Source organism: Geotrypetes seraphini, chromosome 5 (genome assembly GCF_902459505.1).
Source record: "Geotrypetes seraphini chromosome 5, aGeoSer1.1, whole genome shotgun sequence".
Lineage (NCBI taxonomy): Eukaryota > Metazoa > Chordata > Amphibia > Gymnophiona > Dermophiidae > Geotrypetes > Geotrypetes seraphini.
Window position 1 is genome coordinate 170611331 of NC_047088.1, and position 288358 is coordinate 170899688.

Sequence of the window (288358 nt, forward strand, 5' to 3'; positions counted from 1 at the left end):
TTTACGAAAACAAGCATTCTCACTACCAGGGCTAAATTGCAGATTCCCCTGAATAGGTAAGTATCTGGTAGTCGAGGGAGTACCCTTCCAGGAATGCAATACATAAGACCAGATGATGCGTAGAGAGTGTAACAACACACTTCCCCTAAATGGCACCGGTAAGGCAGAACGAGGCGACTGCACCAAGGACAAAATATGCCAAGGGGCAAAAAAATCCTTCTCATAAGGTTTCGGAGTAAAATCCTGGCGATCCGAAAGCCACTCCCCCAGGTAACGCAACAAACAGGCCGCATTGTATAACCGGAACTGCGGTAACCCCAGTCCCCCGCTTCCCCACGAGCCAAACAGGTAACGCAACGCCACCCGTGGTCGTCGACCCCCCCAGCAGAATCTAGAAAGCATAGAATGCAATTTAGTAATGTCCCGTTTCAGAAGCCACAAAGGAAGTAATTGCAAAGTATAAAGCCATTTTGGAAAAAGGATCATGTTAAACAAATGGATCCTGCCTAATAAAGACAGTGGAAGAGGAGACCAACGAGCAAAACACGCAGTCGAGGAACAGAACAAAGAATCAATGTTGACGCGATATAACGTCGAAGTGCAAGGCGTCAACAAGATCCCTAAGTAACGAAACGAAGAGGAAGCCCATTGAAGCGGGAAGGGCCCAGGCCAAGAGTCCCGTAACGACGAGGACGTGGCCAACGCTAAAGATTTGTCAAGATTAAGCTTAAAACCAGAATAATCGCCATATTCCTGAAAAGTGGCCATCAGATTGGAAAGAGATACAATGGGATCTGAAATATGAACCAAGAGATCATCCGCAAAAGCTGAGATCTTGAATTCGGAAGAACCAATTCGAATGCCTGAAATAGCTCTATTAAGCTGAATATCACGGATCAAGGGGTCTAACGACAGAGCAAAGAGCAATGGAGAAAGGGGACAGCCCTGACGCGTACCACGACGGATGGGGAACAGAGGAGAACTATGGCCATTGACCCAAACGAAGGCTGTAGGCGAATGATAAAGCACCCGAATCGCATCCTGAAAAAACCCTGTTATGCCATACCGAGTTAAGACCGCAAATAAAAAGTTCCAAGAAACACGGTCAAAGGCTTTTTCCGCGTCAAAGCTGACCAATAGGGAAGGAAGCCGGGTCCTCTCCACAAATTCCAAGGAAGCCAATATGGATCTAATGTTTTTCACACTAGTACGCCCCTGCACAAATCCCACCTGAGGGGAAGCAATCAAATCAGGAAGAACACAAGCCAATCGATTAGCCAAAACCTTGGCAAACATCTTGGCCTCCACATTCAACAGTGAGATAGGACGGTAAGAAGAAAGGGCAGCATCCCTATTAGGCTTCAACAGCACGATTATTTGAGCAGAGGAGAGAGAATCCGGAAGGGTGCCCCGCTGGACAGCGGCCGTGAAGGTCTCAGCCAGTACTGGTGCTATGGTGGGATGGAGGAGTTTATAGAATTCCATCCGGAAACCATCCGGCCCGGGGGCCTTCAGCAACGACCCATTCTGTATTACTCCTGCTACCTCCTCAGCCGTGATAGGGGCATTAAGACGCAGCACTGCCTGAGCAGACAGGCCCGGAAGGGAAAGGCCATCTAAATAGGCCGTGCCATCCATTAAATCAGATTGTTGTGAATAAAGTTGTCTATAGTAGTCATAGAACACCGCGTTGATCTCGGCATCCGTCCGGACCATGGCCCCCCCCATCTGAGCGAAGTTGGAGGACAGGAGTACGACCCGCTGACCGACGGACCACCCTTGCCAAGAGCGTCCCACGTTGGTTCCCATGGCGAAAAAGTTGATACCTATAATAAGCAAGCGACTTGACCGTTCTAGCATGCAACAATTCCTGAAGCTTGCACTGGGAGGCCAAGAGCTGAGAACGCAAAGAGGAAGTGTGAGAATGACCGTAAAGCCGACGTAGGTCACCTACCCTACGTTCCAAGTGTAAAATCTCCCTATCTCGAGCACGTCTTTGATGGCTGGAATATGACATGATCTCACCGCGCAGCACCGCTTTCGCAGCCTCCCAGAAGAGAGTAGAGTCAGCCCGATGTTCCATATTATGATGTTGATAGTCAGACCATTTCCGAAGCAGAAACTCCTGAAACTTCGGATCCTTATACAAACGGAGCGGAAATCGCCAGCGGAAGGAGCCCGGGGAAGAGACATCCAAATGCAAGGTCAACAAAATCATGGTGTGATCAGAGACATCAAAGGAACCAATCGTGGCCGACTCAATCTGAGAAAACAAAGAGCTAGAAGTCAACCAGTAATCAATCCGGGATAAAGAGGCATGAGCCCTAGAAATGTGAGTATAATCACGCTCACCTGGATGAAGCGTCCGCCAGACATCAAGAACATCCAATGATGAGCAAAGTAAAGAAATACCCCTAGTAGGATGCACCCTGTCTTGGGGAGTAGGAAGTGATTTATCCAACAAAGGGTCATGAACGCAATTGAAGTCCCCTCCCACCAATAAAGGAATATCCGAATGTTGACCAAGAAGGCGAATAAGCGAGGAGAAAAAACCGAGAGTCATAGCTGTTAGGAGCGTAAACATTACAAAGAATCACAGGCTGACGATGAAGAAGCGCCTTAGCAATGATATACCGTCCCCCAGGATCCACCCACTGCTGTTGAAGGACAAAGGGCAACCCCTTCCGAATCAAAATCAGAACTCCCGCCTTACGGTTGTTCGCCGGTGCGCCCAAATGTTGACCAACCCACCAAGTCTGGAGTTTTGCATGCTCTGCCGCTGACAAATGCGTCTCCTGCAAGAAGACAAGATCAGCTCTCTGACGGTTCAAGGCTCTCAAAATTTTTTGTCGTTTAATAGGTGAAGTGACCCCATTTATATTCCAGGAAATACATCTAAGAGGCTTCATAAATGAAATTAGAAAGACAAAGGACAGGCAAAAATCCAAAAAGAGAACCGAGAGCAAGGCCGTCCCAGCCAGCGACCAGCTCCCAGGACCTCAATCCAGACCCGAGCTTCCACCACCAGACAAAAGGCCAACTGTAGGGCACCAGGAGCACACAAAAATAAACAAAAGAAAAGGGAAGAAAAAAGAGAAAAAGAAAATAAAAAAAAGAAGTAGAAAGAGAAAAACAAAAAGAAAACCCCACATACCCACCCACCCACCCACCCCGTCCTCCCACCATCCCCCCCCCATCCCTCTTGTGACCCACTAGTGGTCCAAGGGCCCTGTGAAGTAGCTCCCAACCCCCCCCCCCTAGCAGACCATATGTTCAAGAAACAACCCTCGCCGAGTCAAAGCAACCCTAGCCATAGGCAGTCAAAAAAAAGTGCAATGCACCCCAGTATCCACCCCAAACAACACAGAAACAATCCCAACCACCCCTCGCCCGCCCGATGCCCCATAACAGACTAGGCATTAAATTTGGGCAACCACCCATCAGGAAACAATGCAATAGAAATCAACAAGCAAATGCTCAACGGAGCCACCATAGGTACCATCAACCCCCACTACCCAACACTCAAATATTCCCTCCCCGTCTTACCCAGCCACGCTAATCCCTCAATCATACAGTCACTCGGGAAGGGAGAAGCGCTCCCTATATACAAAACACTCCATCCAACTCAAACGAAACATGCACTCCCCTCCCAATCATCCACACATTCCAGGCAGGATAAGAAAAATATTGTCCGAAGGAAGTCCAGATCGGTCCATCGCGCCTGCACCACATCAAGGTCCGCCAGCCCTCAAAATAAGTACTGCCCAGAGCAGACCACCACGGGAGCTGGCCATCTGGCATCGAGGCTTCCAGGACACATCAGACAGAGGAGGCATATAACGAGCAGTGGAACTCCAGCTGAAAAGAACCAATGGGCTATCAAGGAGCAGGGTCTGGGGCCTGCAAGGATTGCACGAAGCGAAGCGCCTCAGCCGCCACCACAAAGAAGTGAGTCTGACCAGCATGTCGAATCCGCAGACGTGCAGGATACAGCAAGGCAAAAGATATTTTCATCTGAAACAGCTGGGAGCAGATGGTAGTAAACTCCTTCCGTTTGGCTTGTAGAGCTGGGGAATAGTCCTGGAAACATAACACCCTGGAGTTGTCATACAGCAGAGGGCCCGAGGTGCGAATGGCTCGCAGAATCTCTTGTTTATGGGCAGAGTTCAATAACTTAAGGATGACAGTTCGAGCTCGCGAGCCTGGTGCTCCCAGCGGGCCCAAACGATGAGCGCGTTCAATTCTCAGGGGACCATGTGCTTCAGATAAGGTTAAAGAGCGCTGCAGCCAAGATTCCAGAAAGGAATGGAGCTCACCATCCTTCACTGATTCAGGTAAGCCTACCAGTCGCAGATTCCCCCGTCGGGACCTATTCTCAAGGTCCTCCACCTTTGCTTCCATAGCGGCCAGCTGAGCTCGAAGTTGTTGATGGTCCCCTTCACGTTGCTGAACTCTATCCTCCAACATGGTGAGACGCTGCTGATAGGAGGAAAACTCTCCCTGCAGCGTCTCCAGCCGAGTGTCCACAGAATCTAATTTGTCTCCAATCGGTTGCAGTTTCGTGGTCAGGGATCCCTCCAGCAGCAGTTTCACTTCGGCCACTATTTCAGACACCCACGCGGTCGGCGCCGGGAGCGGCGGAGGAGACTCGCGGTCGGCCATCTTGGACTCACCCGCGCGACCGCGATCCCTCTCCCGGCGCGGCAGCTTGCTGGTCATAAAGCCCCGATGGCAGGAAAACACTGGGAGAGAGTCACACCACCTCCAGCGCCAAAATCTGCGGCGAAATCGCGGCGTTCCGGGGTCAAAAATCGCCGATGGTGGGAATGGGATCGGGAGCTAACCCCACCGACGTCTGCTCAGCAGCTCGACATCACGTGACCCCTCCAAATTGATTGAACTTAAAGGAGGTGAGAAAAATTGGTTAAGAGGTCAACCGTTATTGAGGGGAAAGAGATGTACGGGTCAACTGTCTAGATATTTCAGGAACAGATATGTTTTAGGCGCTTCCTGAATTCCTCATAAGTAGTGGGCGAGCCGCGAGAGCAATTGTTCTAGATCTTTACCCCATAATGCTGCCTGATGTGAGAGGTGTTGATGGTGTTTTTTCCGTTTACATCCTCTAACTGGGGGGAAATGAAGGGTAAATGTGAGCTTCTCTTGTGTCTGTTGGCTGGGAGAGAGAAAAGGTCAGTTATATATTTAGGGGCTAGTCCGTATATTTTAAAGCAAAGGCAGGCAAACTTAAACTTTACGCGTGCTTCCATGGGCAGCCAGTGCAACTGCCGGTAGTAAGATGTCACGTGATCAAATTTCTTTAGCCCGAAGATTAGTCTGACCGCTGCATTTTGCATTAATTGTAAACATTGCATATTCTTTTGGGAAGTTGCTAGATAGGCGATGTTACAGTAATCAATTTGACTTAATATGAGGGATTGTACCAGGATTCTGAATGCTGACTTATCAAAATATGATTTAATGGATCTAAGTTTCCAGAGAGTGAAAAAACCCTTTCTGATTAAGGAGTCCACCTGGTCTTTCATGGTTAGATGTTGATCCAGAGTTACGCCCAGTATCTTCATGGTAGACTGAATAGGGTAAGTTTATTGATGCAGAGTGGTGTTTTGGTGTCAAGCGGATGAGGTGAGGCAACGAAAAATTTTGTTTTTTCGGAGTTAAGTTTGAGCTTGAAGTCAGACATCCATTGCTCCATCAGATTTATAGCTTCTGATGTCTTGGGAGTAGTTTCCGAGATAGAGTTAGTAAATGGAATGATGATCGTAAAGTCATCTGCGTAACTGAATAATTTTATCCCCAGCTGGGTTAATTGCGCGCCCAGAGAGGACATGTAGACATTGAAAAGCAATGGGGATAGCGGTGACCCTTGCGGCACACCGAATGGATTGCTCCAGGTATCGGAGAGATCATTATTGAAACGTATTTGATAGGTACGGGACAAAAGGAAACCACAAAACCAGTTCAACACCTCATCCCTGATACCAATGGCGTCTAGATGGTTCACTAATTTGGTTCCCTAAGCAGGATCAACCAGGTTCGACACAGAATGTCTACCACTGTACCATCAATGCTAATACAGTACTCTGGCAGATATTCACTCTATTATTTTGGAATATCTTTCCCGACTATCCTTTTCCTAATGGCAAACAGACAATGTCCAGATCAACCTTCACTCCAGCTCCTCCTTTATTCTAAACACCTTGAAAGCTAGGGTCTGGCTGTAGGGGAGGAGGAGGCCAGTACACATCCTATTTAGGATGTTTTTTTACCTTTATAAGCCTAGACCCATTCTTTAACCTTTCCTCGTCTAGTCTGGGACGTTCATTACCAGCTAACTAGACTATGAACAGGTTCACACGCAAATGGCAAACAGAATGCTAGGAATGATTAAGAAGGGGATCACAAACAGATCTGAAAAGGTTATCATGCCATTATACTGGGCCATGGTACACCGCCATCTGGAATACTGCATCCAACACTGGTTGCCGTATATGAAAAAGGACATAGTACTTCTCGAAAGGGTCCAGAAAAGAGCGACAAAAATGGTTAAGGAATTGGGGGAGTTGCCGTACAATGAGAGGCTAGAGAAACTGGACCTCTTCTCCCTTGAAAAGAGAAGACTGAGAGGGGACATGATTGAAACATTCAAGATATTGAAGGGAATTGACTTAGTAGAGAAAGAGAGATTGTTCACCCTCTCCAAGGTGAAGAGAACGAGAGAGCACTCGCTAAAGTTAGAAGGGAAAAGATTGCGTACAAACGTAAAGAAGTTCTTCTTCACCCAGAGAGTGGTAGAAATCTGGAACGCTCTTCCAGAGGCTGTTATAGGGAAAAGCAACCTTCAGAGATTCAAGACAAGGTTGGATAAGTTCCTACTGGAACAGGACATATGCAAGTAAGGCTAGACTCAAATAGGGTACTGGTCTTTGACCTAAGGGCCGCTGCATGAGCGGACTGATGGGCACGATGGACCACTGGTCTGACCCAGCAGCGGCAAATCTTGTTCTTATATCTTCCACATCCATTCTGGACCTCTAAACTATCCCTCCTTTATTGGGGGCAGCTATTATTCCAAAGCTTCTACTGAAAAGGGACATACCTTTGTTAAAATGTTTCTTCTATACCAAATTATATATCACTTCCCTTTGGAGCGTTATTGTTTTCTGCATGTACTGATACAAGAGTGCACGTCTGCACCATAGCTCAATGGTCACATTCAGGGCTTTGTAAACTAACCCTGTTCCAAATTACTGGTTACAGGTCCTTACCCTGTTGATGTATTATATTTCTCTATTAAAGTCACATTCGTCCATGACTTTCCATTGTCCTCGATGGCTCAGAAGAACCAACAGGGCTCCCTTCCTTGCTAAGGCTGAGAGCATGTAAACTCTCTCCACCAGCTATACAAATTGAAATCTCTGCTAGTGACGATGGTGTGCTGAACTTCAAACGATTACCAATCAAAATCTATCTCAGTTCTCTGACAACGTTACCATTCACATCCTGTCATATTGGTTTTGTAGCTCGTTGCAACCACTCCAAGTTACATTTACTTGGGAACTCTGATGTTTGCAGTAGCTACTATGCACTCCCTCTTCAGGGTTCCCAAGTCGATTCTGTGCATTTCTTGTGTGGTACTATTATTTTTCATTCCCCCCATGACAATATGTATGGTTTTCTTCCACTTTTAGTATCTATCATGTGTATTCAGCTGGAATTAAAATTTCCAGCAGTAAGTGCTCACCATGGTTTATCTGCCTTCTTTTGCTATAATGCAAAATGAATGCCTCATACTGAATCTACGATTCTTTTCCTACTGAACACTCTGTTCTACTGCGAACCTTCCTATCCTTTCTTGCAGCGTTTCTCTTACTCTCATATTATCTGTGCAACAAAACTTTTCTTCTGGTTGCAGTTACTCTATTTCTTTCTATTGCTTTGGGGCCATCTTCTTTGTGTAGCGCTGCCTACCTATCTTGCTTTTTAATAAAAACCCTTGAAGCAATTCTAACTCACAGGCACTTTGTCTCTGTCTATTTTATTCAGTTGCCTTCAACTGTATGGTGTTCCTTCACCTTCAGTTGATATCTCTTAGTTCAGGAGTAACCTAGTAGTTTTGGTAGCAAGCAGTTCATTTAAGTGACATTATTGTTTTTCTATTCTCATTTAAAAAAAAAAATTGAGAACAGAATACGGCTGTCTTACTTACAGTTTACTTCCATTAGTACATGTATTTTTTCTTCCTGTACTTTTCCACTATTCGCTCTTTTTTCTCTTTCCTTCCTTTTGTAAAGGATCAAGAACTTGAGACCATTTAGATGCTAGAGTCCACTGAGCTGCTCTGAGATGAAGTCTTGTAAAGGAGGTTGCATGAGCTGTGGAGGCCATGTGACCCTTGAGTCGCATCATCTATCTCATTGAGATGGATTGCAGAGTACAGACTTGAGTGCAAAGATGAAGCAAAGTGTCTCTACTCTTATATTCTCTTCATAGTGCAGGCCTTAAGACTAGAATCCAGCACAGGAAAAGGCAATCAAGCATTGAGACCAAAATAGAGTTTGAAAGAGAGCCTCTGTCTCAAATCTATAGTAGGTCAAGTTAAATGAAGCCTTTCCTGGGATAGGCACGTGGGATCTCTCGGAGAGAGAAAGAGATAATGGTTACTGCGGATGGGCAGACTAGATGGGCCATTTGGCCTTTATCTGCTGTCATGTTTGATTCTCGAGTTTCTGAGGACACTAGTTTCCTCTTCTTTCAATAGATGAGACCAGTTTCTGCAATACCTTTGCATATCCCTTTCTTTGTTTTCCTTCCAGATGGGGATATCACACATTTCCATTCCCCATTTACAATAGTTTTCCTACACTTCCTTACTGGTTTCCCTTTTTTCCAGCGTCTTTGTTAGGAATAGAGAGCTGCACAGGAACGGGGACGACAGGCATCCCGCGGGTTCCCCCTTCGGGTCACGGGGATCCCTTGAGGACGCCCCCTAGGGTCGCGGGGATCCCGTGGGGACGCCTCCGAGGGTCGCGGGGATCCTGCGGGGCTGGATGTACTAAGTCGCGCGGCTTTTCTCCCTACCTGCTCTGCTTGCAGCACAGAGCCGAACGGAAGTCTTCCCGACAGCGCTGACGTCGGAGGGGAGGGAGGGCTTAAACAAAGCCCTCCCTCCCTCCGACATCAGCGCTGACATCGGGAAGACTTCCGTTCGGCTCTGTGCTGCAGGCAGGGCAGGTAAGGAGAAGGAGAGTAGCCTCGCGGCTAGAGTGGCTACCAGGGGAGGGGGGCAGTCCGCCCTTGGTGCAGCACAGCTGGCCAGGTCCCCTTGCTTTTGTGGCGCTTCCCCGACCGACCGACAACAGCCCCAGTCCGACAAACCTCCCTGCCCTTAACCGCAAATCTAAATTACCTTCTTACAGCAGCTGTAAGAAGGAAATTTAGATTCGCGGTTAAGGGCAGGGAGGTTTGTCAGACTGGGGCTGTTGTCGGTCGGTCGGGGAAGCGCCACAAAAGTAAGGGGACCTGGCCGGCTGTGCTGCACCCGGGGCGGGAGAGAAGGAGGGGGGAGAAGGACGCTGAAAGCCATGAGGAGGACAGGGGGAGGGGAAGGACACTGAAAGCACTTGTGGAAGACAGAAGGGGGAGAAGGACGCTGACAGGGCATGGGGAAGACAGAGAGGGAGAAGGACGCTGAAAGGACATGGGGAAGACGGGGGGGGGGAGAAGGACGCTGAAAGGCCATGGGGAAGACAGAGAGGGAGAAGGACGCTGAAAGGACATGGGGAAGACAGAGGGGGGAGGACGCTGACAGGACATGGGGAAGATGGGGGGGGAGAAGGACGCTGAAAGGAAATGGGGAAGAGAGAGTGGGGAGAAGACGCTGGCAGGGAAGAAGACAGAGATGCCAGACTATGGGGGGAGCGGAGGGAAGATGGGTGCCAGACCAATTTGGAAGGGAGGAGAAAGGGAGAGGCACAGTAACAGAGCAAATGGAAGACGCAGAAGTAAGAGAGACAGTGGATGGAAGGAACTGAATGAGAACATGAGGAAAGCAGAAACCAGGCAACAAAGGTAGGAAAAGAATTCTATTTCTTTTTTTTTTTTTTTTTTTGCTTCAGGATAAAGTAGTATATTAGTTGTGTTGATAAAAATTTATAAACAAAAGAGGCTCTGGTAGAAACCCATTTACAAAGTATGTATTCTTCCCAATTAATATTTCCAAATTAATAAAGTCTTTTTGCTTATTTGTAAATGGGTTTCTACCAGAGCCTTTAATTCAGTAGCATAATTAAATGAAATAACTATTTCTGAAGTTTATAGGGATGGGCGGGGATGGAGGGGATTCCTCACGGGGACGGGCGGGGACGGAGGGGATTCCTCACGGGGACGGGCGGGGACGGAGGGGATTCCTCACGGGGACGGGTGGGATTTCTGTCCCCGCGCAACTCTCTAGTTAGGAAGTGCTACTTCTTCTTGCCATCCTTGCACTAGCTCTGGTCATTTCACCACATAGCAGAGCTATCGCACAGCCCTCAATGGGAACATTTTGATCCTCTGGTCCACAGTAACATTTTTCTCTCCTTCTTACTGGTTTTTCCTAGTTTCCTTGATACTATTCTAACCAGTGGGCACCATGCTTTCATTTTGCTTAATAAAATTCCCTTCAATCCTGTGTCTTCCTGAGCCACACCTGGGTTTAACTACTCTTTTTGGTCTGGTCATTCATATATGTACTTTTGTCAGTATCCATTCATTTATTTTTTTCTTTTTGAATCTTTCTGGCATTGTCCTTGCCTATGCTTGGATTCCCCTGCCGCTATGACATCATCTATTTAATTTACAATCTCCTTTACTATAATATTCCCTGGATTCTTCCCCTTTATCCTCTTCTGGAGGATGGGTTCTTCTGCTTAGTCTGTATTTATTTCATTCCGTTGCCTCCACCTACTCATATCAGATAGTATACCTGATTTTCTTCTATCCCTTTACTAAAGTTAGGGAGTCTCACATGTGAGAATATGCTGCCTGCTTGTCCAAGGATAAAGCACAGCTACTTGCCATAACAGATGTTATCCAGGGGCAGCAGCCAGATATTCTCACAACCTGTCCACCTCTCCTAGAGGAGCAAAGGCACTTGCAAACTTTCTTAAAAAAAAAAAAAATCTTAGTGACACTACACTACACTACACTGTCCATACCAGGCTCCGTGGCTGATGTCACCCCACATGGTGGCCTGCCTGCTGTCCCTGGATAACACCTGTTACGGTAAGTAACTGTGCTGTGTCTGCTAATGCTAACCCTCCTTTATCATAACTGCTCAGGTGGAAAAGAATATTGTAGGATACCAAGTAAGTTTTTGTTTTGGGGCTATTTGATACAAGACCCTGAGATAACCATGCATTTTTCAGGAGGCTGCATTATAACACTATGTCAACAGCCCATGTAATTAGCTCTGTTTTATTACACCACTACAGAAGTCCATGCTTTGTGACACCATTGGAAAGCTAATGTAAACTGCTCAGATTTGACTGTTCCAGTCAGTAGTAGCAGTATATAAGCTTGAATAAACAATGAACACCAGCACAAATTCTCACCATGTTGCAGCTAAAATGTGGCTATGTACATTTACACCTGCTTGGGAGCAGTGAAAATGTATGTGGTGATGTAAACATTTAGGTGCATCTTTTGTAATCCTTATGTGTACTTTGTGACTCAACCTGTGCCCCCCTACTCCTTCCCTGCACACACCCACAACTGGATCATATTCCTGTAGGTGCTTACCCATGATAGCATCTACTTGTACATGGGAAGTAATTTTAAGAGAGGAATTTTACAAACATGAAAAATTCTTTATAAAAGTACCCTCTGTAAGAGTCTTAACTTTATTATTTCAGATAAACTTCCTTGTAGCTATGCTAATTCATTTCACATCTTTTTGAACTATTAGGCCTTAAGCTGCCCTGAGGGCGATGAAATGGGGCTGCCGGAAGGTTCTCCTAGAGCAGGGGTGGGTAAATTCTAGACATAGAGGGGCACATGAATATCAGTCCTACCCCTGGCAGGCTACATTACATAATATCAGGAAGGCACAGAGCTTCACTGACCTGTGATACAGTAAAAATGAAGGAAACAAACTGGAGTGACTATTCTGAAAATATTTGCAAAACATTTATTTAAAATCACCAAAACTCTGGATAATGAAATCAAGGGGGGGAGGGGTTTCATCACAGCTATTCCATCCCTTGAGTTTGCAGCTTTATATTAGCATCTAATATAGAAGTTCATCTTATGAACACTGGGTATAGTATCTTCCTTTATTGCTATGGCTAGTACATGGATAGCCAGTACATCAACAGATGCTGAATACATAACTGGTAAACACAGTGTGCTGAAAACACTATTAAATTATAAGTGTACTAGACACTTAGAAAGAAGGTAATAGTTTTACACTGTACATGCTTTAGGACGGGTGGAAAACAGAAAAATTAGCAAGGGCAATCTTGTGTCAAGTTCCTTCATATCTAAAATTAAAAAAAAAACTGGTGCATCAAACCTCAAATATAAGTTACTTATTTTTCACAGTACCTGAAATTAATTAAAGATGCTCTTCAGCTTTCACAGTATAAGAGAAATGTATTGCATAAGGAAGAGTAGGTAAATAGCATAAATTTACAAGCTGCATCTGTGCCATTCATCCCCTTCTTACTGTACAGAATATCTTCTATGCATGCACAAAAGAATGCCACTCATCCATCACTGGGCATCAAGCAGGTAGGCCTGTCTGTTTCTAGAGATACATGAGAGGGAATACCAGCCTGAATCAAGTCTAAAAACTCTAAACTTTCCAGGATTCACAAAACAGTCACTGCAGATGTGTCCTTCACCACAGGAGTCTTACTGCTTTAATAACATGCATATAATCTTTCTTGTATGAGCTAGACTATCTTTTGTAGTAAAGGTGTGAAAGGCTATGCAACTTTGGTAGGCGTAGCTTGTAAAGAAGCCCCCATTTTGCTAATTAGGGGGGTAGCACAGTATTCACCTCTTAATGCGAGTTAAACAGCAACAATGTGTATTAAATCACACTAATGCACAGTAATGAAACGCAAAGTGAGCAACACACTTCATTTCTATGTAAATTGAATAACACAGCTTACTCCTAGGCCACAGCATGTTAAAGGGGCCAATCAATCTAATGTAAAGATTCCCCTCTTGTTCAGTGCCCCTCCTCATAACCACTCCGACACAGATGCCATGATAGCTTGACAACCTAGCAGTAGTATCATGCAATTACTTTTACAGATTACTGGTGTCATTCTGAACCCAGCAGGGACAGGAGTGACCTGATTGTTCTTACCTTATACCCCTTAGAACCCAGGGATTTCTCAAGGGGGGGGGGGGGAGAAGGTCTTTCTTGGAAAGGGAATATCAAGATGAAGAGGGACTTTTCCATTAGAGTGGCTGGGTCTTTAAGATGAGATCTGGGAGCATCAGGCAGCGGCTCAGTGGTCCAATGTGCCCAAGCAGTGTGAATAACTGCTTGTGAGATTAAGTACAAGCAGTGTTATTCATGTACTGCAGGAATGACAGGTTACTTTCATGGTAAAAGCTTGACTTATTGAACCTTAACTACCCTCCTTATATTGTTTTGTAAACTGCTTTAGGTTATAGCCAAAGAAAACAAAAGAGAAACAAACCTAAAGGAGAGTGTGGTGTAGTGGTTAGATCTACAGCCTCAGCACCCTGAGGTTATGGGTTCAAACCCTGCACTGCTCCCTATGACCCTGTGTAAGTCACTTAATCCTCCACTAGCCCAGGTACATTAGGCAGATTATAAGCCCACCAGGACAGAAAGGGAAAATGTTTGAAGTACCTGTATGTAAACAGCTTTCAGTGTGGTTGTAAAACTACAAAATTGCAGTCCCAATCCCTTTCCCCAAAAAACCCAGCAATAACATTCAATGCACAGGAAATAGCTGCAATGTACACAAAAAAAAACCACATGATGGAGCAATTTCTTCATAAACACTAATATTTTGCTACCGAAGTTCTTGACATATAAGAATCAGTAATCCCTCCTTTCACAAAACTGTAGCGTTTTTTAGCACCAGCTACGGCAGTAACAGCTCTGCTGCTCATAGAATTCCTATGAGCGTCGGAGTTATCTCCATGGCCAGTGCTATGGTTTTATTTTTAAAAAAAGAAGGGAGGGGGGTTAATAAAGGTAAAAATTACCCAGTTATAAATGTTACTAGTCCAGACTGCTCTTTTGATCCATTAACATAAAATGGAATCAAGCTTTATAAAATCAGGATAGTTTTTCACTAACTGCCACACATGCAAATTTCCTGGAGGCTTCATATTGTCTATGTCCAAGCCTGACTAAAATGAGCAGTCCTGGGCATTTCTGCTATTCCTTCATCTTCAGGCATCTTTCTCTTCCAGCATTCTCATTGCTTTTCTTTTCAAGTGATATGATTGGCCTCCTCTTTCATCCGTCTTACCTAACCCCTTTCATCCTCCCATTGTGACACTCTGGCCCCACACTGTCTATTAGCAAAAGTGGACAAGGGAAGCAGACATTATACTACAGTCAAATGCATTATTCATAATAAAAGATTTCTGAACATAACACCAGTCTAGGTAGACACACTTGATGTTGGGGGAAGGGAAAGAGAAACAGGCACTATTCAATGCAGCAGTCAGTGGGTTTTTCCAGCGCAAGCAGCAATGTCTGAAAAAAAATTAATTATATTTAATACTACTATCCAGTCAACAGTGCTGAACATATATGTAGTCTGCTGACCTCTGGCAGCTATATGAATAGTTGTGATATTCAGCAACTATATATATATATATATATATATATATATATATATATATAGCTACATGCTTTCATTTAGGAAGTTTTGTTTCTAGCCCACCTTAAAAGACTCCTTAGCTATGAGGACAGCAGCTAAATATCATTGCTATATGAATAGCTAGGCGAAATATCCTCTCCTCACCTTGGTGCTATCCAGACAGCACCAGAGCTGCTAAGAGGGAGAGGAGCAAGATTTCTCAGGGCCCAACCTCAAAATGTGTGTATGGGGGAGGGAGGGCGCCAACATAGGCAAAAACTTCCACTGCCAGGCACAAGGCTGGATCAGTCTCCTCTTCTGTGCTGGGTTATCATGTTAACTCTGCTCTGCTGGCCATGGGTCAGTCTTCCTGTCGTGTCCGATCCTGCTTCCTATATGTAGTACTTCCTGTTTCTGCATAGATAGGAGGGGACGCAGCCGGATCAAAGACATATGGCTGCCAGAGGAGAGAGAGACAATTGTTTGCCCTGGATGGCACTGGAGCATATCAAGGGAATTCTTGGTGCCACTATCAATATAGCACTGCTAAATGTTATAAAGGTTGGTCTCTCAATAGGAAACAGTTAAAAAGAGAAAGTAACGATTCTGTAAAAGGTGCCTATTCCATAGAGGAAAACAGGCACTTGCATTCCTTTATAGAATACTAGCATAGCAGACATCAATCTGCATATATAATTTAGGCATGACTACTCACTCCAGCCACAGAAGTACTGTAAATCCTTGTAACTAGGATTACTAAACATATGCTCAAACTATAGTATTTTATAATTTACACAGGTAAACTATGCATCCTGCCCAGACTCTGCTCGTATGCATACATGTATATACATGCTTACATGCTAGCATGCTGGTCATTTATGCACGTTCCTGTTGCCTAAATGTTGGTGCTGTCTTTATAAAATTCTCCCCCCATTATGTCAGCAGAAACAAATCAGGTATCGCCCAGAAATGTTTTTTTCTCCTGAAAATGGTGGAGTGGAAAAGCATTAAGAAGTTGGAACCCCAGGACCCCCCACATAAATAATCCTCTGAACTAAATTAAACTAAACAAATCACTCAGGGGAAGATACTCAAAAACCCGCATTAAAAAGCGACAGGCTGCTAATGCAGCCGTTCGGATACAGAATCTAAAAACCCAAGACATTCTTAAAAAACTGCACATGCAAATAAGGTCGGCAGACAGCAGCTAGGATTTCCTAGAAAAAAAACGATGTCAATGCCAAAAACCCCCAAAACAAAACACAGCAGCAGGCAAGATGCCAACTCTCTCCTACTGCAGTACAAGTAAAAAAACAAATAAAACACCTGCCGTGACCCCCCCCCCCACAGCAGATTTGCCCACTCTCTCCTGCCTGCAGCACTAAAGTTTGTAAAAATCTGCCTGCGAGCGCGACCCCCCTGCAGTAGGAGAAATGCCCACTCCTCTGCAGCACATGTAAAAAAATAAAAAAACACCTGCCACCTATGGAAGGGGCTTTAAACACCCTGGGCCAATCAGGGTCTTAAGACTCTGATTGGCCTGGACATCCCATAGGCAGGACCTTAGGCATTCAGGCCAATCAGAGCTTTAGGACCCTTCTGATTGGCCCAGGGTGTTTAAAGCCCCTCCCTTAGGAGGGCCATAGGTGGGGCCTTAAACACTCAGCCACTCAGAGCCTCAAGCCCCTCCCCAGTGTATCCCATGATGCACCAGGGAGGGAAATTACCATTTTAGATGACGCAGCAGCAGCAACAGCTGCTGGGATGATGGCTGTTCTCTAAAATGTAATTTTTCTTTCCCTCTCTGATATACTAAGCCCTCTAACCTCGCTTCATACTTTTTCTATAATTCCATTGGAGTTCCGTTCTTTCCCAATTCCTGTAAACCGTGCCGAGCTCCACGTTGTGGAGTTGATGCGGTATATAAACCCAAGGTTTAGTTTAGTTTAATTTAGTTTAGGTCCACATTGCTCCGGTTTAGCTCTTAAGGTAAAAGGGAGGGGAGTTGGCAGGTAGTTTACTGTAGTAGGAGAGTGGGCATCTGGGTGTCACGGTAGTTTTTTTTTTTAAACTTGTGCGGCAGTAGGAGAGAGGGGGCATCTCTCCTGCTGCAGGGGGGGGTTGTGGCCAGGATTTTAGGCAAGGGGTGTTGTGATGCAGCGGAGAGATCTCTCCGCTGCATTACAAGCAGGGGATTTTAGTAGTCTCTGACACTGACCGGCACCCCTTGACCACACGGGTGTTTTGTGGGTAAAAGCAGATGACGCTTTTAGAAAATGGCTCAATTTTTTAAAATCCCCAGAGAGCCCATTTGTATATCAGTGTCAGAGACTGCTAGACTCTTTGCTAAAGAGGGAGATAATCCGTGGCTAAACTGCCAGAAAACAGTTTAGTGATGGCGTTAAAGCTTTGAGAATCTAGCCCTCAATCCCTCCTGGAGATGCCTTCACAAAGGTTTGGTGGGACTGAAATTCAGATAATCATAGCAATGGCTCAGGGACCTTTTCATTACATCCTAATTAATCTAATTTTCAAGTTTTAAGAATGGACAAAAATATAAAATGTCTCAGCTTTAAAATATCTGTACTGTTAATAGCTGCTAAAATAAAAAAAGACTCTGGATAACATGCCCTGAGCTGAAAGTATTGTTACCTGAAGGACTTAGCCAGGTATCAACAGATCATACCTGGGTAATCAGTCTCACTTACCGGGTCATGCCTATATTTTTGGATGCACTTACCCAGATACTGCTGCTAAAAAACCAAACAGATCCCCTTGGCACTATCCAGGCAGTGTTTGGGTGGATCCAGGAGTTACCTAGTCAAGCAGTCTGCTAACCAGCTATCTTAACTTTATCCAGGTAGTAATCTGGATACCTGTTTGAATATTGCTAATATCACATAAGTGCCAGCAGCTACATTATACCTGGATATTCAGCACCAGTATCTGGGTATGGCTTAGGGCTGAATATGCAGACAGATAAAGCCTGCGGCATCCAGCATTTAAAAGAAAGGAAGGCTGAACACTGACCCGCAAGTAAGTGTCCATTGTTGAATATAATCTGACATGGCCAAGTGCAAGACAGACCGCAGGAGCTGGTGGGACACTTCATCTTATCCCACACAGTTTTGCTCTGAGATTTGGAGGTACTTCTGTTCATGAAACTATAGTATCTGATGCAATGAATAATACTAGATCATGTTCCAGAGAGACATTATTCTGCGCTTGTTCTTCAGGTTCCTGGTGGTCTTGGATAGAATCAACCTGCTGATCCTGCTCCGGTTCACGCCTGCCACTGAATAGTTGCTCTTCTAAAAAAAGGCCTCCAGGACCATACTGTTCCTCATAATCGTCCATCTCTTTCTCAGACAGATGGTATGATCCTAGAACAAATTCTGCAAATCTACCCAAAGAAAGAGAGCACGGAAGTTTAATATTCATTATGTTCACAATGCCACTGGTGCATACAGCTCTGCACGTGTTACATACTGCTCCTGCTTCAGAGTCTCTGAGCATGGCAGGGTTGAGCAACTCAAGGTCATAAAAGCACAAAATGCACTATTCTGGTTCAGATTCATGGCCACTGAGCCCAACCTTCTGTCTCTAACAGTGGCCAATTATGTGTAGTATACAGGGAAGAGGAAGTGCAGTATCAATACTTCTTGGAGGACTCTGGCTGCAGCACTTACAGTGCTATATCCTCTTTTCCATTTCAGAAGGGGATAGAGGAGCATTTCTTTCAGTTTTGAAGGCAGGAGACATAAAAGGAAGAGAGAAAAATGCTTGAGGAAAGGTATGCTAATGGGTTTGTGACAAGGGAACAATATCAATGACACCATGGTTGAAGAGAAAGGGTATGCCTATGATGGCTCGAAAAAGAGTGGTCGATAGTTATGGTGGTTTAATAAAGGGGATTTGCTGTCTTGAAAAAACACTTCAGTGAAACATGTTGACATAGAGCTAATCCCAAAACTGACCACAAAAGCTATGTAAAAGCATTTCTATATAAATTATTGTATCAAATATTTATGAAATAATTTAATATTTAAGGGCAATGTACCCATGAGAAGTAATTAATTTAAACTATTTAAAAAACAATACATGATCCTGTGACGAAGCGACATGCCAATCACTAGAGAGATGATCGATTTGAACCTAATGTGTTGTCTCTGAGGATCGGGAATTATTTGTTGCGATTGGGTCCTTAGGGATGGTGATTTAATGTACACCGTTTAAATACTAATGTATATTCTGGACCCTTACTAACAAGTTGGTGCATATCTGATTAATATGATGGTGAAAGAACATGTTTTTGGGTTTTTTTACCTTCAATAAATATGCTCTTGTGCTATTTTATGGAAATTTCTACAGGCTCAGTCACAGAATTATGTAAAAGCAATAAAATAAATCCAATGGCCCTAAACAAGTCAGAGTTCTCTAAATAACTGCTACCCAAATCTGCACAGATACCAGTACACCATAGAAACATGACGGCAGATAATGGCCCATCTAGTCTGTCTATCCACAGTAACCATTATCTCTCCGAGAGATCCCACGTGCCTATCCCAGGAAAGACTTCATTTAACTTGACCTCCTGCTATAGATTTGAGACAGAGACTGTCTTTCAAACTTTATTTTGGTCTCTCGATGCTCGATTGCCTTTTCCTGTGCTGGATTCTAGTCTTAAGGCCTGCACTATGAAGACTAAGTGAGCCTGTGAGCCTGTGTGCCAGGCTTTGCTTATAGGCCCCATATGTTCATTGTCCTTACATTATTCCAGTTGGCTGTTACGTAAGGGGAGGTTTGGGAAAAAGCCACAAGCACCCCAGCACTACCTGAGATCCTAGGAACAGAGCAGCTCTCCAGCTTCAGCATGCATCTTAAGATTAGAAGGCTAGAAAGTGAAGGGAAGGGCTGAGGCAGAGGAGTCAGAAATGGGGGTTGGAGATAGGACAGTACTGGAGAGAAATGACTGAAGAGTAGACTTAATAAGGGGGCAGCACTGATCAGTTTGGAGGGAGATGTGCCCATCCATCATTTTAATGTAAGAGAATTTTACTGAATATATAGTGTGTTTAAAATGATTTATAAGTAACTTCAATTTCTAACTCAGTTATTACTTAACATAAAATAAATAGTTAGCTAGTAGATTTTGCCCTTCATCTTTATAGGGCGAAGTTTTATCTTCTGCTAGATTCTGAGAAAAATCTATCTTACAAAATCAGAGACACAGAATGGATAAAATCCCTATATTTGCTACATGTTTAAGAGATTCTTGCTTACTTGTGAGGATTACGGAGTCTAGCCATAGTAAGCCAGGCTGGGAAGTCTGGGCTTGTACAGCATTGGCGCAGTTCCTCCAAGGCTTTGATGGTTTCTATCTCCGCCTGCTCCGTATACTCCTCTTCAGTAAGCAGTTTAATCCCTGGTTTTCTTGACATTAAACAGTCCTTCAGTTTCCTATAACAGATAACAAACAGAACGTATATATCTGGTCAAATGTTTCATATGCTCACAACATAATTACTCCAGGCTGGTCAACCTGTTTCTCTCCACAGAACTCCTTTTCACTGTAAGAACATAAGAATAGTTATACTGGGTCTGACCAATGGTTCAACTAGCTCAGAATCCTGTTTCCAACAGTGGCCAATCTAGGTCATAAGTAACCGGCAGAAATCCAAATAGTAGCAACATTCTATGCTACCAATCCCAGGGCAAGCAGTGGATTCCCCCCTGTCTTAATAGCAGACTATGGACTTTTCTTTCAGGAACTTTGCCAACCTTTCTTTTAAACCCAGCTACACTAACCACTGTTACATCATCCTCTGGCAATGAGTTCTAGAGCTTAACTATTCTTTGAGTGAAAAAAATAATTTTCTCCTATTTGTTTTAAAGGTATTTCCATGCAACGTCATTGAGTGTCCCCTAGTTTATTTTTGAAAAAGTGAAAAATCGATTCACTTATTATACCTGTGCTCCACCACTCAGAATTTTGTACACTTCAATCATATCTCCCCTTAACCATCTCTTTTCCAAGCTTAAGTCTAAAACTTCTTTAGCCTTCCCTCATACAAGAGGAGTTCCATCCCTTTATCATTTGGTTGCTCTTCTTTGAACCTTTTCTAATTCTGCTTTATCTTTTTTGAGATACAGCGACCAGAATTGAATGTAATACTCAAGGTGAGGTCCCACCACAGAGTAATACAGAGACATTATATTTTTGGTCTTAATTACCATCCCAATAATTCCTAGCATCATGTTTGCTTTTTTGATCACCGCCACACATTGTACAGAAGATTTCAGTGTATTGTGTATAATGACACCTGGATCTTTTTCTTGGATGCTGACTCCTAAGGTGGAGCCAGCATCTGGTAACTATGATTTGGATTATTCTTTCCAATGTGCCTCACTGCATTTCTCCACAGTAAAGTTAATCTGCCATTTGGATGCCCAGTTTTCCAATTTCCTAAGTCTTCTTACAATTTTTCATTCTGTATGTGTTTTAACCACTTTGAATAGTTTTGTGTCATCTGCAGATTTAATCACCTCACTTGTTGTTTTAACTTCCAGCTCATATATAAATGTGTTAAATAGCACTGGTCCCAGTACAGAGCCTTGTGGCACTCCACTATTCACCCTCTTCCATTGGGAAAATAGCCATTTAACCCTACCCTCTGTTCTGACATTGCTTCCTATCCCATGACTGTCATTTTATCTTGCTTGCTTTCAATAAGGTACCAACCTGCCCAGATAACAGAAGCCTCTTGCCGGGTAATGTAGTACTCTGGAGCACACAAGGATGGCTATCAGTGTATAGGCCGCTTCAGGCATGCTAACACTGAAATAAATCAGCAGGCAACCTATTAGCTGCAAGGTCCAGGTCAGGAGATGAATGCTTTGCTCATTGTTGATCGGCCCATTTCTGTAACAGATTACAAAGCCGACACATCCAACCACCAGAAAATAGCCTGGAAAGGAGGAAAACAGGGAGTAAATGCATACTGATGTCAGTTGTCTGGGAAATAAATTGACATACAGTGTTGCTTCCCATAATAAGCAGTAACAAAATGTTATGCTAAAATAAGATACTCATTGCAGTGCTATTAACCAGCACACACACATAGCCAACTAATATCAATACAAGTGTACTAGCATTTCATCACAGTATTCCAGGATCTACACAGTATATCAGGTGGTTCCTTATAAGCTCTGAAGCAATGTGTCTGTTTGAAATGGCCTGGGGTTGATGTCTGCCAATCTAGGTTGCAGGAACTTTACTGTTTTGGTTCAGTAATCTTGTTTTCATCAGATCCACAGCCTAGAAAAATGTTACTGTAGGATTTATAAATACAGTTGTACTTTGCAGTAAAAGCTCTTGAATTTCCTTATCATCCTACCAGACCAGTTCAGATACTTGGCTTTATGCTGTTCTGCCAGCAGGTAGAGATTGAGAATTGCTGAGCTGTGATGCTGTCACTAAATTTATCTTGTATAACCTGTCTTGGCCAGTCAGTATTTCTTAGTCTCCAGCAGGTGACAAGCTTCCCATTCAGTCTGGTAGGACTTTATTTCCATTTCCTTGGTCAGTCATATAAAAAAAACAACAACCCCACAAACCCAGGGGGTTTTTCTAAAAAAAAAAATAAATAAAAAAAAAAATAAAAAAAAAATAAATATATATATATATATATATATATATATAACTAAATAAATTTAGGAGTATAACATGAATAACCTTTTTCTTCAGGGAAAACTTTGCATGTCCAAACTTAATTACTGCGCAGCAGACCATTTGACACGCAATTGCCTTTTCAGTGCTCCTTTGCTGGCCACCTGCTACAAGATTTGGAGGACTAGGGGCGAAAAGGAACAGAAAAAGATGCCAGGCTTATGTGGAGAATGTGGGGGGAGACTGAAAGATGCTGGATTTGTTTAAGGAGGAAGAGAGACTAAGACCTGTAAGTGGGAGGGGGGAAGAGAGCAGAAGACATGCTAGACTTGGAAGGAAGCAGAGGAAAGTGAGAGAGCCCCAGAACAAAAATGGAATGAGGAACATAAGGGGAGAAATGCTGGCTCAAGGGTGGGGTGGGGGGGGGAAGGGGTTCAAGGAACTGAGAGAGACAGAAGGTGATTGAGACTGGATTGCTAGAGAAAGGAAGGGGAGAGACACTGGACCATGGGAGCAGGAGCTCATGGTGCAAAAAGGGAGCTGATCCTGGAGTGGGGGCTATAGGAGGAAAGGAAGAGAGAGTAAAGAAGCTAGACATGGAAAGGGACAGGGAAACATAGTAGAGATGCTGGACATGGAGGGAGCAAAAGGATAAAGACATAGCAGGCCAGTGCTGACATAAGAGACTAGGAACAGGGTCACAGGGGAGATGCTGGACAGGATAGAAAAAAAGGGACCCAGAGGGAAGATGAATGGTAGAGAGAAAAGAAATGTAGAAATGACAGAAGAGTTAAGAAAATAAACAGAGAAAAGCAGAGAAAGACACTGGGATCAAATGTAGAAAATTTTTTTTTTTTCTGAATTCATTACAAAGTAAGATAGTAAATGACAGCAGATGATGACCTGAACGATCCATCCAGTCTGCCCAATAGTCACACTCATTATAAAATATATTAATGGTTAAATTTTCTTTTCTTTAATATTTCTGGGCATTAGACCATAGAAGTCCGTCGGGACTGTCTTTAGGTTCCCACTGCTGCTTTCTTACACCTGAAAACCTTAGATTCACCTCTTTTCATAAAAATCCTTAGGGCTGTTTTCCTCATCCAAATCAGCAACAAACATACAATTATTGCTCTCTTTAAAAGCTGGGATAGACAACAAGTTTGTGGCAGATCGGTCGGCAACTTGAGATCTTTGCCTCATGTGAATTTTGTATTGCTTCCTGATTTTTTAATCCCTGTTCCTAGGATTTACTTAAATGCTTGTTCAGTAAAGAACAAGGCACATATTAATAGGTATGGTATTAGTGAATTAGATGTAGAATTGACTATCATTACTGATCTTGACCACTCTACCTTTCAGGATTTATGTCTACCTGGCTGTTCGAACTATTATAGGGCCAGGACAACAAAGAAAGGGAGTACTGTAGCACAAACTTTTAGAATCTATATATTTAAAATGAAAAATTAATTCTTATATTCTAATTTTCTTTCTTTGAGTCCTTCAGATCAATCCAGAACCTATCTGTGGTTCTTAGCATAATTGGGTTTTTATTGTCTTCTTAAGCATATTTCTGTTGGATCTTTAGTCTGGAGGGCTTTATCCTTCATTGGTGGCTCTCTGTTGAGTGGTTCATTAGTTCTTAGGAGATTTTTTTCCTTTTAATTGCCTTTGCTTGTCTGCTTTATGATAAATAGTGACTGGCCAGAGGGTTGCACAGGGTCCTTAAGTGAGGACATCACACCTCAATAGATCTCAGTCTCTACTTGCTGGTAGGACAACACAAACCCAAGTGTCTGGACTCATCTGGAGGGACTCAAAGAAAGAAAAGTAGTAATTAAGAACTAGTTCACCCATTCTGACCAACTTACCGAACAGGTAATTTTTGTTTTCGTGCCACAACCAATTTATGTTCTCCTTTAAGAAGTGAAGGAAATATATAGAAGAAATCCAGCTTCCACTCATTAAAACCCAGAAGGTATTATGCTACAAATGAAACAGACTGCTTAGTAAAGAGTCTACTCATTTTAAACAGAATATTGTTTATTAAACACACACAAGAGTTTGACTATGCTTCAAGATGGACAGTTTTAAAACCATTTGAAAACTGCCCATATAGTATGTATTACTTATTTATGTATTCAATTTTCTATACCGTTCTCCCAGGGAAGCTCAGAATGGTTTACATGAATTTATTCAGGTGCTCAAGCATTTTTCTCTGTCCTGGCGGGCTCACAATCTATCTAGTGTACCTGGGGCAATGGGGGGAATTAAGTGACTTGCCTAGGGTCACAAGGGGCAGCATGGGTTTTAACCCACAACCTCAGGGTGCCGAGGCTATAGCTTTAACCACTGCGCCACACTGGTCCATTCTTGTTATTCGTGGTAGTATGGTTCCAAAATAAATCCGCAAACTGCAAAATTGCGACTGATGAAACACTGCGCCTTTGGGAAAATAGAGGTTAGGTTCCAGCAGTACATTTTGCACCTCTAAATTGCATAAAGTAAATAATGGATCCTATTGGAACAATAGGGTTAGGTTGCTGCATGGGACAGCATTTGACAAAAACCATAGTAGAACATTTAGAATGTTGCAAACATTTTTTGTTTGCAGTTTTGCTTATAGAAGTAACATTCTTACAGTAATTGCAGAAAACAGTGCTAGAAAATAAATGTACGGTATTGCACAACCATAGTAAGCAATTAATCTGTTCATCAACCATAATGCACCATGGTTTTCTCACCATTAGGTGTACAGTAACGCTGTTAAAAACAATTGCATACAACAGTGCTGAAAAATTACTATGTGCTGTATAGTATTGTACTATTTGGGAACTTGCAAGAAAACCCTTAATAGACTTCGAGTTGTTCAAAACTCAGCAGTTCGACTGATTTTTGATTTGAAAAAAATGGGAACATATTAGTTCTTATTTTAAAAAAGGCAAGAGTTTTAATTTAAATTTATTTGTTTCTGTTTTAAATCACTATTTGATATGGCACCTGCCTACCTGGTTTCACATTTTTCTTTGGATTGTTCTAACAGATCCACATGTCGAATTCATCTGTTCACTTTTCCAACAGTAAAAGCTTGTAGGTATAAAAGATTTTTTAATAGAACCCTTGCTTTTCAAGCTGGCAGAATGAATGACTGGTTGGGTAAGCACAATTACTTATCGTAACAGATGCTAGCTATCCAGGGACAGCAGGCAGATATTCTCTACATGTTGGTGACATCACTAACGGAGCCCCCTAGCGGACGTTTTCACAAGCAGACTTGTTTGAAGACCTTCAAGCTTGCGATTGGCCCGTGCATGCGCACGTGCCCCTCCCGCACGATCTAGGGCATGCGTCGTCTCAGCGTGTCCTCAGTTCAGATAGCTAGCAAAGAAGCCAACCACGGGGAGGTGGGTGGGTTGCGAGAATATCTGCCTGCTGTCCTTGGATAACACCTGTTACGGTAAGTAACTGTGCTTTATCCCAGGACAAGCAGGCAGCATATTCTCTACATGTGGGAGACCTCCAAGCTAACCAGAATGGGATGGAGGGAGAGTTGGCAATTTAGGAGAACACATTTGCAAAACTGACTGGCCAAAATGGCCGTCACGCCTGGAGAAAGCATCCAGACAGTAGTGAGAGGTGAAAGTATGAACCAAGGACCAAGTGGCAGCCTTACAGATTTCCTCAATGGGAGTCGAGCGGAGGAAGGCAGACGCCGCCATTGCTCTGACCTGTGGCCTGTGACTCAACCCGGCAGGGAGAGACCAGCCTGAGCGTAACAGAAAGAGATACAAGCGGCCAACCAGTTAGAAATGGTCCGCTTAGAAACAGAGTGACCCAATTGATTAGGATCGAAAGAGAGGAACAGCTGGGGAGCAGAACGATGAGGAGCGGTGCACTTTGCTGTCCTTGTCCAATCCACCATCCTTTCCAGACTGGACTATTGCAACTCTATCTACCTAAGCCTAACAAAGAAAAACCTTCAAAGGCTCCAGCGGATTTAGAATGCCGCTGCTAAGCTCATCTTCGCAAAAAGCAAATTCGACCATGTCTCACCGCTTTGTCCAAGCTCCACTGGCTTCCGATAATCTCCAGAGTCCACTTCAAATGTGCCTGCCTTACTTTCAAGATCTTACACGGGATCCTCCCCCCCCCCCCCCTTTATTCCTCTTTCTTGGAATTCCTCTAACCCCAATTCCACCAGATCCACCCAAAAACTGAAATTCTCCTTTCCCTCTCTAAAAGGAAAACTAGGTTCCTCCCTCCCATTTAGAATCACTGAGCTCTGGAACAACCTTACCTCCCCTCTTAGGAATCTGAGCTCCCTCCAACTCTTCCGTAAACATCTGAAATCCTGGTTATTCTCAAAAATGTAACTCTTCTTCCCTCTCTGATTATTCTAGTCCTCTAAATTTCCTCTTCATCCTTCCTTCCTCTGGAGTTCCTTTCTACCTTAACTCCTGTTAACTGTGTCGAGCTTTGCGAATGTAGAGATGATGCGGTATACGAACCTAAGGTTTAGTTTAGTTGGCCAGCGCACACTTACAATCAAGAGAATGCAGAGCCACTTCTCCAGGGTGAGAATGGGGCTTCAGAAAAAACACAGGAAGAACAATAGATTGGTTGATGTGAAAATCAGAAACAACCTTAGGCAAGAACTTAGGATGGGTACGGAGAACCACCTTATCATGATGGAAGACAGTGAAAGGTGAGTCTGCCACCAAGGCTTGAAGCTCACTGACCCGACGGGCAGAAGTGAGAGCAATGAAAAACACAACCTTCCAAGTAAGATATTTCAAGTGAGCCTGCACCAGCGGCTCAAAAGGGGGTTTCATCAATTCAGCAAGGACCACGTTAAGATCGCAAACTATAGGAGAAGGTTTAAGGGGCGGATGAATGTGGAAAAGGCCTTTCATGAAGCAGAAAACCACAGGATTAACAGAGTAGGCGTCCCGTCAATCGGCTGATGAAAAGCCGCAATGGCACTAAGGTGAACTCGAACCGAAGAGGACTTGAGTCCAGCACCAGACAAGTGCAACAGATAATCCAGGACAGCAAATAAGGAGGCAGACAGCAGCTCCTGCCGAGTAGCACACCAGGAAGAAAAGCGGGTCCACTTCTGATGGTAACATTGGCGAGTGGACTCCTGAGACGCCTCCAGGATTTCCAGCACAGGGTGGGAGAACCGGAATGAGGGCATTAAGTCTCGAGGAACCAAGCCGTCAAGTGCAGAGACTGTAGGTTGGGATGAAGTAGAGAACCCTGACTCTGCGTAAGCAGAGAAGGAAAAACAGGCAGAAGAGGCTCCCTGGAACTGAGTTGCAACAGAAGGGAGAACCACGGCTGTTGGGGCCACCGAGGAGCTATCAGAATTATGGTGGCACGCATGGACTTGAGCCTGACTAGAGTCTTCAGAATCAGAGAGAATGGAGGGAACGCATAAAGAAACAGGTTCGTCCAATCCAGCAGAAAGGCATCCGCCTCGAGCCTGAGAGGGGTGAAAACCCTGGAGCAGAAACGGGGCAACTTGTGATTGAGGGGGGACGCAAAAAGATCGACGTCCGGAATCCCCCAACGAGCAAACACTTGACGCAGGGTTAAGGAATGGATGGACCATTCTTGAGGCTGTAGAAGATGACTCAACTTGTCCGCCAGACAATTGTGCTGGCCCTGAATGTAGACAGCTCGAAGGAATATGTTGCGGCGGAGGGCCCAATCCCAGAGCCGCATCGCTTCTTGGCACAGGGACCGGGACCCCGTGCCTCCCTGTTTGTTGATATAATACATGGCGATCTGGTTGTCCATGCGAACCAACATCACTCGGTCATGAAGCAGGTGACAAAAAGCTTTCAGAGCGAGGAAAATCGCTCGAAGCTCCAGCAGATTGATGCGACAAAGGCGGTCAGCACTGGACCAAAGACCTGAGTGCGCAGACCATCCAGATGAGCCCCCCCAAGCATAGGCCGAGTCCGTCGTGGGAATCTTCTGCGGAGGAGGAGCATGAAACAGAAAATCTCTGGAAAGATTGGAAGAGAGCATCCACCAACGGAGAGACTGCTTCAAAAAAGGAGTCATGACAATGAGTCGAGAGACAGGATCCCGATCCTGGTTCCATTGGGACACCAGAGTCCACTGAGGAATACAGAGGTGAAGTCTGGCAAAAGGAGTCACGTGAACCGTGGAGGCCATGTGACCCAGGAGGACTATCATGAGCCGAGCCGGTGCCGAGGATAGATGGGTCACTCTCTGGCACAAACGGACAAGGACCTCCTGACGAGGCCGAGGCAAGAAGGAGCGGAGACGAACTATGTCCAGGACCGCTCCTATGAATTCGAGAGACTGAGACGGACAGAGGTGAGACTTGGGAAAGTTCACCTCGAAACCCAGACTCTGAAGGAGCAAGATGGTTTGATTCGTCGCTCGCAGAACTTCGTGGCGAGAGGACGCTTTGATCAACCAGTCATTGAGATAGGGAAACACCTGCAGGCCATGGAGACGCAGAGCCGCAGCTACCACCACTAGACATTTCATGAAAACCCTCGGAGAGGCCGCCAGGCCGAAGGGAAGAACACGATATTGGAGATGGAGATCCCCCACCCAGAATCTCAGATACCGGCGAGAGGCCGGGTGTATCTGAATGTGTGTGTATGTCTCCTTGAGGTCCAGCGAGCACAGCCAATCCCCCCTCGTCCAAGAGGGGGTACAATGTCGGAAGGGTGAGCATTCTGAACCACTCCCTGACCAGAAACTTGTTCAGAGCACGGAGGTCCAGGATCGGACGCAGATCCCCCATCTTCTTGGGTACCAGAAACTACTGGGAATAAAAACCCGTATTCCACTGGTCCAGAAGAACCACCTCGACCGCCCGAAGGTGAAGAAGAGCCTGAGCTTCCTGCAGAAGTAGAGGTAGCTGAGACTGGGAAGAAAGAAACTCTCTTGGTGGAAGGTCCGGGGGTATGCGACTGAAGTGAAGGGAGTACCCTTCCCGGACGATGGAAAGCACCCAACTGTTGATGGTAAGAATTTCCCATTGGGGATAAAAATGATGGAGATGACCCCCGATGGGAAGGGGGGAAGTCTCCAGGAGGAAGGGAGCCCGTACGCTCAGATAGGAATTGTCAAAAACACGGCCCAGGCTTCGCCGGAGCCTGGGCCTTAGCTTGACGCTGCTGCTGTTGCTGTGGCCGCTTCGAAGGAGGCCAAGAGAATGCAGGAGTAGATTTCTGCGGGTACCTCCGAAGAGGAATTTTATATTTCCGAGACGGAGGGGTTTTCGGCTTAAGTCTCACCAGAGATGCGAAGGACCGTTCGTGTTCCAAGAGGCGCTTAGTGGCCGCCTCGATGGAATCATCAAATAGCTCATGACCCACACATGGGAAATTGGCAAGACGATCCTGTAAATTCGGATCCATATGCACAATCCTGAGCCAAGCGAGGCGACGCATGGCGATCGTAGGCCGCCTGAAACATATAGAAGCGGATCTGGGAGAGGGTCTCATCGAGGAGACGAAACTCCTGACGCCGAGAATCCGGCACATCCGCCTGGAACAAGTGGAGGGCATCCACACAGAACCGGAGGTAGGACGTAAGATAAAGTTATAGTTGAGGACAACTGTTCGCCATCATTGAGTTTTGATAAAGACAGCGACCAAATTTGTCCATCGTACGGCCCTCCCGGCCTGGAGGGATGGCAGCGTAGACCTTCGAGGGGTTGGATTTCTTCAAGGAAGACTCAGCCACCAAGGATTGGTGAGAAAGCTATGAACTTTCAAACCCTTTGACTGGGATCGTCCAGTAATGGGACTCCAACTTGGAGGGAATAGCTGTGACCGCATGGGGGGTCTCCAGGTTCCAGAGAAATGTTTGCCGGAGAACCTGGTGCAATGGCAAGCGCAGCACCTCAAGGGGCGGATGATCAACACCCATTTCCGCCAGGAATTCCCGGGTATAACGGGACTCAGACTGGAGATCCAGGTTCAAGGCCCTGCCCATGTCAGAAATGAAATGAGTAAAGGAGGAGTTTCGAGGAGAAGACCCCTTAGAGGCTGGCATCTACCTCAATGGGGAATGTAAACTAGAGTCCAACTCGTGGATAAGGGTGTGCCTGGAAGGCTTCGTGGTCGGAGACATGTCCCGAAGGGGCGGAGAAGACCGCAGTCTTTTATACGGGCCAGGCCTGACCAAAATAGCGGGCGAGAAATGGGCCCCTTTCATTGACCCTCGTAAAGTCACAGGTCCCAACTCCGGAGATGAAGAATCGCTCGAGGGAACCCTGCAAGTCTTGCGGGCATGGCCCCGAGACACAAGAGCTCAGCTCAGGCTGGTCAGACTGGGACTGGGTCGAGACCGAAGTCAGAGGCGTCGAGGACTGGACAAGCTGGCTCACCACCGAGGAAAGCTTTGTGGTACGAATAGCCTTAAGCATGTCCTCGAACATAGGCACAGAGACCAAAGGATGTTGGGTCGTAGGTGTAGCAGTGCGCTCCTTCAGGGGCGACCTCGAGGAAGAGTATTCCTTAAGTGAGAAAGGACTCAAAGACGACGACGATGAGGCGGCAATCACATGAGACGTAGGCTTCTTTGCCGGCACACCTGAGGAGGAAAGAGGAGACTTACCCGAGGCCGGAGTAGCAGGAGGAGCCGAGGCCGAGGGGAACTTCGAGGCTTGAGGCACTCAATGGCGGTGCCAAGGCCGAGCTCGAGGCCTGTCCCGCAGAATCCATCGGGTCAAAGAGTTGGAGAATCTTGACCACCCTCCGACGAAAAGTCCGCGGTTGCAAAGTCGCACAACGCGGACACGACTCAGCACGGTGCTCCGCACCCAGGCACTCCACACACTGACGATGAGGATTGGTGATGGAGATAACCCGGTTGCACCTAGTGCAGTTTTTAAACCCGGTGCGAAGCCGGGACATAAGAAAAATACGACCGTGGCCCCGCGAGGCCAGGTGGCCAAAGCAAGACCGGATGACCTGGTCAAAAGGAAAAGAAAGAAAATAAAGATGCGAGCACAGCGACTAACCCGAAGATAACCAAAAGAGCCTTAGTGCAAGAAGGACAACGAGATTGTGCTAAGCAAGGGAGCAGTGCTTCTGGCTCCGCAGAAAAGCACAGTTACTTACTGTAACAGGTGTTATCCAGGGACAGCAGGCAGCTATTCTCACATAAAGGGTAATGTCATCAGCGGAGCCCGGATGCGGAAGCTTGCAAGCAGACTTGCTTGAAGAAACTAGAAGTTTCGAGTCGACCGCACCGCGCATGCACGAGTGCCTTCCCGCCCAGCGCAGGACGCTTCTCCTCAGTTCAGATAGCTAGCAAAGAAGCCAACCAGGGAAGGTGGGTGGGTTGTGAGAATAGCTGCTTGCTGTCCCTGGATAACACCTGTTACGGTAAGTTAACTGTGCTTTATCCCAGGGGTTTCCCTTCGATAGGTTGATGGAAAGCTGCAATTGCACTGAGATGGACTCGGATCGATGTAGACTTGAGGCCAGAAGTCGATAAATGCAAAAGATAATCCAAAACAGAAGATAAGGAGGAATGTTGGGGCACCTTATCATGAGAAACACACCACGTAGAAAATCTAGTCCATTTTTGGTGATAGCATTGTCTAGTGGTAGGTTTCCTAGAAGCCTCTAAAATGTCTCTGACAGGTTGAGAAAACTGCAGAGGAGTCATGTTGAGAGGTACCAAACTGTCAGGTGTAGAGACTGCAGGTTGGGATGAAGCAGAGATCCTTGGCTCTGTGTAAGCAGAGAAGGAAAAACTGGTAGAAGTTATGGCTCCCTGCTGCTGAGTTGAAGTAGGAGGGAGTACCAAGGTTGTCTCGGCCACCGAGGAGCAATCAGAATCATGGTGGCATGATCGTTCTTCAGCTTGACCAGAGTCTTGAGAATGAGAGGGAATGTAGGAAATGCACAGAGGAAGAGATTTGTCCATTCCAGAAGAAAAGCATCTGCCTCGAGGCAATGAGGAGAGTATATCCTGGAGCAGAACTGAGGCAGTTTGTAATTGTGGGGAACTGCAAAGAGGTCTATCTGAGGCGTTCCCCACTGTGAAAAAATGTGATGAAGAGGCGAGGAATGGTTGGCCATTCGTGAGGTTGCAGAAGATGACTCAAGTTGTCCGCCAAGCAATTCTTTGCCCCTTGGATGTAGACAGCTTTGAGGAAGGTGTTGTGGCGGATTGCCCAGTCCCAAACCTTCAGAGCTTCTTGACAAAGGGAGGCAGATCCCGTCCTCCCGTTTGTTGACATAACACATGGCGTCTTGGTTGTCCGTCCGAATGAGGACTACCTGGTCATGAAGATGTTGAAAAGCGTTGAGAGCCTTGAAAATCGCTCTGAGTTCCAACAGATTGATGCAACATTGATGATCCGTACTGGTTCAGTGGCCTTGTGTATGGAGACCATCGAGATGAGTGCCCCAAGTGTAGGTCGAAGAATCTGTCGTGAAGATCTAATGGTGAGAGGGCGTTTGAAAAAGCAAGCCTCAGGAGAGATTGGAAGAGAGCATCCACCAATGGAGAGACTGCTTCAAAGAAGCAGTGACTGTGATGTGTCGAGAAAGTGTGTCGCAAACCTATGTCCATTGAGAAGCCAGGGTCCACTGAGGAATTCTGAGGTGAAGTCTGGCAAAAGGAGTCACGTGTACTGTAGAGGCCATGAGGCCTAGTAGTACCATCATGTGTCTCGCTGAGATGGAAGTGCGGGAAGACACTACATGACAGAGTTCAAGTAGAGCTTCCAGACATTGTTGTGGAAGGAATGCTCTGAGTTGGATAGTATCCAGAACAGCTCCGATGCATTGTAGATTCTGTGAGGGCTGAAGATGGGATTTGGGAAAGTTGATTTCGAATCCCAAACTTTGTAGGAACCAGGTAGTCTGTTGGGTCGCTACAATAACCCCTTGAGATGTTGAATCTTTAATGAATCAATCGTCGAGGTAGAGAAATACCTGAAGCCCATGGTTCCTTAGAGCTGCTGCTACCACTACCAGGCACTTGGTGAACACCCTGGGAGATGAAGCCAGGCCGAAGGGCAGCACTCTGTATTGAAAATGCAGATTCCCCACCCAAATTCTGAGGTAATGATGGGAGGCCGGATGAATGGGAATATGAGTGTAGGCCTCCTTGAGATCCAGAGAGCATAACCAGTCATAGAGAAGGGGATAAAGGGATGCCAGGGATAACATTCAAAATTTTTCTTTGACCAAAAATTGGTTGAGAGCCCTGAGCCAGATAATAATAATAATAACAGTTTATATACCGCAGGACCGTGAAGTTCTATGCGGTTTACAATGATTAGAAAGATGCTACAAATAGAGTAGAACTTACATAGTTGAAGAATAGTGACTAGCAGTTTAAGGGAACAGTTGTGATGGGGGGGATTGAGGTGGGAGATTATGATGGGAGAGATTGTGCGGATTCGCTACCTAGGTATTTCAAGAACAGGTATGTCTTTAGGTGTTTCCTAAATTCACCATAGTTATTTGCGTTTCTAATTAGTTTTTCCAAGTCTTTGCCCCATAATGCTGCCTGGTAAGAGAGAAGATGTTGATGGTGTCTTTTAAATTTACATCCTCTAACCGGTGGGAAGATGAACTTTGGGTGTGTACCTCTCGTTACTATTGGTTGAGAAGTGGAAGAGGTCAATTATATATTGAGGGGCTAAACCAGATAGTACCTTAAAGCAAAAGGATCCCACATTGAACTCACAGCTGACAGCAGAAAAAAAATGCCAAAATAAAACCTGTCTAAAGCCTGTATTTTTCACTCAGACACATGACATGCTTCTTTCTCTTCGGAGCTGTACCTACAGATGCTTGTAACTCACTCTTATGTCTGTAACTCACTCTCTTGCCGCTTGGTGGTTGCTTCTGGAAGCAAAGCCAAAACCGTAAAGTGGAAATGAAAGGAATCAATGCTTTTTTCTAAGGTCAGAGGTCCGCGAATATATGAACACATGGCGTGAATAGCAGTCACAATGCATGCAACTGTGGATAAGTGAAATCATGAATTAGGAACATGCGAATAACGAGAATGGACTGTAGATAAAAAGTATATACTTTCCACAACACACATACTTTTTTGGTCTACATTTAGCTGAAGTACCCTGGGGAGGAAGGAGTGGTTAGGAGAAGAGAAGCGCTTCCCTTAACAGAGATCTGCTCAGTTGGCAATGGTGGGGCATCCAATAAAGAAATCTGTACAGCCTGACTTACTATAGAGCTACAAATTTATGGCCCCTCTCTTGGTGGGGGTGGCAGAATTCTGGTTTTCAGATAGGCCTCAGAATATTGGAGAATCTCATTTTCACTGGATGAAAGTGCTAGGCTCTGAAATACTAAAATATGCCTGTCCATAGGGTCCTGAATGTGTGGCGACAGGCTGATGGAAGAGATCATACCTTGATGTTCCACTTTCCAACATTAACAAACCTTCAAAATACCCTCAGTGCACTACAGAGGTGTATCCATTTGGTCATGCTCCACTAGGCATATACCTGTGATCATGCATTGCTGCAAACCTCAATATTAAAAGTGGTGTCACAGTCACTCCCGTGATGTTAGGTGGCAATGGGAGAGCACTGAGCTGACCTAGATCATAAACTTACCCTTTTCCTGTAGAGGCAGCCTGGGTCAGAGCCTGTATAGATCTTCTAGTCAGCAAAGCAAAGCAGTTCCTCACATCTCTCCCTGCATACCATGTTTGCCCCTCAAGCTATGACAAATTTGATCTACTTTTTGGGATCTGCCATGTACTTGTGATATAGACTGGTCACTTTCAGAAATAGGATGCTGGGCTCAATGAACTTTGATTCATTATGGATTATCTTAAGATACTCAATAGCAAGCACAGTAGGTAAAGACAGGACACACTCTTCTTGCTGTTCCAGTGTCATTTTTTCCTCAATTTAAACATCTGGATTGTCAAACTGCCCTACATTTTCTTGAAGTCACAGAAAACTATATCAACCACTGGGGTCAGATATGACATTCTGCTATGGCCAGGACATAATAGCTCTCCATCAAATACAGTGATAACAGAGTTTGCATTTACTAGTACCTTTTAAGGTCACTGATGTAAAATGACTGCTCTGTTAATAAGCATTTTCATATGTATACTAGTGACGAGTTTCCCCCACTACATTCTACGTTGCTAATGTTTCAGAGTGTAGGCAAATGAGGTTCAGAGGCAACCGAACTATGGATAGGTATTTTTGGTTTCTTTCCTTAATTTGTGCTGACATCTCAGCTCATGTATCCTCACTGTGGTTTTCCTGAAAAGGAACAATCAGGTTCATACATAGGTAATAAGACAGCTAATGGCGTTTCACAGGCCTGAATAGTTCATAATATGATCTTTATTGCCCAATTTACTGTTATGCAGTCTCTTGTGGGGTCTGCTCTACTTTTGAATAGTGATACTGGTCCCCTTTAGCCTCACCTGAATAGATATCAGGACTCCCTTTTGGGCCTCAGATTGGATTCAAGGCTATGGATGTTCGGGCAATCAGATCACAAAAGGACAGCGAGGAACTCCAGAGAGATTTGAGCCAGTTAGAGAGATGGGCAGAGAAATGGCAGATGAAGTTTAATGTGGAAAAATGCAAAGTAAAGCATTTGGGCAAAAAGAACAAGGAGCATGAATATAGAATGTCAGGTGCAACTCTAGGTAAGAGTGAACAAGACAAGGACCTGGGTGTACTGATAGATAGGACCCTGAAACCGTCAGCACAATGTGCGGCGGCGGCAAAGAAAGCAAACAGAATGTTTGGGCATGATAAAGAAGGGAATCATGAGTAGATCAGAGAGAGTCATAATGCCGCTTTATAGAGCAATGGTCAGACCACACTTGGAATATTGTGCCCAACACTGGTCTCCCTACCTAAAGAAGGATATAAAACTGCAGGAGAGGGTGCAGAGGTGAGCAACGAAGCTAGTAAAAGATATGGAGCTACATGGAACGACTTAGAAAACTGAGACTGTTCTCCCTTGAGAAGAGGAGACTGCGAGGGGATCTGATTGAGACTTTCAAAATAATAAAAGGAATCGACAAAATAGAGCAGGATAAAAAGTTATTTACGATGTCAAATGTGACGAGGACAAGAGGTCATGGACTGAAGCTGAGGGGGGGATAAGCCCAGGACAAATGCCAGGAAGTTCTGCTTCACACAGCGAGTGGTGGACACCTGGACTGCTCTCCCGGTGGAGGTTGCTGCAGAACCCACCGTTCTAGAATTTAAGGGCAAGTTAGATGCACATCTCCTCGCAAGATGCATAGAAGGATACGGGTTACTAAGGTTTCGCCAGGTTATACCTGGCTGGGCCTCCGCGTGAGCGGATTACCGGACTTGATGGACCTAAGGTCTGATCCGGAGATGGCAATTCTTATGTTCTTATGACACAAGGTCACAAACAAAACACTCATCTTTGCTAGAGTACCAGTAGATGCTCTTTTGTGTCCTAAAAAAAAAAAAAAAAAAGAATATCTAATATAATAAAATGGTAGGACGCGCATGCGCACTAAAAAAATCGTGTTCCCTGATCCATCGCGGAAACACGAGTGCGCATGCACGCGTTTTACGTCACCACATGCTCTCCACCACGCGCCGCTGCTTTCCACCTCGCGCCGCTGTTCCTCCTGCACCATGGCACGCCAGGCATGTCCGCCGCTGGCCTTGAGCTCCTGGGGGCTGGCGGCGCGAGCCGCCCGGCCGGTGCTGAGGCCCCGGCTCCCACTTCCGCCCTACACGGCGCCGCCAGACCCGGCCCTACAAAACGCAGCGGCCCCGTCTTCCGAAGAAGCCACGGTCCGCCGGCCCAGCCCGTTGAGAGGGAGAGCGGCGCTGGCACCAGGGAGGGGAGGGGGGGGACACACGAGGGCTCTGTCGCCTGCTCAGCTCGGCCGCTCTGTCTCTGCCGAGGCTAACAGCATCAGCCCCCGAAGCTCCTCACCAGCGTGTCCCACCCCCTCGAGAAGGGTTTAAAAGCTGGCCTCGCGCACTCTGAAATCAACTGTTGCTCGACTACCCGTGCCAGGGTGATGCGCAGGCGCGGGGGCTCCCGTAGTGTCCAGAAGCGGTGATGGCGGTGCTGGTGATGCTGCTCACGCTGCTGTGTGCGAGCGACGCACCGGAGCTGGACCCAGCCTGTCGGCAGCGGCTCGATAGTAAGAATTGCTAGATAATCCAGAAAATCTATCCTATTAGCTTTCAATAGGAGCGAGAGTAACTTAAATCCTAAGCACTGATCAATAGGGAGCCAGTTGTAGTAGTGGAGAGACATGATCCTATGTAGGGGTGTGATTTAGCAATCTAAAGGCTGTTTTGGAGTTTGCGAAGCTTCTTGAAGTATGTACGGGAGCAGTCTAAGTACACGATGTTTCAATAATCTAATCTGGCTATTAACGGTGAAAGAACAAGAGAATGAAACGTGTCATGGTCAAAGTACCGTCCATTTGAATACAGCTCATGAAGAATCATAAAACAGGCCTTGCTTACATTTGATATCTGAGGTACAAAGGTAAGGGAAGCGGCTGACAGGAGGAGACAGAGGGGAGATGCTTGATTGATGGGAGATAGAGAGAAGGGATATGTTGGACTGTTGGGGGGATAGAGAAAGGGGAGATTCTGGTCTGGTGGGGGGGGGAGGAAGGGAGGCCAACTGCTGGACAGGGGGAGCAAGAAGAGGTGCTGATGAACTGGGGGGGAAAAGGAAGGGAGGCCTACTGATGGACAGGGGGAGCAGGAAGAGGTGCTGATGGACATAGGGGGAAAGGAAGGCAGGCCTATTGCTGGACAGGGGGAGCAGGAAGAGGTGCTGATGGACAGGGGGGGAAAAAGGAAGGGAGGCCTACTGCTGGACAGGGGGAGCAGGAAGAGGTGCTGATGGATAGGGGGAAAAAGGAAGGGAGGCCTACTGCTGGACAGGGGGAGCAGGAAGAGATGCTGATGGACAGGGGGGAGGTAAAACAAAAGGAGAAGGGCTGCTGCTGGATAAGGGGAGCAGTGAAGGAGTGACTGGGGAGCAGGGAAGAAGTGCTGCTGGACAGGGGGAGCAGGTAAGGAGTGCTGCTGGACGGGGGGAGGTAAAAGGAAGGGAGAAGGCCTACGGCTGGACAGGTGGAACAGGCAAGGGGTGATGGTTGACAGCCGAGGAAAGAGAGAGACAGAAAGCGACCAAGGGGAGAGAGAAAGAAAGAATGAAAGACAGACATACATATATTCTAGCACCCATTAATGTAACGGGCTTAAAGACTAGTATATATATAATAATTAACTTACCTTAGGAATAAATCTTTTAAGTAGAAACACGAGTAGAACCAGTGTAGCAAGAGTACCCACTGTTATTCCAGCTGAATAATAGACCACAGTATTCCTGTGAAGAACAAAATAGCTAATTACTCTAAGCTGGGAAAAAAGCACTGTACCATTTTCCAGTACCTCTTTCTGCAGTCAATAGGAAACATGGAACACTCTTGCAGCCATTTAGTACATTTGTTCACTGCCTGAGATTCAGATACTTCCTGTAATTAAATCAATAAAACCCTTAAACTTATAGGGCTATTCAAATTCTGTATTTGTGCTACAAACATAGGGTGGACCAGAGAATGACATGGGGACAAATTTTTCCCCGTCCCCGCAGGAACTCATTTTCCCATCCCCGCAAGTTCTTTTCCTTTCCCTGCCCCATTCCTGCAAACTCCTCATCTGCACAAGCCTCAAACACTTTAAAATCATAAGTGTTCAAGGCTTGTGTAGTTAAGGTAGAGCTTACAGGAATGGGACAGGGACAGGACGGGGAAACTGAGTTCCTGCGGGGACAGGGACAGGGACAAATTTGTCCCCATGTCATTTTCTACTGCAGACCATGTCATTGTACACATGGAGGTCAATTAATAAAAATTCTGCAGGTAAAGCAGTGTTTGTTCTGTCTATTTTGAGGTTACGTTTGTTAGCGGTTTGAAGAAACACTCGAGGGAAGAATTGGTTTCTACTTATGTGTCCTTTTGCAGTTTCAATAGTATGTGTGTATTTTCTTTTGGGAAAATTATCTGTAGAAGTTACAGAGTGTAGGTTCTCTTTCCTGGCATAATTTCCCAAGCAAAAATATGCAAATACTTTTCATTAATAGAGGCAGCTGTAAAATTACCCCTAAAATGTTCAATAAATCTGCAAATTGTTTAATTGGTCATTATACTTTCCAAACCAACAGAAATTGGAAAGAATTATTTAAAAGGAGTTGAAGAGAAGACCAGTAACATCACCTGCCAAGATAGAGGTGTAAGAGAGTTGCTCCTTCTGCTCTTGTATTACCCAATAGCTAACTACTAACCATCCCCCACTCCCCCCCCAAAAAAAAAAATTAAGGACATTGACATGGAATAGAAAGGATAACCTAGGTCAGCTATGAAGGGTTCAAAAGAGAAATCAGTTATTTAAAGGTGGGAGCTGCAAGCTCAGAAAGTGCACAGGAGTGAGAAAACATGTCCATATCATGCAGTCCAGATAAGCTGCCAAGCAAAGGCTTGTCAGCAGCCCTGAAGGGGAAGTGTATAATAGAGAATGACACGGTGGCAGTTTACCCGCGGCCACCGCGTTTAGCCGCGGGTAACCCGCCAAAACAGGGAACGAAAACTAGCAGTCGCTGCGGGGCGGGGACAAGGCCATTCACCGCCCCGTGGAGCGGTGAATGGTCTTGTCCCCGCAGTGAGGCATGAAGGATCGCGCGGTCCCCGCAGCCCACACCCGCCTGCCCAATCGATCGTAGTGATTAGCCAGCTCTCTCCCTTCTCCTCACCTTAGTTTGTAGGTTTTCTTTTTCGGCGACCCGCACGCTATCAAAGAGCCGCGCACCCGCTGCTGCTCAGTTTCGATCTTCTGCTCTGACGCAACCGGAAACAGGAAGTTGCAGCAGAGCAGAAGATTGAACACTGAGCAGCCGCGCGTGCGCGGCTCTTTGGGAAAGCGTGCAGGTCGCCGAAAAAGAAAGCCTGCAAACTAAGGTGAGGAGAAGGGAGAGAGCTGGCTAAACACTAGGATTGATTAGGCAGGCAGGTGGGGGCTGCGGGGACAGTGCGATCGCCCGTGTTCCCGGCTCAAACTGGAAGGAGGGAGTGAAAGGGAAAAGGATTCTGGGCCAAGGAGATGAAGACGGAAAGAAAAACCCACAGCAGGAAAGAAAGGGAAGGACAGGCAGGTGAGCCAGATGCTAGAAGCAGGGGGGAGGGGAGGGAAGAAAGAGGGAAAAAAGCTAGATGGGGTTGAAAAGAAGAGACACACTGGTATGGAAGAGGAAGATAGGGGAAATATGGACACAGGAAGGTAACAGAAAGAGGGGAAATTATGTGCATGGGGCATAGGGACAGAGACATAAAGGGGACATGCCATGGGGATGGTATATGGACACGGGGGGGGGGGCAATGGCAGATACATAGGGGAGATATTAGAAATGGGGAAAATAGGAGCACAGAAGCGAGATGGTTTGTGGGGATGGGACAGGGACCGAGCTCGCAGGCTCCAGTGGCTTGCACAAATTACATTGTAACGTGCCATGAAAATAAGAGGGAGGAAGGTAGATAGATAGGCCACACGCGAGGAGCTGAAGGGTGGTAGAAAGGAACAGATGGTAAAGGAGGGAGGGAAGGGTGGTGGTGGAAAGGAATAGGACAGACATTGAAGGAGGGTGGAGAGGAACAGACCCTGAAGGGAAATGTGGAAGACAGAATGGGAAGAAGACAGATGCCAGACTATGGGGGAGCGGAGGGAAGAAGATGGGTGCTAGACCAATTGGGGGGGGGGGGTGAAGGGAGAGGCACAGTAACAGCAAATGGAAGACGCAGAGAGAAGACACACAGTGGATAGAAGGAATTGAATGAGAAGATGTGGAAAGCAGAAACCAGACAACAAAGGTAGAAAAAAAATTCTATTTATTTATTTTTTGCTTTAGGATAAAGTAGTATATTAGTTGTGTTGATAAAAATTTATAAACAAAGCCCTGCCAGCTGAACATCTCTTTCTCTAGTTCAGCAGCAGGAACTTTGATTTATAAGAAAGGAATAAGCTAAATATTACAGTACTAAGGCTTATATGGATGCAGCAGGGACGGTGACGGGGCGGTGAATGGGATGGCAGTGGCGATGACGGGGCGGTGAAAGGGATGGCGGTGACGGTGACGGGGCGGTGCAGAGGATGGTGGGCCGGGGACGGGGCGGTGACGGGGACAGATTTTTTCCCCGTGTCATTCTCTAGTGTATAGTGATGCACTCAGCAGAAAAGTGAAGCAATGATTCAAGGGATCTGAGAATCATTATGGTAAGTATCAATAATTATGTTGGAAATGGTGTCAGCTATGGGTTTTGGTGTCAGAAGCAGGCCACAGAGTGGCAGACCTGAAAACTAGGCTGGATGCATATAACAAAATTGTAAACCTTGAGCCAGCACATAGAGGACCCCAAGTGGATACAAGAGGAGCATGCCAACAAATTAGAGGACTAAGAGCCCAGCTCACCAATCTTTCTGTGGCTGTAACCCCAATTTTTGCAGCCACAGAAAGTACAGAACCCTTGGATGGCACCCGCCGATGTCATGACTCCAGATCTAATCTGTGAATCTGGGGCCTGCTAGAGCTATAGAAGTACAAAATTTGTGAGGCAGTAATTCAGAAAAATCAGTGTAATGATCCTAATGATAATGAGGGATGGGAAGAAACCCCTATGGAAATTAAACTTGAGGGCTCACAGAGTTGTCTTCTCTGCCCCAAAGAACAAATCTATTTGCAGCTTCATTGACAGATAATATACAGTAGAAGGACCACATAGTGCAAATCTTTGGGAGATGTTTCACAAACAACCTTGAAAAAAAGAATTTTCAGAACATAAAATGCTTTCACAAAGAAAAATCAAAAAGTACATACATACACACATTATCTAACCAACCCCCCACCCCAACACACAAGTGCATAGGCAGCAAAACACTTTTTTGTTTGGGGGGCCCAAAAGCTCCACTCTAGATCCACCCAAGTTCTGCCTCAGATCTTGCCTCCCATAATATTAGTAATACAGTGTTCCCCCCAAAATAAGACAGTGTCATTAATTTTGGGTTCAAAAAAATGCACTAGGGCTTATTTTCAGGGATGTCTTATTTTTTCATGTACAACGATCGTCTCTCCCTTCCTCTCCTCCACCCCAATTCTTCTTTCCTTTCTTCCCCCCCCCATATGCAGCATCTTTCCTCTCCTCTCACCCATCCCCTTATGCATTTTTCTATCCCTCCCTCCCATCCCATGCAGAACCCTGCCGACCCTTCCCTCCCATCCCCCTGCTCAGCAAAACCCCACCGACCTTCCCACCATGAGACCAACATACCTCTACTCCAAACAGCAGCAGCAGCACTCTGAGCAGGTTGCTTCGTGGCCTTCCCAACACTGCATCACTGATGCAGGGAAAGCTGCGAAGCAGTTTGTTCAGATTGCTGCTGCCACTGCTGCTTGGAGCTGAGGTATGTTGATCTCTTAGTGGAAGGGTCAGCGGGGTTCTGCTGTATGGGTGGATGGAAAGGTGCTGTACATTGGGGGGGGGGGGAGAGAGGGAGAAAGCGCTGCTGCTGGCGAATTGGGCAGCACCATTGTCAGGAATGGAGTCGGGACATTCAGGAGGGGCTTTGGGGGTTGATCTAACTAGGGCTTATTTTAGGGGTAGAGCTTACATTAGGAGCACTTTTAAAAATCACGCTAGGGCTTATTTTCAGGGGTAGGTCTTATTTTTGGGGAAACAGTAATTGTAATGCCATTTTTTCCGTTCATTCTTCATATACACACACAAAATAATTTTATAATCCGTCTTTCCCTCTTTCCAACCCCCCTTCAGTATGGCTATGTCTTATCTTTTTAAATTAACCTTTATAAGTTTTATTTCCATGTATTATTTTACTGAAAAAGGCTGAAGTGTAACTTTGCCTTTTTTTTTTTTTTAGTCTATACTGGCAGTGTGAGAGAAATTACTGTCCTTAAGTTAATCCCTAAATTTTGAGGCATGTTTTTCCCTTTTCCATTCAGAAATCCTTCTCATTATAGCAATTTAGCACTAAGCTGGGGATCCGAGATGAATGAGAAGGGAGGCTTTCACTATGTTTTCCACTTGATAGCTCTTTGAAACTGGCCTCTCATATGCCCTTAGTTGGCATTTGGCACCATTGTAAATCATTGTAAACTTTGCTGATTTGGAACATTTTGCTCAGATCATCTGGTACACAGAAACTCCTTCCAACTAGAGCAGTGTCTCTCAAACTGTGTTGCCCAAAGAGATTCCAGGTGTACCATGAGAGATTCCAGAATTTTACTTTATTTTAAAAAATTCCCTTCATAAATATACACTAGAATAGTTGAAATATATGGCACATACGCAAGAATCTGTCAATGTTATGAGCGTCTGTGTAAGGATAGCAAAGTTGCTTACCTCTAATAGGTGTTCTCCGTAGATAGCAGGGGAATGCAGCCACACTTATTGGTGAAATCCTCTGACTGAGCCTGTGTGTCGTTGCTCTCCCCTAGCTATAGAAAGCTTTTGGCTTACTGAGCATGTGCAGGATGCCCAAAACCTGGAGTCCCTCCCCTCCTCCTATCAGTTTTGTCTCTAGTAATATAACTTTCTCAAAGGACCCTGGGTCACAAGGGGGCATCTGCTCAAACTCAGAGGAGGGAAATTTGATAGTGACGTAAGGAAGTATTTCTTCACAGAAAGGGTTGTAGATCACTGGAACAAGCTTCCAGAGCAGGTGATCAAGGCCACCAACGTGCTTGACTTTAAGAATAAATGGGACGTCCTAGTGGGATCCCTACGAGGGTCGAGTTAAGGAACTAGGTCATTAGTACTCAGACGTAATGGGGTGGGTCAGTAGAGTGGGCAGACTTGATGGGCTATAGCCCTTTTCTGCCGTCATCTTTCTATGTTTCTAAGTTGAGATGAGGGGATGGTGGGCGGGCAAGTGTGGCTGCATTCCCCTGCTGTCTACAGAGAACATCTGTTACAGGTAAGCAACTTTGCTTTCTCCGGACTCCGGAGACAAGCAGGGGATATGCAGGCATACTTATTGGCGAGTCCCAAGCTGAAAAAGCAGATGGGTGGTGGATATAAATTACAATACAAATAAATTACGTAAGACTGATTGTGCAACACTAACGTCTTGTGCTAAGCTTTGGTCTAAACAATAGTGCTTTGTAAACGTATGCACTGAAGACCAGGTTGCTGCTCTGCAGATATCCTGAATTGGGATTGATTTCAAGTTTGCTGTTGAAGCAGCTGTAGCTTGTAGTTTATGTGCCCCAATTCAACTTGGGGGCTGTATATGAGCTATTGTGTAACAAAAATGGATGAAGAATGTAATCCATGATGAAATAGCTGGTTGGCCACGGGTAGCTGGATTGTAGGAAATTAATAGTTGGCTGGATTTGCAGAAATGAGGTCTCTTAAGGTAAAAAAGAAATGCTCTTCTGCAATCTAATGTATGAAGGTACTCTTCTGCTGCAGAGGAGGTGGAAAGAATGACAGCAAAGTGATGGCTTGATTAAGATGGAATCCAAAACCACCTTGGGAAGAAATTTAGGATGAGTCCGTAATTGCACATTATTTGGAAAAAATTGTAAATAAGGATAATATGCGCCTAAAACTTGAAGCTCACTAATTCTCCTAGTTGATGTGAGCGCTGTAAGAAAGGTTGTTTTCCAGAAAAGAAAGGTGAGAGATGTAGATCCCAACGGCTCAAGAGGGTCCTACATCAATTGTTCCAAGACTACATTGAAGTCCCAGGATGGAGAAGGATATCAGTGGAGGTCTAAGATTGGTAAGAGCTCTCAAAGTGAGAAATGAGAGGGTGCTATGAAACTGGTTTACCATGCACCAATGTGTGGTATGCTGAGAAGGCTGACAAATGAAATCTTAGAGTGTTTGTCTTTAGGAAAGGTGTTTGTCTTGAGTTAATTTGCACTAAAAAAACAAGCAAACCCTTCGCATTGATTAGCAATTCTATTCTATCTACTTTAGTTTAACCGCTGTTACAATTACCCATACTTAGCTTAAAGAACTTTAAATAAATAATTCTCAAATTTCATTTTTGGTTGATTTTGCAATTTTATAATTTCAATTATAAAGTGCCGCAAAAAACATTTGCTCCGTTTAATGTACTGGAGCTAAAAAAGTTTGAGAGACACCAAACTAGAGAATGATGCGGGGATAAAGATTAATCTCCATCCCCTCACCATCCCCACAGTGAAGTGCATTTTTCTTCCCTGTCCCCTAACTGTCCCTGCATTTTTCATCCCTGTCCACTCACCATCCCCGTAGTCTTAATTTTCTTTCCCACATCTTCCTGCTCAAAGTAGAAAGATTATTTTATACAATGTTATGAGCCTAAGGCAGTGATGGCTAACCTTTTTGAGCCCGAGTGCCCAAACTGCCGCACAAAACCAAAGAATTTCCTCAAAGTGCCAGCATGTCAATTAAACCTTAATAACAAGATTTTAGTATTTAAAAACTCTTTATAAAGTTGCCTGAACTATGTAACATCATTTTTAAAGGTTGGAATCTTTGTATTGTCAGAGAATCAATTTGATTCACAATCCTTTGGCTTTCATTTCAATTTATTGGCAATTTATAATGTTTTAATGATTTCATTCATGGGCCGAATACACACATACTTTTCTCTGTCGCCGCACTCTTTGACCAAAAGATTTGTAAGCCTGCAACCACGTCAAGGTAGACTCTTTCAGCAGCTCCCCTCCCTCCCCCTTACCTTTGTGGCCAAGTCAAAATGATCTACCAACAATAAAATTTTAAAAACACAAAGCACGCTGTACGCAGAGAAAATGTTAATTATCATTTATATTCCGTGGGTTTTCAAAGAGGTCAAGGCAGATGACTTTATGCAATGTCACCTCAGTAACAACTATACAAAAATAGACAAATATTCCCCCTCCCTTTTTACTAAACCGCGATAGCAGTTTTTAGCGCAGGGACCTGCGCTGAATGCCCCACGTTGCTCTTGAAGCTAAAAAACGCTATTGTGGTTTAGTAAAAGGGGGCCATAGTGCAAAATATAGACAGCATATATAAATTCTCAAAACGGACACATTTTGATCACTAAATTGAAAATAAAATCATTTTCCTACCTTTGGTAATTTCATCAGTCTCTGGTTGCACTTTATTCTTCTGACTGTGCATCCAATATTTCTTCCCTTTTTTCAGCCTCCTGTATGCTTCCTCTCCTCCAGACCTCATTCCCTCCCCAAACTTTTTCTTTGTTTCACCCTGCCCCCTTCTTTCTTTTCTCTCTCTCCAAACCCCCTTTCATTCTGTATGTCTGTCTTTCTCTCTCTCTCCGTGCCCCATTTTTCTTTGTTTCACCCAGCCCTCTTTCTTTTTTTTTTTTCTGGCTCCCTGTCCCCCCTTTCTTTCTTTCTCCTTGCCCTCCCCTATGCCACCACCAGTGGGAAAATGCTGCCACCGCCACTGGGGAATAGGCTGCCACTGCCGCTATCGGGAACAGGCCGGCGCCGAGTTCGCCCTGCTTCTCTTCCCTGCGGGGCCGACCAACTCTCGCCACTCGACGTCAATTCTAACATCGGAGAGGACGTTCTGGGCCAGCCAGGCAGCGATTGGCTGGCCCAGAACGTCCTCTCCGACATCAGAATTGACGCGGGTGGCGAGAGTTGGTCGGCCCCACAGGGAAAAGCAGGGAGAACTTGGCACCGGCCTGTTCCCAATGGCGGCGGTGGCACTCAAGTGGCTAAAGAGACGCAGTTTGCCAGCCTAGGGAGAACACTGGAGGGTGGCCAGCTGTGCACCCCCTTGGGGTGTAAAACCGGGGCAGACCGCCCCCACCCCCACCTTGGTATGCCACTGTCTGTACCTCACTCCCTCCCTATGACCAAAAATTCTCCTTTCTTCTATTCCCCGTGTACACAACCATCTCTTTCCCTTCCTTCCTCTCTCCCAAGTCCATGCCTTCTGTGTCCAAAAACCCATTCCCTCCCCCCACCTCAGCATCTCTTTCCCTCCCTTCCTCTCTCACAAGTCCATGCCTTCTGTGTCCAAAAACCCATTCCCTCCCCCACCTCAGCATCTATTTCCCTCCTTTCCTCTCTCCCAAGTCCATGCCTTCTGTGTCCAAAAACCCATTCCCTCCCCTACCTCAGCATCTATTTCCCTCCCTTCCTCTCCCAAGTCCATGCCTTCTGTGTCCAAAAACCCATTCCCTCCCCCACCTCAGCATCTCTTTCCCTCCTTTCCTCTCTCCCAAGTTCATGCCTTCTGTGTCCAAAAACCCATTCCCTCCCCCACCTCAGCATCTCTTTCCCTCCCTTCCTCTCTCCCAAGTTCATGCCTTCTGTGTCCAAAAACCCATTCCCTCCCCCACCTCAGCATCTCTTTCCCTCCCTTCCTCTCTCCCAAGTTCATGCCTTGTGTCCAAAACGCACTCCCTCCCCCTTTTGTGTTCCCCGTTTGCCTCCCAGCCCATCTTAGCAACTTTCTCAGCAAAATGTAGCTCGAGCCGCGTAGGCTTGTCTTCTATTTCCTGCCTGTCCCGCCGCGCACACATAGCCGACCAGAAGTCTTCCCCGACGTCAGCGCTGACGTCGGGGAAGATTTCCGATCGGCTGTGTGAGCTGCAGGGCAGTCGGTGTAGAAGACGAGCCTCGCGGCTCAAGTTATATTTAACCCCGTGGGTCCCCCATCGTCCCCGTTCAGCTCTCTCTCCTGTGCACCCCCTGGTAGTACTGCCCTGATGGCGGCCCTGCGCGTGCCAGCTGCAAGGCCTTCGCGTGCCACAGTTGGCACGCGTGCCATAGGTTCGCCATCGCTGGCCTAAGGCATTTTAAATAAACATTTTAAGCCAGACCCTCACCAAATACAGAACAAGAGATCACAAATTAGAATCATAAATAAGTAGACAAAAATTGAGCTGGGAACCTCAAAAAAAGTTAAACTCAGCAGGTAACACTGGAGAAAACCAGAGATGCATTTTATATTCTGTTGAACACAATACAAAGACATCTACTATACACATTTCCCAAAGCTAACGTACTGTATTTCAAGTAAATAAATTTAAAACAAACTGTTTTTTTTTTTTGGTGGGGGTTACCTTTGTTGTCTGGAGATTTATTTTTCCATCAAGTGGGTTACAGTTTCTCTTTATTTCTGCTTTCCAACCGGCTGCATCAAGATTTAAAATTACAGTAATTGGGGAAGAGGTGGGTGGGGGAGTCGGGAGAGTCATAACTCTTCTGAACTTTGACCACCAATTGGGGGGGGGTCATGGCCCTAAGGCCACCCCCATTCCGATGCCTATGCACACATGCATTTACAAGTGTGGGGGGGATGGGAGGAGATTGGTATTTCATGAGCTATGCTCTGCATGCTTTCCCTTCTTATTTAACAAGAGTGCAACATTATCCATACATTTGAAATCAGATGATCTAAAATATTAGACAGGATGAAATACTACCAGTAAAGGACTAACATAAAATGCATTCTATCATGACTGAGTAAAAAATATTTTTCTGTGCAGTTTGAGACTTGGAATGTCCCAAGAGAATAATCACTCCCTTCCTGGTGAACCTGTCACTCTCTTAAGTAGTCTCTCACAAAGTCTTACATTCCTGCTGCAGGCTCTGCTGACTCAGCAGTGCTGAGGCTCTGAAGGCAGCTTGGGATCTCTCACTCAGAAGCAAGTTATGAATTTGAAGAGAATAAACTATTATATTTAGCACTATAACCGAGACTACTTCAACCTCACAGACAAGTTGGCTAGGCCGAAATGCATCCTTTAACCCATAGAAAGGGTAATAGAAAATAAAGACAGTGGCCCCACACTGTTCACACTATCAGTGCACCCACTGCCTCATGTGAGAGGCAGATCAGTGTTGGCACAATAATTTTGCTATGCTAATTTGGAGTCCCCTCCCCCATAATTTTCTTTGCTAAGGGCATGTATCTCAACCTCACTTTCTCCAAGAACACATCACCACTTCCTTGCCTTCTTGTTCTTCAAAGTAGCTGGAATGGTCTCAGTTTGGATTTATTAAATTTGATATATCACTATTTATATAAGTATTAAGCAGTATACAACAGACAAATTCATAACAATATCAAAATGGATTATACAATCATAAATTAACAAGTTCTCAGCTAGATAAAGTTACTCTAATAAATATCTGGCCTGTCTATTTATTAGTCCTTAAGCTAGTGAGCATAACATTGATGAAATACTGTCTTAGGCCCCCTTTTATCAAGCCGCAGTAGAGCTTTTTACCGCAGGCCTGCAGTGGTGGTAGTTCACCCTGGACAGCTACTCTATCTGTGGCAGATGACTCCATTCACCCAATAGCAACATTATATAAACCTGGTTCCAACCTTTACAAAATTACTAGGGAGATAAGCAATAGGATGGAAAATTTAAAGCATATAGGGACAACGTGAAGAGCTAAACACAGTGGAGGAAAGGCAAGTCATAAGAGGTGATAGGATAGTGACTTTTCAATACCTTCAGGCTAGAAATGCACAGGAAGTCAGTCTCTTAAGAGAAAGGAAGCTCTGGAACAGTGGTCTCAAACTCACGGCCCGGGGGTCCACATGCGGCCCACCAGGTACCATTTTGAGGCCCTCGGTATGTTTATCATCACAAAAGTAAAATAAAACAGTTTCATGATCATATGTCTCTTTAGCTATAAATTACAATATTATTATTAAGACTTAGCCAAAAGGAAAGATTTATAAGATACTAGTCTTATAGCCCGTTACATTAACGGGTGCTAGAATATATGTGTGTGTGTCTGTCTTTATTTTTTTCTCTCTCTCCTTAGCCGCTTTCTGTATTTCTATCTGTTTTTGTTTTTTTTCCCCCTTGGCTGTCCACTACCACCCCTTGCCTGCTCCCCCTGTCCATTCTCCCTTCCTCTTACCTCCCCTGTGTCCTCCATCACCCCATCACTGCTGCTCACCTTATCCAGCAGAAGCCCTTCTCCCTTTGTTTTACCTCCCCCTGTCCATCATCACCTCCTTCCTGTTCCCCCTGTCTTCATTTTCCTACCCCCCTCCCTGTTCCTCAGCACCTGTTCCCTTGTCCATCAACCCCTTTTCTGCCCCTCCATTTCCTTGTGTTGCAGCATTTCCCTCCCACCCCACTTCCCTGTGCAGTATTTTCCTCCCCCCCATACCTTCCTGCTGAACTCCATGGCCTACTTATGTTAACGGCCTGCAGCCGCCTCCCGCCTGGGGGGGGGGAGAGGAAGAGAGAGAGAGAGAGAGAGAGAGAGAGAGAGAGCTTCAGGCGGCCAGCAGCCACCGCGGCCGACATCTGCCTCAGGTCGCCACGGTCGACATCCGCCTGGGGGGGGGAGGAAGATAGAGAGCGAGCTTCGCCGACATCCGCCTCGGGCCGCCTTGTGAGGCCAGACCGTAAGCCGCGCATGCGCACCTCCTATGTGTGCTACAGCTCACGGAAAATGGACGCACGCTTAGGAAGTGCGCATGCGCGGCTTACCGTTTTATTATATTAGATAAAGAGTTTTACCTCATGCAAAATTGTCATTTCTTTAATAAGCCATTAACTATTTTTCTGAGGCCCTCCAAGTACCTACAAATCCAAAATATGGCCCTGCAAAGGGTTTGACTTTGAGACCACTGCTCTAGAATGAAGGGCTGTAGGATATAGCAGGAGAAAGAAAGGGGTAAACAAATAAGAAATATTTCTTTACAGAAACAGAGAAAATGACAGTATGCCTTTGCCATCTGCTCATCCAAATAACGCACAGAACAGCCTCCCAGAGGAGATGAGGACAAAATTGAAACTGAAGTGAAGGATGGGATAGCCAAAGTATAATTAGTAAGGCAGAAAAATTAATTAAAACAATGTACAGCTAAGAACTTGGATCTGGCATAATAAACAGGTGAAGGAAGGGGAGAAAGTGGGGGAAGGAACTGTGCATGTCAACCTGAGATAAAATTGAGTTTATTGAATACAATTATCTATTAAATAAAGATTTATGTTATGTTGTTAAGACACAGAACATATATGACAATGAGTCTTTTCTTCATATCCTTCCAGACCCGACACAGTCCGTGTTTCAACTTAGAAGACAAAGCCTGCCTCAGGGGTGTAGATGCTGATCAAAAAGATACATATAAAATGCTTACAAACAGAAACAACTGAGAAATACAGTGGTACCTTGGATTACGAGCATAATCCGTTCCAGGAGCTTGCTCGTAATCCAAAATGCTCGTTTATCAAAGCGAGTTTCCCCATAGGAAATAATGGAAACTCGCTTTGATACGTTCCCACCCCCCCACCGAGGCCAGCAGCGCTGCTCCCCCCCCACGAGAACCAGCATTGCTCCCCCTGAAGGTCCCGCAATCCGACACCCTCCCCCCCGCGATCCGGCACCCCCCGCCGCCATCGGGCACCCCCCCTGCCGCAACCTGAAGTCCCCCAGAGCCCTCTTCTTACTTTAATGTAGCACTGGCATGTCGGCCTCCTCTTCTGTGCTGGCCTTGAGCATGTGCGCATGCTCAAGGCCTGCGAATTCACGTTCTCTCCGATGTTTTATCAATCTAAGTTTTTTTTGTAACCCTTTAATTTATATGTATTGTCCATTATTTAGGACTGTAGCTGTGTAAACCATATAGGTATATAGTATACTGTGCTCCCCAGCGAATTTGTGGTCCGCGATTCGCAGTCCAGGTCATTCGCGGTATTTTCCAATCACGAATGACCGGGCAGGAGAGGGCAGCCGGCAAGTGAAGGAAAACACTCACAGTATGCTCCGACCGCCTCTTCCTGTACTAAAGTCAGGCCTCACCAATCAGGAGCTGCTTTGACAAGCAGCTCCTGATTGGTGAGGCCTGACTTTAGTACAGGAAGAGGCAGTCAGAGCATACTGCGAGTGATTTCCTTCACTCACCGGCGCTCCGGCTTCCCTCTCCTGCCTCTCCAGCTGCCCTCTCGTATCTCCCCTGCTAAAAACCGTATTTGCGGTTTTTCAACATTCATGGGGATTCCTGGAACAGAACCCCTGCAAATATCGGGGGGAGTACTGTATATATTTTTAAATAAATAAATTACAACAGCCAACCTGCGGAATAAACAGATGTATATCATAAACTGAAAATATGAAAAGAAGAAGCAGTGACTTGTAATGGCTCACCTTTTCATGTCTAGTTTTTTCACATTCACTAGTAATCCATCACGGTTTCATTTTAACCATTCACTTATAATCATTCAGCATGTCCACAATATGTTCACTTTTTATGTTTCACATGTGCATCTCCGTTATCTCACTGTCATCTATTCCATATTATTCACATACTCGTATATTCTGTACACTTTCATAGGACCCCAGAAGAAGATTGTTCACAACCGAAACATAGACTGTATCGAGTCCACACCATTAAACTCATACTGGGAAACACATTCATTTTATTTATTGATCTACATCACTTTTAATTGTGAAGACTTATCAATAAACTTTGATATCAAGATCATCGACTCTACAGTTTTGCTTCTCTGTGAAGGATGGTATAAGCTCAAAAGATCTCCAAGGGAGAAGAAGGGATTGCAGAACTTCACGAGCCAACTAGATTGAAACATCTGGCCTGTTAACTTATATTTTTAAACATTTACAGACATGTAGTTTCTCACTGAAAAGCGATTGCTTGGATAGAACATTTTATATACCAGTGTTTGATTCATATGATTCTTTTCAAAGAAACGGCAATCATTCTATGATCCTAATAGACAAAAATGTGCAAGACTAAAATCTGAACTCTCTGTATGTTGTATTATTCCCCTAGTTATCTGTTCCCTTTTGTGCTTTAATGTTTGGAAAATTTGGCAAACAGCTATCAAGGATTGTGACATTTGTGCATGACAACAATCACAAGTACCTCTTATCACATACTATAACTTTGTGCTGTTAACAGAATTAAACAAGAAATAAAATTTCACAGAAATAGAACAACTCAATGAAACTTACAGCCTCTTTTACAAAGCTACGCTAACGGCCCCGAAGCCCATAGATATTTAAAGGACTTTGGGGCTGTTGCCGCACGGCAGCCGCTAGTGCGGCTTTGTAAAAGAGGCCGTTAGTGAAATATTAAGACCTAAAAATACAAGTACTTACCTACTCAAGGTATCAGCAAAATAGAACAGAAAAATTCCAACACAAGACACAAGGAAGTTGTTGATATGAAACACTGCAAGAAAATACAGGACAGCTGAGCCAGGCCAGTGGAAGACCCAAAGGCTTATTTATGTAGCTTCAAGCAGCACCTTTTTGAGGCTGCTTTAAACTTTTAACCTCTTATGCACCTGTTCAATACCCATGTTGCTTTCATCATTCCCAAAGCAACACTACCCCAATCCCTTCTTTATCCTGTCTATCAAATAGATTGTAAGCTCTCTTAAGCATGGACTGTTTCCTAAGTGCTTGTGTACAGCGCTACATGGTAGTCCTACAGAAATGATAAATAGTAAAAGCAATTAAAACTTGTTGTAGAAGGAATCTTTGTAACAGTATTCAGTGGAGGACAGCCTAATGGTTAGAAGAGTGCCTGAGAATTAGGGAAAACTGGTTCAAGTCCCACTGTGATCTTGAGCAAGTTATTTAACCCTCTGTTGTCTCAGGTACAAACTTAGATTGTAAGCCCCCTGGAACAGGAATACATCTACTGTATCTGAATATAACTCACCTTGCGCTGCAACTGAAAAAGGCGTGAACTAAATCCCAAATCCCTTTGTAAGCTGTCAAGGCACGTGGATGCATATTTGCACCATTTTATATTGGCAATATCCTCCAAATTCTAAAAATAGCACTCAAAACTGCGTGTGCACACAATTAATTGAACGAAGAGCTACTTATCACCAATAATTGGGCGCCAACAATTATTTGACATTAATTGGCAACAATTTAGATTTATACACACTGTGTGCTATTCTATAAAGATGCGTGTGCAATTAAAAAGGGGCATAGGTGTGGCAGGGGCATTCACTAAAGATATGTGCAGTATTTTAAAATTAGGGGGATCCGTGCCTAATTTAGGCATAAGGATCTACACCAGGTTTCAGCTGGTGTAAATCCCCAAGCCCAAAGTTGGGTGTGGATCCAAGTGCCTTGCGCTATTCTATAAATGGCATACAACTCAGAGCACCATTTTTAGAATAGCGCCCAGTGCAGATTTTTTTTTTTTTTGGGGGGGGGGCACCATTTACTGAATCTAGTCCTATATGTACCAGTGAACGTTCATAAAATTACCCCAGGAAAAGCAGGTCCTTATAGAACCACTAGTGCACAATGTTCCTGTACTTTGCCAGTGGGAACAGGGACACAGGTACTCCTATGCCCGTGTCGGATAGAAGGTGAAGACAATTTAAGGAGTTTTAGTCCCAGCTTAATCATGACTTTGTAGAAATGTACATTCATTAGTGTGCCTTTAAATATTTTATGCATGCAAAACTTCATATACAAGAACCTGTGAATTAATGCATGTACAATCAATTTATACATGTTGGAAAAAAGGTTTAATAACTTGTTTTTTTAAAGGCATATTAGAACAAATGTGTGAAATGGAATAAACCATTATTTTGGGGGGGGGGAGGGGAGGATTTCCCAAACATGAACCTAAATGTTATTGCCTGTGCATATCGCTACTATTTTGTTTTGAAAGTCTCATGTGTACACATGCTAATTCCTCTAAGTTTTCAGGGTTTAGTGCAAGCTGGAGAGGTCCTTTCTACAAGGCAGTAACTTTAGGTCGAGGGACATAGAAAAAACTTTCCCAGCTACCAAAGTAAAAGTAGCCTCTTTTCCACTATGGAAACAAAGCTACTGTAGGACTTGGAAAAATAAGAGTGCCCCATATAGGGGAGAGTCCCTAATTTTACTATGTAGAAGGTCAGCAAACACAAATCTGAATAATATAAAGCTGGAGATAGTGAAGCGAGGAAAGAAGAAATAATCAACATGTTAGGCCTCTATAACTTTGCTGCATGTTTAAATATTTTGGCCTTGAAGCTTCCTCATATCCATTGGGATTTCAACTTATTTTTATTGATAAAATGTCTCAACAACCAGTCTATGATGGAGTTGGGGGCCAATTCTGAACCTGATGTACTGTAGGACTTTACTCACAGCTTCTAAATGTTTCTTCACTTTTTAAACACTCTCCCCCTCCTCTCTTTCAGCTAGCCATTGTAGCAACAGTCTTCTGACTGAGGAGCATGAACTATGGCTCCTCCCCAAAATCTAGTATAGAAACACTTTTATGCCAGAAAGTAAATGCTACTGCTGAACAATGAGGGGAAGGTCTTCTCAGGAATTGTGAGCGCTGCCTCGGAAGCCTTCCTAGTCTCTACCAACTCAAAAGAGTTGGGGTCATAATGGAGAACTGAACTTCTCTCATTCCAAGTTTCAAGTTTATTTAGATTTAATGGTTCGCCTAATAAATTCTAAGCGAATTACATAACAGTTTAATAGGGATAAAACAATTAAATAAAAAATAAAAATATTAAAAGAAAAAACAAAAAGAGACAGGGTCAATACAGACTAACAGTTTGGACAAGACTGGAATAATGGGAAAGAACAAAAGGGAGTGAAAGTTACAAATTTGTTGTATTCCCAATGGGAAGAGAAGAAGATAGTAAAGGATGGGAAAAAACACTAAGGATGGGGTTTTAAAAGAGTAAAAACTTTTCTCTTTTATTGTTTTAAATTATCAAGGAAAAGTTCCTTTTTAAAGATTGAAAGAGGCTTTGAAGAGAAATGTTTTTAAGTTAGTTTTAAATAAACTGAAGTCTTTGATATTTCTAATATATAAAGGGAGAGTATTCCAAATTAGTGGCGCTTTGACTGAAAATATGTCGTGACGTCTAGTTCCTATTATTTTTAATGAAGGGACCATAAGTAGCTCTTGGGTGTTAGATCGAAGAAGGCGGTTTGAGACGTGAGGAATTAGTAGACGATCAATGAACTGAGGTTCATTAGAAGTTATTGTTTTGAATACTAATAATGCTATTTTATATGTTATTCTTTGATTGATGGGCAGCCAATGAGATTCTATCAGATAAGGAGTCACATGATCATATTTCTTCCCGTGATGGATTATTTTTATGGCTATATTTTGTATTATTTGTAAACGTCTTTGTTCTTTATATGTGATGTTTAATAACAGTGAATTACAATAATCTAGTTTGGAAATTATTAAAGAGTGAACTAAGATATTTAAGGATTTTGGCTCTAAGTATTTGGACATTGAGCGAATTAATCGTAGGCGATAAAAACACCAGGTCAAACCCCTGCTTTAGTTTTTGGACAACTGTATAATGCACTAAGCATGCATGTCATCCTCTTATGCTGTCAGGAACAGCACAGAAGAAAGTAAGAACCAATAATTTTGTTGATACTTTACAATGTGAAGTAATGGAACAATGGACCTCATGGAGAGATTTCTTAAAATTTGTTGACTAGGTAAATCAGATTAAGACAAAAGCCCTGCTGTCAACTGGATCTCAAAAGAGCATAATACATAATACAATGAAAATGACTTCTCCAAGGTGACAAGAACAGTTAAAATCTTTAAGCAGCAACTCTTAAGACACCCCAGAAATCCAGACTCTGAAAGCAAACTTTTGTTCTAGATTTCTTAAGCCTAGATTCACTAAGACCACCAATCTTACCCGATTCGTGGGTGATCCGAGGCAGGCCGACCGATTCTCCAACCCTCTGCATGTAAATGGGGGTGATCAGAGGCACGCCCCCATTTGAGGACACAAATCGCTGGGTAGCAATCCCGACGTACGTGCAAACCATCTACTTTGCCTATAGATGGTCTGCGCGTGCGTTTTTATTTTATTTTTTTTAATGGCTCCGACTCTCCTGCTCTCTGTTGCCCTTCCCTGTAGTGTGAGCCTGTGGTTTTAACTCGCAGGTTTAAAGTGGGTTAAAACCATTGGCTCGTACTGTAGGGAAGGGCGATCCCCGGTAGTAGAAGCTTCTTCCCCTTCGCCGACTCGACACCAGGGTTCCCCTTCCTCCTCCTCCTAGGAGCCCCTGATGATGGGGCAGTAGAAGACAGCAGCGAGCTCCGTTCAAATAAAAGGCACTTCTTTAAAGACGCTCACAGAAAGGCAGAGTGTCAGCAGCCCGCACGGCTTCTGAATTTTTGCCTCAGCCCACATGGCTTCTGAAACTAGCAGGAACAGGAGAGTCTGGGCAGAGAGCAGGGCAGTCTGAGCAGGGTATCTGCACAAGCGACTGGTCCTCACCAGTTGTTTGTTTTTGGATCGGCCAGCCCAGTCGGTGTGCCTTCTTTAGTTTAGTGAATTGCATCCTTCCTACTTTGTATGCCATTTCCCTCATTTGCATGCACGGATCAGAGGATGATCAGTACAGAGATTTGTGAATTGGTTCAGAGTCGCAAAGGGGTCGCTAAGTGATCAGGACATGATCAGAGGGCTTAGTGACTCTAGCCCTTAGTTCTAGGAAATGCACCATAAGCAGGTAATTGATGATGCTCTCCGAAATCTGTATTACACTGAAGCCACTTTATAATAATATTTAAAATGTTACAATAATATAAACAAGTTACAATAATATATAAAAAATGAAGTTGCATTAAGGTCCTCTTTTACTAAGCCATGGTAGAGGTTTCTACAGAGGCCCTAAATGCTCCAACAAATTCTATGAGGAGGAGCGTGTGGCACAGTGGTTGAAGCTACAGCTTCAGCACCCTGGGGTTGTGGGTTCAAACCCTGCGCTGCTCCTTGTGACCCTGAGCAAGTCACTTAATCCTCCATAGCCCCAGATACGTTAGATAGATTGTGAGCCCACCGGGACAGATAGGCAAAATGCTTGAGTACCTGATTGTAAAACCGCTTAGATAACCTTGATAGGCGGTATATAAAATCCTAATAAAACTTGAAAACTTAAAGCATTTAGTGCTCCTGGCTGCAGTAGAAACCTCTACTGCTGCTTAGTTTAAAAAAAAAAAAAGGGGGGGGGAGGTGATTAAATTAATTGATAAGAATATCGGTATGTCATGTTCCACGAATGGATTAATTTTCTGTATCTGCAACAAAATTCTTGTTTGCTTAAGACTGTCTAATAAGATACTCATTGACCCCTTTCCCCTACTTACGGTTTCTTTTTACTCTCAGTGTGTAGGGGGCACGTTCCTTGTTCGTCTGTACTGTGAAGCATACTTTCTCATTAGCTTGGTTTATATAAATGTGCGTTTCATTCAACTCTCTCTCTTGCCTAATATCTTGAATCAAACACCGGATAAAGATTCCAAAGGTTTCTGGATACTGGCAGTTGGTCCCTTTGCTGATGTGAACCACCCTGAATGGTCCTGTGCTGTTAATCCTAACCTATGAAAGAAACACAGGGCTTAAAAGCTAAGAAAGGAAAAATATTCTCAGCTAAACCACACAATAGATTCTGTTTTCATGAATGTATGATATTTGCGATTTTATTTTTTTGTCTACGAGATGATTAATGAGATTGATGTTTGCTATTGGTTGTAATATTGTTTGTCTTGTACTCTGTTCTGAGGAAAATAAAAAAAAAGGTGGAATATCCTCTATAATAAAACCCTAAGCACGCACTTAGGAGGCCATGATCCCTGCTGCCGTGATGTGTGCCTCCATGCCGAATTCCATTTGCGGCACGTGGGGCAGCTTGCGGCACGTGCGCCGGCTTGGGACACATGCAGTGTATTGAGCGGCGGTTTGTCTCTACAACGGCAGGAGGGTGTCGTGCGGGTGCTGCGAGGTGTCCCATGCTGGTAAGAAGTGGAGGGGGAGAGGGAAAGGGGGCTGATTTGGGGGGAGGGGTGTGCTGGGGGGCAGACAGCAATCATGCTTTGCTCTGGGGGGGGGGGGAACAGAAGGGGGCCACGGAGAAACAGGCAGGCATGGCACAACAGAGAAATACAGGCAGGCAGGGGGCCAGGTTAAACAAAGGGAGAAGGGCTGCTGCTGGACAGGGGGAGCAGGGAAGGGGTGGTGATGGACAGCTGATGAAAGAGAGAAAGAAAGAAAGACAGACAGACAGCAGCCAAGAAGAAAGAAAGACAGACAGACACACACATCTATTCTAGCACCTGTTAATGTAATGGGCTTAAAGACTAGTAAATTTATAATAAAGACAACACAACTCTCTTACCTCAATCTAAGTGTGTGTGTGTGGGGGGGGAATCAGCCTTCAGAACATATGATAATTTGCTGAGAAAAATTAAAAAAAAAAAAAAAAAAAAAAGATACAGACTGACATTTTATGTCAGAATACTTGAAGAACAGGACCTTCCTCCATACACTCGTAACTTCCTCCCAAGGAGTATCCCTAACTACCTTCTCTATAGGGCATCACACGATGTGATACCTGCATGTGCAACTTTCTTTAAATTCTTTCCCCTTGGAAAGGGTTAGTGTTTAATGTAATGAAAGCTTTAGGAATACAGGGTAAAGGAAATAAATTACTTTTAAGTAAAGCATACGAGTATATACTGGGGAAAAATGTATTCTTAATCACTGGTTACGGGAGGTCCCCCCCCTCTCATACAGGCATTGGAGAAATAAGTTTCATGCACTGATGATGTGGGAAATAGAAGGTGTTAATCAAATCCCTAAGTATCAAAAAGCAATTTTGTTGGTTTGAGATTGTTATATGCAAACTCTGTTGCCAAGAGCGTGTAGCTTAGTACTAAGTGGATTCCAGACCAAGATCTGATTTACAATTTATAACTTATGGAGTTGTAGGGTTTCTCTGCCAGGTAGGGTGGAAGGAATTAGGGTAGGTAGTGGTGAAGGGGTTATTTTTTTGCTATGAGTTTATTTACTATGGATGGCTTGAGGTCATAAGAGCCAAGACCGCAGGTCATCCTGTGTTTGTAATGTACTAAGAATAAATATGGGATGGTGGATGAAGGGTAATCCCAAAACAGTGGGATCACAGCTGTCATTTATTGCGCTTTTTGTTATATTAATTGTTTTGAGTTGGAGGAAATGTTTCAAGGATGTAATGTTATACTAAGGTGTAATTTGATCTATGCTGGTTATTGTGCCTTTATTTGATCCTGCATACAAAATTTATTCAACTTCAACAAGATGTTCCTTGTCTGCTTACATCCTATGATGTCTATTAAAATTATTTATTGCATATCGTGTTGACATTGTAATGTAGCTTACTATGTCATACTTTGTATTGGTATTTGAATATTTTACTGATATAACTGATTTGTGATTTAAGCTGGAAACCTAAAGTGGTAGGATGATGATTTCTTATTCAAAGTATAATCTGCATTATTCAACATTTCAAACAAATTCACATTTATTTAGTCATTTACACCTTTTTGAAGGAATTCACTCAAGATGGTATAGCAAAAATAAGTCAGACATAAGCAATAGACAGTTCGCACTGGGGCTATGGTACCATGAACACAGTTAATTGGCGGTTTTACTCCTTTCTATTTTTTTCTTTCCCTTTCCTACTGCCAAGTCTTACAATGTCAGGCTTCTGGCTGAAAGGCAGGAATTGTTGCTCCCTCCAGAACCCAGAACATGTACTTCGTTAAGTCAGCCAATAAATGCTGTAGTGTAACAATGACGTAATCTGCATTATATATATATATAAATTCTTTCAAAGGGTGTAAATTTCACACAATAAGTCATCAAAACAGTAGTAAACTTATCCACTATTTTGTCTACAACCCTTATGTATGCGTATTCTTTATCAGGATCCTCAGCGGCACCACTTAGAGCTCGATTTATCTCATTGCTCTAAGTTTTACGTATCAACTCGTCATCGGGTCCCATTTTCTTTCCTTAATCTTGTTTATCTATTTAATTTTAATATTTACTTTTGTTTATATTGACATGTTTTGAAAGTGCTTTAAGCATATACTTAGCTTAGATCATGTGGTCTCTGGCTAGGGATTTAAATGCCGACATATTTCGCTTTCTCCGCTTTATCAAGGCTTAACCCCTAACTATTATACCACCAGGAACTGTGACCACTTCAGTCGGTATATATGCCTAAAGCACTGGTAAAGAGGAAGCCAGTAACTATGGCAATTGGGCAGTTTAGGAAAATCAAACAAATAAATCATCTTCATTGATCTATGCATGTAAACCCCTATGTAATGACCCGATTAGCACAAATCTCCAAGGTAGCTGATGAGCCATGTGCTGCAAGAGATTTATTTGTTTGATATACTGATAAATATAATCATGTGTTAAAGCAGTTTCCACTTTTAAAATAAAATAAATACAGCATAACATTAAAAAATCATGACAATATATACAATTTTGCATAGGCCTGGGTCTCTACTGAACTGTTATCTTGGCTAGGCCAGTTTTAACTGATGCCCTGAAGATTATGGGACACCATTCTGTCAGGAGGAACTGCATGGCCTCTTGCATTCCAGCTAGTTCACTGCCGACTAGGCCTGTGTCCTCCTTGGCTAGGATATTTATTTCCTGACTCTGCCCTGTTCCTTCCTGGTTAATTGTGTCTTGTCTGGTGCACTGCCAAGCTCCTTTGATCCTGGAGCTAATACTGACTCTTGTTTTGCATGGGCTCTTTTTGTCTTATTTTCTGGGTCTGGTGATGCCTGATCTTGTTTTGTCCTTTGACTAACTAGAAAGATACAGTGACAAATAAATTAACCTTCTTCAATTTCCATTTCTCATCTCTTTGTAGCAGACCTAAGCAAGCACTAACCCCAGGGATGTTATCTATAGTGGCTGCCTACATCCTAGCCAGGAGAAGGGATATCAAGACAGAATTAGACTATAAGCTAAGTGTCATTAAGGCTATACCTTGGCAGAGAAGTTCCTTCAATTCTAGGACTATTTGGATACGTTTGGAGATGGCAAACAAACAAAAAAGAAAATGCATCATAGCACAACAATGGAAACAGAATAGATTCAGACAGTTACAGAGCATAGATCAGTCATGATGGAGGACAGGTCAATTACCACATGCATATTCCTGAATAAATTTCGATGGAAGTAAACAAGGGATTGATTTCAGCAGGCTCCAGCTTACTGGAGAATGGACTGGTGAACAAGATGGGAAGGTTTGCATTACTGTTTAAAATAGAGAATGACACGGTGACAAAATTCATCACCGTCCCTTGTCCCCGCGGATAACCGCAGGAAAAAATCCCATGTCATTTTCTAGTGTCTATTTCAACTTCAGTCCTTTTACACCAGCATTCTTCAAAGCAAAGCTTGAGGGTCAGTGGTTGTGGCCATTCATACTCTGATACTTCCCTCTCTCCTTAAAGAATGACATGAAGATGGTTTCCCGCGGGGACGGTAACGGTGATGAATTTTGTCACCGTGTCATTCTCTAGTTTAAAACTCTATTGTAAAATAGTAATAGTTTGAAAGTTGGCTGGTTGTGAGGTTTTGTTTTCTGAGAGTTAAAACAGTCCAGCATATTTTTCTTTCTTTTAATCATCCAGGGCTTTAAAAGTGACAGGATGCTACATCAAAAGAAAACTTGCAAACTTTAAATGCTGTGTGCGCTTGAGTAAAAAAAACTGTCAAAGGATACACAGGAACAGCTCTGAATTATCACAGTCTAGGATGAAAGGCATTATTCCTTATAGGCAAAGAAAATGAAAAGTCGTTTTTGAATAAAGCCCTAACCATTTTGGCAGAACCTTACCCTTCAGTCTTCTCAAAAAAATCTTCTAGTTATACTGGTAGAGAGGTCATGAGAAAAGAATTAAAAGAAGGATAAAGCTTTCTGGGCTGCATTGCCTGAAAATATGATGGAAGAAACCTCATTGCTGCACTTTAAAGTAGGCTTGAAATCTTTTCTTTTTCCTTGATTTTTATGGTTATATGTTATTTGGGATTTTTTAAATCTATTTATTTTTTTTGATACCATCTTGATTGGTATATTTTACCAAGCAGTGGGTATATAATGTTTTACAAAAAAATTAATACAGTTAGGAAATACAAATAAAAATACCTTGCATCTTGAAGAGAAAGGGGCTTATAATCAAAACTGAAAAACATCTAAAAACCAGCTTAAAATCGGCACTTAGATGATCTAAAAGACAAGTTGTCCAAGTGCCGATAATTGAACCGGGTTTTAGACGTATTTAAAAATGACCTAGGCCTTCACAGTGCTGCTGAATGACCAGAGCTAAAAGAGGCGTGTCAGGAGGAGTGTCGAGGATGGGATTTGGGCGGGACATGGGCCATCCTTGACTTAGTTGCATTGCATGTATAACCGAAAGTTTTACAATACTGCCTAGATGGAACCTGGACGTTGTGACTTAGGCCATCTAAAACCAGGTCTAAGTCACAAGAAGGTATCCAAAGTGACCAGATAAGAACTGCAGATACAAAGTACAGACCCCCAAACACTGCCCCAGTGATCACTGACACCCCCCCAAAAATTTGTAATAACAACTTTACATATCTGCCTCCAGAACATCAGCACCTGGCAGCCTGGCATAGGAAAGCCTAGTAGAGCTGCACAGAGATGGCTTAAGTGGTCTTAGGGGTGGGTTAGTGAACTACAGAGAGGAGGACCTAGGCCCATAAGCCACTCTAATCACTGCATTCATGCTGAAAAATGTGCACCTCACAAAAAAAAATCCCTAACTCTTTTGTACTGCCATATAAGTGGCTCCTGCAGCCATAAGGGCTATTGGGGTGGTAGATAGGTGGGTCTAGTAGATTCTGGAGGTTTTTTGGGGGGCTCACCATGACCTATAAGGGAGCTGTAGTGAGATGTGTATGTGGGACCCTTTTTGTGAAGTTTACAGCAGTGCCCTGTAAGGTACCCCCACTACTCTGGTGCCATGACTGGGTGTCCTGTCCCTTACTTTTCTGGCCCCTCCCACACCCAAAAAGTCTTTTTCTAAGCATTTTTGAGTTGAATGAATGTTTGGTTGAAAATGGGGAATAAAGATGGATGACTTAGCAATCTGGACGATCAGACAGCTGGACGTATAGTTGGACAATTTTTGGGAAAAAAAAATATGCTGGACGTATTTTTCGAAAATGGACCTTTTCCCCATGTCTGACTTTGGGCGTCTTGCAACTTAGGCCGAAACGGACTTAGACATGTCTTTTGATTATGCTCATCAAAGTGTTGTTTATGTAGATTGTACTCTGTCCCTTAATATAAGTTACAAATGGGAAGATTTATTATTTTCTGCTTGGTAGTTTTATTAGAAAAAAAAAAAAAAAAAAGATACCCAAACACAGAAAAAACATCTACTTTGAGAGCTCTTCTATCAGCACCAGTGACGTTATTTTACCTTTATTCGTCCAGAGTACTAAGGGGGGGGGGGGGGAGTCACTTGGTGGTGGGAGAGAATAGGCATCTCTTCTGCTGCCAGGGTTTTAAACAGTGCTGTCACTGTACCAGCACCCCTGGACCAGTAGCTAATTTTGTCACCAAAAGCAGACGTCGCTCTTAGAAAATGGCTTGGTGATTTTAAAGAATCCACTGGAATGCTCATTTTAATGTTGAAGAGCTCATTTGCATGGCAGTGTCGAAGACTGCTAGAAAGCTTGCTAAAAGACAAAGATAAGCCATTTTGATAATCCACCGCTGAAATGCGTGCAGGCTATACCGAGTTTAGCGACTGTGTTAAAGTTTTGAGAATCTGGCCTTGAGCTCTCCCCACAACTTTCTCACACCACTGCTGCTCCTTCCCCCCCCCCACCTGAGGCAGGAACCATTGCTCTTCTGGACCTTTCCCTTACCCAAACAAACTGCCGCTTCTACTTCTGCCTCCAGACCTCCTTCCCCCAACCAGTTCAGTCTCACTGCTTTCACTCTTTCGGTTCTCCCCATACCTTTCTCACACCACTGCTGCTGCTCTTTAGGTCCTTTACCAGATAAAAATTGACTCACAGCCTTTCTTAGATAGTTCTTTTAAGCTAGACCTTACTGCCTGGCTCCAGCTGGCACCTACTTCCCATCACCTCTGGTCCTCTTTTTCTGCAAGAGGCTTCCCCAGCAGAGCCAAAGTACATATGTGCATGAACTCCTCACAATATTCCTCAGCAGGAACTATGAAGAAACTAAGATCGCAGGAAAAACCTCATAAAAAGTTTTGCTGGCTAGATTCCAGTAAAAGAAAACCTGCCAATTGCAGTTAAAGTTGAAAAAAATTGACAGCATTTTCATTTTCATCTTCATATAATTTTAAAAAATAAATCAATAAATAAAAGGAGGATGGTAGAACATTATCTATTAATGAGAAATCTTACTTGGACACTTGACCAAATGTGCATGGGATGTCTGCTTCTTTTCATGTCAATGCAGTAACATTGTTGTTGATGGCACTGCAAGGTGCCTATGTCATTCAAATACTTACATCCTGCAGAAAAAAGAACAATTCCTTTAAATCAAGAGACAACTATTTGTACATTGAACTCAGTCTGACACAGGCCTCCTGTGTGCTACATACAAGATTTACCCTTTTAAGTCTATGCAGCTGTTGACCAAACCCAAACTCATGTTATTGGGCTAAAGGACACACAAGTAAGGGATGTCCTTACACATCACTGGGATGGGAGAGCTTAGAATCTAGTGCTTTGGCCTACACTCAGTTTTTGAGGGTAGCCATCAGGTTTTCCCTACATGAGACATTTGCACACTCGATAACTCCACTCTATGCAAATCCATCTCATACATATTCATTATTAATTAACCCACCGGGACTTATAAGACTTTTTAATAGCTCTACTTATTACATAAACAAAATACCAAATAGCTATATTTCACACTCCTTATGCTTATAAGTAATTCATCATTTATTATAATAATATAGCACCATCAAACCCTTTAAAACATATTATAACATTATTTCATACTAAACATACACACAATGTTCTCCCAAACAGTTGAATTTCTCCAGCGTTTGTGCTGGGGTAAGATCCTGATTTGGAGTTCTCAGTCTTGGTTGAGGCCAGCAAACAATATATGTTGAAATGTCAGAAACTGTGATGATGCCTTAAGCTCCTGATGATGCCTTAGGGCTGGGGTGTCAAAGTCCCTCCTTGAGGGCCGCAAACCAGTCAGCTTTTCAGGATTTCCCCAATGAATATGCATGAGATTTATTAGCATACAATGAAAGCAGTGCATGCAATAAGACCTCATGCATATTCATTGGGGAAATCCTGAAAACCTGACTGGATTGCGGCCCTCAAGCAAGGACTTTGACACCCCTGCCTTAGGGTGAAACATAGAACTGTATCGAGCTAAAATGTTTTCAAAGATCAAGTTTGATTGAATGAAAGTGGAGGCAACTCCAGTAAACAACGGCGTGCAGAAGATAAACAATTGAGAACTGATACAGATAAGAACATTAGGCACTGAATTCAGTGTTTTATTGAAGGGATGAACTTTTCATGAATTTTAACTTTTTCTATGTGTCGGATAGATTGGGAGGGCTTCACTGTTTGGGAGAACAATTGTATGTATGTTTAGTATGAAATAATGTAATAATATCTAATCTAATCTAATCCTTAGGTTTGTATACCGCATCATCTCCACGTTCGTAGAGCTCGACGCAGTTTACAGTAGGAGAAATAGGAAGGAACTACAACAGGAAGGAACTACAACAGAGGGTTAGAGGTAGAAGTGTGAAGAAAATTTTGAGGACTTGGGATGCCAAGATATAAGAGTTTCCTTGATTCCTAAGTTGGAGGGAGACTTACATTTTTTGAGAAAAGCCAGGTTTTCAGATGTTTGCGGAAAACTTGGAGAGAGCTCAAGTTCCGAAGAGGGGAGGTAAGGTTGTTCCAAAGCTCAGTGATTTTGAAGTGGAGGGAGGTCCCTAGCTTTCCTGTTTGGGAAATGCCTTTTAGCGAGGGGAAGGATAGTTTTAATTTGTGGGAGGATCTGGTGGTATTAGGGTTTGAGGAATTCCAAGAAAGAGGAATAAAGGGAGGGAGGATACCATATAGGATTTTGAAAGCTAAACAGGTGCATTTATAGTGGACCCTGGCGATTATCGGAAGCCAGTGGAGCTTGGCCAGGAGTGGGGAGACATGGTCAAATTTACTTTTAGCGAAGATGAGCTTGGCCGCAGCATTCTGAATCCGTTGGAGTCTGTGGAGGTTTTGATGGTGTTATATTATTATAATAAATGATGAATTACTTATAAGCATAAGGGGTAAAGTGAAATATAACTCTTATTTGGGTATTTTGTTAATACATATTCATTAGCGAAATCCTTAAAAAAAAAAAATAATAATCAGCCCATTGGTGGCCCTCAAAGCCTAAGAGTGAAGAGTGAAGAGCAAGGAGTAAAGTTCTGAGTATAATGGCCCTTCCCATGTGCAGTGTAGTCTCTTCAGCTCTTCAGATAGTTTAGAGTTAAGAATTAAGGCAACTCTTTGGGAGAGGGAGGGACTGTGAACCTGATCAATCCTACTGTCCACTGAAAACACACGTTGCAGGGTTGCAACATCCCCCCCCCTTTTATGAAGCTGTATTAAGGTGTTTTTTTTATTGCCAACCATGATGGTAAAAACTCCTATGAGCGTTGGAGCTTTTACCGCCGCAGTTGGCAATAAAAACCCTATCATGGCTTTATAAAAGAGGGGGGTTTAGATTTAATTTATTTATTTTGATATATAGTCTGTCCTCTCACTAGAGTCCAGAATAGGTTACAAAAAAAAAAAACCCCCCAACAACAACCATTGATCAAATAACAAAAACAAAAAAATTAAATTAAAGTATTTCCCAAAAATCACATTAAAATACAGGATCACCAATTTACCTAAAAACCCATAATTAAAAAGTAACCGATAATTAAAAAGAACAGTTTTAACAGCTTTCCTAAACCTAAATAAGTTGTCAATAAATCTGCAGAAGGGAGGAAGCTTATTTCAAGAAAAGCAATTGAATAAGAAAGCACAGAATGTACTCATTCAAGATGAAAAGCCCTAGCTGAAGGACAAACAAAAAATCTTTTCCCCTGGGAACACAAGAAATGATTTTGAACATATTTAGAAATCTTATTCAAAAAAATACTCAGGAGTTATACCATGAAAAATTTTAAACAAGCAACGCTCTTCAACAGGTAATCAGTGCGAAGTAACAAGAGCGATCATGAAGCCCCGAGTTAGTCAGAAGCTGGGCTGCAGCATTCTGAACCCATGGCAAACATTTCAAACTCTTATATGGCAAACCCTGAAACAAAGCATTACAGTAGTCAATCCGTGATATATCGTAATACAGGCAAAAAGCAACTTAACCAAATCAAAAGACTTCAAAAGAGTCTGACCCGAATTTAGATAAATCTAATGCTCTATTGACAAGATCAATAAAATGAGAGTAAAGTATCGTGTGAGACTTTGGATTTGCTGGATATCTGGAGAGTTCTTCATCCAGAGGAGTGAGATTTCACTCATAAAATACATAAGAATAGTCCTACTGGGTCAAATCAACAGTCCACGTAGCCCAGTATCCTGTTTCAAACAGTGGCCAATCCAGTACTTGACAGAAACCCAAAAGCTCATTTGTCTTGTTCACATAGTACACGTTCACAGAATGATTATCTTTTACTCTCTAGGCAGGGGTGTCAAATGTTGGTCCGAGAGACACAATCCAGTCGGGTTTTCAGGATTACCCCAATGAATATGCATGAGATATATTAGCCTACAATGAAAGCAGTGCATGCAAATAGATCTCATGCATATTCATTGGGGAAATCCTAAAAACCTGACTGGATTGCGGCCCTCAAAGACCAACATTTGACACCCCTGCTCTAGAGATTTATGGGCCCTGCTTAATGTGACAGAGACATGACTTTGTGAAATATCTGACGATGCTATGATGTGGATGGAACTGAATACAGCAGAGAGGTCCCTTTCTACAGAGCTCTAGGCAGATTCTCATTTTTATATTTTTTGAACAAGAAATGGTTAGACTGCAAGGAGTTTAATAAAATTCATACCAATAATCCTATTTGATATTGAGAGACAGCTAAGGTGATCATGCAAGGTGAGATTATGGCATACTAAATTCATTTAAAAAAATAAAAAATAGGGACATTGATTTGAAGCCTAAGTCAGAAGGACAGATTAAGTTATGGCGCTTGTCCTTAGGAACAGAATAAAATTAAGCTTTTACACTAAAGGGCCAAGAAATATTTAATGCATTACAAGAATCAGCAAATCAAGGGGGGTACAAAGAACATCCAAAGAGAGAAGTCCTCTCAAAAACAGTTACATTTTTTTATGTGTTACCAAAGAAGGATGATTTGACACAGGTCTGTGTTTCAGCAATACTGCCTGCATCGTGAGTTTATTCCACTAAACAATCAATAAAAGTAACATACTGTCCTTACTGGGGATCCAAGATGGCCGCGAGCTGATGTGAGTGAGTGAGACGCCGCCAGAGATTCTAACGAAACAACATTTACCTATTGCCTTATCGATGCCGAAAAGGAGAGGGAAAGGCGCTTCTGGAACCTCAAGGCGCCCGGAGACTCCTCTTCAGATGTCCATGGAGGATTTTTTGCGGCGTCTAAACCAAGAGGCAGCAGCTGCATCGGGGAGTCGCCCACTGGAATCGCCGGGAAGGAGTGAGGTCGTGGCAAGCTTCCCTGGGCTAGAGTCGACTCTGAGCCCCGACGATAGAACCCCGCCCCCTCAGCCGCAGCGTGCTAGCTCTCCACGGGAGAGTAGTCAGTCCGAGGAGGCAGACTTCGTTTCCCGGGAGGCTGAAATGGGCAAAGCACTGGAGGAAGACGAGACTGCGGTGAGAACAACAAGGGGACTTGAAATGGAGCAAGGTTTCCAGAGAGAGAGGACTGCCACTGTTGTGGAAGCTGGGACAATGCAAGCAAGTATATTCTCTGTTCCTAAACCCATGAATGTTACCCTAGACTCTATTTGGGACTTGGTAATTACTCTGGGACAAACATTGTCACCACAAATTAAAGCACTAGAAGAGAAATTCTTAGAACAAAGAAATGAAATAAATGGACTTAAACAGAAAAATATATTGATGAAAAATAATGTGGAAAAAATAGATAAAAAGATAAGTGAAGTAAATCAAATCCAAACGACACTAATTAAAGATAATCTCAACCTTAGGAGAAAGGTGGAAATGATGGAAAATAATATGCGGTTGAATAATCTTAGATTTTTGAACTTCCCAAAGATTCCTTCTTTATCAGCAAAAGAAGTTTTGAAAAAGTACTTTTGTGAGGTTCTTAATGTTCCTAACGATGCCTTTCCTCCTTTTTCTAAAATATATTATTTGCCATCATCAAAAAATTCGGAAGAACAGCATCCACTAGAACAACAAGGTCAGGGTGAACAAATAGACATAACATCATTATTGGAATCTTCAATGAGGGAGGTAGCTATTCCAGCTACCCTATTGGCTACGGTGGTTTTATCACCAGATAAAAATAATTGGATATTACAGCTTTATTTTAAGAATAGACATAAAGAATTTCTTGGATATAAAGTTCAAATATTTCTGGATGTGACAAGGGAATCTCAGAAATGAAGGAAGGAATTTTTGCTTCTTTTACGATATCCTTGCAAATGTATTGTAAAGTATAAATCTTGCAATTATATTTTCTTTGAACCCTCTCAGTTGACAGGATTTCTCTCCAGGAGGGGCCTTGAAGGGGATAAAGAAAATCTCAATGTATAAATTTACTCTTGGTCCATTCTCATCTGACCGCCTAATTTGTAATTTGAATTTTTTCTCTTTCTTTTAAATAGTTTCTCACTCAGGAACATCTTGGATCTCAAATTTTGGGACTTTAATTTTGATTGAGTAAATAGTAATTTTGTCATATAAATGTTACTTCATTTGTTTTATATTATGTTGACTTAATCATATTCTGTACAAGAAGTTTATTCTTGATAATATGTTCAAAATATAAATAAAGAATAAAAAAAAAAAAAAAAGTAACATACTGTACTGTATATGAACAGTATTAGTTAGTAGGTCAAACACACAAATCATTAACACCTCCCCCCCACACACACAAACACTTATCAAGCTGCGCTGCCAGCAAAAACTGAATACGAAATACCATAAAAAAAGTGACACTGCCTATGGTATAATTGTTTTAATTAATTTGGTTAGCATTGTGTACTATCAATTCTATGCTATATGATCTATGTAAAAAAAAAAAAAATGAACAGTATTAGATCAGCTCATAATACTGAATCACTGTTGATCTCTACGCTGGATGTTATGAGGGGAGGACTAGAGATTTAAAATAACGTTTTAGCGATGCTAGATTTGTCTGCTGCATGTGATGTAATTGTTCATGTCATTGTATAAGAAAGGCTGAAAATGAGTGTGAAGTACGAGATGTTTGAAATTGGTTTTATTCTTATTTAGATAGGAGAATGCATTAAGGGGTGAATTCCATAACCAGGCAACTCTATTTCAGCAAAAATTAATAGAGTGTGGATGGTACAGTGCACCTCAACCTGGGATTAATGTATAAAGTAGAGAATGACACGGTGACAAAATTCATTACCGTTCCCGCGGATAACCGCGGGAAATCATCTTCATGTCATTCTTTAAGGAGAGAGGGAAGAATGAGAGTATGAATGGCCACAACCACTGACCCGCAAGCTTTTCTTTGAAGAATGCTGTGTAGAAGGACTGAGGTTGAAATAGACACTAGAAAATGACATGGGATTATTTCCAAACGGTTATCCGTGGGGACGGGAACGGTGATGAATTTTGTCACCGTGTCATTCTCTAGTATAAAGTCAAGTCTTAGGGCTCCTTTTACTAAGCTGCGTTAGTGGTTTTAGCGCGCATTAAACCCTGCACTACGTGAAAAAACTAACGCCAGCTTTATGGAGGTATTAGCGTTTGCAGCATTGAAGCGCGTGCTAAAACCGCTAGCGCAGCTAAAGGAGCCCTTAGTCTTGATGATCAAAGATGTCTGATTAAGACTTGACTTCATATATTTAAACCAGCTTGATGTGCACTGTACCATCCCCACTCTTTTGTTTTTGATTATTTGTTGTGTGGTTTTGATTGTGTTGTTTTGATTATTTGTTGTGGGGTTCTGTTACCTTGTTGTTTGTACTTAAGCTCTCTTTCAGCACCCCAATCCTGCACTGTATAATCAAAAGAACATAAGAATATCCATACTGGGTCAGACCAAAGGTCCATCTAGTCCAGTATCCTGTTTCTAACAGTGGCCAATCCAGGTCACAAGTACTGGTAGAAACCCATATAATAAGCCAGGTTCCATTACGGAATGCTGGCGTAACCTGGCATTGCTGTGCCTAACATCTAGCTGCCCACACACCAGCCATAGAGCTAGTATCAGTGTAGGCATCAAACACGGCAGGGACAGGCCGAACATACAGTTTTCTGTAAATTACGTGTGTAAGTGGGAGCCATCCCATGTCTCATCCATGTCTATGTCCCCTTGCAAATAGGCGCTATGGCAGATAGTCATGTATTTACATAATAGTGGCATACTGGCATATAAGCATGCGCATATAGGCTAATATTCAGAATATTTATGAGTGCAATGGGCACGTAAATGTTAGCAACTAAAATTTACAGAATTACCCTTTAAGAGCTAAATTCAGTAAATGATGCCACATTTGGGCACCGAAAAAAATAAGTGTGTGGCACAGTGGTTGGATCTACAGACTCAGCACCCTGGGGTTGTGGGTTCAAACCCCGCGCTGCTCCTTGTGACCCTGGGCAAGTCACTCAGTCCTCCGTAGCCCCAGGTGCATTAGATAGATTGTGAGCCCACGGGGACAGATAGGGAAAATGCTTGAGTACCCGATTGTAAAAACCGCTTAGATAACCTTGATAGGCGGTATATAAAATCCTAATAAACTTGAAAACTTGACACTATTTTATAAATGGTGCTCCAAGTTGTGCACCATTTATAGAATAACACTTAGCCAGAATGTTGGGCGCGAGGATTTATACCGACAAACCTGGTATAAATCTTTATGCCTCAATTAGGTGTGGATCAGCTGTATTCTATAACACTGTGCTCCTAACCCCCTTTTCAGACTCACACTCAAAAATGTAGGGGGTGTATCTTTATAGAAGTCAATTGTTGCAAATTAGTGCCAATAATTGTTAGCACCTAATTTTTGGTGCCAATTGGTTCATTATTCAATTAATCTGAATGAACAAATTGGACACGCCCCCAAATCTGCAAATACAATTTTGAACGCCATATCTAGAATTTGGAAGAAGTGTATAAAAACACTAGAGAGAGCATGCCTGCCCCCTCAAAAAAATAAAAATCAGAGATGCATTCTGCTGCCCCTGGGGGAAATGCAGGAAGAGGTATTACCATCGTCATACACATTTAGTAAGATGGTAGTGAAAGTTGGCATAACCTGTTTCAAATGAAAGGTTGATTATAAAGTCCAGTTAACAATCTAATGCATAGCTTATAGGAAAAGTAAAACCTAAGAAGGGCATAAACCTTAAACAGAATTCTGAAAGCGGCCAGGACAGATAGAAAAAGTGGCCTACCACAGTGTTAGACAAATTCCTAGCACCAAGTTGCCATGGTAACAAACAAACAAAAATCTAACCTGGTGCCTAAATTTTGCCAGCAGAACACATGGCAGCTGCAGAACACAGAGAATATCTAAGCATGCTCTCTACTCTTCACTCTGCCTCTATCCCACCACAACACCTCTGGCATGTGCACCCAGATACATTCTTCACCCCAGTCCCAGGCTTGTCACCGATTACAAGTGGAAGGAAAAAAGAGCAACTGTGTGTAAAGCTACAGCCTCCTCTGGCTGCCCTGGGCTGAATATAAAATTTGAATGATGCTCAGTATCTCAATATACAGAACAATGAAACATCTTACTAGGCAACCAAGGGCCCTTTGTCCTTACAGATTATTGGAGCTCTAATAGTGCCAAAATTATCAAAAACTGAAATAAGTTCTAGTTTAGAAATGCCACAACGACACTACTGTATATTGTCATTTTATCAATTTTTTAAATAGCATTTAGAAACAGAATCTGAAGTGTCATATTCAATATGATGAAGCCATCCCTGAAAGTACTTTATTCTTAACTACTCCAGTATTTATCCTAGGAGTGCTAAATAAAATAGAGTCGGCAAGATCTTCATTCATGTTGATACTAGGGTAGAAAAACATTGAAAACGGAATTCATGCTTCACTGTGTATTCTTCCTTTGCTTTCGGCTCTCAAACGCTGCATAAGGACACACACAAACCCTCTAACCATCAGTTTGAACTACATCTTTTAATTAATCGCAGATACTGCAACAAAGGATCCACAACAAGAGAACCAGCTTTTCAAAACAACTAGGAATACCTAAACCTAACACAAATGACCTCTCCCTGGATATACACCCCTTTTGCAATTAATGTAGTTGCCACCTGGTTAAGAATGTCTGCATTCTCCGTGGATAAACAGGCTAATCCTGCTGTCCAGGGAGAACCCCTGTAGTAACTTCGCTCTCCGCTAGGAAGAGACACTGAGCACGTCCTGGGTTTCCCATGCTGCTCGCACCCCTCTGGGATATGGAGTCCTGCAGTTTAAAGAAGACATGGCATGCCCGATGCAGAAAGTACCCTGCAAATCTATGTTCCTACTAGTAATGCTGGAAGCAGGAGGGATAGAGAGTGACCTGAGAGCTCTTGCGAGGTGGCGAAAGCAGTGCTAAACATAGCCATGACGACCAGAGGGCCCAGAGCCGCCGCCGGTACCGGCATCCTCATCCTCACATCAAGCCAGAGAGGCCGCAGCCGGCACATCAACGCGGGGAGCTCATAATGACCGCGCTTTTCCACCTATCGGGTCTGACGGGCTTTACTAGCGGAAGGCGGGGCTACCAAGGCCACAACTGGCTCTGAGGCAGAGGGCCTAAGGGGGCGGAAATATGGAATGCGCAAAATTCCAGAGTGGGGCGGAAGTGCAGGGGCGGGGCAGAGATAGTTGCGACTGCAGGACGTTAGTTAATCATCGCTAGTTAGAACAGGTTTAGGGGCATCTTGGATGGATCTGCATCGAAGTATAGCTTTCGTTTTCTTACAAAATGATTTAACATTTAGTTTATTGTTTTAAGGATAATTTCTTCTTGTCGTTTCTAGGGGTTCGATGACAGGATGCCGGCAAGAAGAGTCCAACCAATAGGAAGGAGATGCCAAGTTACCCAGTTCCAGCTGGAGATTTTGGGACAGTCCTGGTTTTGGAATTTACATCCCAAAGCAGTGTCTGATTTTGTCTAGTGCTTCAAATCCCATGATGTACCTGGATGGGGCAGTTAAATCCAGGTCTGACCTGTAATGTCTAGCTTGGATCTGGGCAACTTGACACCTCTGGGAGGTGTCACCAGAAACACTGGTTTATGCACCTAATATGGAATAAAGTACAGGAGGTACTTCAGCCCTCTACGTCATCATGTCTGTCTGTCCAAGTTAGATTGGAACCATCTATAAAATGTAAAAATGTACAGTACTGCATATGCCTTTCAGCACTATAGAAGTGATAAACACATAGGATGAACACAATATGGATATAATAGACAAAGCCCAGAAAACTAGACTCTGAAGAAGATATTTCAAGGATAAACATAAAACGCCATACAGATACATGTAAATAGATTATATTTTAGTTGGCATGGTGTGTAAATATTACGTATTTAGCCGCAATAGTAAACCTAGTATATGTGAATATACATAGGACGACTGATTTGGTATAAACATATGCATATAAGTAGGATGATTGATTATGGCATAATTATGCAGGTATTAATAACTCTTATTGTAACACCGCTACAGCAGCCCCTGTAACATTGTATAGAACCTATGTATTATTTATTTATTTTAAAAATTTCTTTACCGTTTAAAACTAAATGGTTTACATAATTTACATACATAATTTTGTAATACATAATAAAAGACACACAATCATCAGAAATCATATCTACAAACTACCATAACACCTCGCAAAAGCTCTTTGTAACTCTGTATTATAACACCTCTACAGAAGCTCATGCAAACTGCTCTGAATTGATGCCCCAGTCATTAGCGGTATAGAAGCTCAAAATAAATAGTAGTAGCAGTAGTAGACATTAAAGGAGAAATGTGTTCTGCTTCCTGATGACCACAAAACTGCCCTAGCAGCTGTTGCAGATAAAATAATGTACACCAGGGGTGCCCACACTTTTTGGGCTTGCGAGCTACTTTTTAAATGACCAAGTCAAAATGATCTACCAACAATAAAATTAAAAAAAAACACAAAGCACACTGTATGCATAGAAAATGTTAATCATCATTCCTATTCCAGGGTTTTTCAAAGAGGTCAAAGCAGATGACTCTAAGCACTATCACCTCAGTAACAACCATACAAAAATAGACAAATATACCCCCTCCCTTTTTACTAAACCACGATAACAGTTTTTAGCGCAGGGAGCTGCGCTGAATGCCCAGCGCTGCTCTCGACACTCATAGGCTCCCTGCGCTAAAAACCTCTATTGCGGTTTAGTAAAAGGGGACCTTAGTGTAAAATATAGACAGCAGATATAAATTCAGACACATTTTGATCACTAAATTTAAAATAAAATCATTTTCCCTACCTTGTCTGGTGTCATGAGTCTCTGGTTGCACTTTCTTCTTCTGACTGTGCATACAATCTTTCTTCCCTTCTTTTAGCCTGTATGCTTCTTCTCCTCCAGACCTCATTCCTTCCCCCCAACTTTTCCTTCCTCTTCCCTGCCCTTTCTTTCTCTCTGCCTCCCTTTCATTTTTTTCTGTTTCTCTTCTTTCCTTCTGTCTCCCTGCCTGCCCTTTTTCTTTCTTTCTCCCTGCCCTCCCCCAAGCCACTGCCACTGCCATTACTATCGGGGACCAGGACCCAAACGCCACCAATAACAGGCCCCAAGCTCTCCCTGCTTCGGCCAACCAGCATTCCTCTCCCCGACGTCAATTCTGCCGTCGTGAAGAGGAAGGCTGATCAGCCCAAGATCGTGATCAACCTATTGGGGGAAATGCTGCCGGGTCCTGCCTTCGCGGAAACAGAAAGTAGGCAGGACCCGGCAGGAACAAGAACAAATGCTTCACTAACCTGTCTCCCGCTTAGCCCGTAGCTAACACTTGCTTCAGGGCTCTCAACATGTGCGTGCAGGCTTCCCTTCTCCCCCCCCCTCCCCGGACATAACTTCCGGTTTCGGAGGGAAGAGAAGAGAAGCCTGTACGCACACGTTAGAGCCCGGAGCATAAGTTCGCTAGGGGCTGAAATCTCCAAGCCGGTTTTTTTTTGGGGGGGGGTTTAATGTTCAGCAGCGGCAGATGACAGCTGGGCGGACCGCCCAGCTAAAAGGCCCTAGGGAGAACACTGGAGAAGAAGGCTGATCGGCCCGTAGATCAGGACGGCAACACGAGTGCGATCGACTCGAGTTGCCTTCCTGAGCTACTGGTCGATCGCGATCGACGCGTTGGGCACCCCTGATGTACACAATAGCGCGAGATGTAGGAATTTTTTAATGATGAAAATGGTAGGGCGTGCAGAGGCTGGTTTGCTGGCTGCATTTCCCGGTCCCACTGTTGGGGGTTTCTCGTCTCTCTTGTGATCTTCTCCCAAGTTTTTCTGTGTGTGCAGGTGGTTCTTGCGGGCTCTCAGAGACATCTTTAGGGCAGACAGCCATGAGGTGAGCCTCCCCGAGGCAACGGACACACACCTCGTGGTGGTCCATGGCGCTATCTATCTGCTGCAGTCCGGGCATTTTCTAAAACTGGGTTTTTCTGCAGTCTTCTCGGTTGTCTGTTCTTTAGCCATTCTTCTCTTCTTCTTTTCTCTGTTTTTTTATGGAGAGCTTTGATCCAGCTGTTGGGAAGGGCGGATAGACTAAACTGGATTAGTGAGGGCCAACACAGGTATATATAGGACTATCTGCACATGCTTAGATGAGGCTCCCAAAAGCCTCACCTGAGCTCTGGGAGAGCAATTCCGAATTGGGAACGTTAGATGACATCACCAAAGTGTGACTGACTTAAACTGCTTGTGCAAGGAGAAGAAAATGTACTCGTAGGTGCTGGGAGAGCAGCAGGCGTCTCCTTAGTGACACGGCGACAAAATTCATCACCATTCCCGCCCCCGCAGATAACCACGGGAAATAATCCCATGTCATTTTCTAGTGTCTATTTCAATCTTGGTCCTTCTACACCAGCATTCTTCAAAGCAAAGCTTGCGGGTCAGTGGTTGTGCCCAATTATACTCTGATTCTTCCCTCTCTCCTTAAAGAATGACATGAAGATGGTTTCCCGCGGTTATCCGCGGGGACGGGGACGGTGATGAATTTTGTCACCGTGTCATTCTCTGCCTTAGCTGTCAATTCAAAAGCAGGATGTTGCACATGAGATATAGAAGAACAAGGGGGCCAAATGCTCCAAATGTACAGCAGAACACACTTTTGTACTCATTGGATGGGTCCTTATCTTTGCTGTACAATAGATAAATAGAGCCTTGAACTGAGTTGGAAAATTACTTAGGAAGTTTATGCACTAGCCAAATCTTTTTAGGACCCAGGAAAAAAAAAACATTGTTTCACACATTAGGTTTTTCCCTGTTAAAGGTCTGTTCATATGTCTTTCACATCATCTGTACATATGCATAATGTTTGTTTTCAGAAGCAAATGCAGGTGATTTATTTTTTCTAAGTATTTGTTTTAATGTCTTATATAGCTGATGTTACTTTAAAACTTGCCTAGGTGTATACTGATTCTGGACCATTGTAACGTACTGTTGATATGCATACCAGGGAATTATACTGTCCTCAATTGGCACAAAATGTAGCAGCATTTTGAGGGCCTGATGTAGACAGGGCAGGATTAACACTTTGCTAACTGATAGTCAAACACCTCATTCTCTCCCACCATCCATATTTCACCCATCTATCCCCCTACTTCTATAACTGCCGTACATTCCTGCTCTCTCCATGTATTTATATAGATTTGATAACCAACTTTGTGAAGATAGTCACCCAAAGTAGTGTACAGATATAATTTTACATGGAGGGGCATTTTTGAACAAAATGTCTAAGTCCAGTTTGGATATTTCCTGCAAGATGTCCAAAGTCAAAACCCAAACAGCTAGATATCCAAAATATATATATATATATATTTTTAAATCATCTACTTGGATATCTAGGCTTCTAGCACATCCAACTTTATATCCCATTTTTTACCATAGAAATATCCAACTTAGAAATAATAATAATTTTATTCTTATATACCGCCAAAGCCATGAAGTTCGAGGCGGTTTACAACAAGAAGTGCTGGACAATCAGCGAAGAGGTCACAATTCAAAGTCATCAATACAATCTTACATAATGAAAGAAGTGGAAAGCTATATAGTTCTTAAGGTTACTGGTTGGAATAGCAGAGCTATAAAAATTCTTAGTTTACAAATCGATTGAACAAACTCGTTTTGACCAATATTCTGAAATTGAAGTAGGTTGAAGAGAGCGTGATAACGTTACTCAGCCAATCGTTCCATTTGCTTCCCATGTCCAAATGCAGACCATTTGGACATGGGAGTGGCCACACAGATATACCAACAGAGCAGTGGGGCACTGCTGTGAATTTTACCTAAAGAGTACAGATGTACGTCTTACAATAAACCCCTTATAACTTATGGTGAGCCCTCCAAAACTCACCCAAAACCTACTATACCCATCTGTCTACCACCCCTATAGCAGAAGGCACTTATATAACAGTATATTAGGGTTTTGGTGGGCTCATACTTTCTTCCATAAATCTTATGGTTAAGAGTGGCTTATGGACTTGTCTCCTCCTCTCTATGCTTCACTAGCCTACTCATCTGGTTACTTAAGACATCTGTGTGGGCTTCTACTACGCTTTCCCATAGCAGATGCTGCTGTTCACGTTCATTCAGATCTTTGGGGAGTGGAAGGGGGGTCAGTGACCACTGAGGGGGGGAGGGAGGGAGTGTGTGTGTGTGTGTGTGTAGAGAAGGGGGTCATTACTTAACCACTGGAAGGATTATCTGGTCAGTTTGGACACCTTTTGAGTACTTAGATGCTTCTAAAACAGGTCTAGCTTGACATTTCCAAGTTCCATCTTCTAGGATGTCTTTGGAAAGGTTTAATTATTATAGCTGCAAAACATCCAAATCTAAGCCCGCCCATAGTCGGTCTCTAATACATCCCTTTACTAGTTAGAATTTCTGGAGGAAAAATTCCACAAAACATCTAAGTTTCTTTTTTCGAAAATTGGCACTTGGATGTTTTAACAAGAAAAACAATAATAATTAAATTAATAAATTAATAATTATACTTACAATTATAGAGAACATAACTGGGCCGATGATAGCTCACTAAATAAGTCACCAGCCTTGACAATATTTTTGGGCTTTTGATTGTGAGCGCTTGAGATCCCTGGTTCGTCTCTATATTATATATGACAGTATTTACAGCCTTGTATGATAGCCTAATCCTAAGGATTTTAGTGAGATCCACAACTTTTGGAAAGTGATATTAACAAGAAAAACATCCAAGTGCCAACTTATTTGGGTTTTGTTTTTTTTTTAAAGATGTTTTAAAATTTTGAAAATGCCCGATAGGCACCTTATGTTGTAGTAACAGTGAAGTGAACTTGGAATAATATGACTGTTTTGGTATCATATACACTCAACACAATAGAATAATCATAATAGAAATATGGTATTCACAATGTTAGCACAACACAGATTAATAGCTTTGGTGACTATGGTTCAGATTGCACTCTCCCATCATCTGTCGACCCTGCTGCTTTCTATTGACTTCTCTGCAGTGTTTGACTTTGTGGATCATACTCTGCTCTGAAGGACATTGGAGTTACACACATGGTCACAATCTTATTTGGCATATCACTGCTATTGCATCTCTTGGTGCGATACCATATCTGGCCCATGTCCTCTGACCTGTGGAGTACCTCAGGATTCTCTCTTGGTCCCTACTTTAATATCTTTTTGTGCCCATGGCAGCCCTCATCTCCAACCTAGGCTTTGTCCCTTTCATTTACATGCTAGAGTTACTTGTAAAATTGGAAAGGATCCCATAATGGATTGAATCCAGGAGGATGAAAATTAACCTTCTTAAGCTTAAAGCCATGATCTTTGCTTGACATACTCCTACATCATCAATTGATTCTATTTCATGGGCACCCAGATAAATATTTCAGAATCCATCAAGAATGTGGGTGTCATCATAGACAATAAACTTTCATTTCATTTGCATATTTCCTCAGAAGTGGGTAAGTCCTATTGGTTACGTTATTTCTTTCTCTATAATATAACCAAAATCTGACCTTCTCTGACCACACCATCAAAACCTTTATCTACACCCTTAACACATCTTGCCCAGATTACTGTAACTTGCTTCTCACAGGTCTTCCACGTCACTATCTCCCCCCTTCAATCCATTCAAAGTTCTGTTGCATGACTTATATTCTGCCAGATACGCTGTGCTTACATCACCCCTCTCCATAAGTCATGTCATTGGCTCCCTATCCATTTCCACATACAGTTCAAACTCCTTTTTATTGAATTACAAGTGCATTCTCTCTGCATCTCCTCAATCTCTCCCCCCTATATGCCGCTCCAGGAACTCTGTTCATTGGGCAAGTCTCTCTTATCTTACTCTTCTCCTCCGCCAGCTCGAATACATTCCTTTTCTCTTGCTACATCATTATGCCTAGAACAGACTGCTCAAAATCGCCATTTTGAGCCAATCAGGGCCTTAGGCTCCTCCCACTGTATCACAAGATGCATTGGGAGGGGGAAGGCCCATCATTTGCAGCACACGGCCCTGTAGGCAGGAGGGAGTGAGCTTCCCTCCTGTCGATTTCGCAGCAGAAGGTATGGGGGTGTTGGATGATGTTGGGGGTATTCTATGGTGTCAGGTGATATGTGTGTGTGGGGGGGGGGTTTCCATGATGGGTGGTGTCAGGTGATGTGGGGTGGGTGTTCTATGATGTCGGGTGGTGTTGGGTGATGTGGGGGGTCAAGGAATATTGGGGGAGGGGTGTAAGACTCTGCAGCTCAGCAGATTCTGGCAGGGGGAATCCCAATCAGCTGAGCCGGTAGGAATCCCCAAAACTGGCTCAACTGATGGGGATTCCGCAGCTACGATCAGCTGATGGCAAGCCCTCAATGTGTTATTATTGCCCCCATCTCTAGGTGATGGGAGGGGGCTGGTGACCACTGGGTGACTGCTAGGTGACCTCAGAGAATAGTTAAGCTCTGGAATGCATTGCCAGAGGTTGTGATAAGAGTGGATAGCATAGCTGGTTTTAAGAAAGGTTTGGACAATTTCCTGGAAGAAAAGTCCATAGTCTGTTATTGAGAAAGACATGGGGGAAGCCACTGCTTGCCCTGGATCAATAGCATGGAATGTTGCTACTCTCTGGGTTTTGGCCAGGTACCAATGGGCTGACCCAATAAGGCTATTTTTATGTTCTTGGTCCTTAGAGCTCTCCGGGGACAGGAACATACCTGCTATACACAAATGAAACTCACCTTGAGCTACTATTAAAAGGCATAAGGTAAATCCAAATCTCTCTTTTCTATTTGCACTGCATATCAGTAAAGTCCTTTTAGCTTTGGACAGCCACTCTGACTGAATATTAATTTTCCTTTTGAGTGACTGAGCTGCCTGCTGGTTGGAGATATGAAAAATACAGTAGTTAAGGCCTTGAATTTTTTCTCTCTCACCCTAAAGGACCCCACCGATAGGAGACATAAGGTGCCTGTCCCTACCCAAATTAATACCTTGGAACTTGTTCCGGAAGTAGCCCAAGGGCTACATAAACGTCAAAACATGCAGTTTATTGAAAAAGAAAGTACCAGAGATGTAAATAATTTCTTGGTGCTGGCAATGATCAAACAATGATCCCAATGTGAATGTAATAGCTTTGGCATACACTCTTTGGTGCATTGTATAAATGCCAAAGAATAAACAAGATTAAAAATATAGAAACAGAAAAAAAAAAAATCTGTAACTTCTCCCATGCAAAACAGAACCATTATAGTCTTTTATAACTTCTTTACTTTCCTTGACCATTAGACATCTACACGGGTTATGACCATAAATCTTCATTTGTTAAAAACATGTACAAATACTTTTAGCATTAAATATTTTCAGACAAAGTCTGCAATACATTTTCTGGTCCAATGTGCTATGTACTGTATGCAAAATTATTCAAAAGCATCTGTTGAATGAAAAATACGAAATTGGCCCACAAAACTAGCTTCCAACATGGAGATACTTGGCCGTGTTTCCAGTTTGCCGTTCTTACTGCAGCAGTCCAGAATAGCAAAGACAAGAAGTTCATTCTAAAATCTTTGAATGCTCAATACGTGTAATAATCCAGTGTGGTTGCACTCCTTGAGTAAACTCCCTATGAAACCTGAAAGAAAAACCAAAGCAAAAGATGTTAAAATGTTAAAAGATGAAAATGTAAAAAAAACCCCAAAAACAACAACAAAACTATAAAACAACTGTCTCTTGGCTCCGAATTAGATAGAAATAATTGGACCCATATTCAAAGGGGTTTATACATTTCAGAAGCAACCACTAAACTCTTTAACCATCAATTTTCAGTGGCACACTATGGATAGCTGGTGTTATTCAGCCATTATTCATATAGCTATGTGGAGTGAAGGAGTAGCCTAATGGTTAGTCCAGTAGGTTAATAACATGAGGAACTGGGTTTGATTCCTACTGCAGCTCCTTGTGGTCCTAGGCAAGTCACTTAACCCTCCATTGCCCCAGGTACAAAAAGAAAGTACCAAACCTGCATATAATATATGTCAACTGCTTTGGCTGTACCCACAGAAAGGTGACATATCAAATCTATGACCTTTAAGTTAGGAGAGCATAAAAGTTGTCTTAACTTAAACCACAAAGGGGTCAAGTTTCATCACTATCCATTTAGCTAGTGGTGGTCAGTGGTTTATAAGATTATTCAGGACTGTCGACACTTCAATGGGTAATGGCACTGACTATATGAAAAGTATTTAAATGCTGTGGCCAACATTTAAAAAACACTAACCTGAAAATTTATAGTTTGAATTTCTATCAAAGTAAAACCACCAAGGGGCAAACACACTAAATCTAAAAATCCATACGTTAGTGTCTCCAAATTGTTTTTACAAACCCGTATAGGAGATACTGTCAACAATTACTTTAATTAATACAAAGCCAAAACCTTAAAGCTCCACAAGTTGCAACTAACAGATTTAATACCACTTTAAAGTAAAGACTTGTTTACTCTTTGTACACAAGGGAGAAAAATCATCTGTATCTAGAATTTCTAACATGGTGGCCACAATAAAAATTGGGTTTTTTTAAAATCACAAAGCAAAGTTTTTAAAATCAAACCAAATTTTGCTTTCAGAAAACAGGATACCGTTTGCACTCAAGAAGAAAAGCTGACCAAGTCCACTTTGTTACTTCACAAGACTTACAACACCTGGACACGGCCTGTTTTTATTCCAAAGACTGAAAAAAGGTGAATTGAACAGGTATGGCTATGACCTGATTATTCTAAATCTTTAGGACACAGAAGCTATGAATCAGTACATAGCCCATTTCTGCTATGAAGAGCTAATTTAAAAGAAAACTACTACACTTTCCCAAGGCCTGTGCAATGCTTCACGTGTAGAGAAAGACACAGGGTCAAAGTTTGTCCCAATCCATACTGGCTCCGTTTCCATCCCCATGAGCTCTGTTCCTGCAGACTTTGTCCTCATTTGCACAAGCCTCGAACAATTAATAAAAACTCATAGAAACATGATGGCAGATAAAGGCCAAATGGCCCATCTAATCAGCCCATCTGCAGTAACTATTATCTCTTCCTCTCATACTACTTTATGCAATATGAGAAAAATAAGGGGAAGATTTTGCTGGCTCATTTGATAGTTCATCTAAGAAGCAAATGAATGCCCCATAATTCTGATGCTCTTATACATTTATTGTGCCAAAAGTACATGACTGGTCATTCTGTAAGACAAAATTTGTTGAACAGACAAAAATTAAAATACTGGAAAAAATGTTTATGCAGTCCTCCACTAAAAAGCATGCTTACAGCATATCCTCTATTCTCTTCTAGACTTTGGTAACAAGACAGAATTGTGTGTATTCTGAAAAAAGAATACTGAGATTTATATATATTGTAATAAAACAGAATGTGTCATAAAAAGACCATATGGCCTATCCAAGAGTTAGGGAAACTTTTAAAATCAGAAGACCACATCCCATTTCAGAGGGATCTCATAAAGCCACCTATTATATTTCAGAGGTCAAAAGTGTATATATTCAGCATTTATCCCAGGACAGGCAGACAGCATATTCTCACAGAGGGGTGACATCATCCACTGTTTATAAATCACAAATAGAGCCTTCCATTTCAAACCAGTTTTGGTATATCCATCCCAAAGATTCAATTGCCTATGTTTCTACATCATAAGAACATAAGAAGTTGCCTCCGCTGAGTCAGACCAGAGATCCATCTCGCCCAGCGGTCCGCTCCCGCGGCGGCCCATCAGGCCCATTGCCTGAGCAGTGGTCCTTGACTATTTTTATAATCTATCTCTACTCCTATCCCTATCCTTAATTCTTATCTGTACCCCTCAATTCCCTTGTTCTCTAGGAACCTATCCAAACCTTCTTTGAAGCCATGTAACTTGTTCTGGCCTATCACAGCTTCTGGAAGTAAGTTCCACATATCCACCACCCTTTGGGTGAAAAAGTACTTCCTAGCGTTTGTTCTAAACCTGTCTCCTTTCAATTTCTCTGAGTGCCCCCTTGTACTTGTGCTTCCCCATAATCTGAAAAATCTGTCCCTGTCCACTTTTTCTATGCCTTTCAGGATCTTGAAGGTTTCTATCATGTCTCCTCTAAGTCTCCGCTTCTCAAGGGAGAATAGCCCCAGCTTTTTTAGCCTGTCAGTATATGAGAGGTTTTCCATACCCTTTATCAGTTTAGTTGCTCTTCTCTGGACTCCCTCGAGTACTGCCATGTCTTTCTTGAGGTGCGGTGACCAATACTGGACACAGTACTCCAGATGTGGGCGCACCATTGCGCGATAAAGTGGCAGGATGACTTCCTTTGTCCTGGCCATGATGCCCTTCTTAATGATTCCAAGCATTTTGTTTGCTTTCCTTGAGGCTGTGGCGCATTGTGCCGATGCCTTCAGTGTTGTATCAACCATTACCCCCAGGTCTCTTTCAAGGTTACTTACCCCCAGCAGTGATCCCCCCATTTTGTAGCTGAACATCGGGTTCTTTTTTCCTACATGCATGACCTTACACTTCCCTATGTTAAAACTCATTTGCCACTTATTGGCCCACTCTTCCAGTGTCGTCAGATCCTTTTGGAGATTTTCGCAGTCTTCCGTTGTTTCAACCCTGCTGTATAGTTTGGTGTCGTCTGCAAATTTAATGACCTCGCATTTTGTTCCCGCCTCCAGGTCATTTATAAATATATTGAAAAGGAGCGGTCCCAACACCGACCCCTGCGGCACCCTGCTCGTGACCCATTTCCAATCTGAATAGTGACCCTTCACTCCAACCCTCTGTTTTCTGCCTGCCAGCCAGTTTTTGATCCATCGGTGGACCTCCCCTTGTACCCCGTGGTTCCATAGTTTCTTAAGCAGTCTTTCGTGTGGTACCTTGTCGAAGGCCTTTTGGAAGTCAAGGTAAATGATATCTATGGATTCCCCTTTATCCACCTGTCTGTTCACCCCTTCAAAGAAGTGTAATAAGTTAGTGAGGCATGACCTACCCTTCAGAAGCCATGCTGACTTGATTTAAGCTGTCCATTGGCTTCGATGTGTTCACAGATGCTGTCCTTGATCAGCGCTTCCATCATCTTTCCCGGGACCGAGGTCAAGCTCACCGGCCTGTAGTTTCCCGGGTCGCCCCTCGAACCCTTCTTGAAGATTGGCGTGACATTTGCTATTTTCCAGTCCTCTGGGATCTCTCCAGTTTTTAAGGATAGGTTGCATATTTGTCGAAGTGGCTCTGCTATTTCGTTCCTCAGTTCCTTGAGTACCCTTGGGTGAAAGCCGTCTGGACCTGGTGATTTGTCGCTCTTTAGCCTGTCTATCTGCCTGAGGACATCCTCTTGACTTACCTCTAGTTGGGCCAGCTTATCTTCCTGATCACCATTTACGATCTCTTCTGGTTCCGGAATGTTGGTTGTGTCCTCCCTCGTGAAGACTGACGTGAAGAACTCATTTAACTTGTCAGCCATCTCTTTTTCCTCTTTTACCACCCCCTTTCTGTCTCCATCGTCCAAGGGTCCCACTTCCTCCCTTGCTGGTTGCTTCCCCTTAACGTATCTGAAGAACGATTTGAAGTTTGTTGCTTCCCCCGCTAATTTCTCTTCATATTCTCTTTTTGCTTTCCTAACCACTCGGTGGCAATCTTTCTGGTGTTTTTTATGCTCCTTTAGATTGTCCTTTGATTGATCCTTTTTCCATTTGCTGAACGATGCTTTCTTGTCACTTATCGCCTTCCTCACTGCATTTGTTATCCACACTGGGTTTTTCGTTCTGTTTTTTTTTGCACCCTTTCCTGAACTTGGGGACACACAGGTTCTGTGCTTCGTGTACCACGCCCTTGAGTAGGGTCCAGGCTTTTTCTACGGACTCCGTCTTCCTTGCGTTGTTGAGTTTCTTTCCCACCATTTTCCTCATGGCATCATAATTTCCTTTTCTGAAGTTGAGTGTTGTCGTTGCGGTCCTTTTCACCTTCGATGATACAATTTCTAACCTGCACTGGATCGTATTGTGATCGCTGTTCCCCAGTGGGCCTAGTACTGCCACCTCCTTTGCGGGTCCCCCTAGTCCATTGAAGATTAGGTCAAGAGTGGCATCTTCCCGTGTTGGTTCCATGACCAGTTGTTCCAAGAAACAGTCCCTTGTGGCTTCCAGGAATTTGGCCTCCCTTGTGCAGTTTGAGTGCCCGATACTCCAGTCTTTCCCAGGGTAGTTGAAATCCCCCATCACCATCACCCTTCCGCTTTTGCTTACCTGCCTCAGTTCAGCTTCCAGGTCTTGGTCGATCTCTTCCGATTGCCCAGGTGGTCGATAGTACAGACCTAATTTCATGTCTGTTCCAGATCCTCCCGGTAGCTTGACCCATAGTGATTCTAAGCCATCAGCCCTTACTATTGTTTCAATCTTGGTTGAAGGTATGGATTCCTTTATGTATAGCACTATTCCTCCACCCTTTTTGTGTGTCCTGTCCCTCCTGTAGAGTTTGTACCCTGGTATGGCCACATCCCATTTGTTGTCATCAGTCCACCACGTTTCTGTGACTCCAATTATGTCTAAGTCCTTTTTGCTGGCTATGACTTCCAGCTCTCCCATTTTGGCCCTCAGGCTCCTAGCATTGGTATATAGACAAAGTAAGTCCCGGTTGGTTGCCTTCCCTGCTGATTTTCCTCGTGGCCTGGTGCTCCTGCCGTCCCCCTCATGGGCTGCTGGACCTCGAGCCTCGCCTTGGTCATCCTCCTCCTGTGGTGCGCCTGTTTCGTCCTCAGCCTGATTACCCATTTTTGGTTGTCCCTCTGGTTCCGGTTGCTCTCTGTTATTACTGCCCACTAGTTTCCTCTGCTCCCTGGGCCCCTGCATAGCGTTCTTAGGTCCTTTTTCCAATAATTTCCACTCAGTCCCGAGCCCCTGCATAGCGTCCTTAGGTCCTTTTTCCAATAATTCCCACTCAGTCCCGAGCCCTTGTTTACAGTGTCCTTTTGGAAGGTAATTGGATTGTCTTTTAGACATGGGTATCAAAGAGAACCTAAACTGTGTAGTGGATGAACACGAAAATAAGTGTCTATTAAGATGTTGGAAATGTTCCTTGATGCCAGCAACGATGGATGAATCTGTTGCAGTAACAACAAGATGCCTGAGCTGATCTCATAATGGAAGGACATCACAGATGGTAGGACAAACAAGATCAGCAAACAAGACTCTTGTTGCCACATCAAAGGCAGATAAGGTACAAATGAAGCCATTTACTGTAGCTAATTTAAATCCAAGAGCAGCTTCTGCAGTTTTTTTTAAATAATTGAATTCAGTTGCTAATTATCCAAGATGCGTTTTTACATATTGATACTAGTCTCAAGTTTTTAGAGAATGGCATGGGGACAAAGTCAGTCCCTGTCCCCAACCTGCGGTTACCTTTCCCCATGTCATTCTCTAATAAGGATCAGCCTATATAGGGCAAGCTAGAAGTCTACTATGGGGAGAGGGGGAACACTGCTGTCTTAAGGACTCCTCTAGACCAGGGGTTCTCAACCTAGTTGTTAGGACATACCCAGCCATTCAGGTTTTCAGGATATCCACCATGAATATGAATGAGATTTGCATACAATGGAAGGAGTGCATGCAGATTTATAACATGGTAGATAATGGCAGGTAAAAATCTGAACCCATCCAGCCTGCCCAACAGCCACACTCATCCTCGATTCATGATTACAGCAGCAGCGAATGTGGTATAAGAATACTTGATCCTGATCTTTCTTTGCTACATTTTGGAACATGGACCTTAGAAGTCTACTCGGCATAGTCCTTCTGTTTCAACTACTGGATTTGCTACCAAAGCCCTCTCCAACTTATCCCAATCTGTGTTTTCATATACAGCACACAGACTGTAGAAGTGCACCCAGTGCTGTCCTTACATTCCAACTATTGCAGTGTCGTTGACGACCTCTCCAGTGCATCATAATTTGTGTTGCCATATACAGAGCACAGATTGTAGGAGTCTGCCCGACACTGGACTTAGTTCTTCACAGCTGGAGTTTAAGCATTACTCAACATACATGCAGTCAGTTAAGCTTTGTTTTTTTATACCATTCATTTTCTAATTAGGGATCCTGTGTTCATCCTTTGCCTTTTTGAATTCCATCATTGTTTTCATCTCCGTCATCTTCCTTGGGAGGGCATTCCAGGCATCCATCACCCTCTCCATGAAAAAGAATTTCCTGACGTCACTCCTAAGTCTACCATCTTGCAACCTCAATTCAAATCTTCTAGTTTTACTGTTTCCCCTGTCTCTGGAAAAGATTTGTTTCTAAATATTAAATAAGTTTCACGTATATAAATGTCTGTATCCCATCTCTCCTATCCTTTCTTGTCTCTAAGTTATACATATTCAAGTTTTCCAGTCTCTTCTCATACATCTTTTGATGCAAGCCTAATACCATTTTTGTCACCTTTTTCTAAACTGTTTCAAGTTCATGCATATTTTCTGTGGTGCGAGGAGCAGGGAAACAAAATGCTAGATTCACTAAAGCCCCCTTAACTGTCTGATCCTGTTCCGTTCCATTTCTGAGTCTTACTGGGCGACCCACTCACTAAAGGCTCCCCATGCAAATCATCTAATCGTAAACATGCCCACAAGCAATCCCACGGATCGCTGAAGACCAATCACAACGTATGCGCAGACCATCATTGATGGCTGTACATGCGATCCACGCATGCGCTGCTCTCCTGCACCTGCGAGGTCAACGGTTGAAGAAGTAATGGCAGGCAAGCAAGGCAAAGGCAGACTCGCTGCAGCCTCTAAAGAAGCAGAGGGGGAACTACCAGATTACAGAACTGAACACGAAACCCACCCCGACTCTCCTGCTCTCTGCTGCCCTTCCACGCAGTGCGAGCCCGTGGTTTTAAAGCGGGGCTGCACTGCGGGGAAGGGTGGCATAGAGCAGGAGAGTCGGAGCGGCATTTTCCCCCAAAGACTCAGCAAACTTGCTGCTTGAATACAGGAGGCAGGCAGGGTGGCAGTGAGTAGAGTTTTTTAAGCACGTCTTAACTCCCCCATGGACTGTTGTTTCTGCTTAAAAAATGCACTGAGGTGGTCTGGCTCCTCCACATAACGCACACATGGCTGCCCCACATTACACAAAAAAGTAGAGTTTCTCGTATCCATGGTCAGCTGGCAAGCAGGGAGTTTCAGGGCTGCAGGGCTGGTATTTCAGCGCAGGAGTGAGCAGGAAAGGAGTGAGTGACTGGTCCTCACCAGTCGTTTGGTTTCAGATCGGCCAGTCGGTGTGCCTGAAAAATGTTGGTGAATCGCTGCCTTGCTAGATTTGCATGCCATTTCCCTCATTTGAATGCGCGGATCGGATTGGGTGCGGACAGGATCGGCCAGGTTAGTGAATCGGGTCGGGTCGTAAAGGGGTCGCAAACTGATCAGTACACGATTGATTTGCTTAGTGAATCTAGCCCAAAGAATCCACAGAAGCAGCAAAGCCACAGTGTAGAAGTAAAACAAAACTCTTAATGGTTTATTTCAAACAAATATACACAGAAGCTTGTTTTCTTCACAGGATTGGAAACTCTATAGTTCAGTTCCAATCATCAAAAGGGACTGTGTCCTGCTAGGTTACAAAACATTAGGGTGCATAGGAGTATCAGCATTAAACAAAGGCCTGGCTCCTGCCAGTCCACAAAAGTCACAAATTGCACAAGGTTGCAATGAGAATGTTCTCATCTTGGCCAGCCTTCTGGTCTTTTACGTATAGGTCGAGGAGGCATACTCAGTAGGGCTATTCCTTCCTGCTCTGCTCTTGGATGAATCATGCCCTCCCTGTTAAGTACTCTACAGTGATCCTGTGAGGAAGTGGCTTGGTTGAGACCCACTGTTCTAGAAGAACACAGTTCAAAGGGCAGTCATGACTATTGAGTGCTGTGAAGAGTTGTGAATGCAGTGATGGGAAATTTAACAGCAAGCCTCTGGGGTAGTACTGCCAAACTACTACACAATCATGCTCATGCTTCGAACTAAGCCGCAATAAATTTTTACACTTTTTTTTTCTTCTGGGGATTGGGGGAATATTCTTTTCCACTGGCAAATACTGGGCTAGATTTACTAACCTGCATTAATGTACATTATTTAACATAAGTCCCATCATTGTCAATGGGGTCCATATGCTAGGACAAAATCTTGTACCAGAAAAAAAAAAAACCTTGTACTATAACTATTGCAAATTGTAACCTGTTAACTGTATATTATGCATGTTAACCTGTAACTCATCCTGAGCTCTTTGGATTGACGGGATAGAAAATGAATTAAATAAATGTGCAATAATGCAGGTTAATTAGCCTGTTTGTATATATAGTTTACCAGTTTAATAACAAATATTCCATATAGTTAAAAAATAAAACTATCCTTGATTAGGAGTAAGCAAAAAGAACATGATTTTCAGTCAAATTGCAGAAAAGAACTTAGGGAAGGACAGCTGACAGCCGCACTTACTCGTAATCAGCAGTAAGCAGCCGTTTAGTTTCTTTAACATTTTCATCTCCAATCACAATCTGGAAAACTTTTGTCCCATCGGGAGTTTCATCAGGAAGATCGGCACTGGTTAGATACCAAAAGCGCATTAAGATACTGACATATTTCCTTCCTGTAAGGGAGAAAGAAAACACTACATGAGTTTACAATAGAACGTGTACCACATTCAGGTTTTATAGAAACATGATGGCAGATAAAGGCCAAATGGCCCATCTAGTCTGCCTATCCGTAGTAACCATTATCTCTTTCTCTGTCCGAGAGATCCCGCGTGCCTATCCTAGGCCCTTTTGAATTCAGACACAATCTCTGTCTCTACCACCTCTTCCGGGAAACTGTTCCATGCATCTACCACTCTTTCTGTAAAAAAGTATTTCCTCAGATTATTCCGGAGTCTATCACCTCTTAACTTCATCCTGCCCAAGGTATCTTATAAGCTTATCGCAAATTGTGACAAGTTAGCAAAATAGCGGGGAAAGGGTCATTCAGGCAGATGAATATTGGAGCGCTCATTTGACTGTATGTGATGCATTTTTAATCTGGGTTGAAAGAGTGCGAGAACCACCTAGCAGTACTACAGTTAGGCTTTTGAATAATGCAAGTAAATTCAATCACGTAACGCCATTGCTAAAACTGGTAGCCAACTACATTGGCTACCAGTTTATCATATACAATTTAAAATTCTTACCCTTACTTATAAAGAATTGCATAAGGGTGTTTTAGACTATTTGGCAAATGTAATTATTCCTTGCTTGCCAACCCGGACTCTACGTCCCTTAACGGATAATAAGATTAGTTATTCCTCACCCATCAAAAGTAAAATGGGAAACAACTAGGAATATAGCATTTTTTCCCCCGATTGCTCCATTGCTATGGAATTCATTGCCTTCATATTTACGTTTAGAACCTTTCTATACTAAATTTCAAATGTTTTTAAAAACATTCATTTTTGAGAAAGCCTTTTCTTAGAGAAAAAAGGAAAAAAAGGGGGATAGATTTAAAGCAAAAGTAATGGTGAGCACATATTATGTTATTTTATACTGTTGTATCTTTTTGCTCTTTGGTATGAATGATTCTGTCTAGTAATAAGTGATTTTGTCCTATAACTAATGGCGTTCTATTTCTATTTTGAAAAAGTGTTTTTTTATTGTACACAGCTTTGAACTCTGTTGCAACTAAGGCGGTATATCAAGTTTTAATAAACGACAGTCTAGTGATACAGTGTACCAAAAGAGAATGCCTCGATATAAGGATCCACAGTAGCATATAGTAACATGAGATAGATAAAATGGGCATTTGAAAATCTTTCAAAAGAGAAAGTCATATTGCCCCCATTTTAAAAGTTCTCTTTATGCCTTGGTGCAACAGAAACATATGCTGAACTGTGGCACATCACTAAAGATAGGCAAATCAGAGATACAAATCTGACACATCACAAAAGGCCAATCCTATTGCTCCAAAATGCATATCCTGATGTTGTATCACAGTTGCAAATGAATGTGTCAATTTCACTAAATCTGCAAGTGCCCTTTGGTAGAAGTGCACTGTTTGTTGGCCATGTATGATCACAATGTCCATATGACAACTTTGATATTTTCTTTCCAGGACATTAAGGTGATTTACCACTACCTAATGCAGCAAGTAGCAATTATCTTCTCTGGTGTTCTCCTATCTAGGTAATAACCAACCTTACAGATCTCAGAAGCTAAGCAGAGTCACTTTGAGCTCTCCCAGGGCAGTGGTGCTGATGTTTCAAATCTACACTAATCTAATAACCAAATGTTCTTATGTCTTAGGTGCTCGAGTCCTAGCAACTTGATGAATTACAGATCTGAAGAGAAATCAGTTTTGAGTTGGTCTGATAAGATCTTTCAGTGTCATCCCCAAGGTTGTTTTCAATGTGTCCAGTCACCTGATTCCTTCAATCTTTCCAAACATGATGTCCTTCTCCAAAGATCTCTGTCTTCTGACAGTATGACCAAAATAAGACAGTCGTAGCATCATCATTTGGGCTTCTAGTGATATAGCTGGTTTGATCTCTTCCAGAGTCGATTTGTTAGTTCTTCTGGTGGCCCATGGCACGCATAACACCCTTCTCCAACAGCAAAGCTCAAATGAGCCAATCTTCTTTCTGTCTTGTTTCCGTAGGGTTCAGCTTTCGAATATGTAATTTGACCATTGAGAAAATGACTACATGAACAAATCTGATCTTCGTTTGGAGTATTATTCCCTTGCCTTTGGATACTTTGTTGTAAGCCTTCATTGAAGAGCGACCAAGTGCTATTCTGTGGAGTATTTCTTCCCTGCTAGTTGTGTCCTTGTTTACAAAAGAGCCCAGGAAATTAAAATGTTCCTACACTTATCCCTAATTTTCCACAGTAGTTGGAAACCATCTTTGTCAGTTTATCACATATGAAAAGTAGAACAATGAAGATTCGGGCTTCCGGTGATGTCACGAAGCATGGTGGTCGGTTAGAGTGAGAGCTCTGACCTCCGTGGGCTTTTACCTCCCTCCCGAAGGTGATTTGGTGCTTCCTACTGGCCCGGAACCGGGTTATTATAAGTCCGGAGCGGATCACATATGCACAATGCCGTCAAAAAAACAGTCGGCGGAGGGGCGTCGGCCCGATACGGGCGGTGAGCAGTGCGGCCTGCGTCATGTGCGCGGGGCCTCCAGAGCGCCCGAGCGCGAGTCAGGAGAGAGCGCTTCGGAGGACGAGTTGGAGAGGGGTGCCTCTCCGAGATTGAGAAGACAGGAATGTGCCGCGGCTGTCACCAAAGCAGACCTTCAGCAGTGGGCTTTGGATATCAAACAAGAGGTGGCAGCCGTGAAGGGTAAAATTAAGGATGCAGTGAAAGAAATCTGGAAGGACTTTGCTGACCTCCTCAGGAGAGTGGAGGAGACCGAGCGGTGTATTGGGGACCAAGAGGTGGTGGTGCAAGATCTGAGTGGGGCTTTTACAGAAGCTCGGAAGGATTGGCAGGATTGTTTTACTCGCCTTGAGGATCTGGAGAACCGGTCCCGCAGAAATAATGTGCGCATCAGAGGGGTGCCTGAGCTGGCTGAGTTTCAAGATGCTGTACAGGTGGTCCAGGAGATCTTTGGGACCCTATGCCCGCAGGAAGGGAAAGAGGTGGGTGCCAGGAAGGTGAAGGTGGACAGGGCCCACCGGGCTCTGGGACCCAAGAAGGATGATAATCCTCGAGATTTCATTGCCTGCCTTCATGCTTTTGTGGACAAGGATCGGATGGTGCGAAAGGCCAGGGAGTTGGGCACTTTTGATTGGAAGGGGCATAACGTGGAAGTTTTTCAAGATCTTTCAGCCATTACATTGCAGAGGAGGCGGAAATTTCGTCCTGTGGTGCAGATTCTGAGAAAGCATAATTTGAAATATCGCTGGCTCTTTCCATTTGGACTCCTGATTACCATCAATGGGGCACACAAGAGAGTCACAACCCTGTCCGACGCTGGGGCACTGCTGCGGAGGGAAGGTCTCATGAGTGCGGAGGATCCCCCTCTGGGGAAACCCTTGGGCCAGTCGGCGGAGCGATTCCAGTGGCAAGCTAGATCACAGCGGTCCCGCAAACGACGGCCTGATGGTGGAGAAGGCATAGGGACCTCAACGGGACGTGGAGCAGGGCCAGCGACTTGAGGTGAAGCTGAGACTGAGGCGGTCTTAACCTATGGAGAACTCCTGGAGACTTGAGACTTTTGGAAAACATGGACTGTATCCTGTGTTTGGCGGTATGCTTGGGGGTGTGGGTGAGGGGCATGTGTAGGGGGGAGTGGTTGCAGTGTGTGTGTGTTGGGCGGTACTTTTGGGAGGGGGGTGCATGATGGGGACATGGGCTTTGGTGGGGTCACCCGAAGTAATGGAAGGGAGACGGTGGTGGTGGTGGGAATGGGTTGGGTGGGGTGGGGGGTAGGGTGGAGGGGGGCTGGGGGGTAACAGCATGGGATTTGGGAGATGGTGCGGGGGGAGGAGAACGGGAGGAGACTTGTGGGGTTTTGATATTTGGGGTTATGGCAGTTGCTAAATTGAGAGTGGGCAGCTTTAATGTCAAGGGTCTCAACATGCCCCGTAAACGCCAATTATTGTTAAAAGAATTAAAGCGGTTACGGATTGATATTAGTTTTGTGCAAGAAACCCATTTTTTGAAAACTGGGGAAAAGTTGATACAATATAAAGAATATCCGGATAGGGTTTGGGCCTCTAATAGGAAGGAGAGGAAGAAGGCGGGGGTGGGCATTTTGTTTGCTAGACATCTTAAATTGGTCCCTGAACAGGAATGGAGGGATGATGGGGGGCGTTGGGTTATTTGGTTGGGTCAAATTAATGGGGAAGTGGTTACGTTAGTGAATCTGTATGCCCCGAATGCTCAGCAGGGTTCCTTCTTTGATGAGGTATTGGCCAAAGTACTGTTGGTTAAAAAGGGATCGTTGCTGGTGGGCGGGGACTTCAATCTGGTGGTTGACCCTCGTTGGGACTCTACCGGGGCTGGGGGAGATAGGCATAAGGCCGATAGGAAGCGTCTTAAGCATTTTGTTGATGTTCTAAACGTGGTAGATGGTTGGCGTTCTCAGCACTGGATGGGTAAGGATTATTCTTATTACTCCCCCGTACATGCGGTGTATACTAGAATAGATATGTTGTATATGGATAAGGGGTGGGGGGGGTAGATTGCTCGACAAGCGCATCGAGGACATTGGGTGGTCGGATCATGCTCCCATTTGGATGGATATCCGCTGGGGGGCATCACGCGTGGGGGACCGATACTGGAAATTGAATGATAGTTTATTGAAGGATCCGTTGCTACTCCGTAAGGTGGAGCAGGTTATTTTGGACTTTTTGGAGCATAATGATGTTGACCAATACTATCCGATCTGGGAAAGTTTGAAAGCGGTGCTACGGGGGGAGCTTATATCGATGGCTGCGTATAAAAAGCGGCTTAATTTGCAGAAGGAACGGAGCCTGAGAGAGACTCTAAGGCAACTAGTTGATCAACATAAGCGGGGTCAGGGAGGGGCAGCCTTGGGGCTTCAGATTCGTGAGGTGCGGGCGGACTTGGGGAAGTTGGAGGATGAGGAGATCCAATTCAATCTTGAACGCCTTCGTCTACGGTTTTTTGAATCTGGTAATAGAGCGGGGAATTTGTTGGCTCATCGTCTCCAACTTAGGCAGACGCAATCTAATATCATGGCTATTAAGGATGGTTCGGGTCAGACATTGACGGCTGAAGGAGCTATATATGCTCGCTTCTGTGAATTTTATCAGCAGCTTTATACGCCAGAGAGTCAGGGATCAGAGGAGGAGATTCAGACTTATCTACAGGATTTGGGCTTGGAGTCCCTTCCGGCTTCGGTGAAGCAAGGGCTGGATGCTGATATTTCTTTGGAGGAAGTGCATAATGTGATCCGACAGTTGAAACCGGGGAAATCTCCGGGTTTAGATGGGTTCACGGGGTTGTTTTATAAGAAGTTGTCTTCCTTGGTGGTGCCGTTGTTGGCGCGCTTATATAATGATTTGAGAGACGGAGCTCAATTACCTTTCTTCATGCGGTTGGCGGGGATCACAATTTTGCCGAAGCCGGGGAAGGATGCTACCCAGTGTGGGAGTTATAGGCCGATTTCCCTGCTGGGTATTGACACGAAAATTTTTGCTCGGGTGCTTGCTGATAGATTGGCATATCATCTGCTGACACTTATTCACCCCGATCAGGTGGGGTTCATAGGGGGTCGGCAGGCGGCGGATGGGATCCGTAAAGTTTTGAACTTGGTTTGGCAGGCCCGCCGTTCGGGTGGTTCCTGGGTGGCGGTGGCGGTGGATGCCAAAAAGGCGTTTGACCGGGTGGATTGGCGGTTTATGGAGGCGGTCCTGCGCCATGTTGGCCTGGGGCCCCGCTATGTGTCCTGGATTCTCTCTTTGTATAATGGACCAATGGCGTGTGTGAAAATTAATGGGGTCTACTCCTCTCCCTTTGAATTACGGCGGGGGACGAGGCAAGGCTGTCCCTTATCGCCCTTGTTATTTGCTTTGGTGATTGAGCCTCTTGCACAAAAGATTCGACTGACCACTAGGGTGCGGGGTGTGACGGTTCAGGGGAGGGAACACAAGTTGTCCTTATTCGCTGATGATATCTTGGCAATTGTAGAGGGTTCCTTGGAGTCCCTTCGTTCCCTTCAGGAACTTATGGCAACCTATGGGGCTTTATCGGGTTTTAAGGCTAACATGGCTAAAACGGAGATCCTTAATTTATCAGTCCCGGAATCTGATATTCCTGGTATTAAGCGGGTGGTGCCCTTTCGGTGGGTTAAGGGCCCTATCAAATATTTGGGTATCCAGGTGGGGGTGGATTGGATGTCCTTATTTCAACTTAATTATATTCCTCTGGTGGCGTCTCTGGCTCGGGATATGGACCGGTGGGATAAATTATATGTGTCTTGGATGGGACGCATGGAGGTATCTCGGATGTTGGTGTTACCTAGGTTCTTGTATTTTTTTCAAGTTTTGCCTATTGAAATTCCTCGGAAGTATTTTATTCGTTGGCAGCGCAGCCTCTTACGGTTTGTGTGGGGAGGCAGACGGCCCCGGGTGGCTCAGTGGGCCATGTTTAAGTTTAAGGCAGAGGGGGGTCTGGGGATCCCTCATCTGGAGCATTATTATCAAGCGGCCCAGTTAAGAGCGGGTGTGGAGTGGCATGCGCCCTCTGTGAAGTTATGGGTGCAGGTGGAACAGGGATTGCTGGATGAATCGGGGGGGGGGCAAGGGAGCTGGGGACCGTTTCTAATCCATTCACTTCCTGGATGTTGCGGGTTTGGAAAGCAGCAGCGCGCAAACTGTTAGGTAAGAGCAAGGGGGTGCACTTTCTTCCATTGCGCTTTGCCTCTGATTTTGTACCGGGGAGAGATGGGGGATATTTGTGAGGTGGGCAAGGAATGGGTTGCAGTACTTTTGCCAATTCTTGGAGGGTGAGACTCTCCGGGCTTTTCCGGTGCTCCAGGCCCTTTATCAGCTAGAATCTAGGGACCTTTTCCCATATCTCCAGGTGAAAAGTTATTTGCAAAAGGCTAAGCGGGCTGATGCCGCAGTTTATACCTGTTCGACCTTTGAGCAGATGTTGGGTTCCCCAGTGAGCAGAGGCTGCATTTCCCTATTGTATAAATGGGTGCATAAAGATGGGGCCCGGAAACCTACGTACCTTGAAGCCTGGGAAAGGGATTTAGAGCAGGAGTTCGATGAGGCCTTGTGGGAAACTATATCGCTTCGGATACACCATTTAGCGGTGGCTCCGGTGCTAGTGGAGAATGCTCTTAAGATGCTGGTCCGTTGGTACATGACCCCGGTTCATATGAGCAAGATGTCTGCTCAGGGCTCAGCCTTGTGCTGGAGGGGATGTGGGCAGCGGGGAACCTTTTTTCATATGTGGTGGAGCTGCCAGTCACTTCAAGAATTCTGGAGACAGGTGTTTCACTATGTGGGGGCTCTCCTCCAGGTGCCCCTACCTGAAAGAGCGGAAGTGGCCTTATTGGGGTTTCCTGCGGGGGGGGTTGATGCTTCCCAAGATAGTCTGGTACAGTTGGCGTTCACGGCAGCTAGGTTGACTGTGGCTCGCCATTGGCGAAGCACGATTATACCCACGTTACCTCTTATGAGAGCTAAATTGGGCTGGGTTTGTGAACGCTATAGGCTTTCGGCTCTGCTGACTAGATGTTGGCAGCAATATTATGATCTTTGGGGAAGATACTTGGCTGTGGAGGAATTGGATCTAGAGACCTCTGTTGTCAGCTGACCTGCTGGATCTGATATAGATTTGGGTTTTGGGGGTCTGTTTTGATCTGGTTTTGTGTTTTTCTATGTTAATTATGTATTCTTTTTCTCCTTTTTCTCCTTCCTTTCCTCGGGTGCTTAGATGCCCGTGGGGGGGGGGGATTTCTGGCTTACAGGAGATGATGGGTGTTGTATGCTGTTACGGGGGGGGGTTTCGGGGGGGGGTTGCTATTCTGTTGATTGATTGATTGTTCTGATTTGGCACAGTACTGCTGTGGCGATGTGCGATTCTTTGTTATAAATAAACAATTACAAAAAAAAAAAAGAAAAATGAAGATTCAACAAGCAAGGAAAGCATATCTTTGGGAATGATATCCAACATAGATTTGTAGGAAAAGTATGTGTATGAGAGAAGTAGGTAGGATTTGGAGGAGTGTTTATACATGAGGGTGCGAAGATAGAATTGAATATATAATAATAATAATAATAACAGCTTATATACCGCAATACCGTGAAGTTCTATGCGGTTTACAAAAGATTAAGCAAAGATACAATTTGACTGACTTCAAGAGGGGTAGAAGAAAGAGAATTAATAGGACAGGAAATTCATTGTTGAGGAAAAAGTGATCAATAGGACAAGTTAATATATATAGGGATATAGTATATCTTGCAGTTAGTTGCAGTCAGTTGTAAGATACTGTCATTAATTGGTCTTCAAATACAAAACAGTATCATATATATAGGGTTTACAAAAGATTATAAACATTAAACATAATCGTATATTTGAATGAGTCAGCTAATCAGGTATTTGGAGAAAAGATAGGATTTTAGCTGTTTTCTAAAATGTCTGTAAGAAACAGCTGTGAGCAACAATGATCGAAATTCTTTTTCATGAGAAGCTGCCTGAGATGCTAAAGAGTGATTTAGGAATTTTTTGCTTTTACAACCTTTTATAGAAGGAAAATTGAACAGAGCACGAGTTTTTCTACTGCATTTGTGCGTAGCTATGGAAAAACTATTAGCCAGATAAGTAGGGGCTGCACCATATAAAACCTTGTAACAAAAACAGACCAACTTGAACAATACCCCAGCTTCCACAGGCAACCAATGCAATTCGCAGCAACCAGAATTGCTCACAATATTCGCGGTGCAGCCGCACCATAAAGAGATGCAAAGGCATGATAACATTTTCATCTTTGTTTTCCATTCCTTTCCTGATAATTCCTAACATAATAATTCTATTTGCTTTCTCAGCCGCTGCTGCACACTGAACGAGGGCTTCAACATATCCTCAACGATGACACCTAGATCCTTTTCCTGGACAGTGACTCCTAACGCAGAACCTTGCATCACGTATCTATGGGTCGGGTTCCTCTTTCCCACATACATCACTTTGCACTTGCTCACATTAAACGTCATCTGCCATTTTGACGCCCAGTCTCTCCAGGTCCTCTTGCAATTTTTCACAATCCTCCTGTGAATTAATGACTTTGAACATAAATTATAGAATTCATACATGCATCTGTTGTAAGGCAAGCAAATATTAAGGAACCTTCCTACTAAACCATGTTAAGCACTTCACTTATGTATCCCAATGCCTTTGTCTTATCTGTTTTGTGTCTATAACATGCCAACTATATCTGTCCCATTTGTCCTAATTAAGATGCTTCACCATATTCAATGATCAGCTTTATTTGATACTAGTTCAGCTTTATTTGATACTAGTATTTAAGCCCGTTACATTAACGGATGCTAGAATAGATGTCTGTCTGTCTTTTTTTCTGTCTCTCTCTCTCTCTCTCCTTGGCCGCTGTCTGTCTTTCTTTATTTCTGTCTCTCTCCTTGGCCGCTATCTGTCTGCTGTCTCTCTCCTTGGTCTCTGTCTGTCTGTTTCTCGTGCCCTTTCTCCCACTTGTCTCTGTGTGTCTGTCGTTATTTCTGTCTATCTCCCTGCCTGTCTTTTTCTTGTGGCCCTTCTCCCACATACTTTTTTTTTTTTAAGAGTGCAAAGGGCAACCGCCGCACAGAAACCGCTGCAGGCTTCAGCTGTAGGAAGTGCAGGAAACCGCCACCCGCGAACGCACCTCTACTACCATGTCTCTGCCACGGAGCTACGGATCACGGAGGCAGGGATCATGGTGGTAGAAGTGCGCATGCGAGCTTAGGGTTTTATTATTATTGATATCGCTGCTAAGAGCAAGCCACCGCAGAGGTGTACAATTCAACAGCAGAGAAGCACACTCTGGATAAGAATGACAATTCTAATCGAAAACCAAAAGGTGTAAGGAAAGTTAAATAAGTTCTAAATGGGTCAAAAAGCAAACAAACAAAGATAATAAAGAAAACAAATAAGCAGACTCAGTACCCTGGGCAGAGGCTCCTCAACAGAGGAAACCACCATGTTCTGGTAGAAGATCCATATATCTGCATGAACAAAGAGGTTTTCAAAGCCTCCTTAAAATCTGAAAGGGACTTCCTCCATTCTAGGAGGAAGGTTATTCCTTCAGCTAGGGCCTGCCACATTATGACCGTTGGAGCATTTACCTCGTCGGCCTGCACTAGAAACCTCTACCATAGCTTTGTAAAAGAAGCTCTTAGTTAACAAATCTATATAAATAAATGGAGGATGTAGGAGTGTACTATAGTTGTAGAAGTAGGGGGATAGATGGGTGATGTATGGATGGCAGATGCCTGGGAATGAATGGGATGTTTGACTGTGGGTGGGAACAGAGAGGGACCCCCCCCAAAGTGTTAATCATGCCCTGTCTACATTAGGCCCTCAAAATGTATTTATTTATTGAGATTTATTAACCGCTTTATGAAGAGATTCACCCAAGGCGATATATAGCAGGTATAATTCAACATAAAACTTATAATTTTGTTAACGTAGTAAGCAGTAGTTAATAATAATAACAATAATAATAACAGTTTATATACCGCAGTACCGTGAAGTTCTATGCAGTTTACAAAAGATTAAATGAAGGTACAAATTGGTTGAGCTTAAGAGAGGTGGAAGAAAGAGATTAATAGGTCAAGAAAACCATTATTGAGGAGAAAAGGATGTACGGGTCAGTTGTCTAGATACTTCAGGATCAGGTGTGTTTTTAGACACTTCCTGAATACCTCATAAGTAGCGGGCAAGAGCAGTTGTTCTAGGTCTTTACCCCAAAATGCTGCTTGATGTGAGAGAAGGTGTTCATGGTGTTTTTTCAGTTTACAACCTCTAACTGGGGGGGAAACGAAGTTCGAATGTGCACTTCTCTTGTGTCTGTTGGCTGAAAAGGAGAAAAGGTCAGTTATGTATTTAGGGGCTAGTCCGTATAGTACTTTAAAGTAGAGGCAGGCAAACTTAAACTTTATGCATGCTTCCATTGGTAGCCAATGCAACTGCAGGTAGTAGGGTGTCACGTGATCAAATTTCTTTAGCCCGAAGATTAGTCTGACCGTTGCATTTTGCATTAATTGTAAACGTCGCATATTCTTTTGGGAAATTGCTAAATAGGCAATGTTACAGTAGTCAAGTTGACTTAGTATGAGAGATTGAACTAGGGTTCTGAATGCTGACGTATCGAAATAAGATTTAATGGATCTAAGTTTCCAGAGAGTGAAAAAACCCTTTCTGATTAAGGAGTCCACCTGGTCTTTCATAGTTAGACATTGATCCAGAGTTACAACCAGTATCTTCATGGTGGATTGAATAGGATAACTAAGTTCATTGATGCATAGTGGAGTTTTGGTGTCAAGCAGATGTGGCGAAGCAACAAATAATTTTGTTTTTTCTGAATTAAGTTTGAGCTTGAAGTCTGTCATCCATTGCTCCATCACGTTTATAGTTTCTGCAGCTTTGGGAATAGTTTCCGAGATAGAGTCAGCAAATGGGATGATAATCGTAAAGTCATCTGCGTAACTGAATAATTTTATCCCCAGCTGGGTTAATTGCACGCCCAGAGAGGACATGTAGACATTGAAAAGCAATGGGGATAGCGGTGACCCCTGCGACGCACCGGATGGATTGCTCCAGGTATCGAGGGAGATCATAGTTGAAACGTACCTGATAGGTACGGGATATAAGGAAGCCACAAAACCAGTTCAACACCTCATCCCTGATACCAATAGCGTCCAGGCATTGTAGCATTTTCCCATGGTCTACCAGATCAAAGGCGGAGCTCATATCGAATTGCATGACCAGGGCATTGAGGCCCTTGCTAAACAGTAGGCGCAGATTGTCTAGAATAGCCGCAATTACTATCTCCGTACTGAAAAAAGGTCTAAAACCGGATTGAGTTTCATGTAGGAGAGAGAATTGCTCAAGATATTCCATCAATTGGGTGTGTACCAATCCCTCCATGATTTTTACAATAAATGAAATGGTTGCTACTGGTATGTAGTTGGTTATTAGGGCTGAAGATTCTTTACTATTTTTTAAGATTGGGGTTATTATTATGTGACCGATATTAGTAAGGAACTTCCCATTTTTTAGGTTATGGGCTAAGTATTGCAGCAACGATAGTTTAAATTCTAAAGGCGCCGCTTTCATAATTTCTGGGGGGCATGAGTCCAGAGCGCAATAAGATTTAGAGTATTTGCTATATAGTTTGGTATAATTATTCCATTCTAAGTTTTGAAAGGAACTCCAGATCATGTCTGCTAGTATTTCATTTCCTTGTATGTTAGCTATTTGATGATCACTAGGGTCGTTTGTTGAACATTTGTTTCTTAGGATTTTAATTTTTGAATTGAAATGCAGTGCTAAGTCATTTGCAGAGGGTAACTTAGTGTTGTGTATGGGTGTGGTGTAACAAGTGGTGTCAAATAAATTCATGATCAGGTTGAACAGCTCTTTTGTGTTGATTCCTTGTGAACCATTGCAAGATAGGTTGATTTTAGTAGAGTAGAATGCTTTACGTTTGTCTTTTATCAGTTGTTTGTAGATTTTTATGTTAGCTCTCCATTTGTTAAGGTCTGCTAATTCTCCTGTTTTTTTCCAAATTCTTTCCAGCCGTCTAGCTTGTTGTTTCGCTTTTAGAAGTTCGGTGTCAAACCATTTGTTATATTTATTTGCACTGCTTTTGCTATTACGTTTAGGGGCAATTTTATCTAAAATGGATGTGCTGGTTGTCGTCCAGTGATCCCAGAAATCAATTCCTTCTTCTATCTCCGTTTGCAGAGAATATTGCGACCAATATTCTTCTGGATTAATATAACCTCTTGTGTGATGTTCTCTTTTTATCATCGAAAGTGTTTTAGATTAGTTAATAGTAGTAAAAAAAAAAAAAAAGACCAAATATAAACATAAATACAATGAACGAGGTAGAGTTAAAATCAGTAAACTGAAATGCAATAATAGGACTACCATGAAACAGTTAAAAAAATTTATGTTGCTGTATTTTGTGCCAATTGCAGACAGTATATATGTTTTTTCCCCCATGTCCTAAAAAGATTTGGCTGCTGCATAGACTTCCTAAGTAATTTTTCAACTTGGTTCAAGGCTTTACTTACCTATCATATAGCAAAGAAAGGATCCATCCAATGAGGACAGAGTATGCTTTGCTGTACGTTTGGAATAAACTTTATTTTGATTTACAATGTGGCCCCCTTAGCAAGTACCCCTTGTTCTTCTATTTCTCATAGGTGGCATCCTGTGTTTGAACTGACAACTAAGGAGATACCTGTTGCTCTCTCAGCACCTATATTTTCTTCTGGTACATACCACTTTTATCATAAAATATTCCTACATCTCCTGTTGTTGTGTACATGATTTCATCTGCAGCAGCTGCCAGGGCACTTTTGTGGTTATCAGGAAGCAGAACACATTTCTCCTTTAACTTCTGAAGTACCTATAGTTAAAAGACAATGTTGAGATTAGCACTCTAGTGTACCAAACAATAGTACAAACAGATATGCCAGTAACTGCTGCCAGATGCCCAAAGATCTTTTAAACCCTTTATCTTTCTACTGCAGCAATTTGATAATAGTTTTGAGGTATGCTTTTGAAAATTGTAATACTGATAAGATGCATGTAGACAGGCTCATCACCTTACTCGAGTATTATTTGCCTGAATCACTAGGAATTTATATAAGAACATGAGAAGTGCCTCAGCTGGGTCAGACCAGAGGTCCATCACGCCCAGCAGTCCACTCACGCGGTGGCCCAACAGGTCAAGGACCTGTATAGTAACCCTCTATCTATACCCTTATATCCCCTTTTCCTTCAGGAAATTATCTAATCCCTTCTTGAACCCCAATACCGTACTTTGTCCTATCACTCCCTCTGGAAGTGCATTCCAAGTGTCCACCACCCTTTGGGTGAAGAAGAACTTCCTAGCATTGGTTCTGAATCTGTCCCCTCTTAATTTTTCCGAATGCCCTCTCATTCTTGTATTTATCGAAAGTTTGAAGAATCTGTCCCTCTCCACTTTCTCTATGCCCTTCATGATCTTGTAAGTTTCTATCATGTCCCCTCTAAGTCTCCGTTTTTCCAGGGAAAAGAGCCCCAATTTCTCTAATCTTTCATCATATGAAAGGTTTTCCATCCCTTTTATCAATCGCGTCACTCTTTTCTGAACCCTCTCGAATATCACCATATCCTTCTTAAGGTGTGGCGACCAATACTGGTCGCAGTACTCCAGATGCGGGCGCACCATTGCCCGATACAGCGACAGGATAACTTCTTTCGTTCTGGTTGTAATACCTTTCTTGATTATACCTAGCATTCTTTTCGCCTTCTTAGTGGCTGCTGCGCACTGTGCCGACAGCTTAATTGTGTTGTCCACTAATACCCCCAAGTTCTTTTCTTGAGTACTTTCACCCATTTCCAACCCTCCCATTGTATAGCTGTACTTCAGGTTTCTGTTTCCTACATGCAAGACTTTACATTTCTCTACATTAAACTTCATCTGCTATCTCGTCGCCCACTCCCCTAGTTTGTTCAGGTCCCTTTGTAAATCTTCACAGTCCTCTTTAGTCCTAACTCCACTAAATAGTTTGGTGTCGTCCGATAATTTTATTACTTCTCACTTCGTCCCTGTTTCTAGATCATTTATAAATACATTGAACAGCAGCGGTCCGAGTACCGACCCCTGCGGAACACCACACGTGACCCTCCTCCAGTCCGAGTAGTGGCCCTTCACTCCTACCCGTCAACCAATTTTTGATCCATCTTTGTACGTCTCCTTCCACCCCATGGTTCTTCAGTTTCCGTAGTAGGCATTCATGGGGTACCTTGTCAAAGGCTTTTTGGAAATATAACTATACGATGTCTATGGGGTCCCCTTTGTCCATTTGTTTGTTTATTCCTTCGAAGAAGTGCAATAAGTTCATTTTGCATGATCTTCCCTTGCAGAAGCCATGTTGGCTTGTTTTCAACAATTTATTCCTCTCTAGATGCTCATCGATGCTGTCTTTTATCAGCGCTTCTGCCATCTTCCCCGGAACTGAAGTCAAATTCACCGGTCTGTAGTTCCCCGGGTCACCTCTCAATCCTTTTTTAAAGATGGATGTAATATTAGCCATCTTCCAATCCGCCGGCATGATGCCTGTTTTCAGGGATAATTACAAACCTGCTGAAGTAGTTCCGCTATTTCCTCCTTTAGTTCTTTCAATACCCTAGGGTGGATTCCGTCCAGGCCCGGAGATTTGTCCGTTTTTAATCTATTTATCTGCTTGTATACGTCTTCAAGGCTAACCTCCATGGATGTTAATTTTTCTGCTTGATCTCCTTTGAAGATGTTTTCAGGTTCCAGCACGTTAGATGCGTCCTCCTTTGTAAATACTGATGAAAAGAACATATTTAATCTATCCGCCACTTCTTTTTCCTCCTTCACCACTCCTTTCCTATCTCCGTCATCCAGGGGACCCACCTCTTCCCTTGCCGGCTGCTTCCCTTTAACATCTCTGAAGAATGGTTTAAAATTTCGTGCTTCCCTGGCTAGCTTCTCTTCATATTTTCTTTTTGCTCTTCTAACCACGAGGTGACATTCTTTTTGATGCTTCCTGTGCTCTTTCCAGTTCTATCCTTTTTCCATTTCCGGAATGAATTTTTCTTATCGCCTATCACTTTCTTCACTTCTTTAGTTATCCGGGTCTTTTGTTTGGCTCTTTTTGCTTCCTTTTCTAAATCTGGGGATATACAGATTTTGCACCTTGCTCACTGTGTCCTTAAATAAGGACCAGGCTTGCTCTACAGTTTGCAATTTCTTTGAGCTGTTCCTAAGTTTCTTCCTTACCATTACTCTCATCGCTTCGTAGTTTCCTTTCTTGAAGTTAAAAGTTGTCGCTGTGGTTCTCTTTCCCTTCGTTATTCCTACTTCAGCTTTTAACTTGATCATGTTGTGATCGCTGTTTCCCAATGGTCCCACTACTTCCACTTCCTTTGCAGGTCCTCTTAACCCGTTAAGGATTAGATCCAGAGTGGCATTCCCTCTTGTCGGTTCTCTGACAAGGTGCTCCATGAAGCAGTCTTGTATAGCCTCCAGGAATTCGGTCTCCCTAGCGCATTGTGAGATTCCAAGATTCCAGTCTAACAATGCGCTAGGGAGACCGGGTTCCTGGAGGCTATACAAGACTGCTTCATGGAGCAGAAAACTTTTCCCCAAAATTCACCCACAGATAGTTATGTAGTTTTTCTATCTGCTGTTGGAGGCAGAACTGTACATTTCAGCATTATTTATTTCAACTCAGGATTTGGTGCAACCCACACTGGGTCATCAGATCAGCAATCTGTTTGGGTCATTTGACAATGCCCAACATATTCTAATGGGCAGATCCCTTCCTATGTTCAGCAAGAGGTAAAACATAGCCTGGTGCATGGAAGCAAACTCTAGATGTGATGAGAAAACAATTGCAAAATTTAAGTTATCTTTTTAGATTTTTTACTTGGTGAAGCTGAAAAAAAATTTTCCAACTTCAAAGATTTTTGAAACAATTGCCCCATACAGTATGACAAAGTAAATTTTAGCACATGCTACACACAAAGATCACACACACATAGCTGCTTATGCTAAAAAGTAGCTAATTTACCAGCAACATTAAAGCTTGTTTACCTCATGTGCCACAAGCTCTTCCAGTGCATCAAATTTACATTCGGATAGTAGCTTTGAAACAAGAGCAAAGGCCTAAAAACAAAAAGGGGAAAAAAAAATCGGTTCAAATTGCACTTAAATACAAAATAATTCTGCCTTTCAGTTTACATATATAGTCCATGCCTTGCTGACTTTAGATACTGTATAAGATGACATGGTAAAACGGGGGACAAGACTTTTTTTTTTTTTTAATAGATATGTTAGTAATAGGAGAAAGTGCAAAAATGCCATTGTGAGACTCAAAGGTGAAGGGGAGGAACATGTAAAAGCTGATAAAGATAAGACTGAATTGCTTAAAAATACAATTTTTGTTCTGTGTTCACAGCTGAAATGTCAGGAGCAGGATGCAGACAAACGCAAATAGGGATGGAGGTGTGTTAAACCTTGAATGATTTTCAGAGGAATGTGTTTGTGAGGAGCTAACTAAACTATAGTTATATGAGTTAGTTATATCGTAGTTAGTTTATTTGACATACTGCTTTTCTTAACAATTTTTGTCAAATCAAGGCGGTTAAAGTTAAAAACAATGGGTTCAAAATAATAAAATCTAACCCCCCCCCCAAAAAAAAAACCCCAAAACCGGGAGAAATACAGACAAACTGGGAAATAAGTAACACTAGGGGCCTGTTTTACAAAACCACGCTAGCGGCTGCAGCATGGTAACGGCCCCGAAGCCCAAAGAGATTTAAAGGGCTTCGGGGGCTGTTGCTGCGCACCTTTGTAAAACAGGCCCCAGGTGCTTAGAACTTCCCTATCCAAGAGGCTCACAAACTAACTAAAGCACCTGTATAAATATTTATTAACATGCTAAAAGTATAACAAGATAGCAGAAAAAAGATCAACAAAATAAAGTTAAAAAGAAATAAGACAAAGTACAATCTAAAAAAAAAAAAATTCAGTCCAGTCCTCAGGATACAGGATAATTAAAGGTGGACAAAACAATGGGCCCTACGGTGTACTTCCAAGAGTACTAAAGGAACTTAGGGAAGTTCTGGTGGCTCCGCTGGCTGACCTTTACAATGCCTCTCTAGAGTTGGGAAAGATACAAGAGCACCCGAGAAGGGCAGAAGTGGCCCCTATCCAAAAAAGTGGAAGTAAGGTAGAGGTAGGGAACTACAGGCTGGTAAGTCTGACTTCTGTAGTAAGCAAATTAATAGAAACACTTTGAAAATCAGAGAACAGGGAAATTTCTGGAATCCAATGGCTTACAGGACCGGAGACTAGAGGCAGGTCTGGTCAGACAAATTTGATCAATTTCTTTGACTGGGTGACCAGAGAATTGTTTAGAGGGAAAGTGCTAGATGTGGGGTATTTAGATTTTAGCAAAGCCTTTGACACTGTTCCATAAAGGCATCTAATAAATAAACTGAGTGCCCTCAGTATGGGCCCCAAAGTGACAGACTGGTTCAGGAACTGGTTGGGTGGCAGGCAAGAGGGTAGTGGTCAATGGAGATCACTCTGAGGAAAGGAATATTACCGGTAGTGTGCCTCAAGGTTTGGTTCTTGGGCCTGTTTTTTCTAACATTTTTGTTAGTGATATTGCTGAAGGGCTGTCTGATAAGATTTGCCTCTTTGCAGATGATACCCAAAATCTGCAATAAAGTAGACACCCCTGACTATTCTTGAGAAATATGTTGTACTTTTACTATTTGTATTTTGTAATCACCGATTGTCCAGTTCTCTTCAGTGTAAACTGCCTAGAAATCATATAATTGTGACAGTATAGAAGAATTATGTTATGTTATGGATAGCTTTAGGAAGGACCTAGTGAAGCTTCAGAAATGTATTTGAGCTGCAAACCCAAGGAATGATACATTTTAGGGGGTGAAGAACTTTTGTGCGCAAAAGAGGAGTGGGACTTGGATGTGATGATATGTGATGATTTTAAGGTGGACAAACAGATTGAAAAGGTGATGGTGAAAGATAGAAGGATGCTTAGATGCCTAGGGAGAGGAATGGCCAGATATAAATGGTTCGACATCGATCTCCTAAAAATGAAACAGTTAGCCAGACGTCTAGAAAGAAAATGGAAAAAAACAGGAGAATTATCAGACTGTAACAATTGGAGAGCCAATATAAAAACCTACAAACAACTAATAAAAGATAAACGCAAAGCATTTTACTCAAACAAAATCAATTCATCCTGCAACAGCTCACGAGGAGTTAATACAAAAGAGCTGTTCAATCTGGTTACTAACCTATTTGACACCACCCGCTACACTCTACCCACACACAACTTTAAATTACCCTCGGCGAACGACCTAGCCCTGCACTTTGACTCAAAAATTAAAAAACTAAGAATCAATTGCCCAACAGAAGAACCTAATGAACACCATATAGCTAACACACAAGGAAATGAAACCCCTGCAGACATGTTCTGGGATTCATTTCAAGACATAGATTGGAATAACTATACCAAATTATACAACAAATACTCCAAATCATACTGCTTCCTGGACTCATGTCCCCCGGAAATCATGAAAGCGGCACCACTTGAATTTAAACTATCTCTACTGCACTACTTAGCCCATAACCTGAAAAAACGGAAAATTCCTCACCAACAAAGGCCACATAATAATAATCCCTATCCTAAAAAATAGCAAAGAATCGTCAGCCCTAGTTTCCAACTACAGACCAATTGCTTCCATACCACTCTTTGTAAAGATCATGGAGGGGCTGGTACACTCCCAATTAATGGAATATCTAGACCAGTTCTCACTCCTTCATGAGACTCAATCCGGCTTTAGACCGCTTTTCAGCACAGAAACGGTAATTGCGGCCATCTTAGATTACTTGCACCTATTTTTAAGCAAAGGCCTCAGTGCCCTGATCATGCAATTCGACATGAGCTCTGCCTTTGACCTTGTAGACCATGCGAATTTGCTACAGTGTCTAGACGCTATTGGCATCAGAGGCGAAGTGCTAAACTGGTTTCATGGTTTCCTTTCGTCCCGAACCTATCAGGTTCGCTTCAACATTGATCTCTCCAACACCTGGAGCAACCCATCCGGCGTTCCGCAAGGGTCCCCACTATCCCCTCTGCTTTTCAATATCTACATGACCTCACTGAGCGTTCAATTAACCCAGCTGGGGATAAAATTATTCAGTTACGCTGATGACTTCACAATTATTATCCCATTTGCCAACTCCATCTCGGAAACAATTCCAAAAGCATCAGAAGCCATAAACTTGATGGAACATTGGATGACAGACTTCAAACTCAAGCTCAATACTGAGAAGACAAAATTCTTTGTCGCTTCACCGCGCTCTCTTGACACCAAAACCCCACTAGACATCAACAAACATAACTACCCCATACAGCCCACCATTAAAATATTGGGTGTAACTCTGGACCAATGCCTCACCATGAAAGATCAGGTGGACTCCCTAATCAAAAAGAGTTTTTTCACCCTCTGGAAACTTAAATCCATTAAAGCATACTTTGATAACTCTACCTTCAGAATCTTGGTACAATCCCTTGTATTAAGTCAACTCGACTACTGTAACATCGCCTACTTAGCAATCCCCCAAAAGAATATGCGACGATTACAACTAATGCAAAACACTGCGGTCAGACTAATCTTTAGTCTAAAGAAGTTCGATCATGTGACGCCATACTTCAAACAGCTACACTGGCTGCCGATGGAAGCTCGTGTAAAGTTTAAGTTCGCCTGCCTCTGTTTTAAAGTTTTCTACGGTCTAACCCCTAAATACATCACTGACCTATTCTCCTTCTCAGCCAACAAACACAAGAGAAGCTCCCACTCGCACTTCGTTTCTCCCCCGGTTAGAGGATGCAAACTAAAAAACACCATGAGCATCTTCTCTCACATCAAACTGCTCTATGGGGTAAAGACCTAGAACAACTCCTATTGCCCACCACTTATGAGGTATTCAGGAAACGCCTCAAAAATCACCTATTCCTGAAATACCTAGACAGCTGACCCACTTCCCTCCTTCCCCTCTCTTGCCCTTTCTCCTCATTGTTCCCACATCCCTTAAGTTAACTCAACTTGTACGTCAACTCAACTTGTACTCCACTAATCTTCTGTAAACCGCATAGAACTTAACGGTATTGCGGTATATAAACTGTTATTATTATTATTATTATTATAAATAGGATAGAGTCGGTTCAGATGAAGGCTACTAAAATGGTCAGTGATCTTCATCATAAGGTATGGGGACAGACTTAAAAATCTCAATATGTATACTTTGGAGGAAAGGCGGGAGAGGGAAGGTAAAATTATGTCTTACCTGTTAATTTTCTTTCCCTTAGACGCAGCAGATGAATCCAGAGACCAATGGGATAGCTCACATCTATCAGCAGGTGGAGATAGAGAAACTGATTAACAGGTGTTCTTATTGGCTGGCACTTCTCCTGTCTCATCAGTATAGCTCCATGCCCAAGCACATTTAACCATCAATAGGCATAGCATGTAAAAAACTTATTTCCCAGAATACATCGGAAACAGCACCGATACAGAACACAACCCTTAACATCAACCAATCAGTAAAAGTCGCACACGCAGAAACCGACCACCAAATATCAGAAAGGGTGGGGCTCTGGATTCATCTGCTGCGTCTAAGGGAAAGAAAATTAACAGGTAAGACATAATTTTACCTTCCCTAGCAACAGCAGCAGATGAATCCAGAGACCAATGGGATGTAGCAAAGCAATCCTCAACCTGGGTGGGAAGCAAATACCGCCTCCACAACAACCGAAGCACAAAAAAGCCCCTATTGTATGTGCCCGCACATCCATGCAGAAACGTGGAGAGAAGGCACTCTCGGAAGACTAGTTAGCCGCGAGACAAATATCCTCCAAGGAAACCACCTCTGGGCCGAGCCCAAGAAGTAGCTATCGCTCCAGCGGAAAGGTCATGAAGTTCAACGCCACCCGCTCCCCTGCCAGCAGGCACGCATAAAGAATGTCCTTCTGGACCCATTGAGCGAGGTAGGCATCGGACGCCGCCATACGCCTGAGGCGTCCTTAGAAGAATACAAAAAGGAGATATAAACAACTAACAGTTGTTAGACACCGAGCTCGTGGAGAACGCTACATACGTCTCAAAAAATGCAGTGAATAAAAGCACTGCTCCCACTATCTCCTCCCATGACGAAGGAAGGAAGAGCGAGCATGACGTAAAGGAAAGGATGACACCCCCCTAGAAAGAAATAGTGGTACCATCTGAACTGATAACCCATATGAAGGAAATAAGAAATAGGAATCCCCGTTGAACAAGGCCTGCAACATCGCAACTGCAGAGCTGAAGCCATGGCCACAAGGAATCTCATGGTGAACGGCCCAGCTCTTTAGAGTCCCAAAGGACAAGGCTAAAATGAAGCCATCGGTAAACGTAAAAGAAGAACGTGAAGATTGTACTCCAAACCGGGCTTTCTAAGAGGCGCATGAATATACCGCACTCTGTTTAGGAACTGAACTACAGGAAGCTGAGAAGTCAGCAAAGGGCCATATACCTAGTCCCTGTAACAAGCCAAGAATAACACCAGAAGCTGAAGGGAAGTGAACGCTAAGTCCCCGGCAATAAACTAGTGCCAAAAAGGAACTTTGGAGTGGTTCAAACCTGAAGAAGCGCCCAATAACGGAAAACCCTCCAACAGGAAGCAGAAGACACAGGAGATGCCCGTAGCCTCTGGATAAGAGAAGAAACAACCATCTTCGCATAACCCGTACACGACAGCCAAGAGTGACCAAAAAACTAGGTTGAAATACTAAAGTAGAACAAATATCCCCGTGGATCGGACCCTAGGCGGGCAAAGCCGGAGAAGCCAGGAAACTACCGAGTCCAGCTGTCGAAAGACTTATCAAATCCGCATAGGAAGGAATGCGCCGTCAATCTAGGGATTCTACACATACTGTGCCTGGAAGGCGAGCTCGAGATGGCCAATCCAAGTCATCATCAGCCAGCGGAAAACATTGAAAAGGAGAAGGCAGAGGCGAGAAAGGCGCTATGCAGGAACCCCCTCTAACTCCCACTCCCTGGGCCCGCCGAAGCAGCTAGGAAAAGTAGAATTGAGAGACGGGGCCATGAGGTCCAGGTCAAAGAGATCTCGCTTTCCTAAAAGGAGCTAGAACGCCTGAGCCACAAATCACAATATCCAGGATGCAGAAGATTATACTAGTACTAACATGCACACTTCCAAGAGCGTACACAGCGCTGTACACAGAAACATCCAAGAAATGGGCCAGGCTCAGCTTCCGCGGAGAGAAAGTCAATTCACACCCTTATCCTGATTCAAAAAAGGATCTGCCAACAGAAGACGAAGGTAAGAGGCCACCCAATGAAGCAGAACAACTTCCCCTGCTAACCGAGTACAACACCTACTGCCCAAGCTGTAGAGAAAAATTTCCATCCTAATACTGACCAAAAGGATCCTTAGCAGTATTCCAGGAGAATAATCAGAAGCTCCAGAAAGGTAGCCTGACCCTGCTCAAGAGTAGAAGAATGAACAAGTACGGAGTCGCCTCTTGAAGACCAGACTCCAGGAGCTGAGGAAGGAAGCCATCGAGTTTCCCCAACCCGACAGCCCGGAATGGGTAGAGGACAAGAGCAAGTCCAGCAAAGGCCGAGGCAAGTCTCTAAAAGAGACATCGCACTGAGCCATCACATCACCCAGAGCGAAGCAGGAGGAGCATCCTAAATAAATGTAACCCTGAGATACTGGGAACCCCTGAAACTAAAGTGACAGTTGTAGCAGCAGAAGGGGCTAGCCAGGCGAAGTGTCCAGGGAGGCAGCAATATGAATCCTAGAAACTGTATCTAATCCTCTACTCTTGGACATGACAAGAGCCGAATAAACCCACTCTGAGATCGAGACACAACGTTCACGTCTCCGGAAAGAAGCCCCTGGCCCTCCTATATGAACAAAAAAACATCATCCCGATGTACGTAGAAAGAGCACGGTAGAAAAAAGCGCTGCAAAATTGAAAAAGTACGAGCAAGGAATTGCGGAAAAGAAACCAACCTTTTCAAGTTAGTCAAATGACCTGACTGGAAGTCGTCCTAACTAATCAGGCAGTCAAGAAGGAATCAGATGAATCGCCTGGCCGCGCCAAAACGGTCCACCGCTTACAGCTTCTAAAACGCTTGTGAATCCAAGGGTAGGCGAACTGGCTTGTACCAAGACCAAAAGCGCCGCTCCAAGGGAGGCAGGCAAACCTAGTGCCGACTTCTAGTCCATAGAGAAACTGTAGATACCCTCCCAGGTTGCCAGTAGAAATGTGTAACCCGAGAACTAATGCAGCAGGATGGGATCCAACCTGCCCAATGCCCCCGTCTTGGCCACCCTATATTCAGTGGTACCCCACAAACTACAAGAACCGTCCCGAGGACTAGTAACACTTCTAAGAAAAACACCAAACAGCGAGACTCCATGAACAAACTGGAAATCTGAGAAATATGCCAAGGTGCAAACATCCTGAAAAAAAATTCCAGGTGTGTAAAATCATGTCTTTGGGAACCTTAGCCAGGATTTGAACCCCTGACCTTTGGAAGATACATGCAGTGCTTTCAAGCACTGAGCTAAGTGGGAGACTGGCATGAAAAGAGGTCTAACTCCATGCCACGGGAGCGAAAAAGACGTATGGGCCATAAAGGGAAGACGAACGAGATGCAAACAAAATGCTGCATCTACCGCCCTTAGGAAAACCATAGCAAATCAACAGGAATTAGGCAAACGCGTTGTGACCTGCCCATATGACAGGTCCCTGTCCCTGGGAAAGCCGAAAGAGCTGATAGAGGGTGTACAGTTCAAGGTGGCCCAGGGAAGGCAAACGATGGGCTTAGGAACTCCCATAGAAAAAGACAGAAGGGATCAGAAAGAGGCCTTATGCCCCAAAAACCTCTTCAAAGGGCAGGAAGCAGTTCAATAGCGCCACCAGACACCGTCAGTGTCGCAACAATGGTATCACAAGCAAGGAAATCGCTGAACATGCATAGTGTCACCCATGGGAGACCTCGAGAGAGATGAAGAGGGTCCTAAAAGTGAAAAATCTGGGACCTCTCCTGTGACTGAACCCATTATCGTGAGACACGGCTTCTACCAACCCAGTATGGAGGGAAGCCGAAAACTGGGGGGAGAAGAATAGAGCCAAACCGCATGTAAATGGGGCTGCATAGATTCCCACAGGAGATAACACAAGCATAGCAATTCAATCAACTCGGGAGATTCCCCCACCCTGGGCCCCAATATGAACGCAGGAAAAACCGCAAGCATTTGCCGCCGCACTCGACCTGAAAGGCCGAGAAGCAACGGCTGAGCCCCAAAGACGCCGGCTACCAGAGAAACTACTGAACGCCGCGGCACCCTCCCCCCCAGTGCAGGAGCGTCAGTCTTTTACTCAGAAAAGACCGCGGCTCTCAGCCGGAGACTCAAACACCGCCGTGGCAAGCTGTAAACTTAAGCCACGCTGTGACGTGCTCCGCCGAGCCAGAGAATACACCATTGCTGGTTTCGCCGGCCTCATGAAACTGGGAGGTAAAAACAGGGAGACCGAAGAAGGCGCAGAGAGAAAGAAAACCGCCAAAACCGACCACAAGAACGCCTCCGCGCGTCTGCCAGCGTCGGAGCACCCTTGCGATCCAACAGCCCACGGAAGAGGCACGGGTTCTTTACTCTATAGCACCCTGACCACAGCCGCGGCACCTGCTGAATGACGGGCAGCCTCAGCGAACCACGCTGCCAATGCGAGGACACCCCCCCTCCGTCCACACAGGAAACCACCAAGCGTCTCCCGTGCGCGGGAAGGCAACAGCTCCTCCAACCGAGCCCAAACTACAACGCGGGGGCTTAGTCCACTCACCTATGCCACAACAAGCAAAGTAGTTGCCAAAAATGAACCGCTCACTAAGCTTAGCAGCTGAGAATAGAGTAAACAACCGGCTAACCACGCGACTGTCCCCCGAAGCACCAAACGCCACCAACAACCAGAAAACATAACTTGCAATTGCAAAGTAAAAAAGGCATACTCACAACCTAGCTTACAAGGCTGTCAGACCCCGGCAGGAACAGGTTGAGCACAACTAAGAGTATCCAATCGTGGATAGCCACTGCAGTCTCGATTTTTTTTTTTTTCCAGGGAAAGAAGAAAACTAGAGACCCAGATAAACCCTCAATCATAGGAGGGAGGGTGAGGCAGGGACAAGGGGGGGCCCAAGTGTAACCTCTAAAGCCGGCACCGTTCAGCCGGACACCCCTGTCTCACTGAAGAGAAAGAATCTCAACAGGAGAAATAGAATCAATTGTAAGCTCACTGAAGAGAAAATCTCAACAGGATAAATTGAATTTCCAGCCATAGTCAGAATCCAGGAGCAATTGGAATAGCGACTTTCCCCTGCTGGGAGATAGAGCGTACTGATGAGACAGGAGAAGTGCCAGCCAATAAGAACACCTGTTAATCAGTTTCTCTATCTCCACCTGCTGGTAGATGTGAGCTATCCCATTGGTCTCTGGATTCATCTGCTGCTGTTGCTAGGGAATATATGATAGAGATGTTTAAATACCTATGTGGCATAAATGCACGCAAGTCAAATCTCTTTCATTTGAAAGGAAACTCTGGAATGAGGAAGCATAGGATGAAGGTGAAAGAGGATAGATTCAGAAGTAACCTCAGAAAATACTTTTTCACAGAAAGGGTAGCGATTGCTTGTAATGGCATACCTACAGTGGTAGTAGAGACATTGGGGGGGGGGGGGGGGGGGAATGAAAGGAAAGAGGAAGAATTGGGTTAGAGGAGAGGGAGAGATGATTGTTGTATATGAAAAAAATAAGACACCCCGGAAAATAAACCCTAGTGTGTTTTTTTGGACCCAAAATGAATATAAGTCACTGTCTTATTTTCAGGTATTTATTAGTTCTATAGCAATAGACAGTCTCTTCTCCGAAGAGCTTACAATCTAATTTAGACAGACATGACATCTCAGGGTTGGGGAGATTACGGTAGGGGAAATGATACAGCGGGTATAGGTATCTGACAGCAGTGAGTGAGCGTTAAAGAGATGAAAGCAGATCAACCCTTTTCAGACAAGTCAGGGGGAACCTTAAGAGGTTGGGGGATCGGGCCGAGGATCACCTGCTTCGCTCCCTCCGTGAACTCTTCGATACTGAACTCGCGGTCGAAGTAAGTCTTGATGAGGAAGTAATAGATGCGGGTGCGACACCAGATGAAGGGGTTCGGGATGCCCACCACCACCATCTTCCGGCCCGGAATACGATGCCTCCCGCCCTCCGAGCTGTAGAAACGGGCTTTCGGCGGGCGGCACCGAGCGGGAGCGGCGGCCAATCCCGGGCATGACTGAGGCCGGGGCGTCGGAGACCGACCCGGGCCCGAGGGGGGCCAGCCGGACAGCAAACAACGGCAAGCCACCGCCACCGAGGGCCTGTAACGGCCCATGGACAGCGCCATCTTGTCGCCCTTTCACCTCCCCACCCCTCCTGCAGTGGAGCTCGGGGGTAAAAGCTCCGGCTAGAAACGGAGAGCCCAAGGCCGGTGCCATGGCTGGGGCTTCGCGGAGGATCCCGGTGCCTGAGCACTGCGGGCTGGATCGCCACACCTTTCTGCAGCTCGTTTACCCGCTGGTGAGAGTCTCGGGCTAAATAAACGAAACTAGAACCAAACAGCAGCTCCATGTGGTCGGTGCACTAGGGTTAGCCCCGGTTTTGCCAGAGTGCAGATGAGAAGCAGGTCTGATCGATCTATCTTCCAGCATAACTTTGAAACGCATGGATAGATTTCAACCAAACTTGGTATACATAACCTGACCATTATTTTTCCCCTCAAAACGGGACAGGACCCCCGGATCCCATTAAATATAGTGCAAAATATAGACAGCAGATATAAATTCTCAAAAGTGACACATTTTGATCACTAAATTTAAAATAAAATCATTTTTCCTACCTTTGTTATCTTGTGATTTCATGAGTCTCTGGTTGCACTTCCTTTTGATTGTGCATCCTCTCTTCCCCCCCCCCTTTTGATTGTGCATCCTCTCTGCTCCCCCCTACCCCCCCAGCCAGCCTGCTTCCCCAATGCAGCCTGCTTCCCCTTCCTCTCTGACAAGCCAAGCCACCCTGCTTCCCCGACGCACCCTAGCCAAGCCACCTTGCTTCCCCTGCCCCCCACAACCCAAGCCACCCTGCTTCCCTGACCCAGCAACATCAAGGTGCGTGCAGCGACTGCACTGCACAAGCGCCAAGCCTACAAGTCTTCTCTCCCCGCCCCCTTCCCCCCCGGGGTCAATTCTGACATCGGGAAGAAGGCTTCTGGGCATCAAGCAGCGGCGGACTGGGGGTGGTGGTTTGAATCGGCGCTGGAGGTAGGCTGGTAGGCAGCGGTGGATTGGAGGGGGGGGGGTTGAATCGGGCGTTGGCGGGAGACTAGACTAGCTTTGGCGTAGCAGGGAAGGAGGGGAAGCTTTACTAGTCCCGTTGTCCCCGTGCACAGCTTCGAGACTCTGTCCCTGAAAACGGGACATTTTGGCGCCCTAAAGCTTTGTCTGGGGACAACGGGACAGGGGATCTAAAAACGGGATGGTCCCATTCAAAATGGGACATATGGTCACCTTAGGTATACATATCACTTACTATCTGGGGAAAAATACTGTGGGGGGTGGGAAGGTGCCATGTAAAAATTTTCAAAAACAACAGATATTACTGTCTAACCCAGTGGTCCGCAAACTTTCTCGAGGCGCAGCACACTAAAGGTAGTGGCTGTGGCTCGAGGCATATGTGATATCATCATGTCGATGTCTGCGTGTGTGTGAAGACCCTCCAGGCGGGCCCTGAGACACCAGTGGGCGGTGCCAGAAGGGAAGAGGGCCAGAGAGAAGGATAGGTGCTGGCGCCCACTGATTGCCTATAGGACGTGCCTCTCACCACGAGAAGCATGTCCTGTAGGCAGTCAGCTGGCGCCTCTCCTCCCCAGTGTACCGTGGCACACCTGAAATCTCAGGAGGTACACAGTTTGAGATACACTGGTCTAACCCATAGTTTTTGCAGCATAACTCTGAAATGCATGGAGAGATTTCAACCAGACTTGGTATACATATGATTTACTATCTGGGGAAAAAAATACTGTGGGGTGGGGAAGGGGTTGACATGTAAAAATTATCGAAAGCGACAGATATTAGCGTCTAATCCATAGTTTTTGGGCTCGCTGAGATGAATACTGACACTCTCGATGCCTTTAAGTCAAGTTCAACCCCCATAGAGAGGGCCATTTTTGCTGCTAAAAATTAAGATGTCCACAATTCCTTTTCCTGTCTAATAAAAGATTGGGATAAATAAATATTTGGGCAATGCCAGGTGATCGGCTAGTAAGAAAATAATATATGCTGTGCTGGGTCAGATCAAGGATCTACCTATTAAGCCCAGCATGCTGCATTCTGCCTCTGTGTGCTGGCAGGACTAACTCAGCAAACCTTTAGTTACACCTTCCCGTCCTCATTGCCACCAAGGGCCTGGTCAAAGCCTTTTCTCTTCCCTATCCCCTCCAGATGACACCTGTATGGCAATCAGTAAGTTTATTAAAAAAACTCAGCGTGACTGGAATGGGGCCTTGAGCAGTGTTGCCAGATACTTTTTTATAATCCCACCCAATTACCTTAAAAAAACCCAACCCAATGTACAAAAGGGTGCTGAAAAGTTTTCAGCCCAACTAACTTCAGTTGGGACAGTCTCCATCGAGGGCTATACTTGTACTTAGTCCAGTGACTTTCCACTAGGGCTCAGATTGGTGGGCCTACTGGACCACCATGCAATTTAGTTTTGGAGGGGTTCACTGGATCAGCAGGAATTTTGGGAGGACTGGGAGGGTAGAGGGAGTCAGGAGAGATCCGCTGAACATGTCCCAGAAGCGTTCTGAGCCTTTTACTGACCAATGCTCAACACTAACTGCGTGCATATAATTTGCATGCTATTAGTGTTGATCTTTGGTTGCAAAATTAGTAAACACTTAAGTTTTGTGCATTTCCCCCTAAAGCCTTCTGAGAGCTGCAGAGCTGCTGTTAGGTTTTGGTGGGTAGGGTAGAGAGTTTCCCTGTACTCTTGTTCTATTGCTAATAAGTTGACTGTAATGTTAGAAAGCTTTCCATGCACAATAAAGCAATGGCAGAGAGCCTGTGTGTACTGGAAGCATTAGGCCCATAGTTTCTACCTGGAAGCTGAAAACAACGCATTTTCTTTAGAGGTAGCTTTGTTCAGGAACTCAGCTCTTGCCCCTGATGTCTCTTCAGGCCTTATAGTAACAAATGAAATCCTGCCCCTTCCCCCCCTGCCGCTCCACTCACCCGAAGTCATTGTCCATGTACTTGAAGAAGAACTTGTAGTTAGGTTTGTTCAGAAGTGCTTTAAAGTGGGCCAGGGTGACCCTCTCGGTGGCCATGAGCAGCTTCTCCAGGTAGGGCCTCACCTGCTCATCCAGGTGGTAAATTATCTTCGTCTCCCCCATCGTTGCTCAGTCACCAATGATACCCCACAGGGACCCAAACAAAAGGCAACCCCGGGGTCCCCTTTTATCCCTTGGTCTTCTAGCAGTCCAACTTATTCTCTTCCCGGCTTCTTGCTTCTAATATACCTAAAAATGTTTTTACTGTGTAGTTTTGCTTCCACTGCATCTTCTTTTCAAGGTCTCTCTGCCTTCCTTATCAGCACCTTGCATTTGACTTGCTATTCCTTGTCCTGTTTAGTATTATTTTCAGTTGGATCTTTTTCCGCTTTCTGAAGGATTCTCTTTTAGCTCTAATAGCTTCCTTCACATCATTCATTAATCACTCCAGCTCCCTTTTTAATACATGGAATATATCTGGTCTGGGTTTCCAGGATGGTATTTTGAATAACCTCCTCACCTGATGTAAATTTTTGACCTTTTTTAAAGTCGCGGTAAATGCTGTTGCATTGAATTTCCTGTGTGAACTTATTCCAGGGATTATATCAAATCTGATCATGTTATGATCATTATCAAGCGGCCCCAGCACCATTACCTCCTGCATCAATTCATGCGCACCACTAAGAACTAGGTCTAGAATTGCTTCGCCTATTTTTGGTTCCTGAACCAGCTGCTCCATAAAGTAGTACTTGATTTCATCAAGTAAATTTATCTCCCTAGCATGCCATGATGCTAAATGTACCTAGTCATTATTGGGGTAGCTGAAATCACCCATTATTATTGTGTTACACAGTTTGATAGCCTTCCTAATTTCTGAAAACATTTCGGCAGCTGTCTGTTCATCCTGGTCAAGTGGACAGTAGTACACTTCTATCACTATCCTTTTCCCCTTTACATGTGGAATTTCTACCCATATGGATAATCATAATTGCACCCATAATCTTTGTGGCCTGTTGGAGCCAGTGATGATAAATTGTTCTTCTTGCCCAAATTCCTGTCCTGTGCCATACGTCCCACACTTTGGATGTCCAGTCCACTCCCAGATATCATACTACTATTTATTATTTCTATAGTACTACCAGTCGCACGCAGCACTGTGCATTAAACACAGAAGAAACAGTCCCTGCTCAAAAGAGCTTATAGTTTAATTATGACAAACAGGACAAAAAAGGGTGAATCTATACACGCTGCTAAGGTAGGGAATTACAAAAGGAATGATGAGGCGAATAGGATAGGGGACTAGAGGGAATGACAGACAGATATGGGTGCTTTACAAGTGGTTTGGGTTAGGACTTAAATGCAGCTTCAAAAAAGTGGGCTTTCAGCATGGATTTGAATAACTGCCAGAGATGGAGCCCGATGTACCGAGTCAGTCATCCAGACATCTTTTTTATCTTCCTCTTTTTCCCACTCCTTCAGCTCTTCCAAGCATCATAGTTTTTATCAATTTGTTATCTTCCATTCTACATGTGCCCCTGTATCCCTTTGTATCCCCTACAGACAGCCCATACAGTCATGTACCAGGGCTCCTTCCAGAATCCTGACAAATCTAAATCCTAATCTCTCCCCAATCCACAAAAGCTATGAACAGCGTCAATTGCCAATTTCCTTGCTTTGATCTTGTCCACAACTGTTATTTTCCTGCACAAAATCTCTCTGATCTCCCTGTTTGTCATATCCCTCCAACTTAATCTTATTTGCCTGTAACACTTCATATCAAATGCATTCAACTTTGCAATGTCTTTTTTTTTTTCATAAGGGTACAAGACTCGCATGTGTCCATTAGGCTATTGTGCTTAATATTTTAGCTCTTCCATATTATGGTCAGCTCATGAAAGCATTAATCACTATACCAAGTCTCCTTTGTATTTCCTTGCTACAGTTGAAATCTTTGATCATCATACTTCCCAGGTATACAAATTGCAGAATATAGTAGCAAAACTCAATCCTATTAGGGCCCTCAACCTGCAGCAATATTTCTTTTTGTGTGTATGTGTGTTGCCTCTGACTTGAAGGGGATGGAAACTGGGTAGTTTGAATAGAGTTCTATCCAAACATCCCATTGGTTTGTATACCAATTGTGATGATACATTAACTGTGACATCTAATGGTTTAATATATTTCAAAAGATCAATTACTATCCTGAGGTAATGGATATTGCAATGCTTCTCAATCATTACGAGGTCATACAGAACAGAACTAGTAGTCACTAGTAGAGAATGACACAGGGACAAATTTTTCCCGCAAGTTCTTTTTCTGTCTCTGCCCCATTCCCGCAAGCTCTGTCCTCATCTACACAAGCCTCAAACACTTTAAAATCATAAGTGTTCAAGGCTAGTGTGGTTAAGGCAGAGCTTACAGGAATGGGATAGGGACAGTGACAAAACTTGTGGGGACGGCGACAAACTTGTCCCCATGTCATTCTTTAGTCACCAGCTGTCACTATACATAGCAACCATTATGAAAGTTACAAGTTCAGTCACTAGCTTTCACAGTAGAGTTTACAACAAAGAAAAGAAAATGCACATCTACTTCCTCAGCACAGAAGAGGTGGGGGTGGCATGGTGTACCTCATGGAGTCAGCTGGAGCATTAGATTGTTGAGGGTTAAAGAGGTACTCAAGAAAGCGAGGGACATTGTGGAGAGACTAAATTAAGTCTGCTTTGGTCTTTATGGAGGAAATTATAAGGAAGATACCCATCCCAGAAATGGTATTAAATGGTGACAATTCAGAGGAACTAAAACAAATCTCACTGAACCTGACGTAATGGAGCAAACTGACAAATTAAGAGTAGCAAATCAACTGAACCAGGTGGCATATAAACCAGAGCATGGAAAGAACTGAAATTGAAATTGTGTACTATTAGTAATGTCAACCTATCAGTAAAATCGGCTATGATACCTGAAAATTGAAGGGTGACTAATATAACCTTTTTTATAAATTGCTCCAGAGGTGATCTGAGAAACTTGGTTTGATGAGGCAAAGCCAGTATGGATTTAGCCAAGGGAAATCTTGCTTTACTCATCTTCTAAATGTTTTGAAGGTGTGAATAAACAGAAGTCCTTTTAGACATTGACTTGAGTACTGTTATGTAACACCACTGAAATTGTAGGGATTTTATTTTCAAATGGCAGTGTGCACCACATTAGGGAAACAGTGTATATCCATTTCCAAATTGTTGTCTGCCTCTTTCCCCTTGCTTGCCTTGACGCTAATTATGTTCGCTTTACAGAGGAGGCCAGTGGTAATCAAGGGACTTGACTTGGGGCCCTGCACTACCAAGTGGTCAGTGGATTATATATGTAAGGCTGGAGGAAATAAGGAAGTGAAGATTCATGTCTCCCCAGTTGCCCAGATGGACTTCCTCAACAAGAATTTTCTTTACAGGTATTTATTACATCAAGACTCACCTGTTTCTAAATTTGGGTACTGATATCTTCCAGAAATTGATCCTACATGTTTGTTTTGTTCATTTGAACTAGAAGTGCTGTTGTATAAGGAAAACAGACTGGCTTTAATGTTTCATGCCTTGGCATGATTTTCAGATCAGACCTTTCTCTAATAGAAAAAGAATTTTACTCCAATACAACTACAAGCATTGAATAGTTCAGACATAACTTTAATAATTTTCTGATTCCTAATAAGTTTAGCATTAGCTTGTATATAAAATTTAGAGGACATACTATGCCAGCCGTAGTCTTTGCATACATGATATTATGCAAACCTTAATCTCTATCCTACTTGTACTCATTAATGTTTCCACTGCATAACCTCTGACTAGGCAATGAAAATGTGAACAAATAACCAAAGTGCAGTCAAAGTGCCACCTATCTGGCTGATATCTTCTGCTCCCTGGATTGGCCAAGGCTGTGGAAGCACTGTTCATATCTTTTGTGGATTGGGGGAGATTAGGATTCAGAGTCGTCATCGTGTAATGGTGACAACTACTGGTGGGATTTAGAGCCCATAATTGCAGGATTCTGGAAGGAGCCCTGATTCTTTACTTTATGGTCGGTCTGTAGGGGATACAAAGGCATGTACGGAGACACACACTGCAGGTCCTCACTTGCATAGGTCTGTAATGACTGAAATGTGGGACCATGTACAGAAAGCACGGTTGCTTAGTGGTGGGGCCGGCCTTGTATGGCTGTTGTTGCAATGACTGGACTAAAGATAGCAGGGAGAGGTTAAAAGATGGAGGGAAAAATTCCTAGCTAGTTGTGAATGAAGGGTAATAGCACCAGATCCAAGGCTGGGTTTTGAATGAACTAAAGTCCAAAGAAGCAGGAGGAAACTGCTGGCTCAAAAAAGTATCATCCTCCTATGCTGTGCATTACCTTATGGAAAGCAATGCTAGGCTGTGTGGGGAAAGCTGAGTTCTGCAAATTTCCACTAAATAGACAGTGGTACAGTTGCTGTTTAGTTGGTAAAGGGACAGAAAAAATAACAATACCATGAGCTGGTGTCCCAAATGATTCTAGACTGGGTCAGTAGAAGTCATGTTTTGCAAAGCAGTAGAGCTTGGATGCAGGCCAGACACAGCTCATGCTGTACAGATCTTTCCTCTGAGGCTACTCTGATCCTGGGGCATCACTTTACTTTCAGTGTTGAGCAGTAAATGGCTCTCTTGTAACTGGCAGATGCTTCAAAAACAGAGTACATTCATTGATGTTCAGTCATGCACATAAACAAAAAAATCCACAGCAACAATGGGTGTTTGTGGGAAAGGGAGGGTGGGTTCAATCTGAAATTAATGGTCTTTGTTTTCAGGAATGTTTATAAAAACTAACAAAGAAGCATAGGTGTAAGGATCTGACACACTGTCTTCCTGCCAATGTAAAGTTTAATAAAATCAAATCTTCTTTTAATCCAGTGTAAATTTAAATAATTTTTATTGAAGGTGGCAAAGAGAGCACATACACAAAATGTATCAATACAAGTCCTCCTCCCCAAATGGGAGGGAAAACATAGCAGTTCAACTAGACAAAATTTAAAAAAAAAAAAAAAAAGCTGGCTCCCTGCACACCCAAATTTTTCATAGAAACAACCAAACATGCTAGCCCTGTACAAACCAAACCCCACTCTGCCTAAAGGCATAGCCAACAGCCACCCTGCACATGCTCCCCCCAAACCACCTCATACCAATTAGCACTCACACATACACATGACCCCCCCTCCACACACCTATTTACTATACAAAGATTGCAGCATCAGTGGGGGCCTCTAATCCATCCCCCTCACTCCAAAGTTTGGCAATCTAAGAAGTGAGACCACAAGGCTAGCTAACTTCTCTTATCAGGTTGTAGTGATGCTCAGTATGTTCGAATCTCAAAACTAGCCAGCTCCCTCATACGCAACACCCAGTGACTGAGGGGTGGAGGGTCCTCAGAAATCCAATATGTCAAAGGCAACTTTGTTAGCAGAACTATAGAATTATATAGAAACCATCACTGGGGCTCAGAAAGGTCCTGAGCAATTAAGGATCCCTGAAGTTCCAAGAGTAAGACTCCATACTCCCAGTCCACCTCAGTGTAAATTTTAATCAGATCACAAAGGATAAAAGGTAAAGAGTCATGGACCCTTTCTGTGGGTACATTCAAAGCAGTTTTCGTTTACTATATGCAGATACTTCTTTTTTTCTGTCCCTAGGGGGCTTACAATCTCTTAAGTGCCACTCATCTGTAAGCAGAAACCCCCCAGGATTACATTACATTAATGACTTCTATTCCGCCAGTACCTTGCAGTTCTGGGTGGATTACAAAAGAAACAGCTGGACATTTCCATGAGAATTACAATAAGATTTAGAGAATTACAATTTAGGGTTTAGGATACAGAAAAGATGAATTGGCTATTCCAGTAGATTTACAATTTGGGGAGCTGCATAAATAGGACATAGTTAAATCCAGTAAATATACAATTTGGGAAGTAGTTGACATGCTTGAGGCTTTGAAGAGAAAGAATAACTGGAGAAGAGGAGAGGATTGGAGGTGAATTACACGGATCTGTGCTAGATTTATATATTTAACTAAAACACTTACATCCCACTTTTCAATTTTGCAGAAATGTTCTAAAGCAGTGTACATCACTAGGAACACTTAGCAAACTAAAATTAAGTCTTAAGATAAACCCCACAAAAAGTCAATAATCACACTCTCCCAGTTACTTCTGTTGACCACAGAGTGACAAAACCCAACATACATCAACAACAGAGATATCCTCCCTTTACCTGCACAAGTTGTTTAGGAAAGAACTAGGTTTTTAATTTTTCCAGAACATTCTCTAATCTGTTCTAACCTTTAGCTCTTTCAGAAGTTGATTCCACAATTCAGGAACAGGACAGAGTTCTAAACCTTAGCCGCCTCATTCACTATTAAAAGTTCTGCGCACAACTCGGAAAGTGTGATTCTATAAAAAGTATGTACCAGTTGCAGTCTGACCAGGGGCAGATCATGGGCATTCTTAAAAATTATACAAATTGTTATAGAATATATCTGATGCAGGCACAACTTAGGCACAGGCTTTTAGCTGGCCTAAATGTGTGTGCCTAACTTATGTGACACACGATTCTATAAAAGGTACACATAAACCTTGTAGAATTGCTCTAAGCACTATTCTAATCATAGAAACATAGAAAAGTGACGGCAGAAAAGGGCCAAGGCCCATCAAGTCTGCCCACTCCATTGACCCACCCACCATCCTAACTACCCTGTGAGAGATCACACTCTGATGTCCCATTCCCTCTTAGAGATCCAACATGGGCATCCCATCTGTTCTTAAAATCTGGCACGCTACTGGCCTCGATAACCTGTGCTGGAAGCTCATTCCAATTACCAACCACTCTTTCGGTGAAGAAGTACTTTCTGGTATCGCCATGAAACTTCCCGCCCTTTATTTTCAGCGGGTGCCCTCTTGTGGCCGAAGGTCCTCTCAGAAAGAAAATATCATCTTCTATTTCAGTACGACCAATGATATACTTAAACGTCTCAATCATGTCTCCCCTCTCCCTATATTCTATTTTTTTTTTAGGTGCTATATATAGAATATGGCCCTTCATTCATAATTCTGTATACCAGAGTTTTCACCTGTCAGGGCTTCTTTAGAGTTTTAGTCTTTAAATCCATAATAATTGCTTCCAATTAAAGCAAACATGCCAAGTAAAGTGTTGTGGGCTGATATTATAATCACAGTCCATAAAGGGTATGAAAAAAAAAAGAAAAAATCTTCACTACATCCATGTCTGCAACATGATCACTTTAAACGTGACAGACATGGGACAAACGTGATCTTAAAAATATCAGAAACCACCAAGCAGGTCAGTTGGTGTAAATGGTCCAATCTGAGCTCACCAAAAATAGCTAATTCAGAGCCTACCAAAAAACCCAATGCTATTCACCCATTCCAGCCAGTCAGGAATTGCCTATCCCTGCCCTAAACTAACATGCATTACACTAAAATAAAGTCCCATTTTGTTGTTTTAATGTGTATTAAAGTGTACGCAGTGTTCTCTTATTGTACGTTTAATAACCCCCATAACTGGGCACTGAGATCTTTTCCTCTCTTCCTCAACAAGGAGCATATTAAGGAGTTAGTTTAAGAATGGAGCTTTTATCATTTTGATTATGCCACTGCCCTCTTATTTTGCAGTGTGGTATTAAAGCTCACAAACAGACCATTAGAGAAGTTTAAATGGGGGGGGGGAGAGGGAGGGGTAGGGGGCTTCACAAGTGCTCAGTCCACAGTATGAAATGTATCATGCTCTAAACACCTAAGAACACCAAGCTTCCTGGATTAGTATCAATTCATTTTGCATTTTGCCTTCCCTCATAGAACAGCTTTCCTATGTTTCAGATCCTTGCCTTTTGATGCATTCGTACAGCGAGCTACAGAAGAAAAACACAAAGAGTACTTTATTTCTGAGGTAAATTCCCTTACAGTATTTCTTGTGGTCGTACAGTAGAAAAATAGAGGAGCTGGAATCAGAGATTTAATGTACTGACTCCACAGCCCTGTTTATAACATTTATGGAATGTGCTGTCTTCATCTGCATCATCCTTTAGATCAGTGGTTCCCAACCCTGTCCTGGAGGACCAGCAGGCCATTCGGGTTTTCAGGCTAACCCTAATGAATTTGCATGGAGCAAATTTGCACGCCTGTCACTTCCATTATATGCAAATCTCTCTCATGCAAATTCGTTAGGGCTAGCCTGAAAACCCGATTGGCCTTCTGGTCCTCCAGGAGAGGGTTGGGAACCACTGCTTTAGATCAGGGGTGACAAAGTCCCTCGAGGGCCACAATCCAGTCAGGTTTTCAGGATTTCCCCAATGAATATGCATGAGATCTATTTGCATGCACTGCTTTCATTGTAGGCTAATATATCTCATGCATATTCATTGGGGTAATCCTGAAAACCCGACTGGATTGTGTCTCTCGGACCAACATTTGACACCCCTGCCTAGAGAGTAAAAGATAATCATTCTGTGAACGTGTACTATGTGAACAAGACAAATGAGCTTTTGGGTTTCTGTCAAGTACTGGATTGGCCACTGTTTGAAACAGGATACTGGGCTACGTGGACTGTTGATTTGACCCAGTAGGACTATTCTTATGTATTTTATGAGTGAAATCTCACTCCTCTGGATGAAGAACTCTCCAGATATCCAGCAAATCCAAAGTCTCACACGATACTTTACTCTCATTTTATTGATCTTGTCAATAGAGTGAGCATTAGATTTATCTAAATTCGGGTCAGACTCTTTTGAAGTCTTTTGATTTGGTTAAGTTGCTTTTTGCCTGTATTACGATATATCACGGATTGACTACTGTAATGCTTTGTTTCAGGGTTTGCCATATAAGAGTTTGAAATGTTTGCCATGGGTTCAGAATGCTGCAGCCTAGGAAAGCTGTTTTGTCCCTGCATTGTTGCATGGCATCGCATATCCGTATGCCTCTGGCATTCCTACTTGTATATCTGATCAGTCCTGCTATCTATGTAAAACACCTGTTACATATGAGAAATAATGTGTTCCATAGAGAATGCAGAGGCATTCCGGGGGTGGGGTATTTTGAGCAGAGCAGGGGTGAAATTATGATGTTCACACATAACATATACCTGAACAACTGCAATGGCTTTACCCATTTCAGATGCTTCCGTTGTACCTTTCAAGAGCTGATGAGTGGAGATTGTCCAGGCTGCTGTGGCCTTATCTTTGGAAAGACAAGAGGGCTCACCTCTCCTTAAAATAGATTTGGTTTCTCCTGGATAAGGGGGGGCATGAGCATAGTGAACTTGAGATATTTGTTAAGAGGCTGTGGTATGCGGCACATCAATAATTTGATTTCGGGGTACTCAGGATTTTACTTGCACCACTGTAGAACTATCCTTGATGCATCCTGAACATTTTAATGCCTACCTACACTCCATGGACTCGCTGGAACCTAGCTGAGGCCCCACCTGTGTCCTTTTTCAACCCCTGAAATGGGTGTGGAGGTGAGTCTGTCATTTCCATGGCATTCCCTCTAACTCTACTCCCTTCTTGCCGATCAGGGTAATGGAAAGTTTAAGCCTGGTTGTGAAAGGGCCGCGTTTTCCCACTGGACTAAGAAGGGCATTGACTACCTGTTTCACCTGTTGAGTGAGGATGACTCTGAACTCTTTTGAGACACTAAAGAGAGAATTTAATTTGGCCTCCAGGAACTATTTTGCCTATTTGCAACTGAGACACTATATCGTTTCTCTTCCAAGGACATTCATGACAACTGAAGTGCAAGAGCTTTTGTCATCGGTGTTTTACCTTTGGCTCGCAGGGCCATGTCCCGCTGAAATTTTATCATATGCATCTGAAAGAGCACTCTCCTATGGCGGATCTGGCTCTTATATCCCTCAAATGAGCCAGAGATTTGTCCATACCTCTCCCGGAGGATATGCTTTCTCAAGCAATCATCAAATTAAAATATCTCAGATTCAACATGACTTTATGGGTCTTTGACATTTTGTCATGTGGATTAATTGACTGTATTTTCAATAAAGACCTGCATCTTGGACATCGTCATCTCCATAGTGTTTTTGTTCCTGTCTTGATTGACCTTCGGGTCTGTGGAGTATTAAGGGTCAATTTTTGTTTGTTGTTTATGGGAGTTACAATATAAAATCATTTGGAGACTATGTTTCCCCCAATAAAGCTTTTCATTTCCATGTAGTCACTACGGCCACCTGTCCAAAGTGTGGCTACCCAGAAGCATCCCTAGGCCACGTGCTTTGGATGTGTAGCAAGATTGCCTTATTTTGGAAGAAGGTTTTAGAATTTGTTTCAAACATATGGCAGACCTCTGTTACATCTTCAGTCTCCATCCTATTTGGGATTTTACCTAGACCTCATCCTAGGAAAATAGGCCTGATGCAATTTCTTCAATGGACTGTACTCGTGGCTCTCCGCAGCATCTTGCAGCAATGGATCCATCCTGAGCCCTCTAAAGAACAGTTATGGTGTTCTTATCTAATTCAGTTTGTGATGATGGAGTGCTTTAACAGGGACAGAAATTCCAAGCGGTCTGGAAACCCTTTTGGTTCACTTTGTCACCTTTGGCTCGAAGTCAGATCCTTAATAAGTAGTTGCTTAGTGGTGCACAGGGACGAGGAGTGTCTGTAGCGCATGGGTTGGGGAGGGTTTCTGGTTGGGAGGATGGATGGGTTTTCTAGGATTCTACTTAAAAACTGTATTTGTTGAACCATGTTTCTATAGCAGAATTGTCTATACTGTTGTATTCTTTGATTTGTTCAACAATAAAAAGATTTAAATATAAATGTACTTGAATATGCCTCAGGGCAGGTGCAAATTTGTGCATTACTGGGGATAGTTCTGGAACGCATTTGACAAAGGTACTCAGGTGCCTGTGTTGCCCTTATAAAATTGCTGCATTTTGGAAATGCTTTATAAATTCTGTTATAAAATGATCTCTTACTTTCTTTTTAAGCATAATTGACATTATCTGTAGTCTTGGAAGCTCATGTAGTACACCATATTTTCTGTTGTAAATACACACGTGCACACCTGCCTTCACAAAGCTCTTTCACCCTGCAGAAACTGAAAGTGATGAAATGAGTTTGTTGTTTTCTCTCCTCCCACAATCCTGCCCGTTGCGTGCTGCTTTCTGAGCAGGATGGCGACTGACCATTTTCGTGAGATAGTGAGGCAGAGAAGGATTTGGTGAGGATTTACTGTAGCAGGCCTGGTCTCTGTGGTGGGGAGGGGTCTGAAGCTTTACTAGGAACCTTCTCAAAGGCCCATTTCCTCCCTACTTTTTCATTCATCCTGTTGTAACTAAAGCTGGTACCTAGAGGTCCATCAATTCTGCAATGATATTGCCCTGATTCTAGTGCATGAGTGATGTGCTGCAGCACAACCAGCTCCAACCACAAGTATTTGAGTGTGAGAAGTGATTTTGTGATGCAAAATGAGTCTGAAAGTCATAGAGCAGCAGGTACACAGAGGCAAAAGTCTCACAGCTACCAAGGGAGCTCTAGCATACTTTATTCCTGAGTAGGCAAACTTAATAGTGACTGTTTCTTCTTGGAGCTCTAAAAAGTTTTTACTTATGGGCATACTATGGGCAATTATATATAGTAATCTCTAAGGGCTCCTTTTACTAGCTAGCCGGGACCACCTCCTTTTGAGCAGGCGGTAGATTTTCAGCTAGCACACGCTAATCCGGTGCATGTGCTTAAACCGCTAGCGCACCTTTGTAAAAGGAGCCCTAAGGTGCGCTAGCGTTTTTAGCGCATGCTGCATTGCCCCGCGTGCTAGATGCTAATGCCAGCATTGAGCTGGTGTTAGTTCTGTGGGGTTAGCGCATGCTATAAACGCTAGCATACCTTAGGAAATGGAGCCCTAAGTGTTATTAAATTAGCGGCCTAAGGAATAAGTAGTACCTACTCAAAATACAATCAAATGCATCAAACTCTATATACCTCTAACAGACTAAAATGAATCTGTATGTTTGCTATGAATCAAATATGTCATCTTACCACGAACAGCTTAAATCTCTAGGCAGAACAGCTTGGGTTTCTCTCCTTTGGTCCCCTGGTATCAGTAAAATGTCTGTTCTTAGTTACCTGCCTTCAAGCAACCAGCGGGCAGCAATGGTAGAAAGGGCACACCACTCACTTACAAGCTTTAATAGCAGTTTGGTGCATAAATTTTTGATCAGCCTTTAATTGGTCTGCTGAGATAGGATTAAGAATATATATTTTTAATGCTAATGGTGTTTATTTTTCCTGTCTATTAAAGGAAGAAAAATATTACTTGCGCTCACTAGGGGAAGATGCACGAAAGGTAGTTATTTGAAGTTCAAACCCGGACTCTATGCGAATGTGTTTGCATCTTGTGTTTGTGTATTCTAACATCCAGACATGACATAAAAAATAGCATGGACTTTGGAGGAAGATCAGGAGCCCGGGCTTCACTACTATACTCACTATGTTTTGGATCTATATCCTGATGTACATTTGCAGTCATTGGCGAGCTTGGGGAGTAGACTTAAAAATTACTTTGTCCCTCTCCTATTGTTTTCCATTGATCAGCGGAAGATAAGTGGAAAAGTTTTTTCTTCTATCTTTTGTTTTCGCTAGCAAATAACACAGCATAAAGCTTTTATTTTCATTGAAGGTTTTTTGCCAATGAGGTGACCGCTCAACCACCTTTAGCAAACCACTTCGGTGGAGGTGGGAGGACCTTTATCTGAGGCTTTTTCCTTCAGTTTGAATTAGTTATTAGCCTATGCTGTTCTTACATCACACCATTGGACATTTCAGCATCAATTGAAATTGAAAGTGCACTGGCTGCCTGTGGAAGCAAGGGTCATTTTTAAGTTTGCTTGCCTCTGCTTCAAAACCATGACAGGTTCATCCCCATCCTATCTGTCTCAACAGTTCGAATTCCCAGGCACAACTAATACACGCAGTACTTACTTGTTCGCTTTTCCATCCCTAAAGGGCTGCACCTACAAGAGATACCTTGATAGAACACTATCATTCAAAGCAGACAATGCTTAACCAACTTCATCTCAAATGTACTTTCGTACCAAACGTTTAGAAAGTCAATAAAAACTTATCTCTTTGACAGATTTCTCTGACCCCACTTCAACCTGATGTACTTCCAAAACACTTCCAGATAAACCTGACTAAACTTAGCATGCCAATGTAATTTCAAAAGTTCTCTGTAAAGTCGCTGTCTGTATAAAGTCTCTTCCTTTGTAAACCGCTTAGAACTGTTTGTGGTATGGCGGTATATAAAAATAAAGGATCCCCTCTATCCCCGACTCTCTTCAATCTCTATACAGCCTCCCTCAGCTCTCACCTGGACAAACAAGGCATAACCTCCTACAGCTATGCCGATGACATTACCATTCTCATGCCCTTCGATCAACCTGAACTCTCCATGACGAACACAATATACCAAACACTAAAATCAATAGCAACCTGGATGAAAGATCACAAACTGAAATTGAACCCAGATAAAACGAAATTCATCCTCCTAGAAAACAACAAAATACCAACCATAACCAACATTGAAATCAACGCAATCAACTACCCCATACAAACCACCCTAAAACTGCTAGGAATAACTATCGACAGATGCTGCACCATGCAACCGCAAATCAATAAAACAATACAAAAGTAATTCTTAGTCATGAGAAACTTAAAGACAAGTTCAGAAATTCTTCGAGAAAACTCAATTCCAGCTCATAGTTCAGTTCTTAATACTAGGCCTACTTGACTACTGTAATATCCTCTACCTCCCATGCCCTACAACCATAACAAAACAACTACAAACTATCCAAAACACAGCACTAAGACTCATCTACTCATTAAAGAAACATGATCATATTACAGAAGCATATCTCCAATCGCACTGGCTTCCAATCCCAGCAAGAATACAATTTAAATTCTACTGCCTACTATTTAAGACTTTATACGGAGACAGTCCAAACTACCTGAATAACCGCCTCATCCACAACACCGCAACCAGACATAGGAAAACTCACACCCCATTCTCATACCCCCCAATTAAGGAGGTCAAACGGAAAAAACTATATGATGGCCTCCTGGCCACTCAAGCAGCCAAACTAGACAACCAAATCGCCAATCTACTGACAGCATCCCTCAACTACAAGACTTTTAGAAAATAAATAATACCGCAAGTCTCAAACTCCACCTCTCACTAAAGCCAACTACCCCAAACTAATAACCTTACCCATTTCTCACTCTTTTTGAAAATGACCAATTTTTTTTTTTTTTGTAAGTTCTTTTGGATAATTCTTTTGTAATCCGCCTTGAACTGCAAGGTAATGGCGGAATAGAAATCCCTAATGTAATGTAATATATATATATATATATATATATATATATATATACATACCACTTCGTGATGTATCCTCTCATTATGCATATTAGACCAACCTCTGTTGCTTCGTTCTCTTCATATGATAGGATGTTGCTGATATTAGGAAGCAGTTTCCCACACTGGCAGAAGATATCAAGATACCTGAATTCTTTGAAAAGGAGCAATTCTTCTCCAGTGTTTTCCGAATCAGCTCACCAAGCCTACAACTCTGGACCCATTATGATGTATGCAGATATTCACATTATCTTTGCTAGTTTAATCACTGTGTATTATGTTTCTCTTTTAGCAATATTAGTCTTATACAGCTGGTAATTAAAGGGTAATGTTAAGGCAACTGATTTTCCAGCCAGGAGAAAATACTTCCAAAGTCAGAAAATTGTAAGTTTGCTAGTTTATATTGAAGAAAGGTTTTCTACTGCTACTAGAATTGTCCACTTCTACTAGACCATGATGTTAGAAAGCTGGAACAGAATGAACTGTGTGTCATCACTGGCTGCTTTACTTAGCAGCACAAAATTGATGGAGAATGATGAGGCATATTTTGTTGCATCATCATCGAGCACAGAAAGTAGTTGGGATAATGGGAGGGTACTACAGGCAACTAAAAAAAACCTATAGAAATCAAGCACTCTTCTTGAATTAGGAAAATGTAGAAAGATATTAATGCATTTGCAGTCCAACATACTAGAACATTCCTCAAGGTAAGATGGTCCATATTTTGCTTGAATGAAAGATTTATCTCATTTAGTGAGGGGGAGGGGGGAGATACTATCAACTGGATGGACAATGTCACTTTGGGTGCTGAGCTTACTGTTTCCCTATAATTTAAATGTCTGAAATTTAAAAAAAAGTATGTTTTAGAAATAAAAGGCTATTGTGACAATTGCTTTGAATGCAGCTCCCCTCCCAATTATGTCTCCATGGATTTGGATATAACGTACATTAGTTAAGTAATATATTTTAGTAAGTCTGACCCTAAGTTTTGTACCCGAGGCAATGAAGGGTTAAGTGGCTTGCCCACAGTGAGATTTGAACCCCAGCTTCCCTGGTTATTGGCCTGCTCCTTCCTTCATAAGAATAAAACTTAATAAAGTAGGCTCTAGGTTTCCAAACTTCAGTTTACTGTATACATTGTCATATTTCTCTATTATTTTATAATTCCTGTTTTGGTGTACATGGTTTGATTATCTATTTTTAAGGTGTTTATGATTATCTAAACTTCACATATTCTGATTTCTATGGTACAAGGGATTAGGAGCAAAATGAAAAGCATCAATAGCTTAGGAGTGGGTAACCTGCAGCCCTTTGTTAATTTATATGCGGTCTGTGAGATCATAGGAAGTATACACAGAAAACATCATTAACCAGAATTTTGATGATTTCTAAATAACTGTATTACGCAAATATTTTCAGACTAGCCGCTCTAGCAGTTTGTTTCCATAATTTAATTCAAATTTTACATGATTATTTATCACAGATGGTCTAGGGATCGCGGTGCATTTCCAGTTACAAAACTATGTAATGTTGCAGCCTGCTAGGGATAACATTAATGTTCAAGTGACCTTTTGTGTATTCCTTATCAAATAGAAATTATTTTAACCATATAGAATAGACCTGGATGACCACATTGATTAAATAGCTAATCATAATCAACCTGGTTAAAAATGCTAGAAAGATCTAGCAGCACCTGTGAGACTACTTCATTCATTCCTATTTAAATGGGAATAAACACTGATTTGCCTCTGATCCTGGCTAAAACCCTGCCTGACCATCATCTAGTCTGTCCTATATGGGTACCCACTGCCTTTTCCACTATTTTGCCAGCACATTCTATTCTTTAAAACTGGGGTAACATCAGATTAAGGCATCTATGAATGTATCCCCAAGAGAGTGAAGTATTAACTCCTTTGTACAATGCACAGTTTCCCCAGTACAGGCTGTAATCAGTTTTGATGCTGGGTGAAGTGGCGAATGACATTGATACCATTCATTGCAAATCAAAAATGGACAACTTCACATCTCCAACCTCCTATCACCACATCAATTTCAACACCAAACCATTGTGTGGAAAAGGTCTCTAAAGGGCCTAGAAATCTGGTAACTTATCCATCTCACTACAGAAACATTGTTCTCTGTTGATGAACAAACATTTTTCAAGGGAGAAGGTTCTAATACTAACTGAAACAAATTCCTAGAGAATACTCCAGCTGGCCATAAAAAAACACATTACTGGATTCTGTTGGATGGGCTGATTAGAACTTGCCATCTAGGGTGGAAGATTGGAAGATAGACATAAAAAGCCACTTTGTTTGACTTTCAGGTGATGGATAATTTATTAATCCAGGTGACAGGAAGGAAGCGCGTAGTGTTGTACAGTCCTCGGGATGCAGCCTATCTATATTTAATGGGTACAGTAAGTATTTAATTAGCTTTGGGCATGTGTGTTTGTGATTGTTGCAGTTGTCCGGGTCTCACCACGTCTGGGTAGTTAGAACCAAGCATTGTCCTCTAATGGTTGTTGGACGTTGATTTCATGAGTCTGGTTGCCCATGAGTTCTAGGCCTAGAGAGGTAGCCCTTCTGCTATATCTTTTAGCAAGAAATGTGTCCTGGAGCGTGTCCTTTTCCTTCTGAAGACTGCCCGGGTTGCAAACTCTTAGTGCTCTATTTACTAGTGTAAGTAGAACCCCTCTTTTAGTGACTGGGTGGTAATGGGACTCTGCATGCAAATAGTTGTTGGTATGGGTGAGTTTTCTGTATACTGTGTCTCCCAGGCTTCCATCTGACCGTTTTCTGATCATTACATCCAGAAAAGGAAGGCATCCATTGGTCTCGGTCTCCATAGTGAACTTTATGTTGGCGTGGCCACTATTCAGATGGTTTAGAAATTCACAGAGGCTTTCCTATCCTTGGGGCTAGATGACAAAAGTATCATCTACATAGCGGATCCACAGTTTAGGCTTGAGTAAGTGATCTATTAGAAGCCTTTCAGGATTGCAGCACTGAAGTTCAACAATCCAATATAAAATTCACCATGAAGACAGACTACCTTTCTGGATGTTAATGATCAGAAAACGGTCAGATGGAAGCCTGGGACACACAGTATACAGAAACCTACCCATACCAACCATTATCTGCATGCACTCCTTTCACCACCCAGCCACAAAAAAAGAGGGGTTCTACGCACACTAGAAAACAGAGCAAAGAGTTTGCAACCCGGACAGTTTTCAGAAAGAAAAGGACACCTTCCAGAACACATTTCTTGCTAACGGCTACAGCAGAAGAGCTACCTCTCTAGCCCTAAAACTCATAGGCAACCCGACTCATGAAATCAATGGCCAACAACTATTAGAGGATAACGCTGGGTTCTACCTACCCAGATGCGGTGAGACCCAGGCAATTACAACAATCATGTTTGTTTATTTTCCTATGTGGATTGCTGGTTTTGGTCTTTAGAAATCTCACTATTCATTAGTCACTAGGGCCACTAATTGCTGCCTAGATTTTCTCCTTATTCTTCTGACAAGAAGATATAGCCAGAAAATGTATTTCATCTGAGCTAGAAAGCACAGCCCCTTTTACACAAGCATCTGAAAGTTCAGAATGCTTCCTACAGCATGACACGGTCAGGCATTTTTCTTAATTTGCTATACAAAGACCAGTTCATACAGAGATCACTAATTTGGACCCAAAGTGAACAACAATTTCCAAAATAGAGGAGGAAGGAAAGTTGTTGTAGTAATTATGGTTAAGTGAGCTGCCCTTTTTTGGCAGCAGCAAGGGTGACAGCTGTTTGTAAAATGGGAAAGTGAATTGCTTGTCATTGCAGATGAGAGGTTTTAAAAATAATGGGGACATGTTATCAATAGAGGTGACTAGCAGTAGAAAATTGAAACTGAATGCATAAACTTGATATATAGCTATTATTTCTGGGTTCCATATAAAGTGAGAATGTAAATGATAGCAAACCTAAAAGACTTCCTCAAGGTACAAAATCATTTATTGCATTGTCCAGAGTTTCCCATGGCAGAGGTGCTGTAATTTGATATCTTGATTTGATGTTTCTGATGATGGATAGCAGGTGCTCTGTGAATTTGGATGATAATATGTTGTTGTATATCAGAAGACAGAAATACTATCAGAAAATACGTTTCTGGAAAAAAAAAAGAAAAAACTGGTGAGAATACTGGGTGGAGATGAACAGGGGTGGGGGTGGGGGTGTCCAGTTTTCTCTCTAGCTACAAATTCAAAAAAGTTTCAGGTTAGTGACCTTGCAGAATGTCACCAGTGAATATGCAGCAGTGGAAAACCTGGGAGGGGGAGGTTGGATTAATTATATTTTGAATTAAAATGATTACTAATAGTACTGACGAAGCACTGGAATATCGTTGCTTGCTTGACGTCAGAGAGAATGAGTAAGAGAACATGATCCTTGGACCTCTAAAGACCTAACCTCTGAACAAGAGTGTTATGGGTAAAGTCTAGACTGAAGTCATGATTGAGAGCTAAGCGAAACAACAAGGAAATAAAGAATAAAATTGTTTTTAAAACTTTTTTAAATTTTTATACTAAAATCTGTATATACACAAAAGACAAAAAAAGCTGAGATTGATTAAAAGCCAAAGGTGTCTGTCTATGTTTCATTGTATCGTCCACATCAGGGATAAAAGTCATGTACAAATGTTAAAATAACAAAATATAAAATAGATATATATCTGGAAATACTCCAGTTTCTTAATCCAAAAGGACTTGTATAGTACCTTAATTTAACAGATTTGGAGCAATTCACGAACAGTATGCCAGAAAATATTAGGGATAGATGTTTGTATGGGTGGTAAGGACATCCTTAGTGATAAACAGAGCACGAGAATAGAGCAAGACATCTGGATAATGTAAACTTAAACAAGCATGTGATTCCCACATCGGAGACCAGCATAGTCTCCACATTCACAAGACACTTCAGGAGAGGCGTGGTACTAAGATAAATCTTAGACAGTTGAACTTCAGTGCTGCAATCCTGAAAGGCTTCGAATAGATCACTTACTCTCAGACTCTGAAACAGGGCAGCTGCTAGTGTGTTTGAGTTTTTATCGTTGCAGGCACCTTGTTTCTAGAAGCAAGAAAAGCAGACTTTGTGATAAAGAAAAATACTGTAGTACAAGAAGTGTCTGTGCTCTGTTTGGAGAAAGAGAAGAAATTGTTTTTTACCTAAGGGCTGCCGTGTGAGCAGACTGCTGTGCACGATGGACCACTGGTCTGACCCAGCAGTGGCAAATTTTATGTTCATGTACTGAGAAATGCAATTAAAGACTAAGGTGTCTTTTTACTAAGCTGTGGTAAGTCCTAATATATGCTTACCACAGCTTAAAAGGACTTACCACAGGAAGTCTTAAATATTTTAATTTTTATGGCAGAGGGAATATGATGTTGGGCGGACAGTGGGCATGCCAGACTGATCATTTGGTGCACCGTGCGCTAACTGATAAGCACATGAACCTTTACTGCCTACAAAAAAGGGGTGTCAACAAGTGCTCACATGCTAATGGAAGCATTAGTGAGTGGCTGTTAATTATAAAAAATGGGAAGTTGGCCATTTTACTGCTGTGGTAGAAAGTGGATTTAACACCCGGGAACAATGGTGTGCTAAGGATACTTTTTCCTGCACCTTTGTAAAAGATTCACTAGAGGTAGGTCTTGTCAGACAAATCTGATCAATTTCTTTGACTGGATGACAAGAAAATTGGATAGAGGGAAAGCGCTAGATGTGGCGGTTTGGGATGGTGAAGGCAATGATGGTCCCAATGGCAACCCCAGTTTAGTATTTACACTGAATAGTTTTGGTTGCAGGTCTGAGCACTTCACATAATTATTAGCATATTTATGTTAGAAATTCTGTGATTATTTGGAGTAAGTATTTAGATTTTAGCAAAGCCTTTGACAGTGTTCCACACAGATGTCTTATAAATAAACTGAGTGCCCTTGGGATGGGTCCCAAAGTGATAAGCTGGGTCAAGAACTGGTTGAGTGGAAGGCGATAGAGGGTAGTGATCAATGGAGATTGCTCTGAGGAAAGGGATGTTACAAATGGTGTGCCTCAAGGTTCTTTTCTTGGGCCTATTCTATTTAAACATTTTTATAAACGATATTACTGCAGGGCTGTTGGGTAAGATTTGCCTCTTTACGGATGATACCAAAATCTGCAATTAGAGTAGACACCCAGGATGGTGTGAATAACATGAAGAAAGACCTGGCGAAGCTTGAAGAAAGGTCTGAAATAATTTGTCAGCTAAAATTTAATGCTAAGAAATTCAAGGTCATGCATTTGGGCTGCAAAAACTCGAGAGAATAGTACAGTTTAGGGGGTGAAGAACTTATGTGCACGGCAGAAGAGCGGGACTTGGATGTGATTGTATGTGATGATCTTAAGGTGGCCAAACAGGTTGAAAAGGTGACGGCGAAAGCTAGGATGCTAGGTTGCATAGGGAGAAGTATGGTCAGTAGGAAAAAGGAGGTATTGATGCCCCTGTTTAAGACTGGTGAGACCTCATTTAGAATATTGTGTACAATTCTGGAGGCCGCACCTTCAAAAAGATATAAAATAAGGATGAAGTCAGTCCAGAGGAAGGCTACTAAAATGGTGCGTGGTCTTCGTCATAAGGCATATGGGTGCAGACTTAAAGATCTCAATCTGTATTCTTTGGAGGAAAGGCGAGAGAGGGGAGATATGATAAGAGACTTTTAAATACCAACCTGATGTAAATGTGCATGAGTCGAGTCTCTTTCATTTGAAGGAAGCTCTGGAATGAGAGGGCATAGGATGAAGTTAAGAGGTGATAGGCTCCAGAGTAATCTAAGGAAATACTTTTTTACAGAAAGGGTGGTAGATGCGTGGAAAAGTCTCCCGCTAGAGGTGGTGGAGACAGAGACTATCTGATTTCAAGAAAGCCTGGGATAGTAATGTGGGATCTCTTAGAGAGAGGAAGAGATTATGGTTACTGCAGATGGGCAAACTGGATTGGCCATTTGGCCTTTATCTGCCATCATGTTTCTATGACTTCCTTCTCCCCCGGCTCTGAGGGAAGTCCAAGGAAGGAGGAGGTATTTTTCAGAGAAAGATGGGCAAATGCCGGGCCATGGCCCTCTGGAGGTGCAGATGCAGATTTGGGGTAGAGGAGAGGAGTGAGATGCCACCACCAATGTTTTTCAGGGACCTCATGGGCCCCTAGGCTGGGTGATCCCGAAGAAAAAATGGGTTGGTCTGTGCCCATTCATGACTATGTAACTGTTTACAATAACTCATTCTGGTTATAGAATCCACAAAAATAACCCATATGGAGACCAACCCGTTACTGTCATGCTTTAATTTATTTACTTATAAGCCACCCTTCCAAACCCATAATGATAACCAAGCCAGAGTATATTTATTCTTATCCTGATGGGCTAGGGCAGAATAAAACTTAGTAGTTTCACCTGCCTTAGAGCCTTTTCCTTACTGAATGCAGTGTGTTTCTATTTATGGAAACATCCAGTTTAGTATTTGTGATAAAAACAGTTAAAATTGGAGCTACTGTTTGCTTTTGCAGTTTTTCTAGTTTAAGATTGACATTTTGAACTAAGCTTGCAACAAAATGAGCTCCATCAAGAGCCACAATTTGTCAGTGACACAACTGGGCCCATGTATTTCAGCCTAAGTGGACTTTGGCTTCTGCTGCTGTTCAGAGGAAGTGATTGACTTCAGCTCCAAATGTCCATTCCAAAAGACTGACTGGTATAGATTGGAGGGCTTAAAGAAGCTTGCATGGGAGGTGGAGCTATTAGTGATAGGAGAATAGGCAGAGCTTGCTTTCATATTGATGAGAAAAATATTTGTATTAGGCAACAGAATGTTCTATAGACTTTTATATGACAAATATTTTTTCTTCTTCTCTTTCTCAGGAGACAAATCAGAAGTATTAGACATAGACAACCCAGATCTAAATAAATATCCACTTTTTTCAAAAGCCAGGCACTATGAATGCTGCCTTGAAGCAGGAGATGTGCTGTTCATTCCAGGTAAGACTGATAAATAAAATTAGGCAAACTTTCATTGGATGATTCTGGGGCCAGACCAGTGATATGATATTGAGCAGTGGATTTGTCCTGCTGTTCAGGTCCCTGCTCAGGTTGGTTAGCAATATTGAAGTGGAGGGGTATAATCAAAACATACGTCTAAGTCTGATTTGGGCGTATTTTCCATTTTCGAAAAATACGTCTAGAATTTTTTTTCCCCGAAAATAGTTTATTTATCTGTATGTCCAGGCCACCAGGACATCTGTGCTTATACCACATTTTTGACCAAAATTTCATCCAAGTCCCAAATGCCCAGAACAAGACCATTTGGACGTGGGAGGGGCCAATCTTGTAATGGACTGGCCACCCAGACATGGCAGCAGAGTAGTGGGGCACCTTACAGGGCACTGCTGTGAGCTTCATAAAAAGGGTACCAGATAAGCATCTCACCAGAACTCCCTTATAAGTTATGGTGAGCCCCCCAAAACATCCTCCAAACCCACTATACCCACCTGTCTACAACTCCAATAGCCCTTATGGCTGCAGGTGGCACCTATATGGCAATAGAGTAGGGTTTGGGGAGGGATTTTGGTGGATGTACATGTTCCACCATAAATGTGATTAGAGTGGCTTATGGGCCTGGGTCCTCCTCTCTATGATTGACTAGCCCACCCCCCAGGCTATTTAAGACACCTATGTTCAGCCCTTACTAGGCTTTCCTATGCCAGGTACTGATGTTCTGGAGACAGGTATGTACTTTTTTATTCTGATCTTGGAGGGGGGCGAGGGGGTTAATAAACACTGGGGGAGTTTGTGAGGGTCTTTACTTTGTCTCTGCAGTGGTTTATCTGGTCACTTTGGATACCTTTTTGGTACTTATACATGTTTTTACATCATCTAACTCACAATGTTTAAGTTTCATCCAAGATGTTTAGTAAAATATTCGATTATCCCTGCACGACGACTAAGTCTAGATTGGCCCCTATCCTGCCCACATACTGTCCTAACCACTCCTCCAGATATGCCCCTTTCAGCTCTGGGCACACAGCGGCATTCAGAAGCATAAAAAATCCCGCAACAAATCCAGAAAATTGGTTTGATTATCAGCATTTGGACGACCTGTCTTTTAAGTCGTCAAAGTGCTGACTTGGGTGGATTTTTAGATGTGTTTTAAGTTTTGATTATGAGCTCCATAGTATCTCTGCTTTCAAGGAGGATAGTGACCTATCTGTTCCGCTGACTTCTTGTGGCTGACTAAAGAGAAACCTTTGAATTAGTAAAAAGGAGGAGCTGCATCCTGCTCTCTCCTTGTGCCACAGGCGCTTGCTGGGGGACTTGCTTTTGAAAAGTGATATAAGGGAAAGCTAGTGCATTTCTGGAGGCTACATGAGATGGTTTGTTTATGAGACAGGATCTTAGGAAAGTGCTAAACAAGCCCACGTCATAGATCTAACAAACCACTTTGGTGCACTGAAGTGAAACATGACAGAGAATATATTGGGTGCCCCAACATTTCCACTAAATACAATGGTGCAATACAAATGAATTAATATACACTAGCACAGGGATAGGCAACCTCAGTCCTCGCAGGCTGCAACTCAGTTGGATTTTCAGAATTTCCTCTATAAATGTGCGTGAGATGCCTTTGCATACAATGGAGGCATTGCCTGCAAATAGATCTCATGCATATTCATTGGGGAAATCCTGAAAATTCAAATAGATTGCAACCTTTGAGGACTAAGGCTGCCCACCCTGTACTAGCAGATATCTATCTGCAAAACACTTGCAGTAGCCCAAGTGCATGTTCAGTGGCACTAGTGCTGCTCTTTCCTCCCTCTTCCTGCTCCTGTATACCTGTCTTTCTCTCCTTCAACCCATGAACTAGCTATCTGGATCCATTGGTCCAGATGGGCTAGAGGAGACAGCAGAGGGAGGAAGAGGGCAGTAGCAGAAGTGGGGGGCTAGTACTGGAACTGCTGTGTTTTGACAGGTGTCTCCAGGAGTCTCTCCATCCTGGCACACCAGAGGGGCACTTCATTAGCAAGAATACATGTGTTTTAACACACATACGCATATGCATATCTGCTACTGTGCTTATCATATATACCCTACCCCTCCCTCTCTACCTCTTCTCCCTTTGTATTTCCCTACATGAGCAACATATATTGATTCACCAGTTTTATCCAGTGTGTCTTTCATAATTAAATAAGCTCTTTCAAGCAGGGACTGTCTCTTGGGTGTTTAATGTACAGCGCTGCGTGCATCTGGTAGTTCTATAGCAATAATAAATAGTAGTATATACAGATGGAAAATAAAACCTGGTTGGCATAAAGAGGACAGTTGTCAAAGGCCATGATTTACCCGCTTACATTGCACCATATTGAGTATTTGCTTTGCTCTACAATGTATATAATTTTAGCCACATTTAGAGGAGATGTTTAGAAATGTTCCCGGGGAAAGGGCAGGAAATAATGCATAGAGATTGTTTTCAAGTGTCCGTGCATTTTTTTCTATGAATAAAGCAAGCACACATGGGCACGCCAGTAGTGTAGCCAGACAGCAGATTATGGGTGGACCTTTAGAAAAAGTAGGTGGGCATCAAGTGCTTTCTCTCTCATGTCTGCCCCTCTTTAACTTAAAATAAATACACAAAATTTAAAATAATGGGGTAGACAATTAGACATATAGACCAAATAATACAAAAGGGGAGAAGGGATAGAACTACAATTAAGTATTTTTAAAGTTCAGAGAGACATATATGTTAAAAACAATAGGATGGGGAATTAAAAAAAGAAAGGAAAAGAGAGAGAAAAAGAGTGCAATTAGAAAAGGAATTTTATATAAAAACCGAACATATTTTAAAGGTTAAAAGCATCTTTAAAAAGGATGCTTTTTAAATTACTTTTAAAACGGGCCAAATTGTTTTTCTCTCTTAAATGTTGTGCTTAGTTTTTGTACCTACACTGAAAATTGAGTATGCACAGGTGCTGGCTTCGGTAGTTCAGGGTGCTGCTGCTGCTGACTGTCAAGATGGGCAGCAGTATTCTCAGCACCATCAGGGGGCGATCTTCAGCTAGTGAGGCTTAGAGATTCCTGCCAGCTATCTCTAAGGGTGTAGCACTACTGGGTAGATTTTTTGAGTGAAAAAATATTTCCTCCTATTTGTTTTAAATTGTTTCCATGTAATTTCATTGAGTGTTCCCTGGACTTTGTACTTTCTGAAAGTGAAAAAAATGATTCATTTTCACCCATTCTACACTATTCAGAAATCATATCCCCTTAGCCATCTCTTTTCCAAGCTGAAAAGCCCTAACCTCTTTAGCCTTTCCTCATACAAGATGAGTTCATCCCCTTTATCATTTTGGTCGCTCTTCTTTGAATCTTTTCTAATTCTGCTATATATTTTTTGCGATATGGCAACCAGAACTGAACACAATACTCAAGGTGAGGTCTTATTTACCATCCCTTTGCTAATAATTCCTAGCTTTCTGTTTGCTTTTTTGGCCATTGCTGCACACTGGGTAGAAGACTTCAGCTCGTGTCTACAATGACACAGAGTTTGGCATGGCTATGAAAATACACATATGAGGCATACCATGGTATATCCCCATCTTTTCATTTAGCATACAGACAGAAAAAAATGTTCTGAACATGGGGAACACAGGGCTAGAACCAAAGCTATAATTTTGGTATCATACAGTCTTGAAAATTTAATGTCCAAAGTACACAGTAGATAGGTCCATATTAAGTACAAAAATGTACTTTGTTTCGTATTGTGATTTCAAGTATGTATGCAACTGCACTTTGAAAACATTTCCTGAATAAGCTATGGCTGGTATCTGGTGGTAGTATGTTCTGTAACAGAACCAATATATTGGTGTAAAGAATGTTTCCTCAAAATGAGTTTGAATTTCTTGCCTATGATATTAATGGAAATGTTTATGAGCTTTGTGTCTGAACATTGCTGACCGTTTATCTTTATTCCATAGTTACTGACGGGGTGAAAATCATTTTCTTTTCTTTCTCTTCCTATAGCTTTATGGTTCCACAATACTATTGCAGAAGAGTTTGGTGTGGCAGTGAATGTCTTCTGGAGACAACTTTCCTCTGAGTGCTATGATAAAACAGATACATACGGGAACAAAGATCCAGTAGCAGCCTCCAGAGCTGTGCAGATCTTAGACAGGGCTTTGAAGACACTGGATGAACTACCTGAGGAATACAAGGATTTTTATGCACGGAGGATGGTTTTACGAATACAGGCCAAGGCCTACAGTGTTAACTATGAATGAGCAGGAGCGCAGTAAAAATTATGAATATTGTTCATAAATACAATTTCCATGAAGTTTTTAATAAAATAAATAAAGAAAAGATAGGATACAGATCCCATTTTTCTGCAGGGACAATAGCCATGAATATCATATTATCCCACCTCTTATTTCCAGACAATCCCAGAATATTCCATAATTGAACATAAGAACATAAGCGTTGCCTCTGCCGGGTCAGACCAGGGGTCCATCGTGCCCGGCAGTCAGCTCCCGCGGCGGCCCCCCAGGTCCATGACCTGAAAGTGTTCCCTATCTAACCTAAAATATCCATACCCTATTCGCTCAATGTCCTGTAAGGTAAACCTCTATCTGTACCCTGTTATTCCCTTTGCTTCCAGGAAATCATCCAGTCCCTTTTTGAACCCCAGAATTGTACTCTGTCCTATCACCTCTCCGGGAAGCGCGTTCCAGGTGTCCACCACCCTCTGAGTGAAGAAGAACCTCCTTGCATTCGTTGTGAATCTGTCTCCTTTCAGTTTTTCTGAATGACCTCTTGTTTTAGTTGTCCCTGCTAGTCTAAAGAATCTGTCCCTCTCCACCTTCTCTATGCCTTTCATGATTTTATAAGTTTCTATCATGTCCCCTCTCAGTCTCCGCTTCTCCAGGGTAAAGAGCCCCAGCCTGTCCAACCGTTCGGCATATGAAAGGTTCTCCATACCTTTATCATCCTCGTTGCCCTCCTCTGGACCCTCTCGAGTATTGCCATGTCCTTCTTGAGGTATGGCGACCAGTATTGGACGCAGTATTCCAGATGTGGGCGCACCATTGCTCGATACAGTGGCAGGATAACTTCTTTTGTTCTGGTAGTGATACCTTTTTTGATAATGCCCAACATTCTGTTCGCTTTTTTTGAGGCCGCTGCACATTGTGCCGCCTGCTTCATTGTGTTATCCACCAATACCCCCAGATCTTTTTCTTGGCTGCTTCCCCCGAGTACCCTCCCTCCCATCGTATAGCTGTACATGGAGTTCCCCTTCCCTATGTGCAATACCTTACATTTCTCCACATTGAAGCTCATCTGCCATTTTTTTGCCCACTCACTCAGTTTGTTCAGGTCGCTCTGCAGTTCTTTGCATTCCTCAACAGTTCTGGCCCTGCTGGAGAGTTTTGTGTCATCCGCGAACTTGATAACTTCACACTTTGTCCCCGTTTCTAGATCATTAATAAATATATTGAACAGCAATGGTCCCAGCACTGACCCTTGCGGAACACCACTTGTGACCCCTATCCAGTCAGAGTAGTGCCCCTTTACTCCTACCCTCTGTTTCCTGTCCGCCAGCCAATTTTTGATCCATCTGTACACGTTCCCTTCCACCCCGTGACTCCACAGTTTCTTCAGTAAGCGTTCATGGGGCACCTTGTCGAAGGCTTTTTGGAAATCTAGATATATAAAGTCTACTGGGTCACCTTGGTCCAATTGCTTACTTATCCCCTCAAAGAAATGCAGTAGATTTGTTTGGCATGATCGGCCTTTACAGAAACCATGCTGGCTTGATCTCATCAGATTATTTTTTTCTATATGCTCATTGATACCTTCCCTGATCATTGATTCGACCATCTTCCCCGGAACAGAGGTTAAGCTCACCGGTCTGTAGTTTCCCGGGTCGCCTCTCGATCCTTTTTTGAAGATCGGTGTAACATTCGCTATCTTCCAGTCCTCCGGGATTACCCCTGTTCTCAAGGACAGGTTGCAAATATGCTGCAGTAACTCTGCTGTTTCATCTCTGAGCTCTTTTAGTATTCTCGGGTGGATCCCGTCTGGGCCTGGAGCTTTGTCCGTTCTTAATCTATCTATCTGCCTGAGAACGTCTTCGAGGCTTACCTCCATGCATGATAATTTCCCCTCTTGGTCTCCCCTGAAGATTTTTTCTGGTTCTGGCACACTGGATGTGTTCTCTATTGTAAAGACCGACGAGAAGAACTTGTTTAGCCTACCAGCCACCTCTTTTTCCTCTTTCACCACTCCCTTCCGGTCACCCTCATCCAGGGGCCCCACCTCCTCCCTCGCTGGCTGTTTCCCTTTCACATATCGGAAAAATGGTTTGAAATTTCTTGCTTCCTTTGCTAGTCTCTCCTCATACTCTTTTTTGGCTTTCCTGACTACTCGGTGACATTCTTTTTGTTGCTTCCTGTGCTCTCTCCAGTTTCCTTCAGTTTTGTCCTTTTTCCACTTCCGAAATGATTTTTTCTTGTCTCCTATCACTTTCTTTACTTCACTGGTTATCCATGCAGGGTCCTTTGTCTGATTCTTCTTGGAACCTTTCCTAAATCTTGGTATATATAGGTTTTGTGCCTTGTTTACTGTGTCCTTGAATAGGGACCAGGCTTGCTCCACAGTCCGAGTTTCCTTGGAGCTGTTTTTGAGCTTCTTTCTCACCGTTTGTCTCATGGCATCCTAGTTCCCTTTCTTGAAGTTAAATGATGTTGCCTTGGTTCTCTTTCCCATAGGTAGTCCTACTTGCACTTTGAACTGAATCATGTTGTGGTCACTGGTTCCTAGTGGTCCTATGATCTTCACATCCTTCGCGGGGCCTTTCAGCCCATTGAGGATCAGATCCAGAGTCGCTGATCCTCTCGTAATTTGTAATTGAAACACAAGTGTTAAAGGGCAGATTCCATCACAGTGTTCTATTTATTCTAAATGATAAGGCTTCCAGATTGACCATGTATTTCAACAAAAAAAGGATTCCTGCACATTGCCCTCAGTTCTGGTTAACCATCAAAACAAAACACAGGGGCATATCTGGAGGAGTGGTTAGGGCGGGATGTGGGCCGACCTAGTCTTAGTGGTCCTGTAAGGATAATTGGAGGTTTTACTAGACATCCTGGATGGAACTTAAACTTGTGAGTTAGACGATGTAAAAACAGGTATAAGTGTCAAAAAGGTATCCAAAGTGACCAGATAATTACTGCAGAGACAAAGTAAAGACCCCCCCACACTCTCCCAGTGTTCACTTACCCCCACAAAGATTGGAATAAAAACCTGTCTCCAGAACATCAGCACCTGGTATAGGAAAACCTAGTAGAGCTGCATAGAGGTGGCTTAAGTAATCTGGGGGTGGGCTACTGAACCATAAAGAGGCAGACCCAGGCCCATAAGCCACTCTGCCCACTACATTAATGGTGGAAAATATGAACCCCCCCAAATACTACTGTACTGCCATATAGGTGCCACCTGCAGCCATAAGGGTTATTGGGGTTGTAGACAGGTGGGTATAGTGGGATTTGAAGGTATTTCTTGGGGGGAGGGGCTCACCATAACCTATAGGGAGATGGATAGTGGCATTCTTGTAATAAACAGCACAGCTATGTTGCCTCAGTATCTGATTAGTGCAGGAATACCACATAAGATTGCAGGCACCATTAGGCATCCAACCACTGGCAGCCAATCGGGACACATTTTTTAAAAAAAAATTGTTTGAGGAAGGACGCTTACATTGTATGTGACCATAGCGTGTCTATGGAGATGCGTGGGAATGCTTAAGCATGCCCAAGCTGAGGCGTGGGTATAGTTTCACTTGGAATTGGCCTTGATTGTGCTTAAGTGCCCCTATGCGTCTCCATAGGCATGAGACAGACACCTTAAATGTAGGACTGCAAAATGCTGGCCTACATTTAAGGTGTCTGTTCAGCGATGTAGATGCGATTCTCTTTAGAACGCCGATGCGTGATTGACATACGATCAGTTGCTGCTGTTTATAGAGAATCAGGAGCTTACTGCCTACAAAATGGGTGCCAGTAAGTGCTCACAGGGCAGTTTAAAAAAAAATGGCAACATTAGTGAATGTCCAATCCTAATAGGGAGATACTATTTTGTAATCTGTGATGACTTCTTACAATATAATCAACAAATCACAGCTCTAACTTCTTATAATTTAAAAATATACCAAAATGTGATTGTAAAGTGCTCAGACCTGTAACCAAATAAATCTGTGATAACAACAGATTATGTTTATTATGGGACACCATCATCGCTCTTTACAGTCCCAAACCACTCGCTATAAACAAGGTATAAAAGATGTAATAAGTTCACTTATCTGATGTAGCGAGCAGTTGATAGAAGATGTTGAGAATAACCATAATATTCAATAAAGTGCCAGTGCTCTAGTGCAGTGATTCCCAACCCTGTCCTGGAGGAACACCAGGCCAATCGGGTTTTCAGGCTAGCCCTAATGAATATGCATGAGAGAGATTTGCATATGATGGAAGTGATAGGCATGCAAATTTGCTTCATGCATATTCATTAGGGCTAGCCTGAAAACCCAATTGGCCTGGTGTTCCTCCAGGACAGGGTTGGGAACCACTGCTCTAGTGTGTGCTAATGATAAACATTAACCATATTAAAATCGATGACCCCCGACTCGAGTTTCGATGACTCTTCCTCAGGAGGGAATATCAATATTGGCTGCTATCAACTCGGACTGCAAGGGAATCAAGACTGAAAACATTAGTGAATGGCCATTAATACAAAAAAATAGGCCATTTTATGGCTGTAGTAACAACAACAACAAAAGGCCTTATCTTGGTAAAAGGGAGTTCTGCCTGCCTTTGGAGGAGGTCTTCAGCTGGTGGGGCTGAAGGATATATATACTTTGAGCTGGGGCCACTAGGGTCAGAGAGCAAGGAAAGGAGGAATGGAGAGCAAATTTCATGTTCACCTACTTTGGGCTCAGGCCCACACAAAATTGGCTATCTAGCTACGCCATGGCCAGTAGGTATTTATCATAATAAAGCAGAAGAGCAAAGGCAATTAAAATGAGAAAAAAATTATTCCTAAGGAACTAATAAACCACCCAACAATAAAACACTAAAGAAGGATAAAGCCCTCCAGACTAAAGATTCAACAGGAATAACAAACTAGTCAAAATCTTAACTCTGCAGGAGATAGAAAACAAGCTGATACCAAGAATCACAGGTGGATTCTGGAGTGGTCTGGAGCAACTCAAGAAAAAAAAATAATTAGCAGGTATGATCTAATTTAGGTGGCACATCAATTGCGCGCAGGTCAATGGTGCACCAACACCTGTGTGCAGGACGATTGCACACCGCCATTTCCAGTGCTTTTACGGCTTACCGGAAGAGTTTGAGGGGGTAGGAAGAACCCCCCCCACACTATACTTATAAATGCTTCCGCTAGGGGGAGGATTATGGGGGAACCTGCCCAATACACTGAAAACTCCCAAACAGTGAGAGAATGGATGTTTTCAGTGAATTGGGGGGTTCCCCCTCCCCGACCCTCCTCCCTATGGGAGCGTGACCACTTACAAGTGTACTGTGGGGTTCCACCTCCAACCCCCCCTCAAAACACTCCCGGTAAACTGTAAAACCGCTAGAAATGGTGGTGCACAATCGTTCTGCGTGCAGGTGGCAGCGTGCCAGTCCAGAAGCTTGGGGTGTACCAAAGCAGTACTTACTGATAGTGGGACATTGAAATCCCTGTCACTAATACTTTGGATCCAAGGGCTGCAGCACTTTTGAATTTGAACATCCAATAGGTAGTGGCTGACTGAATCTGCTGCTATGCAGATCTCATGTGAAGGAACTAAGGAGTGCTCTGCATTATACACCAATGTTCCCCAGGAGGAAGCAGTGGCATTGATACATCATCATTTACAAGCAAAGGGTATCAGCCCAGGAAAAGTGGATTTTCTAACAACTAAAGAGGACTACGAAGAATTAGAAAGGGACCTGAACAAGCCAGGGGAGTGGGCGACGAGATGACAGATGAAGTTCAATGTAGAGAAATGTAAAGTATTGCATGTAGGAAGCAAAAACCCGAGGTACAGCTATATGATGGGAGGGATGTTATTGAGTGAGAGTACCCAGGAAAGGGACTTGGGAGTAATAGTGGATAAGACAATGAAGCCGTCGGCGCAGTGGCCGCTAAGAGAGCGAATAGAATGCTAGGCATAATCAAGAAGGGTATTACAACCAGAATGAAAGAAGTTATCCTGCCGTTGTATCAGGCGATGGTGCATCCGCATCTGGAGTACCACATCCAATATTGGTCGCCGTACCTTAAGAAGGATATGGCGATACTCGAGAGGGTTCAGAGGAGAGCAACACGTTTGATAAAGGGTATGGAAAACCTTTCATACACTGAGAGACTGGTGAAACTGGGGTTCTTTTCCCTGGAGAAGAGGAGAATTAGAGGGGATATGATAGAGACTTACAAGATCATGAAGGGCATAGAGAAAGTGGAGAGGGACAGGTTCTTCAAAATTTCGAAAACTAAAAGAACGAGAGGGCTTTCGGAAAAGTTGAAAGGGGGCAGATTCAAAACCAATGCTAGGAAGTTTTTCTTCACCCAACAGGTGGTGGACACCTGGAATGCGCTTCCAGAGGGCGTGTTAGGACAGAGTACAGTATTAGGGTTCAAGAAGGGATTGGATGATTTTTTGAAGGAAAAGGGGATAGAGGGGTACAGATAGAGGAGTACTACACAGGTCCTGGACCTGTTGGGCCACCACACGAGCGGACTGCTGGGCACGATGGACCTCTGGTCTGACCCAGCAGAGGCACTTCTTATGTTCTTATATGGCTTTGAGTAAGCACTGATTGTCAAATTTGAAAAAATTCCATCTTCAAACATGTAAGACGGCTGTGGGTCGCATGTTTATATGTCACCAAATTTGAAGATGAATTCTTATATCTATCCGAGTACTTCTAGCATATATTCAACTAAACTAAAACTTAACTGTATACACCAGGTCTTCAACCAGAGGAAGCGATATATTGATGATGTGTTCCTGGTGTGGACAGGACCTGAGGATCTTTTTCAAACTTTTTTAACATGGCTAAATAGTTGTAACTCACACTTGCAATTTTCAGCATACACAAGTTTTGTTCAGGTATCCTTTTTGAACATTTTGATCACACTGGACGAGACATTCAGATAAGTGGTTTATCTTTAAACTTTGCAGAGCTATACAGACAATATAATATACAATGGAAGCTGTAGTGCTCAATTTAATGTGTTGTGATTAAAAACCCATGCACTGTGTTAGCAACCTTGTCTCGCTGTTTGGCACCCTATAGAAGGATTTATGAGCGCATTTGAATTCTAACATTTATCATAAAGTCAGTCAGATTTTGATGGGAAAGGGATTTTGTACTTGTTTTTTGATTATCTCCCCTACCCCAAGTAAAAGTTTTTGTACTTAAATCGCCTGGTTTTTTATGGATAAAGATGGATGTAGGGCAGAAAGTGAAGGAGAGAAAAACAACAAATGGATAAGGTCTTGGAAACAGTTAAGAGCACCGCCATAAGGAAGTGCAGCCAGAGCCTGAGAAAACATGATTAGAAAAATAAAATCATCAGACAACAATGGTACAAAAATTTATTTTATTTTCAATTCAATGATTTAAATGTCAGTTTTGAAAATTTACATCTGCTGTCTACATTTTGCACTGTTCAGGAAGAAATGCAGTTGTTTCTATTTCTCTGGTATTTTACTGCATGCAGTCTGGCATCATAGGTTTCAGTTGTGTATATTAGGACTTTTAGTTTGTGGTCTTGTATTTGCATAGGGTTCTTTGTCTGACCAAAGCCAGGTGTTCTTGCAGGAATGAATGTCAAGAAGTGCTATTGGCATCATGGCCCCAAGTAGAAAGATATTTGTTGGCTCTCCTTCAGCCCTTTTGGACCCAAAACAGACCTCGCTTAAAAATTAGCAAAGACCACTGCCCTAGATAGTAATTCTATAATGTGGGTGCCAACATTAAGGCTCCAAAAACAAGCATAAATAACCAGAATACTAGCACTTACATACCCATTTATGGTAGTATTTATTTATTTAAAAAATTTCTTACCCGCTTATACCTAAGCGACTTATAACAATACAATCATAAGACATACATACAATAATGGCAATCTCCATACAATTAAATTGATTCATTTAAACACTTCCCCATCCAATAATGTTAATATCTCCATAAAATATTAAAGTTCATAAAAGGTATCAATGCACCTAACATTTGAGTGCAATCAAGTGCATTAGCCATAGAGATGGCATAAATGCAAGTGCCTAGGTGTAGAGAATGACACCAGGCAGGCACTTTTTGGATGCATGGAAGACAGCCTGGACATCGTCTGCAGCTAAGTGTTTGTTTTTCCCTGCTTAACACTGACTGTGTTTGAGACTCATATATGTGCTGCTTGCTTTACTCACATTTTTTGAAGTTTTGTAATTTGGCGTGCTAGATATTTTTTTGAGGTGGTTCCTACGAGGGCTACTATAGTGTTTCTCACTGCTGAGTGAACTGATACATTTTGGACCTTGCTTAATGGTTGTTTATTACTATATGAAGACGAACTGAGGCTTTTTCTCCACTTTTATTTCTTTTTTTGTGTGTGTGTTAAGTAAATGAGTGGGTCTTTGTATGAGTGCAGTGGGTAGACCTGGTAGTGTCTAGGTAGGTACCTCCTATGGTTTCCAATAGAGCATAAATCATTAGTTTTAGAACCCTCTGGAGTACCCCAGATATCTATAAGAATCTGAACGTCAGGATGATGAGGAAAAGAGGCAGATGGTGGCTTCTGGTCACTCATGAGGGAACATTCCACAGTGACCGGAGATCTGCCACATCCATGGCCGCAACACTGCTGCCCTGCAAAAGCAGAGGAATGAAAAGTGTCTGGCGCAACTGTGGGCACAGCTGACGTACTCCCCGGTACCCCCGTAGGAAGGCAAGAAGAAAGACCCTGGTCCCTCGGAGTGACTGGTACAGAGGCCGGTGGAAGGGAAACAGGGAGAGACTTTTTAACTAAGTATGCCTGATAAAGCATATTCAAAAATTCCAGGGGGAAACCATCCTCCACAGCAGGAGCCAAATTCTGTGCCTCAGATTTGGAATGCTTGGAAGATTTATATGATTTATAAGTTTATCACCAGAGCCACGCTTGCATTTCACCGAAACACTACCAGCACACTCCCCAGGGCCCCCTGACACTAATTTCATGGGAGTCAGGTGAGACGGCGCTTGAAGATCCTTCCTGGAGGTTAAACATAGAAACATATAGTATGATGGCAGAAATGGGCCAATGGCTCATCAAGTCTGCCCACTGAAGAACCCTCCTTCCTCGAGAAACCAGCTATTAAACATTCCTCTGGAGCGACCCCACCTGACGGTCCCATCGTCCCTTGAAGTCGAGCGTTGCATTGGCCTCAACTACCTGGCGTGGAAGACCATTCCATTTATCAATTACCCTTTTGGTGAAGAAGTATTTCAAAGGCACTGCATCTGAACAAACATCACCCCCCCCCCCTCGCAGCCTGCAGCACACGTGAAACACGGCTGCGCATCTGACAGCCATCCACTGCAAATGAGGCATGAATCCATCCCATCCTGCCCTGGGGAGGTCATCTATGTGGTTTTCTTTCAAAAACGAAGTTGGCAAGTATGAAAAATAACTTTAAAATCAAATCTGGAAAAATCCAAGATGGCCACTGAGGTCCTGTTTTGACTGAAATCAGCCCGTGAAAACTACAAAGAACCCTCAAATACAGAGATTTCAAGAGAGGGAGAGTATAGGGAATGCAGGGAACCACTTTAAACCCCCTTTTTAAAGACCCCACCACCACCAATCTCTGATTCAAACTGTTAGTTTGTTTTCACAGAAACATGTGCTGACAGGAAACACTGCATCTTTTACTCACTGTGAAATGTGCTGAATGAGAGAAACTGCAGGCAGAGCTGAAACAGCTCACAAGGAGATCCTGTGCCTCAGGGAACTTGGAAAACTGGATTTCAAATCTTCTGACTGCCCCACTAGCCTGACCACCATGGCCAAAGACCTCCGCCACCTGTGGACATGGCCTGCAAACACCTGGCGGAGAAACACAGTCTGGCTCTGATCCCAGTCATGCCTCCATGGAACCGCTCAGCCTGTGCTCCACCCAACTAGTGGATGAACCTGGGGTGAGCAAGCTCCCAAGGAAACGGTCCCTGAGCCCCTAACTGATATGCAGGCTGTCCAGGGGTCTTACTGCCAGGCAGGGAATCCCCAAGAAGCAGATATTCTCCAACAGTCTGGGATAGGCACGTGGGATCTCTCGGAGAAAGAGATAATGGTTACTGCGGATGGGCAGAGTAGATGGGCCATTTGGCCTTTATCTTCCATCATGTCTCTATGATCTCTCGTAGTCAAGGATGTCCCTGCAGGGAACCTCCACAGCATGAAGGTGAGAACCATGAACGAAAAATACTGAAATATCACTAAACATGAGCATAAAAGATAAGCTCCTACATCTTGGCTTGTAGGAAGAAAGACTGGTGAGCATAGGAGCATGGTCAGTGATGAGGTACGAGGGGGAGGGGGGTAAAAGTCTGAAATTTTGAGGCTTCCTACAGACCTTGTGAAACTGAGCATCAAAATGGCAGATGATGTTTAATGTGAGCAAGTGCAAAGTGATGCATTTGGGAAAGAAATATCCAAACTATACCTACATGATGCTGAGTTCTATGTTTGGAGCTGCTGCTTAGGAAAAGGATTCAGGTGCCATTGTTGAGGATACGTAGAAACCCTCAACTCAACGTACGGTTGCAGCTACAATCGTCTCGAGCAACATCTTACAGTTCCATCCATTCATCAGTTATTTTGTGACACAATACGCAAAACCATTTTATTCTGTAGTCGCTCCCACACTTATGGAATGCCCTCCCCCCTCCCCATAGCGCTAAGACTGGAAACTAATTTTAATCATTTCAAATCTAACCTTAAAACCTCTCTTTAAGGATGCTTTTGAGATTTAGACAAATGGTTCACTCAAGTCTTCCTTGTCTCCATATTATTCTTTCCATTACCTTCTCAATTTTGTTTTAAAAATTGTAACCCTCCCCTTTTTCCTCCTGTACCTTGTCTTGCCAATTCAAATTTTTATATGTATGTCCTTTCCCTTGTTTTTAATTATCCTTGGGTTTTTTAAAAGTTTTATACAATGTAAACTGCTTTGGTATTAAAGTGGTATATCAAGCCATAATAAACTTGAAACTTCAAATTGAATGTTAGGATTGAATTATCAGGAAAAGAATGGAAAACATAGATGAAAGTTATAATGCCCTTGTATCGCTCTATGGTATGGCCACACGTTGAATACTGTATACAATTCTTGTTGCTGTATTTCAAAAAAGATACAGTGGAATTAGAAAATGTATAGAGAAGGGCAAGGAAAATAATAAAAGGAATAATAATAATATAATAATAACTTTATTTTTGTATACCGCCATACCCCGAAGAGTTCTAGGCGGTTCACATTATTTAGACAGAGATTACAAGTGGTTACATATCAAATTGATCATGGAGTAGTTTGACAGAGATTACGAGTGGTTACACAAATTGATCATAGAGTAGCAGACAGCAAGGAGAGAGTATTTACAAGTGATTACATATCAAAATGGTCATAGAGTTGCGAACAGCAAGGAGAGAAGTAGTGGGAAGAGGAGGGAGAACAGGGGGGGCGAGGATCAGAAGGGGGGGGAAGAGGATTGGAAGGGGCATTGAGGGTCTTGGTCTCGGAATAGGTGAGTTTTGAGTAATTTTCTGAAGTCGAGGTAGTTGTGGGCCTTGAGGACCATTTGGGCTAGCCAAGGGTTTAGTTTGGCGGCTTGGAAGGCGTAGGTTTTGTCTAGGAATTTTTTTGAGTGGCATAGTTTTAGGGAGGGGAAGGCGGAATAGGATGAATTTACTATGAGGAAAGACTAAAACGGCTAGTGTTCTGCAGCTTATAGAAGAGACGGCTCAGGGGTGATGTGATAGAGGTCTATAAAATATTGAGTGGAGCGGAAGGGGTAGATGTGAATCACTTGTTCACTTTCCAAAAATACTAGGACTAGGGGACATGCGATGAAGCTACTAAGTAGTAGATTTAAGACAAACAAAAAAATAAATATTTTTTTGTCCAATGTGTTATTAAACTCTGGAATTAATTGCCAAAGAATGTGGTGAAATCAGTTAGCTTATCAGGGTTTTAAAAAGGTCTGGATAATTTCCTAAAAGAGAAGTCCATAGGCCATTGAGATGTCTTGGTGAAATCCACTGCTGTTTCCTAGGATAAGCAGCATAAAATCTGTTTTACTACTTGGAATCTAGCTAGGCACTTGGGACCTAGGTTGGCCACTGTTGGAAACAGGATCCTCAACTTGATGGGCCATCAGGCTGTCCCAGTATGCCAATCTTATGTTAATAAGAAATCAGTGTAATTTTATTTGGATCTGTTTCCTTATGAAAAATCACCCTTTCCAGATATATAAACACAACTCTAGACTGGTGCATATAGTTTAATGGGGCCAAAATATGGAAAGAATTTGGCAGCTCAATGTCACATATAATATTCTACGATGAACTCCCTCCAATTACATTTTAGGCTCTTGGATCTTCTGCTATCTAATCTTTAAATTCTCAAAGAAGCTCTCCCATATGAGATTATAAATCTCATTTCACTCTTTTTTGTGGAAAAGCATTTCCATTGTTTCTGTCCAGGAGCAGATCCTGCAGCTTCAGCTATCTGAAACACTTTCAAAGCTGGGTGTATTTATTTATGAATTGATTTCATTCTTTTCTTATGTCATAAGCTAACCACCTGCAGCTGAAAAACAGCTACAGGAAGGGATGGAGATAGGAATTCAGTAAATGCAACAGCTGTAGCGCAATAATTCAGTAATATTGTATTTACCAGGGTTTTATTTGGGTCAGATCAAGTATCCTGTATCAACAGCAGCCAATCCAGAACACAAGAATAACAAAATGTAGATAGTTTCCAAGTTGTCTAGCCCCAGGTGTAAGCAATAAATTTACCTAAGTCTCCTTAATTACAGTTTATGGACTATGTGGTCTGAGAGGCAGACTAGATAGACCATATGGTCTTTATCTGCCTTTATTGTTCTCTGTTTCTATGACTTTTCCTTCAAGAATTTGTCCACAGGATGCTTATCTTCATGGAACCGTCAGACAATTGGAAATGCAATATATTAAAAGTCCTTGTAAGTAACTGAAGTTCATAACTTTGTGTAGTCAACAATTAAAAAGAACTGTTATCCACGAATTGCTGTTGACAAAGAGGGTATACTTTGAAGAAGAGAATAAGTCCAGTAAATTAAATGCCTTACCTGTTAAAGACTAGATAAGCACAAATGAGGGTTATGGCCATTCAAGATGCTGCAGATCTGGAGGGGGCCAAAAATTCTCAATCTTGTGCCCCTCCCGAAAATGTCCATTACCCAATGGTCTGCAGCAATCTGTTCCCATTCCCTCCAGAAAGCCAACAACTGCCCACCAATGTGATCATTGTGGCTTCTTGATAGCTGAACTGCCACAAGAACACTGCTTAACTGCCAAATCTCAGTGCGGAAGGGCCTCTGGAATCTGTCTCCCTTCACTTTTCTTGAGTGCCCTCTTGTTCCCCCCACCAGTCTGAAGAGTCTGTCCCTCTCTACCTTCTCTATACCCTTTATGATCTTGTAAGTTTCTATCATGTCCCCTCTAAGTCTCCGTTTTTCCAGGGAAAAGAGCCCCAGTTTCTCCACCCTCTCAGCATATGGAAGGTTTGCCATGCCCTTTATCATTTTTGTTGCTCTTCTCTGGACTCTCTCGAGTGTTGCCATATCCTTCTTAAGGTAAGGTGACCAGTATTGAACGCAGTATTCCAGATACGGGCGCACCATTGCTCGATATAGCGGCAGGATAACTGCTTTGGTTCTAGTAGTGATTCCTTTTTTGATAATGCCCATCATTCTGTTTGCCTTCTTGGAGGCTGCTGCGCATTGTGCCCCTGGCTTCATTGATTGGTCCACCAAAACCCCCAAGTCCCTTTCTAGGTTGCTTTTCCCCAATACCATTCCCCCCATCTTGTAGTTGTACATCGTATTTCCTTTCCCTATGTGCAAGACTTTGCATCTCTCTACATTGAAGCACATTTACCATTTATCTGCCCATTCACTCAGTTTGTTCAGGTCCCTTTGTAGTTCTTTACATGCCTCAACAGTTCTAACCCTGCTGGAGAGTTTTGTGTCATCCGCAAATTTTATAACTTCGCCCCTACTTCCAGGTCATTGATGAATATATTGAACAGCAGTGGTCCCAGCACTGACCCCTGTGGGACACCGCTCGTAACTGCTTCCCATTCAGAGTAGTGTCCCTTTACTCCTACCCTCTGCTTCCTGTCCGCCAGCCAATTACAGATCCATCTGTGCATGTCCCCTTCCACTCCGTGGTTCCACAGTTTTCTTAGCAGGCGCTCATGGGGTACCTTGTCAAAGGCTTTTTGGAAGTCCAGATATATTATGTCTATGGGGTCACCTTTGTCCAATTGTTTGTTTATCCCCTCGAAGAAGTGCAGTAGGTTTGTTTGGCAAGATCTTCCTTTACATAAACCATGCTGGCTGGTTCTCATCAGATTATTTCTTTCTATATGCTCATTGATGCTGTCCTTGATTAATGATTTGGCCATCTTTCCCGGAACTGAGGTTAAGCTCACTGGTCTGTAGTTCCCTGGGTCGCCTCTGGATCCCTTTTTGAAGATAGGTGTAACATTCGCTGTCCTCCGGGATTACCCCTGTTTTCAAGGATAGGTTGCAAATCTTCTGTAGTAACTCCGCTATTTCGTCTTTGAGCTCCTTCAGTGTTCTCAGGTGGATTCCATCTGGTCCCGGCGATTTGTCAGTTTTTAATCTATCTATCTGTTTGAGTACGTCTTCGAGGCTCACTTCTATTGATAATTTTTCCTCTTGATCCCTCTTGAAGGTTTTTTCCGGATTCAGCACATTGGATGTGTCCTCTTTCGTGAAGACTGACGAGAAGAACGTGTTTAGTCTGTCTGCCACCTCCTTTACCACTCCTTTCCTGCCTCCCTGGATGGTTGTTTTCCTTTCAAATATCGAAAGAATGGTTTAAAATTCCGTGCCTCCTTGGCAAGTCTCTCCTCATATTCTTTTTTCGCTGTTCTGACCACGTGGTGACACTTTTTTAAATGTTTCCTGTGCTCTTTCCAGTTTTCCTCAGTTTTATCCTTTTTCCACTTCTTGAATGATTTTTTCTTGTCTCCTATCACCTTCTTAACTTCATTGGTTATCCATGCCGGGTCTTTTGTTTGATTCTTTTTGCTCCCTTTTCTATATCTGGGTAGTAGCACAATACCTCACCAACTACCTAGAAGACCATAACATACTTCACCCCTCTTAATCAGGATTCAGATCCAGCTACAATACAGAGACATTATTAGCAACGCTACTAGACACAGCCAGACAGCACCTTAGTAAAGGAGGAAGAATGCTGCTAATTCAACTCGATCTCTCAGCGGCATTCGACCTGGTAGACCACACCATACTACTCCAGATGCTAGACACCAAAGGGATCTCAGGAGCAGTATACAACTGGTTCCAAGGATTCTTAAAATCAAGAACCTACAGAGTCAAGTCAAACGACCACAAATCGGAACCCTGGTCTAACTCCTGTAGAGTCCCACAAGGATCACCACTTTCGCCTATGCTCTTCAACCTCTTCATATCCTCCCTTGGCTTCACTCTAGATACCCTAAACGCAACATCTTTCAGCTACGCAGACGATATAACCATACTCCTCCCCTTCGACAACCAAGACCCCACCTCTTTAGGCAACCTAAAAACAACACTGGAAGTAGTGGAAGAATGGATGCTAGAACACAAACTGAAACTGAACTCGGACAAAACAAAATTCCTACTACTCAAAAAAGACAAAATCCCATCCATAACAGAATTAGCAATAAACGTCACCAAATACCCCATACAGCCCTCTCTCAAAATCCTTGGAGTGTCGATAGATAGATGCTGCACAATGCAGATACAAATCAACAAAACCACTCAAAAAGCATTTTTCACCATGCGCAACCTTTGAAAAATAAGAAAATTCTTCGAAAAAGACCACTACAGGATCATAGTCCAATCCCTTGTCCTAGGTCTAGTGGACTATTGCAATATCCTCTACCTTTCATGCCCCACAAACCTGATAAACCAACTGCAGACCATTCAAAACACAGCCCTCAGGCTGATCTATTCACTCAGAAAATTTGACCATATCACTAATGCCTACCTTGACTCACACTGGCTACCAATACGAGCTCGAATCCAATTCAAATTTTATTGTCTACTAAACAAAGCAATAAACGGATCTGCACCCACCTACCTCAACAACCGTCTAAATTTCAACTGCACATCCAGAATAAGAAGAACCCAGATCCTATTCTCCTACCCATCGTTCAAGGGAACTCAGCGAAAGAAGATGTACGACGGCCTCCTAGCAACGCAGGCAGCGAAACTGGACCCCTATATCTCCAACTTGTTGTCAACTACAAGCGACTTTAAATCATTCCGAAAAGAAATCAAAACCCTACTATTCAAAAAAACTATACAACCTCCCCACCGACCCTAATAAGTAACCAACCCTAAACTCTTCTTCCCTACTTTATTCCTCACTGCCCCTCCCTTCCCCAACCTCTCCCCTCTGCCTCCTCTATTTAACCTCAATTCTCCTCCTTCCCCAACCTCTCCCCTCTGCCTCCTCTATTTAACATCCCCTAAGCTGTAATCCCCCTGCATCTACTATGTAAGCATCCCCTAAATTGTAATTCCCTGCATCTACTGTATAAGCGTTCTCCAAATTGTAACTTCCTGGAAAAGCCCAGCTATCTTATACTATAACCCGCTTAGAACTGTAAGCATCCCCTAAATTGTAACTTCCTGGAAATGTCCAGCTATCTTATACTGTAATCCGCTTAGAACTGCAAGGTACAGGCGGAATATAAGTCACTATTGTAATGTAATGTAATATACAGGTTTTGCACCTCGTTTACCGTGTCCTTGAATAAGGTCCATGCTTGCTCCACCGTTTGCGTTTTCCTGGAGCTGTCCTTGAGTTTTCTCTTTACCATTTGCCTCATGGCGTCATAGTTCCCTTTCTTCAAGTTGAACGTTGTTCTCCTTCCTTTGGCATTTCTATTTTCACTTTGAATCGGATCATGTTGTGATCACTGTTTCCCAGTGGTCCTACTACTTCCACTTCTTGGGTAGGTCCTTCCAGCCCACTAAGGATTAAATCCAGTATAGCTGCCCCTCTTGTTAGTTGCTTGACAAGCTGTTCCAAGAAGCAGTCCCGTACAGCCTCCAGGAATTCCATTTCCTTGGAACATTTTGAAGCTCCATGGCTCCAGTCTATCACTGGATAGTTGAAATCTCCCATAATTATGGCATTTGTGTTTTTATATTCTCGCCTCAATTCGGCCCTCAGTTCTTCATCCATTGCCTCTGTTTGTCCAGGTGGGCAGTAGTACAGTCCCATCTTTATCTCGGTTCCCTTTCTTCCTGGTATTTTAACCCATATTGATTCCGGTTGGTCATTTCCAACTGCTGCGTCCACTCCGGTCAAGTGAATGGTATCCTTTATATAGAGTGCTACTCCTCCCCCTTTCTGATGCGTCCTGTCTCTTCGGTAGAGCTTGTACCCTGGCAGTACTATGTCCCATTTGTTTGCTTCATTCCACCACATTTCTGTGATTGCTATGACGTGTAGGTTCTCATCTTTGGCCATGATTTCTAGTTCTCCCATTTTGTTCTTCAGGCTTCTTGCGTTGGTGTACATACAATTTAAGTCTTGATAGTTTTGTTTTTTTGTTACTTTCCCTTGCGGTTTGTTGCCCTTGCCGTCCCCTTCCTGTCCTGCAGACTCCTGTTCATTGTCACTTATGTCATCCCCCTGTGATACGTTAATTTTCCTCCTTTTGTTCCTTCCCTTCCTCTTGTTTCTTTTCGTCCTCCCCTTGTAGTAGACTCCTCTTAACCTCCTCATGATTCGTCTGGTTCTGTTGGTATTTCATCACCTGTTTTGTGTCCTCAGTGTCTTCCCAGCACTTTCCCCACCCAGTATCCTTTTGGGATACTGTCTTCCGAATCATCGACGCCTGGTCGACTGAAGGCTTTCCCCTTCTTCTTAGTTTAAAGCTTGTTCTATTCCTCTCCTGACGTTGTTTGCTAGTAGTCTAGTTCCCGCCATGCTCAGGTGTAGTCCATCATTCCTGAAGAGCTTGTTCTTGCCCCAAAACGTTGTCCAGTTCTTCACGAAGTGAAAACCCTCCTCTTCGCACCATCTCCTCATCCACGCATTAATTGATTGTAGTTCCGACTGCCTCTTCACATCAGCCCTAGGTACTGGTAGGATCTCTGAGAACGCTATCCTCTGTGTCCTCATCTTCAGCTTCCTTCCCAAGATCTTGAACTGTTCGGTGAGTGCATTCCTGTTGTAGTCTCTCCTGGAGACATCATTTGTCCCGACGTGTACTAACACTGCCGTCTCCTCCGTCTCTGCTCCTTCCAGGATCCTATCAATTCTGTTGGCGATGTCCTTAGTTCTTGCTCCTGGTTTGCAAGTGTTTTGCAAGATAAGCAAAACATTTTATTAAATTTTAACTTGATATACAAGCAATGTCTTGCAATACAAGTACAAACATCACAACTGAGCCATGGTTCTTCTCGCTCTGACGCTGCAGGAGTGCAGTGACTTTTCTAAATGACTGAGGTCTTGCAATACGAGTACATACAGTATACACGCATCAAATCATCACAACTGAGCCGATGGTTCTTCTTTCTCTGACACTGCGGGAATGTAGTGACTGTTCTAAATGAGGTCGGCGAGAGGGAGAATTAGAAGGCCTTGAGCATGCGCAGATGCATGCTCAAGGCCCAGCAGAGGCAGGAACTTCTTCAAGCGGTACCAGCACGTCCTGTAGGCTGCGTGCCAGTGCCAGACGGGGGGTAAGTTTCAAGTTGTTCGGGCGGGGGGTGCCGGTTCACGTGGGGGGGCGTGATGCCAGTTCTGGGGGGGGAGGGGGCTCGCAAGTCGAGTCAACACTCGGTTTGCGAGACAAGTTTTGCGAGAATGTTTTGCTCGTCTTGCAAAACACTCGCAAACCGGGTTACTCACAAACCGAGGTTTGACTGTGTGTGTATGTATGTATCTATAATAATAAAATGGTTAGCGCGCATGCGCACTCTAAAGCCATGTTCCCTGATCTGTTGAGAAGTGGCCACAAGTGTGCATACGTGCTTACTATGTCACCCGCACCAGGCGGGTATCGAGATAGGAGCTGCGGTGGGCCGGGGACCGCAGCCAAGCCGCCGATCACCTTCATGAGGAAAGTGAGGAGCCAGCCCGGACGACGCAAGGTCTATGCCCGACCCTGGCTCTGCCTAGCGCTGGCTGCACAGTCGAGATGCTGCCGTTGCTGCTCCGCGCGCCCCGGCCTCCTCCTCCTCCACATGTGTGCTCACAGACGAGTGGGCGGCCTGCAGAAAGGAGGCTGCTGAAGCCGCGGCGGAAACGCTCAAAGCTTCACCGGGGGGGGGGGGGGGGAACGGCATGCGACGGCGAGGAGGGAGTGGTAGCAGGCCGCAGAGGCTGTCGGTGCTATTGAAGGAGCAAGTGAGGATAGATAATACTTTTGTTTTTTTAAAAGGTTTTTGCACTATATCTGCCAATTGTTCAGCAGGGCTGGCCCGTTGTCGCTAAGGCAGGGGAATTTGTACTTGGTAGGAAGTTTTCTAATCAATTGGAACTTCGTTTCTCAAGTTGACGCGATGGGGGTTCCCACTCTTTAAATTCAGTGCGAGGATGCTGCAGCTATTTTTATTTTTTTATTTATAAATTTTTCAAATATAACAATCAAGTGTATACTTGTACAGAAAGCAAAATTCAAGAATAAAGAAAATAATTCAAGCATAATATATAATATATGAAAGGAAAAAAGATTATCTTAAATCTCACTCAAGTCCTCATCATTTGAAATCCAAGATTAAGTAAAAAAGGAATTTAAGCAATCAAAAAAGGAAAGAAAAAACAGTTATAGGTAGAACTGTGCTAAGGAAGTCATTTATCATTTTATCCATCTTGAGCTTTCTCCAGCCTTGACAGTGATAGGAATGTTGTCAGTTGTGAGGGTTCAAAGAAAACAAATTTATGCGACTTATAGTGTACTATACATTTACAAGGATACTGAAGAAAAAAGGTAGCACCCAGAGCAGTAATTGCTGGTCTCAATATCAAAAATTCTTTCCTCCGCCTCTGTGTGTCTCTGGCCAAATCAGGAAACATTTGAATTCTCAGTCCTAGAAACTCTTTATGTTTATTTTTGAAATATAGCTTCAATAACCATGTCTTGTCCATTGTAAGAGCCACTGAAATAAGCTGCTGCAGCCATTTTTAGCAAACACAGCAGTGTTACAGCACAACAAGTGTTAGATTAGGTGAGTTAACTTTGTAGAAATGAATACTACATTTTGGTTTCTGTTTGTTGGAAAATTCAGTGTGGTAGAAAGCATGATTATTATGTAATTGTTTAGTACAGTCACAGTATTTGCTTCCCAAAAGACAGAAATACAGAAAGCGGCTAGGAAAAAGAGAGAGAGAAAAAGAAATAAAGACAGACATATATTCTAGCACCCATTAATGTAACGGGCTATAAGACTAGTATGTATGTGTGTGTGTGTATGTATATATATATATATATATATATATATATATATATATAAAAAATCGGAGGTATGTATGTGTGTATGTGCCGCGATCACGCAAAAACGGCTTGACTGATTTGAACGAAACTTGGTATGCAGATCCCTCACTACCTGGGGTGATATGTTCTGGGGGTTTCGCGGCCCACCTGCACACGTGGGCGGAGCTACAAACACAACATCAGATTTCACCCATTCATGACAATGGAAAAAATGTAAAAAGCTGCAATTCTCACAGTAATTCAAAAACGGCTTGACTGATTTGAACGAAACTTGGTATGCAGATCCCTCACTACCTGGGGTGATATGTTCTGGGGGTCTCGCGGCCCACCTGCACACGTGGGCGGAGCTACAAACAGAAAATCAGATTTCACCCATTCATGTCAATGGAAAAAATGTAAAAAGCTGCCATTCTCACTGTAATTCAAAAACGGCTTGACCGATTTGAACGAAACTTGGTATGCAGATTCCTCACTACCTGGGGTGATATGTTCTGGGGGTCTCACGGCCCACCTGCACACATGGGCGGAGCTACAAACATAAAATCGGCTTTCACCCATTCATGTCAATGGAAAAAATGTAAAAAGCTGCCATTCTCACTGTAATTCAAAAACGGCTTGACCGATTTGAACGAAACTTGGTATGCAGATCCCTCACTACCTGGGGTGATATGTTCTGGGGGTCTCGTGGCCCACCTGCACACATGGGCGGAGCTACAAACAAAAAGCAATGTTACTTACCGTAACAGTTGTTATCCAGGGACAGCAGGCAGCTATTCTCACTAGTGGGTGATGTCATCAGACAGAGCCCCGGTACGGACGTCTCACAAGCACGTGTTGCTTGTAGAAACTTAAAAGTTTCTAGATGCCCGCACCGCGCATGCGCCGGTGCCTTCCCGCCCGGAGGTCCGGGCGTGTCTCCTCAGTTCAGGTAGCTAGCCTGAGAAGCCAACCCAGGGGAAGTGGGTGGGACGTGAGAATAGCTGCCTGCTGTCCCTGGATAACAACTGTTACGGTAAGTAACATTGCTTTATCCCAGGACAAGCAGGCAGGTATTCTCACTAGTGGGTGACCTCCAAGCTAACCTCAGTGGGATGGAGGGGGAGTTGGCGACTTAAGAGAATAAATTTTTCAACACTGTTTGGCCAAACTGTCCATCCCGTCTGGAGAAAGTATCCAGACAATAATGTGAGGTGAAAGTGTGAACCGAGGACCAAGTGGCAGCCTTACAAATCTCCTCAATTGGTGTTGATCTGAGGAATGCTACTGAGGCTGCCATTGCTCTGACCTTATGGGCTGTGACCTTACAGGGAAGTGATAATCCAGCCTGGGCATAGCAGAAAGAGATACAAGCCGCCATCCAATTAGAGATGGTGCGCTTTGATACGGGTCTTCCCAACTTATTAGGATCAAAGGAGACAAAAAGTTGAGGAGTGGTTCTGTGTGGCTTGGTACGATCCAGGTAGAAAGCCAAAGCACGCTTACAGTCCAGAGTGTGAAGGGCCGATTCTCCGTGGTGAGAATGGGGCTTAGGAAAGAATACTGGAAGTAAAATGGATTGGTTGAGATGAAATTCGGAGACCACTTTAGGCAGGAATTTCGGGTGAGTGCGGAGGACCACCTTGTCATGGTGGAATACTGTGAATGGTGGATCCGCCATCAATGCCTGGAGTTCGCTGACTCTGCGAGCAGACGTAAGGGCTACAAGAAAAAGCACTTTCCAGGTGAGATACTTAAGTGGAGCCCTGTTGAGTGGTTCAAACGGGGGTTTCATGAGACGGGAAAGGACTACATTGAGATCCCAAACTACTGGGGGTGGTTTGAGAGGAGGGTTAACATGAAAGAGTCCTTTCATAAATCTGGCGACCACCGGATGGGCCGAGAGGGGTTTCCCTTGTAGAGGCTGGTGGAAAGCCGCAATAGCGCTCAGGTGGACTCGTATGGATGTAGCCTTGAGCCCAGATTGAGATAGGTGTAGGAGATAGTCCAGCACGGAGGATAAGGAAGCTCGCTGAGGTTCCTTTGATTTAGAAACACACCATGAGGAGAATCTAGTCCATTTCTGGGAGTAGCATTGTCGAGTGGCGGGCTTCCTTGAAGCCTCCAAGACCTCCCTCACTTCTTGTGAGAATTGGTGAGGGGTTACGTTGAGAGGAACCAAGCTGTCAGGTGGAGAGATTGCAGGTTGGGGTGAAGCAGTGATCCTTGATGTTGAGTAAGTAGTGAAGGAAACACTGGAAGTGGTACTGGTTCCCTGCTGCTGAGTTGAAGTAGGAGGGAGATCCAAGGTTGTCTGGGCCACCGAGGAGCTATTAGAATCATGGTGGCCCGTTCGAGTTTCAGCTTGACCAGAGTCTTCTGGATCAGCGGGAATGGCGGGAACGCATATAGAAATCGTTCCCCCCAGTTCAGTAGAAAAGCATCTGCCTTGAGGCGATGAGGAGTGTAGATCCTGGAGCAAAACTGAGGCAGTTTGGAGTTGTGGGGAGCCGCAAAGAGGTCTATCTGAGGCGTCCCCCACTGTGTGAAGATTTGGTGAAGGGGGCTGGAATGGAGAGTCCATTCGTGCGGTTGTAGTAGACGACTTAGTTTGTCTGCTAAGACGTTGTTCTCCCCCTGAATGTAGACAGCTCTGAGGAAGGCGTTGTGGCGCACCGCCCAGTCCCAGACTCGTAGAGCTTCCTGGCAAAGGAGGGCCGAGCCCATGCCTCCTTGCTTGTTGATATAATACATGGCGGCCTGATTGTCTGTGCGAATGAGGATCACCATGTCGTGAAGTAGGTGTTGGAAAGCTTGGAGCGCATTGAAGATGGCTCTGAGCTCCAGTAGATTGATTTGGTGTAGTCTTTCCGCACTGGTCCAGAATCCTTGGGTGCAGAGACCATCCAGGTGGGCCCCCCATGCATAATTCGACGAATCGGTTGTGAGCACTTTCTGATGGGGGGGAGAGTGCAACAGCAAACCTCTGGATAGATTCGAAGAGGTCATCCACCAGAGTAGCGACTGCCGAAGAGCAGGTGTGACTAAGATGTGTTTGGATAGTGGATCGGACGTCTGATTCCACTGTGATGCCAGGGTCCACTGAGGGATCCTGAGATGGAGTCTGGCAAAGGGTGTCACATGTACTGTGGAGGCCATATGGCCCAGGAGCACCATCAGTTGTCTCGCCGGTAGGGTTTGGCGAGTAGACACCGACTGGCAGAGATGAAGAAGAGACTCCATGCGTTGCAGAGGCAGGAATGCTCGGAGTCGAGTGGTGTCCAGGACCGCTCCGATGAAGGGGAGGGACTGGGTGGGTTGTAGATGAGACTTGGAAAAGTTGATCTCGAAGCCCAAATTCTGGAGGAAGTAGGTTGTAGCCAAGACCGCCGAAGTGACCTCTGGGGCTGACGGGGCCTTGATGAGCCAGTCGTCGAGGTATGGGAACACCTGTAGACCCCTGTCTCGGAGTGCCGCGGCCACTACCACCAGGCACTTTGTGAAGACTCTGGGGGACGAAGAGAGGCCGAATGGTAGCACGCGATACTGTAGGTGCAGATTTCCCACCCGAAATCTGAGGAACTTTCGGGAGGCCGGGTGAATGGGGATGTGAGTGTAGGCCTCCTTGAGATCCAGGGAGCATAACCAGTCGTTCTGCTCGAGGAGGGGGTATAGAGAAGCCAAAGTCAACATGCGGAACTTCTCTTTGACCAGAAACTTGTTGAGGGCCCGAAGGTCTAAAATGGGTCGCAGGTCGCCCGTTTTCTTCGGGACGAGGAAGTACCGGGAGTAAAACCCTCGGTTCAATTGGTCTGACGGGACCGGCTCGACAGCCCGAAGCTGAAGTAAGGTTTGGACTTCCTGAAGAAGAAGGGCGGTCTGTGTCGAGCTTGAAGGATACTCTCTTGGAGGATGGTCCGGGGGGACCCGATGGAATTGAAGAGAGTATCCTTCTCTTATGATGGTAAGGACCCATAGGTCCGTGGTTATGGCCTCCCATCGATGGTAAAAAAGATGGAGGCGGCCCCCTATGGGAGAGGCTGAGTGCAGAACGGTGTCGGTTATGCTCCCAGGAGGGGAGTCAAAAGGGCTGGGGAGCCTTAGGTGCAGCCGGTGGCTGAGGTTTTTGCTGAGACTTCTGGGGAGGTTGTCTCTTCGCAGGTTGTCTCGCAGCAGGCGTTTGTCTGGGCATGTAACGCCGCTGGTAAATCAGGGGTGGCCTGGAAGGTCGAGACTGTTGAGGTTTGGGTTTGGGCCGCAGGATGGATTGAAAAGATTTTTCGTGATCCGACAGCTTCTTGGTAACAGTTTCGATAGACTCATCGAACAGGTCAGCTCCCGCACATGGTACGTTGGCGAGTCTGTCCTGGAGGTTGGGATCCATATCGATTGTACGGAGCCATGCCAGGCGACGCATGGCTACCGCGCTTGCGGCAGCACGTGCCGAGAGTTCGAATGCATCGAAGGAGGATTGCATCAGCTGGAGGCGTAATTGGGAGAGGGAGGCTACCACTTCCTCGAACTCGAATCGAGCTTGGGTGTCTATGAACGGAGTGAACTTGCGGAGCACCGGCAAGAAGAACTCCAGATAGGAAGAGAAAAAGAAATTGTAGTTCAGCACCCGTGACGCCATCATGGAGTTTTGATAGAATTTTCTACCAAATTTGTCCATCGTTCTCCCCTCTCGGCCCGGCGGTACAGAGGCGTAGACCTGAGAGGGATGAGAGCGTTTAAGAGAGGACTCGACCAGTAGGGATTGGTGGGAGAGTTGAGGGCCCTCAAACCCTTTATGGTGCATGATGCGGTATCGAGCATCGAGTTTGCTGGGAATCGCCGGTATGGAGTACGGTGTTTCGAAACACTGCATGAAAGTCTGATCCAGCAATTTATGCAGGGGGAGCCGAAGCGACTCCGTTGGAGGGTTAGGTAAATGCATGGTGTCCAGATACTCTTTGGAGTATCGGGAGCCCGTGTCAAGGGTCACATCCAGATCATCCGCCATTTGTCGGAGGAATGATGAGAAAGACAATTGATCCGCCAGCGTCGGTCTGTGGGACGGGCTGGAGGAGGAAGAGGCCTCCGGGTCCATGGACATCGGGGAGTGGCAAGGAGAATCGGGTACGGGTGTCTCCTCGTACTCCGGTCCCTCCGGAGGGGACACCTCTGATGAGGAGTATCCCATACGTTGCAGTTTTTTCTGCGGTGACACCTCCGAATGGCGTGAAGAGTGCCAGGATGAGTGTCTTGATCGGTGCCCATCTCGGTGGCGGGACGGGGATCGGGATCGTCTGTGCATCGCATGGTCTCCCGAGGCCCCCAAGTGGTGGATAGGGCTGGAAGCGGTGGATCGCAACTGGGGTTGCGATGCGGATTCTTGCGATGCTACCCAAGTCTGGTAAGGAGTACGGAAGAACTCTTCCTGACTATGCCCAGGGCTTTGAGTATCGATCAGAGGTCTGGTCCCATGTTGGCGCGGAGGCGTAATGGGCTCTAATGGCGGCATATCGGTAAGCGAGGCTTGCCGCATGGGCATCGCCGCCCTCCCCCGTTCGTCCTCGTCGGTTTTCGAGGTCGAACGGCGTGGGGGAGGGGGCGGGCCGCCCCTTTGGACCGGTACCGGGAGGTCACCCTGTATGGCAGCGATGAGCCCGGGTCCGATGGTCTGCATGAGCTCAACGAATTGAGCTTCCAGCATGGACCGTAGCGAAGCCGATAAGGAGGGATCCGCACCGAAAAGGGGGTCCTCCTGCACGGTCATCGCGCTCCTTCGAGGTCGAGTGCTTCTGCTTAGTAGCTTTCGGCACTTTGATGACCACTGGTGGCACTGTGGAAGGAAGAGGTACCTGAACCGAGGAGACCGGGGCAGGCACCGACGTCGAGCTCGTGGATGGTGTCGGGATGAACGATGCCGGTTTCACCACACTCGATGCAGGAGGGGTCGATACCGGTTTCGCCCGAACCGGGGAGGTATCCGATGAAGTGGAGGCTGAGGGATCCTTAGCTGTGTCCATCTTGAACATCGATTCCCACAATAGGCAACGCCGTTTGAATGAGCGTGCCGTAAGGGTAGAGCAAGGCCTGCACGATTTCGGAATGTGGTCAGGGCCCAAACACTGCAAACAGCGCCGGTGAGGGTCCGTGATTGAAATCGCGCGTTGGCACTTGCTGCACTTTTTAAATCCGGTGATTGGCCGGGACATAGGCCGGAAAATCTCAGCCGCGAGGTCGAAGCCAGTGGGCCTGAGCCACGTGGCCGGCCCGTTCGACCCGCCGGAGGAAATAATCTTCTTTTTTTTTTTTTTTTAACTGAAAAAGAAAAGTACTGTTAACTGTAATTAAAAGAAAGCGAAAACGCGGACAAGGAAGGCAAATTTAACTGAATTCAGCTAGCGCATGATGAAGTTGAACTTCTCAGCTCCGCGGAAAGAAAAGAACTGAGGAGACACGCCCGGACCTCCGGGCGGGAAGGCACCGGCGCATGCGCGGTGCGGGCATCTAGAAACTTTTAAGTTTCTACAAGCAACACGTGCTTGTGAGACGTCCGTACCGGGGCTCTGTCTGATGACATCACCCACTAGTGAGAATACCTGCCTGCTTGTCCTGGGATAAAATCAGATTTCACCCATTCATGTCAATGGAAAAAATGTAAAAAGCTGCCATTCTCACAGTAATTCAAAAACGGCTTGACCGATTTGAACGAAACTTGGTATGCAGATCCCTCACTACCTGGGGTGATATGTTCTGGGGGTCTCACGGCCCACAACTCTATGTTGCTTGCTCAAGGGTGGGTTCACCCAAGATTTTATATGTTCTTGCTCCTGGAGGTGAAACTAAAAATGTTGTTTATAATCAAGTTTTGCGTTAGTTGTATTGTATTCATTTTGTCAAATATTTCACATTATAATTTGAATATATGTGTGTGTGTGTGTATATATGTATGTTCCAGCATAACTCTTCAATGCATGGACAGATTTCAACCAAACTTGACATACACATTACTTACTATCTGAGGACAAACACTGTGGGGGTGGGAAGGGGGGGATATGTAAAAATGATTGAAAATGACAGATTTTAGTATCTACCCCATAGTGTTTTCGGGCTCACAGATGAATACTCAGCATAACTCTGAAACGCATGGAGAGATTTCAACCAAACTTGGTACACATATGACTTACTATCTGGGGAAAAATATTGTGCAGGTGGGACGGGGTAAAATACTGTGGGGGTGGGAAGGGGGTGATATGTTAAAATTATCAAAAGCGACAGATATTAATGTCCAACCCATAGTTTTCGGGCTCGCAGAGATGAATACCGACACTCCCGATGCCGTTTAAGTCTAAGTTCAGCCCCATAGAGAGGGACATTCCTTTGGGACATGTGGAGGGTAGGGGGTTGGGACATGGGGGTGGGGCATATGGGACATGTGGGGGGGGGTAACATGGGGGATGGGACATGTAGGGGGTTGGACATTTTGGGATAAATAAATATCCGGGCAACGCCGGGTAATCAGCTAGTATATATATATATATATATATATATATATATATACACATATATACACACACACAGACAGGAAAAACCCACTGAAAATACATTTGGTCACACTAAGTTGTCTTAGAGCAGTGGTGTCAAACTCACGGCACGGGGACCACATGTGGCCCGCCAGTACTATTTTGAGGCCCTCGGTATGTTACCATTGTTATGGAACGTTGCCCGCCTCACTGCTGTAACCTTACACAAGCGCATCCCTGCATCTGTACACAGAGGTGGAATGGAGAGGACAATCATGTATAGACACAGGAAAGTGCTTGCATGAGGTTAAAGCAGTGAGGCGGACAATGTTTCAGAACGTAAGGTAACCATTGGAGGCAGTGCAGCTTGTGCGTGTGTATGTAATCTCGTGAACTCTCACAAATTCAGCACTTCTGCTGGTGGTGAATGCTTGATGTAAGATGGGGGTGAGAGCTGAAGGCGGTTGCGGACGCGATCACCGGACACTTAAGGCACAAGTCAGATATTGATTCTCTCCTAGAGGACTACACTAAAATCTTGTCTCTTGTAGTTGATACTTTAGAATCTAAATCACAATTTTGCGTGAGGTAAAATTCTTTAGTTTATAAATCTTTCCTTAATTGCTTCTGATAATTTCAGCTATACACAGCTGAAAGCAGTGCAACATGCAGAAAGTGAAAAATTATCTAAACTTCACTTTCTGCATGCTGCACTGCTTTCAGCCATGTATAGCTGAAATCATCAGAAGCAATTAAGGAAAGATTTATAAACTATAATGAGTTTTACCTCATGCAAAGTTGTCATTTCTTTAATAAGACTATTTTTTCTGCAGCCCTCCAAATACCTACAAATCCAAAATGTGACTCTGCAAAGGGTTTGAGTTTGAGAACATTATAGTGAAATTGCTGTATAAACTATAAAACCATATTGCAACTGCTTAGCAAAATGAATTTGATATGTTTTTGGCTAAATCCTTCTAGGAAGTGAATTAGAAAGGACCACCTCTGGAAGGCATACTGTGCAAGCACAGTTATGAAGAGAGAACAATATCCTCAGCACCCTGAGGTTGTGGGTTCAAACCCCTCGCTGTTCCTTGTGACCCTGGGCAAGTCACTTAATCCTCCACTGCCCCAGGTACATTAGATAGAATGTGAGCCCACTAGGACAGATAGGGAAAATGCTTGAAGTACCTATATGTAAACCGCTTTGAGTGTGGTTGTAAAACTACAAAAAAGCGGTAAACAAATCCCTATCCCTAATACCATTATGAACTCAGTTTCTAACGTTTTTACTACAACTCCAGCTGAAAAATGCTAGGATGCTTATACATACATCTTGTAACATTAACATTTTTTATACAATACAATCTTTTTAGTGTTACTCTCTAGTTCCCAGTTTCAGGATTTTAGAAAATTGCGGTAAATACTATGTCTAGTTGTAATAAGCCCGTTCTTGGATATAGTTTTAGAAGGCACTACTGCTTTAGTTTTTTTATTTTTGCTTTTCTGAAGCAAAAACAGTAAAATGTATATGTGCTTGTATCTTTAACAATTGCAGCCCCATTAATCATTGTTCTAAATCCTTTTTAACCACAACCGCGTACAGATTTATCTTATACATATTACAATATTTTAATTTATGTGACACCACTTTTATTACCCCTTAACCCAGTACTAAGACTTCTCCTTACCAGCTAATGCTTTTTTTTTTTTGCTTAAACTACTTAATATCCTGGATATAGTGAAACTTTCTTTTTATTTATGATTTGTTTGGAGGATTTCATTTTTGTCAGAAAGACAGTATACTAAAGTTAAAAACCATTGTTGAAACTGCTTTTTTTTTTTTTTTAAATAAATGAAAACGATTTTTGAAGCAAATCAAATAAGCTTGTTAAAAAAGGTTCATACAAGTTTTGAAAGATATACAGTACTTTGAAATTTACATTAGAGAATGACACGGGGAAAAAATCTGTCCCCGTCACCGCCCCGTCCCACCATCCTCTGCACCGCCCCGTCACAGCCGTTCCCTTCACCGCCCCGTCACCGCCACCGTCATCCCTTTCACCGCCACTGCCATCCCATTCACCGCCCCGTCACCGTCACCGCAGAATGCATAAAAGCCTCAAACAGGTATGATTTTATATACTTATCTTTATTAACGTATTCCCATGAATTACATACTGAGCATGGGTTACATTCCTCCATTCTTGCAGCACATGTTCAGGAATAGGATTCAGTAACCCATGGGAATGGACATAGCACACTACTACACTATTACTCAGTTAAAAAAAATAAAAATTACTAACTCCCAGCTCAGCCAGACTCTCGTCTCCAACTGGTCAAAGAATCCACTCAGATTAAAAAAAAAAAAAAAGAACCAGCTCCCAGCTCAGCCAGACTCCCATCTCCAACCGGTCAAAGAATTCCACTCAGATTAAAAAAAAAAAAATAGAACCAGCTCCCAGTTCAGCCAGACTCCCGTTTCCAACCGGTCAAAGAATCCCACCCCCACCCCTGCCACCGCCAACCCTGGGCAGGCAAGTAGTAGGAAAGTGTGCACCTTACCTCTACTTGTAGCGCCAAAGTTTTCAATGAAATTTCAGCTCCTCCAAGTCTGCAGCAGTGACTCCTCTCCAATCCAGGCAGCGACTCCAAAAAATATCCTGGGCTTGCCTCTCAGCTCCGAAATCCCCCGATTTCCAATCGCTACTGCAACCCATTAAATATCATGTGTGGCAGTAGCGATTGGTCCCCTTCTTGAGCAGGAAAGAACTGACTAATGAGGAGCCAGAATATTGAAGGGGGCGGAGTCAGGCAACGTGCAAGTCGGGTGGATAGAGACGAGTTGGAGGAGACGAGTTGGAGGAGACCACATGGCCGACAAGCATGGCCACCGGAAAAAAATCAGACACCCGTCCCGAAGTGAACCGAACACACGGTGAAGACCCGGTAAATCGCGGTATGTAGAAGGGGATATATTTGCCTGCGGGGACAAATCTTTTCACCGTTTTTGCGGGAGGTGAAAACTTTTGTCCCCGTGTCTGCAGTGATTTGGCTATGGAGTCTTCATAGCCCGCAGCCACGCCGCGGTTCCCCGTGGGGATCGCTCCCCGTGTCATTCAGCACAGTTACTTACCGTAACAGGTGTTATCCAGGGACAGCAGGCAGATATTCTCACATGTGGGTGACGTCATCCACGGAGCCCCGACGCGGACAGCTTTTCAAGCAAACTTGATTGAAGATTTCAAGTTTGCTAGTGCTGCACCACGCCTGTGTGTGCCTTCCTGATCCACTAGAGGGCGCGTACCCTCCACATGGTCCTCAGTTCAGATAGCTAGCAAAGAAGCCAACCTCGGGGAGGCGGGCGGGTTGTGAGAATATCTGCCTGCTGTCCCTGGATAACACCTGTTACGGTAAGTAACTGTGCTTTATCCCAGGACAAGCAGGCAGCATATTCTCACATGTGGGTGACCTCCAAGCTAACCAAAAAAGGGACGGAGGGAAGTTGGCAATTCAAGAAAACAGAATACTCAAAACCGACTGGCCCAACCGGCCATCGCTCCTGGACAGAGTATCCAGGCAGTAGTGGGAAGTGAAAGTATGAACCGAAGACCAAGGGGCGGCCTTGCAAATCTCCTCGATAGGCGTCGACCTGAGGAAAGCTACAGAAGCCGCCATCGCTCCGACAAATGTCCCGCGACTCGATCATGCAGCGCGAGACCAGCCTGAGCGTAGCAAAAGGAAATACAAGCAGCCAACCAGGGACAAGTTGCGCTTGGAAACTGGGCGTCCCAACCGATTAGGGTCGAGGGACAAAAAACAATTGAGAAACCGTCTGAGGAGACTGAGTGCGTTGAAGATAAAAAGCCAACGCCCTCTTACAGTCAAGTGTGTAAAGCGCCACCTCGCCCGGAGGCGAGTGGGGCTGCAGGAAAGAGACCAGAATAACAATGAAAGAGTGAGAGGAAAGTCCGAAACCACCTGGGCAAGAACTGGGGTTGAGTACTCAGGACCACCGTGTATGAAAAAATACAGGAAAAGACGGGTCCGCAACCAGAGCTTGCAGCTCACTGACTCGCGAGCAGACGTGAGAGCAACCAGGAATACCACCTGCCAGGTGAAGTAATTCAAAGAGCTCTAGCAATGGAATCAATAGAGGTATCACCAATTGAGTCAGGACCACACAAAGATCCCAAACCACCGGAGGGGCGTTGAGCGGAGGATGTACATTGAAGAGATCCTTCATAAAGCGGGAAACCGTCGGATGGACGGAGAGCAGCATCCCATCAAGCGGCCGATGACAGGCAGCAAAAGCACAGAGGTGGGCTCGAATAGATGTCGATTCGAGACCAGACCGAGACAAGTGAAAACAGATAAACCAGCACTGAAGGCAAGGAGGCAGAAAGCGGATCCATGCGGTGCTCAGCACACCACGCAGCAAATCAGGACCATTTCTGGGAATAGCATTGCCGAGTGGAGATCTTTCGAGAGTCCTCGAAAACACCCCCACCGACTTGAAACAGAAGGAGGGAGGCACGTTGCGAGGAACTAAGCTGATAAGTGCAGAGACTGCAGATTGGAATGCAATAGAAACCTCAACTTTGAGACAGCAGAGAAGGGAGCAGAGGTAGGAACAGAGGCTCCCTGACATGCTGGAAGAGCAGGGAGAACCGCAGCTGCCAGGGCCACAGAGGAGCCATCAAGATCATGGTGGCGCAGACCGACAGGAGGACAGACCTGAGAATCAGAGTAAAGGAAGGGAACACATAGAGGAACCTGCCCCTCCATCGAGAAAGCACAGTTACTTACCGTAACAGGTGTTATCCAGGGACAGCAGGCAGATATTCTTGACTGATGGGTGACGGCACCGACGGAGCCCCGGTACGGACACTTTTAGAGTGATTGCACTCTAAGAACTTGGAAAGTTCTAGAGACCGCACCGCGCATGCGCGAGTGCCTTCCCGCCCGACCCCGACGCGCGGTCCCTCAGTTAAGATAAGCCAGCTAAGAAGCCAACCCGGGGAGGTGGGTGGGACGCAAGAATATCTGCCTGCTGTCCCTGGATAACACCTGTTACGGTAAGTAACTGTGCTTTATCCCAGGACAAGCAGGCAGCATATTCTTGACTGATGGGTGACCTCCAAGCTAACAAAAAGAGGGATGGAGGGAAGGTTGGCCATTAGGAAAACAAATTTTGTAAAACAGATTGGCCGAAATGTCCATCCCGTCTGGAGAAAGCATCCAGACAGTAATGAGATGTAAAAGTATGGACTGAGGACCACGTAGCAGCTTTGCAGATTTCCTCAATGGGCGTGGAACGGAGGAAAGCTACAGATGCTGCCATAGCTCTAACTCTATGTGCCGTGACAGAACCTTCCAGTGTCAGTCCGGACTGAGCATAGCAGAATGAAATGCACGCAGCAAGCCAATTAGATAGCGTACGCTTAGAAACAGGACGTCCCAATTTATTCGGATCAAAGGACAGAAAAAGTTGGGGAGATGATCTGTGGGGCTTAGTGCGGTCTAAATAGTAAGCTAAAGCCCGCTTACAGTCCAAAGTATGAAGAGCCTGTTCCCCGGGATGGGAGTGAGGTTTAGGGAAAAAAACAGGTAGAACAATAGATTGGTTGAGATGGAACTCAGAAACAACCTTAGGGAGAAACTTTGGATGTGTACGTAGAACCACCTTGTCGTGATGAAAGACAGTGAAAGGTGGATCAGAAACTAGTGCATGGAGCTCACTGACCCTCCTGGCAGAGGTGAGAGCAATAAGAAAAAGTACCTTCCAAGTGAGAAACTTGAAAGAGGTAGTAGCCAAGGGTTCGAATGGAGGCTTCATCAAGGCGGAGAGAACCACGTTCAGATCCCAGATCACCGGAGGTGCTTTGAGAGGTGGTTTCAGATTGAAAAGACCTCGCATGAATCTGGAGACCAGGGGATGAGCTGAAAGGAGTTTCCCCTGGACCGGCTCATGAAAGGCCGTAATGGCACTGAGATGAACTCTGATGGAAGTAGACTTGAGACCAGAAGTAGACAGAGAAAGCAGATAATCCAATAGAGGTTCCACTGCAAGAGACTTGGGGTCATGATGATGTAGGAGACACCAAGAAGAAAACCTCGTCCACTTTTGATGGTAACATTGTAGAGTGGCTGGTTTCCTGGAGGCGTCCAGGATGGAGCGAACAGGCTGAGACAGCAAAAGATCAGTTGAAGTCAGCCCGAGAGATACCAAGCTGTCAGGTGTAGAGACTGCAGGTTGGGATGGAGAAGGGTTTCCTGATCTTGTGTAAGCAGAGATGGAAACAGTGGAAGTAGAAATGGATCCCTGGAACTGAGTTGAAGTAGAAGGGAGAACCAATGTTGTCTGGGCCACCGTGGAGCAATCAGGATCATGGTGGCCCGTTCCCTCTTTAGTTTGAATAAGGTCCGAAGCATGAGAGGCAGAGGAGGGAAAGCATAAAGGAACAGATTGGACCAATCCAGAAGAAATGCATCTGCTGCCAGACGGTGAGGAGAGTAAAGTCTGGAGCAGAATTGGGGCAACTGATGATTGTGAGGAGCTGCAAAAAGGTCCACCTGAGGAGTGCCCCATTGTGCAAAGATGGACTGTAGAGTCGATGGGTCGAGAGTCCATTCGTGGGGTTGGAGAACTCTGCTGAGCTTGTCCGCTAGGAAGTTCTGTTCTCCTTGAATATAAATCGCTTTCAGGAATAAGCGGCGCGAGGATGCCCAAGACCAGATTCTCTGGGCTTCCTGGCATAAGAGGCGAGAGCCCGTTCCCCCTTGCTTGTTGATGTAGTACATGGCCACTTGGTTGTCTGTGCAAATCAGAAGGACTTGAGGAAATAGAAGGTGTTGGAAGGCCTTGAGGGCATAGAACATTGCCCTGAGTTCCAGGAAATTGATGTGATGCTTCTTTTCCTGAGGAGTCCAAAGGCCCTGAGTTTGGAACTCGTTCAGATGGGCTCCCCATGCATAAGGGGAGGCGTTGGTGGTGATGACCAGATGATGAGGAGGCAGATGGAACAGAAGGCCCCTGGAGAGATTTGAGGATATCAACCACCATTGCAGAGACTGACGAAGAGACGATGTCACAGATATGTGTCGTGAGCAAGAGTCTGTCGCTTGAGACCACTGGAGAGCCAGGGTCCATTGGGGAGTGCGCAGGTGAAGCCGTGCCAGGGGTGTGACATGAACTGTGGAGGCCATGTGACCCAAGAGAATCATCATCTGCTTTGCCGAAATGGAGTGCTGGGAGAGCACCTGCTGACAGAGCGATTGGAGGTTGTGAAGACGGTTGTCCGGCAAGAAGGCTCTCATCTGGACCGTGTCCAGTACCGCTCCAATGAATTGAAGTTTCTGCGTAGGCAGAAGGTGAGACTTGGGTATATTGATTTCGAACCCCAGTAGTTGTAGAAAAAAGATGGTCTGGTTGGTGGCCAGAAGAACAGTCTGAGATGAAATGGCCTTGATTAACCAATCGTCCAGGTAGGGAAAAACCTGAAGGTGGTGGGAGCGTAGAAACGCTGCCACCACTACCAGACATTTTGTGAACACTCTTGGAGAGGAGGCAAGACCGAAGGGGAGCACTCTGTATTGGTAATGACAGTGATTTATCATGAAGCGAAGGTACTGTCTGGAGGCCGGATGAATTGGAATGTGAGTGTAGGCCTCTTTGAGATCGAGAGAGCATAGCCAGTCGTTGTGATCGAGGAGAGGATAAAGCGTAGCTAGAGATAGCATCTTGAATTTTTCTTTGACCAAACATTTGTTGAGATCTCGCAGATCTAGAATTGGTCTGAGGTCTCCTGTTTTCTTGGGAACTAGAAAATACCGGGAGTAGAATCCTTGCCCTCTTTGGTCCAGAGGAACTTCCTCTATGGCGTTCAGAAGCAGGAGGGACTGAACCTCCTGACAAAGGAGGGCAGATTGAGGAGTGTGCAAAGCAGACTCTTTTGGTAGACTTTGGCCCGGAAGGGTGTGAAAGTTGAGAGAGTAGCCGTGGTGGATGATGTTGAGGACCCACTGGTCCGAAGTGATAACTTCCCATCGGCTGAGAAAGAAAGACAGTCGTCCTCCTATCGGTTGAGGGAGGAGAGGAGATGGTTGAACGCTGGCTATGCCCTCGAGTATCAAGTCAAAAGGGCTGAGTCGATTTTTGTGGAGGAGGCTGCTTAGCTGGTTGTTGCTGCTGAGGCCTAGGTGTTTGCCGCTGTTGTTGACGCTGCCTCCCAGGTTGCTGAGTGGAAGGCTGCAAGGGGCGAGCCACAAAACGCCGCTGATAGGCCGTTTGCTGTCTGAATGGCCGAGAAGGCGGAGGTTTCTTCTTGGTCTTAAGAAGGGTATCCCAGCGGGTTTCATGAGCCGAGAGCTTCTGGGTCGTTGAGTCCATAGAATCTCCGAACAGCTCATCCCCTAAACATGGGGCATTAGCCAACCGGTCTTGATGATTAACATCAAGCTCAGAGACTCTGAGCCAAGCCAAACGGCGCATGGCTACAGATATGGCTGTTGCTCTAGAGGTAAGCTCAAAAGTGTCATATATAGACCTTACCATGAATTTCCTGAGCTGGAAAAGAGCTGAAGAGCACTGATGGAAAGCCTCACGATTCCCCACAGGAAGGTACTGCTCAAAGGAAGCCATGGTGGTAAGGAGATGCTTTAGATAAAACGAAAAATGAAAAGCATAGTTACCAGAACGATTAGCAAGCATCGCATTCTGGTAAAGTCGCTTACCGAATTTGTCCATGGCTTTACCCTCTCTGCCAGGAGGGACAGAGGCATAGACACTAGCTCCTAAGGACTTCTTGAGGGTGGATTCTACAAGAAGAGACTCATGAGAGAGCTGTGGTTTATCAAAACCAGGAATAGGGATTACTTTATAAAGGGAATCCAATTTGCGAGGGGCTCCCGGGATAGTAAGAGGAGTCTCCAGATTCTTGTAGAAGGTCTCCCTCAGGATGTCATGTAAAGGGAGTTTCAAGAATTCCTTTGGAGGCTGGTCAAAATCAAGGGCGTCCAAAAAAGCTTTGGACTTTTTAGACTCAGCCTCCAAAGGAATGGAAAGAGATTCACACATATCTCTTAAAAAAGAAGAGAAAGAGGTGGAATCAGGTTTGGAGGAAATATCCTGCAGAACAGGCTCGTCTTCCTCTGATGAACACTCCCCTTCTGACTGAAGAGGTTCTTCAGAGTCGCCCCACAGATCAGGGTCTCGAACATGGGGACCATGGTCCCGAGACTCAGGGGTGGATGGTTCTCGGTGTCGGGACTTCTGTACCGACTTACCCGACCTCACCGACGCGGTACCGGGCGATGTTATCGGTCGCACCGGAGCCGATGTCTGTACCGATTGGTGATGAGACCTAGGCTCCGGTGCGAGGACAGGCATCGATGCCGATGAGGTCAAGTGTACCGGTACCGAAGGAGTGGATGGTGACACTACTGACTGTTCCACGATCGGTACCGGTTGCTCAGTGGGGACCGATACCGGAGGGCTCGGTGTCAGGAGAGCTGGAAGGAGTTGTTTGAGCTGTTCCTTCAGCTGCACCTGCAAGATGGCCGCAATGCGATCATCAAGGGAGGGCACCGGTACCGCTTTTTTCTTCTGCGGTACCTGCGGTGCCGCTCGACGCCCCAGAGATGAGGAGCCCGATGTCGAGGGACTCACCTCAATAGGGGCGGAGCGCTTCCGCTGGCGCCTCACGGTCGGCAGGATTGGGCTCTCTGCAATGGAGACCGGAGGACGTTCCAGCGGGGAAGGCTTCTTAGCCGGCTTACCTGCATTTTGCGACGTCGACGTGGTATCGCGTGGCGTCGATGAGGTGGGTGCCGACGAAACAGGTACCGAGACCGGCGCCAAAGACGCGGGGTCGGACATGTCGGTGCCGAAAAGCAGTCTCTGCTGTATCTCTCGATTTTTGAGAGTCCGCTTTTTCAAAGTGGCACAGTGGGTGCAGGTAGAGGCCTGATGTTCCGGACCCAGACACTGAAGGCACCAGTTGTGCGGGTCTGTCAGGGAAATAGGCCGTGCACACCGCTGGCACTTCTTGAACCCGGGCTGGGGGGGCATGAACGTAAAAACGGCTTCTGCCAAATCGAAGGCCGAGGCCTCGATGATGGCAGTAGGCCCCGCCGGGTCAAATTAAAAACTTTGACAAAAACGAGAGAAAATGTGTTTTTTTTTTTTTTTTTAGAAAGAAAAAGGGAAGGGCAAAAAGAACCCGAAAAAGTTTACGCGAGCGGGAAGGCGAATGAAAAAAATATTTCAACAGCCGTTGAAAATGCGACTTCTTAGCTCCGCGGAAACTAAGAAACTGAGGGACCGCGCGTCGGGGTCGGGCGGGAAGGCACTCGCGCATGCGCGGTGCGGTCTCTAGAACTTTCCAAGTTCTTAGAGTGCAATCACTCTAAAAGTGTCCGTACCGGGGCTCCGTCGGTGCCGTCACCCATCAGTCAAGAATATGCTGCCTGCTTGTCCTGGGATAAGGAAAGCATCCACCTCGATGCGAACCCGGGAGAACATCCTCGAGCAAGATCAAGGCAACCAGTGAGTGAGGGGCAAAGCGAACAGAACTACCGGTGGGGTTCCCCACCAAGCAACCACATGCCGCAGAGTCTGAGAATGGCGCGACCATTCATGCGGCTAAAAAGGGAGACGCAACATGTCCACCAGACAATGCTGCATGCCCCGGAAATACACCGCCCAAAGAAAGAAGTAGCGGTGTAACGCCCCCTGCCAAGACGAAGGGCTCCCCTGCAATGTAACAGGGAACCTTGTACACCCTGGCTTGGTCACAGAATACATCGCCCCCGGGATGACGGGACTCACCAGAACCCCGCAATCCAGCAACCAATAACGAAAATCCTTCACGGCCTTGTAAATGGCCCGGAGCTTTAGCAGATTGATGCGGCTGCGACGGTCCGCACCCGACCAAGGAATCCGAGTCCGAAGGCCGTAGTGTTGCGCCCCTAAGCCGATGCCGAGAAGTCCATCGGCAGGACCCTCTGATGCAGGGATACGAAGAGGTGGCCCACCAACGAAACCAGCGCACCATAAAAGCGCTGGGAAGCGGGATCCCTATCCTGCCATCACTGAGATGCTCGGGTGCAGTGGGGAGCACGAAGAGGAAACTAGGCGAACATCGGGACATGAACCGTGGAGACCCAAGACCCCAAAGCATCAGCATCAGCTCGGCCGAGGTCGAAAACAGCTGAGTCACCAGCTGACACAGGCGCAGACAGGCGGCCTGCCGAGGCAGTGGCCGAAAAGACCGGAGACGGACCGAGGACAGAGGGGCCATTGTCCGGTATAAACAGACAAGGCCCTCTCCCCGAGGTCGAGACAAGAAGGAGCGCAGACAAACTGGGTCCAGGTCCGCCCTGACGGACTCCTGAGACTGGGGCGGACCGAGACTGAAACGCTCCCAGAGTAGGAACTAGTGCAGGTCCCGAAGGGCCAGGACCAGACGTAGCCAGGAGGATGGGAACGCCCAACCGACAGAGGCGAGGCTATACTCCCAGTGCGTAGACACGGTGACACCCCTCCCGAAGGGAGGGGAGGAATCCCCAGAAGAGAGCAGCCCGGAGGCTATGGGAGAATAGTCAAAAAGACGGCCAGGAGTTGCCGAAGCCGGCGGCTGGACCACACCCCGGAGCTGCTGCAGCTATTGCGACTGCTGCGAAGGAGGCCGAGATAACACAAGAAAGGTATCCGGCGGGCCCCTCCGGAGAAAGAGTCCAAACCACCAAGGCAGAAGGGATTCAGCTGAAGGCGCCGATAGGCGAAGGACCGGTCGCGGTCTGAAAGGCGGTTAGTGGCATCCGCAAGAGAGGCCTCAAGCAACGCAGTACTCACGCAAGGAAAGGTGGCGAGACGATCCTGGAGGGTCGGATCCACAGCCACACTCTGCGCCAAGCGAGATGACGCATGGCGGGAGCAATAGAGCCGGAGCAGGGAGAGAGTCTCCACCAGGAACCCAAATTCCGCACCACCACCAAATAGGAGCCGGAGACGCCGAGGCACAGAGCCACAGACGAAGTCGAGGCACGAAGCCCCCGTCGAAACCGGGGCGCAAACCCGCAGTCGACGCCGAGGCCCAAAGCCTCAGCCTATGCCGAGGCATAAAGCCCATAACGACGCTGCGGCACCAAGCCCCAGTCGACTCCGAGGCCCAAGGCCACAGGCAACCAAAGGGCACAAAGCCCCAAGCGACGCCAAGTCACAAAGCTCCCGTCAACGGTGAGGCACGAAGCCTCGGTCGACGCCGAGGCACAGAGCTCCCGCCGACGATGAGGCCCCCAGCCTCAGTCGACGTCGAAGCACAAGCATCAGGCGCCGCGGAGCACCCGGCTCAGCCGACCTCGAAGGTACAAAGCATCCATTGATGCCGAGACACCAAGCCCCAGTTGACAGCGAGGCACAAAGCCTCAGTCGACGTCAAGGCACAAAGCCTCAGACGACGTCGAGGCACAAGTCTCAGGCGACGTCGCGGTGCACAAGCCTCCGACGCCGGCGCACAAGCCTCCGACGCCGCCGAGGCACAAGCCTCAGACGACGTCGAAGCACAAAGCCACAGACGACTTCGAGGCACAAAGCCTCAGCCGACGTCGAGGCACAAAGCCACAGACGACTTCGAGGCACAAAGCCTCAGTCGACGTACAAAGCCTCAGTCGACGTCGAGGCACAAAGCCTCAGTCGACGTCGAGGCACAAAGCCTCAGACGACGTCGAGGCACAAAGCCTCAGCCGACGTCGAGGCACAAAGCCTCAGCCGACGTCGAGGCACAAAGCCTCAGCCGACGTCGAGGCACAAAGCCTCAGCCGACGTCGAGGGACAAAGCCTCAGACGACGTCGAGGCACAAAGCTTCAGTCGACGTCGAAGCACAAAGCCTCAGACGACGTCGAGGCACAAAGCCTCAGACGACGTCGAGGCACAAAGCCTCAGACGACGTCGAGGCACAAAGCCTCAGACGACGTCGAGGCACAAAGCCTCAGACGACGGCGAGGGACAAAGCCTCAGACGACGTCGAGGCAGAAAGCCTCAGTCGACGTCGAGGGACAAAGCCTCAGACGACGTCGAGGCACAAAGCCTCAGACGACGTCGAGGCACAAGTCTCAGTCGACGTCGAGGCAGAAAGCCTCAGTCGACGTCGAGGCACAAAGCCGCAGACAACGTCGAGGCACCAAGCCTCAGTCGACGTCGAGGCAGAAAGCCTCAGACGACGTCGAGGCACAAAGCCTCAGTCGACGTCGAGGCAGAAAGACTCAGTCGACGTCGAGGCACTAAACCTCAGGCGACGTCGAGGCAAAAAGCCTCAGCCGACGTCGAGGCACAAAGCCGCAGCCGACGTCGAGGCACAAAGCTCCGTCGACGTCGAGGCACAAAGCCTCCGTCGACGTCCAGGCACAAAGCCTCCGTCGAGGCACCAAGCCTCCGTCGACGTCGAGGCACCAAGCCTCCGTCGACGTCGAGGCACAAAGCCTCCGTCGAGGCACAAAGCCTCCGTCGAGGCACAAAGCCTCCGTCGACGTCGAGGCACAAAACCTCAGTCGACGTCGAGGCACAAAGCCACAGGCGACGTCGAGGCACAAAGCCACAGGCGACGTCGAGGCACAAAGCCTCGGTCGACGTCGAGGCACAAAGCCTCGGTCGACGTCGAGGCACAAAGCCTCGGTCGACGTCGAGGCACAAGCCCCCATCGACGTACGCAGCCTCAGTCGACGTCGAGGCACGAAGCCCCAGTTGACGTCGAGGCACACCGAAGTCGAGGTTCAGAAGTCGGCACCGTACCAATGAAACTGGTAAGAAAGGTGCAGCAGTACGCTCCATAAGGGCAACCTCATGAAGAGTATTCCCATGAAAGGAGGCACGCATCGGAGGTCTCGTAGAGGCGGGCACGATCGCACTCGATGCCTGGAATGCCTGAGACGCAGCCGGTGGCGTTACCAAGGTAACGCACCTAGAAGAAAGAAAGAAAGAAAAACTTACCGGGGATCGAAGCTACACAGTCCGATTCCAACGAAGGAAAGAGGGTCCCGGCCATCCTGCTCACACGAGGTGAGCCCAGAGAGAGGCCAGGGAAGAAGAAAATACAGCTGCAGCCAAATGAGGCCTAGCCGCATGGCTGAGGCCCAAGAAGGGCCTGCCGGTGGAAAAACACAATAAAAAGTCCTTTTTTTTTTTTTTTTAAAACAAAGAAAATACACGATCAAGTAACAACGCACAGCGACTCCCTAACAAAATAAAGAAGCCGCGGTGCCAGAAAGGCACTTAGAAGAACGCAGAGAAGAGAGACAAGGTCTTTCTGGCTCAGCGGAAAACTAAGAACTGAGGACCATGTGGAGGGTACGCGCCCTCTAGTGGATCAGGAAGGCACACACAGGCGTGGTGCAGCACTAGCAAACTTGAAATCTTCAATCAAGTTTGCTTGAAAAGCTGTCCGCGTCGGGGCTCCGTGGATGACGTCACCCACATGTGAGAATATGCTGCCTGCTTGTCCTGGGATAATCTAATTTACATCAAAAATTGTTTAGAGGTTTATATAAGTATCACTGATTAGAAGATCAAGGGGGTACTGCCTTTGCTTGATTTAATCTGAGGAGGTTTCTTCTTTTTTGGGGGGGAATCTACAAGTATGACCTTATATAATATCTAAATGAAGGCAGGTCAAGTGAAGTACAGTACAGAAAAAAAGACACTTTTACATTAATGTTCAGTGGAAAAAAAAAAAAAGGCTTCTCATTGTTTTTGGGGAAAGTGTGTTACAACTAAGGGGATAAAACAAAGTTCCCAGAGCAAAAAGTTAACAAACAACCCTTTTTTTTTTTTTTTTTGCACTTTTAAGTTTGTGTTTTAGATTTTAATACATAGTTCCGAGACCTGAAACACTGAACATTTTACTCACAGTTTAACTTGGTGAATCCTAAACTGTATGTCAAGACTTCAAAATTGGGTCAAAATATCCACCAGAAGGGGAGGGGGGGGGGAATTCACAGGAACAGGGTCACTTCACCTTCCCTGAAAATAAGCCCTAACCCGAAAATAAGCCCTAGCATGATTTTCAGGGTAGGTCTTAATATAAGCCCTAGCCCAAAAATGAGCCATAGTCGCTGGCAGCAGCACTTCCCGCCATGCACCCCCAAACCCCTGCTGACACTTCCATCTCTCCCTCCCATTAGAACGCCGCCGACCATATGACTGATATACCTTGCAAACGGCAGCATCAGCAAAAATCTAATCAGGCTGCTTTGCAGCTTTCTCTTCTCCCTCCCGGGCATTCCGTGTGTCATGTTGCTGATGATATCATCAGTGATGCGGCAGAGGAATGTCCAGGAGGGAGAGGAGAAGGCTGCGAAGCAGCTTGATTAGATTTTTGCCGATGCTGCTGGTTGCAAGGTATATTGGTCACGTGGTCAGCGGCGTTTTAATGGGAGGGAGAGATAGAAGTGTCAGTGGGGGGGTTCAGCTGCGCAAGGGGGGTTTAGAAAGATGCTGCACGGGGGGATGGGAGGGATTGAAGCTGTGCAAGGGTTATGCTGCACAAGGGATGGGAGGGAAGGCACAAGGGGGATGGGTGAGAAGGGAGGAAAGATGCTGCACATGGTGGAGGAGAAGGGGGGAGAAAATAATTGGGGTGGAGGAGGGGGAGAGATAATTATACATAAATATAAATAATAAATAACCTACCCCGAAAATAAGACCTAGTGTGTTTTATGGGCCCAAAATTAATATAAGACAGTATCTTATTTTGGGGGAAACACGGTAGCAGCAGCAGTCACTGTCAGGCCTTGTGAGCTAACTAGCTTTCATAGTCCTTGTCATGACCTTCTACAAGCGATTCCTATTGAACCTGAAAGCTGTAGAAGTGGGGGTCTGCAAGTATGTAGTGACTTGCTGGCTCTCCATTGACTCCTGTTACTATTACCAACCCTACTTTCCCGTTTTATGAGCATGTAGGGCAGGTGAGTCTGAAACAAATTTGGGCGAGAAAGGGACATTAAGGTCTATTTTATTTTTGTCTTCTATGGCTGTGTGAACTTTCAACTGTTAAAATGGGGTTGTTATGGGTGTTTGAGACACACATATTGCTTATATTCAAAGGGAATGCTAAAACTATTAGTGTTTTAAAATAGTAACAAGAACATCCAATATCTAAATTTGAATTTTTTTAAAGCATTTTGTATATTCTAAGTTGCACACTGATTTTAAAACAGATACCAAAACCTGCCAAATTAGCACAACTAGTTGTCAAGGCTTTAACCCTGGTACTAGAAGAATGATGCCACTGCTCAAACATTTTTGGATCTAGTACCATGTGTTAAATAAATGCAAAAAAAACCAAAGTACAAATATGAATATCAATATCGACAATATGTAAAATACAAAAAAATTGGTATTAATGGTGATGATCTGTCCTTGAATAACCCTGGAGGTGATAAAGAAAAATGTGCTTCCCCAAATTTAAAGAAAACAAAATGAATAAAGTAAATATGATAAATAAAAGGATTAATCAGTACGGGCCCACTACCCTCGTTTCAACCATTGGCCCCGGGCAGGTGTTTATACAGTGTCAAGCACTTAGAAATAAATCTAAATAAACCCTGCCCCGTACATCATATTATCCCTTTAATATATATAATTTATATAGAAGAATATAAATATATATTACCAAATAGTTGGAAGCACGATCATCTCCAGATTAAAACAACAGGAGAGAAAATCACCCCAAAGAAAATCTCCCTGAAACCTAATATAAACAAACACAAAATGTGAAAAGTGAAAAAAACAAAAATATAAAAACTGACAAAAAATCGTCAAAAAATCAAAAAACAAATATATATAACAATGCAATATCCTCAGTCTGTTTCAACAAACCACAGCGCCAAAAGCCCTGTGTACCTGTCACTAATAGTTCGTGAAAATAGTAATGAATGGTGAAAAACAGTGAGATACTTAGCTCGGTGAATCAAAAACGGGACAAAGTTCAAAGTTCCTCAATCATGGCTGTTCAATTCCTCTTATTAATCGGTCCCGCTTGTGTGAAAAGTGCTCATTGAAGAATCATGGCTATCAATCCATTCGCCATGACGTTTAAATCACTCAGTCCCGTACCATCAAAAGGGCTGTTCAATAATGTTCACTATAAATTTTGCTCGTTCTTCAATATAGTTCACTGCTCATTTTTGCTCACTCGACAGGTCCTGTTTCAATATCCTCGTCAGGAGGGAGCAAGAAAATTAATGAAATGACTGAAAATTTTTTTAAACACGCCAAGTCCTGAAATTGAGAGGACGAAATCGTCCCCAGCAGCGGCACAATCAAGCTGCTTTGACAAATGAATGTCTGAAACAAGGAGTTCTTATAGAACGCTTTAAAGAGCCCCACCTGAAACAACGCATACGTGATGACGTAAGGGAGATATCGACAATGCATGAGAATCAAAGTAATACGAAAATAACCTTTATGTGAAACATTTATCAACGTTCTCATTCAGGCCATGGGGAGAGAATGCTCGTAAGTTGAAAATCCAAAAGTTCTCTCTGACCAATAGATGATTTTGTCTGTCTCCCTTGAAGGTAGTAGGAATTTGTTCCAATACACACCACCTGAGTTGGACAAATGTATGGTGGTGTTTTAAATTATGAGCCACCATAGGGGCAGTTAGCTTTTCGGTTTTGAGACAACTCCGATGTTCAATTAATCTAACTCTGATAGCCCGACTAGTACAGCCTACATAGATTAAACCACAAGGGCAGGAAATCACATAGACTACGTATGTAGAAACACACGATGTCACTGCTCTCAATTGATAGTTCCGCAGAGTTTTAGGATGTGGTTTGTTGAAACAGACTGAGGATGTTGCATTGTTATATATATTTGTTTTTTGATTTTTTGACGATTTTTTGTCAGTTTTTATATTTTTGTTTTTTTCACTTTTCACATTTTGTGTTTGTTTATATTAGGTTTCAGGGAGATTTTCTTTGGGGTGATTTTCTCTCCTGTTGTTTTAATCTGGAGATGATCGTGCTTCCAACTATTTGGTAATATATATTTATATTCTTCTATATAAATTATATATATTAAAGGGATAATATGATGTACGGGGCAGGGTTTATTTAGATTTATTTCTAAGTGCTTGACACTGTATAAACACCTGCCCGGGGCCAATGGTTGAAACGAGGGTAGTGGGCCCGTAATGATTAATCCTTTTATTTATCTTATTTACTTTATTCATTTTGTTTTCTTTAAATTTGGGGAAGTACATTTTTCTTTATCACCTCCAGGGTTATTCAAGGACAGATCATCACCATTAATACCAATTTTTTTGTATTTTACATATTGTCGATATTGGTATTCATATTTGTACTTTGGTTTTTTTTGGCCATTTCTGGTAAATACTTTACCTACATGGAGACCCCGGCCTGGCAACGCACCTTATGTTTTTCAAGTGATTATGTCCAACAATTAACTTCCAAATCGTCAATATTGGAGGACAATCATTTGGAATTAACGTCATCCTTTTCTACCATTAAAGATCAATGGCTAAATCTACAGAGGACTTTAATACGGATGGAGTTGCATAGCATGTCCTTGATTGAATATATTAAAAAATTAATGATTCCCAGAGGGCTAAGAATTCAAAAACCACCTGGAATTTTTCAAGAAAACACCATCTTTCTAGAAAAGTGGGCAGCTATTTTAAATAAGTGCTCCCTTGACCTGATGGTACTTATGGTGGATACTATAAATGAATCCACCATAGAGGTCACTAGAGAATCGGATGACAAATTTCAACAGTTAACCACTGGTCCAGATTCTAAACAATTTCAGGATCAACTAGGAGAACTTCAATACATTTTAGAAAATTTCCGAAAGAAACATAAACAAGACAATTTAAAAAAACTTCATAGGGATACTCAGGACTACTCTCAGGGGTCTATTTATCCTTGGCTGGGGAAGTCACAGGACTCTCAAGATCCACAAGGGGGATCCCGAACTGAAATAAGTACCCGTGTGAACTATCAGGGATTTTCGGACGACAATAATAGTTCCACCAGTGGGGAGGACACTAGAAACCAGCCTGGCAATAAGAATTTTTTAGGCCGTACTCGGCAAGGCCAAGGTCAGTGGAACAGACGCAGGAGAGGTCGAGGCAGAACCCAATACAATCAAGGGTCCCGACCTCAAACTCGATCACACAGTCCCCAAACTTATTAGTTACCAACATTTCGGGGACCAGTTTAACTTCTGATCAAATTCAGGTCCTTAATAAGGGCCTGTCCTTTGTTCCTACTGTGAAATATGACCCGTTTAAAAGTCGGTGTGACTTGGCCAGGATCATACGCAATCTGCAGGTTAAATTGTATTTTTCTTCAGGGTCCCCCCACCAAGATAATTCTATATTACGTCCTAAATCTACGTGGGTTCCCCCAGGGCCCATTAATCCTATCATTGCAACCTTTAAGGACCTCGTTCTAAGGGATCTACGTAAATTAGATTCTTCCCCTTCCAAAAAATATTACGCCAATATGACATCCATGGAAATTCAGGCTTTAAACACTCTCAAGCAGAATCCCCAGCTCATTTTTAAACCTGCCGACAAAGGTGGTTCAATAGTAGTCCAAAATAGGGATCAATATTCAAAGGAGGTTCAAAGGCAATTAGGGGACACTGTCAACTACAGTCGTCTTTCTTGTGATCCCACTAAGGAATTACAAGAAATTATTATTCAGATAGTTGACACTGCATGGGCACAGGGAATGATCACTAAGGCAGAAAAACGGTTTTTATTACCTACTAGCCCAAGAATCCGTCTTTTATACTGTTCCCAAGATCCATAAATCCCTCACATCTCCCCCGGGCAGACCTATAGTCTCCCTGAAGAACACCATACTAGAACCTTTGTCCCAATTTCTCGATTATTTTTTGCAACCATTTGTTTGTCAGGCTAGATCCTACATTAAGGATACTTCAGATTTCCTCCGAAGAATCGAAGGGATTGGTCTCCTTTCTTCTAACAGCATCCTGGTAACTCTGGACGTCGTGTCCCTCTATACAAGCATACCTCAGATCGAAGCTCTCAAAGTCGTTGAGTCCACTTTAGATCAACGGGACACTTCAGACAGAGTTTCCACCAAGTTCCTGTTGGACCTTGCTACCCTAGTTCTCACTAGGAACTATTTTAAGTTCGATCAAGATTTTTTTCAACAAAATCAAGGGGTAGCCATGGGCACCACGGCTGCCCCTAGTATAGCTAACTTATTTATGACTAACTTTGAGGAACAATATTTATATGTCCATCCTTATTTTCAACAGATGGCCTGCTGGTTTAGATTTATAGATGATATTTTTTTCATCTGGACATCATCTAAGGAGTCTCTCCAGCTTTTCATTTCTTGGATTAATTCCCTTACAACCAACCTTAAGTTCACTCATACTTGTCATACTCATAGTATCTTCTTCTTAGATACTGAAGTTATTTGTGAAGAGGGCAGTCTTTCCACCAGGATGCACCATAAACACACTGAAAAAAATAACTTTTTATCTTATGCTAGTTGTCATCCTAGACGCCTTAAAGCGGCAATTCCAATAGGCCAATTCTTACGGGCAAGGAGGATTTGTACCAATTTATACGATTTTCAAATCGAAGCCAGAATTCTAAAAGATTCTGAACAGAGGCTATCCTGAATCTGTCATCCGGAAAGCCTATTTGCGCGCTCGTTATGCCAACAGAGACCTTCTTCTTATTCAAAAAAACAAAGAGACATCCACTAATCAAGTTTGTGTTATCTCCCATTCAACTCATTCTGCACTGGTAGCCCAGAGTTTACATAAACATTGGCATGTTTTACAACTACATCCGGCTTTCAAAGATCACCCATGCATTGCTTTCACCAGAGGCAGAAATCTATCTGAACATCTTGTTTCCTCGGACTTTACCATTTATCATTCTCCATCGATAACTGAGGGAAGTCACGGCCCTTGTGGTCGCTGCTCGTTGTGTACCACTTCTCACCAAGGCAATTCATGGACACATCCTAAAACTCTGCGGAACTATCAATTGAGAGCAGTGACATCGTGTGTTTCTACATACGTAGTCTATGTGATTTCCTGCCCTTGTGGTTTAATCTATGTAGGCTGTACTAGTCGGGCTATCAGAGTTAGATTAATTGAACATCGGAGTTGTCTCAAAACCGAAAAGCTAACTGCCCCTATGGTGGCTCATAATTTAAAACACCACCATACATTTGTCCAACTCAGGTGGTGTGTATTGGAACAAATTCCTACTACCTTCAAGGGAGACAGACAAAATCATCTATTGGTCAGAGAGAACTTTTGGATTTTCAACTTACGAGCATTCTCTCCCCATGGCCTGAATGAGAACGTTGATAAATGTTTCACATAAAGGTTATTTTCGTATTACTTTGATTCTCATGCATTGTCGATATCTCCCTTACGTTATCACGTATGCGTTGTTTCAGGTGGGGCTCTTTAAAGCGTTCTATAAGAACTCCTTGTTTCAGACATTCATTTGCCAAAGCAGCTTGATTGTGCCGCTGCTGGGGATGATTTCGTCCTCTCAATTTCAGGACTTGGCGTGTTTAAAAAAATTTTCAGTCATTTCATTAATTTTCTTGCTCCCTCCTGACGAGGATATTGAAACAGGACCTGTCGAGTGAGCAAAAATGAGCAGTGAACTATATTGAAGAACGAGCAAAATTTATAGTGAACATTATTGAACAGCCCTTTTGATGGTAAGGGATTGAGTGATTTAAACATCATGGCGAATGGATTGATAGCCATGATTCTTCAATGAGCACTTTTCACACAAGCGGGACCGATTAATAAGAGGAATTGAACAGCCATGATTGAGGAACTTTGAACTTTGTCCCGTTTTTGATTCACCGAGCTAAGTATCTCACTGTTTTTCACCATTCATTACTATTTTCACGAACTATTAGTGACAGGTACACAGGGCTTTTGGCGCTGTGGTTTGTTGAAACAGACTGAGGATATTGCATTGTTATATATATTTGTTTTTTGATTTTTTGACGATTTTTTGTCAGTTTTTATATTTTTGTTTTTTTCACTTTTCACATTTTGTGTTTGTTTATATTAGGTTTCAGGGAGATTTTCTTTGGGGTGATTTTCTCTCCTGTTGTTTTAATCTGGAGATGATCGTGCTTCCAACTATTTGGTAATATATATTTATATTCTTCTATATAAATTATATATATTAAAGGGATAATATGATGTACGGGGCAGGGTTTATTTAGATTTATTTCTAAGTGCTTGACACTGTATAAACACCTGCCCGGGGCCAATGGTTGAAACGAGGGTAGTGGGCCCGTACTGATTAATCCTTTTATTTATCTTATTTACTTTATTCATTTTGTTTTCTTTAAATTTGGGGAAGCACATTTTTCTTTATCACCTCCAGGGTTATTCAAGGACAGATCATCACCATTAATACCAATTTTTTTGTATATTAAATAAATGCACCCATTTCTAACTTTAGAATAGAATGGAATTATTTGTTGTTCCATGAATGGGTGCCTTTGGTGATGTTATGAAATGTTATAGAGTAGATCCAGAGCTTAGCAACACCGTTCAACATATAAGGGCTCCTTTTATAAAGCCACGTTAGCAATTTAACGCACGTAATAGCGTGCGCTAATTTGCCGGCCACGCTAGCCACTACCGCCTCTTCTTGAGCAGGCGGTAGTTTTTCGGCTAGCGTGGGGGTTAGCTCGCGCTAAAAAGGTGTGTGTGATAAAGCCACTAACATGGCTTCATAAAAGGAGCCCACAGTTTTCTGCTTCATGAGATGCTGCCCCTGTTCAATAAGATGGTCAGAATTATTTAGCCTGAGATTCAATGCTTAGGAGATATTTAACTAAACAAAGGAAAAAAAAGAGCAACCTTTGGGCCCTATTTTATTAATGGAACAAAATCTATTTCTCTAAATTCAAAGTATCATAAAAATGAGTTTAACCTGTCTGATAAATTATCCCAAATATTAGGTACCTACCCTGAAACCAGCCTTCAGTTACACCATATAACATTTTTTGATGCAAATTTGATGCACAAATTTTGGCCCGATAGTTTCTTTCAGTTACTCTGGGTTACTCTGGGTTTTAGTTTAATTTGAACAGGCTTCTGCTGAGACTATGTCACCACTACCCCTCATTCAGATAATACATATTTAATTCGATCAACCTCCTCATCATCAGTAGTAGATGTGCTTGTGCAATAGCTTTGGTTCTTATCATCTGGGGGTAAGTGAAAATATGAACACTTTCTCTGCAGCATCTCAAGCTCTAAATCTAGGAGGATAGCGTGGCCCTGGAATCCAAAACAGTCTTCAATCTGTATTTCATATGGGACCGTTAATGAGCAATCAAACTGATCCTGATTAATTTTATATACAATGATTTGACACAGATAATCAAGTGACAATAGAATTCCCATTAAGAAGAATGTGGCAACGTTGATTTGGTACAAATTAACTAAAAAGCTAAGTCAAATGACTAAATTTGAAAAGAAAATCACAATGCCTTCCCCTAAAATGCTGAGCATTTACTTTCTATTTTTGTATGTAATATTTATTCTATTCTAGTTTACTCACCATGCCAAACTAACATTGCACACTTTGCAAAAGATACAGGCATCAAACAATATTCCTATGTACAAAAAGAGGATTGATCAAAGACTCACAGAGAGACAATAGCAGGGTCTCCATACTTCTACTGTACTGTCAGGCTGAATTTGAGCTATTACATGTTAATTTTGCTTTTGTGACTATAAAACCAAAGTAAATCCCAAACCCTTAGTCAGATAAGCTAAAGATTTACTGTACATTGCTGCTACCAGTTTCTTAACTAAAATTAGTTCAGAGGCATTCTTTTAAACAAAATTTAAATCGTTTATCCATCTTATTATGTTGTAATGCCTTAAGGGCAGATAAAAGATATATTACAATGGACTTTGGAGACAATCTTTAAGATTTGACAAAAAGTACATGTGTGCTTTCAAAAGGGTCAAACAGCACATATATGCTTTCAAAATGTTTTATCACATATCTACTAAAACTCTATTACCAGTCTGTCTCAGAACCAAAATATACTTAAAAATATTTACAAATGCCTATTTTTATGCATCACCACTATTTTACAATGTGCCTTCATTAATTTCTTAAAGCTCAGAGAAATCCTGACTTTGCGGGAAAATATTCTACTTCTGAACTTAAACCTAGGCTGAATTAATTGGAACTCAAGAGTATTACATATTGAGAAAATGAAAACATTACAGTAATTTTGATTAGGTTTTCTAACTACTGATGTGAGTTTTACAAAATGTTTATATTCTCAGACAAACAGTATGTTCATATGTGTTAGAAGTCTCAGAATACATTATGAACCCGAAAATGATTATCCAAAGATGGAGCCTCATCTGCAAAATGAAGCTGGTTATTCACTTGTACGCCATATTCGGTGAGGATCTGTACAAATTTCTTATGTTCTTTTCCAATCCAGGACCGCATTGAGTCCTGCACTTGGTACGGTGTCACATGAGTGTGAACTGTAATTCCTGTCTGTGCAAATCCTTTCAAAATTCTAGGACATGTGACCCAAGTATTGCTCCCACCTGAATGACCCCCATCCAACCAGTACATTGCTTTTATATTTGTTATGAAGGAACTTTGGTTCTTGTCCATCTTAGCTTCATTTAGCTCATAGAGTAACTGATTCAAAACCACACAACCTTTGCTAAAACCAATTAAACTAAATGACACGGAATCTTTCTCAGATGGTGAGCCAAAACTGATAGGAAGAAGTTTAGAATATTCAGTTTTATCTGCTGGGCAGCCATTTGTGGTACAACTAGGTATTAAAGTACAACTGGGTGCTTCTGTATCTTCATCATCACCATATATGTTTTGAGACAAAGTGTTCTCAGCTAGAGAAAAAGCATTAATTAGTAGTGCATGTAGGTGTTTGAAAGCTCCAAAGTTAGTGCTATGTTCTGGTGCCCCAAACATGTTATTTGCCACAAAATTGTCATAGCAGCTAAATTTATGCAAATGCATACGGGACGATTTGATGACCCAAATGTAACTATTGGGGAAGCGCCGAGCAAGAATGGCAGCAGTATTTTCTAAACTCCAGTGTTCCCAACGAAAGTTTTCAGGGTGGCAAGCCATGATGCTCCGATAGTTCTAGAGTAAGCAGAAGAAAAGAAATATATATAGTATTATATACTGAACTTAGAATGCCATATGAAGGAAGGACGCCTATAATATTCAATTTAACTATTTACATTGTCATCGTTATCAAGAACTTATTGGGTGGGGGGGAGGGATACAGGTGTTCAGAGTCAAACGCTTAAATTCTGTATCCTCAAATCAGTTCCTTCTCTCATCTTTCTAGTACTTACATACATAAGCATCACCATTAATCCCAATATTCTCTCTCTCCCAACAGTGGCCAATACAGGTCCTGTTTAAAGATGCTTCTGAACATTAATCTCTCTTTCTAAAAACGCTGTTGACATTTCTCTCTTTTTTCTCTTTCTTCTCTCCTATCTTCTGCTTCCTTCTTCCAATGAGTTACTGCAGCACAATATACGTTTCCCTATTCCCTTCTTTCTTTCCATCAATGTTATCTCTTCTCGACTATATTGTAGTTCCTCCTTCTTCCCTCCTGTTCATCAGTCTTGTTTGTTTATCATCTTTGTAGTCAGTTTGTATATGTCTCTGTTCTAAATTTTGTATTCCCTTTTATTATTGTATTTTTGCCTAGAATTTATGATAGTTTATTTAAGGTTTTATTACTTGCATATGAAACTTGGCAAAATCCCAAGAAAACAGATTTTATGCTGCTTATCCCAAGAATAATAAGTGCATTTTCTCAAGCCCACCTATTTAAAAAGCTTAACCTCCCCCCCTTTTACGAAGCCACGTTAAGTCAATCATAGGAATTCTGTGAGTGTTGGAGCTAATACTGCCGTGGCTGGCAATAAAAAAAAGCCTAAGATGGCTTCATAAAGGGGGGGGGGGGTATATACTGCTTAAACCTAAGCGGGTTACAAAAACACATACAAATTCATAATATAAAATCATACAAAATTATAACATAAAATAATCCTTATAACACTTTCAAACAAAATAATTCTATATGGGGTCCTTTTACTAAGGCGTGCGTTAGTGTTTAGCGCGTGCTAACATGGCTAGCACGCCTTAGTAAAAGGACCCCTAAGTTACTGTTTAGTATTCAAAAAGCCTCAAAAAAGCGGATATTTGCAAATATTTTTTTTTAAACTGTATATTATTAATCATATTTTGTTTTCCATCTTGCTGGCTCCCTCCTCTGTCTTGTTGCAGCATTTGCACAGCCCCAGAAAATTTTTTTTCGGCCAATGCGGCCCAGTAAAGCCAAAAGATTGGACACCCCTGCTATAAATCAAGATAACCATTATTTATACATCTCTTCCCTGGCACGCTTGTTGATTCTGCTATTACAGTAGGAATAATGTTTAGTTCTGGTGTTTTTGCTTTTCATTCTAATTAATTAGGAAAGAAGATGAATGCTGAGAGCAGTGTAGATAATTCTGAGGTCTATGGATACAAAATCAGAGAAATGGATTTGGCAAGTCACTTCTTTTTCAAAGTGAATTTTACTGGGAGGGAGGAGGAAGGGGTAAAAGACCAGAATTATTTTTTGAACATTTTGGGTATCTAAAAGGGGTCGGGGAGAAATAGGACCAGTGGGTTTTTTAAAAATACATTTTATATTTGGGAGTGTTGAGAAAGGACTTGCTACTTCTAATCTAATCTTTAATTTCTGGGTCACTCTATGCCTATCCAGGCTCAAGGCGACTTACAAACTAAGAAGTTTATATATAGTTTAGACTAGAGTGTGTGGAGCAGTGGTTAAAGCTACAGCCTCAGCACCCTGGGGTTGTAGGTTCAAACCCACGCTGCTCCTTGTGACCCTGGGCAAATCACTTAATCCCCCCATTGCCCCAGGTACATTAGGTAGATTGTGAGCCCACTGAGACAGACGGAAAAATGCTTGAGTACCTGAATAAATTAATGTAAACCATTCTGAGCTTCCTTGGGAGAACGGTATAGAAAATTGAATAAATGAAATAGGAAGTACATGACATACTATAGAATAGCTGTGATAATGCAGAGTGAAAAGCATCTTTAGAATTACAGTAAGGCAGTTGAAGTGTACATATAATTTGGAGTTATAATAATGAGATAGTGAATATAAGGTGTACTATGGTGTAGCTCAGTGTTCTTCAACAGAAATTTTCTGCCGGTCCACAGGGCCGGCATGTCCATAGGGCCCAAGATAGCATTCTTAAGCCGCCAGTCCACGGTGCGATCAACGAAGTGTCTTCGGGCTGGCTCCCTGAGTGCTGCAGTGCACAAAGCTGTGGGAAAAGGCTCCTACACGCGGCCTGCGCCTGAACCAGAAGCCTTCTCTCTGACGTCGCAACGTCAGAGGGAAGGCTTTCAGATGAGGCGCAGGACGCGTGCGAGGAGCCGCTGCCCACAGCTTTGTGCAATGAAGCACTCAGGGAGCCTGCCCGAAGACGCTGCGTTGATCGCACAGTGGATAGGCCCAAAGATAATACCAGGGGGCAGGCCAGAAGGCAAGACACATGGAGGGAGAGAGACAACAATGGTAGGGGAAATGCTTTTATTTTTTTTTTATTTAGTGATTGATTTGTCTGTTCAGGAAGAAATGCATTTGTTTCTTTTCTTCTGGGGTTGTACTGCTAGCAGAGTCTTGCATCTTAGGGTTTATTTGTAAATATTAGTACTTTTAGTTTTTGGTCCTGCATTTGCATGGGGTTATTTGTTTTCTGGTAGGAATGAATGTTAAAAGGCATACAGTGTGCTTCGTGTATTTTAATTTTGTGGTTAACCATTATGTATTGTTAATACAATTATATTGTGTGCATATATGAAAAATGAATGGAAAAAATGGTGTTACAATTAGTACTATTGTGGGGGCGGGGTCTGGGGCGGAGACTGAGTGGAGATGGGCACGACTTATCCTAGTGTTCTTCAACTGCTGGTCCGCGAACCGGTGCCAGTCCACAAAATAATTATTTTATTTCCGCCGGTCCATAGGTGTCAAAAGGTTGAAGAACATTGGTGTAGCTAATGGAGATAATGCAAAAAGGGCAGCGAGTTATTTGAACTGCAGAAAAAAATACGGATGGGATAACTTCCAGATAGAAGGGGAGGGAATTTTAAATATCTGGAGTGTGTGAACTTGAGTAGATTTCTATAGACAAGCACATTTGTTAGGTATCAATGGAGAGTCAATTTCTTTCTGAACTTGAGGTAGTTCTGTCCTTATAGTTGTTGGTAAATTATGCCAGGTCTTTGTGTCAAGGAAGGTGAAGACCGAGTTGTATTTTATACCTTTGGGTGAGGGAAGGATCAGTTGGAGCGACTTAAATTTTCTGAGAAGTGATAACCAGGACTTAGTGAAGAGGTTTACGATTGGTTCTGTGGAATTTGCATACAAAACGTGGAACATTACATACACTAGTTTGAAGGTGATGCAAGCATTAATGGGTAGCCAGTGTCATCTGCTGTAGTAGGGAGAGACAGAATCATATTTTCTCAGTTTGAAAATTAAACTTAATGCTATGTTTTCTATCAGTTGTAATATGCACATGAGGATGCCAATGTAGAGAAAATTGAAATAGTTCAGTTGGGATAACATGAGCATCTGTGTCAGTATGGCAAAGCTGCTTTCAAGGAATAGGTTGGACATTTGGGATTCATAACAGAGTGGAATTGAGTATATAATTCCCAGGATCTTAGAGGTTTGTCTATATTTAGGGAGGTTCCTGTGGGTAGAACAACAATTGTAAGGACTGTTTGAGAGATGTTGTGGAACCACATAACTTTGGTTTTTGTTGTGTTTAGTCTGAGTTTATTGAGTATAGCCCAGGTATGTATTTTGTCAATGCCATCAGATATTTTTTTGCGATATATCAGGAGCATTATGTTTGGTCAGAATGAGTAGAAAAATGTCTTCAGTATAAGATAGTAGGGATTTATTATTGTTGAATATGATTTGACCTAAGGAGCTCATGAAAAGTTTGAAAAGTATTGGAGAGCGTGGTGACCCTTGAGGCACACCACAAACTGACTGCCAGATTTTAGAGAATATTCCATCTTTTCAGACAAGGTATTTCCTCTTCTGCAGGAAGTCTTTGAACCAGTTTAGTACTGTGCCCTCGATGCCTATTTCACTTATTTTAGTTAACAGTAAGTGGTGGTTGACTGAATCAAAGATGTAGTAGAATTACCTATTAATCCATGCTTAAGGTCCGTTTGATTTTGGTAGTTAGGGTCAGCAAAAGTTCAGTGTTATGTTGAGGGCGAAATCCAAATTGCATGGAATAGAGGCAGGAGAATTGTTCAATATAGGCAGAAAGTTGTTTGCAGATGTGCGCTTCTAGGAGTTTAGTTAGAAAAGGGACGTCAGCGATGGTTCTGTAGTTTGAAGGATTTGAAAGATCAGTGTTTTGGGAAGAAATTGCATTATAATTAGTATTATTATTTTGGGATGGAGTCTGGGGCAGAGTTTGGGTGGGGGTACTCAGTTGGTATTTGTTAGGCTTAGGGGGTACTTGGCTTAAAAAGGTTGAGAAGCACTGATCTAGGTGAAAGAAAAAAGCCTCAGAAAGTACTCAGAACCATTTCTAATGTGCCTAATGAAGATCCTCTAGCTCTGCCTCATACCATCTATCTGCCATCATGTTTCTGTGTTTCTATAAGCAAAAAAACCTTCACCATACAGACCCGCAGACAAAATATGGTAGTCATAAACAATGCTTATATGCTGAAAACTGTTAATGTTGCACAAAGCTGCTGGCACTGTACTATAAAAGAGCACGATCCATAAACAGTTACTCTTATGCTATGAATTGTTATGGTGCATAAGCTGCCAGGCAATACTTGACTTTCATTTGCTTAGCTTGAGAAAGCACAGGATCCAGAGATGGTGGGCATCATTTTGCGGCTGGATTGCCGCTGCTTCAGGGCTTAAGATCCTCTGGAGCAAAGAAATCCTCTCACTCGACGTTTCTCTTGCAATTATTAGTACATATATACCAATTTATGTACTAGTGCTGCATGATTTGAATCGATTTGCTTTCTATAAAAAAAAAAAAAAAAAAGACTCACCAATTCAGTGAGTCCTGATACCTACAGGTCTCCTGCCAGCCACTGCTGCTTTGGTAGGCCCGCATGTCAGATCTCACAGTGGAGGGGGTCGGTCTGGAGCTGCTGTGCATGGAGATAGGATGGCTAGAAAGCTGCTGTGCATGGAGAGAAAGAATTGTTGGGCATGGGGTGGAGGAGAGAAAGGGAGAGATGCAACAAAGAGTTAGAAAGGGGCGAGAGGTAGAAATCCTGCATATGGTGGAGGGGGGGAAGACATGCGTGGAGGAGAGGGAGAAATGATGGACATAGGGTGGAGGGCAGGGAGAGAAAGAAATGTTGCACATGATAATGAAGGGGATGAAGAGAGAGATTTGACCCAGGGCACAAGGCAGGGAGAGAGAGAGAGATGGCACACCGTGGGCAAGAAACAGAAATATTGGATATGGCAGTGGAAGGGAAGTATAGTAACTGAACAAAAAAGTCACTACTCTGTGAACTGTCACTGTACACAACAACAATCAAAACAAGCCTCAGACACACTGACTGAAGATACTTTTAGCCAATAAGGCAACATGTCCTTAAGTTTATTAGGATTTTTTCAAGTTTATTAGGATTTTTTTATACCGCCTATCAAGGTTATCTAAGCGGTTTTTACAATCATCGGCTCCTCTTACATGTCAGGTGGGAAATTCAGTAAAAAAAAACAACCAAAAAACAACCTCAGACATTTAGTCCGAGAAAAACCTTGTATACCACCTGACTGTAGATTAAGGTATAATCACCAGTATACAGTCACACAGCAGTGTGCCACAAAGTTAAACAAAAAAAAGTGCACAAAACAAAAACACCAACAAACAAAAAAGCCAAGTACTTAGCTGGGAGAAAAAAAATAGTAGTGGGTCCTCCAGTTCGGTTCAGGAACTGTCTCAACTCCAGTTGCACACACTCTGGTCTCTCAACGGCTGGCAGCACACAGCAAGTCCAAAGAAAGAAAAAGAAAAACTAGCCGTGCTTCTACAGTCTTGCCCAGCACAATATTCACAAACTTCCCAGAGAGTACTCACATCCAATGGAAAATAAAGAAACCAAAACAAAACAAACCCTTCTTCAACAAGATTCTTGTTTCACATTAAAATTGTTTCCCTCCAGTTCCAAAGACTGCAGTTTAAAATCCAAAACTGCTAAAAGAAAATTGAGGCAACGTGAGCGCCTGCTATTGGCCAGTAGAGGGAGTGTACGTGCCTCCTTTGACATCAAGGGCAAGGCCATGAAGGAGTTTAAATCTGTCTGCTGTCTCTGAGCTGATGCCGTGGTTAAGGAAAAGAATGTGCTGTGTGCTTGTGAAGCCCTTTTTCCTAAGGAAACAATTTAATTGTGAAGCAAGACTCTTGTTGAAGAAGGGTTTGTTTTATTTTGGTTTCTTTATTTTCCATTGGCTATGAGTACTCTCTGGGAAGTTTGTGAATATTGTGTTGGGCTGCCTTTGGGCGTGGCTGAAGAACTACTTGCTTTGGGATCAAGTGTGTGTTACAACTGAAGTTGGCTCCTGGGAGAACTCTTTGTAAGACTGTGTAGCAGTACGGCTAATTTTTCTTTCTTTCTTGTGCACTTTTTTGGTTTAACTTTGTGGTACACTGGTGATTATATCTTACTCTACAGTCGGCTTGTGTTTTTCTCTGACTAAATGTCTGAGTTTTTTTACTGAATTTCCCACCTGACATGTAAGAGGAGCCAATGTTGCCTTATTGGCTAAAGGACATGTTGCCTTATTGGCTAAAAGTATCTGACTTGTAATTATATATTCAGTCAGTGTGTCTGAGGCTTGTTTTGATTAAGTTGTTGTGTACAATGACAGTTCACAGAGTAGTGACTTTTTTGTTCAGTTATTATATACCTTAAAAGTAAAAATTTGACAAAAATTAATTTACAATTAATGGAAGGGAAGTTAGAGATGGATGGTGAGCACAGAGAAAGAAAGCGTGAAATGGACAGGAGACCCTGGCCAGAAACCAGAGCCTGGGACCAACATGATTTGAAGAATACAATGTCCAGACAACAAAAAGGTAGAGAACATTTTATATTCTATTTTGTAATTACAATATGTCAGATTTGAAATGTGTATTCTGCCAGAGCTGGTGTTAGACAGCGAGAGTGAGCTAGGACCTAACAGAGAGGAAAAGTCTTTTCTGTTTATTTGGTTTACACCATAGCACTGGCATGGGGTTAGAGAGGGCAAAGAATGTTCAAAATGTAAACCACTTAGGCTATAAGTGGTATATAAATACTTTAAAAATACAAATAAAATAAACTGCATGTTTTTCAAACATCCTGGCAGATTGAGCAGAAAAGTGAATCGAAGCAAAAAGACAATTCAATGGGCTGAATTCGAATAAAAAATTTTTTTCTCTGAATCGGGCAGCACTAGTATGTACTCCAGTCCTTCCTTAGTTTATATTTTGATTTTGGTCAGATTCATGCATTGAGATTCAATAGTAAGCTCATGCCTGCAAGATTTACAGTAGAGAATTTATACTTACAAACATGCAGAATTAAGCTGAGGGTTTTTTTAATTAATTTTACATATTAAGAATATAATGTATGATGTTCAAGTGTTATAGTATTTCATGTTGTTCTTTTTGTGCACTTGATGTAAGTTTGAAAAAGAATAAAGAAATTTTTTTTAAAAAACCCTCCTGATTTTTGAATTAAACCACTTTAAATCATATCATAGCACTGCATTAACCTGAATTATGTAATTAAATTTTACTTCTCAAACTTTTTAAAAACCCTTTAAATTACTTGCAGGTGTCAATGTCAGTCTCCAATGACTGCACTGAGGATGCGTGGGAAATTGTGCCAAAAGCGGGCATTTGTGGGCATTTCTGAACTCCCTCCCCAAATTCCCATCCTCTTCTGGGGTTTGTTTACTATAAAACTATTAACTACAGGTTACATTAGCTGGTATGAATAAATTTCAACTTCTTTTTCATCCTGCTAGGCCAGCCCAGACCCATGAGACATAAAAAAGCAACTGGAACAGTAAGACAAGACCCCCTGTTGTAACACAGCTCGCCAAAGGCAGAATCACCCCTGGCTAGAGCATTATCTTGTAATACTTCTCAAAGGAATGTATATATTTAACATTTATTAGTAAAAAAACAACCAAAAAAAAAAACCCCACCCCAAACCATCAAAGGCATTTTCTAGTTTACACAAGATAAATATTAAAGTTCCCAAAAGTATATTTTTAGAACAGCCTATTAGAGGCTGGAAAGAAGTGGGCAGCTCCTTGTTTGACACTGTGAAACAGATTTCTTTTTTTCATTGTATTATCAAAATGAATCCTGGCAAGAAACAAGTTGGAAATTCAAACTACAAAAACACTATATGATAAAAATATAATGTGTAATGAAGCTATATTAACTCACATACTATAAAAAACTAAATTCGGATGAAGGTCATTCAAAATCTTTCATTATCTCATCAATTCATTGTAATATGCCACTGCTTAGCTCATAGTGAAAGCCAGATACCAAAATACTTTGAAAAATCTGACCTAAATGGCTAAGTATTTGTATTTATTTATACCCGCCTTTCCCAAGGCGAGTCACAATGGAGTACATACACAAACTGAACATCAAGTTTCAATTTTATTGATTTTTAATATACCGACCATCGACAAACATCTAGCCGGTTTACATAAAATGATATAAATAGGAGTAAGATAGTACTTATTTTAAATAATAAAATGCTAGCCACGCATGCGCACTTGCCTCGCGTGTTCCCTGATCCCTTTTCTGTCGGGATGTGGCAAGACAAAGTGCGCATGCGCGCTTATTACATCACTGATGGAGAGCAGCGAATGCAGGAAGCAGAGTGGCCAGGTTAAACAAAAAAAAACCCAACCGAGCGAGCCAGGCCGCTGAGAAAGCGCGGGAGGCCTGGCCCGGGCTGCGGATGGGTAACGAGCTGGGGCAGTGAGCCTTCCCTGCGGCTGAAATGGAGACGGGCCACCCTCCGCGACAGACCACAGGAGTCCGACTTCTTTTCCGCTCACCCCCCTTCCCGCGGACCCGACTACCTTGGCGATTGAAGCAGCATGTGCAGCAGTCTTCACACGCTGCTTCGGGTCTTTCTACTTCCCTGATTTGCTCTGCCGCGTCTCTGATGATGTCATCAGGGACGTGCCAGAGTAAATCAGGGCAGTAGAAGGACCCGAAGCAGCATGTGAAGACTGCTGCACACGCTGCTTGAATCGCCGGGTAGGTAGTCAGGTCCGTGGGAAGGGAAGGGGGGGGGCACAAGGACTCTGGGGAGAATGGAAGACACCGGCCCCTGTACTAACTCCTGTGGACAGGGGGAGCAGGAAGGGATGCTGATGGACAGGGGGGGGAATGAAGGGAGGCCTATTGCTGGACAGAGGGAGCAGGAAAAGGTGATGATGGACGGGGGGGAAAATGAAGGGAGGCCTACTGCTGGACAGGGGGAGCAGGAAGAGGTGCTGATGGACGGGGGGGGGGGAAATGAAGGGAGGCCTACTGCTGGACAGAGGGAGCAGGAAGAGGTGATGATGGACGGGGGGGGGGGAAGGAATGGAGGCCTATTGTTGGACAGGGGGAGCAGGAAGAAGTGCTGATGGACATGGGGGGAATGAAGGGAGGCCTACTGCTGGACATGGGGAGCAGGAAGAGGTGCTGATGGACGGGGGGGGGAAATGAAGGGAGGCCTACTGTTGGACAGAGGGAGCAGGAAGAGGTGATGATGGACATGGGGGAAAAATGAAGGGAGGCTTACTGCTGGACATGGGGAGCAGGAAGAGGATGCTGATGGACCGGGGGGGGGGGGGGGGCAATGAAGGGAGGCCTACTGCTGGACAGAGGGAGCAGGAAGAGGGTGATGATGGCGGGGGGGGGGGAAGGAATGGAGGCCTATTGTTGGACAGGGGAGCAGGAAGAAGTGCTGATGGACTGGGGGAATGAAGGGAGGCCTACTGCTGGACATGGGGAGCAGGAAGAGGTGCTGATGGACGGGGGGGGGGAAATGAAGGGAGGCCTACTGCTGGACAGAGGGAGCAGGAAGAGGTGATGATGGACACGGGGGAAAAATGAAGGGAGACTTACTGCTGGACAGGGGGAGCAGGAAGAGGTGCTGATGGCCAGGGGGGAAATGAAGGGAGGCCTACTGCTGGACAGGGGGAGCAGGAAGAGGTGCTGATGGACAGGGGGGGAAATGAAGGCGAGGGCCTACTGCTGGACAGAGGGAGCAGGAAGAGGTGATGATGGACGGGGGGGAAGGAATGGAGGCCTATTGTTGGACAGGGAGAGCAGGAAGAGGTGCTGATGGACACGGGGGGGGGGGAAATGAAGGGAGGGCCTACTGCTGGACATGGGGAGCAGGAAGAGGTGCTGATGGACAGGTGGGGAAATGAAGGGAGGCCTACTGTTGGACAGAGGGAGCAGGAAGAGGTGATGATGGACACGGGGGAAAAATGAAGGGAGACTTACTGCTGGACAGGGGGAGCAGGAAGAGGTGCTGATGGACAGGGGGGAAATGAAGGGAGGCCTACTGCTGGACAGGGGGAGCAGGAAGAGGTGCTGATGGACAGGGGGGGAAATGAAGGGAGGCCTACTGCTGGACAGAGGGAGCAGGAAGAGGTGATGGACGGGGGGGAAGGAATGGAGGCCTATTGTTGGACAGGGAGAGCAGGAAGAGGTGCTGATGGACACGGGGGGGGGGAAATGAAGGGAGGCCTACTGCTGGACATGGGGAGCAGGAAGAGGTGCTGATGGACAGGTGGGGAAATGAAGGGAGGCCTACTGTTGGACAGAGGGAGCAGGAAGAGGTGATGATGGACATGGGGGAAAAATGAAGGGAGGCTTACTGCTGGACATGGGGAGCAGGAAGAGGTGCTGATGGACCGGGGGGGGGGGAAATGAAGGGAGGCCTACTGCTGGACAGAGGGAGCAGGAAGAGGTGATGATGGACGGGGGGGGGGAAGGAATGGAGGCCTATTGTTGGACAGGGGGAGCAGGAAGAAGTGCTGATGGACATGGGGGGGAATGAAGGGAGGCCTACTGCTGGACATGGGGAGCAGGAAGAGGTGCTGATGGACGGGGGGGAAATGAAGGGAGGCCTACTGCTGGACAGAGGGAGCAGGAAGAGGTGATGATGGACACGGGGGAAAAATGAAGGGAGACTTACTGCTGGACAGGGGGAGCAGGAAGAGGTGCTGATGGACAGGGGGGAAATGAAGGGAGGCCTACTGCTGGACAGGGGGAGCAGGAAGAGGTGCTGATGGACAGGGGGGGAAATGAAGGGAGGCCTACTGCTGGACAGAGGGAGCAGGAAGAGGTGATGATGGACGGGGGGGAAGGAATGGAGGCCTATTGTTGGACAGGGAGAGCAGGAAGAGGTGCTGATGGACACGGGGGGGGGAAATGAAGGGAGGCCTACTGCTGGACATGGGGAGCAGGAAGAGGTGCTGATGGACAGGTGGGGAAATGAAGGGAGGCCTACTGTTGGACAGAGGGAGCAGGAAGAGGTGATGATGGACATGGGGGAAAAATGAAGGGAGGCTTACTGCTGGACATGGGGAGCAGGAAGAGGTGCTGATGGACAGGGGGGAGGTAAAACAAAGGGAGAAGGGCTGCTGCTGGATAAGGGGAGCAGTGAAGGGGTGGTGGTGGACACAGGGGAGGTAAAAATAAGGGAGAATGGACAGGATAAAGCGGCTAAGGAGACAGAGAGAGAAAGAAATAAAGAGACACACATATATTCTAGCACCCGTTAATGTAACGGGCTATAAAGCTAGTTAACAATAAAATTGGTAAAATAAGGGGAAGATGAACATTAAGGACGTTTTACGGTAAAAGACATGATGGTGAGGTTAGAGGGGAGGGGAGGGGGAAAAAGTTACAATATTAGTGGTAAAAAAAACCCAAGGTTGATTAAGAAAGAAGGGGAAGGGGATAAAACATAAGGGATGGGATCGCTTCATAAAAGCGGTTGGTTGGCTTGATGATAAAAGGTTCAAGTGCAGTGGAATGCGTCTTGAAATAAGAACGTTTTTAATTTTGTCTTGAATTTATCGGTAAGTTTTTCAAGACAAAGTTGAGATGGTAAGGCGTTCCATAGCGTTGGAGCAACTACAGAAAAATTGGTTTTCCTGGTGTAGAAGAATTCCTTTATGGAAGGGACAGTTAGTAGATTCTGAAACATAATAATGTAAAGCCTCCTAAAAGTAATTTGAATACTTTGGTTGTCCTTGGGATACACAGGGCAGGAGAAGTTGTGGTGGAAGCAATGCACAGAACTCCAGAGTCAAATGGAATAAAGTGCATTTACAAGTGGCTGCCCCTATCCTATTTGGGTCACAAAAACTCCCCAAAAGCTGAGTGGACTATCTTATACGTTTTAGTCTGATCCAGATAGAAGGCCAAGGTTTGTTTGCAGTCCAAGGCATGCAGTGCGTTTTCCCAAGGTGGGCATGAGATTTTGAGAATAAATGTTGGCAGAACAACTGACTGATTAAGGTGGAAATTCACCACTGCCTCTGGAGGGAAACTTAGGACAATATAGTAGTAACATAGTAAATGATGGCAGATAAAGAACTGTAATTATTTATTTTACTTGCTGAGTTTAAGTTTAAGATGTCTTCCCCTCCACCCCGAGAGAGTTAAGACCTGCAGTCAGATGGATTTGAATGTGCAGGCGTCGGTTTAGTGACAGAGACTGCAGGCAACTGTTTGGCATCGGCTGTCAACGCTAACTCCAGCCCTTCCCAATCTGTCTTGCTATATACAGACTGGAGGGGCCTAAGGGATCTCTGGCCAATCGGAATCTTAGGCCACTCCCGCCACATCCCAGAATGTACTGGAGAAAAGGCCTGATTCCGGTTGGCCTTAGGTGCCTGTGCCAATCAAGGCAGTAGGCCTCTCTCTGGTGCATCCCATGATGCACTGGGACGGTGAAGGCAGGCCTGACGTCCAACTAAAAAAAAGGTAGGGGGGGGGGGTCTGGCTGGGCTGTCCATCTGGGCCGAGGGGTGGAGGTCCAGCGGCCGCCTTCCTTTTAGGGGGTGGGGAGTGTCCGGCAGGAGGGATTGGGCATCCCTCTTGCCGGCAATGTTTTTGGGGCTCATGGGGGGGTTGTTCGGCAGGAGCAATTGTGCTTCCCTCCTGCCAATGATCTTTGCGGGCAGCTTTGAGGGTGTCCGGCAGGAAGAAAAGGTGTGTGTACAATCAAGAAGAACATTATATTAGGAGTCAGATGGTCAGCAAAGAGCTCATAAGCCATAAAAAGCAAACATGGTAGGGCCTTTTACTGGATTTTGTTAAACATTAAATTAACTGCATAAATGGCATTTTAATGAATTATGTTAAGATGTAGCTCAGGCTATGTGTAAGTTCAATGAAATATAACTTTTAATTTTTATATATTTCAACTGAGATTTGATGTAGGTAAGAGTCAATTTAAGTAGTTTTTATGAACACAACTTTAGATTCAGCTTGCAAAACTGCATAATTCGGTCACTAGTAGTTTGTCAAGTTTGAAAAAATTTAAAAATCTACTCTTAAAATTGACACAACCTAAAGTGTACCGTATTATTTTCTGTGATGCGTGATATTGAGTTCCCGAAGAGCATGGTCAATTATCAGTGCTGGCTTATTTTCCTCTAGTGCAAGGTGTTATTTTTTAATGGTGGATATATTTTCTGCACTATGCTACTAAGTCTCTCGTAGATAGGGCTTTCTTCTCAACTTGTCCGGCTGTTCCTCGCTCCGGCTGCATGCCGTCACACTTACCTGCACATCTCCGGGGAAATATACGACATGGTGCTGCGGTGGATGCCCAGAGGGTTGCGGGGGGCGGCGGCGAATGAGGCCTGGGGAGGGCTGCGGCAGAAAGAGAAGCAGTTCATTCGTTGAGAGTGGCTCGGAGCCCGGCACCGGCGGCAACCGCAGCAGTCTCGCAGGAGTCGGAGAGGGCGGCAAGGAAGAGGCGGGGAGGCGAGTCACGCTGGAGCCGCCGCCGCAGCTCATGTTTCTGGCGAAATCTATAAGCGAGAGGCAAGCGGTGCGGAAAGCTCCTCTCAGCGCCTCGGTCCAGGAACTGTACATGAGCCGAGAAGAAAGAGCCCGCCTCTCTGCTAGGGCCGCACCTCGTAGCCGTTGCCCCAGGTCGCGCGGGTGCAACAGCGAGCTCACTCCGAGGCGGCGCGCCCCCTACGGGCTACGGTTTCCACACAGGTCCAACTTTCGCCACCAAGAGCAAGCACGCGCGCACACCCTTCTGCAAACGCCTGCGCGTAGGGGGTGTGGAGATGCCATCGATTTGTGGATTCGCCTTGCGTCCTTCTGGTTGTTTTTTTTGGCGGGTTTTTTTTTTTTAAAGGTAGCGAATAAAATCCCTGTCCTCGTGCAGTTCCTCACGCATTTGAAGATCCATTCACACTCGCATCACTTTTAAAATCTTGCAAGAGCTTTGTTTTGTTTAAAAGTCTCTCTTAGTATTTTGACTTATTGTAAAATCAGGAATGTTTTAAATATACGCTTCAGAAATACGGACGATTGGTACCTTATTGCATTTTTATAGTGTATTTATGTATATAGTCGATCTTAAGCTTGAAATAATTCGATAATCCAATAAAATACAAATTTTCAAGATATTTGATTTGATTTTAAATGAAACAAAAAAACAACAACACTAGGGTACGACCTGCGTCTTCAAGGGCATGATGTTAGCATATAAATCCTTGCACAACATGGCGCCTAGCTACATATCAACTAAGCTTCCTCCATACATACAGAGGAGGTCATTCGCTCCCAGGAAGAAGCACATTTCCAGATACCTCCCTGCTCATGCCCTCCCTCTACAGAACGCCGGTGATGATCCTACTTCCATTTCATACCAAGCTACTGGAATTAGCTACCCCTACAAATCAAATCCCTTGCAGGGTTCCTAAACTTAGATCCTCTGTTTAGGTAAAGTTAGGATGAACACAATGTTTCATAAGGATGGCAAACTGTAACCCGTTTAACTGTATGTTATGCATATTTTATATGTTAATTTATCAAAGCAAAAAAGGGCACTTGTGATTATAAATCCCTTGGACTGACATGGGTTCTCAGAAATAATAAGGTGGTAAGAAAATCACAAACGGGGACAAGCCCCTAAATGTGCTTTCATTGCACCATTTTTGTTCACTCTTAAATAACTATCTTCAATTCGTGAAAAACAAAACATTTTTTTTACTTAATTTGAATGACAGCAAAAATGTCTCAGAAGTTATCTCTCTGCAGCGGGTTCTGACACGTTTCGCCTGGAGCTTCTTCAGAGAACCCACTCTCGCTGGCTGTTAGGAGAAAAATGTCTTCCTAATAGAAAAGATAGAAAATGCCATTCACAATGTAGAACAGTTCAGTGTAACAAACAAACTCATGATGCTGCCGGTGAATACCTTACTCTCCTCTCATAATTGCTTCACTTCTGGTTGAATGACATCACCCTCAGCTGATGTCCCTGTATATGTCAATCATTTGTGGAGGAACACCCACCACTCCACCTCTCGATTTAACCCCTCTGGGATTGTGTATATGATCTCTTGTCCGTGTCAATTGTTGTACAGTATATAGGTCATACTACCAGAACTATCCAGGTGCGGGTTACAGAACATTTGAGCAAGATCCGCCAGGGGGTCATAGGTGCTCCACTTACTCAACATTGTCAGGAATAAGTCTCACACATTAGATGATTTAAAGTTTGTGGTCTTGGAAGCCCCATGGTTCAAAAGAGGAGGAAATTCACAAAAACACCCCTCAAAGACCAGGGCTACATCTCAGAATCCATAAAAAATTGTAGCGAAACAGGGAGCCCTGTTGGATGATTGTGGAAGTGTTGCATTGGACACGCTTTAATTAGCCTTCAGCTGACTTCCCACGGAGCATTTTTTGTTCTTGCTTTCTAACCCCAGGACTACGTCCAAACAGCTATCTATTCAGATAAGTGACTTTTATGACACTACTTATGAAAAATTATTTAAAAAATTTAAACAAAATTTATAAAACGAGATGTGTGACTCTGAATACTAATGGAGTTTGAAGGAGTTTTTTGACCAAGGATGTGTCTGCCAGTTTCAAACTCTGTCTGAGATTGGCTTTTCTATTTGGGAAGCTTTTTTAGAGCCCCTGTTAGACACTGAGGTCTTTTCTCGTTTTTTTATGGATTCTGAGATGTAGCCCTGGTCTTTGAGGGGTGTTTTTGTGAATTTGCGATTTTTTGGACATCCTTTCTTGTATATTTGGATTTTTTTCAAAAGAGGAGGAAACATGCAAGCTTTTTTTATGGAAGAAAGAGCAATCTTAGATCTTCCATTGGCAGACAGTGGCTCCAGAGAGTTTAAATTGGTAGGTGGAGTGGTGGGCGTTCTTCCACAAATGACTGGCATTTGGGTAGGTAGTTGTACCGGGACATCAGCTGGAAGTGACGTCATTCAACCGGAAGTGAAGCAATTATGAGAGGAGAGTAAGGTAGCATCGTGAGTTTGCTTGTTACAAAGAACTGTTCTACATTGTGAATGGCATTTTCCATCTTTTCTCTGTTAGGAAGAAGTTTTTCTCCTAACAGCCAGCGAGAGTGGGTTCTCTGAAGAAGCTCCAGGCAAAACGTATCAGAACCCGCTGCAATAAGATAACTTTTGAGACATTTTTGCTGTCATTCAAGTTAAGTCAAAAAACTTTTATTTTTCACAAATTGAAGATAGTTGTTTAAGAGAGTGAACACTTATTTTTTGACACAGTAAATACTTTTCGACTGACAAAAGATGGTGCAATGACTCTTGAAAGCGCATTTAGGGGGTTATCCCTGTTTGTGATTTTACCACCTTATTGGTTCTGAGCACCCATGTCAGTTCAAGGGATTTATAATCACATGTGCCCTTTTTTGTTTTGATAAACTGATCGTTTCTTTAGCACACAATTTGTTCGAAAAACTTACCCAGCAGTGTGATTGGGTATTACGGTATATATGTTAACTTGTAACCCGTTCTGAGCTCTTTGAAGAGAATGGGATAGAAAATGAATTAATAAATAAATACAGAACAGTATAGGATTGAGCATGAGTGCTTACTAAGAAAGTAATACTGTATGGTAAAACAAGCTGTGATCAATAAACAGTAGGAGAATACAAATATTTGATGCGTATATATTTTATTTATTTATGTTTGTCTTCGCTCACTTCCTGCTGCTGTAGTTGGTCCATAAAAGTATCAGCAGAGAGAAGACTAATCAGCTGCTGGCTGGAGAAATATCACAGGGCCTGGGTGTGCAACAAGGGTATAAAAAACAAATAGGTGTTATTGCTGGATTTTAATGAACGCTTTGTCTCCCACCAAAAGTTAGAAGGACTCAAATGAGGAGGGAATTGCCATATATACACTTGTCCTGTATGTCTGTTTGATTTTATTGTAGGTATAGAGCAGGGACTGTATCTTGATGTTTTAATGTACAGCACTTCAGTCTAGCATAGAGTAGTAGTAGGGTTATCAAATGTCTGGGAAAACCCGGACCTGTACTTTTTTTCGAGGATTGTCCGGGTGCCCGGTTTTTTAAAATGGGGGAATCTGTCTGGGTTTAGGCAGCTTTCCTAGCTCCCCCACCTACCTCCTCGCCAGGCCTGGCCACTATAGTTGAATCTTTGGGCAGCTGGCAGCAACAACGAGGTAAGCCTTATACTGCTGGCCTTCCTCTGCTCACCAGCTACAGCTACTACTTCAGGTAAGTGAGGGAGGGAGGGAGGGGGGTTGTCAGGATTAGCTCTTCTGCTCCAGGTAAGGCTGGACCAGAGGCCTAAGGCCCCTCCCATAGGAGGGCCTTAAGCACTTTGGCCAATCAGCATTTTAGGCCCCTCCCCAGTGCATCCCAGGATACATTGGGAAGGCCCACAATTTTGAAGATTAAGCATCCTTACGGCCAGCCATCGACTGAAAGGTACAGGGGTGTTGTGTGTGTGGGGGGGGGGCATCACCAGCAGCAGGAGGGAGTAGGCATCCCTCCTGCCGGGGGGGGCATACCTTCTGCTGGGGGTATGGGTGGAGTGGGTGGAGATCACTGGTGGCAGGAGGGAGTGGGCATCCCTCCTGCCATCTTTCAGAGGAAGATTCTCAAAACTAATTTGGAAGTTGTTTTTTTTAATTTGCAAGGGTGGGGTCTGAGCTGTCAAGCCTGAGCCAATCAGCGCTCAGGTACTGATCAGAAAGTAAGGCTATGACAGCTCAGACTCCGCAGGAAAATTTTGCCCGCAAATGTAGGACAATGAGGTTAGAAAATTGCCTGGAAACTTTAGAGAATCGCCCAGAGTGCTCATTTTAGTATTAATGACCTCATTGTAATACATTTGCATGGCAGAGTCAGAAGAGACTACGGTGAACCCTTGTGATAAGGCCAGTAGAATACTTCCACACTAAACCAGATGGAACTGGTTTAACAATTGTTATAGGCACGGTAGGTTTTGAGAACCGGCTGCTGATAATCTACTGTATATAGTTTCACATGTGTGTAAAGGGTATGGTAAACTTAAAATGAGAGAAAAGGGGGTGAATTGAAACATCAAACAGTGGTTTTTACCCACTAGCAGGGTGGGAAATATTATGCATTTGAAGTGTGGTATGATGTGCATATATTTTCCATAGCAGCCTCAAGAAAAGCAAACAGAATGTTGGGTATCATTAAGAAGGGTATCACGACCAGGACGAAGGAAGTCATCCTGCCACTGTATCGTGCAATGGTGCGCCCGCATCTGGAATACTGTGTCCAGTACTGGTCGCCGTACCTCAAGAAGGACATGGCGGTACTTGAGGGAGTCCAGAGAAGAGCAGCTAAACTGATAAAGGGTATGGAAAACCTCTCATATACTGACAGACTGAAAAAGCTGGGGCTGTTCTGCCTGGAAAAGCGGAGACTTAGAGGAGACATGATAGAAACCTTTAAGATCCTGAAGGGTATAGAAAAGGTAGACAGGGACAGATTTTTTAGATTATGGGGAACCACAAGTACAAGGGGGCACTCGGAGAAATTAAAAGGGGACAGGTTTAGAACAAATGCCAGAAAGTTCTTTTTCACCCAGAGGGTGGTGGATACATGGAATGCGCTTCCGGTGGCTGTGGTAGGCCGGAGCACGTTACAAGGCTTCAAAGAAGGTTTGGATAGGTTCCTAGAGGATAAAGGAATTGAGGGGTACAGATAGGAGTAGAGGTAGATCATAGGGATAGTCTGGGACCACTGCTCAGGCAATGGGCCTGATGGGCCGCCATGGGAGCGGACCGCTGGGCGAGATGGACCTCTGGTCTGCCTCAGCGGAGGCAACTTCTTATGTTCTTAAAATCATCTGTGTTGTGCATTTTCTTATAAATAGCAGTTTACAGTCTCTGGAAATCAGGCCTGCTATTGTTTAAAGATGTGACTGTTGGCTGATCCTAGCTGCAGTTTCCATGGGTACAGGACGGTCAACAGGAGTTCACAGAAGGAAGACTTCATGGCTCCGAGAGGTTGGAAACCCAGCTTTGGTTTCTAGCAGCTTCTGGAAGCCAAGGAAGTGCAAAGTCAGCCTGCGTGTTTGAAATTGAATCTCTGAAGGTGGAGGGCTAGTTGAAAGTACCCCTTTCTCCAGAAGAGATTTAAGGGCTGAAAATGGGATGCAAGTTTGTCTTTTGGTCAGAGCACATCAACTGACCAGTATAACCTGATTTAGAAGAGTTGGGTCTCATAAAACCCCACCAATGAACTCCTGAGTAATAAGAGGACTGTAACATCATCCTTTTGGAATGTAGGAATCCTCCTATATAATAAAAGGCTAACTCGCGCATGCGCACTCCTATTTGCGTGTTCCGTGCGCTGTAGGTCTGTGGCCGCAGGAGTGCGCATGCGCGAGTCCCCAGTCTTACTTCTCTCTGACTACGGACCCACAAAGCCACCGCCGCGGCTCCTCTCTCATCTTCCGACGCAACTGCAGCGCATGAGAGGAGCCGCGGGGGCGCCTTTTAAAATGGCTCCCTTCTCCGAGTGCCCAGCCCCTCCTCCTTTTTTTGCGATCCATCGAGCGGCTCCCCAGCCTTCTTCCACCACCTACCGAGCCAGGCCCCGCCTCCCCGGTTCCAACCGACACGGCGCCGCCAGACCCGGACAGCTTCAAATAGGAGGAAATAACATTAGGGCCTGACACTCACAGACCCGCGAGCAGGGTTGCCATGGAAACCCAGCTGCCATAACAAGACAGCAAGACCGGTCCTGGAAGAGAAAGGGAAAGCGAGGCAGAAAATGGGTGAGAACAGGAGAGCAAAACAGTGAGAGGGGGCAAAAGGGGAAGGGGAGGAAGAGTGGGAGAAACCCCGGCCAAAACCAAAAATAAAAACAACCACTGCCACAGAGAGGGAAAGGGACGCTTCCATTTGGGCCAGGGAAGGGTGGGGCTTCTCGGTGGATTAATAGGCTCCAGGGACATGGGAGAAAAGGGGGCTGGAAGCTGAAAGGAAAAAGATGGGAGAAGAGGGCTGGGGGGGGCTAAAAAATGAGTTTGGAGCTGGGGCTGAAAATAGGGGACATGTGAAGGAAGGGAATGTTCAGATAAAGAACAGAGACTGAAGAAGGAATAAAATAATTAAAAAAAAGAGACACCTACAGGGAAACACAGGATCATACAGGATCATACAGAGAAAACAGAAGTTTGAAGGAATCAGGAACATATACAAAAAGGAGAGCAGAGACCCCTGCAAGAAGAGAAAAAGAGCAAAGAGACTGGGGATGAGAAAGAGAGCAGAGATGCTTGCAGGGAGAAAAAGCTAAGCAGTAATGTTACAGCTTGAGAGTGCAGACTGAGGAAGAAAGCAGAGACAGCGCTACACAGGGAAATGGAGGGAGGAAAGAGACAGAAAGAAAAAGACAGACAGACATATATTCTAGCACCCGTTAATGTAACGGGCTTAACAACTAGTAGTTTATATAATTGGATAGTGTCCACCATGAAACTGTTTACTGTTAAAGAGAGTGTCTCCACTTATTTTACTAAGAAGTAAAGTTTTGTTTTGGACTTATCTTCCTGTTGTAGTCTGCTTTATTTAAGGAGAGAAGTGTTTGGTGCTTGCTTGCTGTGGTACTCCAGGTGATAAGTTGGTCCTAGTTCTGATCCTAACAAATAAAAATAATTTTGTGTGCCCCCTTGCCAGCATACAGGTAAAAAAAAATTGCTGAAAAATGTAATGTCATAAAAAAAATGAGCAAATCATGTTTAATCTAAGGATGCATGGAGGGGCATTAAAAAAAAAAAAGTCTAAATCTCCTTTTGGCCTAAGTCAGTAGACGGTGAAGTTGGCAGCAGGGAAATGTCCATTCTCAAAAAAACATCCAAATTGAGGGTTTTTTTTGAGAATGGCCTACCTGCATGTTCAGCAATCTACTGGCCCAGACTGCCACTACGTCTATCCCTACACCACATTTCTGACCAAAAAATTGCCCAAGTCCCAAAGGCCCAAACCCAAACCTTTTAGGTGAAGGAGGGGCTAATCTTTCACCTAAAAGCAGGATTCTGTAACTGGCATCTGTCAAAAAACAACGCTGGTTACAGAGTCCTGTAACTAGCCCATCCCCACCGCAATGATTGCAATCTCCCCCACCCAACAGAACCCCGAACCAGCAGGAGGGATCCCAAGCCCTCCTGCCGAAGACACCACCCTGAACCCCCCCCCCCCGGGAGGGATCCCAGGACCTCCTTCCCATGGCGCACCCCCCACCCAACCCTCAAATACAGGCAGGAGGAATCCCATGCCCTCCTGCCCATGGTGAACCCCCCCACACCCCCCTCAAATACGGGCAGGAAGGATCCCAGGCCTTCCTGCCCACAGCGCACCCCCAATACCCCCACCCCCTTGAATATGGGCAGGCGTGATCCCAGGCCTTCCTGCCCACGGTGCACTCCCGAATGGCCCTCCAAATGCCTCCCCCACTACCCAGGCCCCCCTAACCACAGACACCCCCCTAACTTACCTGAACATTGGCTGGCTGGACGGGTCCCAAGTCCGGCCTGCAGGCCCGCCATCCGGAATTAAAATGTTTTTATTTATAATTACATTTTTGTCAGCTTGATATGTTTTAGTCATTTCTGCTCTTCCTTTTTTTCTATCTTTTCCTTTCTCCCACCATCTTGGCATCTCTTGCTATCCCGCTTCCCCAGTTCTAGCATCTCTTCTTTTCCCCACCATCCTAGCATGCTTTCATTTTTCTTCTCCTACTCCTGTAGCCCACCACTTTTCAGTCTCCCACCCTTGTTATCCTCCATCATTAATTATGCCCGGTAGCACTGAAGATATTTGGCTTTTAGCTGACCTTGCGTCTTTCCTCTGCAGTGCCTTACCCTGGAAGTAGCGTCGGAGGAGGTTGGATGCAGCAAAAGAAAAGCCTTATGCTGGCTAGAAGCCTTGTCTTTACAGAAACAAGGTTGGATGACTGCAGGGTGCGTGGAGAAAGTGAGAGATGCAGAACTGAGGCCCAGATGCTTAAAAGCTTTCTGTGTACTTAATACTGATTAAAGCCAGTTTTACTTGCAAGGAAGCTTAGCCTCTGATGCACAAAAGAGTTCTCCGTGGTTGCTACAAATCCCGGAACTCCCACTTTTTGTAGGCAAAATTTTCCAGCAGGTTAGGAGCTGCCCTTAACTGTTTGTGCATATGTAGTTGCAAAACAAAACAAGCCACAGCTGAACCAGCAGCCCTGCTCTCCACAGCTGGCTCATCTGATCTGATTCGGGCTCTGGAACTGTAATCAGCTGAGCCAGCAGGACTCATAGAAGCTGCCGCTCAGCTGAGGTGGCACAGAGAGAGCAGAGCTGTGATCTGTTAAGCCGGCACTGAGTGGGGGATGCACAAAGCTTCAGAAACCCGACAAAGAATGCCGGATTAGGCACACTTTTCTTTTTCTGGGCTATGCTCAGCACAATAGCATGCAAATCACATGCATGCTAATTGTGCAGAGCAGCCTGGTGAAAGAGGGGAGGCACTGTGCCTGGTGCCTGCTCAGAAGAGCAAAGCGGTAGGCACAGCTCCTCCCCCATGCCTCCTGTCACAGCTCTGGTTTTGTTGCTGGTTCCTTCTCCTGCTGCTGCTCTCTCCTGCTGGCTCAGCTGTGGCTCTTATTTTTTGGCTGCTGTTGTGCATGTATTATGTGTGCTGAACATACAGGCAGTGGCATACCAAGGGGGAGGCGCGGGGAGATACAGCAAGGTCCCGCGATAACTACGTTTAAGTTTACAGCAGTCCGGTGTTCCATCCCTCTCCCCACCTCTGTGGGATCTATTGCTGCAGCTCTTCCTTCAGGCAGCTGGCAGCGTGAGTGAACACATGCTGCCTTTGGCAGTCCAGAAGCTTTCTCTCTGCTACTGCTTCCTGTCACCTGTTCCCTTATAAGCGGGAAGCAGTAGCAGAAGGAAAGCATACGGGCCACTAAAGGTAGCGTGTTTACTCACACTGCCAGCTGCCCAAAAGATGAAAAAGTGGCTGCCTTACCAGATCCCATGGAGGGGAGGAATGCAGGGGGGCTGGGTTGTGTGTGTGTGTGGGGGGGGGGGGGGGGGGGGGGGGGAGGGTGACATTAGAGAAATACTGGATCAAGGGGATGGAGAGGGAAAAAAGAAAGATGCCAGACCTCTGGGGCAGGGGAGGACAGAAATGCCAGACCATGGTAGGCAATAGGAGAAGGAAGAGGAAAGAGAAGGAGAGAAGAGGAGATATCATACCACAAAAGGGGAGAAAAGGAAGGAGAGAGATGGACAACAAAGGTAAGAAAAATTATTTTATTTTCAACTTAATTATTTAAACTCATATGTTGGTTTTTAGAATTTACATCTGCTGTCTATGCATTTGGTTCCATATCTCTGGTGTACTACATGTATGCAGAGTCTGGCATTAGGGTTTTGTTTGTGTATATTAGGACTTTTAATTTGTGTTCCTGTATTTGCATAGGGTTGAACTGTGTTCTGCATGTGCGATCAAGGCCAGATGTTCTGGTAAGAATGAATGACGAGAAACGTTATTGGCATCATGGCCCAAAGCAGGAACATATTTGTTGGCTCTCCTTCACCCCTTTTGGACTCAAAATGGCCCTCATTTTATGGAAGAAGGGAAAACAGAGGGGACAGAGGTAGGCTTTTTTTAATCACCAGCCGCAGCGATATTAGCTCTGACGCTCATAGGAATTCTATGAGCTTCAAAGCTGTTACACTGTGGCAAGTGCTATAAACCGCACTATGATTTTGTAAAAAAAAAAAAAAAGGGGTGGTGGTTTGTGATTACATATTCCATACTGGGCAAAGGTGTTTTCTGGGTGTATGTAAGACAGGGTTCTCTATTAGCATTGACTGTGCACGATCAATCTGTACCAGTCTGGCTTGTTTAGTTTTACAATACTCACTGCAGTATGTAAGATGTTGCCTTTTCCTAGGTACAATCTTCTTGTGCGATATATGGATTGTTACTAAAAATCATGTTTTTCATATAGATGAGGGAATGTAAAAAAATGATGGGCCCCCAGGTGTCACATATGCTAGGTACGCCATTGCATACATGCACAAAACACACACACAGAAACAGTTACCGGCAGCTTCTGACCTGCTGGAAAATTTTGCCCTTAAATAGTGGGTGTTCCATTTTCTGCTTTACATGGAGTGCTTATTATAATACTAATGAGCTCCTTGTAATTAATTTGCATAGGGTTCTCATAGTGGTCGCTAATGGGATCGATAGCAGCTACAGAGAACTCTTTTGAGTATCAGAGGCAGAGCTTCTGTGCCAGGTAAGATTGGTTTAATGAGTCTTACCAGCATGGAAAGCTTTTGAACATCGGGGCCTGAGAGTACTAGGGGAAGGAAACTAAAGAAAGCCAGATCGCCAGGGGAGCCAATGCATGAGATCAGGCCACTTAGGTGTGTGACCTGGAAAAGGGGCCCGAATGAGTGTGATTTGGCATATCTGATGTAAGTGTCACACCTTCTGAAATGTTAGTGGTCCCTCTGCCACACTTTGCTTATTGTGTTCCTCCGTTCCTGCTGTTTTTACTCTGAGAACTAGGTAGAAGTTTGTCCAAGCCCCTTCCCTTGTTTAAAAGTAGACTGAAAACCCACCTTTTTGATATAGCTTTAAATCCTTAACCCTACTCCTCTGCCCTCCAACCTAGCCGGCTGATTAACCATTCACCTTAACTGTATCCATGACATCCTGTTTGTCTGTCTTGCCTGTTTAGATTGTAAGCTCTTTCGAGAAGGGACTGTTTTCTTATTCTTTGTGACTCTGTGCAGCGCTGCGTGCGTCTGATAGCGGTATAGAAATAATTAATAGAAGTAGTAGAAGGGAATGTGTACACATGACATGACAGCTATATGTAGAGGCAAAAAAGTGATTTCAGAGAAGGGCAGCTAATGGCTCCTCTCCCTGCATCTGTTCATCCAGAGTAGATTTGGCTGTTCCATAACATCTGGCCACTGGTGAATGTATAGCTTAGTTTGAATATTGGGCAATTGTTTTCATTTTATATATATATGTATATATATATATATATATTTCTATACTTGTTCTCTCATGTTGAAGATATACTTTGTATAGACTAATACAAAAACTCCTGCTTTAATGCATTTTGAATGATATTTTTTTAGACAGTAGAATGTGAGGACTTTTACTTCAAGAATTCCTTGGCAGTTGTAACAATTCAATGGCCAGATGTTAAGTGTTACTTTTCAGTCCTATAGTCATTTATCACAGAAGAGCCATGCTCGGTTACATGATTTCATTTCAACTCTTGCATCATGCTGGGATGGGAGGGAAAAAAGCAGCAGTGTGCATAGTTAGTACTTCATAATCGCCCTGGACAATTAGAGGCTGCATGTAAAATTAAGCTAACAACAAAGCACAAGAGCAGATTAGGCAGCTTGTTTCTATACCAGAGAAAACATTCCAAACCTATTAACAGAAGTCCTGCAGTTAGTTTTAAATATGACTGTTCAAAGTTGAACACCATGATGAAATGGTGCAATATTCACCAACTTTAAGACTTTTCTTTGGCTTTATCATGAACAATTCATTCAGATGCCCCAGACTCAATAATTGGTCCTTTAATTATTCTTACACAAACCAGATGGTTTGCACTAATATAAAATACATTACGTAGGGTCGTGTGTGAGGAAATGTGGTAAAATTGGGGCTTTCCCCCCCCTAAACTCCTTTGCAGCCTTTTTCATCCAGATGAAGGCATACCTTCTGCATAATGTCTTTGGGCTTTTACTAAAATCAACTCAAACGTGGCCTTAGCGCAACCCTTATGTGGGCCATTCCCATGTGCAGAGGCCACTTGTGCCGTGGCAAAAAAATGGCACATTTTCCCATTTTCTGAATTAATGGCCATACGCTAATTTTGCATGCATTAGTGTACAACCATTATAAAATCTTACTGCATGAGCTCCTACTGCCATCTATTTTGTAGGCAGTAAGAGCCCCCATGCTAATCAAATAGCATGTGGCAATGCTTCACATGCTAACTAATTAGTACTGTCATGCCCACTCTCCACCCCCTAGCATGCCCACTTTGAGGAAAACACAAAATATATTTTTTATTGTGAGGTGTACATGTGCTAAAAGGCAAAATGTATACCAATGCACATCCCATGGTAAGCATTTTTAATGTGCAATAAATAAAAGGACTCCTTTGTGTTATTTTGACTCATGATCCTGAAAATGAAACTTGAGAAAAGTGCACTAGCTTTTTGGATGTGTGAAAGGAGTATTTGTGAGCTCTTTGTAATTTATTTCACATTAGTTCATGCATATTGGATTTTTGTGCGCGGACACTTTAAAAGAAAATAAAGGGGAAAAATGGACCAATGATAATTAGCCTTAGGATCTTGAATTTTATAATATAAATGCACAAAACACAATACAATAGTCCTAAGAAGAGCCCTGCTAAATTTGTACACATTTTCTTTGTAACTTATGATATTTAAATCATGAAAGCTTGAGATCCATAATCTCATAAAATATTCACTCCCCGACAACCCCCCCTGATAGCCCCAAGATCCCCCTGCTGCCCATGGGAGAGGCTTTAGGTATCTGGCCAGAGTCTTAGGTCATTCCCAAAGCATCTCAGAATGCACTGGGAAGGAAGCCTAAGACTCTGGTTGGCACATTTTGCAGTGGTGGGTCTGCCGGCAGGAGCGTGTGAGCATCCATCTTGCCAGCCATCAGATAAAGGTACGGGGCGTTTGGGGTGGCAGGGGGATCTTGGGGATGTCAGGCTGGTGGTGGCAGGGGGATATTGAGGTTGTCGGGGGTGGAGTCAGGGGGATCTTGGGGGGTGAGGGTGGAGTCGGGGAGTGTCAGAGGGATGTTGGGGTGTTGAGGAGTATCAGGGGGATGTTGGAGTGTCAGGGAGTGTCAGGGGTGGAGTTGGGGTATGTTTGGAGGGGTTCGGGGGATGATGGGGCTAGTGGCAAGAGGGAGTGGGTATCCTTCCTGCATTGGATTGTGTTGGGAGAGACACTGGAAGCCCGAGCCAGCATGGTTTGGTGGCTTCTTCTGCAGACCCTCTCCAGGGGCATGTCGCTGCAGATTGCTCGGTGATTGTGACGACCAATGCCAGTCTTCAGGGCTGGAGTGCTCTTTGCACTTGTCGTCCCATTTAGGGTTGTTGGACACCCTCACAGAAAAAGTGGTTGATCAACAGACTAGAACTGCATACTATTCGTTTGGCTCTGGTGAATCTACAGAAGACACTGGAATGTCAGGCAATCAGTCTTCTCTGACAATGTGACAGCGGTGGCATATGTCAATTGCCAGGGAGGTACCAAGAGTGCGTCTCTGGCTCTGGAAGCTCGTATGCTCTTTCACTGGATAGAGTGACATCTCCAGGTGTTCTTGGTTGTGCATCTAGCACAGTGTTTCTCAACCTGCAGTACACATACCCTAGGGGGTACGCGGGCTGGCCGCTGCCTGGGATCTGTCCCTGCTCCCCCCCCCCCGCTGAAGCCACTGTTGCCACATCAGCCACCCGACACGCTCCATTCCCACCCACCCCCCCCCCCCGCCACCACGCAACAGGAACGGGCCAGACGCGTGCAGTGACTGCATGCGGCCAGCCCACAAGCCTTTCCTCGACATCAATTCTGATGCCGGAGAGAAGATTCCGGCAGGCAGGGGGGGAGTAATGGAGCATGTCGGGTGGCAGGGTCGGCTTTGGGGGTGGGGCAGGGAGAGAGGAAGAAAAAGTTAGACTTGTGGAGGGACAGAGAGAGATATTGGTTGGTGAATGGAATGAGGTCTGGAGGAGAGGAAGCATGCAGGAGGCAAAAAGAAGGGAAGAAATATTGGATTAATAGTCAGAAGGAAGTGCCACCAGAGACTCATGAAATCACCAAATAACGGTAGGAAAAATGATTTTATATTCAATTTGGTGATCAAAATGTGTCAGTTTTGATCATTTATATCTGCTGTCTATATTTTGCAATATATTTGTCTAGTATTCTATAGTTGTCATCTGCCATGACCTCTTTGAAAACCCTCCAAATATAAATGATAATTAACATTTTCTCTGCGTACAGTGTGCTTTGTGTTTTTATAATTTTGTGGTTACCATTATGTATTAATAAAATTATAGTGTGTATATATGAAAAATGGATGGAAGAAATTGTACAATTAGTACTATTATTATGGGGTGGAGTCAGGGGCGGAGCTGGGGCAGAGCTTGGGCAGGTCTGGGGCAGAGCTTGAGCAGAGGTATTCAGTTGGTATTTTTTAGGCTTAGGGGTACTTGGCTTGAAAAGGTTGAGAAACACTGATCTAATGGGAGTCAACAATGTTCAAGCAGACTTCATCATCAGACAGACCTTGGATCCAGGCAAGTGGATGCTGCCCTCAGAGGTGTTTGAAGCCATAGTTTGGCACTAGGGTCATCCTCATTTTGACCTCATGGCAACGGTGAAGAACAAGAGAGCCAACAGGTTCTTCAGCAAGGGTCTCGACGCTCTGTTCCAGCCGTGGCTGCAGGGAGTTTTTCCTCCCTGGCCTATTCCCTTGAGTCTGTGTGTTGTATTTCAAATTGGATGTTAATTTCCAGGAAGAAAGGTAAGCTATAAAGCACTGGAACCACCAGTCACATAAGAAAGATAAGTACATTGGATGTGGCAATGATGGTCCCATGGTAACACTTGCCTATCCTGTGGTATATTGGTTATGAGTATGAGCACATCATATTAATTAAAAATTATTTTGAAGGAAATTGGACTTTGTTTTGTGAGGACTGATATAGTACACAAGTATTGATCTTCAAGTGCACTTCCAGTGTGAATGGTAATGAATATTGTGGCCAGGCATGGCCGATTGGACGTGTCCAGGGGCCAATACCCTAAGCCAGGGATAGGCAATTCCGGTTCTCGAGAGCCGGAGCAAGGTCAGGTTTTCAGGATATCCACAATAAATATTTATGAGATAGATTTGCATCACAAGGAGGCAGTGCATGCAAATCCATCTCATACATATTCATTGTGGATATCCTGAAAACCTGACCTAGCTCCTGCTGTCAAGGACCAGAATTGCCTACCCCTGCCCTACGCCACACAGATCTCGGCCAAGGAAAAGTGAGGTATGGGTAGCTGGGAAGGACTACAATAAATTTCAAAAATACTGCAAAACACTTGTGTGCCACAAAATAAATCTTTATTTCACACCAGACTTGGTGCATTTAACTCAAGTTAGTAGCAATTCAAAATGAGTTCCAAAATACAAGCAAACAATAGTCCTGGCACAAAAATACAAAACAAAAAAACAATCCATTTGTTTCCTTTATTTGGCTTGTTGCCATCCACTGGCTTCTATTTCAGCTTTTTAATGGCCTTCTCAGAGGCTCTCATGCCTACACCTGCCACACTGGGCTAGGCCCTTATCGGCCCAGCCACTGTTTGACACCTGGCTTGTTCAAACAGCTTCTGCTATGATTTCTTATAAGTTTTTTCACTGGGGAAAAGTTCACTTTGGGGGTTTCTTAGCTAAAATACCTCCAGAGGATTTGGAATCTGTACCCGCCCTCTAGATTTTGGTGTACAAAAATCCCAACCAATATCCCACTAGATTTTGAATGAGTTCTCCAGTATCCTGTGGACAGCAGTGCTTTAAATAACCAACTTTCATGCACTGCCCCCAACTAGCATAACAGAAAAACAAAACTCAGTCCTGCTTGGATTTAGGCTGTGCAGTTTTCCCTGCAATTTCCATACAACAAATGAAAAAAAAACCCTCTTTCAGCCAGAGGCTTTAAATAATACAGCCTGGCTAGTCTGGAATCTTCACCAATAATTTCCATTTGATAAACTCCAAACTTTTCCTACTGTTCCTCAGCCCCACTCCATTAAATCAGGGTCAGTAGCGTATGAAAAATCCTCACTCATTTCTTCCATACTCTGAGCTTCATTCATTTCTATATCATCTTCATTTATGAATGAGTCCTCAGCAAAATCTTCTCAATCTTGAGGTCCTAAGTCCCAACGTATAAGTTCCGTCCAGGCAGCCTCATAAAACTTTCGATTATCCCTGCAGTACGACTAAGTGTAGGGTGGCCCACTTCCCGCCCTCACCACTCCTTCAAAAACGTCCTTTTCAGCTCGACGCACAGCGGGATTCAGAGGCCTAAAAAGTCTCTGGATACTTCTAAAAACCCATTTCAGTTATCGGTACTTGGACAACCTGTCTTTTAGGCTGACTTGGGCAGGATTTTAGATGTAGTTTTATTTTGATTATGAGCCCCTGTATGTTAATATGTGTTGAGCCTTTGCATGTCTCAGAGAGAACAATAAAATCATGTGCCCAATCAGATCAAATCATCCCTACAATATGGTGGTGCTCACTTTTTTCTCTCATTTAACTAAAAATAGGGTTACCAGATGTGGTAAGTCAAAAAAAGAGGACACTTAACCCCACCCATACCCCACCCCTGTCTTCCCCTAATTTCACCTCTAAACCACTCTACCCCCCAGCGCAGCCTCTCTGTCTCTCCAGCCCCCAACCCGGGCCACCCTAGAGTCAGAAATGGCTCTTTTGAGTCTCCCTTGTCCCCACGTTCCTTCTTCAGCGCTGCTATTTCAAAACTTCGGGCAGCCGACAGCATTAGCGATTGATCCAGCTGCCTTCAGCCCATCCTGAAAGCCTTCACTCTGCAGCACTTCCTGTGAAGTGAAGGCTTCTTGGGCAGTCCTCTAAAAAGAGGACATGTCCAGGTAAATCCAGACATTTGGTAACCCTAACTAAATATGGAGTCTTAGAAGGTCCTTGATTTACAGGGAAAAAAACCAACCTTTTGTTTGCTGCTGATGCTGTCCTTTTGTTTTCAATAGTACATTTGTGTTATCATAAAACTGCAAAAGTTGAGGCCCTTTTACTATGCTGCATTAGGTGGTAACACACACCTAATGCAGCAAAAATGGCCGAATGCAGGGCTCGCTAAAGCATTCTGCATTAGTTTTGCCATTTGCATGTACTAAGCAAATACAGGGGCCAATATTCAAACTACAGGATGCAACCCGACTAATTCCTCGGTCGGCGCTGAACCTAGGTAGTCAATGCTGGGCCATTTCCGGTGATCAGCATTGAATATCTGGGGGTTTGTTTGGCCACTAAAAAGTTAGCTAACAGCTAATTTTTTAACAGCCAAAGTTAGACCAGCTAATTAAGCAGCCTATCTTAGATGCTGAACCTATCTCGCCAGTGTCTAAATATTTGCGGCTAGTCAGCTAAGTTATAAGATATAGCTGGCTAGCCGCTAGCTGCTAACTAGGATATTTAGTGGGAGATAGCTGGTTATCTCCTGGTAAATATTAGCGGTTAACCAGCCAGGATCCGTTCCTGGCTGGTTAAATAGCCCTGAATATGAGGTGGACAGTATATATATATTTTGTATTTTATTTTTTGGAGTGAGCATATCAGGGGTGGAGAATGGGCATGGATGCGCTGATCAGCTAGTGATTAGCACGTTCATGATGCAGAAGCCTTTGGCACCTCCTAAATAAGCTCCATTCTATAAATGGCGCCTAAATATGCCTACATTGTAGGTGTCGCTCAAGTTTCAAGTTTATTAGGATTTTATATACCGCATATCAAGGTTATCTAAGCGGTTTTTACAATCAGGTACTCAAGCATTTTCCCTATCTGTCCCAGCGGGCTCACAATCTATCTAACGTACCTGGGGCTATGGAGGACTGAGTGACTTGCCCAGGGTCACAAGGAGCAGCGCAGGGTTTGAACCTACAACCCCAGGGTGCTGAGGCTATAGATCCAACCACTGCGCCACACACTCCTCCTCGAGTTGTCAATCAACTGCTAGGCGCCACATATAGAATCCTGTTTAGCAGTGCCTAGGCATGCTTAGGTGTCGCTGGGCATTCTACAGATGGACACCAGCATATTAGGTCAGGCTTTACTTGGCCTAATTTACCAGCGCCTAACTCAGACACCTAGCGATGCCTAAGTCAACCACATCTATTCTCCGCCCCTAACTATGCTTACTATTCAGGTAGGCATCATTGGGTATCGGAGGGCGCCTCCACTTAGATGTCACTAGATGTCCAAAGAGTTCAGTGCTGAACTCTTAATTGGCTATTTTACATTTTTTTGATTGGCTGAAAACTGGTGCAGCCAAATACCCCACCAATTAAAAAAACAGTTGAGCGTGGATTCCAAAGTTATGCATTGCTAGGCATCCTCAATTATGGTGCTTAATGTAGGCATCCAATATAGAATTTGTCTATATGTGCTCCTGCAGTAACTTTTTAAATGGCTGCACCCTAATACATAACAGCACAGAGGCAAAAAAATAATAATAATAATAATAATAGAGAAAGGCTGAGCTTATGGCTGTGCTAGAAATGGGCTTAGTTCACAGGACAGACCCACATAAAGATGTGCTAAGCTTATTTCTTAACACAACTCAGTAAGATGGCCCCTTTACTAAGTAATTGAAATATAGTTTTAAAACATTAATGTGCTTATAAAATCTCACATTTTCCTGGGAGGGTTTTCAGAGCAAAGATACGAAAGTGACAGAAACTCTAAAGACTTTTATATCCTAATATATATTGTCCTAGTCAGGCAGTCACTCTGCTTGTCTCCTGGAAAAATATTACTTTACTTTAAATTTGCCTCATGCTGAAACATTCTTTTAACAAGCTTAAATCCTCACTTTCATGTGATTCAATTGAATAAATTGCTAAAAGCACAAAACAGCCTTTCCTGCAATTTCTTAAACTTCTATAGACAGAGAAAAAATAATTGCAGACAGGATGAGCTGTCAGCAAGATTCTCTGCAGAAGTAAATTTTTTTGTCTGTTTAATGGAGTGTAATAGCTGTAATTCATTTTGAACTGCTGCCACTAATAAGCTGATGAAACTCTGGAGTCAGGACTTGGGTATCCATCAGTGTATGGCAGCTATGCATTTCTCTGAGTATTCATTTAATCACAGAGGTAGGTAACTCAATCCCACAATGGTCAGCTGTATGTATCTGGGGAGAGTGCCAGTGAGCCAGAGAACTGGCCAACAAGCCCAAGAGAACAAATAGCAAAGCAGTGGCAGATCCACTTCAAAGGTGCTTTGTTATTGTCATTTAATAGGTGTTCTGACAAGAAGCCTATACTAGTCATAGTACAGGCACAGAAGCCAACAGTTTTACGAAAAAGAAAAGATGTTTCATGTACTCTCTAAAGACAACAGTTCACCGGTAGCATATGAGTGACATGACAGTATTCAGTGCCCAATTGATGAACTCTTCCATAGCTTTCTGGACAAGCTAAAAGCCTTTCACTGTTCATGTTCTTTACTCTTGGTGTGTCCCCTCTACTAACAGTATATATTATATTATATTTATTTATTTAAATAAGATTTATTAGACGTGATGCTGAGCTAGGAAGCAGACGCGTGTGCCTCGAGCTCCCGAGCCTCTCCCGCGTTATCGGCAATTAGCCCCAGCAAACGAGTGTCCTCTCCCGGCTCATACATCAGTTTGGAGCCGCTCGCTTTTACCGGCTGCTGCAGTTTCCCGCAGCGGAGCGTTTATGGCTGCTAAGACGCTCCGGAGGGAGAAGGAGAAATTGAGGCCCGCGGATCCCAAAATGGCGGAGGGGGAGGGCTCGGAGGGCCCTCCGGTAAGCTCGGCATGGCTGCAGGCGATTGTCTCCGAGGTGAAAGACGCCATTAAGACCTCTCTAGATCAGCGTCTCCAATCTATCACAGACAAGCTAGAGGTGGTGGATGGCCATTTGGAGTCCCTGAAAGGGGAGTTTGCTGGGTGTTGTCAGCGCGTGTCCATATTGGAGGACACTGTCTCTCAGGTCACCACTGCACAGGCTGATATGCAGTCCCGGATTAGCACACTGGAAGATAAGCTGGATGACATTGAGAACCGCTCGCGCCGGGGGAATCTGCGGCTGGTTGGCCTGCCGGAATCCATCACTGAGGGGGAGCTCAGAGAATTCTTGGAGCGCTGGTTGCCTGAGTCTTTGGAGTTGGGCTCGGGGGCGGGACCTCTCCGGATTGAGCGGGCGCACCGGCTAGGGCCTAAACGTGCCCCTTCAGAAAAACCGAGAGTGGTGATCTTTAAACTTCTCAACTATGTGCATAAGATGGAGATTCTTCGCGCCATCCGTCAGAAGGGGCCGCTCCTGTATGATAATCACCGAGTTCTCTGCTTCCAAGACTATTCTCCTAGGGTATCTGGTCAGCGTCGGGCCTATTCTTCTCTCTGCGCGGATCTGCACCGCAGACATGTGCAGTTCGCCTTGCTGTATCCTGCCAAGCTCAAGATCTTTTATGAAGGGAAGCCGCATTTCTTTGACCATCTGCAGGATGCCACGCGATTTGTGGCACAGATGGCTACTCCGTCTACCAGCTCTGCATCTCCGTGATGTTCTCTTGGCTCCGGCTGAGGATCGCTTCCTTAATCGAGCTTTTTGATGGCTTGCTGACTTTGAGTTTCCTGCGGGTCTTGGGGTAGCAGTCCCCTGTCACTTTGGTTGGAAGGATTGTGGCCTGCTTCGGTGTCCAGGGTGGTCTCTGCTTTGCTGTCTGCTGAGTTCTCTTCCTGCCTGGAGGGTGCGCCAGCTCTTGCCCTTCCTAGTTCTACATGGCTCCCTCTTCTCTAGTTTGCCGCTGGCCCTGGAGTTTCAGGAGGCAGGAGGACACTCCTTGGGGCTCGAGAGACCTGCCACCTGCACATTGCCTAATTTCTGGACTTTGGATTGGACTTCAGCCGTCTTTGTGGAGCTTCACTCCTTGGGGGTTTTTGACTGCTTGACAGTGTGTTTCGGGAGGGATTTGTTGTTGGGACTTGGTATGTCTGTGGGAAGGTTGTCTGGCGATATGTCTGTGTAGCTGGGTGGGTGGGAGCGGGCGATCCCGATTTCTTGTTTGGTTCCTGTTGCACTCTTGGGATTGCTCGCTTGAGGGGAGGGTGTGGATTTGGGGTTTGACTGGAGGGGATCAGTTGAGACTTGGGTTGGGTCGCGGGCCACCCATGGCTGGCCCTCGGCTGATAATTCCTGGGGCTTTCCGATGTGTGGTTGCAGGTCGGGGGGTGTGTTCCTTTTTGTATAGAACAGCTTGGCTAATGGGGGGCGGTCAGTTATGGGGGGCATTTGGCGGGGGAGCTCTCTGTGTTCTAGTTCTAGTTTTGGGAGTGCGGGAGGGGGTTGGGGGGCTTGGGGCAACCCGAGCGGGTCCTCTGGGACACAGGTGTTTTGGGGGGGGTATGGGGGCTGTCCCTATGAGGGTCAGGAGGAGGGGGGTTGGGTGGGTGGGAAGGGAGGGGGATGGTTTTCTTTGTTTGAATTTTTCCTTGTCTGGTTTGAGGTTATGTTTTTTTTTTGTTTGTTTGCTTTAGGTTTTCTTTGGTAGCCATGGTGCAGAGGATTGGCCGGGGGGGGGGGGCTCTCCGGGCTTGCCGCTCCGGTGGGCTCTCGGGGGTGCTGCTCACCGCTTGGATGGAGTTGGGGTTCTGGTGGGCCTGTAGGCTGGGACGGTCCCACCATCCCTTCACTCGTGCTCAGGAGTTTCTTTCCTTTTGGGTCCTTTTGACGTCTGATGGTTAAATTGGTATCTTGGAATGTTTGCGGGGTTACCTCCCCCATTAAGCGCCAAAAAATTTTGCAAACCCTGAATCGCCACAAGGCAGATATTGCCTTTTTGCAGGAGACACATCTGACCTCTCAGGAACATGACAAATTTGCTCGTTGGTGGGTGGGGAAGGTGGTGGGTGCGGCCGCGGTGCGCCGTAAGGCTGGAGTGCTTATTCTCCTTCGCAAGACCTTAGACGCGGCAGTTCAGGGGGTTTACGCGGACCCGTCTGGCCGGTTTGTATTGGCCCACATTACCTTGGCACGAACGTCTCTTCTCCTTTGTAATATTTATGCGCCGAATGTTTATGACAAAGCGTTCTACATTCGTTTGTTCAAGGCGCTGAGCACATATTCTGGATTACCTTTGTTGCTGGGGGGTGATTTTAATACTGTTCATGACCCCAGTTTGGATAAATCGGACCCCCGCCCCCAAGACCGTTTGGATTCTTCCAAAGGTATTCCTTATCTTTGTTCCTCTTTGGACCTGGTGGACGTTTGGCGCACGTTGCATCCTGGGGACCGCGACTACACTCATTTGTCTCGGGCTCACGGAACTCAGTCTCGGATCGATTATTGGCTTTTGTCTTCTGTTCTTTTTTCTTCCACGAGAGCTGCAGGGATTGGACCATATTGTGTTTCTGATCATGCTTTTGTTTGGTGTGTTTTGGACTTCGGGTTGGACGCGGGGGGATCTAGGAGGTGGCGGTTTCCACCGGCGCTCTACACGGATCCTGGTTTCTCTGATCATCTGCTTCAGAAATGGGCAGACTATAAGTTCCACAACGCGACTCATCTGGATAACCCTGTTTTGTTCTGGGACGCGGCTAAGGCTGTTCTACGTGGGGAAATTATTGCGTATGCCAATTTCCGGAAGAAGGCTCGGGACAGGGAGATCTTACGCCTGGAAAAACAGGTGAGGGCAGACCGGATGTGGTATGCGTGTAACCCGACTCCTCGGCGCCGTAGCAATTTGTTGGCTTCCCAGACCTCCTTGAACGAGTTGCTACAGGCTCGAGCCTCCTGCTCTTTACAATATTTTCGTCGCAAATTTTATTTACACGGGAATAAGGGAGGACGGCTTTTGGCTAATTTGGTGCGTGCTGCGGACGGTCCTCGTAGGGTGTTGCGGGTGGTGGGGGAAGGGGGCGGATTGGTTCACTCGGATGCTGGAATAGTTGAGGTTTTTCGTACATTTTACCGGCAGTTGTACTCGCAGCCCGCTGAGCCGTCTCTGCCGAGTGCTCTTTATCTGGACAATGTGCCTGTGCCACGCGTGACTGCTCCTCAACTCCAGAGTCTGAATGCGCCCATTTCGCCTGACGAGGTGGCTCTGGCAATACAGTCTAGTCAGTTATGGAAGGCTCCGGGTCCTGATGGATTTCGAGCGGAATTTTATAAAATGCTTTCAGTGGAGATCACCCCTCTTTTGGCCTCTACCTTTACTGTGTATGTAGAACGGGGGTCTTTGCCGCCGTCATTGCGTGAGGCTCACATGGTGGTGTTGTTGAAGCCTGGCAGGGATCCTACTTTGCCTGGTTCTTATCGCCCGATCTCTCTTCTCAATTTGGAAGCCAAATTTTTTGCAAAAATCCTGGCTAACAGATTGGCTCGTGTTCTTCCGGACCTGGTGGAGGCCTCTCAAGTTGGGTTTGTCCGAAACCGACATAGCACTAGGAGTATCCGCCGTCTTTTGACTTCCTTGGAATTTGTTGCATCTCGTCGGGAGCCTTCCCTGTTGGTCAGTTTTGATGCAGAGAAGGCTTTCGATAGGGTTTCGTGGCGCTTCCTGTTTGATACGTTGCGACATTATGGTTTTGAGGGGTTCTTCCTGGAGGCGATTGGAGCGCTGTATGCTTCCCCCACAGCTGCGCTTTGGATTAACGGTATACTCTCTGAGTCGTTTGATATCCGGCAGGGCACGAGACAGGGATGTCCCTTATCTCCTCTTTTGTTTGTTCTTACCATGGACCCATTGATTCGGGATGTTCTCCATAACCCAGATATTTGTGGGGTTCATATTGGGCGAGAGTCTTTTAAGATTTCGGCTTTCGCGGATGACCTCCTTGTGCATCTTACTAATCCGGTTGCCTCGTTACCTGCTCTTTTAATGGTGATGGCTGAATATGGGGACTTCTCCGGGTTTCGGTTGAATTTAGATAAGTCCTTGGCCCTTCCGACGTCTCCTGAGGTTCGGGACTCTTGGCCGGGGAGCTTCCCGTTGCGTTGGGCGCCTGGTGCTTTTCGGTACTTGGGTATTCAACTGACGGCTTCGGTTGCTTCCCTTAAGCAGACTAACCTACAAATGCTTTTTGATTATACTCGTCGGCGGCTAGACAGCTGGAGGTTTTTTCCCCTATCGGTGCATGGTCGCATCCATCTTTTCAATATGGTTATTTTCCCAAAGTGGCTGTATGTTCTACAGTTGTTGCCCATTCGTTTGTTGAGGAAGGACATTCGGGAGCTTCATAGACTCCTATCGAGGTTTTTCTGGAATGGGAGGAAACCGCGGATGCAGTTTCAACATTTGATAGGGTCTTGGTCGAGGGGCGGCATGGGTGTTCCCGACCTGCAGACTTATAATCTGGCTTGCCTCCTCCGGTATATTGGTGATTGGATTTTGGAACAAGGGGTGTATACGTGCTGGGATTATGAACGGGCGTACTATCATCCTTGGCAGTTATCTTCTTTACTGCATGCGCCTCGATCGGCTCTTCCTCCCTCGTTGCGTTCTAGTTTTTTGCTGTGCTCTTTGCGGGATACTTGGAAGATGTTTGTGCAGCGCCTGGGAGACAAACCGGGGGTGTCTGATCAGTTGCCTTTGCAAGGGAACCTTCAATTCCTGCCCGGCCGCTCTTCAGCTTCCTTTCGACGCTGGGCTCTGCTTGGTTTGACTTCTTTGGAACATGTACTGACCGGGGATGGGACTTTCATTTCTTGGCCGGCATTGCTGCTTCGACACGGGATTTGTGACTCGGATTATTTTGCCTATATGCAATTGGACCATTATATTCGTTCCTTGAGGCCGGAGGGATTGCGGCTTGGTTTGGGTGCTAGGCTTCGCTCCTTTTTTGCTGGTTTTGAGGAAGGCGGGCTTTCTGTGTCGGCACTCCATAAGGCGCTTTGCTTGTTGTCCCAGCCTCGCTCTTGGGCCCTCTTGTGCGCTCGTTGGGCCACGGACTTAGGCCTTCCCCTGAACGATTTGGATGTGGGCGTCCTTATTCGTCGGATCCCGACTCTTTCTGTTTCCGCTGACCTTAGGGAGTGCCAGTTTCGGGTGCTCCATAGGGCGTATTTCACAAGGGTCCAACTGTTTCATTCTGGTTTGGCTGACTCGGACCTTTGTGAGAAATGTGCCGCCTCCCCGAAGTCCTTTTTTCACGCCTTTTGGGGATGTCCGGTAGTTAAGTCTTTCTGGAGGCGGGTGGTCCGGTATTTGGAGGCGGTGTTGAGGTGTTCCATCCCGCTTACCCCGGTGGGGTTTCTCTTAGATAAATTTGAGGCTTTTCGTCTGCCGCGGGGAGTCGGCAATTTATTCTTGAGGAAGGCGGGCTTGGTGGCTAAAAAGGTCATATTGACTGAGTGGGTGTCCGCAGATCCTCCTGCGTATTGGGCATGGCGCAATAGGCTGCATGCTTTAATGTTCCTTGAGAAGAGTCAGGTGCATGGTTCCTTGCGACACGAAAAATTTTTTCTGCGTGTCTGGAGGCCCTATATTTCTTCCCTGTCCCCAAGAAGTCGGAGCTTAATTCTTAATAGGTTGCAGATTTGAGCTATTCTAGGCGGTGGGTGTGTGGACCCGTGGATGCCCCTCCCCGGCCATGGTTGTTCTTTTCAATTTCTTTATTTATTATTTTTTATTTTTAGTTTTATTTCTTTAATTTTTGTTTTTCCGTGTTTTAATGGGAGTGGAGGTAGGGGGGCTAGGGTTCCTCTCAGGGCTCATCAGAGTACAGAGCTCTGTTTGCATGATGTTGTGGCCTTTGCTGCTTGAGCCTCCCTAGTAGCACGGGGTTGGGATGCTGCTGGTTCTGGGCTGGCATTTTCGTGCTTCTTCTTTCTCCCGCTTGGATGGTGTTGGTTGGGGGTGGGTTGGGGAGGAGTAGGGTTTGGGGTGGGGGGATGGGGGGGGATTTGTTACTCTTTTCACATGATTGTATTTTTACAGTGTTCTTTTTGCTTCAATAAAAAATTGCTTTACACTAAATAAGATTTATTAACCACCTTTATAAAGCGGTGATGTACACAGCAGGTACATTTTGACTCAGGCAACTTAGAGATAGTCAGATTAAATTACAGTAATAATATGATTCAATGTTAGTATTTTATTTTTTTGGAGGGGCATATCAGGGCTACATATTTCAATATCACAGGAGAACATTCATGTAACATAAATATGGTCATTACAATGTTTGAACAGTATAATGAAAGATCTTAATAAACAGCAAAGGGGACATACAATTTATTGTAGACAGACAAGGTGGGAAAAATTAAGGTGGATGATAAGTGAATATCATCAAAACCATGAGTTCTAGATGATTTACAGTAAAAACATAAAATACAAATTAACAGCAAATAGGTAATAAAAACATAATGTAAATGAACTTACAGCAAATATTTTGGCTAGTAAATCTAGCTTTTCAATAGCAGTGGTGGGCATATACGGTACTGTACAGACACAAAAGACTGTTCCTGCTCCATGGAAGTTGCAATTTAGTTGAGACAGACAGTTGAGAAAATAAATTTATCAGTCGCATAAGTATTTCAGTAAAACCTAGTTAACATTAAAGGATCAAGGTCAGGAGAAGCCAGGGGATTTGGATTTAAAAAACAAGCTCCAAGTGAGACAAGCTTGACCAGATATGGTACAAGATTCAACAACTCAGAAAGGCCCTTCCATAATCACAGTGTCATAAAAGAAAAGAAAATGCAAAGTCTGGAGATAAGCAGCTCATCCAATGAAAGGAGGTTATGAGGACTGATGGAGAAAAAATGCATATTCACTTGTCTGTGAGAATATGTAGCCCAAAGTGAATACAGAAGCACAGAGGAAGCTAATGTATCATCAAAAGAAAAGGAATAATATGGCTGTAAAGCTGCTGGAGGAAGGTAAGTCACACAGCTGAATCTTGAACAGACTATAGCAAAGAAAGAGTTCTGTATAACTTCTGTGACTGGAAGAGAACAATTCTAATGGGAAGATGGAAGGATTTGTGTGATAACAACAAGCAGTTCACCTCAGTTAAAGTTAAGGTTTGTACTTGTATGTATTCAAGAAAAAAATTAACTGTAAAGTTTTAGACTGGATTTGGAGTAGTTGATGACAAACTAGTAATACAACAGGTGGTTCTCTGCATGGATTCATCTATTCCAGATATACCCTCTTGAGTGACCAATCATCCAAGTACTGCAAAATTAGCTCCTGGTTTGTAAATACCTACAGAACTCAGGTTATGCAAAAAGGGAGAACGTAGTGATAGTGGAGGCACTATTTTTCTACTATAAATCTGAGCTATGTATTGTCTCATTAAAGCGAAAGAACATGACCTGTCTTCTGTATAGAAAGGTAACTATGGAGCATCATGTCAGCATATCAAACTAATACCGTTGCCAAGAGTTAGTTAAAGCTCTTCAGTCTAGGATAGGATTCCTTTAGTTTTTGAGGACTAGGAAGTAGATGGCATCAAATTCTATCATCTTTCCTGCCATTAGATGGATTTGACCAGTCTGGCTTTCAAGAGGGATGGAAATTTCCAATTTGAACTGGTCATGGTGTTGAGTGAAGTGCAATATCTTTTGATAATGTGATTTGGAAGATTTCTAATAGGTACATATAATTTGTAAAGTTCATTATGATTCAGAGGACCTAATTGTCTAAGGTTACAACAGACCACAGTTTAAGATAAATCTCAGTGTCCACCCCAATATAGAGGTCTTCTGAGATAGCCACAATTCCACTTTCTGTGTCCTCTGGATTCAGTCAAACAAAAATCCTAGATTTTGAAAAGATGGTCATATGGGAGGGAGTTTTACAAATGGATACCTCTGTTTAGGCACCTTAATACCTTGCGGTGAAGACATAGGGCTCCTTTCATCAAGCCGTGCTAGCGGAGTTAAAGCGCGTGACTTTTCATCAAGCATTAACCCCTGTGCTGGCCAAAAACTACCGCCTGCTCAAGAGGAGGCGGTAGCAGCTAGCGCGGCCGGTGGTTTAGCGCACGCTATTACAAGCATTAAACTGCTAGCGCGGCTTGATAAAAGGAGCCCATATTCTAGGTGCTAAGATTCTATTTTAGAATACTAGAGTAACCTGGTATCAGCAGGTCTAACATTTAGGCATCCAAGCTAGTGTAACTGCAGATGCTCAAATTTGGCAAGTTCATGCATAAGTAACTCTTATTTCAGTGGTCTCCAACCTTTTTCATGTAAAGGGCCACAATGTGAATATGAGAAAACTCTGAGGGCCATCAAAAGATTTTAGGCTTACACATTTAAGCCTATAGTAACATAGTAGATGACAGCATGGTCCATCTAGTCTGTACAACCTGATTCAATTTAAATTTTTTTTCTTCTTTTTAGCTATTTCTGGGCAAGAATCCAAAGCTCTGCCTGGTACTGTGCTTAGGTTCTGACTACTGAAGTCTCCGACAAAGCTCACTCCAGCCCATCTACACCATCCCAGCCACTGAAGCCCTCCCCAGCCCATCCTCAACCAAACGACCATATACAGACACAGACCATGCAAGTCTGCCCAGTACTAGCCTTAGTTCTTCAATATTTACTATTATTTTCTGATTCTAGATCCTCTGTGTTCATCCCACACATTTTTGAACTCTGTGTATGTTTTTCTCTCCAACTCTCTTGGGAGCACATTCCAGTCACCCACCACCCTCTCCGTAAAAAAGAATTTCCTTATATTGCTCTTGAGTCTACCACCCCTCAGCCTCAAATTATGCCCTCTGGTTTTACCATTTTCCTTTCCTTTCAAGTACTTGAACGTCTGAATCATATCCCCCCCTGTCCCTCCTTTCCTCTAGGGTATACATATTCAGGGCTTCCAGTCTTTCCTCATACATCTTTTGGCGCAAACCTTCTATCATTTTCGTCGCCCTACTCTGGACCACTTCAAATCTTCTTATGTCCTTCGCCAGATATGGTCTCCAAAATTGAACACAATACTCCAAGTGGGGTCTCACCAACGACCTGTACAGGGGCATCAACACCTTCTTCCTTCTACTGGTTACGTCTCTCTTTATATATCCCAGCATCCTTCTGGCAACAGCAACCACCGTGTCACACTGTTTTTTCACTGTTTTCATCATGCATTCTTTATTGTAAGAAAACGTTGGCATGGTTTCCTTAGTTCTCTGAACACAAGTGTTTCATGGTTTCTCTAGTTTTGTCATACCACTGCATTACACGTGCATCTAAATATTAATTCTGTCCTATGGCTGTATGTACATATGGCATGGGCATAGTTGGTCCTACACCTGCCCTACATTGACCTATGTCCATGCCTGGCCTACGGCAATTCTTTTTTCAGACATTTAATGCACTATCCGAGTGGACAAGATTGAACTTATCCTATTTGCATGACAAACATTTCAGTCAACTGTTTGAGGGCCACAATGGAGGACTTCAGGGGCCAGGCGTTGGACACCACTGCTCTATTCTATAAGGTGCATGCATAATTGGCAGCAGCATTCATGGTCCTCCCATGCTTCACACTCCTTGAATATATAGACTATGCCACATATGTGTGCTCTTATAGATTAGTACTTAGATGTTGCTACTTATGCACCTAAGTAGTCAACGATGGGAATTACTCTGAATCCTGGAAAAGCCCCTCGGGAGTCCCTCAAGGTTCCCCCTATCTCCCACCTTGTTTAACATATACATCTCCTCCCTAGGTCACCTACTGCAAAAGTTAAACCTAGTATATTACATATACGCAGATGACATCTCTATATTAATTCCAATATCAAATGTGATGAATGCCACCTCCAAACACATCTCCTTCATCATGACTGAAATTGAACAATGGACCACAAATTTTAAATTGAAACTAAACTCAGAAAAAACAAAAATTTTCCTGGCAAGCCCAAAGGAAAAAATTACTACAACAACAATACAAATAAACGGCCACGACCACCCAATATTAAAAACAATAGAATACTAGGAGTCACTTTAGATACCCAATTGACCATGACCGATCACACAAATTCGGTGACAAAAAAATGCTTCTCCACTCTTTGGAAACTGAAAACCATAAAAAAATATTTCGACCCTCTATCTTTCAGATTACTTGTACAGTCACTGATTCTATCCACCCTTGACTACTGTAACATCATTTACTTGGGGATACCTAAAAAAAACGTAAGAAAACTGAGAATAGTTCAAAACACGGCCGTCCGCTTAATATTCGGACTAAAGAAAAGTGATCACGTTAGTCCCTTCTACAGACTGCTGCACTGGTTACCAATTGAAGAAATAATTCTATTCAAATTCTCCTGCTTTTGCTACAAACTAATCTGGGGAATGGCCCCCAATTACTTTCTATTTCACTTCGAATTCTACTCCCCCATTAGATCTACCAGAAACCTTTTTGCATACCCGAAAATCGCTGGCTGCAGATATCGAACCTTCCTGGATAGAACTTTCAAGTTTCAAGCTGGTAGACAACAATCTTGGCTAGGTTATTTCATTGATGTCGCTAGGTTGACCTACAGCATCTTCCGTAAAGAATTAAAGACCACTTTGTTTAAGAAATTCATGTCCTAGCCAGACTTTCTCCCCGCGAACATAACTACCACACCTTACCCTGAATTTCTTCCTCACTTTAGGTATCCTATATCCCCTGTCTGCTAAAATTTCCTCTTCACAATTGTATCCAGCTACTCGCTGGTGTCCGATTATTTTCAATGTAATATGTAAAATAGTTAATTCTTATACTGCAACCTATGTATAGTTTTCCTTTCAGCCACCTTGCACCTTGTAATCACTTTCCCTCAATGACCCCTTATCTATTCATCTACTGTAATTCGCTGATTGTACAGCTTCATTGTGAACCACCTAGAAGTCACAAGATTATAATAATAATAACAGTTTATATACCGCAATACCGTTAAGTTCTATGCGGTTTACAGAAGATTAGTGGGGTACAAGTTGAGTTGACGTACAAGTTGAGTTAACTTAAGGGATGTGGGAACAATGGGGAGAAAGGGCAAGAGAGGGGAAGGAGGGAAGTGGGTCAGCTGTCTAGGTATTTCAGGAATAGGTGAGTTTTGAGGCGTTTCCTGAATACCTCATAAGTGGTGGGCAATAGGAGTTGTTCTAGGTCTTTACCCCATAGGGCAGCCTGATGTGAGAGAAGATGCTCATGGTGTTTTTTTAGTTTGCATCCTCTAACCGGGGGAGAAACGAAGTGCGAGTGGGAGCTTCTCTTGTGTTTGTTGGCTGAGAAGGAGAATAGGTCAGTGATGTATTTAGGGGTTAGACTGTAGAAAACTTTAAAACAGAGGCAGGCGAATTTAAACTTTACACGAGCTTCCATCGGCAACCAGTGTAGCTGTTTGAAGTATGGCGTCACGTGATCGAACTTCTTTAGTCCGAAGATTAGTCTGACCGCAGTGTTTTGCATTAGTTGTAATCGTCGCATATTCTTTTGGGGGATTGCTAAGTAGGCGATGTTACAGTAGTCGAGTTGACTTAATACGAGGGATTGTACCAAGATTCTGAAGGCAGAGTTAACAAAGTATGCTTTAATGGATTTAAGTTTCCAGAGGGTGAAAAAACTCTTTTTGATTAGGGAGTCCACCTGATCTTTCATGGTGAGGCATTGGTCCAGAGTTACACCCAGTATTTTAATGGTGGGCTGTATGGGATAGTTATGTTTGTTGATGTCTAGTGGGGTTTTGGTGTCAAGAGGGCGCGGTGAAGCGACAAAGAATTTTGTCTTCTCAGTATTGAGCTTGAGTTTGAAGTCTGTCATCCAATGTTCCATCAAGTTTATGGCTTCTGATGCTTTTGGAATTGTTTCCGAGATGGAGTTGGCAAATGGGATAATAATTGTGAAGTCATCAGTGTAACTGAATAATTTTATCCCCAGCTGGGTTAATTGAACGCTCAGTGAGGTCATGTAGATATTGAAAAGCAGAGGGGATAGTGGGGACCCTTGCGGAACGCCGGATGGGTTGCTCCAGGTGTTGGAGAGATCATTGTTGAAGCGAACCTGATAGGTTCGGGACGAAAGGAAACCATGAAACCAGTTTAGCACTTCGCCTCTGATGCCAATAGCGTCTAGACACTGTAGCAAATTCGCATGGTCTACAAGGTCAAAGGCAGAGCTCATGTCGAATTGCATGATCAGGGCACTGAGGCCTTTGCTTAAAAATAGGTGCAAGTAATCTAAGATGGCCGCAATTACCGTTTCTGTGCTGAAAAGCGGTCTAAAGCCGGATTGAGTCTCTAAAGCCGGATTGAGTGAGAACTGGTCTAGATATTCCATTAATTGGGAGTGTACCAGCCCCTCCATGATCTTTACAAAGAGTGGTATGGAAGCAATTGGTCTATAGTTGGAAACTAGGGCTGACGATTCTTTGCTATTTTTTAGGATAGGGGTTATTATTATGTGGCCTTTGTTGGTGAGGAATTTTCCGTTTTTCAGGTTATGGGCTAAGTAGTGCAGTAGAGATAGTTTAAATTCAAGTGGTGCCGCTTTCATGATTTCCGGGGGATATGAGTCCAGGAAGCAGTATGATTTGGAGTATTTGTTGTATAATTTGGTATAGTTATTCCAATCTATGTCTTGAAATGAATCCCAGAACATGTCTGCAGGGGTTTCATTTCCTTGTGTGTTAGCTATATGGTGTTCATTAGGTTCTTCTGTTGGGCAATTGTTTCTTAGTTTTTTAATTTTTGAGTCAAAGTGCAGGGCTAGGTCGTTCGCCGAGGGTAATTTAAAGTTGTGTGTGGGTAGAGTGTAGCAGGTGGTGTCAAATAGGTTAGTAACCAGATTGAACAGCTCTTTTGTATTAACTCCTCGTGAGCTGTTGCAGGATGAATTGATTTTGTTTGAGTAAAATGCTTTGCGTTTATCTTTTATTAGTTGTTTGTAGGTTTTTATATTGGCTCTCCAATTGTTACGGTCTGATAATTCTGTTTTTTTCCATTTTCTTTCTAGACGTCTGGCTGACTGTTTCATTTTTAGGAGATCGATGTCGAACCATTTGTTATATTTATTTGCATTACTTTTACTGGTATGTTTAGGTGCAATGTTGTCTAAAATGCAGGTGCTGGTAGTGGTCCGGTGATCCCAAAAATCAGCTACTTCCTTTACCTCTGCTTGTAGTTTATATTGCGCCCAGTAGTTATCTGGGTTGATGTGGCCTCTCGTGAGATGTTCTTTTTTTATTTTTGGTTGGGTAATTTGTTTTCGTTGGAACCAGATTAGTTTGAAGTAGAAAGTGAAGTGATCGGACCAGATGTCGTGGCACCAGGTGCCTCCTGGTAATGAGATGGTGGGGTCTGGGAGTTCCTTTGTGGACATGGCTACTACGTCTAGATGGTGGCCTTTTTCATGAGTTTGTGCAGAGGGAGGGAGGTTGTAGTTAAGTAAGGATAGGAAGTTTTTGAATTCTTTTGTGTCTGTGTTGTCCTCTTCATCGAGATGTATGTTTATGTCTCCTGCGATAATATTGTAGGAGGAACTAAGAGAGTTGTGTAGGACGAATTCGCAAAAGTCCTCTTTGGCTTTTGACCAACTTTTCGGTGGGACGTAGAATAGTATGCATGAGAGGGAATCTTCTAAGTGGATGTTACTGATTTTACAGGCTAGGATTTCTAGTTGGTTGGATGTTTTGGAGTCCATAAGTTCGAACTCGAATCCTTCTTTGAGAAGAATTGCTAATCCTCCTCCTTTTTTTCCCTCACGGTTTAGTGTAAGGATTTTGAAATTGTCAGGAAGGAGATCGGTAATTATTGGGTCATCTTCAGACAGTAGCCAAGTTTCAGTTAGAAAGAGGCAGGCTATTTGTTTGTTGATGATCCAATCTTTGATTAGAAAGGCCTTGTTCCTGACTGATCTAGTGTTAAGATAAGCACAGGGGATAGTGGCGGATGTGATGGGATTGGTATGGGTAATGGTTCTTATGGGTTTTACTACCCTTGTTCTTTTTTTGCGGGTGCGTTGATGTGTTCTTTTGTTTGAGATAATGCTAATGTTATATGTATTGTCTTTCTTGTGGAATGGAGATGTGCGTGGTCGATAAAGCTGGGAAATGGGTAAATTGTAGTTGAGGGTAGAGAGTGTGAATCTCTTTGATGCTAATACTTAGCATGTAGAGTAGTAATATTAGTAAGAGGTTCATGGTTGGATTGTAGATGGGTTAGGGTGGAAAAGAAGATAAGTTAAGTGGAGGTTAGTTTTGAGACGCCTCTGACCGTATAGCGTCTAACAGTGCATGCGTCTAATAGTGCATTCGTCTAACAGTACATGCATCTAACAGTACATACCATTAAGTTCTTCATGCATTTAACAGTGCATGCCATTAACATTAACAGTACTTGTCATTAACAGTTTTCATGCGACTATCAGTACAACTAAAGAAGAACCCCGCTGGCTCGGGGGGGGGGGGGGCGGAGCGGTGCTCACACGCCTCGGCAGAGCAGGCTCCCGATGTGCTTCCTGGGCCCGCTGCTGCACTGACTGAAGAAGAACACCGCTGGCTCGGGGGGGGGGGCAGAGCGGCGCTCGCACGCCTCGGTGGAGCAAGCTCCCGATGTGCTTCCTGGGTCCGCTGTTGCACTAACTGAAAAAGAACCCCGCTGGCTCGGGGAGGGAGGGGGGGCGGAGAGGTGCTCGCACACCTCGGTGGAGCAGGCTCCCGATGTGCTTCCTGGGCCCGCTGCTGCACTGACTGAAGAAGAACCCCGCTGGCTCGGGGGGGGGCTGAGCGGCGCTCGCACGCCTCAGTGGAGCAGGCTCCCGATGTGCTTCCTGGGACCGCTGCTGCACTAACTGAAGAAGAACCCCGCTGGCTCGGGGGGGGGGGGGGCGGAGCGGCGCTCGCACGCCTTGGCGGAGCAGGCTCCCGATGTGCTTCCTGGGTCTGCTGTTGCACTAACTGAAAAAGAACCCCGCTGGCTCGGGGGGGGGGGGGGGCGAAGCGGTGCTCGCACGCCTCGGTGGAGCAGGCTCCCGATGTGCTTCCTGGGCCCGCTGCTGCACTGACTGAAGAAGAACCTCGCTGGCTCGGAGGGGGCGGAGCGGAGCGGTGCTCACACACCTCGGTGGAGCAGGCTCCCGATGTGCTTCCTGGGCCCGCTGCTGCACTGACTGAAGAAGAACCCCGCTGGCTCGGGAGGGGGGGGGAGCGGAGCGGTGCTCACACGCCTCGGCGGAGCAGGCTCCCGATGTGCTTCCTGGGTCCGCTGTTGCACTAACTGAAAAAGAACTGAAAAATTATGGCGGTATAGAAAAAATAAAGTTATTATTTATTATTATTATTATTATTATTATTATTATAAGTGATGCATAAATGTAGGTGACCTGTTATAGAATTAGGAGAATGGTGGATAATTCTATAAAGAGCCACCTAGGTTTAGGCAGCAAGAACACATGTTTTGCTTCTAGTAGTAGTCATGGGGTTATACTTTGAAACAGATATCAAATTGTGTACTGTATACATTATTGATCAGATGATAACATCTTTTAAACACCATATTGTTACTACCATGCTGGCAATATCAGTTTACTTTAGGCCTGCTATTCAGGCTTCAATGAAACAATAGATTTTCTGAATAGCTGCTGAATATCATCAATTTCCAAACAATTATATGACTCACTTCACTCTATCACACAAGAAAAATAATAAAATAACAAAAAATCCAATCTCAAAAAATATATCAATGTTATTAGCCTAGTGGTGAAGATACCCACTGAAGCACATTTAATATTAGATGGCAACATGATTTCAGCATGAACAGCTGTGGGCCCGATTGCAACGGTCTGTGAGCTAGGATATCATCTAGTGAAGATAAGTTAACCATTTTTCCTGTTCTTTTTGCTGTTCTTATGTTGTTTTCTTGTGCACAGTGGTGTTGGTTAACCCATTTTTGAAAACAGCATTTTGTACTTGGTGGAGTTTTTTGTCTATGAAACAGAATTTGACTGGCTTATAACCCGCTGGTGAGGCTGGACTCATTTAGAGCATTGGTCTTTGAATTGAGGGCTGCTGCGTGAGCGGACTGCTGGGCAGGATGGACCGCTGGTCTGACCCAGCAGCAGCAATTCTTATCTGATATTGAAAGCATTTTGTAATGCAGTTGAGGCTTTTTCTCCACTATTAGTAAATGTGCTTCAGTGGGTATCTTCACCACTTGGCTAATAACATTGATATATTTTTTGAGATTCACTTCACTCTATGCCATATCTCTTCTTATATAGATAACATCAAGCCAGTGTGATCCATTTAAGACAGTTGTGGCCGGGCCCGTCCCTGAGTAGGTGAGAAAGCCTGGCTCGGACCACAAGCAAGAATTTTGAAATGCCTTTTATGTGGTTGTATGAAGGAAAACCCGGATACCGGATTTCTTAGAAAACAGTATCAAGTTTATTAGTGTCCCCAAATAAGAATAGAAAGAAAAATGTTCACCATTGGTTTCTTAGACTCTGTTATAGCTCAGTCCAGGTGAGTCATATGGGCTTTAACTGAAGAACTGGATAGCCCATCTTGATCAAAAGGAACATAATTCAAACTCAAAACTTTACATTAGTCCAGTGCCCTCCCGGCCTCATATCCCCTCTGGGATTTATCAGTCTCTCAGAACTACAGCAACTTATTGCTTTATAGCTGAGCACGGCTTAAGCCAGCCTTTCCACATCTCAGCTCTTTCGTATTCACACAAGCTTTTCTCACCTAATTAGGCAGGGCTGCCTCAGCTCTGCCTGCAGTCATGCTTTGGCTTCAGGGTGAAAAAAAACTATGAAAAACTTTATGAAATCAGCTGAGGACTCTCACACACAATACCCTCCCAGGTCCATGTCCTCCTCACTTATACTATCACCAGGGTCACTATACATTTCCCATTCACCCTCATGGGAACAATGGCTTAGCATTTCCACATTCCTCCCCGGCTGTACATCCCATTCCCTGTCCTGCATGTCTGCCAAATCCCCTGCAGCATTTCCATGGGGGTAATCTTCCAGCCTTTCTTCTGGGGTTTAAGCTGCCAGTCACTGTACCTCCCGGGTGTTGTACTGCCTCTCCTTATGAGCTGGCCTCCTGCAACACGTCCCTGCTGGGGCTTAGGCAATCTGGGAGAGCTGGCATCCCCGTGAGTCGTTTGGCTTCTGTAATCAGAGCCAGCTGTGTCCTCTCCTTTCCACTCTAACTGACTTTGCCTTTGAGGCTTCCCAGCCTGCAAACTCCGTGGGCTGACTCCACCCCTTTCCAAATTGGTGTCAAGTTTCTCCCTGCCTTGGGGAAAGGAATGATAGGGGAAATTAGTGGTTTTCAGAGCCCTCCCTGTCTGGCCCTTGAGCTGTGCTGGGACCTGCCTTTTCTTGCATTCTCTGGGCTGAGCCAGCTGTTCTGGCTCCAGGTCGCGTTTTACAGAACCCTGTGCTGCATGTTAGGGAGTTTTAGCAGTAGTTTTCACTGTGACAGGAGCTTCCCTGTCACACAGTGCTTCTCAAAACCTAATCTTCAGAGCACACCCAGCCAGTCAAGTTTTCAGGATATCCACAATGAATATAGATAGCTGAAACAGACTTGCATACCATGGAGGCAGTGCAGGCTAATCTATCTCAAGCATATTTGTTGTGGATATTCTGAATACCAGAATGACACAGGGACAAATATGTCCGGTCCCTGCGGGATCTCAATTTCCCATCCCCGTGAGCCCTGTCCCTGTCTCTACCCCATTCCTGCAAGCTCTGTCCTCATCTGCACAAGCCTCGAACACTTTAAAACTATAAGTGTTCAAGGCTTATGCAGTAAAGGCAGAGCTTGCAGGAATAGGACAGGGACAGATCTTGCAGGGACAGGATGGGGATATGGAGATCTCATGAGGACGGGGATAAATTTGTCCCCGTGTCATTCTCAAGGACTCATCTGAGAACCACTACTTTAAGGTCTGAGCATATATGGATAACAAAGTTAAATTTTCAGTGGCTGCTCATGAATAGATACACTTCTCCCTATGTATTTGCGGGGGTTAGAGGATTAACATGACCGCGAATACTGGAAAACCGTGAATAACTTTTTCATATATTATTCGTGGTTTTCTTTTAAAAACCCTCCTGCTTTGGTGAAACCGCAAATAACAATCTCGCGTTCTGGTAGCTCAACCTTATTCCAACCATACTTTATCCCCGCTCTCCTTCTTACACAACCACTTTCCCTGTGCCATGTCCCGCTCCCCTCTTGACTCAACTTCCTGTTTCTGGCGGGGCGGGACGTGGCGGAGGGAAAGCTCCAGGGCCGCCACAGGCAACCCCATGTAAACTACCATCGCTGCTGGCAACCTCAGAGACAAGTTTGAAGGTAGAACCAGTGGGATTTGAGAATGAGCGAGATGCCAGACCTCGGTCGAAGTAAGAGCGTGGAGGGAAAGATACTGGACCTTGGATGGGGGGAGGGGGGAGGCATGCTGACTGGGGAGAATGCAAATGTGTGTGACATGGTCTCTTTTGACTGATTCTTGAAAAGAGGCTGGTAATCTGTGATTTTCTCCGTGCACGTTGCAAATCGGCGCTTGGAAAACGTGCCAAAATTTTTTTCTGCAACCATGGATGACCTAATTCAGGTGGGAGGAATCAGAAGTAAAAAACACCCGCGAATAATCAAAACCACGATTGTGGAAACCACAAATATGAAGGGAGAAGTGTATTTTCATTTGAATTATAGACCTACTTGTTCTTAGATGTTTTAGTTCTGCAATTTCAATGGGTTGTATGCCAATAACAATACATTTATCAGACAGTATCCAAAGGTGTTGAGGAAGCAAAGGTACAAAATTGTCAGCTGCACCCATATTAGAAATAGTTTAGTTGACAAATGATGCTAGATTTTCATGCTAAAACCTTTCCTGAAGGAAAAGGCCACAAATGGATAGATGTTAGTTTCACAAAGTGACAACAATACTGTTTACCAAGAGGCCTAAAATCCCTTAAAGGATCAATCGTATGTTGGATGAAGTTCTTATTATGCATTACATATTACAGCACATCACAACAATATTTTTATACTAGTTTATGTGCCAAACTCAGGAATCTAATTTGTGAGCGATGAGACAATGATTTTGTCAATCTGGCTCCCATAAAAACTTATGGGCAATGCAAAAGTTCTGCAAAATAGATATTGTCTGTTTAAGTGCCCTTCATCAAGGAGCTATCATCAAGCATATTTCTGTTACTATTTTATTACTTTTAAAGAGAATATAACAGGACGTAGAAAATAGTGGGCAAACAAGCAAAAAGACATAGAGGCGCACTAAAAACAGCAAACTCATAAAAAAGTAATAAACACAATTGTTCATAAAGATTAGAAAATTTTAATTTTGCACTTAAATACTATTATGGTGAATCAGGATGATCTACAATGACAGAAGAGAGATTAAGAAGGTTGTAGGATGCCAGCATCAGCTGAATACCACAGCTTCTGCTTTAATACTGAAGCACAGGTTGCCAGAGCAAGACTGATAAACACCACAAAGCAGCCAAATGAAATCCCGTATGGTGGAAGACATTGACCAGAGGCTTAGTCTAAAAACAAAGCAGTGCTTTCTTAAATGGATTAGCTCAGGCCTTTATTAGCAGTAGCTCAAGGTGAGTTACATTCAGGTGTAGTAGGTATTTCCTTGACCTCAGAAGGCTTACAATTTAAAAAGCCAATTCTATACTTGAGAGAATGCATCTCTGTGCAACTTGGCCCCGATTCTATAAATGGCGCCTAAGACCATGGAGCAGAGAACCTGTCAATCTTCAGTTAGGTACCACCCAATTCATTTTAAGCCAATTATGAAGTGCTAATTGCTTGTTACTGACACCAATTAAGCTTAACTTTGGCACCTAGATTGACTAGGGGCTAGATTCACTAAAGTCAGTGATCACTGCTGAACCTGTTTTCACAGGTTTAGCAACGATCGCTGCTAACTGACCCGATTCACAAAACAGCCCACCGCGTGGTTTTCCCCTCAATTGCCCATTTTCCGATCTGGCCATGCAAATTAGTAAAACCCCATGCACAATAGCCAAGCAATTGATTCACTTACATTGCTTGGCTATTTAGCATCGGGTTTTACCGATCCTAAAACATGATTGCTGTAGACCTGTTGGTAACTGTATTACCTCCTCTTAAGAAGCAAGCAGTGAAAGAATATTATTATAAGTGAGTGATATCTGTTCTAGAAGTGACAGTTTATTTATTTCACTCAGAAGAATATTTACTATCATAAGGGCCTTAAATAGGATAACTGTATTACTGACAGGTCTGCCTGGTTTTGTTTTGTTTTCTTATGGCACAGATATTTTGCATGTATTCTGCCCATAAAAAAAAAAGAAACACCCCCCCCACCGCTGCCACAGCCCTCCCCCAACGACCCCTGACAAACATGCGCTCCCGACAAACGTGATGACCCTAAAACAAACGGCAGAAGGGATGACCACTCCCTCCTGCCCCGAAGGCATCCATCCGCTCCCTCCCGACCTGAAAAAATGGTGGGAGAGATGCCCACTCCCTCCTGTCCGGAAACACCTCCCCCAGAAGAAAAAGGCAGGAGGGATGCCCACTCCGTCCTGCCCCGAAGGTGTCCACCCGCTTCTTTCCTCCCGCCCCCCAAAGAAATAGGTAGGAGGGATGCCCATGCCCTCCTGCCACCGGACGCCCCTGTCCCCCGTACCTTGAAGTTGGGAGTAGGAGGTGCTGAAAACATCTCCTTATCCTCCCGCCTTAGACCCTGATTGGTTCAGATGGCTTGGGCTCCTCCCTTGGGAGAGGCATAAGGCATCTGAGCCAATCATGGACTTCCTTAGGCTCCTTCATAAGGAAGTCCCTGATTGGCAAAAACAAATGGCCAATCAGAAACTTCCTTAGGCTCCTTCCTAAGGCAGTCCCTGATTGGCTCAGATACCTCAGGCCTCTCCCAAGGGAGGAGCCCAAGGCATCTGAGCTAATCATGGCCTTAGACCCCTCCCCTTGTATCACATGGGAGGGCCTAAGGCCAGTGTCATCGCGGGAGGATCAGAAGGTGTTTTCAGTACCTCCTGCTCCCAACTTCAAGGTATGGGTAGGGGGGTCTGGAGGGGGATGGGGCGGGGAGGGGGTGTCTGGTGGCAGGAAGGAGTGTGTGTGTGTGTGGGGGGGGGGATATATACATATGTAAAACAAACAGCAGAGTGTAAACATGTGAAATTACCAGAAAGCATATCACCAAATGTCTCTCCTATATGTAAATGATGTATCATAAATTTGATTCAAAAAAATAAGAATCTATTATAACATAATTAGAAAATAAAGGTATAATATAAAAAAATATAATAAAAACTCAATAAAAGTGTTGTAGACAGAACAGCAGAATACAAACATCTCAATGGACTATTAGCTAGATGGTAACCTTTTCCTTTGAATTATTATTACTTAAATTATCTCCATAAATAAGGGATTACCATACTCTCTATAATTGTGGTCTAAGAAAGGGATAAGCCATATTTTTACATTTTGACAAGTTTTTGTTTAATCGTTAAAAATTGTTTCCTTCCTTGTGTGGCATGGAACAAGATTATTCTTGTGAATTGATGTGAAAATTTAATAAAAATAAAAAAACAACAACAAACATCTCCAGGGAAGAAGGGTGTATGCTTAAATCATGAAGACTGTTTATCTAAACTGACCAATGCATAAAACATTTCTTTTGTTTCTTTTAGGGCTTCAGATGTGCCAATCGTTGTTCGCTATTATTTTTGCGATACAACCAAACATTTTTTATTTGGCTATGGCTGTGGCTTCTTCATTTGCCCATATATTCTATAAATAATTTTTGTATTATTTTAAATATTTTTTAACCTTTTTTTTGAAAGTATTTCTCAATAAATATATAAATTTGTAAAAAAGTTCACTTAGCTTTTCCTTAATAGGATCAAATCGGGGTTTGTCACATCGACATGTTTCGCCTGAACGGCTTTTTCAAGATATCAACCCCTATTGAAAATAAAAGCAGATATTACCACGTCTTTCCATTTTAAATGATAAATATCCCTTAAGGGGATCACACAGCATAATTTTCATAGCCACATGCTCACCCTTCGTTTTACTACCAGACCATCCCGATATTCAATACTCTTTTGATCTTTCCAAGATGGCCGTTCAGGCGAAACATGTCGATGTGACAAACCCCGATTTGATCCTATTAAGGAAAAGCTAAGTGAACTTTTTTACAAATTTATATATTTATTGAGAAATACTTTCAAAAAAAAGGTTAAAAAATATTTAAAATAATACAAAAATTATTTATAGAATATATGGGCAAATGAAGAAGCCACAGCCATAGCCAAATAAAAAATGTTTGGTTGTATCGCAAAAATAATAGCGAACAACGATTGGCACATCTGAAGCCCTAAAAGAAACAAAAGAAATGTTTTATGCATTGGTCAGTTTAGATAAACAGTTTATATGGAATTAGACTGATGTGAAGGAGGTGACTTAAACATTTACTTAAATCATGAAGACAGCACAATAAAAACATGTACAGGATAACAGGATATATATGGACATACAGCTATAACAGGATATATATGGACATACAGGATATAAGGACTTACAGCTAAATAGCACTCTTACAAAGATTTTTTAAAATAATAATTTATATTCCGCATATCCTACAATTCTATGCAGATTACAAATTATTCAGGTACTCAAGCATTTTTCCCTAACTGTCCCAATAGGCTCCCACTCTACCTAGATAATATACACTTATCTATAACACCTTCGATGATTATACAATATCTCATATGCAATATTATATTAAACTGTGGAAACTGAAAGAAAGAAATATACCCCAGAAGTGGTTTTTAGTGCAGGCTGGTGAGCTGAATGCTCTGCACTGCTCCCAACAAGGGCGAACAGAATGCTAGGAATGATTAAGAAGGGGATCACGAACAGATCGGAAAAGGTTATCATGCTGCTGTACCGGGCCATGGTATGCCCTCACCTGGAATACTGCGTCCAGCACTGATCACCGTACATGAAGAAGGACACGGTACTACTCAAAAGGGTCCAGAGAAGAGCGACTAAAATGATTAAGGGGTTGGAGGAGTTGCCGTACAGTGAGAGTGTGACCAGTCAGGCTCCGGGCCTGCCAAGGTCACTATGAAAGCGGGAAGAAAGGGTGCCAAGAAGCCCAAAAAGGGATTGCCAAGGCTAGCTCCCAGTACCAATTTGCCCCGCTTGAGGATGCCACTGACCCAGAATGGGGGAAAGAGGAAACCCTGCACAATGATTACCATCTTCACATGAGGGCTAGGAACATAGACTTTAAACCTAGTTCTAAGTGAGGAACACTATTGCTCTATTGTCCACCGGGGGAGCCAGAGAGAAGCCCAGGTGAGAGCAAGCTCAGCTAGAGCAGGGCGTGGCTCCCCTATTGAAAGACCAGTAGAGGTTAGCAAGCTACTAGGCAGGTTAGGGAGGAAGCTCAGGTCTCTCCCTAAAGAAGAGCTCCCCAGCTCAAGCATGGGTAACACCTGTGACCCAATGGAAGTGGAAGAAGCTGGTCCCACTTCAGAGTGGCTTGAAGCAGACAAGGAGTTACCAATGGAGCTACAAGGAGAGCTGGTCCCTGAGGACTTGGGAGTGGCTCCTGAGCCGATGGAAGTAGGCTTGGCAACCCTTTTCAAAGCCTGTGTTTGCTATTTTGGCTGAGGTGCTTTTGTTTTCCTGCCAGTTTCATGGACTGTTTGAACTGTGAGATTTTGGTACTGCACTGTTTTGTTCTCTGCACAGTTTGTTTAAGAAGCTGGGAGTGTTTTAGTGGGGAGAAGTTTGCCAACAACCGGGCGGGATTTTTTGAAAGCTTTTGTGTGCTTGTGGAAAGCAAACTTGAAGCAGTCCCCTATTCCCAGCAGTGTTAAAAGATATGCTGGAGGCTTTGCTATTTAAAAAACTGTTTGAGTGTTTGGTGCAGCATAGCAGAGAATTGAAATATTTTGCAACCTGCTAAGGAACAGGCTTTGGAAGCCTTGTTACAAGAAGCTCTGTGGAGAGTAAAGCCACAAGAACATTATTGACTTTGCTGAGAAGAAAATCCTGAACTTTACCCAGAGTTTTCCTTTTGGGTTGTTTCTTTGTATTTTGCAAGTTGAATTGTTCTTTGGATTTTTTCCATTCTGACAATTAAATTTTCTTTTGGAGAACTGAACCTGGAGCTGTGTGCATTGGTTCTGGTTTTTGTTTGTTTTACTCATATAATTTACAGTGTCTGCAGGATGACTCCCTACTGGGTCACACGCCGGTACAGTTTTTAAACTGTAACCACTAGGGGCACTGAGGAGATCTGTGGCCAAGCTCTAGTGCCGGTTACAAGAAATTAGAGAAGCTGGGCTTATTCTCCCTTGAAAAAAGGAGACTGAGAGAGGACATGATCAAAACATTCAAGATAATGAAGGGAATAGATTTAGTAGATAAAGACAGGTTGTTTACCCTCTCCAAGTTAGAGAGAACGAGAGGACACTGTCTAAAGTTAAAAGGGGATAGATACCAGGCAAACGTAAGGAAGTTCTTCTTCACCCAGAGAGTGGTAGAGAACTGGAATGTTCTGCCCGAGTCTATTATAAGGGAAAACACCCTCCAGGGATTCAAGACAAGGTTGGACAAGTTCTTGCTGAACCAGAACGAACGCAGGTAGGGTTGGTCTCGGTTAGGGCACTGGTCTTTGACTTGGGGGCCACCGCGTGAGCGGACTGCTGGGCGCGATGGACCACTGGTCTGACCCAGCAGCGGCAATTCTTATGTTAATTCATAGAGTTCCTATGAGTGTTGAGAGCACCGCAAAGCATTCAGTGTACCAGCCTGTGCTAAAAAAAACGCTTTTGCAGTTTTATAAAAGGGGGGAGGGGGCTAAAGATCTGTTTGTTGTATAAGTCCCACATTGGAAGTATGGAGGACTTCCTTCACATGCCATTTTTTTTATCATTACCAACATAAGTGGCGATGTAAGTGATACCCACAGGAAAAGATGTAAATATTTCCAATACTGATTTAAAAACAAAACACAAAGTCGCAATGGATACTGTGAGTTTATGCAAGTGTCACACAATTCTATAAGGACAGGGCATTTTATATAAATATTAAGAGTACTGTCAGGAAATTATTGAAAGAGACTGCCAACAAGAGAAAAACATGTTAGGAGGAACTCAAGGCTCCGCCTGTAATAATAATAAGTGTAGTGAGAGGAAGAAGTTTCGCCTTAGATTTACACATTTTTCGTTATTTTAAACAACCATGTTGGCTCCACATGACTCTCTACTTGTGATACATTGGACATTTCGAACCCCTGAAGAAGGAGTGTTTCTCCGAAACATGGACCATGTTGGGTCCATACTCCATGTTTATGAGATTCACTATTTTGGATTATAGATTTATAATAAACATTCCTGAACCTTGTACATTCTATTCTGCAGTCTTATTTTACATTTATTGTGTTTGCCTTCACTGCAGAACTGTTGGATTTCTCTTTGTTTAGCCTTGTGTACCACATAAAGACCAATTTTATAACTAAGTGGCCATATTTACGTGCCGATTGCATGTTTTAAATGTACAGAAAACCAGCTGTTTTGTGGATAAGTGCACACTTATGCATCTAAGAGGAAAGCAAAGGTACTCAGTGTTATTATGTAAGAACCTGCATGAGTGACACATAGATGTAAGAAGACAGAGCATGGGAGGGGAATGGTTAGAACTACCACGCATTTAGCTTACGGAATACTGTAAGTTACACTTGCCCTTACTGCTTATACATAACTGTAGATATACCACATCTATGGATGGTGTAACTGTGAATGCATAAATGTAAGACATTCTGATACTGGGTTACACAAGTATTCTATCATGGAATCTGGGCACGTAGATGCCTATATAGAACAGACTGTTACCATATGGCATTGGGTTGCCTAGAATGGAATGCCCAGTTATAGAATTGCCCCATACCGCTTATACTTTTCTATTGCCAATAAGGATGTCTCTCTCTTTTCACTTTCTGAATGAAAGCTTCTCTCCATGGCCAAGAGCAAGATCCTCTCTGCCCTGCCTCTTGGCTGGGGTCTTTCTCTCGGTGGTACATCCTTCTGATCCCTTAGCTGGAGGCTGGAGATCTTCTGGCTGGAAGCCCCTTATTATAGAGAGTTTTTGTGTTCATAGGCAGTAAGATGTTTTCTCTGTAAACAGATAAAATAAGGTGCAATGCCTTAGTTCTGGTCTCATACTATACTGCAGTATTTGCCAGTCAGTTAAAGTAACCACTCCAGCATCCAAAGGAGAAGATAATAATACAAATTAATAAACACACCTACTGCTTCGAGTGTAGTTGAAACAGATGCGGAAAGAGCCTGTCTAATACTGTCTGCTGCCCAGATCAAAGGGTTGCTGGGATAACTGATAACAGTGGCAAATGTTGAGCTTAGCAATAGAAATGCATAAGGGGATAGAGAGGAATAAAGGAAATCTTGCATGAAAGGCTGATGTAAAGAAGGCTTTTTTTCTTCTTAGCACACAGAGGGCAGAGGAACAGAAATATCCAGAAAGTTACGCTCAGAAGCAAAAAACAATAGGGTCAGTGAGTGTCATAGTAACAGCAAGGAAGCTAATCCCTGCCAGCACTTCAGTGGACAGGCACCGCACAGACAAGGTCCTTACCACGAAGTGATAGAAGAGGAGGTTATGACTAAGTTTCCCTAGTTTCCCCATGAACAGCAGCAGGACCCCTCCCTATGGGCATTTTGAGACAAAACAAAAAAGGATGCCCTGGATCAGATCCCTGAACTATACCCACATTTTGAGGTCCATAGGAATATTTTGCTTAGAATAACTGAAAATGAGCGGAAACAAGAACAGAAACAGGTGATGATAGGAAGACCCTATTGTCCTTGGCCCACTCTCATGTCTTAGCAGGGCATTCTTGCCCAGAAATAGTTAAGAAGAAAAAATTAAAAAATTTAAATTGAATCAAGTTTGGCAGACTGGATGGACCATTTGGGTCATTATCTGCCGTCATCTACTATGTTACTATTAGATTTTATTGGCCTGGCATTCATGTTGACATAAGAACTTATTTCCGCTCATGTCCTGAATGCCAGCAAGTTCCTCATAGAACCCTGGAAAGGTCAACCCTCATCCTGTTACCTATTATGAAATAGTTTTTGCATAGAGTAGGAATGGATATTGTGGGCCCGCTAGACCAGAGAGCTGCCGGATATCAATATATTTTGGTATTTGGTACCCATGAGCTATACCCATGAAGAAAACTTCAGCAATCATGATAGCCAACAAGGTATTAGATATTTTCTGTCATGTAAGATTTCCCCAAGAGGTTCTGACAGAGGAACCAGTTTCCTCTCTCAAATGCTAGCAGACATATTGAAGATGTTCAGAATCAGCAGTATATTATTCACAAACTGGTAGGCTTGTAGAAAGGTTTAACCAAACATTGGTGCGGATGTTAAAAATATTCCTGGGAAAAAAATTAATGATTGGGACAAAGTCCTCCCCTATTTTATTTGCTTATAGATAGGTAACCCATGCATTACTAGGTTTCTCCCCGTTCGATCTCATGTTTGGGAGGCAATTCCAAAACCTTTTGGAGGTGGTCTGGGAAGCATGGGTGGGGCCTGAAAACAAAGTACAAATGGGGGAAAGATTGGAAAAGATTAGGGAAATGTCCAGACAGAATCTTGAGCAAGAGCAAGAGCAAGAACAAGACCAACAGAAAACATAATAAAAATAATAATAAGGCAAGAGAGGTACTACTATATGGTACTACTCCTAATGTCCTACCTGCACCAACAAGTTGATGGCCCAATGGAAAGGTCCTTTTGAAGTGGTGCTACATAGTTGGGTCCTGTAACTTATGAAATAAATCTAGGCAGGAGTAGGATACTAATGTACCATGTAAACTTGTTGACACACTAGGTGGAAAGGGAAGGATTAATGGGCAATGCTATAGAAGGGGAGGAAGATGAAGATCTGAGCCAGATGTTAGTACCATGAATGAGGAACAAACAGTAAAAATTGTGGAGCACTTGACCCCTCGACAAAAGGGCCAAGTCTAGGTATTTATCAATTTTGGCCTATTTCTTTGAGACAACAGCTTGAGGTTTCTTAGAGAGACTCAGCTCTCCTAAAGATGACCCTCAAGGGGAGGAATGCTGGCTTCAGCCTAACCTCTGGTAAGTTTGACCGGAGTGGACTGGAGTGACTGAAGCAGACCGGAGTTGACCAGAGAGACCAGATGTGGTGCATTACAGTACGTCAGCAAAAGAGCTGAGTATAAGAAAATCAACATGACTAAAGCAGTGGCAATCCATGCCAACTATTCAGAATCCATTAGATTGTGCAACTAGATCTGTGCCAGCATCCCGGTTAAAAGAAACCACCTGGTTATCAGGGCTAGACTTCCTTCTAAAGCCTGTTCATATATCTTCAGCTAAGGAAAACTTTTTTAAACTTAAAGATCCTGAATCTGATGTAGAAATCCATCCAGAGATGACTGTTCTTGCTACAAAAATTGTTCTGACAGCAATTTGGGAACCCAGAATGTTATTAATCACATTGTGCAGTAGTGTTAAGATATTTTAAAATAAATTATTCCTGAAATCAAGCATAAACCACTTATTTACACAACATGCGATCAATAGTGGAAAAAGTGACAGTGCATAAACTCATCACAACAGTGCAATGGGACTTAGGATGAAGGTGACAGTTCCCTCCATCTGGTAACCCAATGGAGTCCTAAACAGCCATTTGCTAAAGGCTAGAAACCCAAGCAATGGCCTACTACTATGCTTGCAAGTGTTTGGAAAGTACACATAAGGTTGTACACAGCCATCAGCAAGAGAGAACAAGAGTGGGGAAGCCATAAGAAACCAAAAAGACCACTGGCAAGAGAGGCACCCCCATAAGAGCAAGACATATATGCCTAAAATGTTCTCCTCAGCTCAGAGTTTCAGAGAAAGAAAAACTCCCCAAAACATTTGGAGAAATAAATATAGGCAAAGGGATAAGGAGGAAAATATAGGGGGAGGGCCCAAATTTCCATCCCATTTCAACAAGCTAGACCGTAGCAACCATCAAAAAAGACAAAGAAATGAGAGTCACAGAGCTATATGATAGTGTGACCTCATCAGCCCTGGCACAGAATGGCAAAGAAGAGAGACACTTTTATAGGAAATAACTTCAGCTGAGGTACTCCCTTTAACAGACTCCCTTTATTTGGTGGATGTTGGCGGTCTTCATTAAGATAAGGCCCAGTGGTCTATATTTAAATGTTTGACAGTTACCATTAGCTTTAACTTTGACCACAATGAGGACTTTTTTGAAAGTAATTATACATTATTAATGGCCTCTTTTACAAAGTTGTGCTAACGGCTGCGCTGCGCTAACGGCCCCAAAGCACATAGAGATTTAAAGGGCTTCGGGGCTGTTGCCGCGTAGCAGGCACTAGCGCGGCTTTATAAAAGAGGCCGTAAATGTTTTTGAATTCTCTATGATTATTTTGCACTTGGCACTTTGGGTAATTATTCAGCATATTTAAAAATAACACACAAAAAAGATATTTAATTTTTTTTTTTTTTGTACATTAGTCCTAGGGTGGACATCATGATGTTTATGGGCTATTCCTGCAAAGCATTCTAGTGCTTTATGCTCGGATATACCCTAGTGAACTCTCCATTGATTTCATTTTATTGATTTCATTGATTGATAAAAAGTTCCCATGAACTGATTATACACCCGGGACTTAATAATTTGAAGCAGTGTTCCTGATAGGAACTATTGTGTTTAAATACCCTCAGTTCCAATATTCTTACTGAGAATTGAGAGCAGGTCTTTTCCATCCATCATATGACTTATGACTCCTCTCCAATAGAGTAGGCTATATGCTATTTTTGGTTTAGTTGTTGTGCCATAAAAACCTGGGTTCAAGTCCCAGTTCTGGTCTTCTCTTCCCTTAGATGGCAGAGGAGAAGCAGCACTCAGTCCCTGGCAGGAGTCATTATACTCAATGTGTAATGTGACATTTAGGAACAAGATTTTGGGTATCTGATTGCAGGGAACCATAGTGCATGACATTACAATGCACAAGCAGCAGAATGAGATGGACCACTGGTTTAGGGTTACCAGATTTTCTGTCTGAAAAATCCGGACCCTTAGACCCGCCCCCCAGGCACGCCCATCTCCGCCCCATCACACTCCGGTTCCACCCATCCTGGCGACATCATCGCTTCGATCCACGAATACGCAGATGCCTTCCTGCACAAAGGAAAGCTTTTCAAAACCTGAACAAAGTGCCGGACATCTGGTGCCATGGCCAAACTAATATTTTTACCAATGCATCATCTGCAACAGACATGTGCTAACCCTGCTATGATAATGCAACCTGAGTAAGTTAGGAAAGATAAAATATGGAAATAATCCCTAAGAAGCTGTAAATGAATTTTCATGGAACCAGATCCCAGTCCTGCTTCTGACTGAGGTGGAAAGCTCAAAGAAGCAGCAGGAAAATTTTCAGCCTGACTCTCAAAAGCAATCTGGAAATTAGTCTTTACAAAATAAATAAAATTATAGAGGATTATGGTAGAGTCCACTCCAGGCTTTCCTGGACCTTATGCCCATTCACATAAACAGCCAGGACACTTGCAGGCATAATAGATTTTTTTTTTTTTTAATTTACAGACCTGAGCCTATTACCTCACAGGCTCTGGTAAGGGGAAATCCTTTCTCAGATCAAGTATAAAAGGTTTTTCTTAAGCAAGGTTCAAGGGCTGGTCCTAGCCAGACCCACATAATCCTCAGTATAACAAGGTTGGCTTACCTTGTTCAGCCATGTATCAAAGGTCTCCCACTGTCAGCTCTTCTAACAGTCCTTGTCAAATTTCTTGACTTCTCAGGACTTTTCCTCAGCCCACTGCTAGGGAAGTGTTCTCTCTTGCAGTCTCGTAAGAATTCCTTTATTTCCTAGGGATCTCCTTAACTTGCATCTAGGGAAAGGTTCTGTAGTGGAAGTCTCTTTCTCAGGACCTCTCCACATGATTCCAGTCTGGGGCAGAAGTACTCAACCTTGCCTGAGTCCTGCCCCTCTGAATCTGCAGGGCTTTCTGTATCCATGGATCTCAGCACTGAGCTGCAAGCTCAGGGCATTCTAGGACAGGTAATGTCCCCCAATTTGTCTTACGCCCCCTGCTGCTCAGTGACATAATTGCAGTCTTAGTGAGGGAAAAACCTTTTAATTCCTCACAAGGAGGTTAGAAAACCCCAAACCTCCTGCATGATCCAGGAAAGTAACAAGCATTCTGGAAAGGAATTCCCTACCTCCATTCCAAGGTTATACCATAGAAGCACACACAGAGCACTTGCTCTTTGATGGAGGAGAATGGTAGATGGAGAAAATGAAGATATTCTAGCTGCAAAGGTAATTTTTACCATCGTACATAAAGGCAGCACAGGACCACTTTTAGCAGCTGCTCTTTCCTTTGCTAATTTTTGGAGCATTCCTGTGCTGGAGTTTGAATAGAACTAAATTGCTTCATAAAGCCTCATCCCTTCCTATAGTTTGGAAGAGTATGGCAATTAGTAGCCACATTACAGAAAGCAGTGTGTGGCTGGAATAAATAGTGACTGACACATCCTATTTTAGGACATTGCTGTGAACATACCACTTTTACCTAGAAAAACGTGGCAAAGTGCTTGTCTACGATGACACCCAGATCCTTTTCCTGGGCGCTAACCCCTAAGGTGGACCCTAGCATCCGGTAACTGTGATTCGGATTATTCTTCCCAATGTGCATCACTTTGAATTTGTCCACATTAAATTTCATCTGCCACTTGGACTAGAATTATCTATATAATAAAATGCTAGCCTGCGCATGCGCACTCGCGACAACCGTGTTCCCTGATCCCTTTTCTGTCGGGATGTGGCCGCACGAGTGCGCATGCGCGCGTATTACCTCACAACTGCCTCCCTACTCTCCACCTAGCGCTGCTTTCAAAGGGTCCGGTGAAGGTCGGAGAAGGCGGCGAGCTCTGACACCAACAGCAGCGCCACTGCGATCGGCAAAGCACAGCACAGCCGGCGACTCCCCCCTCCCGCCCTCACTCACTGCCAAAACCACCACCTCCTCCTTCTCGCCGGCTCACCCGCTTTTAAATGAAGAGAATGCTGGCTTTGCTGTCTTCTGTCCACTGCGGGACGCCCTCTCTGACTACTTCCTCTTTCCGCTAGGGTTGGCCGCAGTGGATAGAAGGCGCCGAAGCCAGCGGCTGTAACAGCCGATATCCGTTCCTCCAGCGGAGGGGGGGGGGTGTCTGGGAGGAGAGGGATCGCGGCCACTCAGCGCCCCTACCGAGGAGCCCAGCAACTTTCCGCTGCCCGGGACCCGACTCATTTGCCGCTGCCCCCCCTCTTCCCTTACCGCGGGCCCGACTGGTGATTTAAGCAGCATGTCCAGCAGTCTTCACACGCTGCTTCGGGTCCTTCTACTGCCCTGATTTGCTCCGGATGTGCCAGAGTAAATCAGGGCAGTAGAAGGACCCGAAGCAGCATGTGAAGACTGCTCACACATGCTGCTTGAATCGCCATGTGTAGTCAGGCCTGCGGGAAGGGAAGGGAAGGGGGGGGGGGGGCGGTGGCAAAGGACTCGGCCCGCGTTTGTAGTCACGACTGTGCAAAAGGGAAAGGGGCTAGAGGAAACGCTAATGCAGGCACAGGGAACTGGTGTGGGGGGAGGGAAATGGAGGGGGAGGGAATGCTGCTTTGGACAGACAGACAGAGGGAGGAAGAGAGACAGAAAGAAAAGAAGAAAGACACAGGGGCAGGTGCACAGGGAACTGGTGTGGGGGGAGAAAAATGGAGGGGGAGGGAATGCTGCTTTGGACAGACAGACAGAGGGAAGAAGGGAGACAGAAAGAAAAGAAGAAAGACACAGGGGCAGGTGCACAGGGAACTGGTGTGGGGGGAGGGAAATGGAGGGGGAGGGAATGCTGCTTCGGACAGACAGACAGACAGAGGGAGGAAGGGAGAAAGAAAAGAAGACACGGGCAGGTGCACAGGGAACTGGTGTGGGGGAAAGGAAATGGAGGGGGAGGGAATGCTGCTTCGGACAGACAGACAGAGGAAGGAAGGGAGACAGAAAGAAAAGAAGAAAGACACAGGGGCAGGGAGATATACAGAAAGACAAACAGACAAAGGGGGCCAGGGACAGAGACAGACAGAAAGAAAGACAGCGGGAGTCGTTTCAGGAGGGGTGCGGGATGCGGCAGAAGGAACTTTTCCAATGGGTGCAACTGGGCGACTGTCGGGAACCTCTGATCAGGGGCAAAGCAAGGTAAGTGTATCATAGGGATAAGAAGGAGGAGAGTGGGAGAAAAAGGAAGGGACGCCTACTGCTGGACAGGGGGAGAAGGAAAGAGGTGCTGATGGACAGGGGGGAGGTAAAACAAAGGGAGAAGGGCTGCTGCTGCATAAGGAGAGCAGTGAAGGGGTGGTGGTGGACACAGGGGAGGTAAAAGGAAAGGAGAATGGACAGGGGGAGCAGGCAAGGGGTGGTGATAGACAGCCAAGGAAAAAGAAAGAAAGAAAGCGGCTAAGGAGAGAGAGAGAAAGAAATAAAGAGAGACACACACATATATTCTAGAACCCGTTAATGTAACGGGCTATAAGACTAGTAATTAATAATAAATGATTGGTGGACACTGAGGGACTCATGAGTGCAATGATGGTCCCTAATGATCTTCATGCGGCTCCAATGCAGGAGAATGGGTACTGAGCACTTTTAGCACAATTTAAATTAATATTTTATGGTATTTACACATATAAAAAAACCAGGTGATTTGGATGAATATCAAATTAATTGTTTTCACTATAGGGATATTCTGAATATATAGTCCTAGACTTATTTTGTTGATAAAAGGGGGCCTTAAACAGGTACCGATGGTATCTAAGAACAAAATAATGTTTCATCTACCTGGAATAAGTATATTTTTTGTAGCAATATAGCAACTAGGTGTTGAATAATAAGACATAATACTAGGGAGCCCTTTTACTAAAGCTTAGCACACACTAACCAAATTAGTGCACGGTAAGTGCTAAAAAGCCCTCTTTATATCTACGGGAACGTGCTAATTCTATTAGTATGTGCTAAACTTTACTAAAGGGCTCCTAAATTTGTAAAATCATTATTCATGATATTCTTTAACTGGTTGTACAACATTATGGAGCCTGTTTACTAATGTGCAGTAAAGTTTGGAGAAAAGAGGACATTTCTCTGGGTAAGTGGTTCCGCTTTCACTGTTTTAATGTGTTTTTAAATTTATACAAGTTAAACTGTTAAATTCAAGGACAGCTTCTTCCTTTTTTTTTATGGATTGTATTGTTCTCTGAAGATAAGCAGTTCACCATAGTCACACATATGGGCAGGACTGGCTCAAGGTATGGACCACGTAAACCATTGGCTCAGGGTGCCGAAAGTCTACCTCACTACTGTGCTTTCATATGGTGAGCACCATCTTCCACTCACCTGCTCCCTTCTCCTCCCCTGGTCAGGTATCTCTCCCTCCTTTGCCCACCTGTGGTCCAACATCCTCCCCTCTCTCATCCCTCAAAGTTCAGCATCTCCCCTTTTAGTCCCCTCAGTTTACTTCACAATCTCTTTAGAGCATTGACAGCAGTAGCAATATACATATGCTGTTTACGACCTGACTTGAAGTCTTTATTCTGATGGCACTACCCATGTAGAAACAGGAAGTTGGTTCAGAGGAAAGACTCCAGATCAGATCGTAGTTAGTGCCTGTGTATTAGAAATAGAGAAACATGATGGCAGATAAAGGCCAAATGGCTTCTCCAGTCTGCCCATCTGCAGCATCCATTATCTCCTCTTTTCTTTAAGAGATCCCACGTGCCTATCCCACACTTTCTTGAATTCAAACAAAGTTTTTGTCTCCACTACCTCTACTGAGAGACTATTCTACACATCTGCCACCCTTTCTGTAAAATACTATTTCCTTAGATTACTCCTGAGCTTAGCTTAACTTCATCCTTTCAATTGAAAGAGACACACATGCATATTTATGCCATGTAGGTATTTATAAAATCATTTAACAGTTGTTTAAATTTTCACCAACATATCAAAGGCTAACTATTAGTATCTCATCTCTTTTCTACTGTGTCTTCATTATTAATGTTTAACTCATACAGGTGCTATATTTTTTTCAAAAAATTTTTGTATGGACCTTCGGGTAGCAATCAGGCAAACAGTGCCAGTTGCTTAAACTCTACATGAGTCCAATCTTTATTCATATTTTATTAAATCTTTTTCATTTTTCTTTTTACTTAATGATAGAAAACAAAAGGAACCTCACTTAACTTATAGTGAAATGCTCCTGTATTCTCCTCTCCCAACATGCATGTTTCAGAATGAAACCTTTCTTCAGGGTCGAGGAATACGATGCAGGGGCTATCACGAGTATTCCTCGACCCTGAAGAAAGGTTTCATTCTGAAACAATATTTCAGATGAGGTCTCACCATGGACTTGTACAACGGCATCACAACTTCAGGCTTTCGGCTGACAAAACTTCTTCGAATGCAACCCAGCATTTGTCTAGCCTTGGATGAAGCTTTCTTCACCTGATTGGCAGTCTTCATATCTTCACTAATGATTACTCCTAGGTCTCATTCTGCCACAGTTCTTGTTAAGGTCTCACCATTTAGGGTGTAAGTTTTGCATGGGTTTCCACTGCCATGGTGCATAATCTTACACTTTTTGGCATTAAAACTCAGTTGCCAAATTGTGGACCATTGTTCCAGTAAAAGTAGGTCCTGCATCATAGCATCGGGCACGGTGCCTTTGCCCACTACGTTGCACAGTTTAGTGTCATCGGCAAATAAAGCAGTTTTACCTTGAAGTCCCTGAGTCAGGTCCCATACAAAGATATTAAATAGGATTAGACCCAAGACCGAGCCCTGCGGCACTCCACTGATCACTTCTGACGTTTCGGAGGGAGTACCATTTCCACCACCCTTTGTAGTCTGCCGCTGAGCCAGTCTTTAACCCATGCAGTCAATGTTTCTCCTACGGTGTGGGACACAATGTTTCTCCTACGGTGTGGGACACTATCAAAAGCCTTACTGAAGTCCAAATACACGATATCCAGGGACTCTCCTTTATCTAGCTTTTTTGCTACTCAATCAAAGAAGCTGATTAGATTGGATTGGCAGGACCTTCCCTTGTAAATCCATGCTGGTGGGGATTCCTCAGCCTCTCGTCGTTCAGAATCGTTTCTAATTTGCGTTTAATCAACGTTTCCATAATTTTACACACTATTGATGCGAGACTTACCAGTCTGTAATTTGCAGTCTCCGATCTGCATCCCTTTTTGTGGAGCGGAATGACTTCAGCTGTTTTCCAGTCTAATGGGACTATTCCCGTGCTTAGGGAAAGATTGAAGAGCGCAGCTAACGGCTCCGCCAGGACATCACTTAGTTCTCTGAGCACTCTGGGGTGCAGTTTATCTGGTCCCATGGCTTTGTTCACATTGAGCATTGATAGCTCTTGGTAGACGCTGCTGGCGGTAAATTCAAAATTCTGGAACGGGTCTTCTGAGCTCTCCCTTGTCTGCAGCTGTGGACCAGATCCCAGCTCCTCGCAGGTAAAGACTGAACAGAAGTATTCATTGAGTAGTTCGGCTTTATCGGAGTCCGATTCTACAAAGCCCCCGATGATGTCACTGGGGACAGCCTTGTCTTGCCTGCTGAAATTGGTAGTTCCGAGAAGGCCAAAGTAGGTGAAAAATCTCAGGCAGTCCAATTCCCTCTCGGATATGCCAGCCCCTCCTTTTCTATGGTGAGCAGGCATACCCTTCTTCTATCGTTCAGCTGGATAAATAGATAAATAGCATTGTTCCTTGCCTTGTATAGGTTTATGAGATTTGGTGATTAGTTCAGTGGTAAATCCTAGCTGTGTTTTCCTTTCTCTTAGTAACTTAGGCCCAGATGCACTAAAGCCAGTGATCATTGCTAAACCTGTTTTAACAGCTTTAGCAACGATTGCATTTGTTGACCTGATGCAGAAAATTGCTCACTACCTTGTTTTCTGCACGAATAGTCTTTCCCCGACCAAACCACGCAAATAAGCTCATTAATATTAAAATGCCATGTAAACTAGTAGAGTGATTGATGTTCTAACATGGCTTCCCGATGCACTAGAAAAGGTGATCGCTTTTATGATCCAAAAAAAGTGGCTGATCAAGACCAGTCACTTACCTATCTAATCTTTTTTTTTTAAAAAATGGGCACAGATGCTATGCATGTTACACACGCACAATATCTGCCCCATTAGGAAAAAAGAAAAAAAGCACTCCCTGCCAATAATGGCCCTCCCCGACGAACCAACACCAGGAGCCTACTCTACCCCCAGTGCACCAGTGAAAACGGCAAGAGGAATGCCCACTTCCTCCTGCCATGCTGTTCCCACCTCCCTCATGCAAGAAAAATGGCAGAAGGGATTCCCACTCTCTCCTGCCATGGTGACTCCTCCCCTCCACAGCAGCAAAATGGTAGGAGGGATTCCCACTCCCTCCTGCCACCTAAGGCCCTCTCCTGCGCTGGGTGCCCCCCCAAATATCTCCTATCCTCCCCCTTCTGTAGGGATATTTCCGTATTCACACCTGAAGGTTAGGCCTCCATGATGTCATCAAGCCTGAACCATTGTTTCAAGAATATCTCTCTGCAAGCAACTTTCCAGCATGAATTTTGCAAGAAGTAAGAAGAATGATGCATTATGGGGATGTACCCGAATGTTGCTATTCAAGGGCATTCATCTGTGCTTTAATAATGGGACAGTGTGAATCTTGAAGAAATTATTCTGTTCTTATCTGTCTAACGGCCCTGGGTCTTCCAGCATATATGATACTTTATACAGAAAGGCTATTCATCAAGTTCTGTTTCTGGATTGGTCCGAGGAAGTCATCTGATGAGATTCAAGAAATGAAAGGTGCTAATTAATTAATAATTAGTTAGTCTGTGATAAGGTCCGGGGAAGCTCAGATCTGCTCACAGATGTTCTAATTGTAAACTTTTTCTTTCAATAATTAGACCTGTAAGTTACCTCGTGTGATTCTCTGCCTAAGAGATAGAAATTCGGACATTTAAAAACTGTTCTGAACTTAGCACAGATAAACGGAACTTATTGCTGATGATTTATAGCCTCATCAAGGATTTTCAACACGTGTAACTTTTACAACAATATTCCTGACGTCTTCCAGCTGACACGAAATTTTCTCTTCCACCTAATTGTGCCGGAGAGGCTAATTAAGGGTGAGCATACGGAAATTACTTTTATTAGCTTGGGAATTAGATAGGAATCTATTGATAAAGGTAAAGGGTTGAAAAGTTACCTGGGTGATAATATAATCATTTGCTAATCAGGGATTATTATTATAAGGAATAGTGTGTGTTTAACAAGAAGTTTTACTTAATTGTCTAACCATTAGATTGTGATAATCATGTACTGAGTTTCATTTGTGTAATTAGATATTTTGAACAATATTTAGATTCTGCAGCTGGCTTGTGAATTATATTTTTCTATTTTCATAATAAAGATATTTCTCATTAGCCTGGGTTTTGTGTCGTATAATTAGACCATGATATTTGGACTTGAATAAGAGGTTATGGTTTTCTCTAGACCACTTAACAGAGACGTAACGTGTTTATATTACTGCTAAGTGAACCATAAATCCTTCTACACTTCCCACCCCCCAAAAAGGCAGGAGGGATGCCCACTGAACATCAAGATCTGTCCATCAGGTGAAACCTTTGGAAAAGGACACTGGCAAATTAATGCTGTCCAAGCCTTACTGGTGAATGAAAAGGGGGCACTGCAAGGAAGACTGAAAATTTGGAAAGCTATCCTCCATAAATATGTGAAAGAAGTCTTCAAGATGCCATAGTTCGCTTCCACTGTTGAGTAAAATCTATACCCTATCCACTGTTCCTTCTAAGTTGTGCTGGCCTCTGCCTTAAGGAAGCAGAACAAGGAGGAGGGAGCAGTGGTGCTGCGTTTATTTGGCTTTAGTGCACCCATGGAATTGTCTGCCTTAACAACATACAGTTACTTACTATATACTCACTTTAAACGCTGTCCATGCTCTGTATCTGGCCATAGCCCTTCTGATCCTACCCCTACCCGGGAGATTTATTGTGCTGGCTGGTTTTAAGATGTAGTCATTAATGCAGATCTGTGCTAATGGTTACTGCACGCACTCTAGTAGTTGCTTACTGCAATTTAATGAGTCGATCCCTAAAATTGATAATTACAATATTTTTGAGCTAGATTCAATATATATTTTTTTAATTATTTATTTATCAATTTTCAAATAAACAATCAAGTATACACTTGTACAGAAAGGAGAGGCATTAAAGAACACATTCCAAGCAAATCAATAATTATAATCATAGCAAAAATAATCTTAATCTCCTCCTCAAGTCCTCATATTAATGGATCCAAGATGTAAAACAGTGAGCCTTACAAAAATCTTAGTAATATATTAATAAGAAGAAAAACAGGAACACAGTTAGCTGAAGGAAGTGACCTAATCAAACAATGAACATTCATGTTGTATTAATCCCAGCTTTCAGGTGTGCAGCTGACAGAAAGGTTGTCAGTTGTATAGGATCAAAGAAAACATATTTTTGCTTTTGGTATATTATCACACATTTACATGGGTGTCTTAAGAAGAAAGAGGCTCCAAGAGTGATAACTCCCGGCTTCAAAATCAGAAATTCACGACGACGCCTTTGGGTATCTCGAGCCAGATCCGGGAATATTTGTATTTTAAATCCCCAAAATTCTTTTGACTTATTTTTGAAGTAAAGTCTCAGCAACCAGTTTTTATCCGGTGCTAAGGCAACAGTGAGAAGTAAAGTTGCAGGTGTCGCAATTTCCTTGTCCGACTGTTCTAATATCAGTGAAACATTTAAATTCTGTTGGACCTCTGTAGGTAGTTGTGGTTCTTGATGTTGTTGATGTTGTCCTTCAATTTTCCGAATAGGCAGATAATAAACCTGAGTTAAAGGTGGAAGCAATTCTTCTGATATATCCAAGATTTCTATCATATATCTTTTTGTCCTCTCTCTCGGAGATATTGTTGCCACTTTGGGAAAATTAATCAGCCTGAGATTGTTATTACGAGAAAGATTATCTAAAGCTTCCAATTTTCTTCTCATATTTATATTGTCTTTCATTAACATTTCATTAAGTTGTTTGGTGGCAACATTTGAATCTTTAAGGTCCTGAATATCTGTTTGTAAACCTTTAATATTTGTTTCATGGATATTTAACTTTAATTCAATTTGGGAAATTTGGGGTTTCATAGATTTTGCCAAATCTGCCACCAGATCCCATATCACCTCAAGAGTTATTTCTCTAGGTTTCTCTATTTGCTAGATTCAATTTTTTGCAAAATGTTTTACAACAATTTTAAAACTGGACCTAAACAAAAAATAATCAATTTAAATTAAACATCTGAAGAACTCTGTTCCCACTTGTATGTGAAGGATTCCAATCCCATTGAGAATTATGTCCAGAAGACGGAGAAATCCTGTGCTAACCAACCACTGGATGTCACTGTGGCTTTGCAGAAAGACACTAGCAAGCAGTTTGTTTGTTTTTTAAATTAAATCAAGTAGGTGGTTTTTCAGAAAGGAACTCAGAAATGTTGGTGTTCAGCCCATGTTCAGCTGTAGCAGAAATACTTTTCTATTACTGGCCTTTCTAATGAGGGCTATCTGTTTGCTTCTATTCAAATAAAGCATAATATGCAGACAGATATTGGCGGGGTTTCTTACTTAAGTATTAACCCCCCCAGAACAGGAACAGAAAGTGATAAGTTATTGATTATATATATCAGTACCCATTATGCTTGCCACTTTTTGTTCAGCTTTCCTGGGATTTTTGTAAAATGTTATATTTATCAAATGAACAATAAAAAAAAATTCAAGAAATATGTGATGTTTGGAAAATGACAGGTGTAACAATAAGTAAGAATGCTCCACTTATATAAACTCAAAGCACTACCTCCAAGGGAAGAAAAAGCCTCAGGTATTATTGCGGTTGAGCAAGAACCTCCTCCACCCACATCATCGGCAAAAAACTTCCAAAAGGAGTGTGCTACTGCCACTACTCTATTTATGCAGGACTAGGATCATTTACTGCCTATGAATTGTGAAGATGAAATAACATATTAGCCAACGTTTCACAGAACACACCTGTTTCTTCAGGGCTTTGTTAAATGTCACTTCCCCACATGCGTCTGTGGAAAAAACACAAACAGTCATTTAATGTACCTTGTTGTAGAACCTGAAGTGATATTCGATGTAACCCGCTGAAGTACTCACTGCTTGGCTTGCTTTTCTGTTCTTACCAGTGTTCCGTCACTGTAGTGGTAGCTCCTGTTCCATTTTAAACGAGAGCTTCGCCAATCACCTCACTTCATGTCACTTACGTGGAGGACGTTGGCTACTCGTCGCTAATTGGCCGGCTCAGCCAAAGCACTTCCGGGTAGGTTAATGCAGACGCACGGAGCACTTAAATCAACAAAACTGTATGTTTGACAAATCACAGATTAAAATACCAGTCTATGTTCATATTGAGACCCTTAGGTGTTACAGAATCGAGCTCAAAAATCCAGCGCTGCTCCTTCTATTTTGACTTGCACAATTAAATTTGACCAAAAATCACATCAAGTTGACAGGATCCTGCACAAGTATTGGCCTCTAGTACAGAGGCTGCCACCCTTTAAAGATTTTGCTTTAAGACTAGCTTATAAAAGGGGAGCAAATTTGAAGGAGGAATTAAGTCCTGCTGTAATGAGAAGCGTAGAGAGTAGAGTTAGGACACAAGGAGGTTATACTGCATAGAAACATAGAAATATGACGGCAGAAAAGGGCTATAGCCCATCAAGTCTGCCCACTCTTCTGACCCACCCCATTAAGTCTGAGTGCTAATGACCTAGTTCCTTAACTCTACCCTCGTAGGGATCACACGTGTATGTCCCATTTATTCTTAAAATCAAGCACGCTGGTGGCCTTGATCACCTGCATTGGAAGCTTGTTCCAGTGATCTACTACCCTTTCTGTGAAGAAATACTTCCTGGTGTCACCATTAAATTTCCCCTCCTCTGAGGTTGAGTGGATGCCCCCTTGTGACCGAGGGTCCTTTGGGAAAGAAAATGTCGTCTTCCACCTCAACATGTCCTGTGATGTATTTAAATGTCTCAATCATGTCCCCCCTTTCCCTGCATTCCTCTAGAGTGTAGAGCTGCAATTTGTTTAGTCTTTCTTCGTACGGGAGACCTTTAAGCCCGGAGATCATCCTAGTGGCCATCCGTTGAACCGACTCAACTCTAAGCACGTCTTTATGGTAATGTGGCCTCCAGAATTGCACACAGTATTCCAGATGAGGTCTGACCATGGTTCTGTATAGTGGCATTATGACTTCAGGTTTGCGGCTGATGAAGCTTCTACTGATACATCCCATCATTTGCCTTGCCTTGGATGAGGCCTTCTCTACTTGTTTGGCAGCCTTCATGTCTGCACTGATGATTACTCCCAAGTCTCGTTCTTCTGAAGTCCTAGCTAATGTTTCTCCATTCAAGGTGTAAGTTTTGCATGGATTTCCGCTGCCGAGATACATGACCTTACATTTCTTAGTGTTGAAGCCCAGCTGCCATGTTGAGGACCAGTTTTCCAACGTAAGCAGATCCTGCGTCATACTATCCTGCCGATTGCTTTCACTTACTATATTACATATTTTGGCGTCATCGGCAAATAGTGTTACTTTACCCTGAAGCCCTCGGGACAAGTCCCTTATGAATATGTTAAAAAGGAATGGACCCAGGACTGAGCCCTGTGGCACTCCGCTGGTCACATCCGATGTCTCAGAAAGGGTGCCGTTGACCACCACCCTCTGAAGTCTACCACTCAGCCAATCATTAACCCATGCAATTAGTGTCTCTCCTAACCCCATCGATTTCATCTTGCTTAACAGTCTACGGTGTGGGACGCTGTCAAAAGCTTTACTGAAATCCAAGTACACTATGTCCAGAGATTCTTCCGAGTCTAGCTTCCCTGTTACCCAATCAAAGAAGCTGATAAGATTGGATTGGCATGACCTACCCTTAGTGAATCCATGTTGACTGGGATCCCTTAGATTCCCCTCGTCCAAAATCGTGATAGTTGTATGAACTGTGTAATCATGGTAACATCCACAGAGTTTATTAATTCTTTAAATCAGAAGAAATATACACCTAAATATGAAACTACCTGTGTGACTGAATTTGTAGTCTACTTGCTCCAAAGTCTATGTGGGCCAAACAAGCAGACAGTTGAGGATCCGGCTGAATGAGCACAGAAGTGCCATTAACAGGCAGGTTGTACAAGCTCCGATCTTACAACACTGCCTGGATCAGGCTCATGATTTTTTTCAGCTTCGGTGTTACGTCCTGGATCATGTGGTACATGACAAGCGAGGAGGGAACAGACAGCTGTTCCTTCAACAGAAGGAGCAGCACTGGATTTTTTAGCTCAATTCTGTAACCCCTAAGGGTCTCAATATGAACATAGACAGGTATTATTTCTTTTAATCTGTGATTTGTCAAACATACACTTTCGTTGATTTAAGTGCTCCATGCGTCTACATTAACCTACCCGGAAGTGCTTTGGCTGAGTGTTTCAGTTTTCTACCACTCTCTGGGTGAAGAAGAACTGCCTTACGTTTGTACGGAATATATCCCCTTGTAACTTTAGAGAGTGCCCTCTTGTTCTCTCTACCTTGGAGAGGGTGAACAACCTGTCTTTATCTACTAAGTCTATTCCCTTCATTATCTTGAATGTCCCCTCTCAGTCTCCTCTTTTCAAGGGAAAAGAGGCCCAGTTTCTCTAATTTCTCCTCCAGCCCCTTAACCATTTTAGTCGCTCTTCTCTGGACCCTCTCGGGTAGCACTGTGTCCTTCTTCATGTACGGTGACCAGTGCTGGACACAGTATTCCAGGTGAGGTCGTACCATGATAACCTTCTCCGATCTATTCGTGATCCCCTTCTTAATCATTTCTAGCATTCTGTTTGCCCTTTTCGCCGCCGCTGCACATTTGTGGGCAGCTTCATCGACTTGTCGACTAGTACTCCCAAGTCTCTTTCCTGGGTGGTCTCTCCAAGTACCGCACCGGACATCCTATATTCATGTATGATTTTGTTACCGACATGCATCACCTTACACTTATCCACGTTAAACCTCATTTGGCATGTCGCGGCCCATTTCTCGAGTGTGTTTATGTCACGTTGCAGGTCTTCGCAATTCTCCTGCATCTTCACTACTCTGAATAACTTCGTATCCTCTGCAAATTTAATCACCTCACTCGTCGTACCAATTTCCAGGTCATTTATAAATATGTTGAAGACCACGGGTCCAAGCACCGAACCCTGCGGCACTCTACTCGTGACGCTTTTCCAGTCTGAGTATTGTCCATTTACCCCCACTTTTTGTTTCCTATCCGCCAGCCAGTTTTTAATCCACGTCAGTATTTCACCCTCGCAATTTTTCAAAGTAGTCCATGAAGACTAACTAACACCGCATGAAACATTTCAATCCTCTGAAGCAACCCGCTCTACTCCGTAACACCTCTGGACGTGTCCAGAAATCTTCTTCTGTAATCCGCCTTGAACCACAAGGTAATGGCAGAATAAAAATCACTAATACTGTATAATGTAATATTAATACTTAATTCTTTTATGTCTAAGAGGTAGTTCTTCTTTTGTTCTGTTCCTCCTTTCATTACAGGTATATCAGTGATTATCCAAGTTAAAGCTTTTCGGGTAAATATGTTTTATGCATCAGAATCATTTCTACATCCTTGTATCAAATGTTATTTGCTCTTCTGATATTAATGTCTCAAGTCTCTTTAAGTCTCTCTTTTAATTTTTTTTAAATATTTACTGAGATAAAATAATGAAAATTTAAAGTTTGGTGTCTCACATTTTGTTGCAAAGTGCATTTGTATCCTTCTTATAGGGATCCTTGGATTAAACATAAGATTCCATTTTCTCCCTCCGGACACTGAGGCTTCTCAGGCAGGATAGTATTAACCTATTCTAACTTTAAAAAACATAAAAAGAGATGCTATCTTTGTACTGTCTATTTCCCACTTATTTTATAATTTGTGAGACGAGTTTCCTATAGCCAATCTGGCTGCCTTAGTGAAACTGTTATTCCTAGTGCAAAAATTTAAAGACAAAAGCACGTGCCACCCTGAGCTTTATTTTTTTCATACACTTGTCAGTCACTCCTTATTTCCTTTCTCTCCTGCTAGACACGGACTCCAGCAATCTTGTTAATGAGGCTCTCAGCACTTCGCACAAAACGTTGCCAAGTTTCAGATCCCTGTGCAGAGTTCCCTTTAACCTTTGGAATGTAAATACTACATGTGATCTGGTTGTCTTAAGCAATTGTAACCATCCACATGTTCTCTCTCACAGTTCTCACTAAATTTTCAGTATAAATTTAGAGCCCAGCATTCAAAGGAAAATATTCAGATAACTTGATAGTTTACCTGGAAAGTTCCCTTAATCATGGCAGCATTACTATCTGAATATCCTTACAGACCACCTTGGTATTATGCAGATAGTGCAGGAGTGGTGCATGGCTGCTTCAAAAGATAACTAGGCAATTTCTAGTGAATTATAATAATAATAATTTATTCTTATATACCGCCAAAGCCATATAAGTTCGAGGCAGTTTACAGCAAGAGGCGCTGGACAATCAGTGAAGAGGTTACAATCAAAGTCAGCAATACAATCTTACATAATAAAGAATATGAAAGCTAAAAGGTTCATAGGGTTACAGGATTGAATAAGAAGTGCTGAGTAGATTCTTAGTTAACAACTAGTCTTTAAGCCCGTTATATTAACGGGTGCTAGAATAGATGTGTGTGTCTGTCTTTCTCTCTTTCTTTCTCTCTCTCTCCTTGGCCATCTTCTTTCTTTCTTTCTGTCTCTCTCTCTCCTTGGCTGCTGTCTGTCTATCTTTCTTTCTGTCTCTCTCTTTCCTCGGCTGTCCACCACCACCCCTTGCCTGCTCCCCTGTCCAGGAGAAGCCCTTCTCCCTTCCTTTTACCTCCCCCGTGTCCAGCAGCCCTTCTCCCTTCGTTTTATCTCCCCCCGTGTCCAGCAGCACCCCTTCATTGCTCCCCTTGTCTAGCAGCAGCCCTTCTCCCTTCGTTTAATATCCCCCCTGTCTAGCAGCACCTCTTCCCTGATCCCCCTGTCCAGCAGTAGGCCTTCTCCTTTCCCTGCTCCCCCTGTCCAGCATCCGCTAGCCCGGGCAGCCTCTGGGCTTTTGCTGGGCTGGCCCACCTCGCATTATTGAAGTGGGCCGGCCTAGCAAATGCCCCACGGCTGCTGCATTTGCTGGTCCCGGCAGTGGCAGCACAGGAGTAAAACCGCCACCGCCGCTGAAATCATTGCACGTGCCGCAAGCCGCCCAAAGCCGCCCTATGCGCCGCAAGCCGCCCGAAGCTGCCCCATGCGCCTCCAATCGAATTCGGCACGGAGGCATACAGCACGGTGGCAGGGATCACAAAACCCTAAGCGCACATGCGTGCTTAAGGTTTTATTATAGAGGATATAAAAATATGTAATTATCCACTAGACCTCTAAATAAACTTGCAATAAAAATCTTTTGAAATGTTTTCAATCATTTCCTAAACGGCCAGCAACTTGCATCTTGATATGCAAAAGTAGCAGATTGAAATCTCTTCAACCACACTTGCATCATTGAAGGATATAAAAGAATTAGATTCTTTCGAACATTAAAAAAAACAAACCCTCTAAGTAGATGAAAACACAATCAATGGAATTAAGTATGCTGGAAGTTATCTGGTTATAGACCACCATCATTTTTGCCAGTTAATTTAGTAGATAATGTCACTGCTATTTTGGATAGTGCTGGCACTATCTAGATAGCCACATGGAATATTCAGATTTTATTTAAATTTTAAGCCTCCCCATCAGCTACAGTTTTAAAAATTGAACCATTAATGTTTGTTGAATTTAATTTTCTAGTTTAACCTGATACAATTATAGAAACTGACAAACTTCTATACATTTCAGTAAAATTCAATTTTTATCTGTTCCTTGGCTTAAAATTCTGAGGCCAAGATTCTCAAAACTTTAAATGTAGTCGCTAAACTGGTTTCCAATGGTTTAGCCCTCACTCATTTTAGTGGTGGATTATTAAAATGGCTTATCTCTCTGTCTTTAGCGAGCTTTCTAGCAGTCTCCGACACTGCCATGCAAATGGGCTCTTCAATATTGGAATGAGCACTCCGGTGGATTCTCCAAAATTGCTGAGACATTCTTCAAGAGTGGCGTCAGATTTTGGCGACAAAAATCAGTGACTGGTCCAGGGGTGCCAATAAAGTGACAGCACTGTTAAAAAGTGCATCTTGTGACATGTGTTTTTTTCACTCGGCTTTTTGAGCCCATATCCTGCACACAGCTTCTATGGAACAGTTTATTTCCGACTGGCATTTTTATCCACATATCTTTACCATAGGACTTCAAAGAGATCCCTGAAGAAGACATTCTGTCGAAACACGGACTGTATTGGGTCCAGGGTCCAAAGCTTTTCAGCGGACTGCATCCTAGAAGTTTTTATGTGGTTTGCTAAGTTTTAATATTTTAATATTAATAAATTCCATCTCAGGAACATCATTTCTCCACATTGTTTTGTGTTTTTTCTTGACTGCATTATAGCCCCCTTTGGCAGTAGGAGAGATGCTATCTCTCCCGCCGCCAACTGACACACACCACCGGCAGCGGGAGAGATGATGTATCTCCTGCCACCAACTGCCATCCCCCCCGGCAGCGGGAGAGATGCACAATGTCTCCTGCTACCAAACAGCCCTCCAACTCCTCTCAGCAGAGGGAGAGATGCCCAATCTCTCCTGCCCAAACGACACCCCTCTTCCGCCCGCCTGCCCACAGCGGGACAGATGCCCAATCTCCCCACCCAACTCACCTTAGCAGTGGGAGAGATGCCCATGCTACCCCCTCCCCATGCCCCATACCTTATTTTCAGATGGCTGGCTGGAGGGATGCGTACTCCCTCCAGCCAGCTGGCCCGCCTCTTCAAAACGGTGGGCCTTCCCCTCCCCGGTGCATCCTTGGATAGCCACGTTAGGCTTTTTTATCGCCTGCCATGGCAGTAAAAGCTTCGGTGCTTGTAGAATTCCTATGAGCTTCAGAGCTAATATCGCCACGACTGGCGATAAAAAAGCCTAATACATCTTCGTAAAAGGGGCCAAAAAAGGGGCGGGGGGGAGGGGAGGAAGTAAAACAAAAATGGAAAATAAGATAATACAATTTTATTGGACTTTTTCAATTAGCTTTCAGAGGCTAAAACCTCTTTTCTCAGGTCAGTAAAGTATACTGCTGTTATGGTATCCTGACATGAGGAAGGGGGTTTCAGTTAGAGAATGACACGGTGAAAAAATTGGTCCCCGTCACCGCCCCGTCCCCGTCTCACCATCCCCGTCACCGCCCCGTCCCCGTCTCACCATCCCCGTCACCGCCCCGTCCCCGTCTCACCATCCTCTTCACCGCCCCGTCACCGCCACTGCCACCCCATTCACCGCCCCGTCACCGCCACTGCAATCCCATTCACTTTTCTTTATTTACGTATAAAGGAAACATTCTTTAAAACTTTAAAACTTAGTTAAATATTAGTTAATAACTATACAAAAACAAAACACGCAGAGAAAAAATTAATTAATATAAATTCTCAAAACTGACACATTTTGATCACTAAATTTAAAATAGTTATTTTTCATACAGTTTTTCAATCACTAATCTTCCACCACCCCTGGGGCTAGCAATGCAAAAACAAACACGACATGTACTTTAAATGCTTACAATGTTAGCCTATATGGTAAGTAGACGCGGCCGCTGTACCTAATCGCGGCAAAGATCTCCCTGCCGTGATTAGCATAGTGACCGCGGCTACGGCTGCAAGTCTCCCCTCCCCCCAGCGATCACGTCAGGAAGGCACCCAACCCCTCCTGTAGACCCCCCCAACGGCCCTCCCGACAATCGCAGCAGAAGGGTACCCAACCCCTCCTGCCGGTCCTCCCAATGGCCTCCCCTAAGATCGCCGGCAGGAGGGTACCCAACCCCTCCTGCTGGACCCCCCCCCCAATGAACCCTCCCACCCCGGAACCCCCTTAGTCTTACTTTCCAAGTTGGACCGGACGGCTCCTCACACGTATGGCCAGCAGGCTTGCCTCCGTCCAAATGAGGCGGGCCCGCCCCTACCCTGCCCAACCCACAGGATCCTAGGGCCCAGTGGCGTACCTAGGGGGGGGCGGGGGGGGGGGCGGGCCGCCCCGGGTACCAGCCCTAAGGGGGTGTTCCCGGCCCTGCCGTTCAGTCCCCCGCCACCCCCGAAGGACCGCTCGCCCCCCTGGCCTCCCCGCACCACCTATGAACAGCCGCAGCAGGATCGCGAAGTCAGCGTCAGCATCCCTGCGCTGCTTCCTACGACGCGATCCCGCCCCTCCTCTGACGTCAGAGGAGGGGCGGGACCGTGGCGCAGGAAGCAGCAGGGATCGCTGACGCTGACTTCGCGATCCTGCTGCGGCTGTTCATAGGTGGTGCGGGGAGGCCAGGGGGGCGAGCGGTCCTTCGGGGGTGGCGGGGGACTGAACGGCAAGGCCGGGAACACCCCCTTAGGGCTGGTACCCGACGCTGACTTCGCGATCCTGCTGCGGCTATTCATAGGTGGTGCGGGGAGGCCAGGGGGGCGAGCGGTCCTTCGGGGTGGGTCGGGGCATCAGGCCTTCAGGGTGGGGCGGGCGGGCAGGCAAGCAGGCTTTCAAGGGGGAGGGGGTGACAGGCAGGCAGGCAGGCCTTCAAGGGGGGACAGGCCTTCGGGGGGGGGGTGCAGACATTCAAGGGGTGCAGGCCTTCAAGGGGGGCAGGCAGGCCTTCAGGGGGGTGCAGACCTTCGGGGGGGGGTGTAGGCCTTTGGGGGGGTGCAGACCTTCAAGGGGGTGCAGGCCTTCAAGGGGGGAAAGGCAGGCAGGCCTTCAAGGGGGGGGTGCAGGCCTTCAAGGGGGGGTGCAGGCCTTCAAGGGGGGTGCAGGCCTTCAAGGGGGGAAAGGCAGGCAGGCCTTCAAGGGGGGGACAGGCCTACAAGGGGGGGGGACAGGCCTACAAGGGGGGGACAGGCCTACAATGGGGGGTGCAGGCCTTCAAGGGGGGGTGCAGGCCTTCAAGGGGGGGTGCAGGCCTTCAAGGGGGGTGCAGGCCTTCAAGGGGGAGACAGGCCTTCAAGGGGGGGAAAGGCAGGCAGGCAGGCCTTCAAGGGGGGGACAGGCCTTCGGGGGGGGGGGTGCAGACATTCAAGGGGTGCAGGCCTTCAAGGGGGGCAGGCAGGCCTTCAGGGGGGTGCAGACCTTCGGGGGGGGGGTGTAGGCCTTTGGGGGGGGGCAGACCTTCAAGGGGGTGCAGGCCTTCAAGGGGGGACAGGCCTTCGGGGGGGTGCAGACCTTCAAGGGAGTGCAGGCCTTCGGGGGGGGGGTGCAGTCCTTCAGGGGTGGGGTTTAGGCCTTCAGAGGGGGACAGACCTTCGGGTGGGAGGTAAAGTCCTTCGGGGGGTGCAGGTCTTCAGGGGTGGGGTGTAGCCCTTCGGAGGGGGGACAGACCTTCGGGGGAGGGGGGTCCTGGTGTAAAAGTACACAGAG

General features: G+C 44.1%; 4 protein-coding genes across 6 annotated transcripts; 1 reads left to right on the plus strand and 3 right to left on the minus strand.

Moving 5' to 3' along the window:
* Positions 1–13842: 13842 nt before the first annotated feature.
* NEMP2 (nuclear envelope integral membrane protein 2) lies at positions 13843–75419 on the minus strand. Of its 3 annotated transcripts, XR_004539701.1 has the most exons (10): positions 75209–75419; positions 65819–65928; positions 58708–58939; positions 53697–53769; positions 38810–38903; positions 24402–24516; positions 21601–21826; positions 20142–20318; positions 17889–18261; positions 13843–14752 (listed from the first exon to the last, which is right to left on the minus strand). XR_004539701.1 is itself a non-coding variant. In XM_033947216.1 (9 exons), the coding sequence occupies exons 1-9, from the start codon at positions 75333–75335 to the stop codon at positions 18015–18017; spliced, it is 1401 nt and encodes a 466-aa protein (XP_033803107.1). In that variant the 5' UTR covers positions 75336–75419; the 3' UTR covers positions 16879–18014. The 3 variants fall into 3 exon arrangements, 2 of the variants coding, with proteins under 2 accessions (XP_033803107.1, XP_033803108.1); XM_033947216.1 differs by lacking the exon at positions 13843–14752 and having other exon boundaries at positions 16879–18261; XM_033947217.1 differs by lacking the exons at positions 13843–14752; positions 75209–75419 and adding an exon at positions 74958–74991 and having other exon boundaries at positions 16879–18261.
* Positions 75420–83608: 8189 nt separating this feature from the next.
* MAIP1 (matrix AAA peptidase interacting protein 1) lies at positions 83609–120435 on the minus strand. Its single transcript, XM_033944976.1, has 5 exons — positions 120326–120435; positions 109694–109765; positions 106363–106489; positions 92848–92998; positions 83609–83987 (listed from the first exon to the last, which is right to left on the minus strand). The coding sequence occupies exons 1-5, from the start codon at positions 120380–120382 to the stop codon at positions 83909–83911; spliced, it is 486 nt and encodes a 161-aa protein (XP_033800867.1). The 5' UTR covers positions 120383–120435; the 3' UTR covers positions 83609–83908.
* On the plus strand, positions 119789–149956 carry TYW5 (tRNA-yW synthesizing protein 5). Its single transcript, XM_033944974.1, has 8 exons — positions 119789–120331; positions 126371–126525; positions 130987–131056; positions 135423–135467; positions 137624–137761; positions 139858–139945; positions 145472–145588; positions 149621–149956. Exons 1-8 carry the CDS (start codon positions 120044–120046, stop codon positions 149875–149877), a joined length of 1158 nt encoding a protein of 385 aa, XP_033800865.1. The 5' UTR covers positions 119789–120043; the 3' UTR covers positions 149878–149956.
* Positions 149957–200853: 50897 nt separating this feature from the next.
* On the minus strand, positions 200854–217659 carry C5H2orf69 (chromosome 5 C2orf69 homolog). Its single transcript, XM_033944975.1, has 2 exons — positions 216940–217659; positions 200854–203152 (listed from the first exon to the last, which is right to left on the minus strand). Exons 1-2 carry the CDS (start codon positions 217252–217254, stop codon positions 202337–202339), a joined length of 1131 nt encoding a protein of 376 aa, XP_033800866.1. The 5' UTR covers positions 217255–217659; the 3' UTR covers positions 200854–202336.
* Between the last annotated feature and the right edge of the window lie 70699 nt (positions 217660–288358).

Bases quoted from the DNA above. Each gene is read 5' to 3' on its own strand.
- TYW5 (XM_033944974.1), top strand. From the start codon at position 120,044: ATGACTGAGGCCGGGGCGTCGGAGACCGACCCGGGCCCGAGGGGGGCC. The intron at 131,057-135,422 runs GTAAATTCCCTT...TGTCTATTAAAG, and splicing joins AAGAGTACTTTATTTCTGAG to GAAGAAAAATATTACTTGCG. The intron at 135,468-137,623 runs GTAGTTATTTGA...TTCATATGATAG, and splicing joins TAGGGGAAGATGCACGAAAG to GATGTTGCTGATATTAGGAA.
- NEMP2 (XM_033947216.1), bottom strand. From the start codon at position 75,335: ATGTGCCGGCTGCGGCCTCTCTGGCTTGATGTGAGGATGAGGATGCCG. The intron at 65,929-75,208 runs GTCACTCTCTAT...TTTTTTCTGCAG, and splicing joins CACCTCGCAAGAGCTCTCAG to GATGTAAGTATTTGAATGAC. The intron at 24,517-38,809 runs GTAAGTTAATTA...TTTCATTTGTAG, and splicing joins TTAAAAGATTTATTCCTAAG to CATAATACCTTCTGGGTTTT.
- C5H2orf69 (XM_033944975.1), bottom strand. From the start codon at position 217,254: ATGTACAGTTCCTGGACCGAGGCGCTGAGAGGAGCTTTCCGCACCGCT. The intron at 203,153-216,939 runs GTAAGTGTGACG...TGCTTACTCTAG, and splicing joins ATTTCCCCGGAGATGTGCAG to AACTATCGGAGCATCATGGC.
- MAIP1 (XM_033944976.1), bottom strand. From the start codon at position 120,382: ATGGAGCTGCTGTTTGGTTCTAGTTTCGTTTATTTAGCCCGAGACTCT. The intron at 109,766-120,325 runs GTAAACGAGCTG...TTTTGTTTTTAG, and splicing joins CCCGAGACTCTCACCAGCGG to GCCTTTGCTCTTGTTTCAAA. The intron at 83,988-92,847 runs GTAAGTGCGGCT...TTTTTCTTTCAG, and splicing joins CTGCTTACTGCTGATTACGA to GTTTCATAGGGAGTTTACTC.